This window comes from Rosa chinensis, chromosome 5 (genome assembly GCF_002994745.2).
Source record: "Rosa chinensis cultivar Old Blush chromosome 5, RchiOBHm-V2, whole genome shotgun sequence".
Taxonomy (NCBI): Eukaryota; Viridiplantae; Streptophyta; class Magnoliopsida; order Rosales; family Rosaceae; genus Rosa; species Rosa chinensis.
In genome coordinates, this window is record NC_037092.1 from 48,797,657 (window position 1) to 49,086,014 (window position 288,358).

The 288,358-nt window shown below is 37.5% G+C and overlaps 1 pseudogene; it reads left to right on the top strand.

Annotated features, from left to right (window-relative positions):
* Positions 1 to 39,063: 39,063 nt before the first annotated feature.
* On the top strand, positions 39,064 to 214,415 carry LOC112167873 (annotated as a pseudogene).
* Positions 214,416 to 288,358: the final 73,943 nt, after the last annotated feature.

Here is a 288,358-nt window from a genome sequence, read left to right on the forward strand (position 1 = left end):
GTTCTACTCAAGCCTTGACAAACTCTACACAGGCTTTGATTCAAGGACAACAGACCCACACCAAGGACATTGCAGAGCTCAAGAAGCAGATGGGTCAAGTTGTGGATTTCATGAGCAAGATCTACGAAACTGGAAAGCTCCCTAGTAACACAATACCTAACCCTAATGTGGAGAATGCATCAGTTGTTACTACAAGGAGTGGAAGAGTGTTCATGGATCAACCAAAGGGGTCAAGGAAGGCCCACGTGAGCATAGAGATTGAGGAAGACCAAGAACCCACCAAGTTGGGTATTGAGAAGGACCCTGCAACGTCCAAGGAAGAGACCAAGGCGTCTTCACCATTAAAGGCAAAACCGGAAGTAAAAGGTAGTAATTCTAACTTATCAAATTCGGTTATTGCTAACCCTTCTTCTTCTTGCATGCCCTTCCCACGCAGGTTCGCTCAATCTAAGAAGGATGAAAGTGACCAAGCTATCTTGGAAACTTTCAAGAAGGTGCAAGTAAACTTACCCCTCCTAGAGGCCATCAAGCAAGTCCCTAAGTATGCCAAGTTCCTCAAAGAGCTTTGCACTACTAGGAGAGTAAACCGTGAAAAGGAGGTGGTAAAGGTAAGTGAGAATGTCTCTGCCTTGATTCAGAGGAAAATTCCTCCAAAATGTAAGGATCCTGGAAGCTTTACTATTCCTTGTACTATTGGTAACTCTAGATTTAAGAATGCCATGCTAGACCTAGGTGCATCTGTTAATGTTATGCCCTACTCTGTTTATGAAACCCTAGGTCTAGGGGAACTTAAATCTGACAATGTTATCATTCAGTTAGCTGACAGATCCAATGCATACCCTAGAGGTTTGTTGGAGGATGTGCTTGTACAAGTTAACCATCTTATCTTCCCAGCTGATTTTTATGTGTTAGAAATGGAGGATTCCCCTGTGAGTTCCACTCCATTGCTTTTGGGACGTCCTTTCTTAAGGACAGCTAGGACGAAGATTGATGTGTATGCAAGCTCCCTCACAATGGAGTTTGATGGTGATGTTATAGGCTTCAACATTTTTGAAGCCATGAGGTATCCTCTTGATGAAAGTGATTGCCATTCTATTGACATTTTGGATGATCTTGCACAGAAAATGTTTGATGTCATGAATGAGGATACCCTAGCCACGACACTTGCACAAGGAATAGGTTACACAAAAGGTGGCGTCACCATCTCAGAGGAGGAATTGAAGGACACTTGTGAAGGAAAGATCTTGAAAACGTCTCCTTCCTTGAGGCATCACCCTATATAGGTAAGTCTATCTCTCCCTTGTCCATTCAGTTATCTGCTAACAAGACTTTACCTTCAGTGGTCCAAGCCCCAGAACTTGAGCTAAAACCTCTTCCAGACCATTTGAAGTATGTCTACTTAGGGGACAAGGAGACCTTACCAGTGATTGTGTCCTCTGCACTGACGATTCCACAAGAAGAGAAGTTGGTGGAAATGCTAAAGCAACACAAGACCGCCATAGGATGGACATTGGCGGATATCAAGGGAATCAGCCCTACAACTTGCGTCCACATGATACTTCTAGAGGAGGGGTCTAAACCCACTAGAGAGGCTCAACGTCGTCTCAACCCTCCAATGATGGAAGTTGTGAAGAAGGAGGTTATCAAGCTCCTTGACTGTGGGGTGATCTACCCCATTTCAGACTCCAAGTGGGTCTCCCCAGTTCAGGTCGTGCCCAAGAAATCTGGGATCACTATGGTGAAGAATGCTGAGAACGAACTGGTGCCCCAAAGGACAGTCACAGGCCATAGAGTATGCATTGACTATAGGAGGCTCAACGCAACTACAAGGAAAGACCACTTTCCTCTGCCATTCATTGATCAGATGCTTGAGCGCCTAGCTGGACATGACTACTACTGCTTCCTGGATGGATACTCTGGTTATAACCAGATTGCCATTGCAAATGAAGATCAAGAGAAGACAACCTTCACTTGCCCCTTTGGAACGTTTGCCTATAGACGTATGCCCTTCGGACTTTGCAACGCTCCAGGTACCTTTCAGAGGTGTATGGTAAGTATCTTTTCAGATTATATTGAGAAAATCATAGAGGTATTCATGGATGACTTTTCAGTTTTTGGAAAGAATTTTGATGATTGTCTTAATAATCTGGAGATAATTTTGAAACGTTGCATGGAAACTAACCTTGTTTTAAACTGGGAAAAATGCCATTTTATGGTTAAGCAAGGAATAGTTCTACGACATTGATACGCCTAAAAAGCAAGCGCATAATTTAACCCTGAAATGTCATTAGTAGTATAAAGTAAATAGGGATCGTTCTATTCCGGGGATTGAGGGTACACCTGTCATTATCAAACAATTAAACAATTAAAATTAAAACAAAGTATAATATTTACAAAAATATAACAAAATATATACATATTTACGAAAAAGGGGGAAATTTTTGTTTTTGGTTTTCTTTTTCGAAAATAAAAGCTAAGCTAACAAAATAATTAAAATGCAAAAACATAAAAATACAAATGAAATGCAAGAACAAAGATCAAACCGAAATATATAATTAAAATCAATTCAAGTTCATCATTGTTCATCATAGTCATGCAAGAGGAGTTGATCATGTGAAACGTTCATAAGCAAACAATTTCCCATATTTTACTTTCAATGCTAATTAACCTAAGTGAAAGCACCTAGATTACTCCTATCAAACATGCAATCAAACCCTAGAAAGCTAGTCAATCATGTCATGTTTAATGCATTAAGCACCTAGAAAGGCTATCAACTCAAATGTGCAACTTAGTATGGAAAAGTCCACCTAATTGCAATCTTCTTTGATTAAATTCGGTTTTTGTACAAAACCTTTACTACTTATTGATTCAAGAACACAAAACCAAAAAGTTGATCCATGTTCTCAAATTCGTAGCAACATTCACATAAAAACCCTAAATGTTTCGAACCATTCAAGATTATCATACAAAAGATTTCTATCATGCAAATTTAATCAAACACTCACACAAAAGCAACCATAAATCGCAATATATGAATCTGAAAATTAACAATTAATCATAAAATTTCAGAAATCAATATTTGTTCAAACAATTGTGTCAACTAAGGCATAACCAACGAAAATTACAAAGCAAAGGTTACAAGGAGAATCGGATTACACCGTGATGAGGATGAGATGAATGAAGTGATGAATGGTCTCTTGAATTTCGAAAGCAATCTTCAAGGATGGTGACGGATGATGTGCACGGCTTGGCTTCTTCTTCCTTGGCCTTGCTTGAATTTCGTGGTTGCCCTAGAGGATGGAGAAGAACACGGCTAGGCTAGAGAGAGTTTTCTGATTTTTTCTTCAAAGTGTAAAACGACAAAGTGGGAACTCTCAAACGTTGAGAAGAGGGGAGATTATATAGGGGACGTCCTCCTTGCTCTCCAAGCCGTGTATTTCTTCTTTATTTTCCATGGAATTAATCTGAAAATGCCACATAGTTTCCTCCAATGATAGCTTGCCACATAGGCCCTATGAGGTGGTCCAACCAATCACAAAATTCTCTTTTAATTCCCTAGAAATATTGCCGAAATACCTTGAGATAATTTCTGATTTTTCTAGTTTAAATTCGGCCAAACTTCCTTTAGGAATTCTAGGGATGAATCTAGACTCCTTTTTAGCCGTTTCTTGGTCTCCACACTTTGGCTTTCCTTAAAATTCTCCCTAGAATATCTCTTTGCCGAAATCTCTAGGGTTTCTTCATGATTATCACGGAAATTCCTTCTTTTCCTCTTGGTTTGGACGGCAAAAGATATTCTAGGGTTTATCTCTTGATGTATTTCCATAAAAATAGCCCTAGAAAATCTCCCTAGAAAATCTCCTTTGATAATTCTGATTTTCCACGTCATTTTCCTTGTTTCTCTCTTCATTTTGGACGGCAAACATCTCTAGGGTTTCTTTATTGCGTCACAAACCCTAGTTGCATGGGCTTTTGTGGGCCTTTAATCCAATTGCCGAAAATCCACTTCATTCTTGAGAGTTCTTGGGCCTCCATGTGCCACCTTTATGCCATGTCATCATCTAGAGTCTTCAAGAAGCTTCTCTCATGCCATGTCACTTCATTAATTCGATCTCCATTCATGGTTGGCTCAAGAGTCTTGTTTTGGCAAGCTTTCCTTTTCTGGACAGGGTTTCCTGGTTAGACCAGGAAAACTTCTTTTCTTCATTTCTGCTCATTTGTGCTTCCCTTTGTACTTCATCTTGTCTCCCTCCAACGTTGGCTAGCTTCTCTCTCCATTTGTGAGCTCGTTTCAGCTCATTTGTGACAAGGACCTGAAAATAGAAACTAGTAAGAAAAATAGAAACTTTCCTAAAATGAAAAATGGCAACTTTCCTAAACTGAAAATGGGAAACTTTCTAAAAATGATAAATAGAAACTACAAAAATAGAAACTTTCTACAAATAGGAACTTTCCCAATCAAAGAATGGAAACTTTCCTAAACAGGGTTTTATTAAGGAAATAACGCAGAAAATGCAGGGAAAAGCAAGTAAAACGTCGCATTAAAATGCTCCTATCAAATTCCCCCACACTTAGCTTTTGCTAGTCCCTTAGCAAAATCACACTAAGACTCAACGAAATTTAAAGACTCTATTGCCCTTCAACTTTTTGTCTCAGCAATCTCTTACTTTCACAACACCAAGATTAACACTCAACCAAGATTCAATGTTTAAGCATTCGAGAGTTAATTGAAACACATAATCTACACATACACAAGTAGGACTTGGTTGTAACAATGGTGATGGGTTCTGTTAAGCAAGTTTCAGACAAGTATGATTCAAATCTCACAAAGTATATCCACTCTTTCTTCTCTCAGAATTCAAGGCAATGCTTAAAAGCTTATACACTCAAGTATATGTGAAAGATAACAAGTATATCACATAATTCAAGAAACGAAAGCACATGTATAAATTTCTTTTAAAGATCTCATGAAGGATACCAACTACTTGCACAGATGGACCCAAGCCATAGGTTCAACTCTTGTAACTCATCTCCACATCAAGGGCTGTCCCATCTTAAGGATCAAGAAGGTCTTTTCAAGGGTTGTAGTGGGTTAAGGCTCAAGGTTTAAAGAAATGAAAGGTAAGGATTTATCAAAGTGTCCTAAAAACCTAGCAGAGCATATGTAGATGTAGAGACCTCAAGAAATCCACCAAGGCATTGCAAAAACGTCACTTTCCCTAGAGGTAACATAAAAGGGGCTTAATGTCTTCATGTTGGGCCCAATCTTCATTGTAAACTTCCCTTGAACTCTAGTGAAATGGACAAAGGCCAAATTTTTCTATAGCAGGCCTTCATTTCAAAGCAGACTCCAAAATCACTAAGTATAGGGGACTAAAATCCATAAATATTTCCTTCTTTTCTTTTCTAGCCGTACATTTTTTCTTTTTCACTTTCTTTTCCTCGGCTTTTTCACACATTTTTTTTTATGGATAAGTCTACCCCACACTTGAACTTTCGCCTCTTCTCAATTTTCATCCTTAGCACCAAACCCACGTAGTATGTCTCAAAAGATAGCTCCACTAAGTTCTTAGAACAAAGGGTAGGGTTGTAACTATACTAAGCTTCATGGTTAAGGATTTTAGGGTGATGAACGAAAAGGCTTAATGTAGGCTCAAAGGGGCTTATCTAGGGGAGTCCCACGACGGGCACAAATGGGGACACAAGTTTATATGGCAATGGTGGTAATTCCTAGGATGCCTCTATCCCTTCCAGAATCAGGGCCATGTATTGACAAACGTCTCAACAAGCACAAGAGTGAATTCTAGCATTCTCTAGTCCATCAAACTTAATCTATGGCAAGCAGTCAATCAAATGAAAGAATAATGAGATCATCAAAACATCGCCAAGAAAATAAGAATATATGTTTCATTTATCACTCCAAGAAAAAGGGACATGGCTCAATTATCTCACATGGGTTTGTATGAATCAAAACTCATCTTAACATGCTCATATTCTATACCAAAGTTTCGAAATCCATATCCACTACAAGGCACATATTTTTCATATATCTCAATTAACCAAAGAATACCATGTTTAAGTCATCTCAATTTTGTGATCCTCTTTTAGTCATGATTTCAGAGATATAGAATCATCCTAGACAGTTGAAAGGGCATCCTAAGACTCAAAACAAAAACAAAAGCAACGAAAATTTTTAAATTTTTGACATTTTTCAATTTTTTTTGTATTTTTCAATATATGACTCAAGATAAAAGTGTAAATCCCTTCCCCCACACTTAAATATTGCATTGTCCTCAATGTAATCAAGAATAAGCATGCAATGAAACACTTAAGCATATAAGGATGGAATTTACGAAAATAATGGCTATTAAAATAAAACAATTCGAGAAGTGAAAGGGAGAGATAAAACAAATCTGCGTTGACGACTCCTCCACAGCTATTTCTGAATTGGGTTGCCTCCCAAGCAGCGCTTAATGTTTATAGTCTTTCAGCCTAGACTTGTACCTCCATTTAATCCTCAGGGTTTGGAACGTTTTGGAGGGGTACAGCCTCCACTTCATGTTCCACAAATGCCTCATAGTAAGGCTTCAAGCGATGCCCATTCACCTTGAACTCATTACCTGTTTGTTCACTCTTTATCTGCACAGCTCCATGAGGAAACACATGAGTGATAACAAACGGCCCAATCCAACGAGAACGAAGCTTACCTGGGAAGAGTTTGAGACGAGAATGGAATAGAAGAACTTTTTGACCCACAACAAAAGTCCTCATTCGAATCATTTTGTCATGGAATGCCTTAGTCTTATCCTTGTAAATTTTTGCACTTTCAAAGGCATCATTCCTAATCTCCTCTAACTCTTGCAATTGCAACTTCCTATGAAGCCCAGCTGCATCTATATCCATGTTGAACTGCTTCACAGCCCACCAAGCTCTATGCTCTAACTCCACAGGTAAATGGCAAGGTTTGCCATAAATAATTCGATATGGTGACATACCTATGGGAGTTTTGTATGCAGTTCTGTAGGCCCACAGAGCATCCTCTAGATGCAAGGACCAGTCCTTCCTGTTGGGGTTCACAGTCTTCTCCAATATCCCCTTGATCTGACGATTAGAGACCTCAGCCTGCCCACTAGTTTGGGGGTGATAAGGTGTAGAAACCTTATGTGTCACATCATATCTCTTCAAAAGAGCCTCAATCGTCCGATTGCAAAAGTGGGATCCACCATCACTAATGAGAACTCTAGGCATTCCAAACCTGCTCAAGATGTTAGACTTGATAAAATCTGCAACAACCTTAGAGTCATTAGTTCTAGTGGCCTTTGCTTCCACCCATTTGGAAACATAGTCCACTGCAAGTAAGATATAGAGAAACCCACAAGATGATGGGAAAGGTCCCATGAAATCTATACCCCAGACATCAAAGATTTCAACAGTTATGATATTAGTCAAGGGCATTTGATCTCTAGGACCTAGGTTTCCTGTTCTTTGGCACTTATCACAAGTTAAACAATAGGCATGTGCATCCCTAAACAATGTTGGCCAATAGAACCCAGACTCTAACACTTTTAATGCCGTTTTCTTTGACCCAAAGTGACCCCCACATGCTTTAGAGTGGCAAAACGAAAGTATAGCATTATGTTCATGTTCAGGCACACATCTTCTAATCAATTGATCAGAACAATATTTCCATAGATAAGGTTCATCCCAAACATATTGCTTAACAGTTTTCTTAAGCCTATCTCTATGAGCACGTGACATGGTATCAGGAATCTTCCTAGACACAATATAGTTCACAATATCTGCATACCATGGTTCACTTACCTGAAGTCCAAAGAGTTGCTCATCTGGAAATGTCTCCACCAGAGGGAGATGATCTTCTGCATGCACCAAGCGACTCAAGTGGTCAGCTACCACGTTTTCACTACCCTTCTTGTCCTTGATTTCTATGTCAAATTCTTGCAAGAGTAGGATCCATCTGATGAGCCTTGGTTTCGCCTCCTTCTTGGTCATCAAGTATTTCAAGGCTGCATGGTCAGTAAAGATAGTAACTTTGGTACCAAGTAAGTAAGAGCGAAACTTCTCAAGGGCAAAGACAACTGCAAGGAGCTCTTTCTCTGTGGTTGAATAGTTCATTTGTGCATCATTGAGAGTCCTTGAGGCGTAGTAGATGGCATAGGGTAGCTTGTCCTTCCTTTGCCCCAAAACAGCTCCAACTGCATAGTCAGAGGCATCACACATCAACTCAAAGGGCAAGGACCAGTCTAGAGGTAACATGATGGGGGCAGATGTCAACAACTCCTTAAGCTTGTCAAAAGCTTCTTGACACTCCTTGTCAAAGTGAAATGGCACATCCTTCTGGAGTAGTTGACATAAGGGTCTCGAAATTTTGGAGAAGTCCTTGATGAACCTCCTATAAAAACCTGCATGGCCAAGGAAAGAACGAATCTCTCTCACAGAAGTGGGAGAGGGTAAGTGACGCACAATATCAACCTTGGCTTTATCAACCTCTATACCCCTAGCAGAGAAATATGTCCTAGAACTATTCCTTGTTTAACCATAAAATGGCATTTTTCCCAGTTTAAGACAAGGTTAGTTTCCATGCAACGTTTCAAAATTATCTCCAGATTATTAAGACAATCATCAAAATTCTTTCCAAAGACTGAAAAGTCATCCATGAATACCTCTATGATTTTCTCAATATAATCTGAAAAGATACTTACCATACATCTCTGAAAAGTACCTGGAGCGTTACAAAGTCCGAAGGGCATACATCTATAAGCAAACGTTCCGAAGGGGCAAGTGAAGGTTGTCTTCTCTTGATCTTCATTTGCAATTGCAATCTGGTTGTAACCAGAGTATCCATCCAGGAAGCAGTAGTAGTCATGTCCAGCTAGGCGCTCAAGCATCTGATCAATGAATGGCAGAGGAAAGTGGTCTTTCCTTGTAGTTGCGTTGAGCCTCCTATAGTCAATGCAAACTCTATGGCCTGTGACTGTCCTTTGAGGCACCAGTTCGTTATCAGCATTCTTCACTACAGTGATCCCAGATTTCTTGGGCACGACCTGAACTGGAGAGACCCACTTGGAGTCTGAAATGGGGTAGATTACCCCACAATCAAGGAGTTTGATAACCTCCTTCTTCACTACTTCCATCATTGGAGGGTTGAGACGACGTTGAGCCTCTCTAGTGGGTTTAGACCCCTCCTCTAGAAGTATCCTATGGACGCAAGTTGTAGGGCTGATTCCCTTGATGTCCGCCAATGTCCATCCTATGGCGGTCTTGTGTTGTTTCAGCATTTCCACCAACTTCTCTTCTTGTGGAGTCGTCAGTGCAGAGGACACAATCACTGGTAAGGTCTCCTTGTCCCCTAAGTAGACATACTTCAAATGGTCTGGAAGAGGTTTTAGCTCAAGTTCTGGGGCCTGGACCACTGAAGGTAAAGTCTTGTTAGCAGATAACTGAATGGACAAGGGAGAGAGAGACTTACCTATATAGGGTGATGCCTCAAGGAAGGAGACGTTTTCAATGATTTTCTCCTCACAAGTGTCTTTCAACTTGTCCTCTGAGATGGTGACGCCACTTGTTGTGTAACCTATTCCTTGTGCAAGTGTCGTGGCTAGGGCATCCTCATTCATGACATCAAACATTTTCTGTGCAAGATCATCCAAAATGTCAATAGAAAAACAATCACTTTCATCAAGAGGATACCTCATGGCTTCAAAAATGTTGAAGCCTATAACATCACCATCAAACTCCATTGTGAGGGAGCCTGCATACACATCAATCTTCGTCCTAGCTGTCCTTAAGAAAGGACGTCCCAAAAGTAATGGGGTGGAACTTACAGGGGAGTCCTCCATTTCCAACACATAGAAATCAGCTGGGAAGATAAGATGGTTAACCTGTACAAGCACATCCTCCAACAAACCTCTAGGGTATGCATTGGATCTGTCAGCTAACTGAATGATAACATTGTCAGACTTAAGTTCCCCTAGACCTAGGGTTTCATAAATAGAGTAGGGCATAACATTAACAGATGCACCTAGGTCTAGCATGGCATTCTTAAATCTAGAGTTACCAATAGTACAAGGAATAGTAAAGCTTCCAGGATCCTTACACTTTGGAGGAATCTTCCTCTGAATCAAGGCAGAGACGTTCTCACTTACCTTTACCACCTCCTTTTCACGGTTTACCCTCCTAGTAGTGCAAAGCTCTTTGAGGAACTTGGCATACTTAGGGACTTGCTTGATGGCCTCTAGGAGGGGTAAGTTTACTTGCACCTTCTTGAAAGTTTCCAAGATAGCTTGGTCACTTTCATCCTTCTTAGATTGGGCGAACCTGCGTGGGAAGGGCATGCAAGAAGAAGAAGGGTTAGCAATAACCGAATTTGATAAGTTAGAATTACTACCTTTTACTTCCGGTTTTGCCTTTAATGGTGAGGACGCCTTGGTCTCTTCCTTGGACGTTGCAGGGTCCTTCTCAATACCCAACTTGGTGGGTTCTTGGTCTTCCTCAATTTCTATGCTCACTTGGTGATAGGAGCATTTTAATGCGACGTTTTACTTGCTTTTCCCTGCATTTTCTGCGTTATTTCCTTAATAAAACCCTGTTTAGGAACGTTTTCCATTCTTTGATTGGGAAAGTTCCTATTTGTAGAAAGTTTCTATTTTTGTAGTTTCTATTTATCATTTTTAGAAAGTTTCCCATTTTCAGTTTAGGAAAGTTGCCATTTTTCATTTTAGGAAAGTTTCTATTTTTCTTACTAGTTTCTATTTTCAGGTCCTTGTCACAAATGAGCTGAAACGAGCTCACAAATGGAGAGAGAAGCTAGCCAACGTTGGAGGGAGACAAGATGAAGTACAAAGGGAAGCACAAATGAGCAGAAATGAAGAAAAGAAGTTTTCCTGGTCCAACCAGGAAACCCTGTCCAGAAAAGGAAAGCTTGCCAAAACAAGACTCTTGAGCCAACCATGAATGGAGATCGAATTAATGAAGTGACATGGCATGAGAGAAGCTTCTTGAAGACTCTAGATGATGACATGGCATAAAGGTGGCACATGGAGGCCCAAGAACTCTCAAGAATGAAGTGGATTTTCGGCAATTGGATTAAAGGCCCACAAAAGCCCATGCAACTAGGGTTTGTGACGCAATGAAGAAACCCTAGAGATGTTTGCCGTCCAAAATGAAGAGAGAAACAAGGAAAATGACGTGGAAAATCAGAATTATCAAAGGAGATTTTCTAGGTCTATTTTTATGGAAATACATCAAGAGATAAACCCTAGAATATCTTTTGCCGTCCAAACCAAGAGGAAAAGAAGGAATTTCCGTGATAATCATGAAGAAACCCTAGAGATTTCAGCAAAGAGATATTCTAGGGAGAATTTTAAGGAAAGCCAAAGTGTGGAGACCAAGAAACGGCTAAAAAGGAGTCTAGATTCATCCCTAGAATTCCTAAAGGAAGTTTGGCCGAATTTAAACTAGAAAAATCAGAAATTATCTCAAGGTATTTCGGCAATATTTCTAGGGAATTAAAAGAGAATTTTGTGATTGGTTGGACCACCTCATAGGGCCTATGTGGCAAGCTATCATTGGAGGAAACTATGTGGCATTTTCAGATTAATTCCATGGAAAATAAAGAAGAAATACACGGCTTGGAGAGCAAGGAGGACATCCCCTATATAATCTCCCCTCTTCTCAACGTTTGAGAGTTCCCACTTTGTCGTTTTACACTTTGAAGAAAAAATCAGAAAACTCTCTCTAGCCTAGCCGTGTTCTTCTCCATCCTCTAGGGCAACCACGAAATTCAAGCAAGGCCAAGGAAGAAGAAGCCAAGCCGTGCACATCATCCGTCACCATCCTTGAAGATTGCTTTCGAAATTCAAGAGACCATTCATCACTTCATTCATCTCATCCTCATCACGGTGTAATCCGATTCTCCTTGTAACCTTTGCTTTGTAATTTTCGTTGGTTATGCCTTAGTTGACACAATTGTTTGAACAAATATTGATTTCTGAAATTTTATGATTAATTGTTAATTTTCAGATTCATATATTGCGATTTATGGTTGCTTTTGTGTGAGTGTTTGATTAAATTTGCATGATAGAAATCTTTTGTATGATAATCTTGAATGGTTCGAAACATTTAGGGTTTTTATGTGAATGTTGCTACGAATTTGAGAACATGGATCAACTTTTTGGTTTTGTGTTCTTGAATCAATAAGTAGTAAAGGTTTTGTACAAAAACCGAATTTAATCAAAGAAGATTGCAATTAGGTGGACTTTTCCATACTAAGTTGCACATTTGAGTTGATAGCCTTTCTAGGTGCTTAATGCATTAAACATGACATGATTGACTAGCTTTCTAGGGTTTGATTGCATGTTTGATAGGAGTAATCTAGGTGCTTTCACTTAGGTTAATTAGCATTGAAAGTAAAATATGGGAAATTGTTTGCTTATGAACGTTTCACATGATCAACTCCTCTTGCATGACTATGATGAACAATGATGAACTTGAATTGATTTTAATTATATATTTCGGTTTGATCTTTGTTCTTGCATTTCATTTGTATTTTTATGTTTTTGCATTTTAATTATTTTGTTAGCTTAGCTTTTATTTTCGAAAAAGAAAACCAAAAACAGAAATTTCCCCCTTTTTCGTAAATATGTATATATTTTGTTATATTTTTGTAAATATTATACTTTGTTTTAATTTTAATTGTTTAATTGTTTGATAATGACAGGTGTACCCTCAATCCCCGGAATAGAACGATCCCTATTTACTTTATACTACTAATGACATTTCAGGGTTAAATTATGCGCTTGCTTTCGAGGGCATCAATTTTTGGCGCCGTTGCCGGGGATTGAAAAATCATTTGTCACTTTGTGAATAATATGTGTTTTGTTTATATTGTGACCGAAAAAAAAAAAAATTTACTTGTTAATTATTTTGTAATTGTCGAAATTTAGTTACTTAATTAATTAGGATGTTATTTATATTAGTGAATACGAATTTTTATTGTGAGTTGTAAATTAAAGAAGGAATAGGTGAAGTCGTGTTTATGAATATTGGCCTAAACCCCTTATTGGTACCTAGTCCAGGTCCCTTAAGGTTGAGGGCGGCCTTTATTAACATTCATTGAACTGTCTTCACACTTAGGACCTTTTTCATCCAAGTAAGTATAGCCTATGTGGGATGGTGTCTAGGAAGGGGACAACGCTCATGACTGGTTCTTGAATTCAGAAGTGCTTACAAATGGGCCTAAACCACATTGTGGGAGTAGCTCATGTCAAAATGGATTCTACCTCTCGTGGTCGCCCTCCCCTACCTGGCCATTTCAGTAAGGTTGCCCAAAAGATGTAGGAGGGACTTTGTGTCTAGACGAATATACTTGGGCCGCACGTCCTCTTGATTTACCGCTTAGAATTGAATTTGAAATCAATGATATATATAACAAATGAAAATATTGTGATTCACTAAGGTATATTGGATTAAACATAGTCTTGAAAAGGGTAGCTGTTTCAGTCCTATTGCACATCGAGACTCCCTGTTCCCGTACCTAAGTGTTGAAAATAATTGTAAAGAAAAGGAAGAAACACAATTATTTGTAAGTATTTTCGTGCAAAGAAAAGAAAAGAAAAAAAACAAAAAAAAAAAAGGGAAAGAAAAAAAAAAATTTTGTGACGTTTTGTTTTGTTCTTTTGTGAAAGTTTTGTACAAATTGTGTCTAATCTTGTAAACAAAAGAAAAGAATTAATTGCAAATATTGTTAAGTCCTTAATTGTTATAAGTGTGTAAAATCATATGAGTAGATAAGGGCCCTTTTGTTAATATTGGTCTTAACCCTTCATTAGTGCCTTTCTGAGGTCTTATGAGGTTGACGGCGGCTTTTATTAACATTTGGAGAACTGTCTAACACATGAGTTCTTTCCAAGCTGAGTAAGGGGCATATAGGTGGTGTCTTAGGTTGAGACCCTGGTGATAGGAGCATTTTAATGCGACGTTTTAACTGTTATTTCCCTTTATTTTCTGCGTTATTTCCTTAATAAAACTCTGTTTAGGAAAGTTTCCATTCTTCGAATGGGAAAGTTCCTAATTGTAGAACGTTTCCATTTTGTAGTTTCTATTTTCCATTTTTAGAAAGTTTCCATTTTAGTTTAAGAAAGTTTCCATTTCTTATTTTAGAAAGCTTCTATTTTCAGGTTTTTGGAATAAATAAGCTGAATTGAGTTCATAAATGGAACGAGAAGCTTCATGAAGATGACATGGCAAGGAGAGATTCAAGGAAGAGTTTTTAAAAAAGGAAAATACATTTTCCTTGGGAATTAAATTTGCCGTGAAATACCTAGAGGAAAACAAGGTGACAACTGATGCGGCTAAAAGCAAGCGCATAATTTAACCCTAAAAATATCATAGTAGTATAAGCAAGTAGGGATCGTTCTATTCCGGGGATTGAGGGTACACCTGTCATTATCAAACAATTAAACAATTAAAATTAAAACAAAGTATAATATTTACAAAAATAAAACAAAATATATACATATTTACGAAAAAGGGGGGATTTTTGATTTTGGTTTTCTATTTTCGAAAATAAAAGCTAACTAAATAATTAAAAACGCAAAAACATAAAAATATAAATGGAATGTAAGAACAAAGATCAAAGTCGAAACTCATGATTAAAATTGATTCAAGTTCATCATTGTTCATCATAGTCATGCAAGAGGAGTTGATCATGTGAAACGTTCAAAAGCAAACAATTTCCCATATTTTACTTTCAATGCTAATTAACCTAAGCGAAAGCACCTAGATTAATCCTATCAAACATGCAATCAAACCCTAGAAAGCTAGTCAATCATGTCATGTTTAACGCATTAAGCACCTAGAAAGGCTATCAACTCAAATGTGCAACTTAGTATGAAAAAGTCCACCTAATTGCAATCTTCTTTGATTAAATTCGGTTTTTGTACAAAACCTTTACTACTTATCGATCCAAGAACACAAAACCAAAAAGTTGATTCATGTTCTTAAATTCGTAGCACCAATTATATCAAAACCCTAAGTGTTTGCAACCACATAAGATTAAAATACAAAAGTTATCTATCATGCAAATTTAATCAAACACTCACACAAAAGCAACCATAAATCGCAATATATGAATCTGAAAATTAACAATTCATCATAAAATTTCAGAAAACAATACTTGTTCATACATATGTGTCAACTAAGGCAAAACCAACGAAAATACAAAGCAAAGGTACAAGGAGAATCGGATTACACCGTGATGAAGATGAGATGAATGAAGTGATGATGTGGTCTCTTGAATTTCGAAAGCAATCTTCAAGGTGGAGGGTGGATGGTGTGCACGGCTTGTCTTCTTCTTCCTTGGCCTTGCTTGCACTTCGTGGTTGCCCTAGAGGATGGAGAGGAGCACGGCTAGTCTAAAGAGTTTTCTGAATTATTTTCTCAAGGTGTAAACGTAAAGAATGGAACTTGGAACTCCAAAACGTTGAGAAGAGGGGAGGTTATATAGGGGACGGCCAACTTGCTCTCCAAGCCGTGTAAACCTTATGGAATTAATCTGAAAATTCCACATAATTTCCTCCAATAATATCTTGCCAAATAAGCCCTATGAGGTGGTTCAACCAATCACAAAATTCCATTTAATTCCCTAAATAATCTTGCCGAAATTCCCTTGATATAATTCTGATTTTTGTTGTTCAATTCGGCCAAACTTCCTTTAGGGAATTAAGGAATGTATCTAGACTTCTTTTGAGCTTTTCTTGGTCTCCACCTTTTTCTCTTTCCTTTTATTTCTCCCTTGAATATCTCCTTGCCGAATTCTCTAGGGTTTTCTTTTAATTCACACGGCAACTTCCTTCTTTTCCTCTTGGCTTGGACGGCAAAAGATATTCTAGGGTTTATCTCTTGATGAATTTCCATAAAAATAGCCCTAGAAAATCTCCCTAGAAAATCTCCTTTTAATTTCTGATTTTCCACGTCATTTTCCTTGTTTCTCTCTTCATTTTGGACGGCAAACATCTCTAGGGTTTCTTCATTGCGTCACAAACCCTAATTGCATGGGCTTTGTGGGCTTTTGATCCATTTGCCGAAAATCCAACAAGTCTTGAGAGTTCTTGGGCCTCCATGCGCCACCTTTGTGCCATGTCATCATCTAGAGTCTTCAAGAAGCTTCTCTCCTGCCATGTCACTTCATTAATTCGATCTCCATTCATGGTTGGCTCAAGAGTCTTGTTTTGGCAAGCTTTCCTTTTCTGGACAGGGTTTCCTGGTTGGACCAGGAAAGCTTCATTTCTTCATTTCTGCTCATTTGTGCTTCCCTTTGTACTTCATCTTGTCTCCCTCCAACGTTGGCTAGCTTCTCTCTCCATTTGTGAGCTCGTTTCAGCTCATTTGTGACAAGGACCTGAAAATAGAAACTAGTAAGAAAAATAGAAACTTTCCTAAAATGAAAAGTGGGAAACTTTCTAAAAATGAAAAATAGAAACTACTAAAAATGGAAACTTACTAAAAATGATAAATAAAAACTACAAAAATAGAAACTTTCTACAAATAGGAACTTTCCCAATCAAAGAATGGAAACTTTCCTAAACAGGGTTTTATTAAGGAAATAACGCAGAAAATGCAGGGAAAAGCAAGTAAAACGTCGCATTAAAATGCTCCTATCAAATTCCCCCACACTTAGCTTTTGCTAGTCCCTTAGCAAAATCACACTAAGACACACACTAAGACTCAACGAAAATTAAAGACTTGACACGAAACAGACTCTATAGCCCTTCAACTTTTTGTCTCAGCAATCTCTTACTTTCACAACACCAAGATTAGCACTTCACCAAGAATAAATGTTTAGGCATTCGAGAGTTAATTAAAACACATAATCTTCACATACACAAGTAGGACTTGGTTGTAACAATGGTGATGGGTTCTGTTAAGCATGTTTCAGACAAGTATGATTCAATCCTCACAAGGCATATCCACTCTTTCTTCTCTCAGAATTCAAGGCAATGCTTAAAAGCTTATACACTCAAGTATATGTGAAAGATAGCAAGTATATCACATAATGTAAGAAACGAAAGCACATGTATAATTTTCTTTAAAGATCTCATGAAGGATACCAACTACTTGCACAGATGGACCCAAGCCATAGGTTCAACTCTTGTAACTCATCTCCACATCAAGGGCTGTCCCATCTTAAGGATCAAGAAGGTCTTTTCAAGGGTTGTAATGGGTTAAGGCTCAAGGTTTTAAGAAATGAAGGGTAAGGATTTATCAAAGTGTCCTAAAAACCTAGCAGAGCACATGTAAATGTAGAGACCACAAGAAATCCACCAATGCATTGCAAAAACGTCACTTCCCCTAGAGGTAACATAAAAGGGGCCTAGTGTCTTCATGTTGGGCCCAATCTTCATTGTAAACTTCCCCTGAACTACAGTGAATGGACAAAGGTCAAATTTTTCTTTAATAGGCCTTCATTTCAAAGTAAACTCCAAAATCACTAAGTATGGGGGACTAAAATCCATAAATATTTCTTTCTTTTCTTTTCTAGCCGTACATTTTTTCTCTTCTTTTCATTTTTCACGGCTTTCACATATTTTTTTTTTTTCTTTATGGACAAGTCTACCCCCACACTTGAACTTTAACCTCTTCTCAATTTTCCTCCTTAGCATCAAACCCATGTAGTATGTCTCAAAAGATAGCTCCGCTAAGTTCTTAGAACAAAGGGTAGGGTTGTTACTATACTAAGCTTCATGGTTAAGGATTTTAGGGTGATGAACGAAAAGGCTTAATGTAGGCTCAAAGGGGCTAATCTAGGGGAGTCCCTCGACGGGCACAAATGGGGACACAAGTTTATATGGCAATGGTGGTAATTCCTAGGATGCCTCTATCCCTTCCAGAATCAGGGCCATGTATTGATATAACGTCTCAACAAGCACAAGAGTGAATTCTAGCATTCTCTAGTCCATCAAACTTAATCTATGGCAAGCAGTCAATCAAATGAAAGAATAATGAGATCATCAAAACATCGCCAAGAAAATAAGAATATATTTTTCATTTTACTCCAAGAAAAAGGGACATGGGCTCAATTATCTCACATGGGTTTTTATGAATCAAAACTCATCTTAACATGCTCATATTTTCTGTACCAAAGTTTCGAAATCCATATCCACTACACATGCATATATATCTCATATATCTCAATTAACCAAAGAATACCATTTTAAAATCATCTCAATTTTGTGATCCTCTTTTAATCATGATTTCAGAGATATAGAATCATCCTAGACAGTTGAAAGGGCATCCTAAGACTCAAAACAAAAACAAAAGCAACGAAAATTTTTTTTAAATTTTTGACATTTTTCACTTTTTTTTTGTATTTTTCAATATATGTGACTCAAGATAAAAGTGTAAATCCCTTCCCCCACACTTAAATATTGCATTGTCCTCAATGTAATCAATTAAAAGCATGCAATGAAACACTTAAGCATATAGGGATGAAATTTACGAAAATAATACTAAATTCAAAAAGCAAAAACGAAAAATAAAAGATAAGGATAAAGAAAGCAAATCTGATTTGCATGGGTTGCCTCCCAAGTAGCGCTTGGTTTTAACGTCTTCTCAGCCTAGACGTGGTTTCCTCTTCTCCTCAGTTGGTGGAACCTTCAAAGCCTCCCTTTGGGTTTGGAATTGTGTTGCTCGGAAGCTTACCACTCTCATGAAACTTGGTCATGAAGTCCACCACTTGTCCCATTTGCTTCTTGAGCTCTGCAATGTCCTTGGCATTGGTCTGTTGTCCTTGAAGCAAAGTCTGTGTGGCACTAGTCAATGCCTGAGTAGAATTAGTCAATGCCTCTATCGTCTTATCATAGTGAGAATTGGGATTCCCTACATTGTGTTGAGGAGGCATGTAAGGTCTTTGATAGGGAGGTCCTTGAGGACGTTGGAAACTGCCACCAAGAGGGTTCTGAACATTTTCATTGTTGGTCCACTTGAAGTTGGGGTGGTCCCTCCATCCAGGGTTATAGGTATTCGAATATGGATCATACCTTGGACGTGGGGGACCCCCTTGGTTCCCTTGATAGCCTCCTATAGCATTCACAGACTCCCAACCACCATTCTCACTCAGTTGAGGACATTGATCCGTAGGATGTCCTTGAGTAAAGCATACCCCACAAGCAGAGGGTCCTCCATGGCCTTGAGTAGTCGCCACCTTGTTCACAAGAAGGGTGAGTTTGCTCAATTGATCCGCAATGGCAGGACTAGTGCTCACCTCATTTACCCTACGAGTGGGTTGTCTCACACCCTCATACTGTTGGGAGTTTAGGGCACGATTAGCTATAAGTTCCCTCCCAACCGCAGGTGACTTATCCACAAAAGCTCCACCAGCTGCAGCATCCAACATTTGCCTTTCCAAGGGTAAGAGTCCTTCATAGAAACATGTGAGTAGGGTCTCATCCTTCATCTGATGTTGAGGACATTGTGCAAGTAAGGAATTGAACCTCTCATAGTAAGCAGCATAGGACTCATCATGGGCTTGCTCTATTCCACTGAGCTTCTTTCTAAGTGTGATGACCTTAGAAGCTGGGAAGTATTTTTCCAAGAAGGCCTTTCTCATTGTTTCCCATGATGTGATACGACCTGCAGGAAGCTCATATAGCCAATCCTTGGCTCTATCAGCTAGAGAGAATGGAAATGCTCTCATCTTAAGAAGGTTTTCATCCGCCCCTTGTGGTTGCATGTTTGCACAAACAGATTGGAATTCTCGAACATGCTTGTTAGCGTCCTCCATATTAAGTCCATGGAAGATAGGGAGCTTGTGCAACAAACCACTCTTTAGCTCAAACTCTGCTTGTCTTCCAGCTGCAGGGGGAGGGTATACTATGCCTGTAGGGGGTCCTCCTTCAACAGTTGCGGTGGAGAGTTCCCTAATAGATGCCATTCTCTCTTCTTCGACTTCTTCAGGTGGTGGTGAAGGTGGTGGTGTAGAGTTGGACGAAATCACAGGTGAAGGTGAACGTGAAGGAGGAGATGGACTTGGTGTAGGTGATGTAGACTCCTCAGAAAAGTAAGTCCGCTTCCCTTGCTCGTTAAATGTGTACTCTTTGTATGTTGAAGGGGAAGGGCTTGTGTACTCAAGAAGTGAAGGATTCTTCAAACGAGCGAGCCTTGCTTCAATTTCCTTTAGTGTAGAGGGTCTAAAAGGCTCGGTCATTCATAGGAATCCTGAACATCATCAAAAGTCAAAGAAGTTAGCAAAGTATAACGTGAGTTAGTTACAAATTAGTGATTTATACATCAACTTTACTATTCACGAGTTACTATTCACAAGTTCCTATTCACGAATTTACTATTTATGATTTACACAAGTATAAATAGAGTATAAATTACAAACTATCCACAATCTTTTCACAAATAAACCACGTAAGAAGTTTTATACAAATATAAAATGTGCAAAACAACACAATTTACAAGTGGAGGTTATGTTCAAGTATCTTATTATCTTTACAAAATAAAGTTAATATCTCAATTGATTACAAGTTGTAAGTCGAGCCCAATAGAAACCACTACTATTGGTGAGATACGATCTAGGGATAGTCGCCTAGACATAAGTCGCTTTCCTTTGTTTCAGAAGGCTAGATGGCCAGATTAAGAGGTAAGTGAGAGGGAGGACTCATTTTGGTGACACTACGGAGGCTACTCCCTCATTGAGGTTTAGGCCCCTATTGGCTACTCCCACATTGTGGTTTACGCACGGTCTATAGTATCTCTGAGATCCAATTGAACCCATCACCCAGGGTCTCAACCTAAGACACCACCTATATGCCCCTTACTCAGCTTGAAAAGAACTCATGTGTTAGACAGTTCTCCAAATGTTAATAAAAGCCGCCCTCAACCTCATAAGACCTCAGAAAGGCACTAATGAAGGGTTAAGGCCAATATTAACAAAAGGGCCCTTATCTACTCATACGAATTTACACACTTATAATAAATCAAGAATTTAACAATATTTATAATTAATTCTTTACATTTCCTTTGTTTAACAAGATTAGACACCATTTACACAAAACTTTCACACAAACCAACAAAACGTCACTATTCACATCTAATTATCTTCTTTTTTTTTTTTTTTTTTTTTTTCTTTTTTTTCTTTTTTTTTTTTTTTACGAAATTAAGTAAAATTACTTCTATTCTTTCCTTTTCTTTACAATTATTTTCAACACTTAGGTACGGGAACAGGGAGTCTCGATGTGCAATGGGGCTGAAACAGCTACCCTTTTCAAGACTATGTTTAATCCAATATACCTTAGGTGCATCACAACATTTTCTTTTGTTATAAATACCATTGATTTCGAATTAAATTCCAAGCGGTAAATCAAGTGGACGTGCGGCCCAAGTATAATCGTCAAGACACTAAGTCTCTCCTACATCCTTTGGGCAACCTTACTGAAATGGCCAGGTAGGGGAGGGCGACCACGAGAGGTAGAATCCATTTTGGCATGAGCTACTCCCACATTGTGGTTTAGGCTCATTTGCACGCACTTCTGGATTCAAGAACCAGTCATGAGCGTTGTCCCCTTCCTAGACACCATCCCACATAGGCTATACTTACTTGGATATAAAAGGTCCTAAGTGTGAAGACAGTTCAATGAATGTTAATAAAGGCCGCCCTCAACCTTAAGGGACCTGGACTAGGTACCAATAAGGGGTTTAGGCCAATATTAATAAACACGACTTCACCTATTCCTTCTTTAATTTACAACTCACAATTAAAATTCGTATTCAACAATATAAATAATCAACCTAAGTAATTAATCTACTAATTTTCGACAATTATCAACAAAATAATTAACAAGTAATTTTTTTTTTTTTTTTTTTTTTTTTTTTTTTTTTTCGGTCACAATATAAACAAAACACATATTATTCACAATATGACAAATGATTTTTCAATCCCCGGCAACGGCGCCAAAAATTGATGCCGCTAAAAGCAAGCGCATAATTTAACCCTAAAAATATCATAGTAGTATAAGCAAGTAGGGATCGTTCTATTCCGGGGATTGAGGGTACACCTGTCATTATCAAACAATTAAACAATTAAAATTAAAACAAAGTATAATATTTACAAAAATAAAACAAAATATATACATATTTACGAAAAAGGGGGGATTTTTGATTTTGGTTTTCTATTTTCGAAAATAAAAGCTAACTAAATAATTAAAAACGCAAAAACATAAAAATATAAATGGAATGTAAGAACAAAGATCAAAGTCGAAACTCATGATTAAAATTGATTCAAGTTCATCATTGTTCATCATAGTCATGCAAGAGGAGTTGATCATGTGAAACGTTCAAAAGCAAACAATTTCCCATATTTTACTTTCAATGCTAATTAACCTAAGCGAAAGCACCTAGATTAATCCTATCAAACATGCAATCAAACCCTAGAAAGCTAGTCAATCATGTCATGTTTAACGCATTAAGCACCTAGAAAGGCTATCAACTCAAATGTGCAACTTAGTATGAAAAAGTCCACCTAATTGCAATCTTCTTTGATTAAATTCGGTTTTTGTACAAAACCTTTACTACTTATCGATCCAAGAACACAAAACCAAAAAGTTGATTCATGTTCTTAAATTCGTAGCACCAATTATATCAAAACCCTAAGTGTTTGCAACCACATAAGATTAAAATACAAAAGTTATCTATCATGCAAATTTAATCAAACACACACACAAAAGCAACCATAAATCGCAATATATGAATCTGAAAATTAACAATTCATCATAAAATTTCAGAAAACAATACTTGTTCATACATATGTGTCAACTAAGGCAAAACCAACGAAAATACAAAGCAAAGGTACAAGGAGAATCGGATTACACCGTGATGAAGATGAGATGAATGAAGTGATGATGTGGTCTCTTGAATTTCGAAAGCAATCTTCAAGGTGGAGGGTGGAGGGTGGATGGTGTGCACGGCTTGTCTTCTTCTTCCTTGGCCTTGCTTGCACTTCGTGGTTGCCCTAGAGGATGGAGAGGAGCACGGCTAGTCTAAAGAGTTTTCTGAATTATTTTCTCAAGGTGTAAACGTAAAGAATGGAACTTGGAACTCCAAAACGTTGAGAAGAGGGGAGGTTATATAGGGGACGGCCAACTTGCTCTCCAAGCCGTGTAAACCTTATGGAATTAATCTGAAAATTCCACATAATTTCCTCCAATAATATCTTGCCAAATAAGCCCTATGAGGTGGTTCAACCAATCACAAAATTCCATTTAATTCCCTAAATAATCTTGCCGAAATTCCCTTGATATAATTCTGATTTTTGTAGTTCAATTCGGCCAAACTTCCTTTAGGGAATTAAGGAATGTATCTAGACTTCTTTTGAGCTTTTCTTGGTCTCCACCTTTTTCTCTTTCCTTTTATTTCTCCCTTGAATATCTCCTTGCCGAATTCTCTAGGGTTTTCTTTTAATTCACACGGCAACTTCCTTCTTTTCCTCTTGGCTTGGACGGCAAAAGATATTCTAGGGTTTATCTCTTGATGAATTTCCATAAAAATAGCCCTAGAAAATCTCCCTAGAAAATCTCCTTTTAATTTCTGATTTTCCACGTCATTTTCCTTGTTTCTCTCTTCATTTTGGACGGCAAACATCTCTAGGGTTTCTTCATTGCGTCACAAACCCTAATTGCATGGGCTTTGTGGGCTTTTGATCCATTTGCCGAAAATCCAACAAGTCTTGAGAGTTCTTGGGCCTCCATGCGCCACCTTTGTGCCATGTCATCATCTAGAGTCTTCAAGAAGCTTCTCTCCTGCCATGTCACTTCATTAATTCGATCTCCATTCATGGTTGGCTCAAGAGTCTTGTTTTGGCAAGCTTTCCTTTTCTGGACAGGGTTTCCTGGTTGGACCAGGAAAGCTTCATTTCTTCATTTCTGCTCATTTGTGCTTCCCTTTGTACTTCATCTTGTCTCCCTCCAACGTTGGCTAGCTTCTCTCTCCATTTGTGAGCTCGTTTCAGCTCATTTGTGACAAGGACCTGAAAATAGAAACTAGTAAGAAAAATAGAAACTTTCCTAAAATGAAAAGTGGGAAACTTTCTAAAAATGAAAAATAGAAACTACTAAAAATGGAAACTTACTAAAAATGATAAATAAAAACTACAAAAATAGAAACTTTCTACAAATAGGAACTTTCCCAATCAAAGAATGGAAACTTTCCTAAACAGGGTTTTATTAAGGAAATAACGCAGAAAATGCAGGGAAAAGCAAGTAAAACGTCGCATTAAAATGCTCCTATCAACAACGTGGGAATTAAGGGGATTGATTGAGAATTTCACATGGAATAAATCAAAGGAGATTTTCTTGGGAGATTTTTATGGAAAGAAATATTGTTGGAGGAGTAAATTGGTGTGATTGCCAACGTGAAAATCAGAAATAATCAAGGAGATGACGCAAAGAGAGATTCAAGGGAGACATTTATGGAAGGAAAATATGTGTGCACCAAGGAAAAGCTCAAAAGGCGTCCAGATTCATCCCTAAATTCCCTAAAGGAATGTTGGCCGAAATTCATGAAGAAAATCAGAATAATTTCAAGGAAATTCGGCAATTAAATATTAGGGAGGTATTTTAGAGAATTATGATTGGTTGGACCACATCACAAGCTTACTTGGCGAATTATCATTGGTTGAAGCTATGTGGAAAATTCTGATTGCTTTGTGAACCCTTTGTGAACCCTAGCCGTGCTCCTATATATACCCACCTCTTTGACGTTGAGAAGGGTTCCTCTCCCCATACAATTTACACTTTAGAAAAAAAATCAGAAAATCTTCTTAGCATAGCCGTGAGTTTCTCCATCCTCTAGTCATCTCCACGAGTTCAAGCAAGGCCAAGGGAGAAGAAGCATAGCCGTGAGCATCCATCATCCATCTCCAACCTTGAAGCTTGCTTTCGAGATTCAAGAGACCACCACATCAATCGTTCATCACCATCCCCATCTCACGGTGTAATCCGATTCTCCTTTGTAACCTTTGCTTTGAATTTCGTTGGTTATGAACTAGTTGACATATGTGTTTGAACAAATATTAATTTCTGGAATTTTTATGATTAATTGAGAATTTTCAGATTCATATTATTGTGATTCGAGAGTTGCTTATGTGGGTTTGTTTAATTAAATTTGCGTTATAGATAACTTTTGTATTTTAATCTTATGTGGTTGCAAACACTTAGGGTTTCGATATAATTGGTGCTAGGTTTAAGAACATGAAATCGACTTTTCGTTTTGTGTAAACTTGAATCAAAGTAGTAAAGGTTTTGTACAAAGATCGAATTTAATTAACGAGGATTGCAATTAGGTGGACTTTTCCATACTAAGTTGTACACTTGAGTTGATAGCCTTTCTCTATGTGTAATGCGTTAAACATGACATGATTGACTAGCTTTCTAGGGTTTGATTGCATGTTTGATAGGATTAATCTAGGTGCTTTCGCTTAGGTTAATTAGCATTGAAAAGTAAAAAATGGGAATTCATTTGCTTTCGAATGTTTCACATGATCAACTCCTTTCTCATGACTTAGATGAACAATATTAGGGTTTGAATCAATTTTAATCATATGTTTCGATTTTGATCTTTGTTCTCTCATTCCATTCGTATTTTTATGTTTTTGCATTTTAATTGTTTTGTTAACTTAGTTTTATTTTCGAAAAACCAAAAACAAAATCCCCCTTTTATATTTTGTTATATCTTTGTTAATATTATACTTTGTTTTAATTTTAATTGTTTAATTGTTTGACAATGACAGGTGTACCCTCAATCCCCGGAATAGAACGATCCCTATTTATTACGTACTACTAATGACATTTCAGGGTTAAATTATGCGCTTGCTTTCAGGCGCATCACCTGGGTGATGGGTTCAAATTGGATCTCAGAGACACTATAGACCGTGCGTAAACCACATTGTGGGAGTAGCCAATAGGGGCCTAAACCTCAATGAGGGAGTAGCCTCCGTAGTGTCACCAAAATGAGTCCTCCCTCTCACTTACCTCTTAATCTGGCCATCTAGCCTTCTGAAACAAAGGAAAGCAACTTATGTCTAGGCGACTATCCCTAGATCGTATCTCACCAATAGTAGTGGTTTCTATTGGGCTCGACTTACAACTTGTAATCAACTGAGATATTAACTTTATTTGTAAAGATAATAATACACTTGAACATAACCTCCACTTGTAAATTGTGTTGTTTTGTACATTTTATACTTGCATAAACGTCTCATGTAATATATATTTGTGAAGTTTGTGGATAGTTTGTAATTTATACTTGTATAAATCATAAATAGTAAATTCGTGAATAGGAATTGTGAATAGTAACTCGTGAATAGTGACGTCTATGTATAAATCATTAATTTCTTTTAATGTATAGTCTACTAACTTCTCTAATAGTTAATGATTGTTCAGGTTTCCATGAATGTCTGAGTCTTCTAAAATCCCTAATTTACGAGAGATTGAAGAAAGACTTGCTCGTTTGAAGAACCCTCAACAACCTGAATACAGAAGACCTCCTCCTTTGCAATTCAAGCCATATACATTCAACGAGCAAGGGAAGAGAATCTTAGATCCTTCAGAGGAATCCACATCACCTACACCAACTCCATCTCCACCACTTTCACCACCACCTGAAGAAGAGAGAATGGCATCTATTAGGGAACTCTCTACAGCAGCTGTCCAAGGAGGACCCCCGACAGGCATAGTATACCCTGCCCCTGCAGCAGGAAGACAGGCAGAGTTCGAGCTTAAGAGTGGATTGTTGCACAAGCTCCCTATTTTCCATGGACTTAATATGGAGGATGCTAACAAGCATATACGAGAATTCCAGTCTGTGTGTGCAAACATGCAACCACAAGGAGCTGATGAAAACATTCTGAAGATGAAGGCATTTCCATTCTCCTTAGCTGACAGAGCCAAAGATTGGCTATTTGAGATTCCTGCTGGACGTATTACTTCATGGGAAACAATGAGGAAGGCCTTCTTGGAAAAATACTTCCCAGCTTCAAAGGTCATCACACTCAGGAAGAAGATCAGTGGAATTGAGCAAGCCTATGATGAGTCCTATGGTGCCTACTATGAGAGGTTCAATTCCTTACTTGCACAATGCCCTCAACATCAGATGAAGGATGAGACCCTACTTACATGCTTTTACGAAGGACTCTTACCCTTAGAAAGGCAAATGCTTGATGCTGCAGCTGGAGGAGCTTTTGTGGACAAGTCACCTGCAGCTGGGAGGGAACTTATTGAAAATCGTGCCCTAAACACTCAACAGTATGAGGGTGTGAGACAAACCACTCGTAGGGTTAATGAGGTGAGCACTAGTCCTGCCATTGCGGATCAATTGAGCAAACTCACCCTTCTTGTGAACAAGGTGGCGACTACTCAAGGACAAGGAGGACCCTCTGCTTGTGGGGTATGCTCTACCCAAGGACATCCTACGGATCAATGTCCTCAACTAATTGAGAATGGTGGTTGGGAGTCTGTGAATGCCATAGGAGGCTATCAAGGAAACCAAGGGGGTCCCCAACGTCCAAGGTATGATCCATATTCAAATACCTATAACCCTGGATGGAGGGACCACCCCAACTTCAAGTGGACCAACAATGAAAATGTTCAGAACCCTCTTGGTGGCAGTTTCCAACGTCCTCAAGGACCTCCCTATCAAAGACCTTACATGCCTCCTCAACACAATGTTGGGAATTCCAATTCTCACTATGATAAGACAATAGAGGCATTGACTAATTCCACTCAGGCATTGACTAGTGCCACACAGACTTTGCTTCAAGGACAACAGAACCATACCAAGGACATTGCAGAGCTCAAGAAGCAGATGGGACAAGTGGTGGACTTCATGACCAAGTTTCATGAAACTGGTAAGCTTCCGAGCAACACAATTCCAAACCCACATGGAGGCTTTGAAGGTCAAACCAACTGAGGACAAGAGGAAACCACGTCTAGGCTGAGAAGACGTTAAAACCAAGCGCTACTTGGGAGGCAACCCAAGCAAATCAGATTTGCTTTCTTTATCCTTATCTTTTATTTTTTCGTTTTTGCTTATTTGTTTTAGTATTTATTTTCGTAAATTTCTACCTACATGCTTATTTGTTTCATTGCATGCTTATTCTTGATTACATTGAGGACAATGCAATATTTAAGTGTGGGGGAAGGGATTTACACTTTTATCTTGAGTCATATATTGAAAAATACAAAAAAAATTGAAAAATGTCAAAAATTTAAAAATTTTTGTTGCTTTTGTTTTTGTTTTGAGTCTTAGGATGCCCTTTCAACTGTCTAGGATGATTCTATATCTCTGAAATCATGACTAAAAGAGGATCACAAAATTGAGATGACTTAAACATGGTATTCTTTGGTTAATTGAGATATATGAAAAATATGTGCCTTGTAGTGGATATGGATTTCGAAACTTTGGTACAGAATATGAGCATGTTAAGATAAGTTTTGATTCATAAAGCCCATGTGAGATATTTGAGCCATGTCCCTTTTTCTTGGAGTGATAAATGAAACATATATTCTTATTTTCTTGGCGATGTTTTGATGATCTCATTATTCTTTCATTTGATTGACTGCTTGCCATAGATTAAGTTTGATGGACTAGAGAATGCTAGAATTCGCTCTTGTGCTTGTTGAGACGTATATTAATACATGGCCCTGATTCTGGAAGGGATAGAGGCATCCTAGGAATTACCACCATTGCCATATAAACTTGTGTCCCCATTTGTGCCCGTCGTGGGACTCCCCTAGATAAGCCCCTTTGAGCCTACATTAAGCCTTTTCGTTCATCACCCTAAAATCCTTAACCATGAAGCTTAGTATAGTTACAACCCTACCCTTTGTTCTAAGAACTTAGTGGAGCTATCTTTTGAGACATACTACGTGGGTTTGGTGCTAAGGATGAAAATTGAGAAGAGGTGAAAGTTCAAGTGTGAGGGTAGACTTATCCATAAAAAAAAAATGTGTGTGAAAAAGCCGAGGAAAAGAAAGTGAAAAAGAAAAAAATGTACGGCTAGAAAAGAAAAGAAGGAAATATTTATGGATTTTAGTCCCCTATACTTAGTGATTTTGGAGTCTGCTTTGAAATTAAGGCCTGCTATAGAAAAATTTGGCCTTTGTCCATTTCACTAGAGTTCAAGGGAAGTTTACAATGAAGATTGGGCCCAACATGAAGACATTAGGCCCCTTTTATGTTACCTCTAGGGAAAGTGACATTTTTGCAATGCCTTGGTGGATTTCTTGAGGTCTCTACATCTACATATGCTCTGCTAGGTTTTTAGGACACTTTGATAAATCCTTACCTTTCATTTCTTTAAACCTTGAGCCTTAACCCACTACAACCCTTGAAAAGACCTTCTTGATCCTTAAGATGGGACAGCCCTTGATGTGGAGATGAGTTACAAGAGTTGAACCTATGGCTTGGGTCCATCTGTGCAAGTAGTTGGTATCCTTCATGAGATCTTTAAAAGAAATTTATACATGTGCTTTCGTTTCTTGAATTATGTGATATACTTGTTATCTTTCACATATACTTGAGTGTATAAGCTTTTAAGCATTGCCTTGAATTCTGAGAGAAGAAAGAGTGGATATACTTTGTGAGATTTGAATCCTACTTGTCTGAAACATGCTTAACAGAACCCATCACCATTGTTACAACCAAGTCCTTCTTGTGTATGTGTAGATTATGTGTTTCAATTAACTCTCGAATGCTTAAACATTGAATCTTGGTTGAGTGTTAATCTTGGTGTTGTGAAAGTAAGAGATTGCTGAGACAAAAAGTTGAAGGGCAATAGAGTCATAGTATTTTTAGAGTCTTTAAATTTCGTTGAGTCTTAGTGTGATTTTGCTAAGGGACTAGCAAAAGCTAAGTGTGGGGGAATTTGATAGGAGCATTTTAATGCGACGTTTTACTTGCTTTTCCCTGCATTTTCTGCGTTATTTCCTTAATAAAACCCTGTTTAGGAAAGTTTTCCATTCTTTGATTGGGAAAGTTCCTATTTGTAGAAAGTTTCTATTTTTGTAGTTTCTATTTATCATTTTTAGAAAGTTTCCCATTTTCAGTTTAGGAAAGTTGCCATTTTTCATTTTAGGAAAGTTTCTATTTTTCTTACTAGTTTCTATTTTCAGGTCCTTGTCACAAATGAGCTGAAACGAGCTCACAAATGGAGAGAGAAGCTAGCCAACGTTGGAGGGAGACAAGATGAAGTACAAAGGGAAGCACAAATGAGCAGAAATGAAGAAAAGAAGTTTTCCTGGTCCAACCAGGAAACCCTGTCCAGAAAAGGAAAGCTTGCCAAAACAAGACTCTTGAGCCAACCATGAATGGAGATCGAATTAATGAAGTGACATGGCATGAGAGAAGCTTCTTGAAGACTCTAGATGATGACATGGCATAAAGGTGGCACATGGAGGCCCAAGAACTCTCAAGAATGAAGTGGATTTTCGGCAATTGGATTAAAGGCCCACAAAAGCCCATGCAACTAGGGTTTGTGACGCAATGAAGAAACCCTAGAGATGTTTGCCGTCCAAAATGAAGAGAGAAACAAGGAAAATGACGTGGAAAATCAGAATTATCAAAGGAGATTTTCTAGGTCTATTTTTATGGAAATACATCAAGAGATAAACCCTAGAATATCTTTTGCCGTCCAAACCAAGAGGAAAAGAAGGAATTTCTGTGATAATCATGAAGAAACCCTAGAGATTTCGGCAAAGAGATATTCTAGGGAGAATTTTAAGGAAAGCCAAAGTGTGGAGACCAAGAAACGGCTAAAAAGGAGTCTAGATTCATCCCTAGAATTCCTAAAGGAAGTTTGGCCGAATTTAAACTAGAAAAATCAGAAATTATCTCAAGGTATTTCGGCAATATTTCTAGGGAATTAAAAGAGAATTTTGTGATTGGTTGGACCACCTCATAGGGCCTATGTGGCAAGCTATCATTGGAGGAAACTATGTGGCATTTTCAGATTAATTCCATGGAAAATAAAGAAGAAATACACGGCTTGGAGAGCAAGGAGGACGTCCCCTATATAATCTCCCCTCTTCTCAACGTTTTGGAGTTCCCACTTTGACGTTTTACACTTTGAAGAAAAAATCAGAAAACTCTCTCTAGCCTAGCCGTGTTCTTCTCCATCCTCTAGGGCAACCACGAAATTCAAGCAAGGCCAAGGAAGAAGAAGCCAAGCCGTGCACATCATCCATGACCATCCTTGAAGATTGCTTTCGAAATTCAAGAGACCATTCATCACTTCATTCATCTCATCCTCATCACGGTGTAATCCGATTCTCCTTGTAACCTTTGCTTTGTAATTTTCGTTGGTTATGCCTTAGTTGACACAATTGTTTGAACAAATATTGATTTCTGAAAGTTTATGATTAATTGTTAATTTTCAGATTCATATATTGCGATTTATGGTTGCTTTTGTGTGAGTGTTTGATTAAATTTGCATGATAGAAATCTTTTGTATGATAATCTTGAATGGTTCGAAACATTTAGGGTTTTTATGTGAATGTTGCTACGAATTTGAGAACATGGATCAACTTTTTGGTTTTGTGTTCTTGAATCAATAAGTAGTAAAGGTTTTGTACAAAAACCGAATTTAATCAAAGAAGATTGCAATTAGGTGGACTTTTCCATACTAAGTTGCACATTTGAGTTGATAGCCTTTCTAGGTGCTTAATGCATTAAACATGACATGATTGACTAGCTTTCTAGGGTTTGATTGCATGTTTGATAGGAGTAATCTAGGTGCTTTCACTTAGGTTAATTAGCATTGAAAGTAAAATATGGGAAATTGTTTGCTTATGAACGTTTCACATGATCAACTCCTCTTGCATGACTATGATGAACAATGATGAACTTGAATTGATTTTAATTATATATTTCGGTTTGATCTTTGTTCTTGCATTTCATTTGTATTTTTATGTTTTTGCATTTTAATTATTTTGTTAGCTTAGCTTTTATTTTCGAAAAAGAAAACCAAAAACAAAAATTTCCCCCTTTTTTGTAAATATGTATATATTTTGTTATATTTTTGTAAATATTATACTTTGTTTTAATTTTAATTGTTTAATTGTTTGATAATGACAGGTGTACCCTCAATCCCCGGAATAGAACGATCCCTATTTACTTTATACTACTAATGACATTTCAGGGTTAAATTATGCGCTTGCTTTCGAGGGCATCACTTGGGCCTTCCTTGACCCCTTTGGTTGATCCATGAACATTCTTACACTCCTTGTAGTAACAACTGATGCATTCTCCACATTAGGGTTAGGTATTGTGTTACTAGGGAGCTTTCCAGTTTCGTGGATCTTGCTCATGAAATCCACCACTTGACCCATCTGCTTCTTGAGCTCTGCAATGTCCTTGGTGTGGGTCTGTTGTCCTTGAATCAAAGCCTGTGTAGAGTTTGTCAAGGCTTGAGTAGAACTAATCAAGGCTTCCAACGTTTTGTCATAGTGAGACATTGAAGGTCCTGAGTTCTGTTGAGGAGGAGGCATGTAAGGCCTTTGAAAAGATGACCCTTGGAATGAAGGCCCTTGTGGACGTTGGAAGTTCCCACCAAGAGGATTCTGAACGTTCTCATTGTTGGTCCACTTGAAGTTGGGATGGTCCCTCCATCCTGGGTTGTAAGTATTTGAATAAGGGTCATGCCTAGGACGTTGAGGTCCTCCTTGATATCCTCCTTGGTATCCTCCAATAGCATTAGCAGATTCCCATCCTCCATTTTCATTGAGTTGGGGGCACTGATCTGTAACATGCCCTTGCATAGAGCATACCCCACAAGCTATTGTTGCACTTGGTCCTTTGGAACTTACCACTTGGTTCATTAGGAGAGTAAGCTTATTCAGTTGGTCTTCAATGGCAGTGTTCTTGCTCATCTCATGCACCCTACGAGTAGAGTGTCCTACCCCCTCATATTGTTGGGAGTTTAGGGCACGATTAGCTATAAGCTCCTTCCCAACCGCAGGTGACTTATCCATAAAAGCTCCTCCTGCTGCAGCATCGAGCATTTGCCTCTCCAAGGGTAGGAGTCCTTCGTAGAAACATGTAAGTAGGGTCTCATCCTTCATCTGATGTTGAGGACATTGTGCAAGTAGGGAGTTGAACCTCTCATAGTAGGCAGCATAGGACTCATCATGGGCTTGCTCTATTCCACTAAGCTTCTTCCTAAGTGTGATGACCTTTGAAGCTGGGAAGTATTTCTCCAAGAAGGCCTTCCTCATTGTTTCCCATGATGTGATACGTCCTGCAGGAAGTTCATATAGCCAATCCTTGGCTCTATCAGCTAGAGAGAATGGAAATGCTCTCATCTTAAGAAGGTTTTCATCTGCCCCTTGTGGTTGCATGTTTGCACAAACAGATTGGAATTCTTGTACGTGCTTATTAGCATCCTCCATATTAAGTCCATGGAAGATAGGGAGCTTGTGCAACAATCCACTCTTAAGCTCAAACTCTGCTTGTCTTCCAGCTGCAGGGGCAGGGTATACTATGCCTGTAGGAGGTCCTCCTTCAACAGTTGCGGTGGAGAGTTCCCTAATAGATGCCATTCTCTCTTCCTCGACTTCTTCAGGTGGTGGTGAAGGTGGTGTAGAGTTGGACGAAACCACAGGTGAAGGTGAACGTGAAGGAGGAGATGGACTTGGTGTAGGTGATGTAGACTCCTCAGAAAGTAAATCCGCTTCCCTTGCTCGTTAAATGTGTACTCTTTGTATGTTGAAGGGGAAGGGCTTGTGTACTCAAGAAGTGAAGGATTCTTCAAACGAGCGAGCCTTGCTTCAATTTCCTTTATTGTAGAGGGTCTAAAAGGCTCGGTCATTCATAGGAATCCTGAACATCATCAAAATTCAAAGAGGTTAGCAAAGTATAAAGTGAGTTAATTACAAATTAGTGAGTTATACATCAACCTTACTATTCACGAGTCACTATTCACAAGTTCCTATTCACGAATTTACTATTTATGATTTATACAAGTATAAATAGAGTATAAATTACAAACTAACCACAATCTTTTCACAAATAAGCCACGTAAGACGTTTATACAAGTATAAAATGTACAAAACAACACAATTTACAAGTGGAGGTTATGTTCAAGTATCTTATTATCTTTACAAAATAAAGTTAATATCTCAGTTGATTACAAGTTGTAAGTCGAGCCCAATAGAAACCACTACTATTGTTGAGATACGATCTAGGGATAGTCGCCTAGACATAAGTCGCTTTCCTTTGTTTCAGAAGGCTAGATGGCCAGATTAAGAGGTAAGTGAGAGGGAGGACTCATTTTGGTGACACTACGGAGGCTACTCCCTCATTGAGGTTTAGGCCCCTATTGGCTACTCCCACATTGTGGTTTAGGCACAGTCTGTAGTATCTCTGAGATCCAATTTAAACCCATCACCCAGGGTCTCAACCTAGACACCACCTATATGCCCCTTACTCAGCTTGAAAAGGACTCATGTGTTAGACAGTTCTCCAAATGTTAATAAAAGCCGCCCTCAACTTCAAAAGACCTTAGAAAGGCACTAATGAAGGGTTAAGGCCAATATTAACAAAAGGGCCCTTATCTACTCATACGATTTTACACACTTATAACAATTAAGGACTTAACAATATTTACAATTAATTCTTTTCTTTTGTATACAAGATTAGACACAATTTACACAAAACTTTCAAACAAGAACAAACAAACGGCACATATATTTTACTTTTTTTTTCTTCTTTTTTTTTTTTTTTTTTTCTTTGTACGAAAATACTTACAAATAATTGTTTTTCTTCCTTTTCTTTACAATTATTTTCAACACTTAGGTACGGGAACAGGGAGTCTCGATGTGCAATGGGACTGAAACAGCTACCCTTTTCAAGACTATGTTTAATCCAATATACCTTAGTGAATCACAATATTTTCATTTGTTATATATATCATTGATTTCAAATTCAATTCCAAGCGGTAAATCAAGAGGACGTGCGGCCCAAGTATATTCGTCTAGACACAAAGTCCCTCCTACATCCTTTGGGCAACCTTACTGAAATGGCCAGGTAGGGGAGGGCGACCACGAGAGGTAGAATCCATTTTGGCATGAGCTACTCCCACATTGTTGTTTAGACTCATTTGCACGCACTTCTGAATTCAAGAACCAGTCATGAGCGTTGTCCCCTTCCTAAACACCATCCCACATAGGCTATACTTACTTGGATGAAAAAGATCCTAAGTGTGAAGACAGTTCAATGAATGTTAATAAAGGCCGCCCTCAACCTTAAGGGACCTGGACTAGGTACCAATAAGGGGTTTAGGCCAATATTAATAAACACGACTTCACCTATTCCTCTTTTAATTTACAACTTACAATAAAAATTCGTATTCAACAATATAAATAACAACCTAAGTAATTAATTAACTAATTAACTAACAAATTATGAACAATTAACAAGTAAGTTTTTTTTTTTTTTTTTTCGGTCACAATATAAACAAAACACATATTATTCACAAAGTGACAAATGATTTTTCAATCCCCGGCAACGGCGCCAAAAATTGATACGCATAAAAAGCAAGCGCATAATTTAACCCTGAAATGTCATTAGTAGTATAAAGTAAATAGGGATCGTTCTATTCCGGGGATTGAGGGTACACCTGTCATTATCAAACAATTAAACAATTAAAATTAAAACAAAGTATAATATTTACAAAAATATAACAAAATATATACATATTTACGAAAAAGGGGGAAATTTTTGTTTTTGGTTTTCTTTTTCGAAAATAAAAGCTAAGCTAACAAAATAATTAAAATGCAAAAACATAAAAATACAAATGAAATGCAAGAACAAAGATCAAACCGAAATATATAATTAAAATCAATTCAAGTTCATCATTGTTCATCATAGTCATGCAAGAGGAGTTGATCATGTGAAACGTTCATAAGCAAACAATTTCCCATATTTTACTTTCAATGCTAATTAACCTAAGTGAAAGCACCTAGATTACTCCTATCAAACATGCAATCAAACCCTAGAAAGCTAGTCAATCATGTCATGTTTAATGCATTAAGCACCTAGAAAGGCTATCAACTCAAATGTGCAACTTAGTATGGAAAAGTCCACCTAATTGCAATCTTCTTTGATTAAATTCGGTTTTTGTACAAAACCTTTACTACTTATTGATTCAAGAACACAAAACCAAAAAGTTGATCCATGTTCTCAAATTCGTAGCAACATTCACATAAAAACCCTAAATGTTTCGAACCATTCAAGATTATCATACAAAAGATTTCTATCATGCAAATTTAATCAAACACTCACACAAAAGCAACCATAAATCGCAATATATGAATCTGAAAATTAACAATTAATCATAAACTTTCAGAAATCAATATTTGTTCAAACAATTGTGTCAACTAAGGCATAACCAACGAAAATTACAAAGCAAAGGTTACAAGGAGAATCGGATTACACCGTGATGAGGATGAGATGAATGAAGTGATGAATGGTCTCTTGAATTTCGAAAGCAATCTTCAAGGATGGTCATGGATGATGTGCACGGCTTGGCTTCTTCTTCCTTGGCCTTGCTTGAATTTCGTGGTTGCCCTAGAGGATGGAGAAGAACACGGCTAGGCTAGAGAGAGTTTTCTGATTTTTTCTTCAAAGTGTAAAACGTCAAAGTGGGAACTCCAAAACGTTGAGAAGAGGGGAGATTATATAGGGGACGTCCTCCTTGCTCTCCAAGCCGTGTATTTCTTCTTTATTTTCCATGGAATTAATCTGAAAATGCCACATAGTTTCCTCCAATGATAGCTTGCCACATAGGCCCTATGAGGTGGTCCAACCAATCACAAAATTCTCTTTTAATTCCCTAGAAATATTGCCTAAATACCTTGAGATAATTTCTGATTTTTCTAGTTTAAATTCGGCCAAACTTCCTTTAGGAATTCTAGGGATGAATCTAGACTCCTTTTTAGCCGTTTCTTGGTCTCCACACTTTGGCTTTCCTTAAAATTCTCCCTAGAATATCTCTTTGCCGAAATCTCTAGGGTTTCTTCATGATTATCACAGAAATTCCTTTTTTTCCTCTTGGTTTGGACGGCAAAAGATATTCTAGGGTTTATCTCTTGATGTATTTCCATAAAAATAGACCTAGAAAATCTCCTTTGATAATTCTGATTTTCCACGTCATTTTCCTTGTTTCTCTCTTCATTTTGGACGGCAAACATCTCTAGGGTTTCTTCATTGCGTCACAAACCCTAGTTGCATGGGCTTTTGTGGGCCTTTAATCCAATTGCCGAAAATCCACTTCATTCTTGAGAGTTCTTGGGCCTCCATGTGCCACCTTTATGCCATGTCATCATCTAGAGTCTTCAAGAAGCTTCTCTCATGCCATGTCACTTCATTAATTCGATCTCCATTCATGGTTGGCTCAAGAGTCTTGTTTTGGCAAGCTTTCCTTTTCTGGACAGGGTTTCCTGGTTGGACCAGGAAAACTTCTTTTCTTCATTTCTGCTCATTTGTGCTTCCCTTTGTACTTCATCTTGTCTCCCTCCAACGTTGGCTAGCTTCTCTCTCCATTTGTGAGCTCGTTTCAGCTCATTTGTGACAAGGACCTGAAAATAGAAACTTTCCTAAAATGAAAAATGGCAACTTTCCTAAACTGAAAATGGGAAACTTTCTAAAAATGATAAATAGAAACTACAAAAATAGAAACTTTCTACAAATAGGAACTTTCCCAATCAAAGAATGGAAACTTTCCTAAACAGGGTTTTATTAAGGAAATAACGCAGAAAATGCAGGGAAAAGCAAGTAAAACGTCGCATTAAAATGCTCCTATCAGACATATTGTCTCTGCTAGGGGTATAGAGGTTGATAAAGCCAAGGTGGATATTGTGCGTCACTTACCCTCTCCCACTTCGGTGAGAGAGATTCGTTCTTTCCTTGGCCATGCAGGTTTTTATAGGAGGTTTATCAAAGATTTCTCCAAGATTTCGAGACCTTTATGCCAACTACTCCAGAAAGATGTGACGTTTCACTTTGACAAGGAGTGTCAAGAAGCTTTTGACAAGCTTAAGGAGTTGTTGACATCTGCCCCCATCATGTTACCTTCGGATTGGTCCTTGCCCTTTGAATTGATGTGTGATGCCTCTGACTATGCAGTTGGAGCTGTTTTGGGGCAAAGGAAGGACAAACGACCCTATGCCATCTACTACGCCTCAAGGACTCTGAATGATGCACAGATGAATTATTCAACCACAGAGAAAGAGCTCCTTGCAGTTGTCTTCGCCCTTGAGAAGTTTCGGTCTTATTTACTTGGTACCAAGGTTATTATCTATACTGACCATGCAGCTTTGAAATACATGATGACCAAGAAGGAGGCGAAGCCAAGGCTCATCAGATGGATCCTACTCTTGCAAGAATTTGATGTGGAAATCAAGGACAAGAAGGGTAGTGAAAACGTGGTAGCTGACCACTTGAGTCGTTTGGTGCATGCAGAAGATCATCTCCCTCTGGTGGAGACATTTCCAGATGAGCAGCTCTTTGGACTTCAGGTAAGTGAACCATGGTATGCAGATATTGTGAACTATATTGTGTCTAGAGAGATTCCTGATACCATGTCCCGTGCTCATAAGGATAGGGTTAAGAAAACTATTAAGCAATATGTTTGGGATGAACCTTATCTATGGAAATATTGCTCTGATCAACTGATTAGGAGATGTGTGCCTGAACATGAACATAATGCCATACTTTCTTTTTGCCATTCTAAAGCATGTGGGGGTCACTTTGGGTCTAAGAAGACTGCGTTTAAGGTACTAGAGTCGGGGTTCTATTGGCCAACATTGTTTAGGGATGCACATGCCTATTGTTTAACTTGTGATAAGTGCCAAAGAACAGGAAATCTAGGTCATAGAGATCAAATGCCTTTGTCTAATATCATAACTGTTGAAATATTTGATGTCTGGGGTATAGATTTCATGGGACCTTTCCCATCATCTTTTAGGTTTATATATCTTACTTGCAGTGGACTATGTTTCCAAATGGGTGGAAGCAAAGGCCACTAGAACTAATGACTCTAAGGTTGTTGCAGATTTTATCAAGTCTAACATCTTTAGCAGGTTTGGAATGCCTAGAGTTCTCATTAGTGATGGTGGATCCCATTTTTGCAATAGGACGATTGAGGCTCTCTTGAAGAGATATGATGTGACACATAAGGTTTCTACACCTTATCATCCCCAAACTAGTGGGCAAGCTGAGGTCTCTAACCGTCAGATTAAGGGCATATTGGAGAAAACTGTGAACCCTAGCAGGAAAGACTGGTCCTTGCGTTTAGAGGATGTTTTGTGGGCCTACAGAACTGCATACAAAACTCCCATAGGTATGTCACCATATCGAATTGTCTATGGCAAACCTTGCCATTTACCTGTGGAGTTGGTGGGCTGTGAAGCAGTTCAACATGGATATTGATGCAGCTGGGCTTCATAGGAAGTTGCAATTGCAAGAGTTAGAGGAGATTAGGAATGATGCCTTCGAAAGTGCTAAGATTTACAAGGACAAGACTAAGGCATTCCATGATAAAATGATTCGAAGGAAGACTTTTGTTGTGGGACAAAAAGTTCTTCTCTTCCATTCTCGTCTCAAACTCTTCCCAGGTAAACTTCGTTCTCGTTGGATTGGGCCTTTTGTTATCACTAATGTGTTTTCTCATGGAGCTGTGCAGATAAAGAGTGAACAAACAGGTAACGAGTTCAAAGTGAATGGCCATCGCTTGAAGCCTTACTATGAGGCATTTGTGGAACATGAAGTGGAGGCTGTACCCCTCCAAAACATTCCACACCCTGAGGATTAAATGGATGTACAAGTCTAGGCTGAAAAACTATAAACATTAAGCGCTGCTTGGGAGGCAACCCAATTTAGAAGTAGCTATGGAGGAGTCATCAACGTAGATTTGTTTTATCTCTCTCTTTTACTTCTCCAATTTTTCCTTATTTTAGTAGTCATTTTCGTAAATTTCATCCCTATATGCTTAAGTGTTTCATTACATGCTTATTCTTGATTACATTGAGGACAATGCAATATTTAAGTGTGGGGGAAGGGATTTACACTTTTGTCTTGAGTCATATATTGAAAAATAAAAAAAAATTGAAAAATGTCAAAAATTTAAAAATTTTCGTTGCTTTTGTTTTTGTTTGAGTCTTAGGATGCCCTTTCAACTGTCTAGGATGATTCTATATCTCTGAAATCATGATTAAAAGAGGATCACAAAATTGAGATGATTTAAACATGGTATTCTTTGGTTAATTGAGATATATGAAAAATATGTGCCTTGTAGTGGATATGGATTTCGAAACTTTGGTACAGAATATGAGCATGTTAGGATGAGTTTTGATTCATATAAACCCATGTGAGATATTTGAACTCATGTCCCTTTTTCTTGGAGTGAAATGAAAAATATATTCTTGGCGATGTTTGATGATCTCATTATTCTTTCATTTGATTGACTACTTGCCATAGATTAAGTTTGATGGACTAGAGAATGCTAGAATTCGCTCTTGTGCTTGTTGAGACGTTATATCAATACATGGCCCTGATTCTGGAAGGGATAGAGGCACCCTAGGAATTACCACCATTGCCATATAAACTTGTGTCCCTATTTGTGCCCGTCGTGGGACCCCCCTAGATAAGCCCTTTGAGCCTACATCAAGCCTTTTCATTCATCACCCTTAAAATCCTTAACCATGAAGCTTAGTATAGTTACAACCCTACCCTTTGTTCTAAGAACTTAGTGGAGCTATCTTTTGAGACATACTACATGGGTTTGGTGCTAAGGATGAAAATTGAGAAGAGGTGAAAGTTCAAGTGTGGGGGTAGACTTGTCCATAAAGAAAAAAATATGTGAAAGCCGTGAAAAATGAAAAGAAAAGACAAAAAAATTGTGTACGGCTAGAAAAGAAAAGAAAGAAATATTTTTGGATTTTAGTCCCCCATACTTAGTGATTTTGGAGTCTGCTTTGAAATGAAAGCCTACTATAGAAAAATTTGTCCTTTGTCCATTCCACTATAGTTAAAGGGAAGTTTACAATGAAGATTGGGCCCAACATGAAAACATTAGGCCCCTTTTATGTTACCTCTAGGGAAAGTGACGTTTTTGCAATGCCTTGGTGGATTTCTTGAGGTCTCTACATCTACATGTGCTCTGCTAGGTTTTTAGGACATTTTGATAAATCCTTACCTTTCATTTCTTTAAACCTTGAGCCTTAGCCCCATTACAACCCTTGAGAAGACCTTGATCCTTAAGATGGGACAGCCCTTGATGTGGAGATGAGTTACAAGAGTTGAACCTATGGCTTGGGTCCATCTGTGCAAGTAGTTGGTATCCTTCATGAGATCTTTAAAGAAAATTATACATGTGCTTTCGTTTCTTGAATTATGTGATATACTTGCTATCTTTCACATATACTTGAGTGTACAAGCTTTTAAGCATTGCCTTGAATTATGAGAGAAGAAAGAGTGGATATACCTTGTGAGGATTTGAATCAAACTTGTTTGAAACATGCTTAACAGAACCCATCACCATTGTTACAACCAAGTCCTACTTGTGTATGTGAAGATTATGTGTTTAAATTAACTCTCGAATGCCTAAACATTTATTCTTGGTGAAGTGCTAATCTTGGTGTTGTGAAAGTAAGAGATTGCTGAGACAAAAAGTTGAAGGGCTATAGAGTCTGTTTTGTGTCAAGTTTTTAATTTTCGTTGTGTCTTAGTGTGATTTTGCTAAGGGACTAGCAAAAGCTAAGTGTGGGGGAATCTGATAGGAGCATTTTAATGCGACGTTTTACTTGCTTTTTCCTACATTTCTTGCGTCATTTCCTTAGTAAAACTCTGTTTAGGAAAGTTTCCATTCATCGATTGGGAAAGTTCCTATTTGTAGAAAGTTTCTATTTTTGTAGTCTCTATTTATCATTTTTAGTAAGTTTCCATTTTCGGTAGTTTCTATTTCTCATTTTTAGAAAGTTTCCCATTTTCAGTTTAGGAAAGTTGCCATTTTTCATTTTAGGAAAGTTTCTATTTTTCTTACTAGTTTCTATTTTCAGGACCTCGGAGCTAAAAAGTGGAAATGAGCTCACAAATGGAAAGAGGAACTTGCGAACATTAAGGGGAGCAAAGATGAAGAACAATGAGCCGCAGAAATGAGCAGAAATGAAGAAAAGAAGTTTTCCTGGTCCAACCAGGAAACCCTGCGAAAAGAAGGAAAGCTCACCAATGAAGTTTCCAACGTTACTATGAAAAAAAGAAAGGGAAAAATAAAGTGTTAGGACGTTGGAAGATGACATGGCGTAAAGGTGACGCATGGAGGCCCATGAACTCTCAAGAATGAAGTGGATTTTCGGCAAATGGATAAAAGACCCATAAAGCCCATACAACTAGGGTTGTGACGCAAAAGTAAACCCTAGACATCATTGTTGCCGTGAAATCCTAAAGATAAACAAGGAAGTTGGCGTCAAAAATCAGAAATACAAGGGAGATTTTCTAGGGAGATTTTCTAGGGCTATTTTTATGGAAATACATCAAGAGATAAACCCTAGAAGACTCCTAGCCGTCCAAGCCAAGAGAGAAACAAGGAAAATGCTGTGGAAAATCAGAAATATAAAAGAGGATTTCGGTAGAGAATTTCATGGGAGATTTTTATGGAAGGATAATATTATTGGAGAATTATTTTGTGACTATGCCGTGAGAAATAAGGAGAGAAAGGAGGAATCAAAGTGCCAACCAAGCAAAGATAACGCAAGGAGAGATTCAAGGGAGAAATAAAAGGAAAGAGAAAAAGGTGGAGATCAAGAAAAGCTCAAAAGAAGTCTAGATACATTCCTTAATTCCCTAAAGGAAGTTTGGCCAAATTGAACTACAAAAATCAGAAATTATATCAAGGGAATTTCGGCCAAGATTTTGTGGAATTAAAAGAGAATTTTGTGATTGGTTGAACCACCTCGTAGGGCTTATTTGGCAAGATTTTATTGGAGGAAATTATTTGGAATTTTCAGATTAATTCCATGAAGTTTACACGGCTTGGAGAGCAAGGAGGACGTCCCCTATATATTCTCACACTTTCTCAACGTCAAGGGTTCCAATTCTTTACATTCTACACTTTAGAAAAAAATCAGAAGACTCTCTCTAGCATAGCCGTGAGTTCTACCATCCTCTAGGGCAACCACGAAGTTCAAGCAAGGCCAAGGAAGAAGAAGAGAAGCCGTGAGCAACATCCATCCTCCATCTTGAAGATTGCTTTCGAAATTCAAGAGACCACAACATCAATTCATTCATCTCATCTTCATCCACGGTGTAATCCGATTCTCCTTGTAACCTTTGCTTTGTAATTCGTTGGTTTTGCCTTAGTTGACATATATGTTTGAACAATTGTTGAATTCTGGAATTTTTATGATTAATTGATATTTTCAGATTCATATATTACGATTTATGGTTGCTTTTATGTGAGTGTTTGATTAAATTTGCATGATAGAAATCTTTTGTACATTAATCTTGAAGGGTTCAAAACTTTTAGGGTTTTTATATGAATGGTGCTACGAATTTGAGAACATGAATCAACTTTTTGGTTTTGTGTTCTTAAATCAATAAGTAGTAAAGGTTTTGTGCAAAAACCGAATTTAATCAAAGAGAATTGCAATAGGTGGACTTTTTCATACTAAGTTGCACACTTGAGTTGATAGCCTTTCTAGGTGCTTATTGCATTGAATATGTTGTGTTTGACTAGCTTTCTAGGGCTTGCATGCATGTTTGATAGGATTAGTCTTTGTGCTTTCACTTAGATTAATTAGCATTGAAAGTAAAATATGGGAAATTGTTTGCTTTTAACGTTTCACATGATCAACTCCTCTTGCATGACTATGATGAACAATGTTAGAACTTGAATCGATTTAATCACATAAGTCAGTTTTGATCTTTGTTCTCACATTCCATTTGTATTTTTATGTTTTCGCATTTTAATTATTGTGTTAACTTAGTTTTTATTTTCGAAAAAGAAAACCAAAAACAAAATCCCCCCTATTTTCGTAAATAATGTTTATAATTGTAAATACCTTTGTGAATATTATACTTTGTTTTAATTTTAATTGTTTGTTTGTCCTACATTGACAGGTGTACCCTCAATCCCCGGAATAGAACGATCCCTATTTATTATATACTACTAATGACATTTCAGGGTTAAATTATGCGCTTGCTTTCAAGCGCATCACAAAGTCATGTTCAATCCAATATACCTTAAGCAGGTCACACAACAAAATTTTTTATTTTTTAAAGTTTGTTATAAACTTAGCTAATATCTCAATTGATTCCAAGTTGTAAGTCGAGCCCAATAGAAACCGCTACTATTGGTGAGATACGATATAGGGATAGTCGCCTAGACATAAGTCTCTTTCCTTTGTTTCAGAAGGCAGAATGGCCAGATTAAGAAGTAAGTGAGAGGGAGGACTCATTTTAGTGATACTACGGAGGCTACTCCCTCATTGAGGTTTAGGCCCCTATCGGCTACTCCCACATAGTGGTTTAGGCTCATTCTATAATATCTCTGAGATCCAATTGAACCCATCACCCAGGGTCTCAACCTATGACACCATCCGTATGCCCCTTACTCAGCTGGGAAATTAACTTATGTGTTAGACCGTTCTCCAAGTGCTAATAAAGGCCGCCCTCAACCTCAAGAGACCTTAGTAAGGTACTAATGAAGGGTTTAGGCCAATATTAACAAAAGGACCCTTGTCTACTCATACGATTTTACACACTTACAACAATTAAGTATTTAGCTAAATTCATAACCTAAGTATAAAAATCTAAGTGAAACACATACAATTTACAACATGCTAAAAAAAAAATATTCTAAGTGAAACACATTCAATTTACAATATGGTTAAAAAAAAAAACTTCTACAAATTGTACAACAATGATAAAAGACATGCTTAATTTTGTAACACTCATAAAACTTAAACTAAATCACAATTAAAGCTTGGCCTAACAGAAATCGCAATTTGTCACCATTCCACATGTGTAGTACAAAAATTAGCATGCATTCAATATACAACAAATCGATGACACTATAAGTGCAAGGGATTTTAACAATCCCCGGCAGCGGCGCCAAAAATTGATGCGGCTGAAATAGCGTCACAATTTAACCCTGCAAAATGTAGTTGTCAGTATAGGATAAGCAGGGATCGTTCAGTCCGGGGATTGTAGGGTCACCTACACAAAAAGGTCAATTAACAAATAAAAGAATAAAATGGGGGGTTTTGAATTTGGTTTCTAATCTACTTAAAATAAAAACAAAACAAATAAAACTATATACAATGATCGACTTCCCTAACCTAGACCAATACCACTTGAAAATTACTAAGTGTAAAAACAGAAAATTCATTTCAACATGCTACAAAAATGTGCCCACCTTAAATGTCTAGATAAGAGCCAAAATGAAAAGCCTCAGCGGATCAATCCATTTATCTGATTCGTTCTAATGTGGCATGGATCGGAAAAGTCCTTACCAAGCCTAATACTACTAAATTTCGAAAACACTCAGCGTAATTCTCTTAACTAGTAGTATTATCTAACCCTCGAATCAACTCACACGTGCAAATTAACCATTACACATAGAATTTAACACGTAATTTCCAGAATCATTTAATCATTAAAGCATGATTTTTACCACTTTTTAGAACTAATTGCTACTTGTTTAACTCAACGTCTTAACAAATAACAATTACTCTTGGCAAATTAAGCAAACACACAAAAACTCTCACCTTTATTCTAGCATGCAAACTTATGAACCTAACTCTGAAAATTACCAAAACACATAAAAAGGCACAAGATTGTAACATGCATCATAAAAGAATTCTCAAAATTAACTCAATAATAAACTGAAAATCTCAAAAATATTAATAAAAATATTCTGAAAATTTCATGTCTTCAATTACACAACTCACAAATTGAAACACACAAAACCGAAACAAAAATTATAAGTAGAGTCATAGTTACACTTTGAAGCTTTCCTCAGCGGCTTAGCAACACGGTGATTAACTCGTCTCTGCTATGGTGGTGGAGCGTCCTTGACTCAGCGCCTAAGAGCTTTGTAGATTGATGGATGGATGGTGTCACGGTCTTGTAGAATATGGAGGTTTGAGGAGTGAATTGGGTAGTCTTGGAATGATCTTGGCTGGGAAGTGATCTTGGCTGGGAAGTGATGCCAATTCTATTCTGGACATTGCCTATTTATAGGGGAGCATTGGTTGGCTTTCCCAACTAAAACGTCTCCTTTATGGCCTTAACTCCTCTCATAATGGGGCAATTCCTTTAATTTCCGAGCTGAAACGTCTTTCTCTTATTTATTCCTCAACTGAAAAACGTCTTCCTCCTTTATTCTTCAGCTGAAAACGTCTTTCTCCTTTATTTCCCTTCTTCATTGCTTGGTCAAATGTCTTAAATACTTTATTTTATGACTCCATCATTGCTGTTTCCAAGAGTTCCACCAGGCAAGGTTTCCTACAACAAGTAGGAGAATATCAGAATTTTCTACAGAAAATAAAGGGAATTAAAATGTAAAGACCGCAAAAACAGTTGACTGTTAGGAATCCTGATCCAGATAGGATTTTTCATGAATTTTACTTTTTCCGCCTATTTCACTCCAAACACTCAACAAGACTCTCAAAATGACTTACAGACTCAAAACACTAAACTTAAGGGAGAAACAAGGCTAAAATGGGGCACATATTCAATAATATCGTCACACTTTTTGGTCCTATCAATGGAGAAACTCACGGCTTTGCTAAGGAACTTTTCTGATTTTTTTCTAAAGTGTAGAATGTCAAAACTTGGGAACCCTTGATGTTGAGAAGAGGGTAGAATATATAGGGGACGGCCTCCTTTGTTCTCCATGCCGTCCAAACCCTAAGAATCCTCACGGCAATTGCTTGGTAACTCCTCATAATTTCCTCCAATGGTAGCATGCCACTTAAGCCCTATGAGGTGGTTCAACCAATCACAAAATTCCATTTAATTTCCTAATAATCTTGGCCGAAATTCCCTTGATAATATTCTGATTTCATACTTTAAATTCGGCCAAAACTCCTTTAGGGAATATAGGAATGTATCTAGACTTCTTTTGAGCTTTTCTTGGTCTCCACCTTTTTCTCTTTCCTTTTATTTCTCCCTTGAATATCTCTTTGCTGAATTCTCTAGGGTTTTCTTTTGATTCCCTTGTTTTTCTCTTGGCATTGGACGGCAAACACTCTAGGGTAAGTCTCCAAGTATATTTTCTTTCCATAAAAATTATCCTAGAAAATCTCAACCGAAATTCTCTTTGATAATTCTGATTTTCCACGTCATTTTTCTTTGTTTCTCCCTTGGCTTTGGACGGCAAACTCTCCCTAGGGTTTAATCATGCGTCACAAACCCTAATTGTATGGGCTTTTGTGGGCCTTTGATCCAATTGCCGAAAATCCACTTCATTCTTGAGAGTTCTTGGGCCTTGTTGTTTCAACTTCAAGCCTTGTCACCTTCCAACGTCATGACACTTCATTTTTCCATTTCTTTTTCATAATAACGTTGGAAACTTCATTGGTAAGCTTTCCTCCTTTTCGCAGGGTTTCCTGGTTGAAGCAGGAAAACTTCTTTTCTTCATTTCTGCTCATTTCTGTGGTCCATTGTTTCTCATCTTTGCTCCCCTTGACTTTCGCAAGCTCCTCTTTCCATCTATGAGTTCATTTCCACTTTTTAGCTCCGAGGTCCTGAAAATAGAAACTAGTAAGAAAAATAGAAACTTTCCTAAAATGAAAAATGGCAACTTTCCTAAACTGAAAATGGGAAACTTTCTAAAAATGAAAAATAGAAACTACAAAAAAACTTTCTACAAATAGGAACTTTCCCAATCAAAGAATGGAAACTTTCCTAAACAGAGTTTTAATAAGGAAATAACGCAGAAAATGTAGGGAAAAACAAGTAAAACGTCGCATTAAAATGCTCCTATCAGATTCCCCCACACTTAGCTTTTGCTAGTCCCTTAGCAAAATCACATTAAGACTCACTTTAAGACTCAATGAAAATTTAAAGACTCTACACATAAAAAGACTCTAATGCCCTTCAACTTTTTTGTCTCAGCAATCTCTTACTTTCACAACACCAAGATTAGCACTTCACCAAGAATAAATGTTTAGGCATTCGAGAGTTAATTGAAACACATAATCTTCACATACACAAGTAGGACTTGGTTGTAACAATGGTGATGGGTTCTGTTAAGCATGTTTCAGACAAGTATGATTCAAATCCGTACAAGGTATATCCACTCTTTCTTCTCTCATATCATGGCAATGCTTAAAAGCTTATACACTCAAGTATATGTGAAAGATAGCAAGTATATCACATAATGCAAGAAACGAAAGCACAAGTATAATTTTCTTTTTAAAAATCTCATGAAGGATACCAACTACTTGCACAGATGGACCCAAGTCATAGGTTCAACTCTTGTAACTCATCTCCACATCAAGGGCTGTCCCATCTTAAGGTTCAAGAAGGTCATCTAAAGGGTTGTACTAGGGCTAAGGCTCAAGGTTTAAAGAAACGAAAGGTAAGGATTTATCAAAGTGTCCTAAAAACCTAGCAGAGCACATGTAGATGTAGAGACCTCAAGAAATCCACCAAGGCATTGCAAAAACGTCACTTTCCCTAGAGGTAACATAAAAGGGCCAAATGTTTTCATGTTGGGCCCAATCTTCATTGTAAACTTCCCTTTAACTATAGTGGAATGGACAAAGGCCAAATTTTACTATAGTGGACCTTCATTTCAAAGCAGACTCCAAAATCACTAAGTATGGGGGACTAAAATCCAAAAATATTTCTTTTTTTTTTCTTTTCTAGCCGTACACAATTTTTTCTTTTCATTTTTCACGGCTTTCACATATTTTTTATGGACAAGTCTACCCCCACACTTGAACTTTCACCTCTTCTCAATTTTCATCCTTAGCACCAAACCCACGTAGTATGTCTCAAAAGATAGCTCCACTAAGTTCTTAGAACAAAGGGTAGGGTTGTAACTATACTAAGCTTCATGGTTAAGGGTTTTAAGGGTGATGAATGAAGAGGCTTAATGTAGGCTCAAAAGGGGTTTATCTAGGGGAGTCCCACGACGGGCACAATTGGGGACACAAGTTCATTTGGCAATGGTGGTAATTCCTAGGTTGCCTCTATCCCTTCCAGAATCAGGGCCATGTATTGATATAACGTTTCAACAAGCACAAGAGTGAATTCTAGCATTCTCTAGTCCATCAAACTTAATCTATGGCAAGTAGTCAATCAAGATGAAAGGATAATGAGATCATCAAAACATCGCCAAGAAATTAAGAATATATTTTTCATTCATCACTCCAAGAAAAAGGGACATGGCTCAATATCTCACATGGGTTTATATGAATCAAAACTCATCCTAACATGCTCATATTCTGTACCAAAGTTTCGAAATCCATATCCACTACATATGCATGCATTTTTCATATATCTCAATTAACCAAAGAATACCGTGTTTAAATCATCTCAATTTTGTGATCCTCTTTTAGTCATGATTTCAGAGATATAGAATCATCCTAGACAGTTTAAAGGGCATCCTAAGACTCAAAACAAAAACAAAAGCAACGAAAATTTTTAAAATTTTTGACATTTTTCAATTTTTTTGTATTTTTCAATATATGACTCAAGATAAAAGTGTAAATCCCTTCCCCCACACTTAAATATTGCATTGTCCTCAATGTAATCAAGAATAAACATGCAATGAAACACTTAAGCATATAGGGTAGAGAATTACGAAAATGACTACTAAAATCAAAAGGAAAATTGGAGAAGTAAAAGGGAAAGAGAAAGCAAATCTGCGTTGACGACTCCTCCACAGCTACTTCGGAATTGGGTTGCCTCCCAAGCAGCGCTTAATGTTTATAGTCTTTCAGCCTAGACTTGTACCTCCATTTAATCCTCAGGATTTGGAACGTTTTGGAGGGGTACAGCCTCCACTTCATGTTCCACAAATGCCTCATAGTAAGGCTTCAAGCGATGGCCATTCACTTTGAACTCGTTGCCTGTACGTTCACTCTTTATTTGCACAGCTCCATGGGAGAACACATTAGTGATAACAAAAGGCCCAATCCAACGAGAACGAAGTTTACCTAGGAAGAGTTTGAGACGAGAATGGAAAAGAAGAACTTTTTGGCCCACAACAAAAGTCTTCCTTCGAATCATTTTATCATGGAATGCCTTAGTCTTGTCCTTGTAAATCTTAGCACTTTCGAAGGCATCATTCCTAATCTCCTCTAACTCTTGCAATTGCAACTTCCTATGAAGCCCAGCTGCATCAATATCCATGTTGAACTGCTTCACGGCCCACCAGGCTTTATGCTCTAACTCCACAGGTAAATGGCAAGGTTTGCCATAGACAATTCGATATGGGGACATACCTATGGGAGTTTTGTATGCAGTTCTGTACGCCCACAAAGCATCCTCTAAATGCAAGGACCAGTCTTTCCTGTTAGGGTTCACAGTCTTCTCCAATATTCCCTTAATCTGACGGTTGGAGACCTCGGCCTGCCCACTAGTTTGGGGGTAATAAGGTGTAGAAACCTTATGTGTCACATCATATCTCTTCAAGAGAGCCTCAATCGTCCTATTGCAAAAGTGGGATCCACCATCACTAATGAGAACTCTAGGCATTCCAAACCTGCTAAAGATGTTAGATTTGATAAAATCTGCAACAACCTTAGAGTCATTGGTTCTAGTGGCCTTTGCTTCCACCCATTTGGAAACATAGTCCACTGCAAGTAAGATATAGAGAAACCCAAAAGATGAAGGAAAAGGTCCCATAAAATCTATACCCCAGACATCAAATATTTCGACAGTTATGATATTAGACAATGGTATTTGATCTCTAGGACCTAGATTTCCTGTTCTTTGGCATTTATCACAAGTTAAACAATGGGCATGTGCATCCCTAAACAATGTTAGCCAATAGAACCCAGATTCTAGCACCTTAAATGCAGTCTTCTTAGACCCAAAGTGACCCCCACATGCTTTAGAATGACAAAAAGAAAGTATGGCATTATGTTCATGTTCAGGTACACATCTCCTAATCAGTTGATCAGAGCAATATTTCCATAGATAAGGTTCATCCCAAACATATTGCTTAACAGTTTTCTTAAGCCTATCCTTATGAGCACGTGACATGGTATCCGGAATCTTTCTAGAAACAATGTAATTCACAATATCTGCATACCATGGTTCACTTACCTGAAGTCCAAAGAGCTGCTCATCTGGAAACGTCTCCACTAGAGGGAGATGGTCTTCTGCATGGACCAAACGACTCAAGTGGTCAGCTACCACATTTTCACTACCCTTCTTGTCCTTGATTTCCACATCAAATTCTTGCAAGAGTAGTATCCATCTAATCAGTCTTGGTGATAGGAGCACAATGTGCGACGATATTAATGAGTATGTGTTCCATTTTAGCCTTGTTTCTCCCTTAAGTTTCGTGTTTTGAGTCATCGAGTCATTTTAAGAGTCTTGTGGAGTGTTTGGCGTGAAATAGGCAGAAAACGCAAAATTCATGAAGAATCCTAGCGGGATCAGGATTCCTCACCGTCATGCTAATCTGTGGGCCTTAAGAGAGAATTTATGGGTGTATTTTTCTGAAATTAAATTGTTTTAGTTTCTTTTATTTTCTCTAAAAGAATTTAATTTTGTGCCCTTTATTAAATCAGGTTGACCAAGCAATGAAGAAGAGAAATAAAGGAGAAAGACGTTTTCAGTTGGGGAATAAAGGAGAAAGACGTTTTCAGTTGAGGAATAAAAGAAAATGATGTTTCAACTGAAAAATAAATAAAGGAGAAAAGACGTTTCAGCTGGAAGATAAATAAGAGAAAGACGTTTCAGCTTGGAAATTAAAAGAATTGCCCCATTATGAGAGGAGCTAAGGCCATAAAGGAGACGTTTCAATTGGGAAAGCCAACCAATGCTCCCCTATAAATAGACAACGTCCAGAACATAATTGGCATCACTTCCCAGCCAAGATCACTTCCCAGCCAAGATAATTCATTGCCTATCACTTCCTGGCCAAAAACCATTCCAAGACTCTGCCCAATTCACTCCTTAAACTTCCATCACCTACAAGACCGTGACACCATCCATCCATCAATCTACAAAGCTCTAAGGCGCTGAGTCAAGGATGCTCCACCACCATCGCAGAGACGAGTTCATCACCGTGTTGCTAAGCCGCTGAGGAAAGCTTCAAAGTGTAACTATGACTCTACTTATAACTTTTGTTTCGGTTTTGTGTGTTTCAATTTGTGAGTTGTGTAATTGGAGACATGAAATTTTCAGAATATTTTTATTAATATTTTTGAGATTTTCAGTTTATTATTGAGTTAATTTTGAGAATTCTTTTATGATGCATGTTACAATCTTGTGCCCTTTTACGTGTTTAGGTAATTTTCAGAGTTAGGTTCATAAGTTTACATGCTAGAATAACGGTGAGAGTTCTTGTGTGTTTTCTTAATTTGCCAAGAGTAATTGTTATTTGTTAAGACGCTGAGTTAAACAAGTAGCAATTAGTTCTAAAAAGTGGTAAAAACTATGTTCAATGGTTAAACGATTCTGGAAATTACGTGTTAAATTCTATGTCTAATGGTTAATTTGCACGTGTGAGTTGATTCGAGGGTTAGATAATACTACTAGTTAAGAGAATTACGCTGAGTGTTTTCGAAAATTAGTAGTATTAGGCTTGGTAAGGACTTTTCCGATCCAAGCCTACATTAGAATGAATCAGATAAGTGGATTGATCCGCTGAGGCTTTTCATTTAGGCTCTTATCTAGGCATTTAAGATGGGCACATTTTTGTAGCATGTTGAAATGGATTTTCTGTTTTTACACTTAGTAATTTCTTAGTGGTATTGGTCAAGGTTAGGGAAGTCGATCATTGTAGATAATTTTATTTGTTTTGTTTTTATTTTAAGTAGATTAGAAACCAAATTCAAAAACCCCCCATTTTATTCGTTTATTTGTTAATTGACCTTTTTGTGTAGGTGTACCCTACAATCCCCGGACTGAACGATCCCTGCTTATCCTATACTGACAACTACATTTTGCAGGGTTAAATTGTGAGGCTATTTCAGCCGCATCACTTGGTTTCGCCTCCTTCGTGCGCTCAAAAGCAAGCGCATAATTTAACCCTGAAATGTCATTAGTAGTACGTAATAAATAGGGATCGATCTAATCCGGGGATTAAGGGTACACCTGTCAATGTAGGACAATTAAGCAATTAATAAAGACACAAAGTATATTATTTACAAAAATAAAATAAAGTATATACATAATTACGAAATTAAAGGGGGATTTAGGTGTTGGTTTTCGGAAATAAACTAAGTAAAGAAAACAAAGAAAACTAAAAAAAACATAATTACACGAATGGAATGAGAGAACAAAGATCAAAACCGAAACTATGATCAAATTCGATTAAACCCTAATATTGTTCATCTAAGTCATGAGAAAGGAGTTGATCATGTGAAATATTCGAAAGCAAATAATTTCCCATTTTTTACTTTTCAATGCTAATTAACCTAAGTGAAAGCACCTAGATTAATCCTATCAAACATGCAATCAAACCCTAGAAAGCTAGTCAATCATGTCATGTTTAACGCATTACACATAGAGAAAGGCTATCAACTCAAGTGTACAACTTAGTATGGAAAAGTCCACCTAATTGCAATCCTCGTTAATTAAATTCGATCTTTGTACAAAACCTTTACTACTTTGATTCAAGTTTACACAAAACGAAAAGTCGATTTCATGCTCTTAAACCTAGCATCATTCATATCAAAACCCTAAGTGTTTGCAACCACATAAGATTAAAATAAAAAAGTTATCTATAACGCAAATTTAATTAAACAAACCCACATAAGCAACTCTCGAAGAACAATAATATGAATCTGAAAATTCTCAATTAATCATAAAAATTCCAGAAATTAATATTTGTTCAAACACATATGTCAACTAGTTCATAACCAACGAAATTCAAAGCAAAGGTTACAAAGGAGAATCGGATTACACCGTGAGATGGGGATGGTGATGAACGATTGATGTGGTGGTCTCTTGAATCTCGAAAGCAAGCTTCAAGGTTGGAGATGGATGATGGATGCTCACGGCTATGATTCTTCTCCCTTGGCCTTGCTTGAACTCGTGGAGATGACTAGAGGATGGAGAAACTCACGGCTATGCTAAGAAGATTTTCTGATTTTTTTTCTAAAGTGTAAATTGTATGGAGAAGAGGAACCCTTGACGTTGAGAAAGGGGGAGTTTTATATAGGAGCATGGCTAGGGTTCACAAAGCAATCAGAATTTTCCACATAGCTTCAACCAATGATAATTCGCCAAGTAAGCTTGTGATGTGGTCCAACCAATCATAGAATGCCAAGTAAGCCTTGTGATGTGTTCCAACCAATCATAATTCTCTAAAATACCTCCCTAATATTTAATTGCCGAATTTCCTTGAAATTATTCTGATTTTCTTCATGAATTTCTGCCAACATTCCTTTAGGGAATTTAGGGATGAATCTAGACGCCTTTTTAGCTTTTCCTTGGTGCACACATATTTTCCTTCCATAAATATCTCCCTTGAATCTCTCTTGGCGTCATCTCCTTTATTATTTCTGATTTTCACGTTGGCAATCACACCAAATTATTCCTCCAACAATATTTCTTTCCATAAAAGTCTCCCAAGAAAATCTCTCCTTGAAATCCTCAATCAATCATCTTCAATTCCCACGTTGTCACCTTGTTTTTCCTTAAGTATTACACGGCAAATTTAATTCCCAAGGGAAATGTATTTTCTTTTTTTAAAAACTCTTCCTTGAATCCCTCCTTGCCATGTCATCTTCATGAAACTTCTCGTTCCATTTATGAACTCAATTCTGCTTATTTATTCCAAAAACCTGAAAATAGAAGCTTTCTAAAATAAGAAATGGAAACTTTCTTAAACTAAAATGGAAACTTTCTAAAAATGGAAAATAGAAACTATAAAACGGAAACTTTCTACAATTAGGAACTTTCCCAATCAAAGAATGGAAACTTCCCTAAACAGAGTTTTAATAAGGAAATAACGCAAGAAATGTAGGGAAATAACAGTTAAAACGTCGCATTAAAATGCTCCTATCAAATTCCCCCACACTTAACTTTTGCTAGTCCCTTAGCAAAATCACACAAAGACTCAACGAAAATTTAAAGACTCTACACAAACAATGACTCTATTGCCCTTCAACTTTTTGTCTCAACAATCTCTTACTTTCACAACACCAAGATTAGCACTCCACCAAGAATCAATGTTTAAGCATTCGAGAGTTAATTGAAACACATAATTTACACATACACAAGTAGGACTTGGTTGTAACAATGGTGATGGGTTCTGTAAAGCATGTTTCAGACAAGTATGATACAAATCCTCACAAGGTATATCACTCTTTCTTCTCTCAGAATTCATGGCAATGCTTAAAATCTTATAACCACTCAATTATATGTGAGAGAAAATATTTTGAGGCAATCAAATAGCTCACATATATACGAAACGAAAAGCACTTTGTGAATATAATTTTTTTTTCAAAAGATCTCATGAAAGATACCAACTACTTGCACGGATGGACCCAAGCCATAGGAACTCTTGTAACTCATCTCCACATCAAAGGTTGTCCCATCTTAAGGATCAAAAAGGTCTTATTAAGGGTTGTAATGGGGCCAAGGCTCAAGGTTTAAAGAAATGAAAGGGTAAAGAACTTAACAAAGTGTCCTAAAAACCTAGTAGAGCACATGTATATGTAGAGACTTCTAGAAATCCACCAAGATATATCAAAACGTCCCATCCCATAGAGGTAATGTAAAGAGGCCAAATGTCTTCATTTTGGGCCCTAACTTCACTCTAAACTTCCTTTGAACTCTAGTGAATTGGACAAAGGCCAAATTTTTCTGTAATGGGCCTTCAATTCAAAACAAACTCCAAACTCACCAAGTATGGGGGACTAAGATCCATAAACATTTATCTTTCTTTCTTTCTAACCGTGTACAAATTTTTTTTTTTTTTTCATTTCTTTTTCGCGGCTTTCACATACATTTTTTTTTATGGACAAGTCTACCCCCACACTTGAACTTTCACCTCTTCTCAATTTTCATTCTCAATGCTAAATCCTTAAGTAAAGTCCCCAAAAGATAGCTCCACTAAGTTCTTAGAACAAAGGGTAGGGTTGTAACTATACTAAGCTTCATGGTTAAGGATTTTAAGGGTGATGAATGAAAAGGCTTAATGTAGGCTCAAAGGGGCTTATCTAGGGGGGTCCCACGACGGGCACAATTAAGGACACAGGTTTATTTGGCAATGGTGGTAATTCCTAGGGTGCCTCTATCCTTTCCAGAATCAGGGCCATGTATTGATATAACGTTTCAACAAGCACAAGAGTGAATTCTAGCATTCTCTAGTCCATCAAACTTAATCTATGGCAAGTAGTCAATCAAATGAAAGAATAATGAGATCATCAAAACATCGCCAAGAAATTAAGAATATATTCTTTTTAATTATCACTCCAAGAAAAAGGGAAATGGCTCAAATATCTCACATGGGTTTTTATGAATCAAAACTCATCTTAACATGCTCACATTCTGTACCAAGGTCACGAAATCCATATCCACTACACATGCACATGCTTTTCATATATCTCAATTAACCAAAGAATACCATTTAAGATCATCTCAATATTGTGATCCTCTTTTAGGTATAATTTCAGAGATATAAGCTCATCCTAGACAGTTGAAAGGGCATCCTAAGACTCAAAACAAAAACAAAAGCAACGAAATTTTTAAATTTTTGACATTTTTCACTTTTTTTTGTATTTTTCAATATATGACTCAAGATAAAAGTGTAAATCCCTTCCCCCACACTTAAATATTGCATTGTCCTCAATGTAATCAATCATAAGCATGCAATGAAACAATTAAGCATATAGGAATGGAATTTACGAAAAGACTACAAAAATAAAGGAGAAAATTATAAAGTAAAAGAAATAGCGAAAGAGAAAGCAAATCTGTGTTATTGAAGACTCCTTCACAGCTGCTTCTGAATTGGGTTGCCTCCCAAGCAGCGTTTGAATTTAACGTCTTTCAGCCAGACGGTACCTCCATTAAATAAAGTTAGTGACTATAATTAACAAAGAAATACAAAAAAAAAATATATATATATATATATATATATATATATATATATATATATAAACAAGTATAACAAGTTAGTGAATTACAAACTACATGTAATATTAACAAGTTAAGTACACAAGTTAACAAGTCAGTACATAAGACACAAGTTAAGTACACAACTGAGTAAAAAAAAAAAACACGAAAAATATTTACACAAGTGTTTTTTTTTTTTCTTTTTCTTTTCTTTCTTTGTACGAAAATACTTACAAATATTTACATTCTTTCCTTTCCTTTACAATTATTTCCAACACTTAGGTACAGGAACAGGGAGTCTCGATGTGCAATGGGACTGAAACAGCTACCCTTTTCAAGACTATGTTTAATCCAATATACCTTAGTGAATCATAATATTTTCATTTGTTATATATACCATTGATTTCAAATTCAATTCCAAGCGGTAAATCAAGAGGACGTGCGGCCCAAGTATAGTCGTCAAGACACTAAGTCCCTCCTACATCCTTTGGGCAACCTTACTGAAATGGCCAGGTAGGGGAGGACGAACACAAGAGGTAGGATCCATTTTGGCATAGGCTACTCCCTCATTGAGGTTTACGCCCATTTGTAAGCACTTCTGAATCCAAGAACCAGTCATGAGCGTTGTCCCCTTCCTAGACACCATCCCACATAGGCTATACTTACTTGGATATAAAAGGTCCTAAGTGTGAAGACAGTTCAATGAATGTTAATAAAGGCCGCCCTCAACCTTAAGGGACCTGAACTAGGTACCAATAAGGGGTTTAGGCCAATATTAACAAAAGAGACTTCATCTATTGCATTCAATTTACAACTTACAATTAAAATTCATATTCAACAATATAAAAAACATCCTAGTTAATTTTAAACTAAGTTTCACACAATTTATATACAACAATTATAAACAAAAACAAGTGATTTTTCAATCCCCGGCAACGGCGCCAAAAATTGATGCGCTCAAAAGCAAGCGCATAATTTAACCCTGAAATGTCATTAGTAGTACGTAATAAATAGGGATCGATCTAATCCGGGGATTGAGGGTACACCTGTCAATGTAGGACAATTAAGCAATTAATAAAGACACAAAGTATATTATTTACAAAAATAAAATAAAGTATATACATAATTACGAAATTAAAGGGGGATTTAGGTGTTGGTTTTCGGAAATAAACTAAGTAAAGAAAACAAAGAAAACTAAAAAAAAACATAATTACACGAATGGAATGAGAGAACAAAGATCAAAACCGAAACTATGATCAAATTCGATTAAACCCTAATATTGTTCATCTAAGTCATGAGAAAGGAGTTGATCATGTGAAATATTCGAAAGCAAATAATTTCCCATTTTTTACTTTTCAATGCTAATTAACCTAAGTGAAAGCACCTAGATTAATCCTATCAAACATGCAATCAAACCCTAGAAAGCTAGTCAATCATGTCATGTTTAACGCATTACACATAGAGAAAGGCTATCAACTCAAGTGTACAACTTAGTATGGAAAAGTCCACCTAATTGCAATCCTCGTTAATTAAATTCGATCTTTGTACAAAACCTTTACTACTTTGATTCAAGTTTACACAAAACGAAAAGTCGATTTCATGCTCTTAAACCTAGCATCATTCATATCAAAACCCTAAGTGTTTGCAACCACATAAGATTAAAATAAAAAAGTTATCTATAACGCAAATTTAATTAAACAAACCCACATAAGCAACTCTCGAAGAACAATAATATGAATCTGAAAATTCTCAATTAATCATAAAAATTCCAGAAATTAATATTTGTTCAAACACATATGTCAACTAGTTCATAACCAACGAAATTCAAAGCAAAGGTTACAAAGGAGAATCGGATTACACCGTGAGATGGGGATGGTGATGAACGATTGATGTGGTGGTCTCTTGAATCTCGAAAGCAAGCTTCAAGGTTGGAGATGGATGATGGATGCTCACGGCTATGATTCTTCTCCCTTGGCCTTGCTTGAACTCGTGGAGATGACTAGAGGATGGAGAAACTCACGGCTATGCTAAGAAGATTTTCTGATTTTTTTTCTAAAGTGTAAATTGTATGGAGAAGAGGAACCCTTGACGTTGAGAAAGGGGGAGTTTTATATAGGAGCATGGCTAGGGTTCACAAAGCAATCAGAATTTTCCACATAGCTTCAACCAATGATAATTCGCCAAGTAAGCTTGTGATGTGGTCCAACCAATCATAGAATGCCAAGTAAGCCTTGTGATGTGTTCCAACCAATCATAATTCTCTAAAATACCTCCCTAATATTTAATTGCCGAATTTCCTTGAAATTATTCTGATTTTCTTCATGAATTTCTGCCAACATTCCTTTAGGGAATTTAGGGATGAATCTAGACGCCTTTTTAGCTTTTCCTTGGTGCACACATATTTTCCTTCCATAAATATCTCCCTTGAATCTCTCTTGGCGTCATCTCCTTTATTATTTCTGATTTTCACGTTGGCAATCACACCAAATTATTCCTCCAACAATATTTCTTTCCATAAAAGTCTCCCAAGAAAATCTCTCCTTGAAATCCTCAATCAATCATCTTCAATTCCCACGTTGTCACCTTGTTTTTCCTTAAGTATTACATGGCAAATTTAATTCCCAAGGGAAATGTATTTTCTTTTTTTAAAAACTCTTCCTTGAATCCCTCCTTGCCATGTCATCTTCATGAAACTTCTCGTTCCATTTATGAACTCAATTCTGCTTATTTATTCCAAAAACCTGAAAATAGAAGCTTTCTAAAATAAGAAATGGAAACTTTCTTAAACTAAAATGGAAACTTTCTAAAAATGGAAAATAGAAACTATAAAACGGAAACTTTCTACAATTAGGAACTTTCCCAATCAAAGAATGGAAACTTCCCTAAACAGAGTTTTAATAAGGAAATAACGCAAGAAATGTAGGGAAATAACAGTTAAAACATCGCATTAAAATGCTCCTATCACTCCTTCTTGGTCATCAAGTACTTCAAAGCTGCATGGTCAGTATATATAATAACCTTGGTACCAAGTAAGTAAGAGCGAAACTTTTCAAGGGCAAAGACAACTGCAAGGAGCTCTTTTTCTGTGGTGGAATAGTTCATCTGTGCTTCATTCAGAGTCCTTGAGGCGTAGTAGATGGCATAAGGTCGTTTGTCCTTCCTTTGCCCCAAAACAGCTCCAACTGCATAGTCAGAGGCATCACACATCAACTCAAAGGGCAAGGACCAATCCGGAGGTAACATGATGGGGGCGGATGTCAACAACTCCTTAAGCTTGTCAAAAGCTTCTTGACATTCCCTATCAAAGTGAAACGTCACATCCTTCAGGAGTAGTTGGCATAAAGGTCTCGAAATCTTGGAGAAGTCCTTGATAAACCTTCTATAAAAACCTGCATGGCCAAGGAAAGAACGAATCTCTCTCACAGAAGTGGGAGACGGTAAGTGACGCACAATATCCACCTTGGCTTTATCAACCTCTATACCCCTAGCAGAGACAATATGTCCTAGAACTATTCCTTGCTTAGCCATAAAATGGCATTTTTCCCAGTTTAAGACAAGGTTAGTGTCCATGCAACGTTTCAAAATGATCTCCAGATTACTAAGACAATCATCAAAATTCTTTCCAAAAACTGAAAAGTCATCCATGAATACCTCTATGATTTTCTCAATATAATCTGAAAAGATACTTACCATACACCTCTGAAAGGTACCTGGAGCGTTGCAAAGTCCAAAGGCCATACGTCGATAGGCAAACGTCCCAAAGGGGCAAGTGAAGGTTGTCTTCTCTTGATCTTCATTGGCTATGGCAATTTGATTGTAGCCTGAGTAGCCATCCAAGAAGCAATAATAGTCATGTCCAGCTAGGCGCTCAAGCATCTGATCGATGAATGGCAGAGGAAAGTGATCTTTCCTTGTGGTTGCGTTGAGCCTCCTATAGTCAATGCATACTCTGTGGCCTGTGACTGTCCTTTGGGGCACCAGTTCGTTCTCAGCATTCTTTACCACAGTGATCCCAGATTTCTTGGGCACGACCTGAACTGGGGAGACCCACTTGGAGTCTGAAATGGGGTAGATTACCCCACAATCAAGGAGTTTGATAACCTCCTTCTTCACAACTTCCATCATTGGAGGGTTGAGACGACGTTGAGCCTCTCTAGTAGGTTTAGACCCCTCCTCTAGAAGTATCCTATGGACGCAAGTTGTAGGGCTGATTCCCTTGATGTCCGCCAATGTCCATCCTATGGCAGTCTTGTGTTGCTTCAGCATTTCCACCAACTTCTCTTCTTGTGGAGTTGTCAGTGCAGAGGACACAATTACTGGTAAGGTCTCCTTGTCCCCTAAGTAGACATACTTCAAATGGTCCGGAAGAGGTTTTAGCTCAAGTTCTAGGGCCTGGACCACTGAAGGTAAAGTCTTGTTAGCAGATAACGGAATAGACAAGGGAGAGATAGACTTACCTATATAGGGGGATGCCTCAAGGAAGGAGACGTTTTCAATGATCTTTCCTTCACAAGTGTCCTTCAATTCCTCCTCTGAGATAGTGACGCCACCTTTTGTGTAACCTACTCCATGTGCAAGTGTCGTGGCTAGGGTATCCTCATTCATGACATCAAACATTTTCTGTGCAAGATCATCCAAAATGTCAATAGAATAGCAATCACTTTCATCAAGAGGATACCTCATGGCTTCAAAAATGTTGAAGCCTATAACGTCACCATCAAACTCCATTGTGAGGGAGCCTGCATACACATCAATCTTCGTCCTAGCTGTCCTTAAGAAAGGACGTCCCAAAAGCAATGGAGTGGAACTCACAGGGGAGTCCTCCATTTCCAACACATAAAAATCAGCTGGGAAGATAAGATGGTTAACCTGTACAATCACATCCTCCAACAAAGCTCTAGGGTATGCATTGGATCTGTCAGCTAACTGAATTATAACATTATCAGATTTAAGTTCCCCTAGACCTAGGGTTTCATAAACAGAATAGGGCATAACATTAACAGATGCACCTAGGTCTAGCATGGCATTCTTAAATCTAGAATTATGATAGGAGCATTTTAATGCGACGTTTTAACTGCATTTCCTTACATTTTTCTGCGCCATTTCCTTGAAAAATCCCTGTTTTGGAAAGTTTCCATTCTTTGATTGGGAAAGTTCCTTATTGTAGAAAGTTTCCATTTCTGTAGTTTTCATTTCTCATTTCTAGAAAGTTTCTATTTTTCACTTTTAGTAAGTTTCTATTTTTCATTTTTAGAAAGTTTCTAGTTTCAATATAGTTTCTATTTTCAGGACCTCCGAGCTAAAAAGTGGAAATGAACTCACGAATGGAAAGAGGAGCTTGCGAACATCAAGACGAACAAATATGAGAGAAATCGGGCCACACAATTGAGCAGAAATGAAGAAATAAGCTTTCCTAGTCCTACCAGGAAATCCTACGAAATGGAGGAAGGCTTCCTTAGCAAGTTTCCAACGCAACCATGAAAAAGAAATGGAAAAATAATGTGTTTTGCGTTGGAAGATGAGAAGGCTTAAAGAAGAAGCAACGAGGCCCAAGAACTCTTTGGATTTTCGGCAAAATGGATCAAGGCCCATCAAAGCCCATGACATTAGGGTTTGTGACGCAAAACCCTAACCCTAGGGATGTGTTGCCGTAAAAATCAAAGGGGAGAGAGAGAAGGTGGCGTAAAATATCAAGGAGAATAAAAGATTACGCAAGAGATTTTCTAGGGTGGAATTTATGGAAAGAAATCAAGAAAAAGCACCAAATGGCGTCTAGATTCATTCCTAGAAACCCTAAGTATATTTTGGACGAAAATACAAGAAGAAAATCAGAAAATATTCAAGGTATTTCGGCAAGAATATATTAGGGAATCTTCTTGGAGTTTTGTGAATTGGTTGGATGATACGCTAAAAAGCAAGCGCACAATTTAACCCTAAAAATATCATAGTAGTATAAGCAAGTAGGGATCGTTCTATTCCGGGGATTGAGGGTACACCTGTCATCGTCAAACTATTAAACAATTAAAATTAAAACAAAGTATAATATTTACAAAGATATTCACAAGTATAAACATTATTTACGAAAAAGGGGGGAGATTTTGTTTTTGGGTTTTGAAAATAAATTAAGTAAACAAAAGAATTAAAATGCAAAAACATAAATACAAAGATGGAATGAGAGAACAAAGATCAAAATCGAAACATATGATTAAAATTGACTCAAACCCTAATATTGTTCATCTAAGTCATGAGAAAGGAGTTGATCATGTGAAACATTCGAAAGCAAATGATTTCCCATATTTTACTTTTCAATGCTAATTAACCTAAGCGAAAGCACCTAGATCAATCCTATCAAACATGCAATCAAACCCTAGAAAGCTAGTCAATCATGTCATGTTTAACGCATTACACATAGAGAAAGGCTATCAACTCAAGTGTACAACTTAGTATGGAAAAGTCCACCTAATTGCAATCCTCGTTAATTAAATTCGATCTTTGTACAAAACCTTTACTACTTTGATTCAAGTTTACACAAAACGAAAAGTCGATTTCATGTTCTTAAACCTAGCACCAATTATATCGAAACCCTAAGTGTTTGCAACCACATAAGATTAAAATACAAAAGTTATCTATAACGCAAATTTAATTAAACAAACCCACATAAGCAACTCTCGAATCACAATAATATGAATCTGAAAATTCTCAATTAATCATAAAAATTCCAGAAATTAATATTTGTTCAAACACATATGTCAACTAGTTCATAACCAACGAAATTCAAAGCAAAGGTTACAAAGGAGAATCGGATTACACCGTGAGATGGAGATGGTGATGAACGATTGATGTGGTGGTCTCTTGAATCTCGAAAGCAAGCTTCAAGGTTGGAGATGGATGATGGATGCTCACGGCTATGCTTCTTCTCCCTTGGCCTTGCTTGAACTCGTGGAGATGACTAGAGGATGGAGAAACTCACGGCTATGCTAAGAAGATTTTCTGATTTTTTTCTAAAGTGTAAATTGTATGGGGGAGAGGAACCCTCACGTTGAGAAAAGGGGAGAATATATAGGGGCACGGCTAGGGTTCTCCAAGCAATCAGAAATTTCCACATCACTTCAACCAATGGTATGATGCCAAGTAAGCCTTGTGATGTGGTCCAACCAATCGTAGAATGCCAAGTAAGCCTTGGTGTGTCATCTAACCAATCAAAACTCTCCAAATTAATTCCCTAAATTCCTTTAATATATATCCTTGCTGAAATTATATAAGGATTTTCTGATTTTCTTCATTAATTTCGGCCAAGAATATCTTAGGAGAGAGTAATTGCCGAAATTCCATCAATAAATTCTGATTTGCTTCACCAATTTCGGCCACAAATATCCTTGGGAAAGTAATTGCCGAAATTCCATAAATAAATGCTGATTTGCTTCACCATTTTCGGCCAAAAATCACATTTAAATCTTCCAAGAATATCTCTTTGCCCTTAAAAATCTCCCTTGAATTACTCCAATCAAAATCTTCAATTATATTTTCAGATTTTCATGTTGCCTCCTCCTTTTCCTCTTTGTATTTTACGGCAAACACATATATATTCTCCAAAAATATCTCTCATGTGTCACAAACCCTAATTTCCATGGGCCTTTATCCATTTGCCGAAATCCATAACCTCTTGAGAGTTCTTGGGCCTTTGTGTGTCACCTTCAAGCCATGTCATCTTCTAATGTCTTCAAGAAGCTTCTTTCAATGCCATGACACTTCATTTTTCTGCTTTCCTTTCTTGGTTGACTCAAGAGTCTTGTTTTGGCAGGGTTTCCTCTTCTGGACAAGGTTTCCTGGTTGAAACAGGATTTCCTGGTTGAACCAGGAAAACTTCATTTCTTCTTTTCAGCTTATTTATGCAGCCCTTTGTATCTCATTTTGTCTCCTTCCAACATTGGCGAGCTCCTCTTTCCATTTGTGAGTTCATTTCCACTTTTTAGCTCCGAGGTCCTGAAAATAGAAACTATTAAGAAAAATAGAAACTTTCCTAAAATGAAAAATGGCAACTTTCCTAAACTGAAAATGGAAACTTTCCAAAAATGAAAAATAGAAACTTTCTACAAATATGAACTTTCCCAATCGAAGAATGGAAACTTTCCTAAACAGAGTTTTATTAAGGAAATAACACAGAAAATGTAGGGAAATGCAGTTAAAACGTCGCATTAAAATGCTCCTATCATTGGATGACACACTAGGGCTTATTTGGCAATTTCTCATTGGTGGAAGCTATGTGGAATTATTAATTTAATTTCTTGGAAGAAAATCAGAAAACTCACGGCTTGGAGACCAAGCATAGCCATCCCCTATATATATTACACCCTAGACGTCTCAAAGGCACCACTTGACAATTCAGAAAATTCTCTCTACGCGCGAAAGCTCTCTCCATTCTCTAGTTCAACCTTTGGCGTTTTCAAGCAAGGGAGGAAGAAGCAAGCTTAGGCCGTGAGCATCATCATCCATTCCACCTTGAAGCCGTGCACTTTGAAGCTTGCTTTCAAGCTTCATTCGTTCATTGTTCAAGTTATTCATCCATCTCTCCATTCGCGGTGTAATTCAACCTTCTTTCTTGTAATCACTTTTGATTCTCCTTGTTTGATTTCGTTGGATGTTCTTCTAGTTAACATTGATGTTTGAACAAGGTTTATATTCTGAAATTTTATGATTGAATAAAGGATTTTCGATTTCTATGTTGTGATTCCATAGTTGCTTATGTGTGATTGTTCGATTGAATTTGCTTTATAGATAACTTTTGTATTTTAATCTTATGTGGTTCAAAACACTTAGGGTTTTGATATGAATGGTGCTAGATTTAAGAACATGGAATCAACTTTTTGTTTTGTGTAACTTGAATCCAAAGTAGTAAAGGTTTTGGACAAAAATCGAATTCAATTGAAGAGGATTGCAATTAGGTGAACTTATTCATACTAAGTTGTGCACTTGAGTTGATAGCCTTTCTTGATGCTTCTTGCGTTGAATGTGTATGATTGACTAGCTTTCTAGGGCTTGATTACATGTTTGATAGGATTAGTCTTTGTGCTTTCACTTAGATTAATTAGCGTTGAAAGTAAAATATGGGAAATCGTTTGCTTTCAAATGTTTCACATGATCAACTCCTTTCACATGACTTGGAAGAACAATATAAAGTTAATTCGAATTTAATCATGAACTTGGTTTTAATCTTTGTTTCTTACATTTCATTCTTGTATTTGTGTTTTTGTTTATACTTAGTTTTAATTCTTGTTTTTAATTTTCGAAAAACCAAAACCTAAAATCCCCCTAATTTCGTGAATAGTGTTTATATGTGTGAATAGTATATTTTGTTTTTATTTTAATTGTTTATATTGTCTTACATTGACAGGTGTACCCTCAATCCCCGGAATAGAACGATCCCTACTTGCTTATACTACTAATGATATTTCTAGGGTTAAATTATATGCCTGCTTTGAGCGTATCAAATTACCAATAGTACACAGAATAGTAAAGCTTCCAGGATCCTTACACTTTGGAGGAATTTTCCTCTGAATCAAGGCGGAGACATTCTCACTTACCTTTACCACCTCCTTTTCACGGTTTACTCTCCTAGTAGTGCAAAGCTCTTTGAGAAACTTGGCATACTTAGGGACTTGCTTGATGGCTTCTAGGAGGGGTAAGTTCACTTGCACCTTCTTGAAAGTTTCCAAGATAGCTTGGTCACTTTCATCCTTCTTAGATTCGGCAAACCTGCATGGGAAGGGCATGCAAGAAGAAGAAGGGTTAGCAATAACCGAATTTGATAAGTTAGAGTTACTACCTTGAATTTCCGGTTTTGCCTTTATTGGTGAGGACACCTTGGTCTCTTTCTTGGACGTTGCAGGGTCCTTCTCAATACCCAACTTGGTGGGTTCTTGATCTTCCTCAATCTCTATGCTCACTTGGGCCTTCTTGGGTTGCTTGGGTTGATCCACAAATGGTCTTCCACTCCTTGTAGTCACAACTGATGCATTCTCCACATTACCCTTAGGGTTAGGTATTGTGACACTAGGAAGCTTCCCAGTCTCATGAATCTTGCTCATGAAGTCCACAACTTGGCCCATTTGCTTCTTAAGGTCTGCAATGTCCTTAGTATGGGTCTGTTGTCCTTGAATCAATGCTTGAGTAGAGTTTGTCAAGGCTTGTGTAGAGCTAGTCAAGGCTTCCAATGTTTTGTCATAGTGAGACATTGAAGGTCCTGAGTTCTGTGGGGGAGGCATGTAAGGCCTTTGAAAAGATGATCCTTGGAATGAAGGCCCTTGAGGACGTTGGAAGTTCCCACCAAGAGGATTCTGAACATTTTCATTGTTGGTCCACTTGAAGTTGGGATGGTCCCTCCATCGTGGGTTGTAAGTATTAGAATAAGGGTCATGCCTAGGACGTTGAGATCCTCCCTGATAGCCTCCGTGATATCCTCCAATAGCATTTGCAGATTCCCATCCTCCATTGTCATTAAGTTGAGGGCACTGATCTGTAACATGCCCTTGCATAGAGCATACCCCACAAGCTATTGTTGCACTTGGTCCCTTGGAACTTACCACTTGGTTCATGAGGAGAGTAAGCTTATTCAGTTGGTCTTCAATGGCCGTATTCTTGCTCATCTCATGCACCCTACGAGTAGAGTGTCCTACCCCCTCATATTGTTGGGAGTTTAGGGCACGATTAGCTATAAGTTCCTTCCTAACCGCAGGTGACTTGTCCACAAAAGCTCCTCTAGCTGCAGCATCAAGCATTTGCCTCTCCAAGGGTAGGAGTCCTTCGTAGAAACATGTAAGTAGGGTCTCATCCTTCATCTGATGTTGAGGACATTGTGCAAGTAGGGAGTTGAACCTCTCGTAGTAGGCGGCATAGGACTCATCATGGGCCTGCTCTATGCCACTGAGCTTCTTCCTGAGTGTGATGACCTTGGAAGCTGGGAAGTATTTTTCCAAGAAGGCCTTCCTCATTGTTTCCCATGATGTGATACGTCCAGCAGGGAGCTCATATAGCCAATCTTTGGCTCTGTCAGCTAAGGAGAACGGAAATGCCTTCATCTTCAGAATGTTTTCATCTGCTCCTTGTGGTTGCATGTTAGCACACACAGACTGAAACTCTCTGATATGCTTGTTGGCGTCCTCCATATTGAGGCCATGGAACATAGGGAGCTTGTGCAACAATCCACTCTTAAGCTCAAACTCTGCTTGTCTTCCTGCAGCAGGGGCAGGGTAAACGATGCCTGAAGGAGGTCCTCCTTCAACAGTTGCTGTGGAGAGTTCCCTAATAGATGCCATTCTCTCTTCCTTGACTTCTTCAGGTGGTGGTGAAGGTGGTGGTGTAGAGTTGGACGAAACCACAGGTGAAGGTGAACGTGAAGGAGGAGATGGACTTGGTGTATGATAGGAGCATTTTAATGCGACGTTTTAACTGCAATTCCCTACATTTTCTGCGTTATTTCCTTAATAAAACTCTGTTTAGGTAAGTTTCCATTCTTCGACTGGAAAAGTTCCTATATGTAGAAAGTTTCTATTTTTCAGTAGTTTCTATTTTTCATTTTTAGAAAGTTTCCCATTTTCAGTTTAGGAAAGTTGCCATTTTTCATTTTAGGAAAGTTTCTATTTTTCTTACTAGTTTCTATTTTCAGGACCTCCGAGCTAAAATGTGGAAATGAGCTCACAAATGGAAAGAGGAGCTTGCGAAAGTCAAGGGGAGCAAAGATGAGAAACAATGAGCCACAGAAATGAGCAGAAATGAAGAAAAGAAGTTTTCCTGGTCCAACCAGGAAACCCTGCGAAAAGGAGGAAAGCCCACCTATGAAGTTTCCAACGTTATCATGAAAAAGAAATGGAAAAATGAAGTGTTATGACGTTGGAAGGTGACAAGGCTTGAAGTTGAAGCAACAAGGCCCAAGAACTCTCAAGAATGAAGTGGATTTTCGGCAAATGGATAAAAGGCCCACAAAAGCCCATGCAACTAGGGTTTTTGACGCATGAATAAAACCTAGGGGAGTTTTGCCATCCAAGATGAAGAGAGAAACAAGGAAGTGGCGCCCAAAAATCAGAATTATATGTGGAGATTTTCTAGGGAGATTTTCTAGGGCTATTTTTATGGAAAGAAAATACTTGGAAATAAACCCTAGAAGGATTGCCGTGAAGAATGAAGAGGAAAACAAGGGAGGCAACGTGAAACCCTAGCAAGATGACGCCAAAAGATATTCCCTAGAGATTTTTAAGGAAAGAGAAAAAGGTGGAGACCAAGAAAAGCTCAAAAGAAGTCTAGATACATTCCTACATTCCCAAAAGAGTTTTGGCCGAATTTGGAAGCATAAAATCAGAAATTATCTCTTTAATTCGGCAAGAATTATTTAGGGAATTAATATTGGAATTTTGTGATTGGTTGAACCACCTCATAGGGCTTTTGTGGCAAGAAATCATTGGAGGAAATTATGTGGAGGAAGCAAGCTATTGCCGTGAGTTTCTGATGCGCCTAAAAGCAAGCGCATAATTTAACCCTAAAAATATCATAGTAGTATAAGCAAGTAGGGATCGTTCTATTCCGGGGATTGAGGGTACACCTGTCATTGTCAAACAGTTAAACAATTAAAATTAAAACAAAGTATAATATTCACAAATATATTCACAACTATAAACATTTTACACGAAAAAAGGGGGGGATTTTGTTTTTGGTTTTTCTAAAATAAAACTAAGTTAACAAAACAATTAAAATGCAAAAACATAAAAATACAAATGGAATGAGAGAACAAAGATCAAAAACCGAAACATATGATTAAAATTGACTCAAACCCTAATATTGTTCATCTAAGTCATGAGAAAGGAGTTGATCATGTGAAACATTCGAAAGCAAATGAATTCCCATTTTTTACTTTTCAATGCTAATTAACCTAAGCGAAAGCACCTAGATTAATCCTATCAAACATGCAATCAAACCCTAGAAAGCTAGTCAATCATGTCATGTTTAATGCATTACACATAGAGAAAGGCTATCAACTCAAGTGTACAACTTAGTATGGAAAAGTCCACCTAATTGCAATCCTCGTTAATTAAATTCGGTCTTTGCACAAAACCTTTACTACTTTGATTCAAGTTTACACAAAACGAAAAGTCGATTTCATGTTCTTAAACCTAGCACCAATTATATCGAAACCCTAAGTGTTTGCAACCACATAAGATTAAAATACAAAAGTTATCTATAACGCAAATTTAATTAAACAAACCCACATAAGCAACTCTCGAAGAACAATAATATGAATCTGAAAATTCTCAATTAATCATAAAAATTCTAGAAATTAATATTTGTTCAAACACATATGTCAACTAGTTCATAACCAACGAAAATTCAAAGCAAAGGTTACAAAGGAGAACCCGATTACACCGTGAGATGGAGATGGTGATGAACGATTGATGTGGTGGTCTCTTGAATCTCGAAAGCAAGCTTCAAGGTTGGAGATGGATGATGGATGCTCACGGCTATGCTTCTTCTCCCTTGGCCTTGCTTGAACTCGTGGAGATGACTAGAGGATGGAGAAACTCACGGCTATGCTAAGAAGATTTTCTGATTTTTTTTCTAAAGTGTAAATTGTATGGGGGAGAGGACCCCTTGACGTTGAGAAAGGGGGAGTTTTATATAGGAGCATGGCTAGGGTTCACAAAGCAATCAGAATTTTCCACATAGCTTCAACCAATGATAATTCACCAAGTAAGCTTGTGATGTGGTCCAACCAATCATAGAATGCCAAGTAAGCCTTGTGATGTGTTCCAACCAATCATAATTCTCTAAAATACCTCCCTAATATTTAATTGCCGAATTTCCTTGAAATTATTCTGATTTTCTTCATGAATTTCGGCCAACATTCCTTTAGGGAATTTAGGGATGAATCTAGACGCCTTTTTAGCTTTTCCTTGGTGCACACATATTTTCCTTCCATAAATATCTCCCTTGAATCTCTCTTGGCGTCATCTCCTTGATTATTTCTGATTTTCACGTTGGCAATCGCACCAAATTATTCCTCCAACAATATTTCTTTCCATAAAAGTCTCCCAAGAAAATCTCTCCTTGAAATCCTCAATTAATCATCTTCAATTCCCATGTTGTCACCTTGTTTTTCCTTAAGTATTACACGGAAAATTTAATCCCCAAGGAAAATATATTTTCCTTTTTTTTAAAAAACTCTTCCTTGATTCTCTCCTTGCCATGTCATCTTCATGAAACTTCTCGTTCCATTTATGAACTCAATTCTGCTTATTTATTCCAAAAACCTGTAAAATAGAAGCTTTCTAAAATAAGAAATGGAAACTTTCTGAAACTAAAATGGAAACTTTCTAAAAATGGAAAATAGAAACTATAAAACGGAAACTTTCTACAATTAGGAACTTTCCCAATCAAAGAATGGAAACTTCCCTAAACAGAGTTTTAATAAGGAAATAACGCAAGAAATGTAGGGAAATAACAGTTAAAACGTCGCATTAAAATGCTCTTATCAAATTCCCCCACACTTAACTTTTGCTAGTCCCTTAGCAAAATCACACAAAGACTCAACGAAAATTTAAAGACTCTACACAAACAATGACTCTATTGCCCTTCAACTTTTTATCTCAACAATCTCTTACTTTCACAACACCAAGATTAGCACTCCACCGAGAATCAATGTTTAAGCATTCGAGAGTTAATTGAAACACATAATTCACACATACACAAGTAGGACTTGGTTGGAACAATGGTGATGGTTTCTGTTAAGCATGCTTCAAACAAGTATGATTCAAATCCTCACAAGGTGTATCCACTCTTTCTTCTCTCAGAATTCAAGGCAATGCTTAAAAGCTTATAATCACTCAATTATATGTGAGAGAAAATATTTTGAGGCAATCAAATAGCTCACATATATAGAAACGAAAAGCACTTTGTGAATATAATTTTTTTTTTTTCAAAAGATCTCATGAAAGATACTAACTACTTGCACGGATGGACCCAAGCCATAGGTTCAACTCTTGTAACTCATCTCCACATCAAAGGCTTCTCCCATCTTAAGGATCAAAAAGGTCTTATTAAGGGTTGTAATGGGGCCAAGGCTCAAGATTTTAAGAAATGAAAGGGTAAGGAATTTAACAAAGTGTCTTAAAAACCTAGCAGAGCTCATGTAACTGTAGAGACTTCTAGAAATCCACAAAAATATATCAAAACGTCCCATCCCATAGAGGTAATGTAAAGAGGGCCTAATGTCTTCATGTTGGGCCCTAACTTCACTCTAAACTTCCTTTGAACTCTAGTGAATTGGACAAAGGCCAAATTTTTCTGTAGTGGGCCTTCAATTCAAAACAAACTCCAAACACACCAAGTATGGGGGACTAAAATCCATAGATATATTTTTCTTTTTCTTTTCTAGCCGTACACATTTTTTTTCTTTTTCTTTTTTTCATTTCTTTTTTTCACGGCTTTCACATATTTTTCTCTGTATGGACAAGTCTACCCCCACACTTGAACTTTCACCTCTTCTCAATCTTCATTCTCAATGCCAAATCCTTAAGTAATGTCCCAAAAGATAGCTCCACTAAGTTTTTAGAACAAAGGGTAGGAGTGTAGCTATACTAAGGTTCAGGGTTAAGGATTTTAAGGGTGATGAAAGAAAAGGCTTAACGTAGGCTCAAAGGGGTTAAACTAGGGGAGTCCCACGACGGGCACAAATGGGGACACAAGCTTATATGGTAATGGTGGTAATTCCTAGGGTGCCTCTATCCTTTCCAGAATCAGGGACATGTATTGATAAAAGTCTCAACAAGCACAAGAGCGAATTCTAGCATTCTCTAGTCCATCAAACTTAATCTATGGCAAGCAGTCAATCAAATGAAAGAATAATGAGATCATCAAAACATCGCCAAGAAATTAAGAATATATTCTTTTTAATTATCACTCCAAGAAAAAGGGACATGGGCTCAATATCTCACATGGGCTTTTTATGAATCAAAACTCATCTTAACATGCTCATATTCTGTACCAAAGTCACGAAATCCATATCCACTACACATGCATACATTTTTCATATATCTCAATTAACCAAAGAATACCATTTTAGAAATCATCTCAATTTTGTGATCCTCTTTTAATCATGATTTCAGAGATATAGAATCATCCTAGACAGTTGAAAGGGCATCCTAAGACTCAAAGCAAAAACAAAAGCAACAAAAAATTTTAAATTTTTGACATTTTTCACTTTTTTTGTATTTTTCAATATATGACTCAAGATAAAAGTGTAAATCCCTTCCCCCACACTTAAATATTGCATTGTCCTCAATGTAATCAATCATAAGCATGCAATGAAACAATGAAGCATATAGGAATGGAATTTACGAAAAGACTACAAAAATAAAGGAGAAAATTATAAAGTAAAAGAAATAGCGAAAGAGAAAGCAAATCTGTGTTATTGAAGACTCCTTCACAGCTGCTTCTGAATTGGGTTGCCTCCCAAGCAGCGCTTGAATTGAACGTCTTTCAGCCAGACGGTACCTCCATTAAATAAAGTTAGTGACTATAATTAACAAAGAAATACAAAAAAAAATATATATATATAAACAAGTATAACAAGTTAGTGAATTACAAACTACATGTAATATTAACAAGTTAAGTACACAAGTTAACAAGTCAGTACATAAGACACAAGTTAAGTACACAAGTGAGTAAAAAAAAAAAAAAAAAAACACGAAAAATATTTACACAAGTGTTTTTTTTTTTTTTTTTTTTTTTTAACCTTAGTGTATCACAACATTTTCTTTTGTTATAAATATTGTTGATATCGAATCTAATTCCAAGCGGTAAATCAAGTGGACATGCGGCCCAAGTATAATCGTCTAGACACAAAGTCCCTCCTACATCCTTTGGGCAACCTTACTGAAATGGCCAGGTAGGAGAGGGCGACCACGAGAGGTAGAATCCATTTTGGCATGAACTACTCCCACATTGTGGTTTAGGCCCATTTGTAAGCACTTCTGGATTCAAAAACCCGTCATGAACGTTGTCCCCTTCCTAGACACCATCCCACATAGGCTATACTTACTTGGATGAAAAAGATCCTAAGTGTGAAGACAGTTCAATGAATGTTAATAAAGGTCGCCCTCAACCTTAAGAGACCTGAACTAGGTACCAATAAGGGGTTTAGGCCAATATTAACAAAAGAGACTTCACCTATTCCTCTCAATTTACAACTTACAATTAAAATTCGTGTTCAACAATATAAAAAACATTTTAATTAATTTATCTTAATTTAAACGTTGTCCCCGGCAACGGCGCCAAAAATTGATGCGCCTAAAAGCAAGCGCATAATTTAACCCTAAAAATATGATAGTAGTATAAGCAACTAGGGATCGTTCTATTCCGGGGATTGAGGGTACACCTGTCATTGTCAAACAGTTAAACAATTAAAATTAAAACAAAGTATAATATTCACAAATATATTCACAACTATAAACATTTTACACGAAAAAAGGGGGGGATTTTGTTTTTGGTTTTTCTAAAATAAAACTAAGTTAACAAAACAATTAAAATGCAAAAACATAAAAATACAAATGGAATGAGAGAACAAAGATCAAAAACCGAAACATATGATTAAAATTGACTCAAACCCTAATATTGTTCATCTAAGTCATGAGAAAGGAGTTGATCATGTGAAACATTCGAAAGCAAATGAATTCCCATTTTTTACTTTTCAATGCTAATTAACCTAAGCGAAAGCACCTAGATTAATCCTATCAAACATGCAATCAAACCCTAGAAAGCTAGTCAATCATGTCATGTTTAATGCATTACACATAGAGAAAGGCTATCAACTCAAGTGTACAACTTAGTATGGAAAAGTCCACCTAATTGCAATCCTCGTTAATTAAATTCGGTCTTTGCACAAAACCTTTACTACCTTGATTCAAGTTTACACAAAACGAAAAGTCGATTTCATGTTCTTAAACCTAGCACCAATTATATCGAAACCCTAAGTGTTTGCAACCACATAAGATTAAAATACAAAAGTTATCTATAACGCAAATTTAATTAAACAAACCCACATAAGCAACTCTCGAAGAACAATAATATGAATCTGAAAATTCTCAATTAATCATAAAAATTCTAGAAATTAATATTTGTTCAAACACATATGTCAACTAGTTCATAACCAACGAAAATTCAAAGCAAAGGTTACAAAGGAGAACCCGATTACACCGTGAGATGGAGATGGTGATGAACGATTGATGTGGTGGTCTCTTGAATCTCGAAAGCAAGCTTCAAGGTTGGAGATGGATGATGGATGCTCACGGCTATGCTTCTTCTCCCTTGGCCTTGCTTGAACTCGTGGAGATGACTAGAGGATGGAGAAACTCACGGCTATGCTAAGAAGATTTTCTGATTTTTTTTCTAAAGTGTAAATTGTATGGGGGAGAGGACCCCTTGACGTTGAGAAAGGGGGAGTTTTATATAGGAGCATGGCTAGGGTTCACAAAGCAATCAGAATTTTCCACATAGCTTCAACCAATGATAATTCACCAAGTAAGCTTGTGATGTCGCTTTAGGAAGCGACCAATTTAACCCTGAAATGTCATTAGTAGTATAAAGTAAATAGGGATCGTTCTATTCCGGGGATTGAGGGTACACCTGTCATTATCAAACAATTAAACAATTAAAATTAAAACAAAGTATAATATTTACAAAAATATAACAAAATATATACATATTTACGAAATTAGGGGGATTTTTGGTTTTGATTTTCGGAAATTAAACTAAGTAAAGAAAACAATTAAAATGCAAAAACATAAAAATGCAAATGAAATGCACGAACAAAGATCAAATCGGAATTTATAATCAAAGTTAATTCAAGTTCATCATTGTTCATCATAGTCATGCAAGAGGAATTGATCATGTGAAACGTTCTAAGCAAACAATTTCCCATATTTTACTTTCAATGCTAATTAACCTAAGTGAAAGCACCTAGATTAATTCTATCAAACATGCAATCAAACCCTAGAAAGCTAGTCAATCATGTCATGTTCAACGCACTAAGCATCTAGAAAGGCTATCAATTCAAATGTGCAACTTAGTATGAAAAAGTTCACCTAATTGCAATCTCCTTTGATTAAATTTCGGTTTTTGTACAAAACCTTTACTACTTGTTGATTCAAGAACACAAAACCAAAAAGTTGATTCATGTTCTCAAATTCGTAGCAACATTCACATAAAAACCCTAAATGTTTCGAACCATTCAAGATTATCATACAAACGATTTCTATCATGCAAATTCAATCAAACACTTACACAAAAGCAACCATAAATCACAATATATGAATCTGAAAATTAAATTAATCATAAAATTTCAGAAATCAATACTTGTTCATACATAAGTGTCAACTAAGGCAAACCAACGAAAATTACAAAGCAAAGGTACAAGGAGAATCGGATTACACCGTGATGAAGATGAGATGGATGAAATGATGATGTGGTCTCTTGAATTTCGAAAGCAATCTTCAAGGTGGAGGGTGGATGGTATGCACGGCTTGTCTTCTTCTTCCTTGGCCTTGCTTGCACTTCGTGGTTGCCCTAGAGGATGGAGAGGAGCACGGCTAAGCTAGAGAGTTTTCTGAATTATTTCTCAAGTGTAGAACGTAAAAAGAATGGAACTAGCCACCCTTGACGTTGAGAGAAGAGAGGAATATATAGGGGACGGCTTCTAGGTCTTCAAGCCGTGTAAAACCCTAGAGAAACTCACGGCAATAGCTTGCTTCCTCCACATAATTTCCTCCAATGATTTCGTGCCACATAAGCCCTATGAGGTGGTGCAACCAATCACAAAATTCCAGAATTAATTCCCTAAATAATCTTGCCGAAATATATAGAGATATTTTCTGATTTCCTTCACCAATTTCGGCAACAATATATTTAGAGAATAAAGGGGGACGAACCTAGACTCCTTTGAGAGCTTTTTGTGTTCAACACATATTCTCTTTCCTTTAAAAGCTCCCTAAGAAATCTCCACGAAATCTCTCTTGAATTTCTGATTTTCCACACGGCAAAACCCTAGTTTCTCTCTTCATTATCCCTTGGCCGAATTCTCTAGGGTTTCTCTTTTATTTTGCACGGCAATTCCTTGTTTCTCTCTTGCTTGGACGGCTAGGAGTCTCTAGGGTTTATCTCTTGATTTATTTCCATAAAAATAACCCTAGAAAATCTCCTTTTAATTTCTGATTTTCTTGGACGCCACCTCCTTGTTTCTCTCTTGCAAATTCACGGCAACAACAACTTTAGTGCTAGGGTTTGCGTCACAAACCCTAGTTCCATGGGCTTTGGTGGGCTTTCATCCAATTAGCCGAAAATCCAACAAGTCTTGAGAGTTTTTGGGCCTCCATGCGTCACTTCTATGCCATGTCATCTTCCAACGTCACAACACTTTATTTTTCCATTTCTTTTTCATAGTAACGTTGGAAACTTCATTGGTGGGCTTTCCTCATTTTCGCAGGGTTTCCTGGTTGGACCAGGAAAACTTCTTTTCTTCATTTCTGCTCATTTCTGTGGCTCATTGTTCTTCATCTTTGCTCCCCTTGGTGATCGCAAGCTCCTCTTTCCATTTGTGAGTTCATTTCCACTTTCTAGCTCGGAGGTCCTGAAAATAGAAACTAGTAAGAAAAATAGAAACTTTCCTAAAATGAAAAATGGCAACTTTCCTAAACTGAAAATGGAAACTTTCTAAAAAATGAAAAATAGAAACTACAAAAATAGAAACTTTCTACAAATAGGAACTTTCCCAATCAAAGAATGGAAACTTTCCTAAACAGGGTTTTAATAAGGAAATGGCGCAGAAAATGTAGGGAAAAACAAGTAAAACGTCGCATTAAAATGCTCCTATCAGCTTGTGATGTGGTCCAACCAATCATAGAATGCCAAGTAAGCCTTGTGATGTGTTCCAACCAATCATAATTCTCTAAAATACCTCCCTAATATTTAATTGCCGAATTTCCTTGAAATTATTCTGATTTTCTTCATGAATTTCGGCCAACATTCCTTTAGGGAATTTAGGGATGAATCTAGACGCCTTTTTAGCTTTTCCTTGGTGCACACATATTTTCCTTCCATAAATATCTCCCTTGAATCTCTCTTGGCGTCATCTCCTTGATTATTTCTGATTTTCACGTTGGCAATCGCACCAAATTATTCCTCCAACAATATTTCTTTCCATAAAAGTCTCCCAAGAAAATCTCTCCTTGAAATCCTCAATTAATCATCTTCAATTCCCATGTTGTCACCTTGTTTTTCCTTAAGTATTACACGGAAAATTTAATCCCCAAGGAAAATATATTTTCCTTTTTTTTTAAAAACTCTTCCTTGATTCTCTCCTTGCCATGTCATCTTCATGAAACTTCTCGTTCCATTTATGAACTCAATTCTGCTTATTTATTCCAAAAACCTGAAAATAGAAGCTTTCTAAAATAAGAAATGGAAACTTTCTTAAACTAAAATGGAAACTTTCTAAAAATGGAAAATAGAAACTATAAAACGGAAACTTTCTACAATTAGGAACTTTCCCAATCAAAGAATGGAAACTTCCCTAAACAGAGTTTTAATAAGGAAATAACGCAAGAAATGTAGGGAAATAACAGTTAAAACGTCGCATTAAAATGCTCTTATCAGTTTCTCTAGGGTTTTGGACGGCTTGGAGACCTAGGGGCCGTCCCCTATATATTCTCACACATTCTCAACGTCAAGGAGTTCCCACTTTTACGTTTTACACTTTGAAGAAAAAATCAGAAAACTCTCTCTAGCCTAGCCGTGTTCATCTTGATAGGAGCATTTTAATGCGACGTTTTAACTGCATTTCCCTACATTTTTCTGCGCCATTTCCTTGAAAAATCCCTGTTTAGGAAAGTTTCCATTCTTTGATTGGGAAAGTTCCTTATTGTAGAAAGTTTCCATTTTTGTCTTCATTTCTCATTTCTCATTTTTCATTTCTCATTTCTCATTTCTCATTTCTGGAAAGTTTCTATTTTTCATTTTTAGTAAGTTTCTATTTTTCATTTTTAGAAACTTTCCATTTTTTTTACTTTTAGTAAGTTTCCATTTTTCATTTTTTTAGAAAGTTTCTATTTTTCATACTAGTTTCTATTTTCAGGACCTCCAAGCTAAAAAGTGAAAATGAACGCACGAATGGAAAGAGGAGCTTGCGAACATCAAGACGAACGAATATGAGAGAAATCGGGCCACACAATTAAGCAGAAATGAAGAAATAAGCTTTCCTAGTCCAACTAGGAAACCCTGCGAAATGGAGGAAGGCTTCCCGAGCAAGTTTCCAACGCAACCATGAAAAAGAAATGGAAAAATAATGTGTTTTGGCGTTGGAGATGAGAATGCTTGAAGTTGAAGCAACGAGGCCCAAGAACTCTATGGATTTTCGGCAAAATGGATCAAGGCCCATCAAGGCCCATGATATTAGGGTTTGTGACGCAAAACCCTAACCCTAAAGATGTGTTGCCGTGAAAACCAAAGGGAGGAGACAAAAGTGGCGTGAAAAATCAAGGGAAGAATCAAAGATTACGCAAGAGATTTTCTAGGGTGAAGTTTATGGAAAGAAATCAAGAAAAAGCACCAAATGGCGTCTAGATTCATTCCTAGAAACCCTAAGTATATTTTGGCCGAAAATACAAGAAGAAAATCAGAAAATATTCAAGGGATTTCGGCAAGAATATATTAGGGAATCTTCTTGGAGTTTTGTGATTGGTTGGATGACACACTAGGGCTTACTTGGCAAATTCTCATTGGTGGAAGGCATGTGGAATTAATAATTTAATTCCTTGAGAAAATAAACAGAAAATCACGGCTTGGAGGCCAAGCATTGCTGTTCCCTATATATACAAGCACCCTAGACGTTTCAAGGACACCACTTCACAATTCAGAAAATTCTCTCTACGCGCGGAAGCTCTCTCCATTCTCTAGTTCAACCTTTGGCGTTTTCAAGCAAGGAAGGAAGAAGCAAGCTTAGGCCGTGAGCATCATCATCCATTCCACCTTGAAGCCGTGCACTTTGAAGCTTGCTTTCAAGCTTCATTCGTTCATTGTTCAAGTTATTCATCCATCTCTCCATTCACGGTGTAATTCAACCTTCTTTCTTGTAATCACTTTTGATTCTCCTTGTTTGATTTCGTTGGATGTTGTTCTAGTTAACATTGATGTTTGAACAAGGTTTATATTCTGAAAATTTATGATTGATTAAGGATTTTCGATTTCTATGTTGTGATTCCAAAGTTGCTTATGTGTGATTGTTCGATTGAATTTGCTTTATAGATATCTCTTGTATGTTAATCTTAATTGGTTCGAAACTCTTAGGGTTTATGTATGAGTGGTGCTAGATTTAAGAACATGAAATCAACTTTTTGTTTTGTGTAACTTGAATCGAAAGTAGTAAAGGTTTTGGACAAAAATCGAATTCAATTGAAGAGGATTGCAATTAGGTGAACTTATTCATACTAAGTTGTGCACTTGAGTTGATAGCCTTTCTTGATGCTTCTTGCGTTGAATATGTATGATTGACTAGCTTTCTAGGGCTTGATTACATGTTTGATAGGATTAGTCTTTGTGCTTTCACTTAGATTAATTAGCGTTGAAAGTAAAATATGGGAATTCGTTTGCTTTCTAATGTTTCACATGATCAACTCCTTTCACATGACTTGGAAGAACAATATAAAGTTAATTCGAATTTAATCATGAACTTGGTTTTAATCTTTGTTTCTTACATTTCATTCTTGTATTTGTGTTTTTGTTTATACTTAGTTTTAATTCTTGTTTTTAATTTTCGAAAAACCAAAAACCAAAACCCCCCCTAAATTCGTGAATAGTGTTTATATGTGAATAGTATACTTTGTTTTTATTTTAATTGTTTAAATGGTCTTACATTGACAGGTGTACCCTCAATCCCCGGAATAGAACGATCCCTACTTGCTTATACTACTAATGATATTTCTAGGGTTAAATTATATGCTTGCTTTGAGAGTATCACATCTCCATCCTCTAGGGCAACCACGAAGTTCAAGCAAGGCCAAGGAAGAAGAAGACAAGCCGTGCACATCATCCATCACCATCCTTGAAGATTGCTTTTGAAATTCAAGAGACCATTCATCACTTCATTCATCTCACCTTCATCACGGTGTAATCCGATTCTCCTTGTAACCTTTGCTTTGTAATTTTCGTTGGTTATGCCTTAGTTCACACATATGTTTGAACAATTGTTGATTTCTGAAATTTTATGATTAATTGTTAATTTTCAGATTCATATATTGCGATTTATGGTTGCTTTTGTGTGAGTGTTTGATTAAATTTGCATGATAGAAATCTTTTGTATGATAAGCTTGAATGGTTCGAAACATTTAGGGTTTTTATATGATTGTTGCTATGAATTTGAGAACATGGATCAACTTTTTGGTTTTGTGTTCTTGAATCAATTAGTAAAGGTTTTGTGCAAAAACCGAATTTAATCAAAGAAGATTGCAATTAGGTGAACTTTTTCATACTAAGTTGCACATTTGAGTTGATAGCCTTTCTAGGTGCTTATTGCGTTAAACTTGTGTGATTGACTAGCTTTCTAGGGCTTGAATGCATGTTTGATAGGATTAGTCTATGTGCTTTCACTTAGATTAATTAGCATTGAAAGTAAAATATGGGGAATTGTTTGCTTTTAACGTTTCACATGATCAACTCCTCTTGCATGACTATGATGAACAATGATGAACTTGAATCAATTTTAATCATGAGTTTCGACTTTGATCCTTGTACTCACATCCCATTTGTGTTTTTATGTTTTTACATTTTAATTATTTAGTTAACTTAGTATTTATTTTCGGCAAAAGAAAACCAAAAACAAAATCCCCCCTTATTTTCGTAAATAATGTTTATAATTGTGAATACCTTTGTGAATATTATACTTTGTTTTAATTTTAATTGTTTAATTGTTTGAAAATGACAGGTGTACCCTCAATCCCCGGAATAGAACGATCCCTATTTACTTTATACTACTAATGACATTTCAGGGTTAAATTATGCGCTTGCTTTCGAGTGCATCAATTTTTGGCGCCGTTGCCGGGGATTGAAAAATCATTTGTCACTTTGTGAATAATATGTGTTTTGTTTATATTGTGACCGAAAAAAAAAAAAAAAATTTTACTTGTTAATTGTTCATAATTTGTTAGTTAATTAATTACTTAGGTTGTTATTTATATTATTGAATACGAATTTTAATTGTGAGTTGTAAATTAAAGAAGGAATAGGTGAAGTCGTGTTTATTAATATTGGCCTAAACCCGTTATTGGTACGTAGTCCAGGTCCCTTAAGGTTGAGGGCGGCCTTTATTAACATTCATTGAACTGTCTTCACACTTAGGACCTTTTTCATCCAAGTAAGTATAGCCTATGTGGGATGGTGTCTAGGAAGGGGACAACGCTCATGACTGGTTCTTGAATTCAGAAGTGCGTGCAAATGAGCCTAAACCACAATGTGGGAGTAGCTCATGCCAAAATGGATTCTACCTCTCGTGGTCGCCCTCCCCTACCTGGCCATTTCAGTAAGGTTGCCCAAAGGATGTAGGAGGGACTTGGTGTCTAGACGACTATACTTGGGCCGCACGTCCTCTTGATTTACCGCTTGGAATTTAATTTGAAATCAATGATATATATAACAAACGAAAATGTTGTGATTCACTAAGGTATATTGGATTAAACATAGTCTTGAAAAGGGTAGCTGTTTCAGTCCCATTGCACATCGAGACTCCCTGTTCCCGTACCTAAGTGTTGAAAATAATTGTAAAGAAAAGGAAAGAATGTGAATTTTTGTACTTAAGTTCGTAAAAAGAAAAAAAGAAAAAAAGAAAAAAAGAAGTTGTACAAAGTGTGACGTTTTGTTCTGTTCTTGTGTGAAAGTATTGTACAAATTGTGTCTAATCTTGTAAACAAAAGAAAAGAATTAATTGTAAATATTGTTAAGTCCTTAATTGTTATAAGTGTGTAAAATCGTATGAGTAGATAAGGGCCCTTTTGTTAATATTGGCCTTAACCCTTCATTAGTGCCTTTCTAAGGTCTTTTGAAGTTGAGGGCGGCTTTTATTAACATTTGGAGAACTGTCTAACACATGAGTTCTTTTCAAGCTGAGTAAGGGGCATATAGGTGGTGTCTTAGGTTGAGACCCTGGGTGATGGGTTCAAATTGGATCTCAGAGATACTATAGACTGTGCGTAAACCACAATGTGGGAGTAGCCAATAGGGGCCTAAACCTCAATGAGGGAGTAGCCTCCGTAGTGTCACCAAAATGAGTCCTCCCTCTCACTTACCTCTTAATCTGGCCATCTAGCCTTCTGAAACAAAGGAAAGCGACTTATGTCTAGGCGACTATCCCTAGATCGTATCTCACCAATAGTAGTGGTTTCTATTGGGCTCGACTTACAACTTGTAATCAATTGAGATATTAACTTTATTTTGTAAAGATAATAAGATACTTGAACATAACCTCCACTTGTAAATTGTGTTGTTTTGTACATTTTATACTTGTATAAACTTCTTACGTGGTTTATTTGTGAAAAGATTGTGGATAGTTTGTAATTTATACTCTCTTTATACTTGTATAAATCATAAATAGTAAATTCGTGAACAGGAACTTGTGAATAGTGACTCGTGAATAGTAAAGTTGATGTATAAATCACTAATTTGTAATTAACTCACTTTATACTTTGCTAACTTCTTTGAATTTTGATGATGTTCAGGATTCCTATGAATGTCCGAGCCTTTTAGACCCTCCACAATAAAGGAAATTGAAGCAAGGCTCGCTCGTTTGAAGAATCCTTCACTTCTTGAGTACACAAGCCCTTCCCCTTCAACATACAAAGAGTACACATTCAACGAGCAAGGGAAGCGGACTTACTTTTCTGAGGAGTCTACATCACCTACACCGAGTCCATCTCCTCCTTCACGTTCACCTTCACCTGTGGTTTCGTCCAACTCTACACCACCTTCACCACCACCTGAAGAAGTCGAAGAAGAGAGAATGGCATCTATTAGGGAACTCTCCACCGCAACTGTTGAAGGAGGACCCCCTACAGGCATAGTATACCCTGCCCCTGCAGCTGGAAGACAGGCAGAGTTCGAGCTTAAGAGTGGATTGTTGCACAAGCTCCCTATCTTCCATGGACTTAATATGGAGGATGCTAACAAGCACGTACGAGAATTCCAATCTGTTTGTGCAAACATGCAACCACAAGGGGCGGATGAAAACCTTCTTAAGATGAGAGCATTTCCATTCTCTCTAGCTGATAGAGCCAAGGATTGGCTATATGAACTTCCTGCAGGACGTATCACATCATGGGAAACAATGAGAAAGGCCTTCTTGGAGAAATACTTCCCAGCTTCAAAGGTCATCACACTTAGGAAGAAGCTTAGTGGAATAGAGCAAGCCCATGATGAGTCCTATGCTGCCTACTATGAGAGGTTCAACTCCCTACTTGCACAGTGTCCTCAACATCAGATGAAGGATGAGACCCTACTTACATGTTTCTATGAAGGACTCTTACCCTTGGAAAGGCAAATGCTTGATGCTGCAGCTGGAGGAGCTTTTGTGGATAAGTCACCTGCGGTTGGGAAGGAACTTATAGCAAATCGTGCCCTAAACTCCCAACAATATGAGGGGGTAGGACACTCTACTCGTAGGGTGCATGAGATGAGCAAGAACACTGCCATTGAAGACCAACTGAATAAGCTTACTCTCCTAATGAACCAAGTGGTAAGTTCCAAAGGACCAAGTGCAACAATAGCTTGTGGGGTATGCTCTATGCAAGGGCATGTTACAGATCAGTGCCCCCAACTTAATGAAAATGGAGGATGGGAATCTGCTAATGCTATTGGAGGATACCAAGGAGGATATCAAGGAGGACCTCAACGTCCTAGGCATGACCCTTATTCAAATACTTACAACCCAGGATGGAGGGACCATCCCAACTTCAAGTGGACCAACAATGAGAACGTCCAGAATCCTCTTGGTGGGAACTTCCAACGTCCACAAGGGCCTTCATTCCAAGGGTCATCTTTTCAAAGGCCTTACATGCCTCCTCCTCAACAGAACTCAGGACCTTCAATGTCTCACTATGACAAAACGTTGGAAGCCTTGACTAGTTCTACTCAAGCCTTGACAAACTCTACACAGGCTTTGATTCAAGGACAACAGACCCACACCAAGGACATTGCAGAACTCAAGAAGCAGATGGGTCAAGTGGTGGATTTCATGAGCAAGATCCACGAAACAGGAAAGCTCCCTAGTAACACAATACCTAACCCTAATGTGGAGAATGCATCAGTTGTTATTACAAGGAGTGGAAGAATGTTCATGGATCAACCAAAGGGGTCAAGGAAGGCCCAAGTGAGTATAGAAATTGAGGAAGACTAAGAACCCCCCAAGTTGGGTATTGAGAAGGACCCTGCAACGTCCAAGGAAGAGACCAAGGCGTCCTCACCATTAAAGGCAAAACCGGAAGTAAAAGGTAGTAATTCTAACTTATCAAATTCGGTTATTGCTAACCCTTCTTCTTCTTGCATGCCCTTCCCACGCAGGTTCGCCCAATCTAAGAAGGATGAAAGTGACCAAGATATCTTGGAAACTTTCAAGAAGGTGCAAGTAAACTTACCCCTCCTAGAGGCCATTAAGCAAGTCCCTAAGTATGCCAAGTTCCTCAAAGAGCTTTGCACTACTAGGAGGGTAAACCGTGAAAAGGAGGTGGTAAAGGTAAGTGAGAACGTGTCTGCCTTGATTCAGAGGAAGATTCCTCCAAAGTGTAAGGATCCTGGAAGCTTTACTATTCCTTGTACTATTGGTAACTCTAGATTTAAGAATGCCATGCTAGACCTAGGTGCATCTGTTAATGTTATGCCCTACTCTGTTTATGAAACCCTAGGTCTAGGGGAACTTAAATCTGACAATGTTATCATTCAGTTAGCTGACAGATCCAATGCATACCCTAGAGGTTTGTTGGAGGATGTGCTCGTACAGGTTAACCATCTTATCTTCCCAGCTGATTTTTATGTGTTGGAAATGGAGGACTCCCCTGTGAGTTCCACTCCATTGCTTTTGGGACGTCCTTTCTTAAGGACAGCTAGGACGAAGATTGATGTGTATGCAGGCTCTCTCACAATGGAGTTCGATGGTGACATTATTGGCTTTAACATCTTTGAAGCCATGAGGTATCCCCTAGAGGTTCATGATTGTTTTTCTACTGATATTTTGGATGAACTTGCGCAGAAAATGTTTGATATTATGCATGAGGATACCTTAGTCACTACACTTGAGAGTGGAGTAGGCTACACCAAGGATGGAATCATCATCTCAGAGGACAAGTTGAAAGACACTTGTGAAGAGAAAATCATTGAAAACGTCTCCTTCCTTGAGGCATCACCCTATATAGGTAAGTGATACGTGCAAAAGCAATCGCCAATTTAAACCCTGAAAATGTCGAGCGTTAGTATAGAGTAAGCAGGGATCGTTCAAGCCGGGGATTGAGGGTGCTAACATGTGAGAAACAAATTAAAGAGAAAGAATATACAAAAGTTACGAAATTAAAAGAACACTTTACAAATTTTACAAAAATTAGAATTTTACAAGTTACAAGCATGCATAAAATTAGAACAAACAAAAGTTAGAGAAAGAGCACATACATGTTACGAATTAGAGGACAAAGGAATGAGAGAAAGAAATGAAATTCACAAGTATATATATAGGCAAGGACGTAATTAGAGAGAAAACAAGTTAGAAAAGGTTTAGAAATCCTACTCCTATTTATACACAATTTTACAAGTCCATATCACATTGGGAATCCATATACAACAAGGATTTAGATTACTTAATTATTAAGAAAACAAATTATTGACTAAGTCAAACAAGAAATACTAAGTCAAAACTAACTCTAACTACTTTCCCTAAAATTTAGGAGCTAATCCCTAAAAAATAGGAGCACATAACAAACACATAACAAACTCCTAAAAAACACTAAAACTAAAAACAAACACATATTTACTATTCACGGAGACACTATTCACGAAATTAAAAACATTTATTTTTTTTATTTTTTTTATTTTATTATTTATATGAACATGCTACCTAAAAATTCTAAGTTAATTTTAATTATTTACACAAACAAGAAAACATAAAGATGGGGGGTTTTTGAAGATTGAAATATAAATTTTCAGAAAACAATTAGAGGACAAAGACATTTTATTTACAAAGGTGGGAAAAGAAGAATTTTTCGAAGAACACTTGTCAAGAACTCATCAAGATCAATATTTTCATGCATCCCTTAATCTTTTTAATCACCATGGAAAGCTATCAACCAAGAACACAAAGATCCAAGCAACCATTGTCCCCTTTTAACTTTCTTTCTTAAGTCAAATTGAGAATCAAGTCAATTTATTTTGAAAAGTTCGATATCAATAATGAAAAATCCCGTTTTCAAATCATTAAGTTCAAGAAAGGATCAATAGACATGCAAATCCAAGGGCGTCAATACTCATCATCACATGCATAATCTGATTTTCGACTCAAAGCAAGCCTTTACTACTTATTCGAATTAGGTTTCACCAAGCATCAAACCTAATTACTAGCAAGTTACATGCAAGTCTTCCTTTTATGTTTGTCAGACCAAGTGAATCGTTAACATGTACTGAAGCACAAAAATCAGATTATCATTCCATATTCGGCAATTTATCAAGACAAAGGACACACAATCACATCAAACATTGACAAGAACATCAAAGATACATTCAAATATCAGTTTATCAACTCATGTTTTCGGTTTCACATAGAAAAGATTAAAAACAGAAAACATATCAAACAAGTTACAAAACCGAGAAACAAACATGATGAAGATGGTATGAACAACCCTTATTCACGTCCCAAGGTCCAAAGCAGCTCCTTAACACGGCAACAAGTGAAAATCACGGCAAAGGATGGAGGATGGCACGGCTAGAACTTGCAAAATGCGAAAACCTGAAACTTGAGAGCAAACCGGTGAGAAACGAAATTGTGGAGAAAAATTGTTAACCTTGAAACGTCTAATACACAAGGTATATATAGGAGAACGTCTCAAGGCACTCCCAATTCGTTTCTACTTGGTTTCTCTTAGTTTATGTTGATTTAGGACTTCTTTCTCACGAAACAGATTTCCGGCAGGATTGACCTCAGTCCACTAAAACGGCCATAACTTTCTCTAGAAAATAGATATTGATGAGCTGTAAAAAGCTCTGGAAACTAGACATCTGTAGCTTTCCAACCATATAAAGATCATAATTTTCTGAGCTCTGAGCGATTTTTGACACTCCGTTGAAGTTAACTGATCTGCACAGGCAGATTTCCGAATCTGTAATGGATTTGACTTTTAGTGCACAAGTTGAGTCCAATTCGGTTTTCCTTCACATCACATGCCTCCCACATGTCTTCCACGCCTATTCTGAAGTAGAAACGTCAAGAACTCCCTAGAACCTTCAAGAATCTCACGGCAACTCCAATCCTTACTCAACAAGAAGTCCAAATTCCACATTGCTTTGTAATTCGAATTCCTTGTTGCTTCCTTTTCCATGTGCACGGCATATGACCTTCTTGAGACTTCTAGATACTTCATGAACGTTCCAAAGCTCTCCTAGTGCGAGTAGAACTCCATATGCAAGTAGGTTTCCTAGTTGAATACTGCTTCCTTTTCCGAGATGCTTCCACACTCTTCCGGAACCTTCTTGAGTAATCCTTATCCAACAGGGACTCCTTGTCACACTAGGATTCCATATCTGAGTAGAATTGGGTTTCCCTGTCCAAGTAGAACTTCTAATTTCCGCGACTTAAGAGTTTGAATCCAAGTCAGCTTCTGATTCCTACTCCAACTAGGATTCCTTTTCCTAGTCAAACTGGGAGAACTTCCATCTCTTCATTTCTTTCCATTTCTGCGTCACTTGTGCCTTCCTTAGTCATTTTTGGACCTTGAGACTCCATTTTCACCTGAAAAACACTAACTAAGTTAAATTGATCAAGATAAAGGAAATAACTTAGCAAAATATAGGGTTTAAACATTATTAACGTCGCATTTTATGCTCCTATCAAATTCCCCCACACTTAGCTTTTGCTAGTCCCTTAGCAAAATCAACATAACAAACCAAAAGGACTAAGACACAAACAAAGAAACTAACCAAAATACTAAGTATAGAAAACGAAAACACAAAGACACAAAGACTCAAAAACGTAAAACACTTAGAAGACTCAAAACGAAAATCAAAACCAGAAACAAAGACCAAGACGTTAACAACACAAATGACTTCTACGCCCTTTAACATATTGTCTCAGAAATCTCATACTTTCAAGTCACCAAGATTAGCACTTAACCAAGCATCACATTATCAAGATATTCAAGAGTTAATTACAAGATATAATTCACATATAAGCATGTAAGACTTGGGGGTAAACAATGGTGGTGGTTTCTTTAACATATTTCAAACAAGTCATGATTCAAACCTCACATGGATATATCACTCTTTCTTCTCTCAGATTCAAGGCTCATGCTTAAAAGCTCATCACTCAAGTATATGTGAAAGATATACAAGTGTATCACATATGTATAAGAAACGAAAGCACATATATATCATTTTTTTTTTCAAAAGATCTCATGAAAGATATCAACTACTTGCACAGATGAACCCAAGCCATAAGTTCAACAGTCATAACTCATCTCCACAGATCAAAGGCTGTCCCATCTTAAGGATCAAAGAGGTCTTACAATTCAAGGTTGTAATGGGGCCAAGGCTTAAGGTTTAAAGAAACGAAGGGATAAGAAAATCACAAAGTATCCTAAAAACCTAGTATAGCACTCGATGTAGAGAGACCAAATTTCGAATCCACCAAGCATAGCAAACGTCAAGTATCCTCCAGCCTTATAAACGGGCCAAGTGCCATCATGTTGGGCCCAAGCTTCATTCTAACCTTCTTTTGAACAAGTGTGAATAGGACAAAGACCAAATTTCTTCATCAATGGGCCTTCACTTCAAAGCATCTCCAAATCCACTAAGTATAGGGGACTAAAATCCATAAACATAAAACAATACTTCACTTTTTTTTTTCTTTAAATTGCCGAAATATTCTTTTCTTTTTTTTTTTACGATTTCATTCTTTTTTTTTTCTTTCTTTTTCGGCAATAACATACAAAGTTACATATGGACAAGTCTACCCCCACACTTGAACTTCTTCATGTCTTCAAAATTCTTCCTTGACGCCAAAACTCCAAGCAAAGTCTCAAAAATATGCTCCACTAAGTCTTTAGAACAAAGGGTAAAGATATAACTATACTAGGGTTAAGGTTAAGGAATTTTGAGGGTGATGAAATAAAAGGCTCAATGTAGGCTCAAAATGGTTAAACTAGGGGGGTCCCACGACGGGCACAAATAGGGACACAGGCTATATTTGGCTATGGTGGTAAAATCCTAAGTAAGTACCTTTATCCTTTCCAGAATCAGGGACATGTATTGATCATAAACGTCTTGATGCACCTAAAAAGCGAGCGCATAATTTAACCCTGAAAATATCGTTAGTAGTATAAGCAAATAGGGATCGTTCTATTCCGGGGATTGAGGGTACACCTGTCATTGGCAAACAATTAAACAATTAAAATTAAAACAAAGTATAACATTTACAAAGATATTCACAAGTATAAACATTATTTACGAAAAAGGGGGAGATTTTGTTTTTGGGTTTTGAAAATAAATTAAGTAAACAAAAGAATTAAAATGCAAAAACATAAATACAAAGATGGAATGAGAGAACAAAGATCAAAATCGAAACATATGATTAAAATTGACTCAAACCCTAATATTGTTCATCTAAGTCATGAGAAAGGAGTTGATCATGTGAAATATTCGAAAGCAAATGAATTCCCATTTTTTACTTTTCAATGCTAATTAACCTAAGCGAAAGCACCTAGATTAATCCTATCAAACATGCAATCAAACCCTAGAAAGCTAGTCAATCATGTCATGTTTAACGCATTACACATAGAGAAAGGCTATCAACTCAAGTGTGCAACTTAGTATGAAAAAGTCCACCTAATTGCAATCCTCTTTAATTAAATTCGGTTTTTGTCCAAAACCTTTACTACTTCGATTCAAGTTACACAAAACAAAAAGTTGATTTCATGTTCTTAAACCTAGCACCATTCATATCAAAACCCTAAGTGTTTCGAACCACCTAAGATTAAAATACAAAAGATATCTATAAAGAAAATTTAATTAAACAAACTCACATAAGCAACTCTCGAATTACAATAATAGAATCTGAAAATTTCATTCAATCATATAAAATTCCAGAAATAATAACTTTGTTCAATCATGAATGTCAACTAAAGCAAAACCAACGAAATTCAAAACAAGGTTTACAAAGTAGAGGTCGAATTACACCGTGGATGGAAGATGAGAATGGATGATTTTCGTTGGAATCCTTGAAGCTTGAAAGCAAGTCTTCAATGGTGGATGGTGGAGGAATATGTCACGGCTCCTTCTTCTCCCTTCGGCCTTGCTTGAACTCCGTGGCTTGCTTTAGAGGATGGAGAGAATTTTCTGAATTTTTCTAAGGTGTGTGGTGTTGTTCTTCTGTTTGATGGTGTGTTGGTGTGTAGAATTGTGTAGAGAATGCTCCTATTTATAGGAGGATGACAACTTAGTCTCCAAGTCTTCAAGATTGATCCACACAGCATTAGCCAATCAATCAACGCCACGTCAGCTCTGCTATGTCATCCAACCAATAAGAAACCTCCAATTTAACACCTTGATTTAGGGAGATTATTTTTGAATTAATTGCATGATTATTTTCTGATTTATCTCCTCAAATAACTATCCAATCATGCCACACAGCTTCGACCAATCACAGAATGCCATGTCAGCTCTGTTGAGTCATCCAGCCAATCAGAAGCCTCCAAAATAAATCCCATAATCTTTCCAAATATATTATTGCTGATTTTCCCAAGATTTAATCTGATTTTTCTCTTAATTTTCGGCCAAAATACTCTTGAGTGAAAATAGGAATGAATCTGGACTTGTTTTGGACTTTTTCTCCCTTAAATCTCTCCATGGCATCATTATCCTTGATCATCTCTTGATTTTTGACATTAACTCCATAATTTCCCATGGCAAAATCAGCTTTAATTCCACGTCATCATGTGGTCTCCTAATGCCTTCAGGTTTCCTAGCCTCATCAGGATTCCTGCGTTGACTGGGATTCCTAGTCGGACCAGGAAAACTCCATTTCTTCATTTCAACTCATTTCTTCTCCATTTATTTCAATGTACCTATAAAATAAAAACTAAATTAAAAATGATTAAATAAAGGAAATAACTAAGAAAAATATGAGGAAATAATTATTAAAACATCGCATAAAAATGCTCCTATCACGTCTCAACAAGCATAACAGTGAATTCTAGCATTCTCTAGTCCATCAAACTTAATCTATGGCAAGTAGTCAATCAAGATGAAAGAATAATGAGATCACAAAATTATCGCCAAGAAAATAAGAGTATAATTATTTTTCCATTTAATCACTCAACAAAGAAAGGGCACATGGCTCAAATTCTCACAAGGGTTATTATGAATCACAACTTATCTTCCACATGTTCATATTCTGTACCAAAGTTACGCATACACCATATCTACTACACATTCATATGCTTTTCATAAATCATGATTAACCAAAGAATATCATCAAACATTATCTCAATCTTGTGATCCTCTTTTAGCCTTAATTTCAGAGATATAAACTCATCCTAGACAGTTAAAAGGGGCATCCTAAGACTCAATCACAAAACAAAACAAAACAAACACATAAGTGACGCACAAACATGACAAAAACGTTTGGACTTAGGGTTATTTCCCTTCTTCTTTCGGTAACTCCTTTGGAACATGACCAGGTGAAGAGAGGAACGATTTTGGCGGAGCTCAGCTCACTTGATTGACAGGGGACGAGACCCTTTGTCAGCACTTCTCATATCCAAACTAGACCTTAGACATCACATTCCATTGGATGCGCCTACGATGAAGAAGATATTTACCCAAAAATCATTTTGACTCTAATAATAAACAAACAAGCAAAACACATAAGTATAAAACCGAAATAGTAAACACAAAACCTAAAACAAAAGTTAACGCAAATTTTTTTATTTTTCTGATTTTTCCGATTTTTTATTTTGTTTTCTTTTTATAACCACAAAACTAGCTCCTAAAACAAAGTGAAACGTTAAACCCTTCCCCCACACTTAAATCATGCATTGTCCTCAATGTATAAACAAGTATAAAGCATACAAAGCATCAATCAAGCATGGCATAAGAGTGAACGCAAAGAAACCTAAAACAAAGACAAAGTTTTCGAAAATAAAAGAGAAGGGAAGAGTTCAAGAAAGCAAATCTGCGTTGATGACTCCTCCACAGCTACGGATGAAATGGGTTGCCTCCCATGCAGCGCTTAATGTTTAAAGTCTTTCAGCCTAGACTTGACTCATTCACTCCTTAGTTGGTGACGCCTTTTGGAGGGATAAATCCTCCACATTGTGCTCCACAAATGCCTCATAGTAAGGCTTAAGACGATGTCCATTCACTTTGAATTCCACTCCAGTTGTTCGACTCTTTATCTGTATAGCACCATGAGGAAAAACATTAGTAACAATAAAAGGACCAACCCATCTAGAACGTAACTTACCAGGAAAAAGTCTTAATCTAGAATGAAATAAAAGAACTTTTTGACCAACTACAAAGGTGTTTCCACGAATCATCTTATCATGAAAAGCCTTTGTCTTTTCCTTGTAAATCCGTGCACTATCATAGGCATCATTTCGAATTTCCTCAAGCTCATTGAGTTGCAACTTCCTATGAAGTCCAGCTTCATCCAAGTCCATGTTGAACGTCTTAACTGCCCACCAAGCTCGATGCTCTAATTCCACAGGTAAGTGGCACGCCTTCCCATACACCAAACGGAATGGAGACATCCCAATCGGTGTCTTGAAAGCCGTCCTATATGCCCAAAGAGCATCCTCCAAACGTTGACTCCAATCTTTCCTTAATGGCCCCACGGTTTTTTCAAGTATCCTCTTGATTTCCCTGTTTGAAACCTCAGCTTGTCCACTTGTTTGAGGGTGATAGGGCGTTGAGACCCTATGATTCACATCGTACTTCCTAAGCAAAGCTTCAATGGTCTTATTGCAGAAGTGAGATCCTCCATCACTAATGATTGCTCTAGGCATGCCAAACCTACTAAAGATGTTAGACTTTATAAACTCTGCAACAACCTTAGAATCATTAGTCCTAGTGGCTTTCGCTTCCACCCACTTAGAAACATAATCAACAGCCAAGAGAATATAAAGAAATCCATTAGATGAAGGAAAAGGACCCATAAAATCGATACCCCAAACATCAAAAATTTCGACAATTAGTACAAAATTCAAAGGCATTTGATCTTTAGGTCCTAAATTTCCAGTTCTTTGGCATCTATCACATGTCACACAAAACTCATATGCATCTTTGAATAAAGTAGGCCAATAAAAACCAGATTCCAACACCTTCTTAGCAGTTCTATCAGAGCCAAAGTGACCACCACATTGTTTAGCATGACAAAACTCAAGTATAGCTTTTTGCTCATTATTAGGCACACATCTCCTTATTAATTGATCAGAACAGTATTTCCACAAATAAGGATCATCCCAAACATATTGCTTAGCTTTATTCTTAAGTAATTCACGTTGACCATGCAACAAATCACTAGGGAACGTTTTAGACACCAAATAATTAACAATATCCGCATACCAAGGCTCACTTACCTGGATTCCGAAGAGTTGTTCATCCGGAAACATCTCCACTATAGGTATGGCGTCCTCCTCACTCACAAGTCTACTCAAGTGGTCTGCCACAACGTTGTCAGAGCCCTTCTTATCCTTGATCTCCACGTCAAACTCTTGAAGCAAGAGTATCCAACGAATTAGCCTAGGTTTTGCCTCCTTCTTTGACATTAGGTACCTTAAAGCTGCATGATCAGAATAAATAATAACTTTAGTACCCAATAAATAAGATCGAAATTTTTCTAAGGCAAAAACAACAGCTAAAAGTTCTTTTTCAGTTGTAGAGTAATTGAGTTGAGCATCGTTAAGGGTCTTGGACGCATAGTAGATGGCATAAGGCTTCTTGTCCTTCCTTTGGCCTAGCACGGCCCCAATGGCATAGTCTGAGGCGTCACACATTATCTCAAATGGAAGAGACCAATCTGGAGGAAGCATGATGGGAGCAGACGTCAGAAGCTCCTTTAATGTGTTGAACGCAACCTTACAATCCTCTTTGAATTCAAACGTCACTTCCTTTTGTAGAAGACGACATAGAGGCCTAGAAATCTTGGAGAAGTCCTTGATGAATCGCCTGTAGAAACCTGCATGTCCAAGAAAAGAGCGGACCTCCCTCACACTTGTGGGGTATGGTAAGTGCTTAACAAGATCTACTTTAGCTTTATCAACTTCTATTCCACGTTTAGAAACAATATGCCCTAAGACTATCCCTTGTTTCACCATAAAGTGACATTTTTCCCAATTAAGCACAAGATTAGTCTCTTCACAACGCCTAAGTATTAATTCTAAGTTATTTAAGCAATCATCAAAGTCTTTACCAAAAACCGAAAAGTCATCCATAAAAACTTCAATTATTCTCTCAATAAAATCAGAAAAAATACTTACCATGCATCTTTGAAATGTACCTGGAGCATTGCAAAGTCCAAAGGGCATCCTTCTGTAGGCAAACGTCCCAAAGGGGCAAGTGAATGTCGTTTTCTCTTGATCCTCATTAGCAATGGCGATTTGGTTGTACCCAGAATACCCATCCAAAAAGCAATAAAACTCATGGCCAGCTAACCTCTCAAGCATCTGATCAATGAATGGCAAAGGGAAATGATCCTTCCTAGTAGTGGCGTTGAGCTTCCTATAGTCTATACAAACCCGATGTCCAGTCACAGTTCTCTGAGGTACTAACTCATTCTCTGCATTCTTCACAACTGTGATCCCAGATTTCTTTGGCACAACTTGAACTGGTGAAACCCACTTAGAGTCTGAGATAGGGTAGATGACGCCACAGTCAAGAAGCTTAATGACTTCTTTCTTTACGACCTCCATCATAGGTGGGTTCAAACGTCTTTGAGCCTCCCTAGTTGGCTTGGCTCCCTCCTCAAGCAGAATTCGATGCACACAAGTAGTAGGGCTAATTCCCTTAATATCCGCTAAAGTCCAACCAATTGCAGTCTTGTGCTTCTTAAGCATCTCCACCAATCTATTCTCTTGAGTTAACGTTAAAGATGATGAAATGATGACAGGTAAAGTTTCATTTTCTCCCAAGTAAGCATACTTCAAGTGATCGGGTAATTGCTTAAGTTCCAGAGTAGGTGCCTGAATCACTGAAGGTAAAGGTTTATTAGTAGAGGGAGAAATAAACACAGAAGAAACATTACCTAGCTCAAATGGTGTTGCCTCAAGAAAAGCAACATGTTCCATGATAGCATCACTATGAATAGCCGTGAGCTCCTCCTTAAGGATGGTAGAGTCATCCTTCATCACTCCAACGCCATGGGCGATGGTTGAACCCAAAGTATCCTCATTCATCATCTCCATGAATTTCTGCGCAAGTTCATCAAGTATATCAATAGAAAAACATGATGAAAAGTCAACCAAAGGATACCTCATTGCTTCAAAGATGTTGAAACCAACAATTTCACCATCGAACTCCATTGTCAATGAGCCAGAATATACATCAATTTTAGTCCTAGCCGTCCTCATGAAGGGGCGGCCTAGCAACAATGGCGTTCCACTTTTAGGGGATTCCTCCATCTCTAGAACATAGAAGTCAGCTGGAAAGATTAGCTCACCAACCTGCACAAGTACATCTTCAACTAACCCCTTGGGGTATGCATTAGATCGATCTGCCAACTGAATAATAACATTATCATGCTTAAGTTCACCTAGACCTAGAGTTTCATAAACAGAATAAGGCATAACATTTATAGAAGCCCCTAAGTCTAGCATGGCATTTTCGAATCTACTTGTTCCAATAACACAAGGGATAGAGAAACTCCCTGGATCCTTACACTTTTCTGGCATTCTGCGTTGAAGCACAGCTGAGACATTCTCACTTACCTTCACCACTTCTTTCTCACGGTTTTGTCTCCTTGTGGTGCAAAGCTCCTTCAAGAATTTGGCATACTTAGGGATTTGCTTTATGGCCTCAAGGAGAGGAATATTGATTTGCACTTTCTTGAAGGTCTCCAAGATGGCCTTTTCGGCCTCATCCTTCTTGGATCTAGAATATCTGCTTGGGAAAGGCAAGGGAAAAGAAAATGGATTAGCAATAACCGAATTGAAAGAGTTAGAAACTTGTCCTTTAGGTTTCGGTTCTGCAGTAGGAGGTGTCACATGGGCCTTAGACGTTGCAGGGTCATCCTCCTCCTCTAAAATGGACGTTGAAATCTTTTTGGGAGGCGTTGGAGGATCTACAAGGGTCTTACCACTCCTTGTAGTCACGGCTTTGGCTTGCTCAAAGTGAGGATTTGGGATAGTGCCACTTGGAAGCTTTCCTTGCTCATGAAACTTACCCATAAACTCCACAACTTGACTCATTTGCTTCTTCATCTCACTAACATCCGTGGATATGGCATTGATCTGATTCCCATGATGAGTTTGACCTGCAATTAAAGCTTGAGTAGATTTGGTTAGAGTTCGGATCAATTCATCATTAGAAGAAGAAGAAGAAGCATTTGAATTATAATTCGAATTGAAAGGAGTAGGGTTAGGAGGTTGAGGCTTTTGATAAAAGACTTGAGGACGTGGTTGGAAGCCTTGAGGTGCACTTTGAACGTTCTCATTGTCCTTCCAACGAAAATTAGGGTGATCCCTCCATCCAGGATTGTAAGTATTCGAGTAAGGATCATTCCTAGGACGTTGGTACCCTTGTTGGAAACCTATGGCGTTAACACCTTCCTGTCCTCCACTTTCCATGAGTTGAGGGCATTGGTCAGACACATGCCCTTGCATTGAGCAAACTCCACACACCATAACTTGTCCATGCGCTCCCTGAGACACAAGAGAAGTAAGTTTGTTAATTTTATCCTCCAATTGAGCTAAAGTACTTACCTCATGGACCCTTTCACGTGTGGTGGTGGATTTGGGCCTAGAGCTCCCATATTGTTGTTGATTCAAGGCCCTATTCTCAATTAGAACCATTCCAGCCGCAGGTTCCTTGTCAACAAACGATCCACCAGAAGCTGCATCTAGCATGTCTCTTTCCAAGTTGGTGAGCCCATCGTAAAAACAAGTGAGCAAGGTCTCATCCTTCATGCCATGTTGAGGGCATTGAGTGGTGAGAGACTTGAACCTCTCATAGTAATCTGCGTAGGACTCATCTTGCCCTTGTTGAATTCCTCTTATCTTCTTCCTTAACATGATGATGCGAGATGTAGGAAAATACTTCTCAAGAAACGCCTTCATCATGTCTGCCCAAGATGCAATTCGTCCACTAGGCAACTCATAGAGCCACTGCTTTGCCTTGTCAGCCAACGAAAATGGGAAGGCCTTCAGCTTCAAGATTTGCTCATCCGCTCCTTGAGGCTTCATGCTAGTGCATATGAATTGAAACTCCATCAAGTGGTTATTGGGATCTTCCATAGAGAGTCCATGGAACGTAGGAAGACGATGAAGCAACCCAGACTTCAACTCAAAATCAGCTGTTAATCCCTCAGCTGCAGTAGGGTAGGTTATGCAAGTTGGGACGCCACCAGGTGGGATGACGGATGTAGAAAGTTGCCTGATGGTGAGAGCCATTGGTGGTGGTGGTGATGATGTCGCTTTTGTCGAGCGACCAATTTAACCCTGAAATGTCATTAGTAGTATAAAGTAAGTAGGGATCGTTCTATTCCGGGGATTGAGGGTACACCTGTCATTGTCAAACAATTAAACAATTAAAATTACAACAAAGTATAATATTCACAAATATATAACAAAATATATACATATTTACGAAAATGGGGGGATTTTTGGTTTTTGGTTTTCTATTTTCGAAAATAAATGCTAAGCTAATAAAAATTAAAATGCAAAACAATTAAAATACAAATGGAATGCAAGAACAAAGATCAAATCGAAACATATAATTAAAATCAATTCAAGTTCATCATTGTTCATCATAGTCATGCAAGAGGAGTTAATCATGTGAAACGTTCAAAAGCAAACAATTTCCCATATTTTACTTTCAATGCTAATTAACCTAAGCGAAAGCACCTAGATTAATCCTATCAAACATGCAATCAAACCCTAGAAAGCTAGTCAATCATGTCATGTTTAACGCATTAAGCACCTAGAAAGGCTATCAACTCAAATGTGCAACTTAGTATGAAAAAGTCCACCTAATTGCAATCTTCTTTGATTAAATTCGGTTTTTGCACAAAACCTTTACTACATTGATTCAAGTTTACACAAAACGAAAAGTCGATTTCATGTTCTTAAACCTAGCACCAATTATATTAAAACCCTAAGTGTTTGCAACCACATAAGATTAAAATACAAAAGTTATCTAGCATGCAAATTTAATCAAACACTCACACAAAAGCAACCATAACTCGCAATATATGAATCTGAAAATTAACAATTAATCATAAAATTCCAGAAATTAATAATTGTTCAAACATGTGTGTCAACTAAGGCAAAACCAACGAAAATACAAAGCAAAGGTTACAAGGAGAATCGGATTACACCGTGATGAAGATGAGATGAATGAAGTGATGATGTGATCTCTTGAATTTCGAAAGCAATCTTCAAGGTGGAGGATGGATGGTGTTCACGGCTTGTCTTCTTCTTCCTTGGCCTTGCTTGCACTTCGTGGTTGCCCTAGAGGATGGAGAAGAACACGGCTAAGCTAGAGAGTTTTCTGATTTTTTTCTCAAAGTATAAACGCAAAAGTATGGAACTTGGAACTCTCAAACGTTGAGAAGATGGGAGGTTATATAGGGGACGGCCAACTTGCTCTCCAAGCCGTGTAAACCTTATGGAATTAATCTGAAAATTCCACATAATTTCCTCCAATAATATCTTGCCAAATAAGCCCTATGAGGTGGTTCAACCAATCACAAAATTCCATTTAATTCCCTAAATAATCTTGCCGAAATTCCCTTGATATAATTCTGATTTTTGTAGTTCAATTCGGCCAAACTTCCTTTAGGGAATTAAGGAATGTATCTAGACTTCTTTTGAGCTTTTCTTGGTCTCCACCTTTTTCTCTTTCCTTTTATTTCTCCCTTGAATATCTCCTTGCCGAATTCTCTAGGGTTTTCTTTTAATTCACACGGCAACTTCCTTCTTTTCCTCTTGGCTTGGACGGCAAAAGATATTCTAGGGTTTATCTCTTGATGAATTTCCATAAAAATAGCCCTAGAAAATCTCCCTAGAAAATCTCCTTTTAATTTCTGATTTTCCACGTCATTTTCCTTGTTTCTCTCTTCATTTTGGACGGCAAACATCTCTAGGGTTTCTTCATTGCGTCACAAACCCTAATTGCATGGGCTTTGTGGGCTTTTGATCCATTTGCCGAAAATCCAACAAGTCTTGAGAGTTCTTGGGCCTCCATGCGCCACCTTTGTGCCATGTCATCATCTAGAGTCTTCAAGAAGCTTCTCTCATGCCATGTCACTTCATTAATTCGATCTCCATTCATGGTTGGCTCAAGAGTCTTGTTTTGGCAAGCTTTCCTTTTCTGGACAGGGTTTCCTGGTTGGACCAGGAAAGCTTCATTTCTTCATTTCTGCTCATTTGTGCTTCCCTTTGTACTTCATCTTGTCTCCCTCCAACGTTGGCTAGCTTCTCTCTCCATTTGTGAGCTCGTTTCAGCTCATTTGTGACAAGGACCTGAAAATAGAAACTAGTAAGAAAAATAGAAACTTTCCTAAAATGAAAAGTGGGAAACTTTCTAAAATGAAAAATAGAAACTACTAAAAATGGAAACTTACTAAAAATGATAAATAAAAACTACAAAAAAAATAGAAACTTTCTACAAATAGGAACTTTCCCAATCAAAGAATGGAAACTTTCCTAAACAGGGTTTTATTAAGGAAATAACGCAGAAAATGCAGGGAAAAGCAAGTAAAACGTCGCATTAAAATGCTCCTATCAAATTCCCCCACACTTAGCTTTTGCTAGTCCCTTAGCAAAATCACACCAAGACTCAACAGAAATTAAAGACTCTAAACATACAAAGACTCTATAGCCCTTCAACTTTTTGTCTCAGCAATCTCTTACTTTCACAACACCAAGATTAGCACTTCACCAAGAATAAATGTTTAGGCATTCGAGAGTTAATTAAAACACATAAGTTACATATACACAAGTAGGACTTGGTTGGAACAATGGTGATGGTTTCTGTTAAGCATGCTTCAAACAAGTATGATTCAAATCCTCACAAGTTATATCCACTCTTTCTTCTCTCAGATCATGGCAATGCTTAAAAGCTTATACACTCAAGTATATGTGAAAGATAGCAAGTATATCACATAATTCAAGAAACAAAAGCACATGTATAATTTTCTTTAGAGATCTCATGAAGGATACCAACTACTTGCACAGATGGACCCAAGCCATAGGTTCAACTCTTGTAACTCATCTCCACATCAAGGGCTGTCCCATCTTAAGGATCAAGAAGGTCTTCTTAAAGGTTGTAATGGGGCCAAGGCTCAAGGTTTTAAGAAATGAAGGATAAGGATTTATCAAAGTGTCCTAAAAACCTAGCAGAGCACATGTAAATGTAGAGACCTCAAGAAATCCACCAAGGCATTGCAAAAACGTCACTTTCCCTAGAGGTAACATAAAAGGGGCCTAATGTCTTCATGTTGGGCCCAATCTTCATTGTAAACTTCCCCTGAACTATAGTGAATGGACAAAGGCCAAATTTTTCTTTAGTAGGCCTTCATTTCAACGTAAACTCCAAAATCACTAAGTATGGGGGACTAAAATCCATAAATATTTCTTTCTTTTCTTTCTAGCCGTACACAATTTTTTTTCTTTTCATTTTCTCACGGCTTTCACATATTTTTTTCTTTATGGACAAGTCTACCCCCACACTTGAACTTTCACCTCTTCTCAATTTTCATCCTTAGCACCAAACCCATGTAGTATGTCTCAAAAGGTAGCTCCACTAAGTTCTTAGAACAAAGGGTAGGGTTGTAACTATACTAAGCTTCCTGGTTAAGGATTTTAAGGGTGATGAATGAAAAGGCTTGATGTAGGCTCAAAGGGGCTTATCTAGGGGAGTCCCACGACGGGCACAATTGGGGACACAAGTTCATTTGGCAATGGTGGTAATTCCTAGGATGCCTCTATCCCTTCCAGAATCAGGGCCATGTATTGATATAACGTCTCAACAAGCACAAGAGTGAATTCTAGCATTCTCTAGTCCATCAAACTTAATCTATGGCAAGCAGTCAATCAAGATGAAAGAATAATGAGATCATCAAAATATCGCCAAGAAATTAAGAGTATATTTTTCGATTCACTCCAAGAAAATGGGACATAGGCTCAATTATCTCACATGGGTCTATATGAATCAAAACTCATCTTAACATGCTCATATTCTGTACCAAAGTTACGAAATCCATATCCACTACAAGGCACATATTTTTCATATATCTCAATTAACCAAAGAATACCATGTTTAAGTCATCTCAATTTTGTGATCCTCTTTTAGTCATAATTTCAGAGATATAGAATCATCCTAGACAGTTGAAAAGGCATCCTAAGACTCAAAACAAAAACAAAAGCAACGAAAATTTTTAAATTTTTGACATTTTTCAATTTTTTTGTATTTTTCAATATATGACTCAAAATTATATGACTCAAAATAAAAGTGTAAATCCCTTCCCCCACACTTAAATATTGCATTGTCCTCAATGTAATCAATTAAAAGCATGCAATGAAACACTTAAGCATATAGGGATGAAATTTACGAAAATAATACTAAATTCAAAAAGCAAAAACGAAAAATAAAAGATAAGGATAAAGAAAGCAAATCTGATTTGCATGGGTTGCCTCCCAAGTAGCGCTTGGTTTTAACGTCTTCTCAGCCTAGACGTGGTTTCCTCTTCTCCTCAGTTGGTGGAACCTTCAAAGCCTCCCTTTGGGTTTGGAATTGTGTTGCTCGGAAGCTTACCACTCTCATGAAACTTGGTCATGAAGTCCACCACTTGTCCCATTTGCTTCTTGAGCTCTGCAATGTCCTTGCCATTGGTCTGTTGTCCTTGAAGCAAAGTCTGTGTGGCACTAGTCAATGCCTGAGTAGAATTAGTCAATGCCTCTATCGTCTTATCATAGTGAGAATTGGGATTCCCTACATTGTGTTGAGGAGGCATGTAAGGTCTTTGATAGGGAGGTCCTTGAGGACGTTGGAAATTTCCACCAAGAGGGTTTTGAACATTTTCATTGTTGGTCCACTTGAAGTTGGGGTGGTCCCTCCATCCAGGGTTATAGGTATTCGAATATGGATCATACCTTGGACGTGGGGGACCCCCTTGGTTCCCTTGATAGCCTCCTATAGCATTCACAGATTCCCAACCACCATTCTCACTCAGTTGAGGACATTGATCCGTAGGATGTCCTTGAGTAAAGCATACCCCACAAGCAGAGGGTCCTCCATGGCCTTGAGTAGTCGCCACCTTGTTCACAAGAAGGGTGAGTTTGCTCAATTGATCCGCAATGGCAGGACTAGTGCTCACCTCATTTACCCTACGAGTGGGTTGTCTCACACCCTCATACTGTTGGGAGTTTAGGGCACGATTAGCTATAAGTTCCTTCCCAACCGCAGGTGACTTATCCACAAAAGCTCCACCAGCTGCAGCATCCAACATTTGCCTTTCCAAGGGTAAGAGTCCTTCGTAGAAACATGTGAGTAGGGTCTCATCCTTCATCTGGTGTTGAGGACATTGTGCAAGTAAGGAATTGAACCTCTCATAGTAGGCAGCATAGGACTCATCATGAGCTTGCTCTATTCCACTAAGCTTCTTCCTGAGTGTGATGACCTTTGAAGCTGGGAAGTATTTTTCCAAGAAGGCCTTTCTCATTGTTTCCCATGATGTGATACGACCTGCAGGAAGCTCATATAGCCAATCCTTGGCTCTATCAGCTAGAGAGAATGGAAATGCTCTCATCTTCAGAAGATTCTCATCTGCCCCTTGTGGTTGCATGTTTGCACAAACAGATTGAAATTCTCTGACATGCTTGTTAGCATCCTCCATATTAAGTCCATGGAAGATAGGGAGCTTGTGCAACAATCCACTCTTAAGCTCGAACTCTGCCTGTCTTCCAGCTGCAGGGGCAGGGTATACTATGCCTGTAGGGGGTCCTCCTTCAACAGTTGCGGTGGAGAGTTCCCTAATAGATGCCATTCTCTCTTCTTCGACTTCTTCAGGTGGTGGTGAAGGTGGTGGTGTAGAGTTGGACGAAATCACAGGTGAAGGTGAACGTGAAGGAGGAGATGGACTTGGTGTAGGTGATGTAGACTCCTCAGAAAAGTAAGTCCGCTTCCCTTGCTCGTTAAATGTGTACTCTTTGTATGTTGAAGGGGAAGGGCTTGTGTGCTCAAGGAGTGAAGGACCCTTCAAGCGAGCGAGCCTTGCTTCAATTTCCTTTAGTGTAGAGGATCTAAAAGGCTCGGTCATTCATAGGAATCCTGAATATCATCAAAATTCAAAGAAGTTAGCAAAGTATAAAGTGAGTTAATTACAAATTAGTGATTTATACATCAACCTTACTATTCACGAGTCACTATTCACAAGTTACTATTCATGACTTTACTATTTATGATTTATACAAGTATAAAAAGAAGTATAAATTACAAACTATCCACAATCTTTTCACAAATAAACCACGTAAGAAGTTTATACAAGTATAAAATGTACAAAACACATAATTTACAAGTGGAGGTTATGTTCAAGTGTATTATTATCCTTACAAATAAAGTTAATATCTTAATTAATTACAAGTTGTAAGTCGAGCCCAATAGAAACCACTACTATTGGTGAGATACGATCTAGGGATAGTCGCCTAGACATAAGTTGCTTTCCTTTGTTTCAGAAGGCTAGATGGCCAGATTAAGAGGTAAGTGAGAGGGAGGACTCATTTTGGTGACACTACGGAGGCTACTCCCTCATTGAGGTTTAGGCCCCTATTGGCTACTCCCACATTGTGGTTTACGCACGGTCTATAGTATCTCTGAGATCCAATTGAACCCATCACCCAGGGTCTCAACCTAAGACACCACCTATATGCCCCTTACTCAGCTTGAAAAGAACTCATGTGTTAGACAGTTCTCCAAATGCTAATAAAAGCCGCCCTCAACCTCATAAGACCTCAGAAAGGCACTAATGAAGGGTTAAGGCCAATATTAACAAAAGGGCCCTTATCTACTCATACGATTTTACACACTTATAATAAATCAAGAATTTAACAATATTTATAATTAATTCTTTTCTTTTGTACAACAAGATTAGACACAATTTACACAAAACTTTCAAACAAGAACAAACAAACGTCACAATCTTTTTTTTTTTTTTTTTTTTTTTTTTTTTTTTTTTTTTTTTTGTACGAAAATACTTACAAATATTTGTTTTTCTTCCTTTTCTTTACAATTATTTTCAACACTTAGGTACGGGAACAGGGAGTCTCGATGTGCAATGGGACTGAAACAGCTACCCTTTTCAAGACTATGTTTAATCCAATATACCTTAGTGAATCACAATATTTTCATTTGTTATATATATCATCGATTTCAAATTCAATTCCAAGCGGTAAATCAAGAGGACGTGCGGCCCAAGTATAGTCGTCTAGACACAAAGTCCCTCCTACATCCTTTGGGCAACCTTACTGAGATGGCCAGGTAGGGGAGGGCGAACACAAGAGGTAGGATCCATTTTGGCATAGGCTACTCCCTCATTGAGGTTTACGCCCATTTGTAAGCACTTCTGAATCCAAGAACCAGTCATGAGCGTTGTCCCCTTCCTAGACACCATCCCACATAGGCTATACTTACTTGGATGAAAAAGGTCCTAAGTGTGAAGACAGTTCAATGAATGTTAATAAAGGCCGCCCTCAACCTTAAGGGACCTGAACTAGGTACCAATAAGGGGTTTAGGCCAATATTAATAAACACGACTTCACCTATTCCTTCTTTAATTTACAACTTACAATAAAAATTCGTATTCAATAATATAAATAACAACCTAAGTAATTAATTAACTAAATTTCGACAATTACAAAATAATTAACAAGTAAATTTTTTTTTTTTTTTTTTCGAACACACATATAAACAAAACAAATATTCACAATATGACAAATGATTTTTTCAATCCCCGGCAACGGCGCCAAAAATTGATGTCGCTTTTGTCGAGCGACCAATTTAACCCTGAAATGTCATTAGTAGTATAAAGTAAGTAGGGATCGTTCTATTCCGGGGATTGAGGGTACACCTGTCATTGTCAAACAATTAAACAATTAAAATTACAACAAAGTATAATATTCACAAATATATAACAAAATATATACATATTTACGAAAATGGGGGGATTTTTGGTTTTTGGTTTTCTATTTTCGAAAATAAATGCTAAGCTAATAAAAATTAAAATGCAAAACAATTAAAATACAAATGGAATGCAAGAACAAAGATCAAATCGAAACATATAATTAAAATCAATTCAAGTTCATCATTGTTCATCATAGTCATGCAAGAGGAGTTAATCATGTGAAACGTTCAAAAGCAAACAATTTCCCATATTTTACTTTCAATGCTAATTAACCTAAGCGAAAGCACCTAGATTAATCCTATCAAACATGCAATCAAACCCTAGAAAGCTAGTCAATCATGTCATGTTTAACGCATTAAGCACCTAGAAAGGCTATCAACTCAAATGTGCAACTTAGTATGAAAAAGTCCACCTAATTGCAATCTTCTTTGATTAAATTCGGTTTTTGCACAAAACCTTTACTACATTGATTCAAGTTTACACAAAACGAAAAGTCGATTTCATGTTCTTAAACCTAGCACCAATTATATTAAAACCCTAAGTGTTTGCAACCACATAAGATTAAAATACAAAAGTTATCTAGCATGCAAATTTAATCAAACACTCACACAAAAGCAACCATAACTCGCAATATATGAATCTGAAAATTAACAATTAATCATAAAATTCCAGAAATTAATAATTGTTCAAACATGTGTGTCAACTAAGGCAAAACCAACGAAAATACAAAGCAAAGGTTACAAGGAGAATCGGATTACACCGTGATGAAGATGAGATGAATGAAGTGATGATGTGATCTCTTGAATTTCGAAAGCAATCTTCAAGGTGGAGGATGGATGGTGTTCACGGCTTGTCTTCTTCTTCCTTGGCCTTGCTTGCACTTCGTGGTTGCCCTAGAGGATGGAGAAGAACACGGCTAAGCTAGAGAGTTTTCTGATTTTTTTCTCAAAGTATAAACGCAAAAGTATGGAACTTGGAACTCTCAAACGTTGAGAAGATGGGAGGTTATATAGGGGACGGCCAACTTGCTCTCCAAGCCGTGTAAACCTTATGGAATTAATCTGAAAATTCCACATAATTTCCTCCAATAATATCTTGCCAAATAAGCCCTATGAGGTGGTTCAACCAATCACAAAATTCCATTTAATTCCCTAAATAATCTTGCCGAAATTCCCTTGATATAATTCTGATTTTTGTAGTTCAATTCGGCCAAACTTCCTTTAGGGAATTAAGGAATGTATCTAGACTTCTTTTGAGCTTTTCTTGGTCTCCACCTTTTTCTCTTTCCTTTTATTTCTCCCTTGAATATCTCCTTGCCGAATTCTCTAGGGTTTTCTTTTAATTCACACGGCAACTTCCTTCTTTTCCTCTTGGCTTGGACGGCAAAAGATATTCTAGGGTTTATCTCTTGATGAATTTCCATAAAAATAGCCCTAGAAAATCTCCCTAGAAAATCTCCTTTTAATTTCTGATTTTCCACGTCATTTTCCTTGTTTCTCTCTTCATTTTGGACGGCAAACATCTCTAGGGTTTCTTCATTGCGTCACAAACCCTAATTGCATGGGCTTTGTGGGCTTTTGATCCATTTGCCGAAAATCCAACAAGTCTTGAGAGTTCTTGGGCCTCCATGCGCCACCTTTGTGCCATGTCATCATCTAGAGTCTTCAAGAAGCTTCTCTCATGCCATGTCACTTCATTAATTCGATCTCCATTCATGGTTGGCTCAAGAGTCTTGTTTTGGCAAGCTTTCCTTTTCTGGACAGGGTTTCCTGGTTGGACCAGGAAAGCTTCATTTCTTCATTTCTGCTCATTTGTGCTTCCCTTTGTACTTCATCTTGTCTCCCTCCAACGTTGGCTAGCTTCTCTCTCCATTTGTGAGCTCGTTTCAGCTCATTTGTGACAAGGACCTGAAAATAGAAACTAGTAAGAAAAATAGAAACTTTCCTAAAATGAAAAGTGGGAAACTTTCTAAAAATGAAAAATAGAAACTACTAAAAATGGAAACTTACTAAAAATGATAAATAAAAACTACAAAAAAAATAGAAACTTTCTACAAATAGGAACTTTCCCAATCAAAGAATGGAAACTTTCCTAAACAGGGTTTTATTAAGGAAATAACGCAGAAAATGCAGGGAAAAGCAAGTAAAACGTCGCATTAAAATGCTCCTATCAGGTGATGGAATGACTAAGAGTGCACGAGGTGATGGAGGTGGCGTTTGGTGTGGTGATGGAACAACTGAAGTGTCAGAAGCTTCTGATCCTCCCTCTACTCTATTCCCTTCACTATCTAAGTGAAGCTCACGAAATTGAAGTGGAGTGGCAACTTGGACGTCAAAGAGATCCGAGTTTTTCTTAAGCTTTTCAATTCGTGCTTGAATGACGTGGAGGGGCGTTTTGGTGTACTTGGGTGGTTCAGACGATCCAGACATTCATTGATCTGTAGTAGAACAAAAGAATAATGTTAGTAAGGTATAAACATGACGTGGACCAAGGTACACACACTAAAACGTCACATATATACAAGTATACACATGGTCAACGAAAATTTATAGTGGTTAGTTACAATCTTCTACAACTTTCGAAGTAATCAACTTAAATAAGTAGTTGTTAAGTCCAGGTTTAGACGTGCGGCCCAAAGATTCTAATGTTAATACAAGTCTCCCCCCCTTTATCTTTTGGTAACTCTTTTGGCACAGAGCCAGGTAGTAGAGGAACGATTTTGGCGGAGCTACTCCCACATAGTGGTTTTGGCCCTCTTGTAAGCACTTCTCGTATCCAATCAACCTAGACACCCTGTGTTACTAAGGTGCGCCGCAGAGATAAAAGGAGTTGCTTGACAAGTATTAATCAAAGAACTCTCACCTATTCCGTTATGACTCACATCCTTCTTACCAAAGCCAATTCTTTCGAAAATTGTCTAAGTGTATGACTTCAATAAGACATAATGAACCATTGTTTTGGACGTGCGGCCCAAGTCCTTGCCTCCACACATACTTCTTCTCAAATCCTTTGGGCAACCTTACTGAAATGGCCAGTGCGGGGAGGACGAACACGAGAGGTAGAAACCATTTTGGCACAAGCTACTCCCACATAGTGGTTTAGGCTCGTTTGATTGCACTTCTGGATTCAAAACCCATCATGGACGTTGTCCCCTTCCTAGTCACCATTTCACATAGGCTATACTTACTTAGATAAGAAAAGGCCTAAGTGTAAGACATTTTTCAAGTGTTAATAAAAGCCGCCCTCAACCTTAAAAGACCTGAATCAGGTGCTAATAAGGGGTTAAGGCTAATATCAACAAACGAGACTTCACCTATTCCATAATAGTTCAAAATCCCTTACCAAATCATACCTTAGTGGCGTTTTCATCACATGAAGACTTTTCAATCCCCGGCAACGGCGCCAAAAATTGATACGTGCAAAAGCAATCGCCAATTTAAACCCTGAAAATGTCGAGCGTTAGTATAGAGTAAGCAGGGATCGTTCAAGCCGGGGATTGAGGGTGCTAACATGTGAGAAACAAATTAAAGAGAAAGAATATACAAAAGTTACGAAATTAAAAGAACACTTTACAAATTTTACAAAAATTAGAATTTTACAAGTTACAAGCATGCATAAAATTAGAACAAACAAAAGTTAGAGAAAGAGCACATACATGTTACGAATTAGAGGACAAAGGAATGAGAGAAAGAAATGAAATTCACAAGTATATATATAGGCAAGGACGTAATTAGAGAGAAAACAAGTTAGAAAAGGTTTAGAAATCCTACTCCTATTTATACACAATTTTACAAGTCCATATCACATTGGGAATCCATATACAACAAGGATTTAGATTACTTAATTATTAAGAAAACAAATTATTGACTAAGTCAAACAAGAAATACTAAGTCAAAACTAACTCTAACTACTTTCCCTAAAATTTAGGAGCTAATCCCTAAAAAATAGGAGCACATAACAAACACATAACAAACTCCTAAAAAACACTAAAACTAAAAACAAACACATATTTACTATTCACGGAGACACTATTCACGAAATTAAAAACATTTATTTTTTTATTTTTTTTATTTTATTATTTATATGAACATGCTACCTAAAAATTCTAAGTTAATTTTAATTATTTACACAAACAAGAAAACATAAAGATGGGGGGTTTTGAAGATTGAAATATAAATTTTCAGAAAACAATTAGAGGACAAAGACATTTTATTTACAAAGGTGGGAAAAGAAGAATTTTTCGAAGAACACTTGTCAAGAACTCATCAAGATCAATATTTTCATGCATCCCTTAATCTTTTTAATCACCATGGAAAGCTATCAACCAAGAACACAAAGATCCAAGCAACCATTGTCCCCTTTTAACTTTCTTTCTTAAGTCAAATTGAGAATCAAGTCAATTTATTTTGAAAAGTTCGATATCAATAATGAAAAATCCCGTTTTCAAATCATTAAGTTCAAGAAAGGATCAATAGACATGCAAATCCAAGGGCGTCAATACTCATCATCACATGCATAATCTGATTTTCGACTCAAAGCAAGCCTTTACTACTTATTCGAATTAGGTTTCACCAAGCATCAAACCTAATTACTAGCAAGTTACATGCAAGTCTTCCTTTTATGTTTGTCAGACCAAGTGAATCGTTAACATGTACTGAAGCACAAAAATCAGATTATCATTCCATATTCGGCAATTTATCAAGACAAAGGACACACAATCACATCAAACATTGACAAGAACATCAAAGATACATTCAAATATCAGTTTATCAACTCATGTTTTCGGTTTCACATAGAAAAGATTAAAAACAGAAAACATATCAAACAAGTTACAAAACCGAGAAACAAACATGATGAAGATGGTATGAACAACCCTTATTCACGTCCCAAGGTCCAAAGCAGCTCCTTAACACGGCAACAAGTGAAAATCACGGCAAAGGATGGAGGATGGCACGGCTAGAACTTGCAAAATGCGAAAACCTGAAACTTGAGAGCAAACCGGTGAGAAACGAAATTGTGGAGAAAAATTGTTAACCTTGAAACGTCTAATACACAAGGTATATATAGGAGAACGTCTCAAGGCACTCCCAATTCGTTTCTACTTGGTTTCTCTTAGTTTATGTTGATTTAGGACTTCTTTCTCACGAAACAGATTTCCGGCAGGATTGACCTCAGTCCACTAAAACGGCCATAACTTTCTCTAGAAAATAGATATTGATGAGCTGTAAAAAGCTCTGGAAACTAGACATCTGTAGCTTTCCAACCATATAAAGATCATAATTTTCTGAGCTCTGAGCGATTTTTGACACTCCGTTGAAGTTAACTGATCTGCACAGGCAGATTTCCGAATCTGTAATGGATTTGACTTTTAGTGCACAAGTTGAGTCCAATTCGGTTTTCCTTCACATCACATGCCTCCCACATGTCTTCCACGCCTATTCTGAAGTAGAAACGTCAAGAACTCCCTAGAACCTTCAAGAATCTCACGGCAACTCCAATCCTTACTCAACAAGAAGTCCAAATTCCACATTGCTTTGTAATTCGAATTCCTTGTTGCTTCCTTTTCCATGTGCACGGCATATGACCTTCTTGAGACTTCTAGATACTTCATGAACGTTCCAAAGCTCTCCTAGTGCGAGTAGAACTCCATATGCAAGTAGGTTTCCTAGTTGAATACTGCTTCCTTTTCCGAGATGCTTCCACACTCTTCCGGAACCTTCTTGAGTAATCCTTATCCAACAGGGACTCCTTGTCACACTAGGATTCCATATCTGAGTAGAATTGGGTTTCCCTGTCCAAGTAGAACTTCTAATTTCCGCGACTTAAGAGTTTGAATCCAAGTCAGCTTCTGATTCCTACTCCAACTAGGATTCCTTTTCCTAGTCAAACTGGGAGAACTTCCATCTCTTCATTTCTTTCCATTTCTGCGTCACTTGTGCCTTCCTTAGTCATTTTTGGACCTTGAGACTCCATTTTCACCTGAAAAACACTAACTAAGTTAAATTGATCAAGATAAAGGAAATAACTTAGCAAAATATAGGGTTTAAACATTATTAACGTCGCATTTTATGCTCCTATCAGTAAGTCTGTTTCTCCTTTGTCCATTCAGTTATCTGCTAACAAGACTTTACCTTCAGTGGTCCAGGCCCCAGAACTTGAGCTAAAACCTCTTCCAGACCATTTGAAGTATGTCTACTTAGGGGACAAGGAGACCTTACCAGTGATTGTGTCCTCTGCACTGACGACTCCACAAGAAGAGAAGTTGGTGGAAATGCTGAAACAACACAAGACCGCCATAGGATGGACATTGGCGGATATCAAGGGAATCAGCCCTACAACTTGCGTCCACAGGATACTTCTAGAGGAGGGGTCTAAACCCACTAGAGAGGCTCAACGTCGTCTCAACCCTCCAATGATGGAAGTAGTGAAGAAGGAGGTTATCAAACTCCTTGATTGTGGGGTAATCTACCCCATTTCAGACTCCAAGTGGGTCTCTCCAGTTCAGGTCGTGCCCAAGAAATCTGGGATCACTGTGGTGAAGAATGCTGAGAACGAACTGGTGCCTCAAAGGACAGTCACAGGCCACAGAGTTTGCATTGACTATAGGAGGCTCAACGCAACCACAAGGAAAGATCACTTTCCTTTGCCATTCATTGATCAGATGCTTGAGCGCCTAGCTGGACATGACTATTACTGCTTCTTGGATGGCTACTCAGGCTACAACCAGATTGCCATTGCAAATGAAGACCAAGAGAACACAACCTTCACTTGCCCCTTTGGGACGTTTGCCTATAGACGTATGCCCTTCGGACTTTGCAACGCTCCAGGTACCTTTCAGAGGTGTATGGTAAGTATCTTTTCAGATTATATTGAGAAAATCATAGAGGTATTCATGGATGACTTTTCAGTTTTTGGAAAGAATTTTGATGATTGTCTTAATAATCTGGAGATAATTTTGAAACATTGCATGGAAACTAACCTTGTCTTAAACTGGGAAAAATGCCATTTTATGGTTAAACAAGGAATAGTTCTAGGACATATTGTCTCTGCTAGGGGTATAGAGGTTGATAAAGCCAAGGTTGATATTGTGCGTCACTTACCCTCTCCCACTTCTGTGAGAGAGATTCGTTCTTTCCTTGGCCATGCAGGTTTTTACAGGAGGTTCATCAAGGACTTCTCCAAAATTTCGAGACCCTTATGTCAACTACTCCAGAAGGATGTGCCATTTCACTTTGACAAGGAATGTCAAAAAGCTTTTGACAAGCTTAAGGAGTTGTTGACATCTGCCCCCATCATGTTACCTCCAGACTGGTCCTTGCCCTTTGAGTTGATGTGTGATGCCTCTGACTATGCAGTTGGAGCTGTTTTGGGGCAAAGGAAGGACAAGCTACCCTATGCCATCTACTACGCCTCAAGGACTCTCAATGATGCACAGATGAATTATTCAACCACAGAGAAAGAGCTCCTTGCAGTTGTCTTTGCCCTTGAGAAGTTTCGCTCTTACTTACTTGGCACCAAAGTTACTATCTTTACTGACCATGCAGCCTTGAAATACTTGATGACCAAGAAGGAGGCGAAACCAAGGCTCATTAGATGGATCCTACTCTTGCAAGAATGTGACGTGGAAATCAAGGACAAGAAGGGTAGTGAAAACGTGGTAGCTGACCACTTGAGTCGCTTGGTGCATGCAGAAGATCATCTACCTCTGGTAGAGACATTTCCAGATGAGCAACTCTTTGGACTTCAGGTAAGTGAACCATGGTATGCAGATATTGTGAACTATATTGTGTCTAGGAAGATTCCTGATACCATGTCACGTGCTCATAGAGATAGGCTTAAGAAAACTGTTAAGCAATATGTTTGGGATGAACCTTATCTATGGAAATATTGTTCTGATCAATTGATTAGAAGATGTGTGCCTGAACATGAACATAATGCTATACTTTCGTTTTGCCACTCTAAAGCATGTGGGGGTCACTTTGGGTCAAAGAAAACTGCATTAAAAGTGTTAGAGTCTGGGTTCTATTGGCCAACATTGTTTAGGGATGCACATGCCTATTGTTTAACTTGTGATAAGTGCCAAAGAACAGGAAACCTAGGTCCTAGAGATCAAATGCCCTTGACTAATATCATAACTGTTGAAATCTTTGATGTCTGGGGTATAGATTTCATGGGACCTTTCCCATCATCTTGTGGGTTTCTCTATATCTTACTTGCAGTGGACTATGTTTCCAAATGGGTGGAGGCAAAGGCCACTAGAACTAATGACTCTAAGGTTGTTGCAGATTTTATCAAGTCTAACATCTTTAGCAGGTTTGGAATGCCTAGAGTTCTCATTAGTGATGGTGGATCCCATTTTTGCAATCGGACAATTGAGGCTCTTTTGAAGAGATATGATGTGACACATAAGGTTTCTACACCTTATCACCCCCAAACTAGTGGGCAGGCTGAGGTCTCTAATCGTCAGATCAAGGGGATATTGGAGAAGACTGTGAACCCCAACAGGAAGGACTGGTCCTTGCGTCTAGAGGATGCTCTGTGGGCCTACAGAACTGCATACAAAACTTCCATAGGTATGTCACCATATCGAATTATTTATGGCAAACCTTGCCATTTACCTGTGGAGTTAGAGCATAGAGCTTGGTGGGCTGTGAAGCAGTTCAACATGGATATAGATGCAGCTGGGCTCCATAGGAAGTTGCAATTGCAAGAGTTAGAGGAGATTAGGAATGATGCCTTTGAAAGTGCTAAAATTTACAAGGATAAGACTAAGGCATTCCATGACAAAATGATTCGAAGGAAGACTTTTGTTGTGGGTCAAAAAGTTCTTCTATTCCATTCTCGTCTCAAACTCTTCCCAGGAAAGCTTCGTTCTCGTTGGATTGGACCTTTTGTTATCACTCATGTGTTTCCTCATGGAGCTGTGCAGATAAAGAGTGAACAAACAGGTAATGAGTTCAAGGTGAATGGGCATCGCTTGAAGCCTTACTATGAGGCATTTGTGGAACATGAAGTGGAGGCTGTACCCCTCCAAAACGTTCCAAACCCTGAGAATTAAATGGAGGTACAAGTCTGATAGGAGCATTTTAATGCGACGTTTTACTCGCTTTTCCCTGCATTTTCTGCGTTATTTCCTTAATAAAACCCTGTTTAGGAAAGTTTCCATTCTTTGATTGGGAAAGTTCCTATTTGTAGAAAGTTTCTATTTTTGTAGTTTCTATTTATCATTTTTAGTAAGTTTCCATTTTCAGTAATTTCTTTTTTTCATTTTTTAGAAAGTTTCCATTTTTCATTTTAGGAAAGTTTCTATTTTTCTTACTAGTTTCTATTTTCAGGACCTCCGAGCTAGAAAGTGGAAATGAACTCACAAATGGAAAGAGGAGCTTGCGATCACCAAGGGGAGCAAAGATGAAGAACAATGAGCCACAGAAATGAGCAGAAATGAAGAAAAGAAGTTTTCCTGGTCCAACCAGGAAACCCTGCGAAAATGAGGAAAGCCCACCAATGAAGTTTCCAACGTTACTATGAAAAAGAAATGGAAAAATAAAGTGTTGTGACGTTGGAAGATGACATGGCATAGAAGTGACGCAAACCCTAGCACTAAAGTTGTTGTTGCCGTGAATTTGCAAGAGAGAAACAAGGAGGTGGCGTCCAAGAAAATCAGAAATTAAAAGGAGATTTTCTAGGGTTATTTTTATGGAAATAAATCAAGAGATAAACCCTAGAGACTCCTAGCCGTCCAAGCAAGAGAGAAACAAGGAATTGCCGTGCAAAATAAAAGAGAAACCCTAGAGAATTCGGCCAAGGGATAATGAAGAGAGAAACTAGGGTTTTGCCGTGTGGAAAATCAGAAATTCAAGAGAGATTTCGTGGAGATTTCTTAGGGAGCTTTTAAAGGAAAGAGAATATGTGTTGAACACAAAAAGCTCTCAAAGGAGTCTAGGTTCGTCCCCCTTTATTCTCTAAATATATTGTTGCCGAAATTGGTGAAGGAAATCAGAAAATATCTCTATATATTTCGGCAAGATTATTTAGGGAATTAATTCTGGAATTTTGTGATTGGTTGCACCACCTCATAGGGCTTATGTGGCACGAAATCATTGGAGGAAATTATGTGGAGGAAGCAAGCTATTGCCGTGAGTTTCTCTAGGGTTTTACACGGCTTGAAGACCTAGAAGCCGTCCCCTATATATTCCTCTCTTCTCTCAACGTCAAGAAGTTGCTAGTTCCCACTTTTGCGTTTACACTTTGAAAAAAATCAGAAAAACTCTCTCTAGCTAGCCGTGCTCTTCTCCATCCTCTAGGGCAACCACGAAGTGCAAGCAAGGCCAAGGAAGAAGAAGACAAGCCGTGCATACCATCCACCCTCCACCTTGAAGATTGCTTTCGAAATTCAAGAGACCACATCATCATTTCATCCATCTCATCTTCATCACGGTGTAATCCGATTCTCCTTGTACCTTTGCTTTGTAATTTTCGTTGGTTTGCCTTAGTTGACACTTATGTATGAACAAGTATTGATTTCTGAAATTTTATGATTAATTGTTAATTTTCAGATTCATATATTGTGATTTATGGTTGCTTTTGTGTAAGTGTTTGATTGAATTTGCATGATAGAAATCGTTTGTATGATAATCTTGAATGGTTCGAAACATTTAAGGTTTTTATGTGAATGTTGCTACGAATTTGAGAACATGAATCAACTTTTTGGTTTTGTGTTCTTGAATCAACAAGTAGTAAAGGTTTTGTACAAAAACCGAAATTTAATCAAAGGAGATTGCAATTAGGTGAACTTTTTCATACTAAGTTGCACATTTGAATTGATAGCCTTTCTAGATGCTTAATGCGTTGAACATGACATGATTGACTAGCTTTCTAGGGTTTGATTGCATGTTTGATAGAATTAATCTAGGTGCTTTCACTTAGGTTAATTAGCATTGAAAGTAAAATATGGGAAATTGTTTGCTTTTGAACGTTTCACATGATCAATTCCTCTTGCATGACTATGATGAACAATGATGAACTTGAATTAACTTTGATTATAAATTCCGATTTGATCTTTGTTCGTGCATTTCATTTGTATTTTTTTTATGTTTTTGCATTTTAATTATTTTCTTAACTTAGTTTAATTTTCGAAAACCAAAATCAAAAACAAAATCCCCCTAATTTCGTAAATATGTATATATTTTGTTATATTTTTGTAAATATTATACTTTGTTTTAATTTTAATTGTTTAATTGTTTGATAATGACAGGTGTACCCTCAATCCCCGGAATAGAACGATCCCTATTTATTCTATACTACTAATGACATTTCAGGGTTAAATTGGTCGCTTCCCAAAAGCGACATCAATTTTTGGCGCCGTTGCCGGGGATTGAAAAATCACTTGTTAAATATGTGAATGAGTGTTTTGTTTATATGTTGTCTTCGAAAAAAAAAAAAAAATCTTTTGTTAATTGTTCATAATTTGTTAGTCAATTAGTTAATTAGTTAATTAATTACTTAGGTTGTTATTTATATTATTGAATACGAATTTTAATTGTGAGTTGTAAATTAAAGAAGGAATAGGTGAAGTCGTGTTTATTAATATTGACCTAAACCCCTTATTGGTACCTAGTCCAGGTCCCTTAAGGTTGAGGGCGGTCTTTATTAACATTCATTGAACTGTCTTCACACTTAGAATCTTTTTCATCCAAGTAAGTATAGCCTATGTGGGATGGTGTCTAGGAAAGGGGACAACGTTCATAACGGGTTCTTGGATTCAGAAGTGCATGCAAATGGGCGTAAACCACAATGTGGGAGTAGCCTATGCCAAAATGGATCCTACCTCTTGTGTTCGCCCTCCCCTACCTGGCCATTTCAGTAAGGTTGCCCAAAGGATGTAGGAGGGACTTTGTGTCTAGACGACTATACATGGGCCGCACGTCCTCTTGATTTACCGCTTGGAATTGAATTTGAAATAAATGGTATATGTAACAAATGAAAATATTGTGATTCACTAAGGTATATTGGATTAAACATAGTCTTGAGAAGGGTAGCTGTTTCAGTCCCATTGCACATCGAGACTCCCTGTTCCCGTACCTAAGTGTTGAAAATAATTGTAAAAGAAAAGGAAAGAAAAACAATTACTTGTAAGTATTTTCGTAAAAAAAAAAATTAAAAAAAAAAAAAAAAAAGAAAAAAAAAAAATAAATAAAAAAAAAATAAAAAAAAATTATATATAGTGACGTTTTGTTTGTTCTTGTTTGAAAGTTTTGTGTAAAATGTGTCTAATCTTGTTATACAAAAGAAAAGAATTAATTGTAAATATTGTTAAGTCCTTAATTGTTATAAGTGTGTAAAATCGTATGAGTAGATAAGGGCCCTTTTGTTAATATTGGCCTTAACCCTTCATTAGTGCCTTTCTAAGGTCTTTTGAAGTTGAGGGCGGCTTTTATTAACATTTGGAGAACTGTCTAACACATGAGTTCTTTTCAAGCTGAGTAAGGGGTATATAGGTGGTGTCTTAGGTTGAGACCCTAGGTGATGGGTTCAAATTGGATCTCAGAGATACTATAGACTGTGCGTAAACCACAATGTGGGAGTAGCCAATAGGGGCCTAAACCTCAATGAGGGAGTAGCCTCCGTAGTGTCACCAAAATGAGTCCTCCCTCTCACTTACCTCTTAATCTGGCCATCTAGCCTTCTGAAACAAAGGAAAGCGACTTATGTCTAGGCGACTATCCCTAGATCGTATCTCACCAATAGTAGTGGTTTCTATTGGGCTCGACTTACAACTTGTAATCAATTGAGATATTAACTTTATTTTGTAAAGATAATAAGATACTTGAACATAACCTCCACTTGTAAATTGTGTTGTTTTGTACAATTTTATACTTGTATAAACTTCTTACGTGGTTTATTTGTGAAAAGATTGTGGATAGTTTGTAATTTATACTTCTCTTTATACTTGTATAAATCATAAATAGTAAAGTCGTGAATAGTAACTTGTGAATAGTGACTCGTGAATAGTAAGGTTGATGTATAAACCACTAATTTGTAATTAGTTTACTTTATACTTTGCTAACTTCTGTGAATTTTGATGATGTTCAGGAATCCTATGAATGACCGAGCCTTTTAGACCATCTACAATAAAGGAAATTGAAGCAAGGCTCGCTCGTTTGAAGGGTCCTTCACTCCTTGAGTTCACAAGCCCTTCTCCTTCAACATACAAAGAGTACACATTTAACGAGCAAGGGAAGAGGACCTACTGTTCTGAGGAGTCTACATCACCTACACCGAGTCCATCTCCTCCTTCACGTTCACCTTCACCTGTGATTTCGTCCAACTCTACACCACCACCTTCACCACCACTTGAAGAAGTCGAAGAAGAGAGAATGGCATCTATTAGGGAACTCTCCACCGCAACTGTTGAAGGAGGGCCCCCTACAGGCATAGTATACCCTGCCCCTGCAGCTGGAAGACAGGCAGAGTTTGAGCTTAAGAGTGGATTGTTGCACAAGCTCCCTATCTTCCATGGACTTAATATGGAGGATGCTAATAAGCACGTACGAGAATTCCAATCTGTTTGTGCAAACATGCAACCACAAGGGGCAGATGAGAATCTTCTGAAGATGAGAGCATTTCCATTCTCTCTAGCTGATAGAGCCAAGGATTGGCTATATGAACTTCCTGCAGGACGTATCACATCATGGGAAACAATGAGAAAGGCCTTCTTGGAGAAATACTTCCCAGCTTCTAAGGTCATCACACTTAGAAAGAAGCTCAGTGGAATAGAGCAAGCCCATGATGAGTCCTATGCTGCTTACTATGAGAGGTTCAATTCCTTACTTGCACAATGTCCTCAACATCAGATGAAGGATGAGACCCTACTCACATGTTTCTATGAAGGACTCTTACCCTTGGAAAGGCAAATGTTGGATGCTGCAGCTGGAGGAGCTTTCGTGGATAAGTCACCTGCAGTTGGGAAGGAGCTTATAGCTAATCGTGCCTTGAACTCCCAACAATATGAGGGGGTAGGACACTCTATTCGTAGGGTGCATGAGATGAGCAAGAATACTGCCATTGAAGACCAACTGAGTAAGCTTACTCTACTCATGAATCAAGTGGTAAGTTCCAAGGGACCAAGTGCAACAATAGCTTGTGGAGTATGCTCTATGCAAGGGCATGTTACAGATCAGTGCCCTCAACTCAATGAGAATGGAGGATGGGAATCTGCAAATGCTATTGGAGGGTATCAAGGAGGATATCAAGGAGGACCTCAACGTCCTAGACATGACCCTTACTCCAATACTTATAACCCAGGATGGAGGGACCATCCCAACTTCAAGTGGACCAACAATGATAACGTTCAGAATCCTCTTGGTGGGAACTTCCAACGTCCTCAAGGGCCTTCATTCCAAGGATCATCTTTTCAAAGGCCCTACATGCCTCCTCCTCAACAGAACTCAGGACCTTCAATGTCTCACTATGACAAAACGTTGGAAGCTTTGACTAGTTCCACCCAAGCCTTGACAAACTCTACTCAAGCTTTGATTCAAGGACAACAGACCCACACTAAGGATATTGCAGATCTTAAGAAACAGATGGGCCAAGTTGTGGACTTCATGAGCAAGATTCATGAGACTGGGAAGCTTCCTAGTGGCACAATACCTAACCCTAAGGGTAATGTGGAGAATGCATCAGTTGTGACTACGAGGAGTGGAAGACCATTGGTGGATCCACCCAAGCAACCCAAGAAGGTCCAAATGAGCATAGAGATTGAGGAAGACCAAGAGCCCACCAAGTTGGGTGTTGAGAAGGACCCTGCAACGTCAAAGGAAGAGACCAAGGCATCCTCATCTTTAAAGGCAAAACCGGAAATCAAAGGTAATAATTCTAACCTATCGAATTCGGTTATTGCTAACCCTTCTTCTTCTTCTTGCATGCCCTTCCCACGCAGGTTTGCCCAATCTAAGAAGGATGAAAGTGACCAAGCCATCTTGGAAACTTTCAAGAAGGTGCAAGTAAACCTACCCCTCCTAGAGGCCATCAAGCAAGTCCCTAAGTATGCCAAGTTCCTCAAAGAGCTTTGCACTACTAGGAGAGTAAACCGTGAAAAGGAGGTGGTAAAGGTAAGTGAGAATGTCTCTGCCCTGATTCAGAGGAAGATTCCTCCAAAGTGTAAGGATCCTGGAAGCTTTACTATTCCGTGCACTATTGGTAACTCTAGATTTAAGAATGCCATGCTAGACCTAGGTGCATCTGTTAATGTTATGCCCTATTCTGTGTATGAAACCCTAGGTCTAGGTGAACTTAAATCTGACAATGTTATCATTCAATTAGCTGATAGATCCAATGCATACCCTAAAGGTTTATTAGAGGATGTGCTTGTACAAGTTAACCATCTTATCTTCCCAGCAGATTTTTATGTTTTAGAAATGGAGGACTCCCCTGTGAGTTCCACTCCATTACTTTTGGGACGTCCTTTCTTAAGGACAGCTAGGACGAAGATTGATGTGTATGAAGGGTCTCTTACAATGGAGTTCGATGGTGACATTATAGGCTTTAACATTTTTGAAGCCATGAGGTATCCCCTAGAGGTTCATGATTGTTTTTCTACTGATATTTTGGATGAACTTGCACAGAAAATGTTTGACATTATGCATGAGGATACTTTAGTCACTACCCTTGAGAGTGGGGTAGGCTATACAAAGGAAGGCGTCACCATCTCAGAGGACAAGTTGAAAGACACTTGTGAGGAAAAAATCATTGAAAACGTCTCCTTCCTTGAGGCATCACCCTTTATAGGTAAGTCTGTTTCTCCCTTGTCCATTCAGTTATCTACTAACAAGACGTTACCTTCAGTGGTCCAGGCCCCAGAACTTGAGCTAAAACCTCTTCCAGACCATTTGAAGTATGTCTACTTAGGGGACAAGGAGACCTTACCAGTGATTGTGTCCTCTGCACTAACGACTCCACAAGAAGAGAAGTTGGTGGACATGTTGAAGCAACACAAGACCGCCATAGGATGGACATTGGCGGACATCAAGGGAATCAGCCCTACAACTTGCGTCCATAGGATACTTCTGGAGGAGGGGTCTAAACCTACTAGAGAGGCTCAACGTCGTCTCAACCCTCCAATGATGGAAGTAGTGAAGAAGGAGGTTATCAAACTCCTTGATTGTGGGGTGATCTACCCTATTTCAGACTCCAAGTGGGTCTCCCCAGTTCAGGTCGTGCCCAAGAAGTCTGGGATCACTGTGGTAAAGAATGCTGATAACGAACTGGTGCCCCAAAGGACAGTCACAGGCCACAGAGTGTGCATTGACTATAGGAGGCTCAACGCAACTACAAGGAAAGACCACTTTCCTCTGCCATTCATTGATCAGATGCTTGAGCGCCTAGCTGGACATGACTACTATTATTTTCTGGATGGATATTCTGGTTACAACCAGATTGCAATTGCAAATGAAGATCAAGAGAAGACAACCTTCACTTGCCCCTTTGGAACATTTGCCTATAGACGTATGCCCTTCGGACTTTGCAACGCTCCAGGTACGTTTCAGAGATGTATGGTAAGTATCTTTTCAGATTATATTGAGAAAATCATAGAGGTATTCATGGATGACTTTTCAGTTTTTGGAAAGAATTTTGATGATTGTCTTAATAATCTGGAAATAATTCTGAAACGTTGCATGGAAACTAACCTTGTACTTAATTGGGAAAAATGCCATTTTATGGTTCAACAAGGAATAGTTCTAGGACATATTGTCTCTGCTAGGGGTATAGAGGTTGATAAGGCCAAGGTGGATATTGTGCGTCACTTACCCTCTCCCACTTCTGTGAGAGAGATTCGTTCTTTCCTTGGCCATGCAGGTTTTTACAGGAGGTTCATCAAGGACTTCTCTAAGATTTCGAGACCCTTATGTCAACTACTCCAGAAGGATGTGCCCTTTCACTTTGACAAGGAGTGTCAAGAAGCTTTTGACAAGCTTAAGGAGTTGTTGACGTCTGCCCCCATCATGTTACCTCCAGATTGGTCCTTGCCCTTTGAGTTGATGTGTGATGCCTCTGACTATGCAGTTGGAGCTGTTTTGGGGCAAAGGAAGGACAAGCTACCCTATGCCATCTACTACGCCTCAAGGACTCTCAATGATGCACAAATGAACTACTCCACCACAGAGAAAGAGCTCCTTGCAGTTGTCTTTGCCCTTGAGAAGTTTCGCTCTTATTTACTTGGTACCAAAGTTACTATCTTTACTGACCATGCAGCTTTAAAATACTTGATGACCAAGAAGGAGGCGAAACCAAGGCTCATCAGATGGATCCTACTCTTGCAAGAATTCGACGTGGAAATCAAGGACAAGAAGGGTAGTGAGAACGTGGTAGCTGACCACTTGAGTCGCTTGGTGCATGCAGAAGATCATCTCCCTCTGGTGGAGACATTTCCAGATGAGCAACTCTTTGGACTTCAGGTAAGTGAACCATGGTATGCAGATATTGTGAACTATATTGTGTCTAGGAAGATTCCTGATACCATGTCACGTGCTCATAGAGATAGGCTTAAGAAAACTGTTAAGCACTATGTTTGGGATGAACCTTACCTATGGAAATATTGTTCTGATCAATTGATTAGAAGATGTGTGCCTGAACATGAACATAATGCTATACTTTCGTTTTGCCATTCTAAAGCATGTGGGGGACACTTTGGGTCTAAGAAGACTGCGTTTAAGGTACTAGAGTCTGGGTTCTATTGGCCAACATTGTTTAGGGATGCACATGCCTATTGTTTAACTTGTGATAAATGCCAAAGAACAGGAAACCTAGGCCCTAGAGATCAAATGCCCTTGACTAATATCATAACTGTTGAAATCTTTGATGTTTGGGGTATAGATTTCATGGGACCTTTTCCATCATCTTTTGGGTTCATATATATCTTACTTGCAGTGGACTATGTTTTCAAATGGGTGGAAGCAAAGGCCACTAGAACTAATGACTCTAAGGTTGTTGCAGATTTTATCAAGTCTAACATTTTTAGCAGGTTTGGAATGCCTAGAGTTCTCATTAGTGATGGAGGATCCCATTTTTGCAATCGGACGATTGAGGCTCTCTTGAGGAGATATGATGTCACACATAAGGTTTCTACACCTTATCACCCACAAACTAGTGGGCAGGCTGAGGTCTCTAATCGTCAGATTAAGGGGATATTGGAGAAGACTGTGAACCCCAACAGGAAGGACTGGTCCTTGCGTCTAGAGGATGCTTTGTGGGCCTACAGAACTGCATACAAAACTCCCATAGGTATGTCACCATATCGAATTATCTATGGCAAACCTTGCCATTTACCTGTGGAGTTGGAGCACAAAGCTTGGTGGGCTGTGAAGCAGTTCAACATGGATATTGATGCAGCTGGGCTTCATAGGAAGTTGCAATTGCAAGAGTTAGAGGAGATTAGGAATGATGCCTTCGAAAGTGCTAAAATTTACAAGGATAAGACGAAGGCATTCCATGACAAAATGATTCGAAGGAAGACTTTTGTTGTGGGTCAAAAAGTTCTTCTCTTCCATTCTCGTCTCAAACTCTTCCCAGGTAAGCTTCGTTCTCATTGGATTGGGCCTTTTGTTATCACTCATGTGTTTCCTCATGGAGCTGTGTAGATAAAGAGTGAACATACAAATAACGAGTTCAAGGTGAATGGCCACCGCTTGAAGCCTTACTATGAGGCATTTGTGGAACATGAAGTGGAGGCCGTACCCCTCCAAAACGTTCCAAACCCTGAGGATTAAATGGAGGTACAAGTCTAGGCTGAAAGACTATAAACATTAAGCGCTGCTTGGGAGGCAACCCAATTCAGAAGTTGCTGTGGAGGAGTCATCAACGCAGATTTGTTTTATTTTTCCCTTTTACTCCTCCAATTTTCTTTGTACTTAGTCATTATTTTCGTAAATCTTTTTCCTATATACTTAAGTGTTTCATTGCATGCTTATACTTGATTACATTGAGGACAATGCAATATTTAAGTGTGGGGGAAGGGATTTATATTTGAGTCTTTTATTTTGAGTCATATATGGAAAAATACAAAAAAATTGAAAAATGTCAAAAAAGTCAAAAATTTTCGTTGCTTTTGTTTTTGTTTTGAGTCTTAGGATGCCCTTTCAACTGTCTAGGATGATTCTATATCTCTGAAATCATGACTAAAAGAGGATCACAAAATTGAGATGATTTAAACACGGTATTCTTTGGTTAATTGAGATATATGAGATATATATGCATGTGTAGTGGATATGGATTTCGAAACTTTGGTACAGAAAATATGAGCATGTTAAGATGAGTTTTGATTCATAAAAGCCATGTGAGATAATTGAGCCATGTCCCTTTTTCCTTGGAGTGAATCGAAAATATATATTCTTAATTTCTTGGCGATATTTTGATGATCTCATTATTCTTTCATTTGATTGATTGCTTGCCATAGATTAAGTTTGATGGACTAGAGAATGCTAGAATTCACTCTTGTGCTTGTTGAGACGTTATATCAATACATGGCCCTGATTCTGGAAGGGATAGAGGCACCCTAGGAATTACCACCATTGCCAAATAAACCTGTGTCCCCATTTGTGCCCGTCGTGGGACCCCCCTAGATAAGCCCCTTTGAGCCTACATTAAGCCTTTTCATTCATCACCCTTAAAACTCTTAACCATGAAGCTTAGTATAGTTACAACCCTACCCTTTGTTCTAAGAACTTAGTGGAGCTATCTTTTGAGACATACTACGTGGGTTTGGTGCTAAAGATGAAAATTGAGAGGAGGTGAAAGTTCAAGTGTGGGGGTAGACTTGTCCATAAAGAAAAAAAAAAAATATGTGAAAGCCGTGAAAAATGAAAAGAAAAGAAAATTGTATACGGCTAAAAAGAAAAGAAAGAAATAATTATGGATATTAGTCCCCCATACTTAGTGATTTTGGAGTCTGCGTTGAAATGAAGGCCCACTAAAGAAAAATCTGGCCTTTGTCCATTCACTATAGTTTAAGGGAAGTTTACAATGAAGATTGGGCCCAACATGAAGACATTAGGCCCCTTTTATGTTACCTCTAGGGAAAGTGACGTTTTTGCAATGCCTTGGTGGATTTCTTTAGGTCTCTACATCTACATATGCTCTGCTAGGTTTTTAGGACACTTTGATAAATCCTTACCCTTCGTTTCTTTAAACCTTGAGCCTTGGCCCCATTACAACCTTTAAGAAGACCTTCTTGATCCTTAAGATGGGACAGCCCTTGATGTGGAGATGAGTTACAAGAGTTGAACCTATGGCTTGGGTCCATCTGTGCAAGTAGTTGATATCCTTCATGAGATCTTTAAAGAAAATTATACATGTGCTTTCGTTTCTTGAATTATGTGATATACTTGCTATCTTTCACATATACTTGAGTGTACAAGCTTTTAAGCATTGCCATGATCTGAGAGAAGAAAGAGTGGATATACCTTTGTGAGGATATGAATCATACTTGTCTGAAACATGCTTAACAGAACCATCACCATTGTTACAACCACGTCCTACTTGTGTATGTGTAAATTATGTGTTTAAATTAACTCTCGAATGCCTAACATTGAATTTTGGTTGAGTGCTAATCTTGGTGTTATGAAAGTAAGAGATTGCTGAGACAAATAGTTGAAGGGCAATAGAGTCATTGTTTTTGTAGAGTCTTTAATTTCTGTTGAGTCTTAGTGTGATTTTGCTAAGGGACTAGCAAAAGCTAAGTGTGGGGGAATTTGATAGGAGCATTTTAATGCGACGTTTTACTCGCTTTTCCCTGCATTTTCTGCGTTATTTCCTTAATAAAACCCTGTTTAGGAAAGTTTCCATTCTTTGATTGGGAAAGTTCCTATTTGTAGAAAGTTTCTATTTTTGTAGTTTCTATTTATCATTTTTAGTAAGTTTCCATTTTCAGTAATTTCTTTTTTTCATTTTTTAGAAAGTTTCCATTTTTCATTTTAGGAAAGTTTCTATTTTTCTTACTAGTTTCTATTTTCAGGACCTCCGAGCTAGAAAGTGGAAATGAACTCACAAATGGAAAGAGGAGCTTGCGATCACCAAGGGGAGCAAAGATGAAGAACAATGAGCCACAGAAATGAGCAGAAATGAAGAAAAGAAGTTTTCCTGGTCCAACCAGGAAACCCTGCGAAAATGAGGAAAGCCCACCAATGAAGTTTCCAACGTTACTATGAAAAAGAAATGGAAAAATAAAGTGTTGTGACGTTGGAAGATGACATGGCATAGAAGTGACGCAAACCCTAGCACTAAAGTTGTTGTTGCCGTGAATTTGCAAGAGAGAAACAAGGAGGTGGCGTCCAAGAAAATCAGAAATTAAAAGGAGATTTTCTAGGGTTATTTTTATGGAAATAAATCAAGAGATAAACCCTAGAGACTCCTAGCCGTCCAAGCAAGAGAGAAACAAGGAATTGCCGTGCAAAATAAAAGAGAAACCCTAGAGAATTCGGCCAAGGGATAATGAAGAGAGAAACTAGGGTTTTGCCGTGTGGAAAATCAGAAATTCAAGAGAGATTTCGTGGAGATTTCTTAGGGAGCTTTTAAAGGAAAGAGAATATGTGTTGAACACAAAAAGCTCTCAAAGGAGTCTAGGTTCGTCCCCCTTTATTCTCTAAATATATTGTTGCCGAAATTGGTGAAGGAAATCAGAAAATATCTCTATATATTTCGGCAAGATTATTTAGGGAATTAATTCTGGAATTTTGTGATTGGTTGCACCACCTCATAGGGCTTATGTGGCACGAAATCATTGGAGGAAATTATGTGGAGGAAGCAAGCTATTGCCGTGAGTTTCTCTAGGGTTTTACACGGCTTGAAGACCTAGAAGCCGTCCCCTATATATTCCTCTCTTCTCTCAACGTCAAGAAGTTGCTAGTTCCCACTTTTGCGTTTACACTTTGAAAAAAATCAGAAAAACTCTCTCTAGCTAGCCGTGCTCTTCTCCATCCTCTAGGGCAACCACGAAGTGCAAGCAAGGCCAAGGAAGAAGAAGACAAGCCGTGCATACCATCCACCCTCCACCTTGAAGATTGCTTTCGAAATTCAAGAGACCACATCATCATTTCATCCATCTCATCTTCATCACGGTGTAATCCGATTCTCCTTGTACCTTTGCTTTGTAATTTTCGTTGGTTTGCCTTAGTTGACACTTATGTATGAACAAGTATTGATTTCTGAAATTTTATGATTAATTGTTAATTTTCAGATTCATATATTGTGATTTATGGTTGCTTTTGTGTAAGTGTTTGATTGAATTTGCATGATAGAAATCGTTTGTATGATAATCTTGAATGGTTCGAAACATTTAGGGTTTTTATGTGAATGTTGCTACGAATTTGAGAACATGAATCAACTTTTTGGTTTTGTGTTCTTGAATCAACAAGTAGTAAAGGTTTTGTACAAAAACCGAAATTTAATCAAAGGAGATTGCAATTAGGTGAACTTTTTCATACTAAGTTGCACATTTGAATTGATAGCCTTTCTAGATGCTTAATGCGTTGAACATGACATGATTGACTAGCTTTCTAGGGTTTGATTGCATGTTTGATAGAATTAATCTAGGTGCTTTCACTTAGGTTAATTAGCATTGAAAGTAAAATATGGGAAATTGTTTGCTTTTGAACGTTTCACATGATCAATTCCTCTTGCATGACTATGATGAACAATGATGAACTTGAATTAACTTTGATTATAAATTCCGATTTGATCTTTGTTCGTGCATTTCATTTGTATTTTTTTTATGTTTTTGCATTTTAATTATTTTCTTAACTTAGTTTAATTTTCGAAAACCAAAATCAAAAACAAAATCCCCCTAATTTCGTAAATATGTATATATTTTGTTATATTTTTGTAAATATTATACTTTGTTTTAATTTTAATTGTTTAATTGTTTGATAATGACAGGTGTACCCTCAATCCCCGGAATAGAACGATCCCTATTTATTCTATACTACTAATGACATTTCAGGGTTAAATTGGTCGCTTCCCAAAAGCGACATCAAAGTCTAGGCTGAAAGACTATAAACATTAAGCGCTGCTTGGGAGGCAACCCAATTCAGAAGTAGCTGTGGAGGAGTCATCAACGCAGATTTGTTTTATCTCTCCCTTTTACTTCTCCAATTTTCCTTTTGATTTTAGTAGTTATTTTCGTAAATTCTCTACCTTATATGCTTAAGTGTTTCATTGTATGCTTTTTCTTGATTACATTGAGGACAATGCAATATTTAAGTGTGGGGGAAGGGATTACACTTTTATCTTGAGTCCTATATTGAAAAATACAAAAATTTACACTTTTATCTTGAGTCATATATTGAAAAATACAAAAAAATTGAAAAATGTCAAAAATTTAAAAATTTTCGTTGCATTTGTTTTTGTTTTGAGTCTTAGGATGCCCTTTCAACTGTCTAGGATGATTCTATATCTCTGAAATCATGGCTAAAAGAGGATCACAAAATTGAGATGACTTTAAAATGGTATTCTTTGGTTAATTGAGATACATGAAAAATATGTGCCTTGTAGTGGATATGGATTTCGAAACTTTGGTACAGAATATGAGCATGTTAAGATAAGTTTTGATTCATAAAGCCCATGTGAGATATTTGAGCCATGTCCCTTTTTCTTGGAGTGATAAATGAAACATATATTCTTATTTTCTTGGCGATGTTTTGATGATCGCATTATTCTTTCATTTGATTGACTGCTTGCCATAGATTAAGTTTGATGGACTAGAGAATGCCAGAATTCTCTCTTGTGCTTGTTGAGATGTATATCAATACATGGCCCTGATTCTGGAAGGGATAGAGGCATCCTAGGAATTACCACCATTGCCATATAAACTTGTGTCCCCATTTGTGCCCGTCGTGGGACTCCCCTAGATAAGCCCCTTTGAGCCTACATTAAGCCTTTTCGTTCATCACCCTAAAATCCTTAACCATGAAGCTTAGTATAGTTACAACCTGATAAGAGCACAAAGTGTGACATTTTTAATATGTATTTTTCCTCATTTGGCTAAGTTATTCTCTTAAAATTAATAATTATAATATAGTTTGTGTTTTTAGCTACTTCATGGTCGAAAATGGAGAAAACAAGTGAAAAAGAGCAGAAATGAGCATAAATTAAGGAAAAGTCATTTTAGAAACTTTCCTCTTTCATTTTAGGAAATATTTCCTATTTTGTTTTAGGAAACTTTCTTCATTTGAACTTTTCTATTTCTGATTTTCCTATTTTAATGAGAGTCCATCCCATTAGAAACTCTTGAGTGATGAATTCAAGAAAAATTGAAGGATTAATGAGGAAGAATTCGAGGAGATAAAATGGATTGTTTTTAATCAATATTTATTCCTAATTATCTGATTTCTTATGGATTATAAACTCTAATTAAATTCTGATTTTTCTTGATTGTAGGAGTTTATTGTGTGCACAATTCTTGGAAGAAATTAGTGCAAATCAAGGGAGAAGAATAAGGGATGTATCTGGTCGCTATTCAAGGCATATACAATGAGCCAATAAGAGGAAAAGAAATCAGAAAATTCATGACTTTGTCAAGAGAAAATCAAGCAAATTTGGAGGAGAAATCACCTCAAGATGATTGGCCATGATTGCATCACAAGAGATGAGAATTCCACTATAAATAGCAGCCATTCTCTACTCCAAAATCATCACTTCCTGACCAAGATCACTTCCTGACCAAGATTACTTCCTAGCTTATCAGTTCTTAGCTAAAAACAATTATTCCATAGCTCTGCCCAATTCACTTCTCAAACCTCCATCACCTACAAGATCGTGACCACCATCCTTCCATCAATCCAAGAAGTTCTTAGGCGCTAAGTCAAGGACGATCCACCACCATAGCAGAGACGAGTTCTTCACCTTGTTGCCAAGCCGCTAAGGAAAGCTTCAAAGTGTAACTATGACTCTACTTACAATCTTTGTTTCGGTTTTGTTTGTTTGGATTTGTGAGTTGTGTAATTGGAGACATGAGATTTTCAGAATATTTTTATTAATATTTTTGAGATTTTCAGTTTATTATTAAGTTAATTGATGCGGCTGAAATAGCCTCACAATTTAACCCTGCAAAATGTAGTTGTCAGTATAGGATAAGCAGGGATTTCGAAATGAAGATTAAGGATACAAAAATCCTAAGGACCTAGCAGAGCATATATGGACCACCTTATGTCATCATTTTTGTACGCCAAATATCATTGTTTTGGGCTAAACCTTCACTCTAACCAACATGGGAATGGACAAAGGCATAATTTTCAACTTTGAGCCTTCTGCAAATTTGAAAGTCCAAAACCACACTTCAACAATTTCCCAAGAGTTTTCTTTTGCCGTTTTTCTTTCTTTCTTTTTCATTTTCATTTTCTTTCAATTTTTTTTTTTTACGGCAAATTTTTTTTTTTTCCCTTCTTTTTTCTTGGATTTTCCCCACCCCACACTTGTCTTTCATCGTCACCCCTACATACTATGTCATGCTCTACTAAGTCCCTAAGACAAGGGTAGAGATATCCTGTACTAAGCTCATGGTAGGGTAGTGAGGGTGATGAAACAAAGGTTTTCAACGTAGGCTCAAAGGGGTTCATTCTAAGGAGTCCCACGACGGGCACAGTTGGGGACACATGCTTGTTTGGCTATGGTGGTTACCCTAATGCCTTCTATCCTATCCAGGATCAGGGCATATTATGGCATACAAGTTTTGACAGTCACAACAGCCGAGTTCTAGTACTTTCTAGTCCATTAAAATCTATGGCACATGATCATTGGATTTTCAAAGAATGATGAGGTTTTGCAAATACAGCCATGAAATTTTGAATTTATCAATAAGCACTCGAAAAGAAAGTATTTTAGCTCAACAGCTCACTTAGGGTAAAATGAATCAGACTTAATCCTAGCATGCTTAATGAACCAAGTTACAATCCTATCTCAAATCTTCATACAAGCATTACAATGTCGATTAACCACAGAATTCAATTAAGTCCTATTTCGATTGTGAAAACCTTCAGCCATGAATTTAGAGACATGTTCATCCTAGACGTTAGGGGCATCCTAAGACTCAAACACACAAAAAGACTATAAAACCAATTTTTTTTTTTTTTTTTCTGAACTAAAATAAGGTGTAAACTAAAATAAACTACACTAAAATAAAGGTGTAAACCCACCCCACACTTAGAATCTACATTGTCCTCAATGTAGACAAGAAATATGGTATACAGACCCTAAATAAGGGGGGCTACGAAAATCAGGGAAGGGTAAAATAAACAAACAAACAACAACACAAGTACAGTTCAACCTAAGCAAGTGAAGGGATAGAAATGTCAAACTCTCGTTGATGGCTCCTTCACAGCTTTGTTTGAAATGGGTTGCCTCCCATGCAGCGCTTAATATTTATAGTCCTTCAGCCTGGACTTTTCTCCTTGTTCACACGTGCTCATTCCTTGGGTGCCTCCTGGAGGGGTATCTCTTCCAATGTGTGCTCCACAAAGGACTCACCAGATCAAGTGTTAGTAACATATACAAGGTTAGGAATACAAACATTATGTCTTTCCTACTTTCTAAGTTACTTTACATACTTAGGTACTGGAACAGAGGATCCAATATACCTTTAGCATGTCACACAACACGTTTTTTTTTTTTTTTTTAGTTTATTGTAAACATAGTTAATATCTCAATTGATTCCAAGTTGTAAGTCGAGCCCAATAGAAACCACTACTATTGGTGAGATACGATATAGGGATAGTCGCCTAGACATAAGTCTCTTTCCTTTGTTTCAGAAGGCCGAATGGCCAGATTAAGAGGTAAGTGAGAGGGAGGACTCATTTTAGTGATACTACGGAGGCTACTCCCTCATTGAGGTTTAGGCCCCTATCGGCTACTCCCACATAGTGGTTTACGCTCATTCTATAGTATCTCTGAGATCCAATTGAACCCATCACCCAGGGTCTCAACCTAAGACACCATCCGTATGCGCCCCTTACTCAGCTGGGAAATTAACTAATGTGTTAGACCGTTCTCCAAGTGCTAATAAAGGCCGCCCTCAACCTCAAGAGACCTGAGTAAGGTACTAATGAAGGGTTTAGGCCAATATTAACAAAAGGGCCCTTGTCTACTCATACGATTTTACACACTTATAACAATTAAGTATTTAACTAAATTCACGACAACATACAATTTACAACAATTAAGTATATTAATCTAAGTGAAACACATACAATTTACAACATGCTTAAAAAGAAAAACTCATTCTACAATTTTACAACATACAATTTACAACATGCTGAAAAAAAAAAAATCTAAGTGAAACACATACAATTTACAATATGCTTTAAAAAAAAAAAACTTCTACAAATTGTACAACAATTATAAAAGACATGCTTAATTTCATAACACTCATAAAACTTAAACTAAATCACAATTATAGCTTGGCCTAACAAAAATTGCAATTTGTCACCATTCCACAAGTGTAGTACAAAAATTTAGCATGCATTCTATATACAACAAAATCGATGACACTTTGAGCGTTAGGGATTTTAACAATCCCCGGCAACGGCGCCAAAAATTGATGCGGCTGAAATAGCCTCACAATTTAACCCTGCAAAATGTAGTTGTCAGTATAGGATAAGCAGGGATTTCGAAATGAAGATTAAGGATACAAAAATCCGGGGATTGTAGTTGTCAGTATTGTCACACTTTTTGCTCCTATCATTAATTTTGAGAATTCTTTGATGATGCATATTACAATCTTGTGCCCTTTTTATGTGTTTAGGTAATTTTCAGAGTTAGATTGATAAGTTTGCATGCTAGAATAAAGGTGAGAGTTCTTGTGTGTTTGCTTCATTTTCCAAGAGTAATTGTTATTTGTTAAGGCGCTAAGTTAAACAAAGTAGCAATTAGTTCTAAAAAGTGGTAAAAATCATGTTTCAATGGTTAAACGATTCTGGAAATTACGTGTTAAATTCTATGTGTAATGGTTAATTTGCACGTGTGAGTTGATTCGAGGGTTGGATAATACTACTAGTTAAGAGAATTACGCTAAGTGTTTTCGAAAATTAGTAGTATTGGGCTTGGTAAGGACTTTTCTGATCCAAGCCCACATTAGAACGAATTAGATAAATGGATTGATCCGCTAAGGCTTTTCATTTGGACTCTTATCTAGGCATTTAAGATGGGCACGTTTTTGTAGCATGTTGAAAAGGATTTTCTATTTTTACAATTAGTAATTTTAGAGTGGTAGTGGTCTAGGTTACGGAAGTCGATCATTGTAGATAATTTTATTTGTTTTGTTTTTATTTTAAGTAGATTAGAACCAAATCTCAAAAGCCCCCATTTTATTCTTTTATTTGTTTATTGACCTTTTAGTGTAGGTGTACCCTACAATCCCCGGACTGAACGATCCCTGCTTATCCTATACTGACAACTACATTTTGCAGGGTTAAATTGTGAGGCTATTTCAGCCGCATCACAACCCTACCCTTTGTTCTAAGAACTTAGTGGAGCTATCTTTTGAGACATACTACGTGGGTTTGGTGCTAAGGATGAAAATTGAGAAAAGGTGAAAGTTCAAGTGTGGGGGTAGACTTATCCATAAAAAAAAAAAAAAAAAAGGTGTGTGAAAAAGCCGAGGAAAAGAAAGTGAAAAAGAAAAAAATGTACGGCTAGAAAAGAAAAGAAGGAAATATTTATGGATTTTAGTCCCCTATACTTAGTGATTTTGGAGTCTGCTTTGAAATGAAGGCCTGCTATAGAAAAATTTGGCCTTTGTCCATTTCACTAGAGTTCAAGGGAAGTTTACAATGAAGATTGGGCCCAACATGAAGACATTAGGCCCCTTTTATGTTACCTCTAGGGAAAGTGACGTTTTTGCAATGCCTTGGTGGATTTCTTGAGGTCTCTACATCTATATATGCTCTGCTAGGTTTTTAGGACACTTTGATAAATCCTTACCTTTCATTTCTTTAAACCTTGAGCCCTAGCCCCATTACAACCTTTGAAAAGACCTTCTTGATCCTTAAGATGGGACAGCCCTTGATGTGGAGATGAGTTACAAGAGTTGAACCTATGGCTTGGGTCCATCTGTGCAAGTAGTTGGTATCCTTCATGAGATCTTTAAAGAAAATTATACATGTGCTTTCGTTTCTTACATTATGTGATATACTTGCTATCTTTCACATATACTTGAGTGTATAAGCTTTTAAGCATTGCCCTGAATTCTGAGAGAAGAAAGAGGGATATACTTTGTGAGATTTGAATCATACTTGTCTGAAACATGCTTAACAGAACTCATCACCATTGTTACAACCAAGTCCTACTTGTGTATGTGAAGATTATGTGTTTCAATTAACTCTCGAATGCCTAAACATTTATTCTTGGTGAAGTGCTAATCTTGGTGTCGTGAAAGTAAGAGATTGCTGAGACAAAAAGTTGAAGGGCTATAGAGTCTGTTTCGTGTCAAGTCTTTAATTTTCGTTGAGTCTTAGTGTGTGTCTTAGTGTGATTTTGCTAAGGGACTAGCAAAAGCTAAGTGTGGGGGAATTTGATAGGAGCATTTTAATGCGACGTTTTAACTGCAATTCCCTACATTTTCTGCGTTATTTCCTTAATAAAACTCTGTTTAGGAAAGTTTCCATTCTTCGACTGGAAAAGTTCCTATATGTAGAAAGTTTCTATTTTTCAGTAGTTTCTATTTTTCATTTTTAGAAAGTTTCCCATTTTCAGTTTAGGAAAGTTGCCATTTTTCATTTTAGGAAAGTTTCTATTTTTCTTACTAGTTTCTATTTTCAGGACCTCCGAGCTAAAAAGTGGAAATGAGCTCACAAATGGAAAGAGGAGCTTGCGAAAGTCAAGGGGAGCAAAGATGAGAAACAATGAGCCACAGAAATGAGCAGAAATGAAGAAAAGAAGTTTTCCTGGTCCAACCAGGAAACCCTGCGAAAAGGAGGAAAGCCCACCTATGAAGTTTCCAACGTTATCATGAAAAAGAAATGGAAAAATGAAGTGTTATGACGTTGGAAGGTGACAAGGCTTGAAGTTGAAGCAACAAGGCCCAAGAACTCTCAAGAATGAAGTGGATTTTCGGCAAATGGATAAAAGGCCCACAAAAGCCCATGCAACTAGGGTTTTTGACGCATGAATAAAACCTAGGGGAGTTTTGCCGTCCAAGATGAAGAGAGAAACAAGGAAGTGGCGCCCAAAAATCAGAATTATATGTGGAGATTTTCTAGGGCTATTTTTATGGAAAGAAAATACTTGGAAATAAACCCTAGAAGGATTGCCGTGAAGAATGAAGAGGAAAACGAGGGAGGCAACGTGAAACCCTAGCAAGATGACGCCAAAAGATATTCCCTAGAGATTTTTAAGGAAAGAGAAAAAGGTGGAGACCAAGAAAAGCTCAAAAGAAGTCTAGATACATTCCTACATTCCCTAAAGAGTTTTGGCCGAATTTGGAAGCATAAAATCAGAAATTATCTCTTTAATTCGGCAAGAATTATTTAGGGAATTAATATTGGAATTTTGTGATTGGTTGAACCACCTCATAGGGCTTATGTGGCAAGAAATCATTGGAGGAAATTATGTGGAGGAAGCAAGCTATTGCCGTGAGTTTCTCTAGGGTTTTGGACGGCTTGGAGACCTAGGGGTCGTCCCCTATATATTCTCACACATTCTCAACGTCAAGGAGTTCCCACTTTTACGTTTTACACTTTGAAGAAAAAATCAGAAAACTCTCTCTAGCCTAGCCGTGTTCATCTCCATCCTCTAGGGCAACCACGAAGTTCAAGCAAGGCCAAGGAAGAAGAAGACAAGCCGTGCACATCATCCATCACCATCCTTGAAGATTGCTTTTGAAATTCAAGAGACCATTCATCACTTCATTCATCTCACCTTCATCACGGTGTAATCCGATTCTCCTTGTAACCTTTGCTTTGTAATTTTCGTTGGTTATGCCTTAGTTGACACATATGTTTGAACAATTGTTGATTTCTGAAATTTTATGATTAATTGTTAATTTTCAGATTCATATATTGCGATTTATGGTTGCTTTTGTGTGAGTGTTTGATTAAATTTGCATGATAGAAATCTTTTGTATGATAAGCTTGAATGGTTCGAAACATTTAGGGTTTTTATATGATTGTTGCTATGAATTTGAGAACATGGATCAACTTTTTGGTTTTGTGTTCTTGAATCAAGTAGTAAAGGTTTTGTGCAAAAACCGAATTTAATCAAAGAAGATTGCAATTAGGTGAACTTTTTCATACTAAGTTGCACATTTGAGTTGATAGCCTTTCTAGGTGCTTAATGCGTTAAACATGACATGATTGACTAGCTTTCTAGGGTTTGATTGCATGTTTGATAGGATTAGTCTATGTGCTTTCACTTAGATTAATTAGCATTGAAAGTAAAATATGGGGAATTGTTTGCTTTTAACGTTTCACATGATCAACTCCTCTTGCATGACTATGATGAACAATGATGAACTTGAATCAATTTTAATCATGAGTTTAGACTTTGATCCTTGTACTCACATCCCATTTGTGTTTTTATGTTTTTACATTTTAATTATTTAGTTAACTTAGTATTTATTTTCGGCAAAAGAAAACCAAAAACAAAATCCCCCCTTATTTTCGTAAATAATGTTTATAATTGTGAATACCTTTGTGAATATTATACTTTTTTTTAATTTTAATTGTTTAATTGTTTGAAAATGACAGGTGTACCCTCAATCCCCGGAATAGAACGATCCCTATTTACTTTATACTACTAATGACATTTCAGGGTTAAATTATGCGCTTGCTTTCGAGTGCATCAGTGTAGGTGATGTAGACTCCTCAGATGAGTAGATCCTCTTCCCTTGCTCGTTAAATGTGTATTCTTTGTATGTAGAAGGGGAAGGGCTTGTGTACTCAAGAAGTGAAGGATTCTTCAAACGAGCGAGCCTTGCTTCAATTTCCTTTATTGTAGAGGGTCTAAAAGGCTCGGTCATTCATAGAATTCCTGAACAACAATAACAGTTAGAGAAATTAGTAGACTACAAAGTGAAGTAAATACAAGTTAATGATTTATACATAAATGTTACTATTCATGAGTCACTATTCACGACTTTATACAAGTATAAAGAGGAGTATAAATTACAAACTATCCACAAACTTCACAAATATATATTACATGAGACGTTTATACAAGTATAACATGTACAAAACAACACAATTTACAAGTGGAGGTTATGTTCAAGTGTATTATTATCTTTACAAATAAAGTTAATATCTCAGTTGATTACAAGTTGTAAGTCGAGCCCAATAGAAACCACTACTATTGGTGAGATACGATCTAGGGATAATCGCTTAGACATAAGTTGCTTTCCTTTGTTTCAGAAGGCTAGATGGCCAGATTAAGAGGTAAGTGAGAGGGAGGACTCATTTTGGTGACACTACGGAGGCTACTCCCTCATTGAGGTTTAGGCCCCTATCGGCTACTCCCACATTGTGGTTTAGGCACAGTCTGTAGTATCTCTGAGATCCAATTTGAATCCATCACCCAGGGTCTCAACCTAAGACACCACCTATATGCCCCTTACTCAGCTTGGAAAGAACTCATGTGTTAGACAGTTCTCTAAATGCTAATAAAAGCCGCCCTCAACCTCATAAGACCTCAGAAAGGCACTAATGAAGGGGTTAAGGCCAATATTAACAAAAGGGCCCTTATCTACTCATACGATTTTACACACTTATAACAATCAAGAATTTAACGATATTCACAAGTAATTCTTTTCTTTTCTTTTCTTTTGTATAACAAGATTAGACACATTTTACAAAAACTTTCAAACAAGATTACAAACAACCGTCACATTCTATACACTTTTTTTTTTCTTTTTATGAAAAACTTACAAATATTCCTATTCTTTTCTTTTCTTTACAATTATTTTCAACACTTAGGTACGGGAACAGGGAGTCTCGATGTGCAATGGGACTGAAACAGCTACCCTTTTCAAGACTATGTTTAATCCAATATACCTTAGTGAATCACAATATTTTCGTTTGTTATATATATCATTGATTTCAAATTAAATCCCAAGCGGTAAATCAAGTGGACGTGCGGCCCAAGTATAGTCGTCTAGACACAAAGTCCCTCCTACATCCTTTGGGCAACCTTACTGAAATGGCCAGGTAGGGGAGGGCGACCACGAGAGGTAGAATCCATTTTGGCATGAGCTACTCCCACATTGTGGTTTAGGCCCATTTGTAAGCACTTCTGGATTCAAGAACCTGTCATGAGCGTTGTCCCATTCCTAGACACCATCCCACATAGGCTATACTTACTTGGATGAAAAAGGTCCTAAGTGTGAAGACAGTTCAATGAATGTTAATAAAGGCCGCCCTCAACCTTAAGGGACCTGGACTAGGTACCAATAAGGGGTTTAGGCCAATATTAATAAACACGACTTCACCTATTCCTTCTTTAATTTACAACTCACAATAAAAATTCGTATTCAATAATATAAATAACAACCTAAGTAATCAATTAACTAATTTTCGAACAAATTATGAACAATTAACAAGTATTTTTTTTTTTTTTTGAACACAACATATAAACAAAACAAATATTCACATATTTAGCAAGTCATTTTTCAATCCCCGGCAACGGCGCCAAAAATTGATGCGCTCAAAGCAAGCGCATAATTTAACCCTGAAATGTCATTAGTAGTACGTAATAAATAGGGATCGTTCTATTCCGGGGATTGAGGGTACACCTGTCAATGTAGGACAAACAAACAATTAAAATTAAAACAAAGTATAATATTCACAAAGATATTCACAACTATAAACACTTTACACGAAAAAGGGGGATTTTGTTTTTGATTTTTCGAAAATAAAACTAAGTTAACAAAACAACTAAAATGCAAAAACATAAAAATACAAATGGAATGAGAGAACAAAGATCAAAACTGAAATATATATTAAAATCGATTCAAGTTCAAACATTGTTCATCAAAGTCATGCAAGAGGAGTTGATCATGTGAAACGTTAAAAGCAAACAATTTCCCATATTTTACTTTTCAATGCTAATTAATCTAAGTGAAAGCACAAAGACTAATTCTATCAAACATGCATTCAAGCCCTAGAAAGCTAGTCAATCACAACATGTTCAACGCAATGAACACCTAGAAAGGCTATCAACTCAAGTGTGCAACTTAGTATGAAAAAGTCCACCTAATTGCAATTCTCTTTGATTAAATCCGATTTTTGCACAAAACCTTTACTACTTGTCGATTTAAGAACACAAAACCAAAAAGCTGATTCATGTTCTTAATTTCGTAGCACCAATCATATAAAAACCCTAAAAGTTTCGAACCTTCTAAGATTAAAATATAAAAGAAATCTATCATGCAAATTTAATCAAACACTCACACAAAAGCAACCATAAATCGCAATATAAGAATCTGAAATTATCAATTAATCATAAAAATTCTGATGCGCCTGAAAGCAAGCGCATAATTTAACCCTGAAAATATCGTTAGTAGTATAAGTAAGTAGGGATCGTTCTATTCCGGGGATTGAGGGTACACCTGTCATTGGCAAACAATTAAACAATTAAAATTAAAACAAAGTATAATATTCACAAAGATATTCACAACTATAAACATTTTACACGAAAAGGGGGGATTTTGTTTTTGGTTTTTCGAAAATAAAACTAAGTTAACAAAACAATTAAAATGCAAAAACATAAAAATACGAATGGAATGAGAGAACAAAGATCAAAATCGAAACATATGATTAAAATTGACTCAAACCCTAATATTGTTCATCTAAGTCATGAGAAAGGAGTTGATCATGTGAAACATTCGAAAGCAAATGAATTCCCATTTTTTACTTTTCAATGCTAATTAATCTAAGCGAAAGCACCTAGATTAATTCTATCAAACATGCAATCAAACCCTAGAAAGCTAGTCAATCATGTCATGTTTAACGCATTACACATAGAGAAAGGCTATCAACTCAAGTGTACAACTTAGTTATGGAAAAGTCCACCTAATTGCAATCCTCTTTAATTAAATTCGATCTTTGCACAAAACCTTTACTACTTTGATTCAAGTTTACACAAAACGAAAAGTCGATTTCATGTTCTTAAACCTAGCACCAATTATATCAAAACCCTAAGTGTTTGCAACCACATAAGATTAAAATACAAAAGTTATCTATAACGCAAATTTAATTAAACAAACCCACATAAGCAACTCTCGAAGAACAATAATTTGAATCTGAAAATTCTCAATTAATCATAAAAATTCCAGAAATTAATATTTGTTCAAACACATATGTCAACTAGTTCATAACCAACGAAATTCAAAGCAAAGGTTACAAAGGAGAATCGGATTACACCGTGAGCTGGAGATGGTGATGAACGATTGATGTGGTGGTCTCTTGAATCTCGAAAGCAAGCTTCAAGGTTGGAGATGGATGATGGATGCTCACGGCTATGCTTCTTCTCCCTTGGCCTTGCTTGAACTCGTGGAGATGACTAGAGGATGGAGAAACTCACGGCTATGGTAAGAAGATTTTCTGATTTTTTTCTAAAGTGTAAATTGTATGGGGGAGAGGAACCCTTGACGTTGAGAAAGGGGGAGTTTTATATAGGAGCATGGCTAGGGTTCACAAAGCAATCAGAATTTTCCACATAGCTTCAACCAATGATAATTCGCCGAGTAAGCTTGTGATGTGGTCCAACCAATCATAGAATGCCAAGTAAGCCTTGTGATGTGTTCCAACCAATCATAATTCTCTAAAATACCTCCCTAATATTTAATTGCCGAATTTCCTTGAAATTATTCTGATTTTCTTCATGAATTTCGGCCAACATTCCTTTAGGGAATTTAGGGATGAATCTAGACGCCTTTTTAGCTTTTCCTTGGTGCACACATATTTTCCTTCCATAAATATCTCCCTTGAATCTCTCTTGGCGTCATCTCCTTGATTATTTCTGATTTTCACGTTGGCAATCACACCAAATTATTCCTCCAACAATATTTCTTTCCATAAAAGTCTCCCAAGAAAATCTCTCCTTGAAATCCTCAATCAATCATCTTCAATTCCCATGTTGTCACCTTGTTTTTCCTTAAGTATTACACGGAAAATTTAATCCCCAAGGAAAATATATTTTCCTTTTTTTAAAAAAACTCTTCCTTGATTCTCTCCTTGCCATGTCATCTTCATGAAACTTCTCGTTCCATTTATGAACTCAATTCTGCTTATTTATTCCAAAAACCTGAAAATAGTAGCTTTCTAAAATAAGAAATGGAAACTTTCTTAAACTAAAATGGAAACTTTCTAAAAATGGAAAATAGAAACTACAAAACGGAAACTTTCTACAATTAGGAACTTTCCCATTCGAAGAATGGAAACTTTCCTAAACAGAGTTTTATTAAGGAAATAACGCAGAAAATATAGGGAAATAACAGTTAAAATGTCGCATTAAAATGCTCCTATCAAATTCCAGAAATAATACTTTGTTCATACATATATGTCAACTAAGGCAAAACCAACGAAATACAAAGCAAAGGTTACAAAGGAGAATCGGATTACACCATGGATGAAGATGAGATGAACGAATTGGTGATGTGGTCTCTTGAATTTCGAAAGCAATCTTCAAGGTGGAGGATGGATGATGCTCACGGCTTCTCTTCTTCTTCCTTGGCCTTGCTTGAACTTCGTGGTTTGCCCTAGAGGATGGAGAAACTCACGGCTTTGCTAAGGAACTTTTCTGATTTTTTTCTAAAGTGTAGAATGTCAAAACTTGGGAACCCTTGATGTTGAGAAGAGGGTAGAATATATAGGGGACGGCCTCCTTTGTTCTCCATGCCGTCCAAACCCTAAGAATCCTCACGGCAATTGCTTGGTAACTCCACATAATTTCCTCCAATGGTAGCATGCCACTTAAGCCCTATGAGGTGGTTCAACCAATCACAAAATTCCATTTAATTTCCTAATAATCTTGGCCGAAATTCCCTTGATAATATTCTGATTTCATACTTTAAATTCGGCCAAAACTCCTTTAGGGAATATAGGAATGTATCTAGACTTCTTTTGAGCTTTTCTTGGTCTCCACCTTTTTCTCTTTCCTTTTATTTCTCCCTTGAATATCTCTTTGCCGAATTCTCTAGGGTTTTCTTTTGATTCCCTTGTTTTTCTCTTGGCATTGGACGGCAAACTCTCTAGGGTAAGTCTCCAAGTATATTTTCTTTCCATAAAAATTATCCTAGAAAAATCTCAACCGAAATTCTCTTTGATAATTCTGATTTTCCACGTCATTTTTCTTTGTTTCTCCCTTGCCTTTGGACGGCAAACTCTCCCTAGGGTTTAATCATGCGTCACAAACCCTAATTGTATGGGCTTTTGTGGGCCTTTGATCCAATTGCCGAAAATCCACTTCATTCTTGAGAGTTCTTGGGCCTTGTTGCTTCAACTTCAAGCCTTGTCACCTTCCAACGTCATGACACTTCATTTTTCCATTTCTTTTTCATAATAACGTTGGAAACTTCATTGGTAAGCTTTCCACCTTTTCGCAGGGTTTCCGGGTTGAAGCAGGAAAACTTCTTTTCTTCATTTCTGCTCATTTCTGTGGTCCATTGTTTCTCATCTTTCCTCCCCTTGACTTTCGTGATAGGAGCATTTTAATGCGACGTTTTAACTGTTATTTCCCTATATTTTCTGCGTTATTTCCTTAATAAAACTCTGTTTAGGAAAGTTTCCATTCTTCGAATGGGAAAGTTCCAAATTGTAGAAAGTTTCCGTTTTGTAGTTTCTATTTTCCATTTTTAGAAAGTTTCCATTTTAGTTTAAGAAAGTTTCCATTTCTTATTTTAGAAAGCTTCTATTTTCAGGTCTTTGGAATAAATAAGCTGAATTGAGTTCATAAATGGAAAGAGAAGCTTCATGAAGATGACATGGCAAGGAGAGATTCAAGGAAGAGTTTTTAAAAAAGGAAAATACATTTTCCTTGGGAATTAAATTTGCCGTGAAATACCTAGAGGAAAACAAGGTGACAACGTGGGAATTAAGGTGATTGATTGAGAATTTCACGTGGAATAAATCAAAGGAGATTTTCTTGGGAGATTTTTATGGAAAGAAATATTGTTGGAGGAATAATTTGGTGTGATTGCCAACGTGAAAATCAGAAATAATCAAGGAGATGACGCAAAGAGAGATTCAAGGGAGATATTTATGGAAGGAAAATATGTGTGCACCAAGGAAAAGCTCAAAAGGCGTCCAGATTCATCCCTAAATTCCCTAAAGGAATGTTGGCCGAAATTCATGAAGAAAATCAGAATAATTTCAAGGAAATTCCGCAATTAAATATTAGGGAGGTATTTTAGAGAATTATGATTGGTTGGAACACATCACAAGGCTTACTTGGCATTCTATGATTGGGTGGACCATATCACAAGCTTACTTGGCGAATTATCATTGGTTGAAGCTATGTGGAAAATTCTGATTGCTTTGTGAACCCTAGCCGTGCTCCTATATATACCCACCTCTTTGACGTTGAGAGGGTTCCTCTCCCCCATACAATTTACACTTTAGAAAAAAATCAGAAAATCTTCTTACCATAGCCGTGAGTTTCTCCATCCTCTAGTCATCTCCACGAGTTCAAGCAAGGCCAAGGGAGAAGAAGCATAGCCGTGAGCATCCATCATCCATCTCCAACCTTGAAGCTTGCTTTCGAGATTCAAGAGACCACCACATCAATCGTTCATCACCATCCCCATCTCACGGTGTAATCCGATTCTCCTTTGTAACCTTTGCTTTGAATTTCGTTGGTTATGAACTAGTTGACATATGTGTTTGAACAAATATTAATTTCTGGAATTTTTATGATTAATTGAGAATTTTCAGATTCATATTATTGTGATTCGAGAGTTGCTTATGTGGGTTTGTTTAATTAAATTTGCGTTATAGATAACTTTTGTATTTTAATCTTATGTGGTTGCAAACACTTAGGATTTCGATATAATTGGTGCTAGGTTTAAGAACATGAAATCGACTTTTCGTTTTGTGTAAACTTGAATCAAAGTTGTAAAGGTTTTGTACAAAGATCGAATTTAATTAACGAGGATTGCAATTAGGTGGACTTTTCCATACTAAGTTGTACACTTGGGTTGATAGCCTTTCCCTATGTGTAATGCGTTAAACATGACATGATGGACTAGCCTTCTAGGGTTTGATTGCATGTTTGATAGGATTAATCTAGGTGCTTTCGCTTAGGTTAATTAGCATTGAAAAGTAAAAAATGGGAATTCATTTGCTTTCGAATGTTTCACATGATCAACTCCTTTCTCATGACTTAGATGAACAATATTAGGGTTTGAGTCAATTTTAATCATATGTTTCGATTTTGATCATTGTTCTCTCATTCCATTCGTATTTTTATGTTTTTGCATTTTAATTGTTTTGTTAACTTAGTTTTATTTTCGAAAAACCAAAAACAAAATCCCCCCTTTTCGTGTACAATGTTTATAGTTGTGAATATGTTTGTGAATATTATACTTTGTTTTAATTTTAATTGTTTAATTGTTTGCCAATGACAGGTGTACCCTCAATCCCCGGAATAGAACGATCCCTATTTGCTTATACTACTAACGATATTTTCAGGGTTAAATTATGCGCTTGCTTTTAGCGCATCATTTCGCAAGCTCCTCTCTATGAGTTCATTTCCACTTTTTAGCTCGGAGGTCCTGAAAATAGAAACTAGTAAGAAAAATAGAAACTTTCCTAAAATGAAAAATGGCAACTTTCCTAAACTGAAAATGGGAAACTTTCTGAAAATGAAAAATAGAAACTACAAAAATAGAAACTTTCTACCAATAGGAACTTTCCCAATCAAAGAATGGAAACTTTCCTAAACAGAGTTTTAATAAGGAAATAACGCAGAAAATGTAGGGAAAAGCAAGTAAAACGTCGCATTAAAATGCTCCTATCAAGGATTTGCTTTCGCTTTTAGTGAAATGGCTTCTAAATCTTTCAATGCCTTTTTCTAGTGAGATTCAAAGCCCTAGTTACTTTTTCAAACAATTTGATCACTTTGTTTCAATTTGAGTCTATGAACAGTGATTTTACAAACTTCTTGCTTCTAGGGTTTAGGATTTGCTTTCGCTTTTAGTGAAATGGCTTCTAAATCTTTCATTGCGTTGTTCTAGTGATATTCAAAGCCCTAGTTACTTTTTCAAACAATTTGATCACTTTGTTTGAATTTGAGTCTATGAACAGTGATTTTCCAAACTTCTTGCTTCTAGGATTTAGGATTTGCTTTCGCTTTTAGTGAAATGGCTTCTAAATCTTTCAATGCGTTGTTCTAGTGAGATTCAAAGCCCTAGTTACTTTTTCAAACAATTTGATCACTTTGTTTCAATTTGAGTCTATGAACAGTGATGTTCCAAACTTCTTGCTTCTAGGGTTTAGGATTTACTTTCGCTTTTAGTGAAATGGCTTCTAAATCTTTCAATGCCTTGTTGTAGTGAGACTCAAAGCCCTAGTGACTTTTTCAAATAATTTGATCACTTTGTTTCAATTTGTGTCTATGAACAGTGATTTTACAAACTTCTTGCTTCTAGGGTTTAGGATTTGCTTTCGCTTTTAGTGAAATGGCTTCTAAATCTTTCAATGCGTTGTTCTAGTGATATTCAAAGCCCTAGTTACTTTTTCAAACAATTTGATCACTTTGTTTTAATTTGAGTCTATGAACAGTGATTTCCAAACTTCTTACTTCTAGGGTTTAGGATTTGCTTTCGCTTTTAGTGAAATGGCTTCTAAATCTTTCATTGCGTTGTTCTAGTGATATTCAAAGCCCTAGTTACTTTTTCAAACAATTTGATCACTTTGTTTGAATTTGAGTCTATGAACAGTGATTTTCCAAACTTCTTGCTTCTAGGATTTAGGATTTGCTTTCGCTTTTAGTGAAATGGCTTCTAAATCTTTCAATGCGTTGTTCTAGTGAGATTCAAAGCCCTAGTTACTTTTTCAAACAATTTGATCACTTTGTTTCAATTTGAGTCTATGAACAGTGATGTTCCAAACTTCTTGCTTCTAGGGTTTAGGATTTACTTTCGCTTTTAGTGAAATGGCTTCTAAATCTTTCAATGCCTTGTTGTAGTGAGACTCAAAGCCCTAGTGACTTTTTCAAATAATTTGATCACTTTGTTTCAATTTGTGTCTATGAACAGTGATTTTACAAACTTCTTGCTTCTAGGGTTTAGGATTTGCTTTCGCTTTTAGTGAAATGGCTTCTAAATCTTTCAATGCGTTGTTCTAGTGATATTCAAAGCCCTAGTTACTTTTTCAAACAATTTGATCACTTTGTTTTAATTTGAGTCTATGAACAGTGATTTCCAAACTTCTTACTTCTAGGGTTTAGGATTTGCTTTCGCTTTTAGTGAAATGGCTTCTAAATCTTTCATTGCGTTGTTCTAGTGATATTCAAAGCCCTAGTTACTTTTTCAAACAATTTGATCACTTTGTTTGAATTTGAGTCTATGAACAGTGATTTTCCAAACTTCTTGCTTCTAGGATTTAGGATTTGCTTTCGCTTTTAGTGAAATGGCTTCTAAATCTTTCAATGCGTTGTTCTAGTGAGATTCAAAGCCCTAGTTACTTTTTCAAACAATTTGATCACTTTGTTTCAATTTGAGTCTATGAACAGTGATGTTCCAAACTTCTTGCTTCTAGGGTTTAGGATTTACTTTCGCTTTTAGTGAAATGGCTTCTAAATCTTTCAATGCCTTGTTGTAGTGAGACTCAAAGCCCTAGTGACTTTTTCAAATAATTTGATCACTTTGTTTCAATTTGTGTCTATGAACAGTGATTTTACAAACTTCTTGCTTCTAGGGTTTAGGATTTGCTTTCGCTTTTAGTGAAATGGCTTCTAAATCTTTCAATGCGTTGTTCTAGTGATATTCAAAGCCCTAGTTACTTTTTCAAACAATTTGATCACTTTGTTTTAATTTGAGTCTATGAACAGTGATTTCCAAACTTCTTACTTCTAGGGTTTAGGATTTGCTTTCGCTTTTAGTGAAATGGCTTCTAAATCTTTCATTGCGTTGTTCTAGTGATATTCAAAGCCCTAGTTACTTTTTCAAACAATTTGATCACTTTGTTTGAATTTGAGTCTATGAACAGTGATTTTCCAAACTTCTTGCTTCTAGGATTTAGGATTTGCTTTCGCTTTTAGTGAAATGGCTTCTAAATCTTTCAATGCGTTGTTCTAGTGAGATTCAAAGCCCTAGTTACTTTTTCAAACAATTTGATCACTTTGTTTCAATTTGAGTCTATGAACAGTGATGTTCCAAACTTCTTGCTTCTAGGGTTTAGGATTTACTTTCGCTTTTAGTGAAATGGCTTCTAAATCTTTCAATGCCTTGTTGTAGTGAGACTCAAAGCCCTAGTGACTTTTTCAAATAATTTGATCACTTTGTTTCAATTTGTGTCTATGAACAGTGATTTTACAAACTTCTTGCTTCTAGGGTTTAGGATTTGCTTTCGCTTTTAGTGAAATGGCTTCTAAATCTTTCAATGCGTTGTTCTAGTGATATTCAAAGCCCTAGTTACTTTTTCAAACAATTTGATCACTTTGTTTTAATTTGAGTCTATGAACAGTGATTTCCAAACTTCTTGCTTCCAGGGTTTAGGATTTGATTTCGCTTTTAGTGAAATGACTTCTAAGCGTTTAGGGTTTGCTTTCGCTTTTAGTGAAATTGCTGCTAAATCTTTCAATGCGTTGTTCTAGTGAGATTCAAAGCCCTAGTTACTTTTTCAAACAATTTCATCACTTTGTTTCAATTTGAGTCTATGAACAGCGATTTTACAAACTTCTTGCTTCTAGGGTTTAGGATTTGCTTTCACTTTTAGTGAAATGGCTTCTAAATCTTTCAATGCGTTGTTCTAGTGAGATTCAAAGCCCTAGTTACTTTTTCAAACAATTTGATCACTTTGTTTCAATTTGAGTCTATGAACAGTGATGTTCCAAACTTCTTGCTTCTAAGGTTTAGGATTTACTTTCGCTTTTAGTGAAATGGCTTTGATAGGAGCATTTTAATGCGATGTTTTAATAGTTATTTCCCCATATTTTGCTTAGTTATTTCCTTTACTTAATCAATTTTAATTTAGTTTCTATTTTCTAGGTACATTGAATAAATGGAGAAGAAATGAGCTTAAAGGCAGAAGGGATGCAGAAATGAGCTGAAATGAAGAAATGGAGTTTTCCTGGTCCGACTAGGAATCCTGATGAGGCTAGGAAACCGGAAGGCATTAGGAGACTACATGGCTTGAAGATGACGTGGGAGATATTATGGGAGATTAAATCTGATTTTTGCCATGGGAAATCATGAAGATAACGTGAAAAATCAAGGAGAATATCAAGGGAGAGTTTCAAGGGATTGTGCAACAAGAAAAGGCTCAAAACAAGTCCAGATTCGTTCCTTAATTCCCTCAAGATATGTTGGCTGAAATTAGAGAATAAAATCTGCAATTTTAATGTGGAAATCAAGAGAAAATCAAGGGGAGGATGTTAAGGATAAAGCCATGGAGAGATTTAAGGGAGAAAAGGTCCAAAACAAGTCCCGATTCATTCCTATTTTCACTCAAGATTATTTTGGCCGAAAATTAAGAGAAAAATCAGATAAAATCTTGGGAAAATCAGCAATAATATATTTGGAAAGATTAGGGATTGATTTTGGAGCTTCCTGATTGGTTGAATGACATGGCAGAGCTGACGTGGCATTAATTCATTGGTTGGAGCTGTGTGGTGCAACCAGAAAATTCCTTGGAAATTAAATTCATGAAGCCTTGCCTTCCCCTATATAAACCCCCCTATGCTAGATGTTCGAACACCATCAAACAGAAGAACAACACCACAACACCTCTTCATTCAGAAAAATTCTCTCCATTCTCTAGTTGCAAAGCTCTGCGTTTTCAAGCAAGGAGAGGAAGAAGAAGAATGAGCCGTGAAGATCATATCCTCCATCATCCACCTTGAAGGCTTGCTTCCAAGATTCAAGATCCAACCATCTAGCTCTCCATCTCCATCTCCACTCATGGTGTAATTCGTTCATTTTCCTTGTAACCTTTTTGGTTTCCTTGTTTGATTTCGTATGAACTTGTTTCTAGTTAACAATAACGTTTAGGGCAAAGTTTAAGCCCAATTTCTATGTTTAAATAAAGTTTTCGAATTCTATAATTGAGATTCTAAGTTGCTTATGTGAGTTTGTTCGATTAAATTTGCTTTACAGAAAACTTTTATATGTTTATCTTATTTGGGTCGACACTTATAGGATTTGCATGTAATTGGTGCTAGGTTTAAGAACATGAATCAACTTTTTGCTTTGTGTAACTTGAATCAAAAGTAGTAAAGGTTCTGGACAAGAATCGAATTTAATTGAAGAGGATTGCAATTAGGTGGACTTTTCCATAACTAAGTTGTACACTTGAGTTGATAGCCTTTCTCTGTGTGTAATGCGTTAAACATGTTATGATTAACTAGCTTTCTAGTGCTTGAATGCATGTTTGATAGGATTGATCTAGGTGCTTTCGCTTAGGTTAATTAGCATTGAAAAGTAAAATATGGGAAATCATTTGCTTTCGAATGTTTCACATGATCAACTCCTTTCTCATGACTTAGATGAACAATTATAGGGTTTGAATTGAATTTGATTACATGGAATTAGTTTTGATCTTTGTTCCTTGCGTTCCACCCTTGTATATATGTTTTTACGTTTTCTTTATTTGATTTACTTTAACTTTTGATTTTATAATTCTTAAACCCCCTTTTATTTCGTTATTTGTATATATTCTTTTTGTAAATAATACTTTTTACTTTTACTAATTAATTAATTGTTTTTGCAATTACAGGTGTACCCTCAATCCCCGGAATAGATAGATCCCTATTTGCTTATACTACTAACGATAATTTCAGGGTTAAATTATGCGCTTGCTTTTAGCGTATCAGGCTTCTATAGGGTTTAGTGATCTTTCCTTGTGGTTGCGTTGAGCCTCCTATAGTCAATGCAAACTCTGTGGCCTGTGACTGTCCTTTGAGGCACCAGTTCGTTCTCAGTATTCTTCACCACAGTGATCCCAGATTTCTTGGGCACGACCTGAACTGGAGAGTGATGTCGCTTTTGTCGAGCGACCAATTTAACCCTGAAATGTCATTAGTAGTATAAAGTAAGTAGGGATCGTTCTATTCCGGGGATTGAGGGTACACCTGTCATTGTCAAACAATTAAACAATTAAAATTACAACAAAGTATAATATTCACAAATATATAACAAAATATATACATATTTACGAAAATGGGGGATTTTTGGTTTTTGGTTTTCTATTTTCGAAAATAAATGCTAAGCTAATAAAAATTAAAATGCAAAACAATTAAAATACAAATGGAATGCAAGAACAAAGATCAAATCGAAACATATAATTAAAATCAATTCAAGTTCATCATTGTTCATCATAGTCATGCAAGAGGAGTTAATCATGTGAAACGTTCAAAAGCAAACAATTTCCCATATTTTACTTTCAATGCTAATTAACCTAAGCGAAAGCACCTAGATTAATCCTATCAAACATGCAATCAAACCCTAGAAAGCTAGTCAATCATGTCATGTTTAACGCATTAAGCACCTAGAAAGGCTATCAACTCAAATGTGCAACTTAGTATGAAAAAGTCCACCTAATTGCAATCTTCTTTGATTAAATTCGGTTTTTGCACAAAACCTTTACTACATTGATTCAAGTTTACACAAAACGAAAAGTCGATTTCATGTTCTTAAACCTAGCACCAATTATATTAAAACCCTAAGTGTTTGCAACCACATAAGATTAAAATACAAAAGTTATCTAGCATGCAAATTTAATCAAACACTCACACAAAAGCAACCATAACTCGCAATATATGAATCTGAAAATTAACAATTAATCATAAAATTCCAGAAATTAATAATTGTTCAAACATGTGTGTCAACTAAGGCAAAACCAACGAAAATACAAAGCAAAGGTTACAAGGAGAATCGGATTACACCGTGATGAAGATGAGATGAATGAAGTGATGATGTGATCTCTTGAATTTCGAAAGCAATCTTCAAGGTGGAGGATGGATGGTGTTCACGGCTTGTCTTCTTCTTCCTTGGCCTTGCTTGCACTTCGTGGTTGCCCTAGAGGATGGAGAAGAACACGGCTAAGCTAGAGAGTTTTCTGATTTTTTTCTCAAAGTATAAACGCAAAAGTATGGAACTTGGAACTCCCAAACGTTGAGAAGATGGGAGGTTATATAGGGGACGGCCAACTTGCTCTCCAAGCCGTGTAAACCTTATGGAATTAATCTGAAAATTCCACATAATTTCCTCCAATAATATCTTGCCAAATAAGCCCTATGAGGTGGTTCAACCAATCACAAAATTCCATTTAATTCCCTAAATAATCTTGCCGAAATTCCCTTGATATAATTCTGATTTTTGTAGTTCAATTCGGCCAAACTTCCTTTAGGGAATTAAGGAATGTATCTAGACTTCTTTTGAGCTTTTCTTGGTCTCCACCTTTTTCTCTTTCCTTTTATTTCTCCCTTGAATATCTCCTTGCCGAATTCTCTAGGGTTTTCTTTTAATTCACACGGCAACTTCCTTCTTTTCCTCTTGGCTTGGACGGCAAAAGATATTCTAGGGTTTATCTCTTGATGAATTTCCATAAAAATAGCCCTAGAAAATCTCCCTAGAAAATCTCCTTTTAATTTCTGATTTTCCACGTCATTTTCCTTGTTTCTCTCTTCATTTTGGACGGCAAACATCTCTAGGGTTTCTTCATTGCGTCACAAACCCTAATTGCATGGGCTTTGTGGGCTTTTGATCCATTTGCCGAAAATCCAACAAGTCTTGAGAGTTCTTGGGCCTCCATGCGCCACCTTTGTGCCATGTCATCATCTAGAGTCTTCAAGAAGCTTCTCTCATGCCATGTCACTTCATTAATTCGATCTCCATTCATGGTTGGCTCAAGAGTCTTGTTTTGGCAAGCTTTCCTTTTCTGGACAGGGTTTCCTGGTTGGACCAGGAAAGCTTCATTTCTTCATTTCTGCTCATTTGTGCTTCCCTTTGTACTTCATCTTATCTCCCTCCAACGTTGGCTAGCTTCTCTCTCCATTTGTGAGCTCGTTTCAGCTCATTTGTGACAAGGACCTGAAAATAGAAACTAGTAAGAAAAATAGAAACTTTCCTAAAATGAAAAGTGGGAAACTTTCTAAAAATGAAAAATAGAAACTACTAAAAATGGAAACTTACTAAAAATGATAAATAAAAACTACAAAAAAAAAATAGAAACTTTCTACAAATAGGAACTTTCCCAATCAAAGAATGGAAACTTTCCTAAACAGGGTTTTATTAAGGAAATAACGCAGAAAATGCAGGGAAAAGCAAGTAAAACGTCGCATTAAAATGCTCCTATCAAATTCCCCCACACTTAGCTTTTGCTAGTCCCTTAGCAAAATCACACCAAGACTCAACAGAAATTAAAGACTCTAAACATACAAAGACTCTATAGCCCTTCAACTTTTTGTCTCAGCAATCTCTTACTTTCACAACACCAAGATTAGCACTTCACCAAGAATAAATGTTTAGGCATTCGAGAGTTAATTAAAACACATAAGTTACATATACACAAGTAGGACTTGGTTGGAACAATGGTGATGGTTTCTGTTAAGCATGCTTCAAACAAGTATGATTCAAATCCTCACAAGTTATATCCACTCTTTCTTCTCTCAGATCATGGCAATGCTTAAAAGCTTATACACTCAAGTATATGTGAAAGATAGCAAGTATATCACATAATTCAAGAAACAAAAGCACATGTATAATTTTCTTTAGAGATCTCATGAAGGATACCAACTACTTGCACAGATGGACCCAAGCCATAGGTTCAACTCTTGTAACTCATCTCCACATCAAGGGCTGTCCCATCTTAAGGATCAAGAAGGTCTTCTTAAAGGTTGTAATGGGGCCAAGGCTCAAGGTTTTAAGAAATGAAGGATAAGGATTTATCAAAGTGTCCTAAAAACCTAGCAGAGCACATGTAAATGTAGAGACCTCAAGAAATCCACCAAGGCATTGCAAAAACGTCACTTTCCCTAGAGGTAACATAAAAGGGGCCTAATGTCTTCATGTTGGGCCCAATCTTCATTGTAAACTTCCCCTGAACTATAGTGAATGGACAAAGGCCAAATTTTTCTTTAGTAGGCCTTCATTTCAACGTAAACTCCAAAATCACTAAGTATGGGGGACTAAAATCCATAAATATTTCTTTCTTTTCTTTCTAGCCGTACACAATTTTTTTTCTTTTCATTTTCTCACGGCTTTCACATATTTTTTTCTTTATGGACAAGTCTACCCCCACACTTGAACTTTCACCTCTTCTCAATTTTCATCCTTAGCACCAAACCCATGTAGTATGTCTCAAAAGGTAGCTCCACTAAGTTCTTAGAACAAAGGGTAGGGTTGTAACTATACTAAGCTTCCTGGTTAAGGATTTTAAGGGTGATGAATGAAAAGGCTTGATGTAGGCTCAAAGGGGCTTATCTAGGGGAGTCCCACGACGGGCACAATTGGGGACACAAGTTCATTTGGCAATGGTGGTAATTCCTAGGATGCCTCTATCCCTTCCAGAATCAGGGCCATGTATTGATATAACGTCTCAACAAGCACAAGAGTGAATTCTAGCATTCTCTAGTCCATCAAACTTAATCTATGGCAAGCAGTCAATCAAGATGAAAGAATAATGAGATCATCAAAATATCGCCAAGAAATTAAGAGTATATTTTTCGATTCACTCCAAGAAAATGGGACATAGGCTCAATTATCTCACATGGGTCTATATGAATCAAAACTCATCTTAACATGCTCATATTCTGTACCAAAGTTACGAAATCCATATCCACTACAAGGCACATATTTTTCATATATCTCAATTAACCAAAGAATACCATGTTTAAGTCATCTCAATTTTGTGATCCTCTTTTAGTCATAATTTCAGAGATATAGAATCATCCTAGACAGTTGAAAAGGCATCCTAAGACTCAAAACAAAAACAAAAGCAACGAAAATTTTTAAATTTTTGACATTTTTCAATTTTTTTGTATTTTTCAATATATGACTCAAAATTATATGACTCAAAATAAAAGTGTAAATCCCTTCCCCCACACTTAAATATTGCATTGTCCTCAATGTAATCAATTAAAAGCATGCAATGAAACACTTAAGCATATAGGGATGAAATTTACGAAAATAATACTAAATTCAAAAAGCAAAAACGAAAAATAAAAGATAAGGATAAAGAAAGCAAATCTGATTTGCATGGGTTGCCTCCCAAGTAGCGCTTGGTTTTAACGTCTTCTCAGCCTAGACGTGGTTTCCTCTTCTCCTCAGTTGGTGGAACCTTCAAAGCCTCCCTTTGGGTTTGGAATTGTGTTGCTCGGAAGCTTACCACTCTCATGAAACTTGGTCATGAAGTCCACCACTTGTCCCATTTGCTTCTTGAGCTCTGCAATGTCCTTGCCATTGGTCTGTTGTCCTTGAAGCAAAGTCTGTGTGGCACTAGTCAATGCCTGAGTAGAATTAGTCAATGCCTCTATCGTCTTATCATAGTGAGAATTGGGATTCCCTACATTGTGTTGAGGAGGCATGTAAGGTCTTTGATAGGGAGGTCCTTGAGGACGTTGGAAATTTCCACCAAGAGGGTTTTGAACATTTTCATTGTTGGTCCACTTGAAGTTGGGGTGGTCCCTCCATCCAGGGTTATAGGTATTCGAATATGGATCATACCTTGGACGTGGGGGACCCCTTGGTTCCCTTGATAGCCTCCTATAGCATTCACAGATTCCCAACCACCATTCTCACTCAGTTGAGGACATTGATCCGTAGGATGTCCTTGAGTAAAGCATACCCCACAAGCAGAGGGTCCTCCATGGCCTTGAGTAGTCGCCACCTTGTTCACAAGAAGGGTGAGTTTGCTCAATTGATCCGCAATGGCAGGACTAGTGCTCACCTCATTTACCCTACGAGTGGGTTGTCTCACACCCTCATACTGTTGGGAGTTTAGGGCACGATTAGCTATAAGTTCCTTCCCAACCGCAGGTGACTTATCCACAAAAGCTCCACCAGCTGCAGCATCCAACATTTGCCTTTCCAAGGGTAAGAGTCCTTCGTAGAAACATGTGAGTAGGGTCTCATCCTTCATCTGGTGTTGAGGACATTGTGCAAGTAAGGAATTGAACCTCTCATAGTAGGCAGCATAGGACTCATCATGAGCTTGCTCTATTCCACTAAGCTTCTTCCTGAGTGTGATGACCTTTGAAGCTGGGAAGTATTTTTCCAAGAAGGCCTTTCTCATTGTTTCCCATGATGTGATACGACCTGCAGGAAGCTCATATAGCCAATCCTTGGCTCTATCAGCTAGAGAGAATGGAAATGCTCTCATCTTCAGAAGATTCTCATCTGCCCCTTGTGGTTGCATGTTTGCACAAACAGATTGAAATTCTCTGACATGCTTGTTAGCATCCTCCATATTAAGTCCATGGAAGATAGGGAGCTTGTGCAACAATCCACTCTTAAGCTCGAACTCTGCCTGTCTTCCAGCTGCAGGGGCAGGGTATACTATGCCTGTAGGGGGTCCTCCTTCAACAGTTGCGGTGGAGAGTTCCCTAATAGATGCCATTCTCTCTTCTTCGACTTCTTCAGGTGGTGGTGAAGGTGGTGGTGTAGAGTTGGACGAAATCACAGGTGAAGGTGAACGTGAAGGAGGAGATGGACTTGGTGTAGGTGATGTAGACTCCTCAGAAAAGTAAGTCCGCTTCCCTTGCTCGTTAAATGTGTACTCTTTGTATGTTGAAGGGGAAGGGCTTGTGTGCTCAAGGAGTGAAGGACCCTTCAAGCGAGCGAGCCTTGCTTCAATTTCCTTTAGTGTAGAGGATCTAAAAGGCTCGGTCATTCATAGGAATCCTGAATATCATCAAAATTCAAAGAAGTTAGCAAAGTATAAAGTGAGTTAATTACAAATTAGTGATTTATACATCAACCTTACTATTCACGAGTCACTATTCACAAGTTACTATTCATGACTTTACTATTTATGATTTATACAAGTATAAAAAGAAGTATAAATTACAAACTATCCACAATCTTTTCACAAATAAACCACGTAAGAAGTTTATACAAGTATAAAATGTACAAAACACATAATTTACAAGTGGAGGTTATGTTCAAGTGTATTATTATCCTTACAAATAAAGTTAATATCTTAATTAATTACAAGTTGTAAGTCGAGCCCAATAGAAACCACTACTATTGGTGAGATACGATCTAGGGATAGTCGCCTAGACATAAGTTGCTTTCCTTTGTTTCAGAAGGCTAGATGGCCAGATTAAGAGGTAAGTGAGAGGGAGGACTCATTTTGGTGACACTACGGAGGCTACTCCCTCATTGAGGTTTAGGCCCCTATTGGCTACTCCCACATTGTGGTTTACGCACGGTCTATAGTATCTCTGAGATCCAATTGAACCCATCACCCAGGGTCTCAACCTAAGACACCACCTATATGCCCCTTACTCAGCTTGAAAAGAACTCATGTGTTAGACAGTTCTCCAAATGCTAATAAAAGCCGCCCTCAACCTCATAAGACCTCAGAAAGGCACTAATGAAGGGTTAAGGCCAATATTAACAAAAGGGCCCTTATCTACTCATACGATTTTACACACTTATAATAAATCAAGAATTTAACAATATTTATAATTAATTCTTTTCTTTTGTACAACAAGATTAGACACAATTTACACAAAACTTTCAAACAAGAACAAACAAACGTCACAATCTTTTTTTTTTTTTTTTTTTTTTTTTTTTTTTTTTTTTTTTTTTGTACGAAAATACTTACAAATATTTGTTTTTCTTCCTTTTCTTTACAATTATTTTCAACACTTAGGTACGGGAACAGGGAGTCTCGATGTGCAATGGGACTGAAACAGCTACCCTTTTCAAGACTATGTTTAATCCAATATACCTTAGTGAATCACAATATTTTCATTTGTTATATATATCATCGATTTCAAATTCAATTCCAAGCGGTAAATCAAGAGGACGTGCGGCCCAAGTATAGTCGTCTAGACACAAAGTCCCTCCTACATCCTTTGGGCAACCTTACTGAGATGGCCAGGTAGGGGAGGGCGAACACAAGAGGTAGGATCCATTTTGGCATAGGCTACTCCCTCATTGAGGTTTACGCCCATTTGTAAGCACTTCTGAATCCAAGAACCAGTCATGAGCGTTGTCCCCTTCCTAGACACCATCCCACATAGGCTATACTTACTTGGATGAAAAAGGTCCTAAGTGTGAAGACAGTTCAATGAATGTTAATAAAGGCCGCCCTCAACCTTAAGGGACCTGAACTAGGTACCAATAAGGGGTTTAGGCCAATATTAATAAACACGACTTCACCTATTCCTTCTTTAATTTACAACTTACAATAAAAATTCGTATTCAATAATATAAATAACAACCTAAGTAATTAATTAACTAAATTTCGACAATTACAAAATAATTAACAAGTAAATTTTTTTTTTTTTTTTTTCGAACACACATATAAACAAAACAAATATTCACAATATGACAAATGATTTTTTCAATCCCCGGCAACGGCGCCAAAAATTGATGTCGCTTTTGTCGAGCGACCAATTTAACCCTGAAATGTCATTAGTAGTATAAAGTAAGTAGGGATCGTTCTATTCCGGGGATTGAGGGTACACCTGTCATTGTCAAACAATTAAACAATTAAAATTACAACAAAGTATAATATTCACAAATATATAACAAAATATATACATATTTACGAAAATGGGGGGATTTTTGGTTTTTGGTTTTCTATTTTCGAAAATAAATGCTAAGCTAATAAAAATTAAAATGCAAAACAATTAAAATACAAATGGAATGCAAGAACAAAGATCAAATCGAAACATATAATTAAAATCAATTCAAGTTCATCATTGTTCATCATAGTCATGCAAGAGGAGTTAATCATGTGAAACGTTCAAAAGCAAACAATTTCCCATATTTTACTTTCAATGCTAATTAACCTAAGCGAAAGCACCTAGATTAATCCTATCAAACATGCAATCAAACCCTAGAAAGCTAGTCAATCATGTCATGTTTAACGCATTAAGCACCTAGAAAGGCTATCAACTCAAATGTGCAACTTAGTATGAAAAAGTCCACCTAATTGCAATCTTCTTTGATTAAATTCGGTTTTTGCACAAAACCTTTACTACATTGATTCAAGTTTACACAAAACGAAAAGTCGATTTCATGTTCTTAAACCTAGCACCAATTATATTAAAACCCTAAGTGTTTGCAACCACATAAGATTAAAATACAAAAGTTATCTAGCATGCAAATTTAATCAAACACTCACACAAAAGCAACCATAACTCGCAATATATGAATCTGAAAATTAACAATTAATCATAAAATTCCAGAAATTAATAATTGTTCAAACATGTGTGTCAACTAAGGCAAAACCAACGAAAATACAAAGCAAAGGTTACAAGGAGAATCGGATTACACCGTGATGAAGATGAGATGAATGAAGTGATGATGTGATCTCTTGAATTTCGAAAGCAATCTTCAAGGTGGAGGATGGATGGTGTTCACGGCTTGTCTTCTTCTTCCTTGGCCTTGCTTGCACTTCGTGGTTGCCCTAGAGGATGGAGAAGAACACGGCTAAGCTAGAGAGTTTTCTGATTTTTTTCTCAAAGTATAAACGCAAAAGTATGGAACTTGGAACTCCCAAACGTTGAGAAGATGGGAGGTTATATAGGGGACGGCCAACTTGCTCTCCAAGCCGTGTAAACCTTATGGAATTAATCTGAAAATTCCACATAATTTCCTCCAATAATATCTTGCCAAATAAGCCCTATGAGGTGGTTCAACCAATCACAAAATTCCATTTAATTCCCTAAATAATCTTGCCGAAATTCCCTTGATATAATTCTGATTTTTGTAGTTCAATTCGGCCAAACTTCCTTTAGGGAATTAAGGAATGTATCTAGACTTCTTTTGAGCTTTTCTTGGTCTCCACCTTTTTCTCTTTCCTTTTATTTCTCCCTTGAATATCTCCTTGCCGAATTCTCTAGGGTTTTCTTTTAATTCACACGGCAACTTCCTTCTTTTCCTCTTGGCTTGGACGGCAAAAGATATTCTAGGGTTTATCTCTTGATGAATTTCCATAAAAATAGCCCTAGAAAATCTCCCTAGAAAATCTCCTTTTAATTTCTGATTTTCCACGTCATTTTCCTTGTTTCTCTCTTCATTTTGGACGGCAAACATCTCTAGGGTTTCTTCATTGCGTCACAAACCCTAATTGCATGGGCTTTGTGGGCTTTTGATCCATTTGCCGAAAATCCAACAAGTCTTGAGAGTTCTTGGGCCTCCATGCGCCACCTTTGTGCCATGTCATCATCTAGAGTCTTCAAGAAGCTTCTCTCATGCCATGTCACTTCATTAATTCGATCTCCATTCATGGTTGGCTCAAGAGTCTTGTTTTGGCAAGCTTTCCTTTTCTGGACAGGGTTTCCTGGTTGGACCAGGAAAGCTTCATTTCTTCATTTCTGCTCATTTGTGCTTCCCTTTGTACTTCATCTTATCTCCCTCCAACGTTGGCTAGCTTCTCTCTCCATTTGTGAGCTCGTTTCAGCTCATTTGTGACAAGGACCTGAAAATAGAAACTAGTAAGAAAAATAGAAACTTTCCTAAAATGAAAAGTGGGAAACTTTCTAAAAATGAAAAATAGAAACTACTAAAAATGGAAACTTACTAAAAATGATAAATAAAAACTACAAAAAAAAATAGAAACTTTCTACAAATAGGAACTTTCCCAATCAAAGAATGGAAACTTTCCTAAACAGGGTTTTATTAAGGAAATAACGCAGAAAATGCAGGGAAAAGCAAGTAAAACGTCGCATTAAAATGCTCCTATCAGAGAGACCCACTTGGAGTCTGAAATGGGTTAGATTACCCCACAATCAAGGAGTTTGATAACCTCCTTCTTCACTACTTCCATCATTGGAGGGTTGAGACGACGTTGAGCCTCTCTAGTGGGTTTAGACCCCTCCTCTAGAAGTATCCTGTGGACGCAAGTTGTAGGGCTGATTCCCTTGATATCCGCCAATGTCCATCCTATGGCGGTCCTGTGTTGTTTCAGCATTTCCACCAACTTCTCTTCTTGTGGAGTCGTCAGTGCAGAGGACACAATCACTGGTAAGGTCTCCTTGTCCCCTAAGTAGACATACTTCAAATGGTCTGGAAGAGGTTTTAGCTCAAGTTCTGGGGCCTGGACCACTGAAGGTAAAGTCTTGTTAGCAGATAACTGAATGGACAAAGGAGAAACAGACTTACCTATATAGGGTGATGCCTCAAGGAAGGAGACGTCTTCCCCTAGACGTCTTTCAACTTGTCCTCTGAGATGATGATTCCATCCTTGGTGTAGCCTACTCCACTCTCAAGTGTAGTGACTAAGGTATCCTCATGCATAATATCAAACATTTTCTGCCCAAGTTCATCCAAAATATCAGTAGAAAAACAATCATGAACCTCTAGGGGATACCTCATGGCTTCAAAGATGTTAAAGCCAATAATGTCACCATCGAACTCCATTGTGAGAGAGCCTGCATACACATCAATCTTCGTCCTAGCTGTCCTTAAGAAAGGACGTCCCAAAAGCAATGGAGTGGAACTCACAGGGGAGTCCTCCATTTCCAACACATAAAAATCAGCTGGGAAGATAAGATGGTTAACCTGTACGAGCACATCCTCCAACAAACCTCTAGGGTATGCATTGGATCTGTCAGCTAACTGAATGATAACATTGTCAGATTTAAGTTCCCCTAGACCTAGGGTTTCATAAACTGTTAATGCTTGGATCCGTGGGGATCTAATTAACGATAAGTAAGAGAGAGAGAGAGATTGACACAAGATGTATAGTGGTTCGCCTCCGCATGAGCGGGAGACTACGTCCACTTGAAAGCTATACTAGTGTGTCGAGCCTTGCGGCCTAACAAGATTACAAGAGATGTAATGAAAAAATGAATTGAGTTGTGGGAGGAGGCATTCCTTTTATAGATGAAGGAATGCTTCTCATTTACTTGTCCTTCGATGTGGGACAAGCAAGGTTACTATTCTAGTCTATTAAGCCTAGAAGCATGTAGAAAGCTATGTTGTGGTGGCATCTTGGCAAGGGCGGAAAGGTGGCTTCCAGACGTCGGATTTGCGACTTCCGGATACCGTGGCGTAGCTTGAACATAGGGCTACACGATGCATGTCTCGGTTGGGCCTCACCATGGCTTGTGTATGTCCCAAAGAGGGTGTTACTTATGCTTGGTGATGGAGAGAACTAGCTTGCTAGTGTAGGTATGAACAAGTCCCCGAAGTCCCCGAGTAAGAGTAGCTTCTTGGTTGGGGAGTTCAAATCATGAAGTCATCAAGCATAAGTAACATCCGAGAGGCGCACGGCCTCTACAAGTCCCCGAGCTCCGCAAGCAAGAAGGGACTCGCTATCCTGTATCACAAAAGACAAAAATTCGTAAGTGCATGAGAGAATGGGGCGTCGCCCTGCCGCATGGCGGTAGGTCGTAGACCATAGACTCGTGGAGCCCGGAGGCTAGACCATATGTAAGGAAACGTGAAAAAATGTAGTGCCCGGAGGCTAGACCACATGTAAGAAGCATTGTGAACCAAGAGCGTAATTAAAGCATGTTGGATAAGTGTAGTGAGTTAGGTGTTCGAGCAAGTTAGGTGTAGGCGTTATATGAGCGTGCGGGGCGTAGCCCAAGCGAGTCGCGGCCATGCTTTGATACCTAAACGAGTCGTAACCGTTTCGCAAGCGTTTATCCAAGCATGTTTAATTGAGCTATAAGTGTCACAAGGTTCTAGATGAATGTCACATGAAAGTGAATTTAAGCATGTATGTGTGTAGCATGTACTTGTAGGAAAGTTGCTAATAACATGTTGTAGGCATGCTTAAGGGTTATAGAGACATGTATAGTCATGGTATTGGCGGTAGCTAAAATTTGCAAGAGCGTAAAGATAAGATGGTGTGACTTATCTTGTGCCGATTTGGAGCGAGTTGAAGTTGGAGTTGTCCAAGCATGACGCTCGAAAAATGATGATTTTGTCTCCTCGAAAAATAAGAAATAGGTGATTAGTACACGGGTATGTAAAATCAACACTAATAGCCTTTATATGTACCTTGATGAGATTTTGGAAGCAAATTATGTAAGTGATATAGTAGTTGAGGACATGCATGTACACCTGGGCAGTGGGAGCTCATATATGTATCATGGACAGCTATATAACTTGCGTGTGAATGAGTCAATTACATCATGGACCAAGTAGTTGCCGACATTCAATTAGATGGACCAAGAATATAATATAACTTCATGGTTCAATAAAGCAGCATATACTATTACCATGAATATCAATATACCATGCATCACCGTAGACTCACTGGCCCATCATATGAATATATATAGAAAGAGCCTGTTGTAGTGTAGTGAATAACCATACTTGTGTTGTATGTGTGCATGGCAGACAAGGATATACATGACACCCATATGTGCAAGTATGAGGCACGTGTGTACCCAAATAAAGAGAGACAGAGAGCTTATCTTGGCTTTGCTGCAAAAGTGCAAGTGAATATGCAGTGCAGGGACCAAATGTTCGAATCGAAGAGGAGAACAAGAGAAGAACACAGGGATGAGCAGTAAGGGTATGGCGGTGGCCTGAAAGCTCAGGGAGCTGCCGAATGCAGGAGAGCTGCAGCTTGGGTCGCTGGGTCAGAGATGGTGCCAGCAGGGGATGTGGCCGGCGGGGGAGAGTCGCTTGCTGTGGTCCGGCGGAGCGTGCAGCGAAGCGGTACCTCGACGCAGCGGAGCGTTCTGGCGATCTCGGCGGAGCGGAGCTCCAAGCTCAGCGGGGCGGAGCTAGCTAGCGGAGCGGTGCTGGGAGTCGTTGAGTCCGGAGCGAGCTGGTTGAAAGCTGCAGCGGTGCAGCAAATTGCAGCGGAGGCGTTGAGTCCGGAGCGCTGGGCGGATCGGTTGGGGGACCGGGCGGTGCAGCACTGGGCGGAGGGATGCACCGCTGATGGATATGGGCGGAAAAATGGAGATTGGCGGGGGAGCTCCGGAGCTGCAGTGAGCGGAGGAGTTGGGCGGAGAAGAAGCGTTGTAGATCGTGGTCGTGGGTGTTGGGCGGTGGTGTGCCGCCGGTGACTCCTAGCGGGGGAGTTCGGCGGAGCCTGGTGTGCACTTGGAGGTGCAACTTGCAGCAGGGATTGCTCAACGGAGTCCGGCGGAGCGGAGGCGGTGTTGAGAAGAAGAGTCAGGCGGAGCTGGTTCGGCGGAACAGAGAGGACCAGAGCTGCAGAACTGGGGTCCGGCGGAACATGGAGTTCGGCGGAAGCTGGAGCTTGGTGGCGAACATTTCCGGCGGACTGGGTCAGCGGTTGCTGCGGTGAGCAGAGGAGTTGGGCGGTGGAATTGCCGCTGATGGATCCTTGGCTGCTGGTGGTGCAACATCAGCAGAGGTGCTGGCCTTGCTGCTGGTTGGGTCTGGCGGAGGAAGGTTAGGCCAGCGGTGAAGCTATCCGGCAAACGTTGCTAACGCAGTGTACCGGCCTGCCGGCGGAGGTTTTGCCGCTAGCGTCTCCTGGCGGACCGGGTTGTCGCTGACGGAGCTGTGATGGTGCCAGCGGAGTGCGCTGGGCTTTGCTCGCCGGCGGTTTGGCGGAGATGCCGGTTGGCTGATGAAGATGGTAGTTCTTGGCGGAGCTTTTGCCGTTGAAGAAGTGTGGCGGAGCTTGTGTTGGCCGCTAATGCTGGCGGCTTGATGCAGCGAAAGAGGGTGGCCACAGTAATTCTCTGGGTGTCCAGAGAAGTTTGGAGGCAATTTTTCAAAATTTTTTTTTTTTTTTTTTTTTGCAGTCAGCGTTGACTTTTGTGAGTTGGGCGTTGACCGACCCCCGCCGAGCGTTGACCAGCCCCGCTGGGCGTTGACCGACCCCGCCGGGCGTTGACCGACCCCGCCGGGCGTTGACCGACTCCAATTTGATGTTGAATGAGCGTCGACTCGACATTTTCGGGTCAAAGTTCGTGGTAGGTGACGAAGCCTTTGTGTTGGCTTCCCACAGACGGCGCCAATGTTAATGCTTGAATCCGTGGGGATCTAATTAACGATAAGTAAGAGAGAGAGAGAGATTGACACAAGATGTATAGTGGTTCGCCTCCGCATGAGCGGGAGACTACGTCCACTTGAAAGCTATACTAGTGTGTCGAGCCTTGCGGCCTAACAAGATTACAAGAGATGTAATGAAAAAATGAATTGAGTTGTGGGAGGAGGCATTCCTTTTATAGATGAAGGAATGCTTCTCATTTACTTGTCCTTCGATGTGGGACAAGCAAGGTTACTATTCTAGTCTATTAAGCCTAGAAGCATGTAGAAAGCTATGTTGTGGTGGCATCTTGGCAAGGGCGGAAAGGTGGCTTCCCGACGTCGGATTTGCGACTTCCGGATACCGTGGCGTAGCTTGAACATAGGGCTACACGATGCATGTCTCGGTTGGGCCTCACCATGGCTTGTGTATGTCCCAAAGAGGGTGTTACTTATGCTTGGTGATGGAGAGAACTAGCTTGCTAGTGTAGGTATGAACATAAACAGAGTAGGGCATAACATTAACAGATGCACCTAGGTCTAGCATGGCATTCTTAAATCTAGAGTTACCAATAGTACAAGGAATAGTAAAGCTTCCAGGATCCTTACACTTTGGAGGAATCTTCCTCTGAATCAAGGCAGACACGTTCTCACTTACCTTTACCACCTCCTTCTCATGGTTTACCCTCCTAGTAGTGCAAAGCTCTTTGAGGAACTTGGCATACTTAGGGACTTGCTTAATGGCCTCTAGGAGGGGTAAGTTTACTTGCACCTTCTTGAAAGTTTCCAAGATAGCTTGGTCACTTTCATCCTTCTTAGATTGGGCGAACCTGCGTGGGAAGGGCATGCAAGAAGAAGAAGGGTTAGCAATAACCGAATTTGATAAGTTAGAATTACTACCTTTTACTTCCGGTTTTGCCTTTAATGGTGAGGACGCCTTGGTCTCTTCCTTGGACGTTGCAGGGTCCTTCTCAATACCCAACTTGGGGGGTTCTTAGTCTTCCTCAATTTCTATACTCACTTGGGCCTTCCTTGACCCCTTTGGTTGATCCACGAACATTCTTCCACTCCTTGTAATAACAACTGATGCATTCTCCACATTAGGGTTAGGTATTGTGTTACTAGGGAGCTTTCCTGTTTCGTGGATCTTGCTCATGAAATCCACCACTTGACCCATCTGCTTCTTGAGTTCTGCAATGTCCTTGGTGTGGGTCTGTTGTCCTTGAATCAAAGCCTGTGTAGAGTTTGTCAAGGCTTGAGTAGAACTAGTCAAGGCTTCCAACGTTTTGTCATAGTTAGACATTGAAGGTCCTGAGTTCTGTTGAGGAGGAGGCATGTAAGGCCTTTGAAAAGATGACCCTTGGAATGAAGGCCCTTGTGGACGTTGGAAGTTCCCACCAAGAGGATTCTGGACGTTCTCATTGTTGGTCCACTTGAAGTTGGGATGGTCCCTCCATCTTGGGTTGTAAGTATTTGAATAAGGGTCATGCCTAGGACGTTGAGGTCCTCCTTGATATCCTCCTTGGTATCCTCCAATAGCATTAGCAGATTCCCATCCTCCATTTTCATTAAGTTGGGGGCACTGATCTGTAACATGCCCTTGCATAGAGCATACCCCACAAGCTATTGTTGCACTTGGTCCTTTGGAACTTACCACTTGGTTCATTAGGAGAGTAAGCTTATTCAGTTGGTCTTCAATGGCAGTGTTCTTGCTCATCTCATGCACCCTACGAGTAGAGTGTCCTACCCCCTCATATTGTTGGGAGTTTAGGGCACGATTTGCTATAAGTTCCTTCCCAACCGCAGGTGACTTATCCACAAAAGCTCCTCCAGCTGCAGCATCAAGCATTTGCCTTTCCAAGGGTAAGAGTCCTTCATAGAAACATGTAAGTAGGGTCTCATCCTTCATCTGATGTTGAGGACATTGTGCAAGTATGGAGTTGAACCTCTCATAGTAGGCAGCATAGGACTCATCATGGGCTTGCTCTATTCCAATAAGCTTCTTCCTAAGTGTGATGACCTTTGAAGCTGGGAAGTATTTCTCCAAGAAGGCCTTTCTCATTGTTTCCCATGATGTGATACGTCCTGCAGGAAGTTCATATAGCCAATCCTTGGCTCTATCAGCTAGAGAGAATGGAAATGCTCTCATCTTAAGAAGGTTTTCATCTGCCCCTTGTGGTTGCATGTTTGCACAAACAGATTGGAATTCTCGTACGTGCTTGTTAGCATCCTCCATATTAAGTCCATGGAAGATAGGGAGCTTGTGCAACAATCCACTCTTAAGCTCGAACTCTGCCTGTCTTCCAGCTGCAGGGGCAGGGCTATGCCTGTAGGGGGTCCTCCTTCAACAGTTGCGGTGGAGAGTTCCCTAATAGATGCCATTCTCTCTTCTTCGACTTCTTCAGGTGATGGTGAAGGTGGTGTAGAGTTGGACGAAACCACAGGTGAAGGTGAACGTGAAGGAGGAGATGGACTCGGTGTAGGTGATGTAGACTCCTCAGAAAAGTAAGTCCGCTTCCCTTGCTCGTTGAATGTGTACTCTTTGTATGTTGAAGGGGAAGGGCTTGTGTACTCAAGAAGTGAAGGATTCTTCAAACGAGCGAGCCTTGCTTCAATTTCCTTTATTGTGGAGGGTCTAAAAGGCTCGGTCATTCATAGGAATCCTGAACATCATCAAAATTCAAAGAAGTTAGCAAAGTATAAAGTGAGTTAATTACAAATTAGTGATTTATACATCAACTTTACTATTCATGAGTCACTATTCACAAGTTCCTGTTCACGAATTTACTATTTATGATTTATACAAGTATAAAGAGAGTATAAATTACAAACTATCCACAATCTTTTCACAAATAAACCACGTAAGAAGTTTATACAAGTATAAAATGTACAAAACAACACAATTTACAAGTGGAGGTTATGTTCAAGTATCTTATTATCTTTACAAAATAAAGTTAATATCTCAATTGATTACAAGTTGTAAGTCGAGCCCAATAGAAACCACTACTATTGGTGAGATACGATCTAGGGATAGTCGCCTAGACATAAGTCGCTTTCCTTTGTTTCAGAAGGCTAGATGGCCAGATTAAGAGGTAAGTGAGAGGGAGGACTCATTTTGGTGACACTACGGAGGCTACTCCCTCATTGAGGTTTAGGCCCCTATTGGCTACTCCCACATTGTGGTTTACGCACAGTCTATAGTATCTCTGAGATCCAATTTGAACCCATCACCCAGGGTCTCAACCTAAGACACCACCTATATGCCCCTTACTCAGCTTGAAAAGAACTCATGTGTTAGACAGTTCTCCAAATGTTAATAAAAGCCGCCCTCAACTTCAAAAGACCTTAGAAAGGCACTAATGAAGGGTTAAGGCCAATATTAACAAAAGGGCCCTTATCTACTCATACAATTTTACACACTTATAACAATTAAGGACTTAACAATATTTACAATTAATTCTTTTCTTTTGTTTACAAGATTAGACACAATTTGTACAATACTTTCACACAAGAACAAAACAAAACGTCACACTTTGTACAACTTCTTCTTTTTTTTTTTTTTCTTTTTACGAACTTAAGTACAAAAATTCACATTCTTTCCTTTTCTTTACAATTATTTTCAACACTTAGGTACGGGAACAGGGAGTCTCAATGTGCAATGGGACTGAAACAGCTACCCTTTTCAAGACTATGTTTAATCCAATATACCTTAGTGAATCACAACATTTTCGTTTGTTATATATATCATTGATTTCAAATTAAATTCCAAGCGGTAAATCAAGAGGACGTGCGGCCCAAGTATAGTCGTCTAGACACCAAGTCCCTCCTACATCCTTTGGGCAACCTTACTGAAATGGCCAGGTAGGGGAGGGTGACCACGAGAGGTAGAATCCATTTTGGCATGAGCTACTCCCACATTGTGGTTTAGGCTCATTTGCACGCACTTCTGAATTCAAGAACCAGTCATGAGCGTTGTCCCCTTCCTAGACACCATCCCACATAGGCTATACTTACTTGGATGAAAAAGGTCCTAAGTGTGAAGACAGTTCAATGAATGTTAATAAAGGCCGCCCTCAACCTTAAGGGACCTGGACTACGTACCAATAAGGGGTTTAGGCCAATATTAATAAACACGACTTCACCTATTCCTTCTTTAATTTACAACTCACAATTAAAATTCGTATTCAATAATATAAATAACAACCTAAGTAATTAATTAACTAACAAATTATGAACAATTAACAAGTAAAATTTTTTTTTTTTTTTTCAGTCACAATATAAACAAAACACATATTATTCACAAAGTGACAAATGATTTTTCAATCCCCGGCAACGGTGCCAAAAATTGATGCACTCGAAAGCAAGCGCATAATTTAACCCTGAAATGTCATTAGTAGTATAAAGTAAATAGGGATCGTTCTATTCCGGGGATTGAGGGTACACCTGTCATTTTCAAACAATTAAACAATTAAAATTAAAACAAAGTATAATATTCACTAAGGTATTCACAATTATAAACGTTATTTACGAAAATAAGGGGGGATTTTGTTTTTGGTTTTCTTTTGCCGAAAATAAATACTAAGTTAACTAAATAATTAAAATGTAAAAACATAAAAACACAAATGGGATGTGAGTACAAGGATCAAAGTCGAAACTCATGATTAAAATTGATTCAAGTTCATCATTGTTCATCATAGTCATGCAAGAGGAGTTGATCATGTGAAACGTTAAAAGCAAACAATTCCCCATATTTTACTTTCAATGCTAATTAATCTAAGTGAAAGCACATAGACTAATCCTATCAAACATGCATTCAAGCCCTAGAAAGCTAGTCAATCACACAAGTTTAACGCAATAAGCACCTAGAAAGGCTATCAACTCAAATGTGCAACTTAGTATGAAAAAGTTCACCTAATTGCAATCTTCTTTGATTAAATTCGGTTTTTGCACAAAACCTTTACTACTTATTGATTCAAGAACACAAAACCAAAAAGTTGATCCATGTTCTCAAATTCATAGCAACAATCATATAAAAACCCTAAATGTTTCGAACCATTCAAGCTTATCATACAAAAGATTTCTATCATGCAAATTTAATCAAACACTCACACAAAAGCAACCATAAATCGCAATATATGAATCTGAAAATTAACAATTAATCATAAAATTTCAGAAATCAACAATTGTTCAAACATATGTGTCAACTAAGGCATAACCAACGAAAATTACAAAGCAAAGGTTACAAGGAGAATCGGATTACACCGTGATGAAGGTGAGATGAATGAAGTGATGAATGGTCTCTTGAATTTCGAAAGCAATCTTCAAGGATGGTGATGGATGATGTGCACGGCTTGTCTTCTTCTTCCTTGGCCTTGCTTGAACTTCGTGGTTGCCCTAGAGGATGGAGATGAACACGGCTAGGCTAGAGAGAGTTTTCTGATTTTTTCTTCAAAGTGTAAAACGTAAAAGTGGGAACTCCTTGACGTTGAGAATGTGTGAGAATATATAGGGGACGGCCCCTAGGTCTCCAAGCCGTCCAAAACCCTAGAGAAACTCACGGCAATAGCTTGCTTCCTCCACATAATTTCCTCCAATGATTTCTTGCCACATAAGCCCTATGAGGTGGTTCAACCAATCACAAAATTCCAATATTAATTCCCTAAATAATTCTTGCCGAATTAAAGAGATAATTTCTGATTTTATGCTTCCAAATTCGGCCAAAACTCTTTAGGGAATGTAGGGATGTATCTAGACTTCTTTTGAGCTTTTCTTGGTCTCCACCTTTTTCTCTTTCCTTAAAAATCTCTAGGGAATATCTTTTGGTGTCATCTTGCTAGGGTTTCACGTTGCCTCCCTTGTTTTCCTCTTCATTCTTCACGGCAATCCTTCTAGGGTTTATTTCCAAGTATTTTCTTTCCATAAAAATAGCCCTAGAAAATCTCCCTAGAAAATCTCCACATATAATTCTGATTTTTGGGCCCCACTTCCTTGTTTCTCTCTTCATCTTGGACGGCAAAACTCCCCTAGGTTTTATTCATGCGTCAAAAACCCTAGTTGCATGGGCTTTTGTGGGCCTTTTATCCATTTGCCGAAAATCCACTTCATTCTTGAGAGTTCTTGGGCCTTGTTGCTTCAACTTCAAGCCTTGTCACCTTCCAACGTCATAACACTTCATTTTTCCATTTCTTTTTCATGATAACGTTGGAAACTTCATAGGTGGGCTTTCCTCCTTTTCGCAGGGTTTCCTGGTTGGACCAGGAAAACTTCTTTTCTTCATTTCTGCTCATTTCTGTGGCTCATTGTTTCTCATCTTTGCTCCCCTTGACTTTCGCAAGCTCCTCTTTCCATTTGTGAGCTCATTTCCACTTTTTAGCTCGGAGGTCCTGAAAATAGAAACTAGTAAGAAAAATAGAAACTTTCCTAAAATGAAAAATGGCAACTTTCCTAAACTGAAAATGGGAAACTTTCTAAAAATGAAAAATAGAAACTACTGAAAAATAGAAACTTTCTACATATAGGAACTTTTCCAGTCGAAGAATGGAAACTTTCCTAAACAAAGTTTTATTAAGGAAATAACGCAGAAAATGTAGGGAATTGCAGTTAAAACGTCGCATTAAAATGCTCCTATCATCTATGATTGGTTGGACCACATCACAAAGCTTACTTGGCGAATTCCTATTGGTGGAAGCTATGTGGAAATTTCTGATTGCTTTGTGAACCCTAGCTGTGCTCCTATATATACCCACCTCTTTGACGTTGAGAAGGGGCCTCTCCATACAATTTACACTTTAGAAAAAAAATCAGAAAATCTTCTTAGCATAGTCGTGAGTTTCTCCATCCTCTAGTCATCTCCACGAGTTCAAGCAAGGCCAAGGGAGAAGAAGCACAGCCGTGAGCATCCATCATCCATCTCCAACCTTGAAGCTTGCTTTCGAGATTCAAGAGACCACCACATCAATCGTTCATCACCATCTCCATCTCACGGTGTAATCCGATTCTCCTTTGTAACCTTTGCTTTGAATTTCGTTGGTTTTGTTCTAGTTGACATATGTGTTTGAACAATTGTTAAATTCTGGAATTTTTATGATTAATTGAGAATTTTCAGATTCATATTATTGTTCTTCGAAGGTTGCTTATGTGGGTTTGTTTAATTAAATTTGCGTTATAGATGACTTTTGTATTTTAATCTTATGTGGTTGCAAACACTTAGGGTTTCGATATAATTGGTGCTAGGTTTAAGAACATGAAATCGACTTTTCGTTTTGTGAAAACTTGAATCAAAGTAGTAAAGGTTTTGTGCAAAGACCAAATTTAATTAACGAGGATTGCAATTAGGTGGACTTTTCCATACTAAGTTGTACACTTGAGTTGATAGCCTTTCTCTATGTGTAATGCGTTAAACATGACATGATTGACTAGCTTTCTAGGGTTTGATTGCATGTTTGATAGGATTAATCTAGGTGCTTTCGCTTAGGTTAATTAGCATTGAAAAGTAAAAAATGGGAATTCATTTGCTTTCGAATGTTTCACATGATCAACTCCTTTCTCATGACTTAGATGAACAATATTAGGGTTTGAGTCAATTTTAATCATATGTTTCGATTTTGATCTTTGTTCTCTCATTCCATTTGTATTTTTATGTTTTTGCATTTTAATTGTTTTGTTAACTTAGTTTTATTTTCGAAAAACCAAAAACAAAATCCCCCCTTTTCGTAAATATGTATATATTTTGTTATATCTTTGTAAATATTATACTTTGTTTTAATTTTAATTGTTTAATTGTTTGACAATGACAGGTGTACCCTCAATCCCCGGAATAGAACGATCCCTATTTATTACGTACTACTAATGACATTTCAGGGTTAAATTATGCGCTTGCTTTTGGGCATCAATTTTTAGCGCCGTTGCCGGGGATTGAAAAATCTCTTGTTAAATTGTGAATATTTGTTGTATATATTTTGTTCGAAACATAGATTAATTAATTTACTTAGGTTGTTTTTTATATTGTTGAATACGAGTTTTAAATGTAAGTTGTAAATTGAATGGAATAGGTGAAGTCGCGATTGTTAATATTGGCCTAAACCCCTTATTGGTACCTAGTTCAGGTCCCTTAAGGTTGAGGGCGGCCTTTATTAACACTTGTTGAACTGTCTTCACACTTAGGATCTTTTTCATCTTAGTAAGTATAGCCTATGTGGAATGGTGTCTAGGAAGGGGACAACGTTCATGACCGGTTTTTGAATCCAGAAGTGCTTCAAAATGGGCCTAAACCACTATGTGGGAGTAGCTCATGCCAAAATGGATTTTTCCTCTCGTGTTCGTCCTCCCCTACCTGGCCATTTCAGTAAGGTTGCCCAAAGGATGTAAGAGGGACTTTGTGTCTAGACGACTATACTTGGGCCGCATGTCCACTTGATTTACCGCTTGGAATTAGATTCGATATCAATAATATTTATAACAAAATAAAATGTTGTGATACACTAAGGTACAAAAAAAAACACTTGTGTAAATATTTTTCGTGCTTTTTTTTTTTTTACTCACTTGTGTACTTACTTGTGTCTTTTGTACAATGTACTTGTTAATTATTCTTGTATTTTGTAATTCATAGTTACTTGTTTATATATTTTGTAAATCTTTGTTAATTATAGTTACTAACTTTTTAATTTCTATTCCGTCTGGCTAAAAAACGTTAAATTCAAGCGCTGCTTGGGAGGCAACCCAAATCAGAAGCAGCTGTGAAGGAGTCAACAAAACAGATTTGCTTTCTCTTTCCCTATTTCTTTTTATTTTTTTTTTCTATTTTATTTTAGGATTTGTTTTCATAAATGCCTTCTATCTATGCTTATTTGTGTTCATTGCATGCTTATGATTGATTACATTGAGGACAATGCAATATTTAAGTGTGGGGGAAGGGATTTATATTTTTGTCGTTTTTATTGTGAGTCATATATATTGGAAAATACAAAAAAAAATTGAAAATGTCAAAAATATATATATATATATATATATATATATATTGTTTTTGTTTTTATTTTCGAGTCATGGGATGCCTTTCAACTGTCTAGGATGATTCTATATCTCTGAAATTATGGCTAAAAGAGGATCACAAGATTGAGATGATTTTAAAATGGTATTCTTTGGTTAATTGAGATATATGAAAAATGTATGCATGTGTAGTGGATATGGATTTCGTGACCTTGGTACAGAATATGAACATGTTAGGATGAGTTTTGATTCATAAAAACCCATGTGAGATATTTGAGCCATGTCCCTTTTTCTTGGAGTGATAATTAAAAAGAATATATTCTTAATTTCTTGGCGATGTTTTGATGATCTCATTATTCTTTTATTTGATTGACTGCTTGCCATAGATTAAGTTTGATGGACTAGAGAATGCTAGAATTCGCTCTTGTGCTTGTTGAGACATTTTATCAATACATGGCCCTGATTCTGGAAATGATAGAGGCACCCTAGGAATTACCACCATTGCCAAATAATCATGTGTCCCCTTTTGTGCCCGTCGTGGGACTCCCCTAGTTTAACCCTTTTGAGCCTACATTAAGCCTTTTCTTTCATTACCCTTAAAATCCTTAACCCTAAACCTTAGTATAATTACACTCCTACCCTTTGTTCTAGAAACTTAGTGGAGCTAATTTTGGGACTTTACTTGAGGAAAAAATTGATACGCTCAAAGCAAGCAAATAATTTAACCCTAGAAATATCATTAGTAGTATAAGCAAGTAGGGATCGTTCTATTCCGGGGATTGAGGGTACACCTGTCAATGTAAGACAATATAAACAATTAAAATAAAAACAAAGTATACTATTCACACATAAACACTATTCACGAATTTAGGGGGGTTTTAGGTTTTTGGTTTTTCGAAAATTAAAAACAAGAATTAAAACTAAGTATAAACAAAACACAAATACAAGAATGAAATGTAAGAAACAAAGATTAAAACCAAGTTCATGATTAAATTCGAATTAACTTTATATTGTTCTTCCAAGTCATGTGAAAGGAGTTGATCATGTGAAACATTAGAAAGCAAACGAATTCCCATATTTTACTTTCAACGCTAATTAATCTAAGTGAAAGCACAAAGACTAATCCTATCAAACATGTAATCAAGCCCTAGAAAGCTAGTCAATCATACATATTCAACTCAAGTGCACAACTTAGTATGAATAAGTTCACCTAATTGCAATCCTCTTCAATTGAATTCGATTTTTGTCCAAAACCTTTACTACTTTCGATTCAAGTTACACAAAACAAAAAGTTGATTTCATGTTCTTAAATCTAGCACCACTCATACATAAACCCTAAGAGTTTCGAACCAATTAAGATTAACATACAAGAGATATCTATAAAGCAAATTCAATCGAACAATCACACATAAGCAACTTTGGAATCACAACATAGAAATCGAAAATCCTTAATCAATCATAAATTTTCAGAATATAAACCTTGTTCAAACATCAATGTTAACTAGAACAACATCCAACGAAATCAAACAAGGAGAATCAAAAGTGATTACAAGAAAGAAGGTTGAATTACACCGTGAATGGAGAGATGGATGAATAACTTGAACAATGAACGAATGAAGCTTGAAAGCAAGCTTCAAAGTGCACGGCTTCAAGGTGGAATGGATGATGATGCTCACGGCCTAAGCTTGCTTCTTCCTTCCTTGCTTGAAAACGCCAAAGGTTGAACTAGAGAATGGAGAGAGCTTCCGCGCGTAGAGAGAATTTTCTGATTTGTAAAGTGGTCTAGACGTCTAGGGTTGTGGAGTTTATATAGGGGACGGCTATGCTTGGTCTTCAAGCCGTGAATTTCTGATTTTCTTCCAAGGAATTAAATTAATAATTCCACATAGCTTCCACCAATGAGAAATTGCCAAGTAAGCCCTAGTGTGTCATCCAACCAATCCTAAAACTCCAAGAAGATTCCCTAATATATTCTTGCCGAAATACCTTGAATATTTTCTGATTTTCTTCTTGTATTTTCGTTCAAAATATACTTAGGGTTTCTAGGAATGAATCTAGACGCCATTTGGTGCTTTTCTTGATTTCTTTCCATAAATTCCACCCTAGAAAATCTCTTGGCGTAATCTTTTATTTTCTTCTTGATTTTCACGCCACTTTTCTCTCCTCCCTTTGGTTTTCACGGCAACACATCCCTAGGGTTTACTTCTTGCGTCACAAACCCTAATTTCATGGGCTTTGATGGGCCTTGATCCATTTTGCCGAAAATCCAAAGAGTTCTTGGGCCTCGTTGCTTCTTCTTTAAGCCTTCTCATCTTCCAACGCAAAACACATTATTTTTCCATTTCTTTTTCATGGTTGCGTTGGAAACTTGCTAAGGAAGCCTTCCTCCATTTCGTAGGATTTCCTGGTAGGACTAGGAAAGCTTGTTTCTTCATTTCTGCTCATTTCTGTGACCCGATTTCTCTCATATTCGTTCGTCTTGATGTTCGCAAGCTCCTCTTTCCATTCGTGTGTTCATTTCCACTTTTTAGCTTGGAGGTCCTGAAAATAGAAACTAGTATGAAAAATAGAAACTTTCTAAAAATGAAAAATGGAAACTTACTAAAAGTGAAAAATGGAAAGTTTCTAAAAGTGAAAAATAGAAACTTTCCAGAAATGAGAAATGAAAACTACAGAAATGGAAACTTTCTACAATAAGGAACTTTCCCAATCAAAGAATGGAAACTTTCCAAAACAAGGATTTTTCAAGGAAATGGCGCAGAAAAATGTAGGGAAATGCAGTTAAAACGTCGCATTAAAATGCTCCTATCAAATTCCCCCACACTTAGCTTTTGCTAGTCCCTTAGCAAAATCACAACACAGACGCGACTACGACTCAACAAAAATTAAAGACTCGACACATAACAGACTCTATTGCCCTTTAACTATTTGTCTCAGCAATCTCTTACTTTCACAACACCAAGATAAGCACTTCACCAAGAGTCAATGTTTAGGCATTCGAGAGTTAATTAAAACACATAACTTACATATACACAAGTAGGACTTGGTTGGAGCAATGGTGATGGTTTCTGTTAAGCATGTTTCAAACAAGTATGATTCAAATCCTCACAAGGTATGTCCACTCTTTCTTCTCTCAGATCATGGCAATGCTTAAAAGCTTATACACTCAAGTATATGTGAAAGATAGCAAGTATATCACATATTATAAGAAACGAAAGCACATGTATAATATTCTTTTAAAGATCTCATGAAAGATATCAACTACTTGCACAGATGGACCCAAGCCATAGGTTCAACTCTTGTAACTCATCTCCACATCAAGGACTGTCCCATCTTAAGGATCAAGAAGGTCTTATCAAAGGTTGTAATGGGGCCATGGCTCAAGGTTTAAAGAAACGAAGGGTAAGGAATTTAACAAAGTGTCCTAAAAACCTAGCGGAGCTCATGTTGGTGTAGAGAGACTTCTAGAAATCCACCAAGTATGCAAAAACGTCACTATCCCATGGGGGCGTTGTAAAGGGGCCTAATGTCTTCATGTTGGGCCCAAACTTCACTCTAAACTTCCTTTGGTTACTAATGAGTTGGACAAAGGCCAAATTTTTCTGTAATGGGCCTTCAAATCAAAGTAAACTCCAAACTCACCAAGTATGGGGGACTAAAATCCATCGACATTTCTTTCTTTTTCTTTCTTTTTATTTTCTAGCCGTGCACTTTTTCTTTTTCACTTTCTTTTTCTCGGCTTTTTCATACATTTTTCTCTTATGGACAAGTCTACCCCCACACTTGAGCTTTTACCTCTTCTTATTCTTCATTATGGACGCCAAAAATCTTCAAGTAAAGTCTCAGTTTAGCTCCACTAAGTTCTTAGAACAAAGGGTAGGGTTATAGCTATACTAAGGTTTAGGTTAAAGATTTTTAAGGGTGATGAAAGAAAAGGCTTAACGTAGGCTCAAAGGGGTTTATCTAGGGGAGTCCCACGACGGGCACAAATAGGGACACAAGTTCATTTGGCAATGGTGGGGATCCTAGGGTGCCTCTATCCTTTCCAGAATCAGGGTCATGTATTGATAAAACGTCTCAATAAGCACAAGAGTGAATTCTAGCATTCTCTAGTCCATCAAACTTAATCTATGGCAAGTAGTCAATCAAGATGAAAGAATAATGAGATCATCAAAACATCGCCAAGAAAATAAGAGTATATTTTTCATTTCACTCCAAGAAAAAGGGACATGGGCTCAATTATCTCACATGGGTTTTTATGAATCAAAACTCATCTTAACATGCTCATATTTCTGTATCAAAGTCACGAAATCCATATCCACTACAAGGCACATATTTTTCATATATCTTAATTAACCAAAGAATACCATTTTAAAGTCATCTCAATTTTGTGATCCTCTTTTAATCATGATTTCAGAGATATAGAATCATCCTAGACAGTTGAAAGGGCATCCTAAGACTCAAAACAAAAACAAAAGACAAAGCAACGAAATGTTTATGATTTTTGACATTTTTTCAATTTTTTTTTTTGTATTTTTCAATATATATGACTCAAAACAAAAATATAAATCCCTACCCCCACACTTAAATATTGCATTGTCCTCAATGTAATCAATCATAAGCATGCAATGAAACACTTAAGCATATAGGATAGTGATTTACGAAAAGAGAGACTAAGTACAAAAGAAAACGTGAAAAGTAAGAGAAATAGGGAAGGATAGATCAAATCTGCGTGTGTAGACTCCTTCACAGCTACTTCTGAATTGGGTTGCCTCCCAAGCAGCGCTTAATGTTTATAGTCTTTCAGCCTAGACTTGCACCTCCTTGTGTCCTCAGTTGGTGGAGCCTTCAAAGCCTCCCTTTGGGTTTGGAATTGTATTGCTCGGAAGCTTACCACTCTCATGAAACTTGGTCATGAAGTCCACCACTTGTCCCATCTGCTTCTTGAGGTCTGCAATGTCCTTGGTATGGTTCTATTGTCCTTGAACCAAGGCTTGAGTGGAATTGGTTAGTGCCTCAATAATCTGATCATAGTTCGAATTCCCTGAGGCATGATGATTCTGCATATAAGGCCTTTGGAAGGGTGGTCCTTGAAAGTGTGGCCCTTGAGATGGTGGTGCTTGAGAACGTTGGAAGTTACCTCCAAGGGGATTCTGAGTGTTCTCATTGTTCGTCCATTTGAAGTTGGGGTGGTCCCTCCATCCAGGGTTGTAGGTATTCGAATAAGGATCATATCTTGGACGTGGGGGACCCCCTTGGTATCCTCCTATGGCATTCACAGATTCCCATCCTCCATCTTCCTTGAGTTGGGGGCATTGGTCTGTCACGTGCCCTTGCATAGAGCATACTCCACAAGCTTGCTCTGGTCCCTTGGCGTTTACAACTTGGTCCATGAGAAAGGTGAGTTTGTTCAATCTCTCCTCAATAACCGAATTGGTACCTGTCTCATTCACCCTTCGAGTTGTGAGACCTACACCTTCATACTGTTGGGCATTCTTGGCTCTATTTTCAATCATAGCTCGCCCTTCAGTAGGTGACTTATCCACAAAGGCTCCCCCAGCTGCAGCATCTAACATGTCACGTTCCAAGGGTAGGAGACCTTCATAGAAACAAGTGAGCAAAGTTTCTTCCTTCATCTGATGTTGAGGACATTGGGCAATCAAGGACGAGAATCTCTCATAATAGGCAGCATAAGATTCATCTTGGGCTTGCTTTATCCCACTTATCTTCTTTCTGAGTGTGATGATCTTGGAAGCTGGGAAGTTGATAGGAGCATTTTAATGCGACATTTTAACTGTTATTTCCCTATATTTTCTGCGTTATTTCCTTAATAAAACTCTGTTTAGGAAAGTTTCCATTCTTCGAATGGGAAAGTTCCTAATTGTAGAAAGTTTCCGTTTTATAGTTTCTATTTTCCATTTTTAGAAAGTTTCCATTTTAGTTTAAGAAAGTTTCCATTTCTTATTTTAGAAAGCTTCTATTTTCAGGTTTTTGGAATAAATAAGCAGAATTGAGTTCATAAATGGAACGAGAAGTTTCATGAAGATGACATGGCAAGGAGAGAATCAAGGAAGAGTTTTTTTTTTAAAAAAAAGGAAAATATATTTTCCTTGGGGATTAAATTTGCCGTGTAATACTTAAGGAAAAACAAGGTGACAATGTGGGAATTGAAGATGATTGATTGAGGATTTCAAGGAGAGATTTTCTTGGGAGACTTTTATGGAAAGAAATATTGTTGGAGGAATAATTTGGTGTGATTGCCAACGTGAAAATCAGAAATAATCAAGGAGATGACGCCAAGAGAGATTCAAGGCAGATATTTATGGAAGGAAAATATGTGTGCACCAAGGAAAAGCTAAAAAGGCGTCTAGATTCATCCCTAAATTCCCTAAAGGAATGTTGGCCGAAATTCATGAAGAAAATCAGAATAATTTCAAGGAAATTCGGCAATTAAATATTAGGGAGGTATTTTAGAGAATTATGATTGGTTGGAACACATCACAAGGCTTACTTGGCATTCTATGATTGGTTGGACCACATCACAAGCTTACTTGGCGAATTATCATTGGTTGAAGCTATGTGGAAAATTCTGATTGCTTTGTGAACCCTAGCCATGCTCCTATATATACCCACCTCTTTGACGTTGAGAAGGGTTCCTCTTCCCATACAATTGACACTTTAGAAAAAAAATCAGAAAATCTTCTTAGCATAGCCGTGAGTTTCTCCATCCTCTAGTCATCTCCACGAGTGATAGGAGCAAAAAGTGTGACAATATTATTGAATATGTGCCCCATTTTAGCCTTGTTTCTCCCTTAAGTTTAGTGTTTTGAGTCATTGAGTCGTTTTTAGAGTCTTGTTGAGTATTTGGAGTGAAATAAGCGGAAAAAGTAAAATTCATGAAAACTCCTAGCTGGATCAAGATTCCTCACTGTCGACTATTTTTGCGGTCTTTACATTTTATTTTCTCTAGAAAATTCTGATATTCTCCTGCTTGTTGTAGGAAATCTTGCCTGGTGGAACTCTTGGAAACAGCAATGATTGAGTCATAAAATAAAGCATTAAGATATTTGACCAAGCAATGAAGAAGGGGAATAAAGGAGAAAGTCGTTTTCAGTTGGGGAATAAAGGAGAAAGACGTTTTCAGTTGAAGAATAAAAGAGAAAGATGTTTCAACTGGAAAATAAATAAGAAAAAGATGTTTCAGCTTGGAAATTAAAGGAATTGCCCCATTATGAGAGGAGTTAAGGCCTTAAAGGAGATGTTTCAGTTGGAAAATTAAAGGAATTACGATGTAATCCCATCCGTCCAATGATGAAGGGTATGATCGACAAAAGCCAACCAATGCTCCCCTATAAATAGGCAACGTCCAGAATAGAATTTGCATCACTTCCCAGCCAAGATCATTCCCAGACTACCCAATTCACTCCTCAAACCTCCATATCTTACAAGACCGTGACCACCATCCATCCATCAATCTACAAAGCTCTAAGGCGCTGAGTCAAGGACGCTCCACCACCATAGTAGAGACAAGTTCATCACCTTGTTGCTAAGCCGCTGAGGAAAGCTTCAAAGTGTAACTATGACTCTACTTATAATTTTTGTTTCGGTTTTGTGTGTTTCAATTTGCGAGTTGTGTAATTGGAGACATGGAATTTTCAGAATATTTTTATTAATATTTTTGAGATTTTCATTTTATTATTGAGTTAATTTCGAGAATTCTTTTATGATGCATGTTACAATCTTGTGCCCTTTTACGTGTTTAGGTAATTTTCAGAGTTAGGTTAATAAGTTTGCATGCTAGAATAATGGTGAGAGTTCTTGTGTGTTTGCTTAATTTGCCAAGAGTAATTGTTATTTATTAAGGTGCTGAGTTAAACAAGTAGCAATTAGTTCTAAAAAGTGGTAAAAACTATGTTCAATGGTTAAACGATTCTGGAAATTACGTGTTAAATTCTATGTCTAATGGTTAATTTGCACGTGTGAGTTGATTCGAGGGTTAGATAATACTACTAGTTAAGAGAATTACGCTGAGTGTTTTCGAAAATTAGTAGTATGAGGCTTGGTAAGGACTTTTCCGATTCAAGCCTACATTAGAATGAATCAGATAAGTGGATTGATCCGCTGAGGCTTTTCATTTGAGCTCTTATCTAGGCATTTAAGGTGGGCACATTTTTGTAGCATGTTGAAATGAATTTTCTGTTTTTACACTTAGTAATTTCCGAGTGGTATTGGTCTAGGTTAGGGAAGTCGATCATTGTATATAGTTTTATTTGCTTTGTTTTTACTTTTAGTAGATTAGAAACCAAATTCCAAAACCCCCATTTTATTCTTTTATTTGTTAATTGACCTTTTTGTGTAGGTGTACCCTACAATCCCCGGACTGAACGATCCCTGCTTATCCTATACTGACAACTACATTTTGCAGGGTTAAATAGTGAGGCTATTTCAGCCGCATCAATTTTTGGCGCCGTTGCCGGGGATTGTTAAAATCCCTTGCACTTAAAGTGTCATCGATTTTGTTGTTTATATAGAATGCATGCTAAATTTTTGTTGTACACATGTGGAATGGTGACAAATTGCAATTTTTGTTAGGCCAAGCTTTAATTGTGATTTAGTTAAAGTTTTATGAGTGTTACGAAATTAAGCATGTCTTTTATAATTGTTGTACAAACTGTAGAATGATTTTTTATTATTATTATTATTTTCTTTTACGCATGTTGTAAATTGTATGTTTTTCACTTAGAGTAAGCTTGTTGTAAATTGTATGTGTTTCACTTAGATTAATATACTTAGGTTTTGAATTTAGCTAAATACTTAATTGTTGTAAGTGTGTAAAATCGTATGAGTAGACAAGGGCCCTTTTGTTAATATTGGCCTAAACCCTTCATTAGTACCTTGCTCAGGTCTCTTGAGGTTGAGGGCGGCCTTTATTAGCAATTGGAGAACGGTCTAACACATTAGTTAATTTCCCAGCTGAGTAAGGGGCGCATACGGATGGTGTCTTAGGTTGAGACCCTGGGTGATGGGTTCAATTGGATCTCAGAGATACTATAGAATGAGCCTAAACCACTATGTGGGAGTAGCCGATAGGGGCCTAAACCTCAATGAGGGAGTAGCCTCCGTAGTATCACTAAAATGAGTCCTCCCTCTCACTTACCTCTTAATCTGGCCATCCAGCCTTCTGAAACAAAGGAAAGATACTTGTGTCTGGGCGACTATCCCTATATCGTATCTCACCAATAGTAGTGGTTTCTATTGGGCTCGACTTACAACTTGGAACCAATTGAGATATTAACTATGTTTATAAAAAAAAAAAAAAAAAAAATTGATGTGTGACCTGCTTAAGGTATATTGGATTAAACATGACTTTGTCGAGGGTAGCTGTTCTATAGTCCCATTGCACAAACGAGGTCCTCTGTTCCAGTACCTAAGTATGTAAATGTAAAAGTAACTTAGAAAGTAGGAAAGACATAATGTTTGTATTCCTAACCTTGTATATGTTACTAACACTTGACCGAGCACGTGTGAACAAGGAGAAGAGTCCAGGCTGAAGGACTATAAATATTAAGCGCTACATGGGAGGCAACCCATTTCAATCGAAGCTGTGGAGGAGCTATCAACGAGAGTTTGAAATTTCTATCCCTTCACTTGCTTCGGTTGAATTGTACTTGTGTCTTTATTTGTTTGTTTATTTTACCCTTCCCTAAAAAAAAAAAAAAAAAAAAAAAAAAAAAAATTCTATGGTTTAGTGTTTTTTTTTTTTTTTTTGTTTGCTTGAGTCTTAGGATGCCCCTAATGTCTAGGATGAATATATCCTGAATTCATGGCTGAAGGTTTTCACAATCGAAATAGTGATAGGAGCAATTTAATGCGATGTTTTAACTGTTATTTCCCTATATTTTCTGCGTTATTTCCTTAATAAAACTCCGTTTAGGAAAGTTTCCATTCTTCGAATGGGAAAGTTCCTAATTGTAGAAAGTTTCCGTTTTGTAGTTTCTATTTCCATTTTTAGAAAGTTTCCATTTTAGTTTAAGAAAGTTTCCATTTCTTATTTTAGAAAGCTTCTATTTTCAAGTTTTTGGAATAAATAAGCTGAATTGAGTTCATAAATGGAACGAGAAGCTTCATGAAGATGACATGGCAAGGAGAGAATCAAGGAAGAGTTTTTTTAAAAAAAGGAAAATATATTTTCCTTGGGGATTAAATTTGCCGTGTAATACTTAAGGAAAAACAAGGTGACAACGTGGGAATTAAGGTGATTGATTAAGAATTTCACGTGGAATAAATCAAAGGAGATTTTCTTGGGAGATTTTTATGGAAAGAAATATTGTTGGAGGAGTAAATTGGTGTGATTGCCAACATGAAAATCAGAAATAATCAAGGAGATGACGCAATGAGAGATTCAAGGGAGATATTTATGGAAGGAAAATATGTGTGCACCAAGGAAAAGCTCAAAAAGCGTCTAGATTCATCCCTAAATTCCCTAAAGGAATGTAGGCCGAAATTCATGAAGAAAATCAGAATAATTTCAAGGAAATTCGGCAATTAAATATTAGGGAGGTATTGATAGGAGCATTTTAATGCGACGTTTTAACTGCATTTCCCTACATTTTTCTGCGCCATTTCCTTGAAAAATCCCTGTTTAGGAAAGTTTCCATTCTTTGATTGGGAAAGTTCCTTATTGTAGAAAGTTTCCATTTTTGTCTTCATTTCTCATTTCTCATTTTTCATTTCTCATTTCTCATTTCTCATTTCTGGAAAGTTTCTATTTTTCATTTTTAGTAAGTTTCTATTTTTCATTTTTAGAAACTTTCCATTTTTTTTACTTTTAGTAAGTTTCCATTTTTCATTTTTTTAGAAAGTTTCTATTTTTCATACTAGTTTCTATTTTCAGGACCTCCGAGCTAAAAAGTGGAAATGAACGCACGAATGGAAAGAGGAGCTTGCGAACATCAAGACGAACGAATATGAGAGAAATCGGGCCACACAATTAAGCAGAAATGAAGAAATAAGCTTTCCTAGTCCAACTAGGAAACCCTGCGAAATGGAGGAAGGCTTCCCGAGCAAGTTTCCAACGCAACCATGAAAAAGAAATGGAAAAATAATGTGTTTTGGCGTTGGAGATGAGAATGCTTGAAGTTGAAGCAACGAGGCCCAAGAACTCTATGGATTTTCGGCAAAATGGATCAAGGCCCGTCAAGGCCCATGATATTAGGGTTTGTGACGCAAAACCCTAACCCTAAAGATGTGTTGCCGTGAAAACCAAAGGGAGGAGACAAAAGTGGCGTGAAAAATCAAGGGAAGAATCAAAGATTACGCAAGAGATTTTCTAGGGTGAAGTTTATGGAAAGAAATCAAGAAAAAGCACCAAATGGCGTCTAGATTCATTCCTAGAAACCCTAAGTATATTTTGGCCGAAAATACAAGAAGAAAATCAGAAAATATTCAAGGGATTTCGGCAAGAATATATTAGGGAATCTTCTTGGAGTGTTGTGATTGGTTGGATGACACACTAGGGCTTACTTGGCAAATTCTCATTGGTGGAAGGCATGTGGAATTAATAATTTAATTCCTTGAGAAAATAAACAGAAAATCACGGCTTGGAGGCCAAGCATTGCCGTTCCCTATATATACAAGCACCCTAGACGTTTCAAGGACACCACTTCACAATTCAGAAAATTCTCTCTACGCGCGGAAGCTCTCTCCATTCTCTAGTTCAACCTTTGGCGTTTTCAAGCAAGGAAGGAAGAAGCAAGCTTAGGCCGTGAGCATCATCATCCATTCCACCTTGAAGCCGTGCACTTTGAAGCTTGCTTTCAAGCTTCATTCGTTCATTGTTCAAGTTATTCATCCATCTCTCCATTCACGGTGTAATTCAACCTTCTTTCTTGTAATCACTTTTGATTCTCCTTGTTTGATTTCGTTGGATGTTGTTCTAGTTAACATTGATGTTTGAACAAGGTTTATATTCTGAAAATTTATGATTGATTAAGGATTTTCGATTTCTATGTTGTGATTCCAAAGTTGCTTATGTGTGATTGTTCGATTGAATTTGCTTTATAGATATCTCTTGTATGTTAATCTTAATTGGTTCGAAACTCTTAGGGTTTATGTATGAGTGGTGCTAGATTTAAGAACATGAAATCAACTTTTTGTTTTGTGTAACTTGAATCGAAAGTAGTAAAGGTTTTGGACAAAAATCGAATTCAATTGAAGAGGATTGCAATTAGGTGAACTTATTCATACTAAGTTGTGCACTTGAGTTGATAGCCTTTCTTGATGCTTCTTGCGTTGAATATGTATGATTGACTAGCTTTCTAGGGCTTGATTACATGTTTGATAGGATTAGTCTTTGTGCTTTCACTTAGATTAATTAGCGTTGAAAGTAAAATATGGGAATTCGTTTGCTTTCTAATGTTTCACATGATCAACTCCTTTCACATGACTTGGAAGAACAATATAAAGTTAATTCGAATTTAATCATGAACTTGGTTTTAATCTTTGTTTCTTACATTTCATTCTTGTATTTGTGTTTTTGTTTATACTTAGTTTTAATTCTTGTTTTTAATTTTCGAAAAACCAAAAACCAAAACCCCCCTAAATTCATGAATAGTGTTTATATGTGAATAGTATACTTTGTTTTTATTTTAATTGTTTAAATGGTCTTACATTGACAGGTGTACCCTCAATCCCCGGAATAGAACGATCCCTACTTGCTTATACTACTAATGATATTTCTAGGGTTAAATTATATGCTTGCTTTGAGCGTATCAGGTATTTTAGAGAATTATGATTGGTTGGAACACATCACAAGGCTTACTTGGCATTCTATGATTGGTTGGACCACATCACAAGCTTACTTGGCGAATTATCATTGATTGAAGCTATGTGGAAAATTCTGATTGCTTTGTGAACCCTAGCGATGCTCCTATATATACCCACCTCTTTGACGTTGAGAAGGGTCCTCTCCCCCATACAATTTACACTTTAGAAAAAAATCAGAAAATCTTCTTAGCATAGCCGTGAGTTTCTCCATCCTCTAGTCATCTCCACGAGTTCAAGCAAGGCCAAGGGAGAAGAAGCACAGCCGTGAGCATCCATCATCCATCTCCAACCTTGAAGCTTGCTTTCGAGATTCAAGAGACCACCACATCAATCGTTCATCACCATCTCTATCTCACGGTGTAATCCGATTCTCCTTTGTAACCTTTGCCTTGAATTTCGTTGGTTATGAACTAGTCGACATATGTGTTTGAACAAATATTAATTTCTGGAATTTTATGATTAATTGAGAATTTTCAGATTCATATATTGTGATTCGAGAGTTGCTTATGTGAGTTTGTTTAATTAAATTTGCGTTATAGATATCCTTTGTGTATTAATCTTGTTTGGGTCGACACTTATAGGGTTTATGCATAATTGTTGCTAGGTTTAAGAACATGAAATCGACTTTTCGTTTTGTGTAAACTTGAATCAAAGTAGTAAAGGTTTTGGACAAAGATCGAATTTAATTAAAGAGGATTGCAATTAGGTGGACTTTTCCATAACTAAGTTGTACACTTGAGTTGATAGCCTTTCTTTATGCGTAATGCGTTAAACATGACATGATTGACTAGCTTTCTAGGGTTTGATTGCATGTTTGATAGGATTAATCTAGGTGCTTTCGCTTAGGTTAATTAGCATTGAAAAGTAAAATATGGGAAATTATTTGCTTTTGAATATTTCACATGATCAACTCCTTTCTCATGACTTAGATGAACAATATTAGGGTTTGAGTCAATTTTAATCATATGTTTTGATTTTGATCTTTGTTCTCTCATTCCATTCGTATTTTTATGTTTTTGCATTTTAATTATTTTGTTAACTTAGTTTTATTTTCGAAAAACCAAAAACAAAATCCCCCCTTTTCGTGTACAATGTTTATAGTTGTGAATATCTTTGTGAATATTATACTTTGTTTTAATTTTAATTGTTTAATTGTTTGAGAATGACAGGTGTACCCTCAATCCCCGGAATAGAACGATCCCTACTTGCTTATACTACTATGATATTTTTAGGGTTAAATTATGCGCTTGCTTTCAGGCGCATCAATTTTGGCGCCGTTGCCGGGGATTGAAAAATCACTTGTTAAATATGTGAATATTTGTTTTGTTTATATGTTGTCTTCGAAAAAAAAAAAAAAAAAAAAAAAAAAATCTCTTGTTAATTGTTTGTAATTCTCTAATTTGTTAGTTAATTAGTGAATTAATTACTTAGGTTGTTATTTATATTATTGAATACGAATTTTAATTGTGAGTTGTAAATTAAAGAAGGAATAGGTGAAGTCTTGTTTATTAATATTGGCGTAAACCCCTTATTTGTACCTAGTCCAGGTCCCATAAGGTTGAGGGCGGCCTTTATTAACATTCATTGAACTGTCTTCACACTTAGAATCTTTTTCATCCAAGTAAGTATAGCCTATGTGGGATGGTGTTTAGGAAGGGGACAACGCTCATGACAGGTTCTTGAATCTAGAAGTGCTTACAAATGGGCCTAAACCACAATGTGGGAGTAGCTCATGCCAAAATGGATTCTACCTCTCGTGGTCGCCCTCCCCTACCTGGCCATTTCAGTAAGGTTGCCCAAAGGATGTAGGAGAGACTTGGTGTCTAGACGACTATACTTGGGCCGCACGTCCTCTTGATTTACCGCTTGGAATTTAATTTGATATCAATGATATATATAACAAACAAAAATATTGTGATTCACTAAGGTATATTGGATTAAACATAGTCTTGAAAAGGGTAGCTGTTTCAGTCCCATTGCACATCGAGACTCCCTGTTCCCGTACCTAAGTGTTGAAAATAATTGTAAAGGAAAGGAAAGAATGTAAATATTTGTAAGTATTTTCGTACAAAGAAAGAAAAGAAAAGAAAAAAAAACACTTGTGTAAATATTTTTCGTGTTTTTTTTTTTTTTTTTTTTTTTACTCACTTGTGTTAACTTGTGTCTTTTGTACAATTTACTTGCTAATTACTTGTATTTTGCATAGTTACTTGTTTATATTATTTTGTATTTCTTTGTTAATTATAGTCACTAACTTTATTTAATGGAGGTACCGTCAGGCTGAAAGACGTTAAATACAAGCGCTGCTTGGGAGGCAACCCAATTCAGAAGCAGCTGTGAAGGAGTCAACAACACAGATTTGCTTTCTCTTTCCCAATTTCTTTTTCTTTTTCTTTTTATTTTTCTTCTTTGTTTTTATTTTAGAATTTTTCTTCGTAAATATCTTCTATCTATGCTTATTTGTTTCATTGCATGTTTATAATTGATTACATTGAGGACAATGCAATATTTAAGTGTGGGGGAAGGGATACTTTTGTTTTTTATTTTGAGTCATATATATTGGAAAATACAAAAAAATCAAAAAATGTCAAAAAAAAAAAATTTCGTTGCTTTTATTTATTGAGTCTTAGTTATACTTTTGTCTTGAGTCATATATATTGAAAAATACAAAAAAATCGAAAAATGTCAAAAAAAAAAAATATATTTTGCATTTATTGAGTCTTTTGTTTTTGTTTTTGTTTTTGAGTCATAGGATGTCTTTCAACTGTCTAGGATGATTCTATATCTCTGAAATTATGGCTAAAAGAGGATCACAATGTTGAGATGATTTTAACATGGTATTCTTTGGTTAATTGAGATATATGAAAAATGTGTGCATTAGTAGTGGATATGGATTTCGTAACCTTGGTACAGAATATGAGCATGTTAAGATGAGTTTTGATTCATAAAAGCCCATGTGAGATATTGAGCCCATGTCCCTTTTTCTTGGAGTGATAAATGAAAAATATATTCTTATTTTCTTGGCGATGTTTTGATGATCTCATTATTCTTTCATTTGATTGATTACTTGCCATAGATTAAGTTTGATGGACTAGAGAATGCTAGAATTCGCTCTTGTGCTTGTTGAGACATTTTATCAATACATGGCCCTGATTCTGGAAGGGATAGAGGCACTCTAGGAATTACCACCATTGCCAAATTAGCCTGTTTCCCTATTTGTGCCCGTCGTGGGACTCCCCTAGATAAACCCCTTTGAGCCTACATTAAGCCTTTTCTTTCATCACCTTGAAAATCCTTAACCTGAACCTTAGTATAGCTACACTCCTACCCTTTGTTCTAAAAACTTAGTGGAGCTATCTTTTGGGGACTTTACTTGAGGATTTGGCGTTAAGGATGAAGGATGAGAAGAGGTGAAAGTTCAAGTGTGGGGGTAGACTTGTCCATAAAAAAAATGTATGTGAAAGCCGTGAAAAAGAAATGAAAAAAAAAAAATTGTACACGGCTAGAAAGAAAAAGAAAGAAAGAAAAATGTCTATGGATTTTAGTTCCCCATACTTGGTGAGTTTGGAGTTTGTTTTAAATTGAAGGCCCATTACAGAAAAATTTGGCCTTTGTCCAATTCACTAGAGTTCAAAGGAAGTTTAGAGTGAAGTTAAGGCCCAACATGAAGACATATGGCCCTTTACTTCTATGGGATTATGACGTTTTATATGCCTTGGTGGATTTTTAGAAGTCTCTACATTTACATGAGCTCTGCTAGGTTTTAGGACACTTTGTTAAAATCCTTATCTTTCATTTCTTAAAACCTTGAGCCTTAGCCCCATTACAACCTTTGAGAAGACCTTCTTGATCCTTAAGATGGGACAGCCTTTGATGTGGAGATGAGTTACAAGAGTTGAACCTATGGCTTAGGTCTATCTGTGCAAGTAGTTGATATCTTTCATGAGATCTTTTGAAAAAAAAAAATTATTATATTCACAAAGTGCTTTTCGTTTCTTATATATGTGAGCTATTTGATTGCCTCAAAATATTTTCTCTCACATATAATTGAGTGATTATAAGCTTTTAAGCATTGCCTTGAATTCTGAGAGAAGAAAGAGTGGATACACCTTGTGAGGATTTGAATCATACTTGTTTGAAGCATGCTTAACAGAAACCATCACCATTGTTCCAACCAAGTCCTACTTGTGTATATGTAAATTATGTGTTTTAATTAACTCTCGAATGCCTAAACATTGATCCTTGGTGGAGTGCTAATCTTGATGTTGTGAAAGTAAGAGATTTCTGAGACAAAAAGTTGAAGGGCAGTAGAGTCATTGTTTGTGTAGAGTCTTTAAATTTTCGTTGAGTCTTAGTTGAGTCTTTGTGTGATTTTGCTAAGGGACTAGCAAAAGCTAAGTGTGGGGGAATTTGATAGGAGCATTTTAATGCGATGTTTTAACTGTTATTTCCCTATATTTTCTGCGTTATTTCCTTAATAAAACTCTGTTTAGGAAAGTTTCCATTCTTCGAATGGGAAAGTTCCTAATTGTAGAAAGTTTCCGTTTTGTAGTTTCTATTTTCCATTTTTAGAAAGTTTCCATTTTAGTTTAAGAAAGTTTCCATTTCTTATTTTAGAAAGCTTCTATTTTCAGGTTTTTGGAATAAATAAGCTGAATTGAGTTCATAAATGGAACGAGAAGCTTCATGAAGATGACATGGCAAGGAGAGAATCAAGGAAGAGTTTTTTTAAAAAAAGGAAAATATATTTTCCTTGGGGATTAAATTTGCCGTGTAATACTTAAGGAAAAACAAGGTGACAACGTGGGAATTAAGGTGATTGATTAAGAATTTCACGTGGAATAAATCAAAGGAGATTTTCTTGGGAGATTTTTATGGAAAGAAATATTGTTGGAGGAGTAAATTGGTGTGATTGCCAACATGAAAATCAGAAATAATCAAGGAGATGACGCAATGAGAGATTCAAGGGAGATATTTATGGAAGGAAAATATGTGTGCACCAAGGAAAAGCTCAAAAAGCGTCTAGATTCATCCCTAAATTCCCTAAAGGAATGTAGGCCGAAATTCATGAAGAAAATCAGAATAATTTCAAGGAAATTCGGCAATTAAATATTAGGGAGGTATTTTAGAGAATTATGATTGGTTGGAACACATCACAAGGCTTACTTGGCATTCTATGATTGGTTGGACCACATCACAAGCTTACTTGGCGAATTATCATTGGTTGAAGCTATGTGGAAAATTCTGATTGCTTTGTGAACCCTAGCGATGCTCCTATATATACCCACCTCTTTGACGTTGAGAAGGGTCCTCTCCCCCATACAATTTACACTTTAGAAAAAAATCAGAAAATCTTCTTAGCATAGCCGTGAGTTTCTCCATCCTCTAGTCATCTCCACGAGTTCAAGCAAGGCCAAGGGAGAAGAAGCACAGCCGTGAGCATCCATCATCCATCTCCAACCTTGAAGCTTGCTTTCGAGATTCAAGAGACCACCACATCAATCGTTCATCACCATCTCCATCTCACGGTGTAATCCGATTCTCCTTTGTAACCTTTGCCTTGAATTTTGTTGGTTATGAACTAGTTGACATATGTGTTTGAACAAATATTAATGGTGTCGCTTTTGTTGAGCGACCAATTTAACCCTGAAATGTCATTAGTAGTATAAAGTAAATAGGGATCGTTCTATTCCGGGGATTGAGGGTACACCTGTCATTGTCAAACAATTAAACAATTAAAATTAAAACAAAGTATAATATTTACAAAAATATAACAAAATATATACATATTTACGAAAAAGGGGGATTTTTGTTTTTTTGGTTTTCTAGTTTTAAACTAAGTTAACAAAACAATTAAAATGCAAAAATATAAAAATATAAATGGGATGCAAGAACAAAGATCAAATTCGAAACTCATGATTAAAATTGATTCAAGTTCATCATTGTTCATCATAGTCATGCAAGAGGAGTTGATCATGTGAAACGTTCAAAAGCAAACAATTTCCCATATTTTACTTTCAATGCTAATTAACCTAAGCGAAAGCACCTAGATTAATTCTATCAAACATGCAATCAAGCCCTAGAAAGCTAGTCAATCATGTCATGATTAATGCATTAAGCACCTAGAAAGGCTATCAACTCAAATGTGCAACTTAGTATGAAAAAGTCCACCTAATTGCAATCTTCTTTGATTAAACTCGGTTTTTGTACAAAACCTTTACTACTTATTGATTCAAGAACACAAAACCAAAAAGTTGATCCATGTTCTCGAATTCATAGCAACATTCACATAAAAACCCTAAATGTTTCGAACCATTCAAGATTATCATACAAAAGATTTCTATCATGCAAATTTAATCAAACAATCACACAAAAGCAACCATAAATCGCAATATATGAATCTGAAAATTAACAATTAATCATAAAATTCCAGAAATAAATACTTGTTCATACATACGTGTTAACTAAGGCAAAACCAACGAAAATACAAAGCAAAGGTACAAGGAGAATCGGATTACACCGTGATGAAGATGAGATGGATGAAATGATGATGTGGTCTCTTGAATTTCGAAAGCAATCTTCAAGGTGGAGGGTGGATGGTATGCACGGCTTGTCTTCTTCTTCCTTGGCCTTGCTTGCACTTCGTGGTTGCCCTAGAGGATGGAGAGGAGCACGGCTAAGCTAGAGAGTTTTCTGAATTATTTCTCAAGTGTAGAACGTAAAAGTGTGGAACTAGGGACCCTTTGACGTTGAGAGAAGAGGAGGATATATAGGGGACGGCCAACTTGGTCTCCAAGCCGTGTATTTCTTCTTTATTTTCTATGGGATTAATCTCAAAATGCCACATAGTTTCCTCCAATGATAGCTTGCCACATAAGCCCTATGAGGTGGTGCAACCAATCACAAAATTCCAATATTAATTCCCTAAATAATCTTGCCGAAATTCCCTTGATATAATTCTGATTTTTGTAGTTCAATTCGGCCAAACTTCCTTTAGGGAATTAAGGAATGTATCTAGACTTCTTTTGAGCTTTTCTTGGTCTCCACCTTTTTCTCTTTCCTTTTATTTCTCCCTTGAATATCTCCTTGCCGAATTCTCTAGGGTTTTCTTTTAATTCACACGGCAACTTCCTTCTTTTCCTCTTGGCTTGGACGACAAAAGATATTCTAGGGTTTATCTCTTGATGAATTTCCATAAAAATAGCCCTAGAAAATCTCCCTAGAAAATCTCCTTTTAATTTCTGATTTTCCACGTCATTTTCCTTGTTTCTCTCTTCATTTTGGACGGCAAGCATATCTAGGGTTAGGGTTTGCGTCACAAACCCTAGTTCCATGGGCTCTTGTGGGCTTTTATCCAATTAGCCGAAAATCCAACAAGTCTTGAGAGTTTTTGGGCCTCCATGCGTCACCTCTATGCCATGTCATCATCTAGAGTCTTCAAGAAGCTTCTCTCATGCCATGTCACTTCATTAATTCGATCTCCATTCATGGTTGGCTCAAGAGTCTTGTTTTGGCAAGCTTTCCTTTTCTGGACAGGGTTTCCTGGTTGGACCAGGAAAACTTCTTTTCTTCATTTCTGCTCATTTGTGCTTCCCTTTGTACTTCATCTTGTCTACCTCCAACGTTGGCTAGCTTCTCTCTCCATTTGTGAGCTCGTTTCAGCTCATTTGTGACAAGGACCTGAAAATAGAAACTAGTAAGAAAAATAGAAACTTTCCTAAAATGAAAAATGGCAACTTTCCTAAACTGAAAATGGAAACTTTCTAAAATGAAAAATAGAAACTACTGAAAATGGAAACTTACTACAAATAGGAACTTTCCCAATCAAAGAATGGAAACTTTCCTAAACAGGGTTTTATTAAGGAAATAACGCAGAAAATGCAGGGAAAAGCAAGTAAAACGTCGCATTAAAATGCTCCTATCAATTAATTTCTGGAATTTTATGATTAATTGAGAATTTTCAGATTCATATATTGTGATTCGAGAGTTGCTTATGTGAGTTTGTTTAATTAAATTTGCGTTATAGATATCCTTTGTGTATTAATCTTGTTTGGGTCGACACTTATAGGGTTTATGCATAATTGTTGCTAGGTTTAAGAACATGAAATCGACTTTTCGTTTTGTGTAAACTTGAATCAAAGTAGTAAAGGTTTTGGACAAAGATCGAATTTAATTAAAGAGGATTGCAATTAGGTGGACTTTTCCATAACTAAGTTGTACACTTGAGTTGATAGCCTTTCTTTATGCGTAATGCGTTAAACATGACATGATTGACTAGCTTTCTAGGGTTTGATTGCATGTTTGATAGGATTAATCTAGGTGCTTTCGCTTAGGTTAATTAGCATTGAAAAGTAAAATATGGGAAATTATTTGCTTTTGAATATTTCACATGATCAACTCCTTTCTCATGACTTAGATGAACAATATTAGGGTTTGAGTCAATTTTAATCATATGTTTTGATTTTGATCTTTGTTCTCTCATTCCATTCGTATTTTTATGTTTTTGCATTTTAATTGTTTTGTTAACTTAGTTTTATTTTCGAAAAACCAAAAACAAAATCCCCCCTTTTCGTGTACAATGTTTATAGTTGTGAATATCTTTGTGAATATTATACTTTGTTTTAATTTTAATTGTTTAATTGTTTGAGAATGACAGGTGTACCCTCAATCCCCGGAATAGAACGATCCCTACTTGCTTATACTACTATGATATTTTTAGGGTTAAATTATGCGCTTGCTTTCAGGCGCATCAAATAGGACTTAGTTGAATTCTGTGGTTAATCGACGTTGTGATGCTTGTATGAAGATTTGAGATAGGATTGTAACTTGGTTCATTAAGCATGCTAGGATTAAGTCTGATTCATTTGAACCTAAGTGAGCTGTTGAGCTAAAATACTTTCTTTTCGAGTGCTTAATTGATAATTCTAGAATTTCGTGGCTGTATTTGCAAAACCTCATCATTCTTTTGAAAATCCAATGATCATGTGCCATAGATTTTAATGGACTAGAGAGTACTAGAACTCGACTGTTGTGACTGTCAAAACTTGTATGCCATAATATGCACTGATCCTGGATAGGATAGAAGGCATTAGGGTAACCACCATAGCCAAACAAGCATGTGTCCCCAACTGTGCCCGTCGTGGGACTCCTTAGAATGAACCCCTTTGAGCCTACGTTGAAAACCTTTGTTTCATCACCCTCACTACCCTACCATGAGCTTAGTACAGGATATCTCTACCCTTGTCTTAGGGACTTAGTAGAGCATGACATAGTGTAGGGGTGACGATGAAAGACAAGTGTGGGGTGGGGAAAAACCAAGAAAAAGAAAGAAGATTGCTGTGAAAAATGAATGAAAGAAAATGAAAAAAAAAAAAAAAGAAAGAAAGAAAGAAAGAAAGAAAAGCGGCAAAATAGAAGAAAAATTGAAAAGAAAACTCTTGGGAAATTATTGAAGTGTGGTTTTGGACTTTCAAATTTGTAGAAGGCTCAAAGTTGAAAATTATGCCTTTGTCCATTCCCATGTTGGTTAGAGTGAAGGTTTGGCCCAAAACAATGATAATTGGCCCACAAAAATGGTGATATAAGATGGTCCTCATATGCTCTGCTAGGTCCTTAGGATTTTTGTATCCTTAATCTTTATTTCGAAAACCCTAGCTTAGCCCCATTACAACCTGTTTTAAGTGCTGACTTGATCCTTGAGATGGGCAGTCTTTGGTTAGTGGAGTCAGGTACGCAGTCGAGCTTATGGTTTAGGTCCATTTGTGCACTTAGTCATTTCATGAGGTCTTTAATAATTCTTCACAAAATGCGTTTATTGATGAAATATGCAAGCTGTTTGTTGCCTTACAATTTATTCTCTTGCATATACTTGAGTGTGAAGCTTTTAAGCATAGCCATTTCTGAGAGAAAAATCGAGAGTATGCCCTGTGAGTTTGGATTGGACTTGTTCGAAACATGCTATCATTCACTGTATAACTTAAGTTCTCCATATCTTGCTTAGTCATATGAATGTCACATGTTTATTAACCATGGAATTATCTATGAAATTTTGATTAAGTGTTTAACGTGAAAGCCATGAGTTTGGAGTCTCTGAGACAACAGTTAGGGGAAGTAGAGTCATTCACTTGTTTTTTTTGTTGAGTCTCTGTTTTGTTTTGTATTTTTGTTTTGCTAAGGGACTAGCAAAATCTAAGTGTGGGGTAGTTGATAGGAGCAAAAAGTGTGACAATATTATTGAATATGTGCCCCATTTTAGCCTTGTTTCTCCCTTAAGTTTAGTGTTTTGAGTCATTGAGTCGTTTTTAGAGTCTTGTTGAGTATTTGGAGTGAAATAAGCGGAAAAAGTAAAATTCATGAAAACTCCTAGCTGGATCAGGATTCCTCACTGTCGACTATTTTTGCGGTCTTTACATTTTATTTTCTCTAGAAAATTCTGATATTCTCCTACTTGTTGTAGGAAATCTTGCCTGGTGGAACTCTTGGAAACAGCAATGATTGAGTCATAAAATAAAGCATTAAGATATTTGACCAAGCAATGAAGAAGGGGAATAAAGGAGAAAGACGTTTTCAGTTGGGGAATAAAGGAGAAAGACGTTTTCAGTTGAAGAATAAAAGAGAAAGATGTTTCAACTGGAAAATAAATAAGAAAAAGATGTTTCAGCTTGGAAATTAAAGGAATTGCCCTATTATGAGAGGAGTTAAGGCCTTAAAGGAGATGTTTCAGTTGGAAAATTAAAGGAATTACGATGCAATCCCATCCGTCCAATGATGAAGGGTATGATCGACAAAAGCCAACCAATGCTCCCCTATAAATAGGCAACGTCCAGAATAGAATTTGCATCACTTCCCAGCCAAGATCATTCCCAGACTACCCAATTCACTCCTCAAACCTCCATATCTTACAAGACCGTGACCACCATCCATCCATCAATCTACAAAGCTCTAAGGCGCTGAGTCAAGGACGCTCCACCACCATAGTAGAGACAAGTTCATCACCTTGTTGCTAAGCCGCTGAGGAAAGCTTCAAAGTGTAACTATGACTCTACTTATAATTTTTGTTTCGGTTTTGTGTGTTTCAATTTGCGAGTTGTGTAATTGGAGACATGGAATTTTCAGAATATTTTTATTAATATTTTTGAGATTTTCATTTTATTATTGAGTTAATTTCGAGAATTCTTTTATGATGCATGTTACAATCTTGTGCCCTTTTACGTGTTTAGGTAATTTTTAGAGTTAGGTTAATAAGTTTGCATGCTAGAATAATGGTGAGAGTTCTTTTGTGTTTGCTTAATTTGCCAAGAGTAATTGTTATTTGTTAAGGCGCTGAGTTAAACAAGTAGCAATTAGTTCTAAAAAGTGGTAAAAACTATGTTCAATGGTTAAACGATTCTGGAAATTACGTGTTAAATTCTATGTCTAATGGTTAATTTGCACGTGTGAGTTGATTCGAGGGTTAGATAATACTACTAGTTAAGAGAATTACGCTGAGTGTTTTCGAAAATTAGTAGTATTAGGCTTGGTAAGGACTTTTCCGATTCAAGCCTACATTAGAATGAATCAGATAAGTGGATTGATCCGCTGAGGCTTTTCATTTGAGCTCTTATCTAGGCATTTAAGGTGGGCACATTTTTGTAGCATGTTGAAATGAATTTTCTGTTTTTACACTTAGTAATTTCCGAGTGGTATTGGTCTAGGTTAGGGAAGTCGATCATTGTATATAGTTTTATTTGCTTTGTTTTTACTTTTAGTAGATTAGAAACCAAATTCCAAAACCCCCGTTTTATTCTTTTATTTGTTAATTGACCTTTTTGTGTAGGTGTACCCTACAATCCCCGGACTGAACGATCCCTGCTTATCCTATACTGACAACTACATTTTGCAGGGATAAATTGTGACCCTTTGCTAGCACTTCTCGTATCCAATTAACCTAGACACCCTATGCTACTAAGGTGCGCCACATGAAAGAGAAGGGTGCAAGACTAATGTTAAAGACAAAGTCCTTCACCTATTCCATTATGGTCAAAAACTTATAATAAAATTCATACTCTCAAAAACCTGATTTTTACTATTCACGAAAATTTATATAATTATTTCCTTTTTCTTTTCTTTTCTTTTATTTACAATTATTTCAACACTTAGGTACGGGATAGGGGGGAGTCTCGATGTGCAATGGGACTGAAACAGCTACCCTTTTCAAGACTATGTTTAATCCAATATACCTTAGTGTATCACAACATTTTCTTTTGTTATGTATATCATTGATTTCGAATTGAATTCCAAGTTGTAAATCAAGAGGACGTGCGGCCCAAGTATAGTTGTCTCGACACAAAGTCCCTCCTACATCCTTTGGGCAACCTTACTGAAATGGCCAGGTAGGGGAGGGCGACCACGAGAGGTAGAATCCATTTTGGCATGAGCTACTCCCACATTGTGGTTTAGGCCCATTTGTAAGCACTTCTAGATTCAAGAACCTGTCATGAGCGTTGTCCCCTTCCTAAACACCATCCCACATAGGCTATACTTACTTAGATGAAAAAGGTCCTAGGTGTGAAGACAGTTCAATGAATATTAATAAAAACCGCCCTCAACCTTAAGGGACCTGAACTAGGTACCAATAAGGGGTTTAGGTCAATATTAATAAACACGACTTCACCTATTCCTCTTTAATTTACAACTCACAATAAAACTCGTATTCAATAAAATAAATAACAACCTAAGTATTTACTTTACTAAATTTCGATCACAATATGAACATATATATAATATTTACGAAAACAACAATATTCACAATGCAACAAGTGATTTTTCAATCCCCGGCAACGGCGCCAAAAATTGATACGCTCAAAGCAAGCATATAATTTAACCCTAGAAATATCATTAGTAGTATAAGCAAGTAGGGATCGTTCTATTCCGGGGATTGAGGGTACACCTGTCAATGTAAGACAATTTAAACAATTAAAATAAAAACAAAGTATACTATTCACACATAAACACTATTCACGAATTTAGGGGGGTTTTAGGTTTTTGGTTTTTCGAAAATTAAAAACAAGAATTAAAACTAAGTATAAACAAAAACACAAATACAAGAATGAAATGTAAGAAACAAAGATTAAAACCAAGTTCATGATTAAATTCGAATTAACTTTATATTGTTCTTCCAAGTCATGTGAAAGGAGTTGATCATGTGAAACATTAGAAAGCAAACGAATTCCCATATTTTACTTTCAACGCTAATTAATCTAAGTGAAAGCACAAAGACTAATCCTATCAAACATGTAATCAAGCCCTAGAAAGCTAGTCAATCATACATATTCAACGCAAGAAGCATCAAGAAAGGCTATCAACTCAAGTGCACAACTTAGTATGAATAAGTTCACCTAATTGCAATCCTCTTCAATTGAATTCGATTTTTGTCCAAAACCTTTACTACTTTTGATTTAAATTCATAACACAAAAAGTCGAATCATGTTCTTAAATCTAGCACCACTCATACATAAACCCTAAAAGTTTCGAACCAATTGAGATTAACATACAAGAGATATCTACAAAGCAAATTCAATCGAACAATCACACATAAGCAACTTTGGAATCACAACATAGAAATCGAAAATCCTTAATCAATCATAAATTTTCAGAATATAAACCTTGTTCAAACATCAATGTTAACTAGAACAACATCCAACGAAATCAAACAAGGAGAATCAAAAGTGATTACAAGAAAGAAGGTTGAATTACACCGTGAATGGAGAGATGGATGAATAACTTGAACAATGAATGAATGAAGCTTGAAAGCAAGCTTCAAAGTGCACGGCTTCAAGGTGGAATGGATGATGATGCTCACGGCCTAAACTTGCTTCTTCCTTCCTTGCTTGAAAACGCCAAAGGTTGAACTAGAGAATGGAGAGAGCTTCCGCGCGTAGAGAGAATTTTCTGAATTGTAAAGTGGTCTCTTCTTAGACGTCTAGGGTGCTTCTTATATAGGGAACGGCAATGCTTGGCCTCCAAGCCGTGATTTTCTGATTTATTTTCCAAGGAATTAAATTATTAATTCCACATGCCTTCCACCAATGAGAATTTGCCAAGTAAGCCCTAGTGTGTCATCCAACCAATCATAAAACTCCAAGAAGATACCCTAATATATTCTTGCCGAAATTCCTTGAATATTTTCTGATTTTCTTCTTGTATTTTCGGCCAAAATATACTTAGGGTTTCTAGGAATGAATCTAGACGCCATTTGGTGCTTTTTCTTGATTTCTTTCCATAAACTTCACCCTAGAAAATCTCTTGCGTAATCTTTTATTTTCACTTTGATTTTCACGCCACTTTTGCCTCCTCCCTTTGGTTTTCACGGCAACACATCCCTAGGGTTAGGGTTTTGCATCACAAACCCTAATGTCATGGGCTTTGATGGGCCTTGATCCATTTTGCCGAAAATCCATAGAGTTCTTGGGCCTCGTTGCTTCTTCTTCAAGCCTTCTCATCTTCTAACGCAAAACACATTATTTTTCCATTTCTTTTTCATGGTTGCGTTGGAAACTTGCTAAGGAAGCCTTCCTCCATTTCGCAGGGTTTCCTAGTTGGATTAGGAAAGCTTGTTTCTTCATTTCTGCTCATTTCTGTGGCCCTTTTTCTCTCATATTTGTTCGCCTTAACTTTCGCAAGCTCCTCTTTCCATTCGTGCGTTCATTTCCACTTTTTAGCTCGGAGGTCCTGAAAATAGAAACTAGTATGAAAAATAGAAACTTTCTAAAAAATGAAAAATGGAAACTTACTAAAAGTGAAAAATGGAAAGTTTCTACAAATGAAAAATAGAAACTTACTTAAGGTGAAAAATAGAAACTTTCCAAAAATGAGAAATGAGAAATGAGAACTACAAAAATGGAAACTTTCTACAATAAGAAACTTTCCCAATCAAAGAATGGAAACTTTCCCAAACAGGGATTTTTCAAGGAAATGGCGCAGAAAAATGTAGGGAAATGCAGTTAAAACGTCGCATTAAAATGCTCCTATCAAATTCCCCCACACTTAGCTTTTGCTAGTCCCTTAGCAAAATCACAACACAGACACGACTACGACTCAACAAAAATTAACGACTCGACACATAACAGACTCTATTGCCCTTTAACTTTTTGTCTCAGCAATCTCTTACTTTCACAACACCAAGATTAGCACTTCACCAAGAATCAATGTTTAGGCATTCGAGAGTTAATTAAAACACATAAGTTACATATACACAAGTAGGACTTGGTTGGAACAATGGTGATGGTTTTTGTTAAGCATGTTTCAAACAAGTATGATTCAAATCCTCACAAGGTATATCCACTCTTTCTTCTCTCAGATCATGGCAATGCTTAAAAGCTTATACACTCAAGTATATGTGAAAGATAGCAAGTATATTACATAATGTAAGAAACGAAAGCACATGTATAAATTTTTCTTTTAAAGATCTCATGAAAGATATCAACTACTTGCACAGATGGACCCAAGCCATAAGTTCAACTCTTGTAACTCATCTCCACATCAAGGGCTGTCCCATCTTAAGGATCAAGAAGGTCTTATCAAGGGTTGTAATGGGGCCATGGCTCAAGGTTTAAAGAAACGAAGGGTAAGGAATTTAACAAAATGTCCTAAAAACCTAGCGGAGCTCATGCAAATGTAGAGAGACTTCTAGAAATCCACCAAGTATGCAAAAACGTCACTTTCCCATGGGGGTGTTATGAAGGGGCCTAATGTCTTCATGTTGGGCCCAAACTTCACTCTAAACTTCCTTTGGTTACTAATGAGTTGGACAAAGACCAAATTTTTCTGTAATGGGCCTTCAAATCAAAGTAAACTCCAAACTCACCAAGTATGGGGGACTAAAATCCATCGACATTTCTTTCTTTTCTTTCTTTTTATTTTCTAGCCGTGCACTTTTTCTTTTTCACTTTCTTTTTCTCGGCTTTTTTTCATACATTTTTCTCTTATGGACAAGTCTACCCCCACACTTGAGCTTTTACCTCTTCTTATTCTTCATTATGGACGCCAAAAATCTTCAAGTAAAGTCTCAGTTTAGCTCCACTAAGTTCTTAGAACAAAGGGTAGGGTTATAGCTATACTAAGGTTTAGGTTAAAGATTTTTAAGGGTGATGAAAGAAAAGGCTTAACGTAGGCTCAAAGGGGTTTATCTAGGGGAGTCCCACGACGGGCACAAATAGGGACACAAGTTCATTTGGCAATGGTGGGGATCCTAGGGTGCCTCTATCCTTTCCAGAATCAGGGTCATGTATTGATAAAACGTCTCAATAAGCACAAGAGTGAATTCTAGCATTCTCTAGTCCATCAAACTTAATCTATGGCAAGTAGTCAATCAAGATGAAAGAATAATGAGATCATCAAAACATCGCCAAGAAAATAAGAGTATATTTTCATTTCACTCCAAGAAAAAGGGACATGGGCTCAATTATCTCACATGGGTTTTTATGAATCAAAACTCATCTTAACATGCTCATATTCTGTACCAAAGTCACGAAATCCATATCCACTACAAGGCACACATTTTTCATATATCTCAATTAACCAAAGAATACCATTTTAAAGTCATCTCAATATTGTGATCATCTTTTAGCCATAATTTCAGAGATGTAGAATCATCCTAGAAAGTTGAAAGGGCATCCTAAGACTCAAAACAAAATGACACAAGACTCAAACGTTAACTAGGGACTAGGGTTATTTCCTTTCTCCTTTCGGTAACTCCTTTGGGATGTGACCAGGTAAGGAGGGGAACGATTTTGGCGGAGCTCAACTCACTTGTTTAGCAGGGGACGAGACCCTTTGCTAGCACTTCTCGTATCCAAACCAGACCTAGACATCACACCTTAATAGATGCGCCTACGATGAAGAAATTATTTCACCCAAAACATGACTCAATGACTCAATAAAAGCAACGAAATTTTTGTTATTTTTTTGATATTTTTCGATTTTTTTGTATTTTTCAATATATGACTCAAGATAAAAGTATAAATCCCTTCCCCCATACTTAAATATTGCATTGTCCTCAATGTAATCAATCATAAGCATGCAATGAAACAATTAAGCATATAGGGTAGAAATTTATGAAAATAACTACTAAGTACAAAAAGAAAACGTGAAAAGAAGGGGAAATAGGGAAGGAGAAATCAAATCTGCGTGTGTAGACTCCTTCACAGCTACTTCTGAATTGGGTTGCCTCCCAAGCAGCGCTTAATGTTTATAGTCTTTCAGCCTAGACTTGTACCTCCATTTAATCCTCATGTTGTGGAGCGTTTTGGAGGGGTACATCCTCCACTTCATGCTCCACAAACGTCTCATAGTATGGCTTGAGGCAATGGCCATTCACTTTGAACTCGTTACCTGTTTGTTCACTCTTTATCTGCACAGCTCCATGAGGAAACACATGAGTAATAACAAAAGGTCCAATCCAACGAGAACGAAGTTTACCTGGAAAGAGTTTAAGACGAGAATAGAATAAAAGAACTTTCTGTCCCACAACAAAAGTCTTCCTACGAATCATCTTATCATGGAAGGCCTTAGTCTTTTCCTTGTAGATCTTGGCACTTTCGAAAGCATCATTCCTAATCTCCTCTAACTCTTGCAATTGTAGCTTCCTATGAAGCCCAGCCTCATCTAGATCCATGTTAAACTGCTTCACAGCCCACCAAGCTTTGTGCTCTAACTCCACAGGTAAATGGCAAGGTTTGCCATAGACAATTCGATATGGGACATACCTATGGGAGTTTTGTATGCAGTTCTGTAGGCCCACAAAGCATCCTCCAAACGCAAGGACCAATCCTTTCTGTTAGGATTCACAGTCTTCTCCAATATCCCCTTGATTTGACGATTAGAGACCTCAGCTTGCCCACTTGTTTGGGGATGATAAGGTGTAGAAACCTTATGTGTCACATCATACTTCTTCAAGAGAGCCTCAATCGTCCAATTGCAAAAGTGGGAACCACCATCACTAATGAGAACTCTAGGCATTCCAAACCTGCTAAAGATGTTAGACTTGATAAAATCTGCAACAACCTTAGAGTCATTAGTTCGAGTGGCTTTTGCCTCCACCCATTTCTGATAGGAGCATTTTAATGCGACGTTTTAACTGCATTTCCCTACACTTTTCTGCGCCATTTCCTTGAAAAATCCCTGTTTGGGAAAGTTTCCATTCTTTGATTGGGAAAGTTCCTTATTGTAGAAAGTTTCCATTTTTGTCTTCATTTTTCATTTTTCATTTCTCATTTCTCATTTCTCATTTTTCATTTCTCATTTCTGGAAAGTTTCTATTTTTCATTTTTAGTAAGTTTCTATTTTCATTTTTTTAGAAAGTTTCTATTTTAAGTATAGTTTCTATTTTCAGGACCTCCGAGCTAGAAAGTGGAAATGAACGCACGAATGGAAAGAGGAGCTTGCGAACATCAAGACGAACGAACATGAGAGAAAATGGCCCACGCATTTGAGCAGAAATGAAGAAACAAGCTTTCCTAGTCCAACCAGGAAATCCTACAAAATGGAGGAAGGCTTCCCTAGCAAGTTTCCAACGCAACCATGAAAAAGAAATGGAAAAATATTGTGTTTTGCGTTGGAAAATGAGAAGGCTTGAAGATAAAGCAACGAGGCCCAAGAACTCTTTGGATTTTCGGCAAATTGGATAAAGGCCCATCAAAGCCCATGACATTAGGGTTTGTGACGCAAACCCTAACCCTTAAGGTTGTTGTTGCCGTGAATTTGCAAGAGAGAAACAAGGAGGTGGCGTCCAAGAAAATCAGAAATTAAAAGGAGATTTTCTAGGGTTATTTTTATGGAAATAAATCAAGAGATAAAACCCTAGAAGACCTAGCCGTCCAAGCCAAGAGGAAAACAAGGGGATGCCGTGCAAACCCTAGGGAATTCGGCAAAAGATAATGAAGAGAAAAACTAGGGTTTTGCCGTGAGGAAAAATCAGAAAAAAATAAAGAGATTTCGTGGAGATTTCTTAGGGAGCGTTTAAAGGAAAGAGAATATGTGTTGAACACAAAAAGCTCTCAAAGGAGTCTAGGTTCGTCCCCCTTTATTCTCTAAGTATATTGTTGCCGAAATTGGTGAAGGAAATCAGAAAATATCTATATATATTTCGGCAAGATTATTTAGGGAATTTATATTGGAATTTTGTGATTGGTTGCACCACCTCATAGGGCTTATGTGGCACGAAATCATTGGAGAAAATTATGTGGAGGAAGCAAGAGATTGCCGTGAGCTTTGCTAGGGTTGTGGACGGATTGAAGACCTAGAAGCCGTCCCCTATATATTCCTCTCTTCTCTCAACGTCAAGAGTTCCCTAGTTCCACACTTTTACGTTCTACACTTGAGAAATAATTCAGAAAACTCTCTAGCTTAGCCGTGCTCCTCTCCATCCTCTAGGGCAACCACGAAGTGCAAGCAAGGCCAAGGAAGAAGAAGACAAGCCGTGCATACCATCCACCCTCCACCTTGAAGATTGCTTTCGAAATTCAAGAGACCACATCATCATTTCATCCATCTCATCTCCATCATGGTGTAATCCGATTCTCCTTGTACCTTTGCTTTGTAATTTTCGTTGGTTTGCCTTAGTTGACGCTTATGTATGAACAAGTATTGATTTCTGAAATTTTATGGTTAATTGTTAATTTTCAGATTCATATATTGTGATTTATGGTTGCTTTTGTGTAAGTGTTTGATTGAATTTGCATGATAGAAATCGTTTGTATGATAATCTTGAATGGTTCGAAACATTTAGGGTTTTTATGTGAATGTTGCTACGAATTTGAGAACATGAATCAACTTTTTGGTTTTGTGTTCTTGAATCAACAAGTAGTAAAGGTTTTGTACAAAAACCGAAATTTAATCAAAGGAGATTGCAATTAGGTGAACTTTTTCATACTAAGTTGCATATTTGAATTGATAGCCTTTCTAGATGCTTAATGCGTTGAACATGACATGATTGACTAGCTTTCTAGGGTTTGATTGCATGTTTGATAGAATTAATCTAGGTGCTTTCACTTAGGTTAATTAGCATTGAAAGTAAAATATGGGAAATTGTTTGCTTTTGAACGTTTCACATGATCGATTCCTCTTGCATGACTATGATGAACAATGATGAACTTGAATTAACCTTGATTATAAATTCCGATTTGATCTTTGTTCGTGCATTTCATTTGCATTTTTATGTTTTTGCATTTTAATTGTTTTCTTTACTTAGTTTAATTTCCGAAAATCAAAATCAAAAATCCCCCTAATTTCGTAAATATGTATATATTTTGTTATATTTTTGTAAATATTATACTTTGTTTTAATTTTAATTGTTTAATTGTTTGACAATGACAGGTGTACCCTCAATCCCCGGAATAGAACGATCCCTATTTATTACGTACTACTAATGACATTTCAGGGTTAAATTGGTCGCTCGATAAAAGTGACACCAATTTTTGGCGCCGTTGCCGGGGATTGAAAAATCATTTGTCATATTGTGAATAATATGTGTTTTGTTTATATTGTGACCGAAAAGAAAAAAAAAAAAAAAATTACTTGTTAATTATTTTGTAATTGTCGAAAATTAGTAGATTAATTACTTAGGTTGTTATTTATATTATTGAATACGAATTTTAATTGTAGGTTGTAAATTAAAGAAGGAATAGGTGAAGTCGTGTTTATTAATATTGGCCTAAACCCCTTATTGGTACCTAGTTCAGGTCCCTTAAGGTTGAGGGCGGCCTTTATTAACATTCATTGAACTGTCTTCACACTTAGGACCTTTTATATCCAAGTAAGTATAGCCTATGTGGGATGGTGTCTAGGAAGGGGACAACGCTCATGACTGGTTCTTGAATCCAGAAGTGCGTGCAAATGAGCCTAAACCACAATGTGGGAGTAGCTCATGCCAAAATGGATTCTACCTCTCGTGGTCGCCCTCCCCTACCTGGCCATTTCAGTAAGGTTGCCCAAAGGATGTAGGAGAGACTTAGTGTCTTGACGATTATACTTGGGCCGCACGTCCACTTGATTTACCGCTTGGAATTTAATTCGAAATCAATGGTATTTATAACAAAAGAAAATGTTGTGATGCACCTAAGGTATATTGGATTAAACATAGTCTTGAAAAGGGTAGCTGTTTAAGTCCCATTGCACATCGAGACTCCCTGTTCCCGTACCTAAGTGTTGAAAATAATTGTGAAGAAAAGAAAGAATGTAAATCATTGTACTTCATAATAATAATAAAAAAAAAAAAAAAAAAAAAAAAAAAAAGGAAGATAATTAGATGTGAATAGTGACGTTTTGTTTGTTTGTGTGAAAGTTTTGTGTAAGTGGTGTCTAATCTTGTTAAACAAAGGAAATGTAAAGAATTAATTATAAATATTGTTACATTCTTGATTTATTATAAGTGTGTAAAATCGTATGAGTAGATAAGGGCCCTTTTGTTAATATTGGCCTTAACCCTTCATTAGTGCCTTTCTAAGGTCTTATGAGGTTGAGGGCGGCTTTTATTAGCATTTGGAGAACTGTCTAACACATGAGTCCTTTCCAAGCTGAGTAAGGGGCATATAGGTGGTGTCTTAGGTTGAGACCCTGGGTGATGGGTTCAAATTGGATCTCAGAGATACTATAGACCGTGCGTAAACCACAATGTGGGAGTAGCCAATAGGGGCCTAAACCTCAATGAGGGAGTAGCCTCCGTAGTGTCACCAAAATGAGTCCTCCCTCTCACTTACCTCTTAATCTGGCCATCTAGCCTTCTGAAACAAAGGGAAGTGACTTATGTCTAGGCGACTATCCCTAGATCGTATCTCACCAATAGTAGTGGTTTCTATTGGGCTCGACTTACAACTTGTAATCAATTGAGATATTAACTTTATTTTGTAAAGATAATAAGATACTTGAACATAACCTCCACTTGTAAATTGTGTTGTTTTGTACATTTTATACTTGTATAAATTTCTTTTGTGGTTTATTTGTGAAAAGATTGTGGATAGTTTGTAATTTATACTTCTCTTTATACTTGTATAAATCATAAATAGTAAAGTCGTGAATAGTAACTTGTGAATAGTGACTCGTGAATAGTAAGGTTGATGTATAAATCACTAATTTGTAATTAACTCACTTTATACTTTGCTAACTTCTTTGAATTTTGATGATGTTCAGGATTCCTATGAATGACCGAGCCTTTTAGATCCTCTACACTAAAGGAAATTGAAGCAAGGCTCGCTCGCTTGAAGGGTCCTTCACTTCTTGAGCAGACAAGCCCTTCCCCTTCGACACACAGAGGGTACATCTTTAACGAACAAGGGAAGAGGACCTACTGTTCTGAGGAGTCTACATCACCTACACCAAGTCCATCTCCTCCTTCACGTTCACCTTCACCTGTGATTTCGTCCAACTCTACACCACCACCTTCACCACCACCTGAAGAAGTCGAAGAAGAGAGAATGGCATCTATTAGGGAACTTTCCACTGCAACTGTTGAAGGAGGACCCCCTACAGGCATAGTATACCCTCCCCCTGCAGCTGGAAGACAAGCAGAGTTTGAGCTAAAGAGTGGTTTGTTGCACAAGCTCCCTATCTTCCATGGACTTAATATGGAGGACGCTAACAAGCATGTTCGAGAATTTCAATCTGTTTGTGCAAACATGCAACCACAAGGGGCAGATGAGAACCTTCTTAAGATGAGAGCATTTCCATTCTCTCTAGCTGATAGAGCCAAGGATTGGCTATATGAACTTCCTGCAGGACGTATCACTTCATGGGAGACAATGAGAAAGGCCTTCTTGGAGAAATACTTCCCAGCTTCTAAGGTCATCACACTTAGAAAGAAGCTCAGTGGAATAGAGCAAGCCCATGATGAGTCCTATGCTGCTTACTATGAGAGGTTCAATTCCTTACTTGCACAATGTCCTCAACATCAGATGAAGGATGAGACCCTACTCACATGTTTCTATGAAGGACTCTTACCCTTGGAAAGGCAAATGTTGGATGCTGCAGCTGGAGGAGCTTTTGTGGATAAGTCCCCTACAGTTGGGAAGGAGCTGATAGCTAATCGTGCCTTGAACTCTCAACAATATGAGGGGGTAGGACACTCTACTCGTAGGGTGCATGAGATGAGCAAGAATACTGCAATTGAGGACCAACTGAATAAGCTTACTCTACTCATGAACCAAGTGGTAAGTTCCAAGGGACCAAGTGCAACAATAGCTTGTGGGGTATGCTCTATGCAAGGGCATGTTACAGATCAGTGCCCTCAACTTAATGAGAATGGAGGATGGGAATCTGCAAATGCTATTGGAGGATATCAAGGAGGATACCAAGGAGGACCTCAACGTCCTAGACATGACCCTTACTCCAATACGTACAACCCAGGATGGAGGGACCATCCCAACTTCAAGTGGACTAACAATGATAACGTTCAGAATCCTCTTGGTGGGAACTTCCAACGTCCTCAAGGGCCTTCATTCCAAGGATCATCTTTTCAAAGGCCCTACATGCCCCCTCCTCAACAGAACTCAGGACCTTCAATGTCTCACTATGACAAAACGTTGGAAGCCTTGACTAGTTCCACCCAGGCCTTGACAAACTCTACTCAAGCTTTGATTCAAGGACAACAGACCCACACTAAGGATATTGCAGATCTTAAGAAACAGATGGGCCAAGTTGTGGACTTCATGAGCAAGATTCATGAGACTGGGAAGCTTCCTAGTGGCACAATACCTAACCCTAAGGGTAATGTGGAGAATGCATCAGTTGTGACTACGAGGAGTGGGAGACCATTTGTGGATCCACCCAAGCAACCCAAGAAGGTCCAAATGAGCATAGAAATTGAGGAAGACCAAGAACCCACCAAGTTGGGTATTGAGAAGGACCCTGCAACGTCAAAGGAAGAGACCAAGGCATCCTCATCTTTAAAGGCAAAACCGGAAATCAAAGGTAATAATTCTAACTTATCAAATTCGGTTATTGCTAACCCTTCTTCTTCTTGCATGCCCTTCCCACGCAGGTTTGCCCAATCTAAGAAGGATGAAAGTGACCAAGCTATCTTGGAAACTTTCAAGAAGGTGCAAGTAAACCTACCCCTCCTAGAGGCCATCAAGCAAGTCCCTAAGTATGCCAAGTTCCTCAAAGAGCTTTGCACTACTAGGAGAGTAAACCGTGAAAAGGAGGTGGTAAAGGTAAGTGAGAATGTCTCTGCCCTAATTCAGAGGAAGATCCCTCCAAAGTGTAAGGATCCTGGAAGCTTTACCATTCCTTGTACTATTGGTAACTCTAGATTTAAGAATGCCATGCTAGACCTAGGTGCATCTGTTAATGTTATGCCCTACTCTGTTTATGAAACCCTAGGTCTAGGGGAACTTAAATCTGACAATGTTATCATTCAGTTAGCTGACAGATCCAATGCATACCCTAGAGGTTTGTTGGAGGATGTGCTTGTACAGGTTAACCATCTTATCTTCCCAGCTGATTTTTATGTATTGGAAATGGAGGACTCCCCTGTAAGTTCCACTCCATTGCTTTTGGGACGTCCTTTCTTAAGGACAGCTAGGACGAAGATTGATGTGTATGAAGGCTCTCTTACAATGGAGTTCGATGGTGACATTATTGGCTTTAACATCTTTGAAGCCATGAGGTATCCCCTAGAGGTTAATGATTGTTTTTCTGCTGACATTTTGGATGAACTTGCGCAGAAAATGTTTGATGTTATGCATGAGGATACCCTAGTCACTACCCTTGAGAGTGGGGTAGGCTATACAAAGGAAGGCGTCACCATCTCAGAGGACAAGTTGAAAGACACTTGTGAGGAGAAAATCATTGAAAACGTCTCCTTCCTTGAGGCATCACCCTTTATAGGTAAGTCTGTTTCTCCTTTGTCCATTCAGTTATCCACTAACAAGACATTACCTTCAGTGGTCCAGGCCCCAGAACTTGAGCTAAAACCTCTTCCAGACCATTTGAAGTATGTCTACTTAGGGGACAAGGAAACCTTGCCAGTGATTGTGTCCTCTGCACTAACAACTCCACAAGAACAGAAGTTGGTGGAAATGTTGAAGCAACACAAGACCGCCATAGGATGGACATTGGCGGATATCAAGGGAATCAGCCCTACAACTTGCGTCCACAGGATACTTCTAGAGGAGGGGTCTAAACCCACTAGAGACTCTCAACGTCGTCTCAACCCTCCAATGATGGAAGTAGTGAAGAAGGAGGTTATCAAACTCCTTGATTGTGGGGTGATCTACCCTATTTCAGACTCCAAGTGGGTCTCCCCAGTTCAGGTCGTGCCCAAGAAGTCTGGGATCACTGTGGTAAAGAATGCTGATAACGAACTGGTGCCCCAAAGGACAGTCACAGGCCACAGAGTGTGCATTGACTATAGGAGGCTCAACGCAACTACAAGGAAAGACCACTTTCCTCTGCCATTCATTGATCAGATGCTTGAGCGCCTAGCTGGACATGACTACTATTGTTTCTGGATGGATATTCTGGTTACAACCAGATTGCAATTGCAAATGAAGATCAAGAGAAGACAACCTTCACTTGCCCCTTTGGAACGTTTGCCTATAGACGTATGCCTTCGGACTTTGCAACGCTCCAGGTACCTTTCAGAGGTGTATGGTAAGTATCTTTTCAGATTATATTGAGAAAATCATAGAGGTATTCATGGATGACTTTTCAGTTTTTGGAAAGAATTTTGATGATTGTCTTAATAATCTGGAGATAATTCTGAAACGTTGCATGGAAACTAACCTTGTCTTAAACTGGGAAAAATGCCATTTTATGGTTAAACAAGGAATAGTTCTAGGACATATTGTCTCTGCTAGGGGTATAGAGGTTGATAAAGCCAAGGTTGATATTGTGCGTCACTTACCCTCTCCCACTTCTGTGAGAGAGATTCGTTCTTTCCTTGGTCATGCAGGTTTTTACAGGAGGTTCATCAAGGACTTCTCCAAAATTTCGAGACCCTTATGTCAACTACTCCAGAAGGATGTGCCCTTTCACTTTGACAAGGAGTGTCAAGAAGCTTTTGACAAGCTTAAGGAGTTGTTGACATCTGCCCCCATCATGTTACCTCCAGACTGGTCCTTGCCCTTTGAGTTAATGTGTGATGCCTCTGACTACGCAGTTGGAGCCGTTTTGGGACAAAGGAAGGAAAAGCTACCCTATGCCATCTACTATGCCTCAAGGACTCTCAATGATGCACAAATGAACTACTCCACCACAGAGAAAGAGCTCCTTGCAGTTGTCTTTGCCCTTGAGAAGTTTCGCTCTTATTTACTTGGTACCAAAGTTACTATCTTTACTGACCATGCAGCTTTGAAATACTTGATGACCAAGAAGGAGGCGAAACCAAGGCTCATCAGATGGATCCTACTCTTGCAAGAATTCGACGTGGAAATCAAGGACAAGAAGGGTAGTGAGAACGTGGTAGCTGACCACTTGAGTCGCTTAGTGCACGCAGAAGACCGTCTCCCTCTGGTGGAGACGTTTCCAGATGAACAACTCTTTGGAATCCAGGTAAGTGAACCATGGTATGCAGACATTGTGAATTATATTGTGTCTAGAAAGATTCCTGATACCATGTCACGTGCTCATAGGGATAGGCTTAGGAAAACTGTTAAGCAATATGTTTGGGATGAACCTTATTTGTGGAAGTATTTGATGTCGCTTTTATCGAGCGACCAATTTAACCCTGAAATGTCATTAGTAGTATAAAGTAAATAGGGATCGTTCTATTCCGGGGATTGAGGGTACACCTGTCATTATCAAACAATTAAACAATTAAAATTAAAACAAAGTATAATATTTACAAAATAAAACAAAATATATACATATTTACGAAAAGGGGGGATTTTTGATTTTGGTTTTCTATTTTCGAAAATAAAAGCTAACTAAATAATTAAAACGCAAAAACATAAAAATATAAATGGAATGTAAGAACAAAGATCAAAGTCGAAACTCATGATTAAAATTGATTCAAGTTCATCATTGTTCATCATAGTCATGCAAGAGGAGTTGATCATGTGAAACGTTCAAAAGCAAACAATTTCCCATATTTTACTTTCAATGCTAATTAACCTAAGCGAAAGCACCTAGATTAATCCTATCAAACATGCAATCAAACCCTAGAAAGCTAGTCAATCATGTCATGTTTAACGCATTAAGCACCTAGAAAGGCTATCAACTCAAATGTGCAACTTAGTATGAAAAAGTCCACCTAATTGCAATCTTCTTTGATTAAATTCGGTTTTTGTACAAAACCTTTACTACTTATCGATCCAAGAACACAAAACCAAAAAGTTGATTCATGTTCTTAAATTCGTAGCACCAATTATATCAAAACCCTAAGTGTTTGCAACCACATAAGATTAAAATACAAAAGTTATCTATCATGCAAATTTAATCAAACACTCACACAAAAGCAACCATAAATCGCAATATATGAATCTGAAAATTAACAATTCATCATAAAATTTCAGAAAACAATACTTGTTCATACATATGTGTCAACTAAGGCAAAACCAACGAAAATACAAAGCAAAGGTACAAGGAGAATCGGATTACACCGTGATGAAGATGAGATGAATGAAGTGATGATGTGGTCTCTTGAATTTCGAAAGCAATCTTCAAGGTGGAGGGTGGATGGTGTGCACGGCTTGTCTTCTTCTTCCTTGGCCTTGCTTGCACTTCGTGGTTGCCCTAGAGGATGGAGAGGAGCACGGCTAGTCTAAAGAGTTTTCTGAATTATTTTCTCAAGGTGTAAACGTAAAGAATGGAACTTGGAACTCTTGACGTTGAGAAAGTGTAGGAATATATAGGGGACGGCCCCTAGGTGTCCAAACCGTCCAAAACCCTAGAGATGTTCACGGCATGTGCTTGCTTCCTCCACATAATTTCCTCCAATGAATTCTTGCCACATAAGCCCTATGAGGTGGTGCAACCAATCACAAAATTCCAATATTAATTCCCTAAATAATTCTTGCCGAAATAAAGAGATAATTTCTGATTTTATGCTTCCAAATTCGGCCAAACTCTTTAGGGAATGTAGGAATGTATCTAGACTTCTTTTGATCTTTCCTTGGTCTCCACCTTTTTCTCTTTCCTTAAAAATCTCTAGGGAATATCTTTGCCGTCCAAAACCCTAGGGTTTTGGCGTCCTCCCTTGTTTATCTCTTCCTTTTTCACGGCAAAACTTCTAGGGATTATCTCCAAGTATTTCTTTCCATAAAAATAGCCCTAGAGAATCTCCCTAGAAAATCTCCACACATAATTCTGATTTTCACGCCACTTTCCTTGTTTTCTCTTGCTTTGAACGGCAACACTCCCTAGGGTTTATTCATGCGTCATAAACCCTAAATATATGGGCTTTGATGGGCCTTTATCCAATTTGCCGAAAATCCAAAGAGTTCTTGGGCCTCGTTGCTTCATCTTCAAGCCTTCTCATTTTCCAACGCAAAACACAATATTTTTCCATTTCTTTTTCATGGTTGCGTTGGAAACTTGCTAGGGAAGCCTTCCTCCATTTTGTAGGATTTCCTGGTTGGACTAGGAAAGCTTGTTTCTTCATTTCTGCTCAAATGTGTGGGCCATTTTCTCTCATGTTCGTTCGTCTTGATGTTCGCAAGCTCCTCTTTCCATTCATGCGTTCATTTCCACTTTCTAGCTCGGAGGTCCTGAAAATAGAAACTATACTTAAAATAGAAACTTTCTAAAAAATGAAAATAGAAACTTACTAAAAATGAAAAATAGAAACTTTCCAGAAATGAGAAATGAAAAATGAGAAATGAAAATGAAGACAAAAATGGAAACTTTCTACAATAAGGAACTTTCCCAATCAAAGAATGGAAACTTTCCCAAACAGGGATTTTTCAAGGAAATGGCGCAGAAAAGTGTAGGGAAATGCAGTTAAAACGTCGCATTAAAATGCTCCTATCAAATTCCCCCACACTTAGCTTTTGCTAGTCCCTTAGCAAAATCAAACTAAGACACACACTAAGACTCAACGAAAATTTAAAGACTTGACAAAAACAATGACTCTATTGCCCTTCAACTATTTGTCTCAGCAATCTCTTACTTTCATAACACCAAGATTAGCACTTAACCAAAATTCAATGTTAGGCATTCGAGAGTTAATTAAAACACATAACTTACATATACACAAGTAGGACTTGGTTGAAACAATGGTGATGGTTTCTGTTAAGCATGTTTCAAACAAGTCTGATTCAACTCCTCACAAGTTATATCCACTCTTTCTTCTCTCAGATCATGGCAATGCTTAAAAGCTTATACACTCAAGTATATGTGAAAGATAGCAAGTATATCACATAATTCAAGAAACGAAAGCACATGTATAATTTTCTTTAAAGATCTCATGAAGGATACCAACTACTTGCACAGATGGACCCAAGCCATAGGTTCAACTCTTGTAACTCATCTCCACATCAAAGGCTGTCCCATCTTAAGGATCAAGAAGGTCTTATCAAGGGTTGTAATGGGGCTAGGGCTTAAGGTTTAAGGAAATGAAAGGTAAGGATTTATCAAAGTGTCCTAAAAACCTAGCAGAGCATATGTAGATGTAGAGACCTCAAGAAATCCACCAAGGTATTGCAAAAACGTCACTTTCCCTAGAGGTAACATAAAAGGGGCCTAATGTCTTCATGTTGGGCCCAATCTTCATTGTAAACTTCCCTTGAACTATAGTGAATGGACAAAGGCCAAATTTTTCTGTAGTGGGCCTTCAGTTCAACGTAAACTCCAAAATCACCAAGTATGGGGGACTAAAATCCATAAACATTTTTCTTTCTTTTCTTTTAGCCGTATACATTTTTTTTTTTTTTTTTTTTTTTTTTTTTTTCTCGGCTTTTCATATATTTTTCTTTTATGGACAAGTCTACCCCCACACTTTAACTTTCACCTCTTCTCAATTTTCATCCTTAGCACCAAACCCACGAAGTATGTCTCAAAAGATAGCTCCACTAAGTTCTTAGAACAAAGGGTAGGGTTTTAACTATACTAAGCTTCATGGTTAAGGGTTTTAAGGGTGATGAATGAAAAGGCTCAATGTAGGCTCAAAGGGGCTTATCTAGGGGAGTCCCACGACGGGCACAATTAGGGACACAGGTTTATTTGGCAATGGTGGAAATTCCTAGGGTACCTCTATCCCTTCCAGAATCAGGGCCATGTATTGACAAACGTCTCAACAAGCACAAGAGTGAATTCTAGCATTCTCTAGTCCATCAAACTTAATCTATGGCAAGCAATCAATCAAATGAAGAATAATGAGATCATCAAAATATCGCCAAGAAAATAAGAATATATTTTTCATTTCACTCCAAGAAAAAGGGACATGGCTCAATTATCTCACATGGCTTATATGAATCAAAACTCATCCTAACATGCTCATATTCTGTACCAAAGTTTTCGAATCCATATCCACTACAAGGCACACATTTTTCATATATCTCAATTAACCAAAGAATACCATGTTTAAAAATCATCTCAATCTTGTGATCCTCTTTTAGTCATGATTTTAGAGATATAGAATCATCCTAGACAGTTGAAAGGGCATCCTAAGACTCAAAACAAAAACAAAAGCAACGAAAATTTTTAAATTTTTGACATTTTTCAATTTTTTTTTTTTGTATTTTTCAATATATGACTCAAGATAAAAGTGTAAATCCCTTCCCCCACACTTAAATATTGCATTGTCCTCAATGTAATCAATAAAAAGCATGCAATGGAACACTTAAGCATATAGGGATGAAATTTACGAAAATGACTACCAACATAAAGAAAAATTGGAGAAGTAAAAGGGAGAGATAAAACAAATCTGCGTTGATGACTCCTCCACAGCTACTTCAGAATTGGGTTGCCTCCCAAGCAGCGCTTAATGTTTATAGTCTTTCAGCCTAGACTTGTACCTCCATTTAATCCTCAGGGTTTGGAACGTTTTGGAGGGGTACATCCTCCACTTCATGTTCCACAAATGCCTCATAGTAAGGCTTCAAGCGATGGCCATTCACTTTGAACTCGTTGCTTGTATGTTCACTCTTTATCTGCACAGCTCCATGAGGAAACACATGAGTGATAACAAAAGGTCCAATCCAACGAGAACGAAGCTTACCTGGGAAGAGTTTGAGACGAGAATGGAAGAGAAGAACTTTTTGACCCACAACAAAAGTCTTTCTTCGAATCATTTTGTCATGGAATGCCTTAGTCTTATCCTTGTAAATTTTAGCACTTTCAAAGGCATCATTCCTTATCTCCTCTAACTCTTGCAATTGCAACTTCCTATGAAGCCCAGCTGCATCCATATCCATGTTGAACTGCTTCACAGCCCACCAAGCTTTGTGCTCCAACTCCACAGGTAAATGGCATGGTTTGCCATAGACAATTCGATATGGTGACATACCTATGGGAGTTTTGTATGCAGTTCTGTAGGCCCACAAAGCATCCTCTAGACGCAAGGACCAGTCCTTCCTGTTGGGGTTCACAGTCTTCTCCAATATCCCCTTAATCTGACGATTAGAGACCTCAGCCTGCCCACTAGTTTGTGGGTGATAAGGTGTAGAAACCTTATGTGTGACATCATATCTCTTCAAGAGAGCCTCAATCGTCCGATTGCAAAAATGGGATCCTCCATCACTAATGAGAACTCTAGGCATTCCAAACCTGCTAAAGATGTTAGACTTGATAAAATCTGCAACAACCTTAGAGTCATTAGTTCTAGTGGCCTTTGCTTCCACCCATTTGGAAACATAGTCCACTGCCAGTAAGATATAGAGAAACCCAAAAGATGAAGGGAAAGGTCCCATGAAATCTATACCCCAGACATCAAATATTTCAACAGTTATTATATTGGACAATGGCATTTGATCTCTAGGACCTAGATTTCCTGTTCTTTGGCACTTATCACAAGTTAAACAATAGGCATGTGCATCCCTAAATAATGTTGGCCAATAGAACCCAGACTCTAGCACCTTAAACGCAGTCTTCTTAGACCCAAAGTGTCCCCCACATGCTTTGGAGTGGCAAAAAGAAAGTATAGCATTATGTTCATGTTCAGGCACACATCTCCTAATCAATTGATCAGAGCAATACTTCCACAAATAAGGTTCATCCCAAACATATTGCTTAACAGTTTTCTTAAGCCTATCCCTATGAGCACGTGACATGGTATCAGGAATCTTTCTAGACACAATATAATTCACAATGTCTGCATACCATGGTTCACTTACCTGGATTCCAAAGAGTTGCTCGTCTGGAAATGTCTCCACCAGAGGGAGACGGTCTTCTGCGTGCACCAAACGACTCAAGTGGTCAGCTACCACGTTTTCACTACCCTTCTTGTCCTTGATTTCCACGTCGAATTCTTGCAAGAGTAGGATCCATCTGATGAGCCTTGGTTTCGCCTCTTTCTTGGTCATCAAGTATTTCAAAGCTGCATGGTCAGTAAAGATAGTAACTTTTGTACCAAGCAAATAAGAGCGAAACTTCTCAAGGGCAAAGACAACTGCAAGGAGCTCTTTCTCTGTGGTGGAGTAGTTCATTTGTGCATCATTGAGAGTCCTTGAGGCGTAGTAGATGGCATAGGGTAGCTTGTCCTTCCTTTGCCCCAAAACAGCTCCAACTGCATAGTCAGAGGCATCACACATCAACTCAAAGGGCAGGGACCAATCTGGAGGTAACATGATGGGGGCAGACGTCAACAACTCCTTAAGCTTGTCAAAAGCTTCTTGACACTCCTTGTCAAAGTGGAAGGGCACATCCTTCTGGAGTAGTTGACATAAGGGTCTCGAAATCTGAGAGAAGTCCTTGATGAACCTCCTATAAAAACCTGCATGGCCAAGGAAAGAACGAATCTCTCTCACAGAAGTGGGAGAGGGTAAGTGACGCACAATATCAACCTTGGCTTTATCAACCTCTATACCCCTAGCAGAGACAATATGTCCTAGAACTATTCCTTGCTTAACCATAAAATGACATTTTTCCCAGTTTAAGACAAGGTTAGTTTCCATGCATCGTTTCAGAATTATTTCCAGATTATTAAGACAATCATCAAAATTCTTTCCAAAAACTGAAAAGTCATCCATGAATACCTCTATGATTTTCTCAATATAATCTGAAAAGATACTTACCATACATCTCTGAAACGTACCTGGAGCGTTGCAAAGTCCGAAGGGCATACGTCTATAAGCAAACGTTCCAAAGGGGCAAGTGAAGGTTGTCTTCTCTTGATCTTCATTTGCAATTGCAATCTGGTTGTAACCAGAATATCCATCCAGGAAGCAGTAGTAGTCATGTCCAGCTAGGCGCTCAAGCATCTGATCAATGAATGGCAGAGGAAAGTGGTCTTTCCTTGTAGTTGCGTTGAGCCTCCTATAGTCAATGCAAACTCTGTGGCCTGTGACTGTCCTTTGAGGCACCAGTTCGTTATCAGCATTCTTCACCACAGTGATCCCAGATTTCTTGGGCACGACCTGAACTGGAGAGACCCACTTGGAGTCAGAAATAGGGTAGATTACCCCACAATCAAGGAGTTTGATAACCTCCTTCTTCACTACTTCCATCATTGGAGGGTTGAGACGACGTTGAGCCTCTCTAGTGGGTTTAGACCCCTCCTCTAGAAGTATCCTGTGGACGCAAGTTGTAGGGCTGATTCCCTTGATATCCGCCAATGTCCATCCTATGGCGGTCTTGTGTTGCTTCAACATTTCCACCAACTTCTGTTCTTGTGGAGTTGTTAGTGCAGAGGACACAATCACTGGCAAGGTTTCCTTGTCCCCTAAGTAGACATACTTCAAATGGTCTGGAAGAGGTTTTAGCTCAAGTTCTGGGGCCTGGACCACTAAAGGTAATGTCTTGTTAGTGGATAACTGAATGGACAAAGGAGAAACAGACTTACCTATAAAGGGTGATGCCTCAAGGAAGGAGACGTTTTCAATGATTTTATCCTCACAAGTGTCTTTCAACTTGTCCTCTGAGATGGTGACGCCTTCCTTTGTATAGCCTACCCCACTCTCAAGGGTAGTGACTAGGGTATCCTCATGCATAACATCAAACATTTTCTGCGCAAGTTCATCCAAAATGTCAGCGGAAAAACAATCATTAACCTCTAGGGGATACCTCATGGCTTCAAAGATGTTAAAGCCAATAATGTCACCATCGAACTCCATTGTAAGAGAGCCTTCATACACATCAATCTTCGTCCTAGCTGTCCTTAAGAAAGGACGTCCCAAAAGCAATGGAGTGGAACTTACAGGGGAGTCCTCCATTTCCAATACATAAAAATCAGCTGGGAAGATAAGATGGTTAACCTGTACAAGCACATCCTCCAACAAACCTCTAGGGTATGCATTGGATCTGTCAGCTAACTGAATGATAACATTGTCAGATTTAAGTTCCCCTAGACCTAGGGTTTCATAAACAGAGTAGGGCATAACATTAACAGATGCACCTAGGTCTAGCATGGCATTCTTAAATCTAGAGTTACCAATAGTACAAGGAATGGTAAAGCTTCCAGGATCCTTACACTTTGGAGGGATCTTCCTCTGAATTAGGGCAGAGACATTCTCACTTACCTTTACCACCTCCTTTTCACGGTTTACTCTCCTAGTAGTGCAAAGCTCTTTGAGGAACTTGGCATACTTAGGGACTTGCTTGATGGCCTCTAGGAGGGGTAGGTTTACTTGCACCTTCTTGAAAGTTTCCAAGATAGCTTGGTCACTTTCATCCTTCTTAGATTGGGCAAACCTGCGTGGGAAGGGCATGCAAGAAGAAGAAGGGTTAGCAATAACCGAATTTGATAAGTTAGAATTATTACCTTTGATTTCCGGTTTTGCCTTTAAAGATGAGGATGCCTTGGTCTCTTCCTTTGACGTTGCAGGGTCCTTCTCAATACCCAACTTGGTGGGTTCTTGGTCTTCCTCAATTTCTATGCTCATTTGGACCTTCTTGGGTTGCTTGGGTGGATCCACAAATGGTCTCCCACTCCTCGTAGTCACAACTGATGCATTCTCCACATTACCCTTAGGGTTAGGTATTGTGCCACTAGGGAGCTTCCCAGTCTCATGAATCTTGCTCATGAAGTCCACAACTTGGCCCATCTGTTTCTTAAGGTCTGCAATATCCTTAGTGTGGGTCTGTTGTCCTTGAATCAAAGCTTGAGTAGAGTTTGTCAAGGCTTGGGTGGAACTAGTCAAGGCTTCCAACGTTTTGTCGTAGTGAGACATTGAAGGTCCTGAGTTCTGTTGAGGAGGAGGCATGTAGGGCCTTTGAAAAGATGATCCTTGGAATGAAGGCCCTTGAGGACGTTGGAAGTTCCCACCAAGAGGATTCTGAACGTTATCATTGTTGGTCCACTTGAAGTTGGGATGGTCCCTCCATCCTGGGTTGTACGTATTGGAGTAAGGATCATGTCTAGGACGTTGAGGTCCTCCTTGGTATCCTCCTTGATATCCTCCAATAGCATTTGCAGATTCCCATCCTCCATTCTCATTAAGTTGAGGGCACTGATCTGTAACATGCCCTTGCATAGAGCATACCCCACAAGCTATTGTTGCACTTGGTCCCTTGGAACTTACCACTTGGTTCATGAGTAGAGTAAGCTTATTCAGTTGGTCCTCAATTGCAGTATTCTTGCTCATCTCATGCACCCTACGAGTAGAGTGTCCTACCCCCTCATATTGTTGAGAGTTCAAGGCACGATTAGCTATCAGCTCCTTCCCAACTGTAGGGGACTTATCCACAAAAGCTCCTCCAGCTGCAGCATCCAACATTTGCCTTTCCAAGGGTAAGAGTCCTTCATAGAAACATGTGAGTAGGGTCTCATCCTTCATCTGATGTTGAGGACATTGTGCAAGTAAGGAATTGAACCTCTCATAGTAGGCAGCATAGGACTCATCATGGGCTTGCTCTATTCCACTGAGCTTCTTTCTAAGTGTGATGACCTTAGAAGCTGGGAAGTATTTCTCCAAGAAGGCCTTTCTCATTGTCTCCCATGAAGTGATACGTCCTGCAGGAAGTTCATATAGCCAATCCTTGGCTCTATCAGCTAGAGAGAATGGAAATGCTCTCATCTTAAGAAGGTTCTCATCTGCCCCTTGTGGTTGCATGTTTGCACAAACAGATTGAAATTCTCGAACATGCTTGTTAGCGTCCTCCATATTAAGTCCATGGAAGATAGGGAGCTTGTGCAACAAACCACTCTTTAGCTCAAACTCTGCTTGCCTTCCAGCTGCAGGGGGAGGGTATACTATGCCTGTAGGGGGTCCTCCTTCAACAGTTGCAGTGGAAAGTTCCCTAATAGATGCCATTCTCTCTTCTTCGACTTCTTCAGGTGGTGGTGAAGGTGGTGGTGTAGAGTTGGACGAAGTCACAGGTGAAGGTGAACGTGAAGGAGGAGATGGACTTGGTGTAGGTGATGTAGACTCCTCAGAACAGTAGGTCCTCTTCCCTTGTTCGTTAAAGATGTACCCTCTGTGTGTCGAAGGGGAAGGGCTTGTCTGCTCAAGAAGTGAAGGACCCTTCAAGCGAGCGAGCCTTGCTTCAATTTCCTTTAGTGTAGAGGATCTAAAAGGCTCGGTCATTCATAGGAATCCTGAACATCATCAAAATTCAAAGAAGTTAGCAAAGTATAAAGTGAGTTAATTACAAATTAGTGATTTATACATCAACCTTACTATTCACGAGTCACTATTCACAAGTTACTATTCACGACTTTACTATTTATGATTTATACAAGTATAAAGAGAAGTATAAATTACAAACTATCCACAATCTTTTCACAAATAAACCACAAAAGAAATTTATACAAGTATAAAATGTGCAAAACAACACAATTTACAAGTGGAGGTTATGTTCAAGTATCTTATTATCTTTACAAAATAAAGTTAATATCTCAATTGATTACAAGTTGTAAGTCGAGCCCAATAGAAACCACTACTATTGGTGAGATACGATCTAGGGATAGTCGCCTAGACATAAGTCGCTTTCCTTTGTTTCAGAAGGCTAGATGGCCAGATTAAGAGGTAAGTGAGAGGGAGGACTCATTTTGGTGACACTACGGAGGCTACTCCCTCATTGAGGTTTAGGCCCCTATTGGCTACTCCCACATTGTGGTTTACGCACGGTCTATAGTATCTCTGAGATCCAATTGAACCCATCACCCAGGGTCTCAACCTAAGACACCACCTATATGCCCCTTACTCAGCTTGAAAAGAACTCATGTGTTAGACAGTTCTCCAAATGTTAATAAAAGCCGCCCTCAACCTCATAAGACCTCAGAAAGGCACTAATGAAGGGTTAAGGCCAATATTAACAAAAGGGCCCTTATCTACTCATACGAATTTACACACTTATAATAAATCAAGAATTTAACAATATTTATAATTAATTCTTTACATTTCCTTTGTTTAACAAGATTAGACACCATTTACACAAAACTTTCACACAAACCAACAAAACGTCACTATTCACATCTAATTATCTTTTTTTTTTTTTTTTTTTTTTTTTTCTTTTTTTTCTTTTTTTTTTTTTTTACGAAATTAAGTAAAATTACTTCTATTCTTTCCTTTTCTTTACAATTATTTTCAACACTTAGGTACGGGAACAGGGAGTCTCGATGTGCAATGGGGCTGAAACAGCTACCCTTTTCAAGACTATGTTTAATCCAATATACCTTAGGTGCATCACAACATTTTCTTTTGTTATAAATACCATTGATTTCGAATTAAATTCCAAGCGGTAAATCAAGTGGACGTGCGGCCCAAGTATAATCGTCAAGACACTAAGTCTCTCCTACATCCTTTGGGCAACCTTACTGAAATGGCCAGGTAGGGGAGGGCGACCACGAGAGGTAGAATCCATTTTGGCATGAGCTACTCCCACATTGTGGTTTAGGCTCATTTGCACGCACTTCTGGATTCAAGAACCAGTCATGAGCGTTGTCCCCTTCCTAGACACCATCCCACATAGGCTATACTTACTTGGATATAAAAGGTCCTAAGTGTGAAGACAGTTCAATGAATGTTAATAAAGGCCGCCCTCAACCTTAAGGGACCTGAACTAGGTACCAATAAGGGGTTTAGGCCAATATTAATAAACACGACTTCACCTATTCCATCTTTAATTTACAACCTACAATTAAAATTCGTATTCAACAATATAAATAACAACCTAAGTAATTAATCTACTAATTTTCGACAATTATCAACAAAATAATTAACAAGTAATTTTTTTTTTTTTTTTTTTTTTTTCGGTCACAATATAAACAAAACACATATTATTCACAATATGACAAATGATTTTTCAATCCCCGGCAACGGCGCCAAAAATTGATGTCGCTTTTATCGAGCGACCAATTTAACCCTGAAATGTCATTAGTAGTATAAAGTAAATAGGGATCGTTCTATTCCGGGGATTGAGGGTACACCTGTCATTATCAAACAATTAAACAATTAAAATTAAAACAAAGTATAATATTTACAAAAATAAAACAAAATATATACATATTTACGAAAAAGGGGGGATTTTTGATTTTGGTTTTCTATTTTCGAAAATAAAAGCTAACTAAATAATTAAAAACGCAAAAACATAAAAATATAAATGGAATGTAAGAACAAAGATCAAAGTCGAAACTCATGATTAAAATTGATTCAAGTTCATCATTGTTCATCATAGTCATGCAAGAGGAGTTGATCATGTGAAACGTTCAAAAGCAAACAATTTCCCATATTTTACTTTCAATGCTAATTAACCTAAGCGAAAGCACCTAGATTAATCCTATCAAACATGCAATCAAACCCTAGAAAGCTAGTCAATCATGTCATGTTTAACGCATTAAGCACCTAGAAAGGCTATCAACTCAAATGTGCAACTTAGTATGAAAAAGTCCACCTAATTGCAATCTTCTTTGATTAAATTCGGTTTTTGTACAAAACCTTTACTACTTATCGATCCAAGAACACAAAACCAAAAAGTTGATTCATGTTCTTAAATTCGTAGCACCAATTATATCAAAACCCTAAGTGTTTGCAACCACATAAGATTAAAATACAAAAGTTATCTATCATGCAAATTTAATCAAACACTCACACAAAAGCAACCATAAATCGCAATATATGAATCTGAAAATTAACAATTCATCATAAAATTTCAGAAAACAATACTTGTTCATACATATGTGTCAACTAAGGCAAAACCAACGAAAATACAAAGCAAAGGTACAAGGAGAATCGGATTACACCGTGATGAAGATGAGATGAATGAAGTGATGATGTGGTCTCTTGAATTTCGAAAGCAATCTTCAAGGTGGAGGGTGGATGGTGTGCACGGCTTGTCTTCTTCTTCCTTGGCCTTGCTTGCACTTCGTGGTTGCCCTAGAGGATGGAGAGGAGCACGGCTAGTCTAAAGAGTTTTCTGAATTATTTTCTCAAGGTGTAAACGTAAAGAATGGAACTTGGAACTCTTGACGTTGAGAAAGTGTAGGAATATATAGGGGACGGCCCCTAGGTGTCCAAACCGTCCAAAACCCTAGAGATGTTCACGGCATGTGCTTGCTTCCTCCACATAATTTCCTCCAATGAATTCTTGCCACATAAGCCCTATGAGGTGGTGCAACCAATCACAAAATTCCAATATTAATTCCCTAAATAATTCTTGCCGAAATAAAGAGATAATTTCTGATTTTATGCTTCCAAATTCGGCCAAAACTCTTTAGGGAATGTAGGAATGTATCTAGACTTCTTTTGATCTTTCCTTGGTCTCCACCTTTTTCTCTTTCCTTAAAAATCTCTAGGGAATATCTTTGCCGTCCAAAACCCTAGGGTTTTGGCGTCCTCCCTTGTTTATCTCTTCCTTTTTCACGGCAAAACTTCTAGGGATTATCTCCAAGTATTTTCTTTCCATAAAAATAGCCCTAGAGAATCTCCCTAGAAAATCTCCACACATAATTCTGATTTTCACGCCACTTTCCTTGTTTTCTCTTGCTTTGAACGGCAACACTCCCCTAGGGTTTATTCATGCGTCATAAACCCTAAATATATGGGCTTTGATGGGCCTTTATCCAATTTGCCGAAAATCCAAAGAGTTCTTGGGCCTCGTTGCTTCATCTTCAAGCCTTCTCATTTTCCAACGCAAAACACAATATTTTTCCATTTCTTTTTCATGGTTGCGTTGGAAACTTGCTAGGGAAGCCTTCCTCCATTTTGTAGGATTTCCTGGTTGGACTAGGAAAGCTTGTTTCTTCATTTCTGCTCAAATGTGTGGGCCATTTTCTCTCATGTTCGTTCGTCTTGATGTTCGCAAGCTCCTCTTTCCATTCATGCGTTCATTTCCACTTTCTAGCTCGGAGGTCCTGAAAATAGAAACTTTCTAAAAAATGAAAAAATGAAAATAGAAACTTTCTAGAAACTTTCTAAAAAATAGAAACTTTCTAGAAACTATACTTAAAATAGAAACTTTCTAAAAAATGAAAATAGAAACTTACTAAAAATGAAAAATAGAAACTTTCCAGAAATGAGAAATGAAAAATGAGAAATGAAAAATGAAGACAAAAATGGAAACTTTCTACAATAAGGAACTTTCCCAATCAAAGAATGGAAACTTTCCCAAACAGGGATTTTTCAAGGAAATGGCGCAGAAAAGTGTAGGGAAATGCAGTTAAAACGTCGCATTAAAATGCTCCTATCAGTATTGCTCTGATCAATTGATTAGGAGATGTGTGCCTGAACATGAACATAATGCTATACTTTCTTTTTGCCACTCTAAAGCATGTGGGGGACACTTTGGGTCTAAGAAGACTGCGTTTAAGGTGCTAGAGTCTGGGTTCTATTGGCCAACATTATTTAGGGATGCACATGCCTATTGTTTAATTTGTGATAAGTGCCAAAGAACGGGAAATCTAGGTCCTAGAGATCAAATGCCATTGTCCAATATAATAACTGTTGAAATATTTGATGTCTGGGGTATAGATTTCATGGGACCTTTCCCTTCATCTTTTGGGTTTCTCTATATCTTACTTGCAGTGGACTATGTTTCCAAATGGGTGGAAGCAAAGGCCACTAGAACTAATGACTCTAAGGTTGTTGCAGATTTTATCAAGTCTAACATCTTTAGCAGGTTTGGAATGCCTAGAGTTCTCATTAGTGATGGAGGATCCCATTTTTGCAATCGGACGATTGAGGCTCTCTTGAAGAGATATGATGTCACACATAAGGTTTCTACACCTTATCACCCACAAACTAGTGGGCAGGCTGAGGTCTCTAACCGTCAGATCAAGGGGATATTGGAGAAGACTGTGAACCCTAACAGGAAGGACTGGTCCTTGCGTCTAGAGGATGCTTTGTGGGCCTACAGAACTGCATACAAAACTCCCATAGGTATGTCACCATATCGAATTGTCTATGGCAAACCATGCCATTTACCTGTGGAGTTGGAGCACAAAGCTTGGTGGGCTGTGAAGCAGTTCAACATGGATATGGATGCAGCTGGGCTTCATAGGAAGTTGCAATTGCAAGAGTTAGAGGAGATAAGGAATGATGCCTTTGAAAGTGCTAAAATTTACAAGGATAAGACTAAGGCATTCCATGACAAAATGATTCGAAGAAAGACTTTTGTTGTGGGTCAAAAAGTTCTTCTCTTCCATTCTCGTCTCAAACTCTTCCCAGGTAAGCTTCGTTCTCGTTGGATTGGACCTTTTGTTATCACTCACCTCATGGAGCTGTGCAGATAAAGAGTGAACATACAAGCAACGAGTTCAAAGTGAATGGCCATCGCTTGAAGCCTTACTATGAGGCATTTGTGGAACATGAAGTGGAGGATGTACCCCTCCAAAACGTTCCAAACCCTGAGGATTAAATGGAGGTACAAGTCTAGGCTGAAAGACTATAAACATTAAGCGCTGCTTGGGAGGCAACCCAATTCTGAAGTAGCTGTGGAGGAGTCATCAACGCAGATTTGTTTTATCTCTCCCTTTTACTTCTCCAATTTTTCTTTATGTTGGTAGTCATTTTCGTAAATTTCATCCCTATATGCTTAAGTGTTCCATTGCATGCTTTTTATTGATTACATTGAGGACAATGCAATATTTAAGTGTGGGGGAAGGGATTTACACTTTTATCTTGAGTCATATATTGAAAAATACAAAAAAATTGAAAAATGTCAAAAATTTAAAAATTTTCGTTGCTTTTGTTTTTGTTTTGAGTCTTAGGATGCCCTTTCAACTGTCTAGGATGATTCTATATCTCTAAAATCATGACTAAAAGAGGATCACAAGATTGAGATGATTTTTAAACATGGTATTCTTTGGTTAATTGAGATATATGAAAAATGTGTGCCTTGTAGTGGATATGGATTCGAAAACTTTGGTACAGAATATGAGCATGTTAGGATGAGTTTTGATTCATATAAGCCCATGTGAGATAATTGAGCCATGTCCCTTTTTCTTGGAGTGAAATGAAAAATATATTCTTATTTTCTTGGCGATATTTTGATGATCTCATTATTCTTCATTTGATTGATTGCTTGCCATAGATTAAGTTTGATGGACTAGAGAATGCTAGAATTCACTCTTGTGCTTGTTGAGACGTTTGTCAATACATGGCCCTGATTCTGGAAGGGATAGAGGCACCCTAGGAATTTCCACCATTGCCAAATAAACCTGTGTCCCTAATTGTGCCCGTCGTGGGACTCCCCTAGATAAGCCCCTTTGAGCCTACATTGAGCCTTTTCATTCATCACCCTTAAAACCCTTAACCATGAAGCTTAGTATAGTTGAAACCCTACCCTTTGTTCTAAGAACTTAGTGGAGCTATCTTTTGAGACATACTTCGTGGGTTTGGTGCTAAGGATGAAAATTGAGAAGAGGTGAAAGTTAAAGTGTGGGGGTAGACTTGTCCATAAAAGAAAAATATATGAAAAAGCCGAGAAAAAGAAAAAAAAAAAAAAAAAAAAATGTATACGGCTAAAAAGAAAAGAAAGAAAAATGTTTATGGATTTTAGTCCCCCATACTTGGTGATTTTGGAGTTTACGTTGAACTGAAGGCCCACTACAGAAAAATTTGGCCTTTGTCCATTCACTATAGTTCAAGGGAAGTTTACAATGAAGATTGGGCCCAACATGAAGACATTAGGCCCCTTTTATGTTACCTCTAGGGAAAGTGACGTTTTTGCAATACCTTGGTGGATTTCTTGAGGTCTCTACATCTACATATGCTCTGCTAGGTTTTTAGGACACTTTGATAAATCCTTACCTTTCATTTCCTTAAACCTTAAGCCCTAGCCCCATTACAACCCTTGATAAGACCTTCTTGATCCTTAAGATGGGACAGCCTTTGATGTGGAGATGAGTTACAAGAGTTGAACCTATGGCTTGGGTCCATCTGTGCAAGTAGTTGATATCTTTCATGAGATCTTTAAAAGAAAAATTTATACATGTGCTTTCGTTTCTTACATTATGTGATATACTTGCTATCTTTCACATATACTTGAGTGTATAAGCTTTTAAGCATTGCCATGATCTGAGTGAAGAAAGAGTGGATATAACTTGTGAGATTTGAATCAAACTTGTTTGAAACATGCTTAACAGAAACCATCACCATTGTTTCAACCAAGTCCCACTTGTGTATATGTGAGTTATGTGTTTTAATTAACTCTCGAATGCCTAACATTGAATTTTGGTTAAGTGCTAATCTTGGTGTTATGAAAGTAAGAGATTGCTGAGACAAATAGTTGAAGGGCAATAGAGTCATTGTTTTTGTCAAGTCTTTAAATTTTCGTTGAGTCTTAGTGTGTGTCTTAGTTTGATTTTGCTAAGGGACTAGCAAAAGCTAAGTGTGGGGGAATTTGATAGGAGCATTTTAATGCGACGTTTTAACTGCATTTCCCTACACTTTTCTGCGCCATTTCCTTGAAAAATCCCTGTTTGGGAAAGTTTCCATTCTTTGATTGGGAAAGTTCCTTATTGTAGAAAGTTTCCATTTTTGTCTTCATTTTTCATTTTTCATTTCTCATTTCTCATTTCTCATTTTTCATTTCTCATTTCTGGAAAGTTTCTATTTTTCATTTTTAGTAAGTTTCTATTTTCATTTTTTTAGAAAGTTTCTATTTTAAGTATAGTTTCTATTTTCAGGACCTCCGAGCTAGAAAGTGGAAATGAACGCACGAATGGAAAGAGGAGCTTGCGAACATCAAGACGAACGAACATGAGAGAAAATGGCCCACGCATTTGAGCAGAAATGAAGAAACAAGCTTTCCTAGTCCAACCAGGAAATCCTACAAAATGGAGGAAGGCTTCCCTAGCAAGTTTCCAACGCAACCATGAAAAAGAAATGGAAAAATATTGTGTTTTGCGTTGGAAAATGAGAAGGCTTGAAGATAAAGCAACGAGGCCCAAGAACTCTTTGGATTTTCGGCAAATTGGATAAAGGCCCATCAAAGCCCATGACATTAGGGTTTGTGACGCAAACCCTAACCCTTAAGGTTGTTGTTGCCGTGAATTTGCAAGAGAGAAACAAGGAGGTGGCGTCCAAGAAAATCAGAAATTAAAAGGAGATTTTCTAGGGTTATTTTTATGGAAATAAATCAAGAGATAAAACCCTAGAAGACCTAGCCGTCCAAGCCAAGAGGAAAACAAGGGGATGCCGTGCAAACCCTAGGGAATTCGGCAAAAGATAATGAAGAGAAAAACTAGGGTTTTGCCGTGAGGAAAAATCAGAAAAAAATAAAGAGATTTCGTGGAGATTTCTTAGGGAGCGTTTAAAGGAAAGAGAATATGTGTTGAACACAAAAAGCTCTCAAAGGAGTCTAGGTTCGTCCCCCTTTATTCTCTAAGTATATTGTTGCCGAAATTGGTGAAGGAAATCAGAAAATATCTATATATATTTCGGCAAGATTATTTAGGGAATTTATATTGGAATTTTGTGATTGGTTGCACCACCTCATAGGGCTTATGTGGCACGAAATCATTGGAGAAAATTATGTGGAGGAAGCAAGAGATTGCCGTGAGCTTTGCTAGGGTTGTGGACGGATTGAAGACCTAGAAGCCGTCCCCTATATATTCCTCTCTTCTCTCAACGTCAAGAGTTCCCTAGTTCCACACTTTTACGTTCTACACTTGAGAAATAATTCAGAAAACTCTCTAGCTTAGCCGTGCTCCTCTCCATCCTCTAGGGCAACCACGAAGTGCAAGCAAGGCCAAGGAAGAAGAAGACAAGCCGTGCATACCATCCACCCTCCACCTTGAAGATTGCTTTCGAAATTCAAGAGACCACATCATCATTTCATCCATCTCATCTCCATCACGGTGTAATCCGATTCTCCTTGTACCTTTGCTTTGTAATTTTCGTTGGTTTGCCTTAGTTGACGCTTATGTATGAACAAGTATTGATTTCTGAAATTTTATGGTTAATTGTTAATTTTCAGATTCATATATTGTGATTTATGGTTGCTTTTGTGTAAGTGTTTGATTGAATTTGCTTGATAGAAATCGTTTGTATGATAATCTTGAATGGTTCGAAACATTTAGGGTTTTTATGTGAATGTTGCTACGAATTTGAGAACATGAATCAACTTTTTGGTTTTGTGTTCTTGAATCAACAAGTAGTAAAGGTTTTGTACAAAAACCGAAATTTAATCAAAGGAGATTGCAATTAGGTGAACTTTTTCATACTAAGTTGCATATTTGAATTGATAGCCTTTCTAGATGCTTAATGCGTTGAACATGACATGATTGACTAGCTTTCTAGGGTTTGATTGCATGTTTGATAGAATTAATCTAGGTGCTTTCACTTAGGTTAATTAGCATTGAAAGTAAAATATGGGAAATTGTTTGCTTTTGAACGTTTCACATGATCGATTCCTCTTGCATGACTATGATGAACAATGATGAACTTGAATTAACCTTGATTATAAATTCCGATTTGATCTTTGTTCGTGCATTTCATTTGCATTTTTATGTTTTTGCATTTTAATTGTTTTCTTTACTTAGTTTAATTTCCGAAAATCAAAATCAAAAATCCCCCTAATTTCGTAAATATGTATATATTTTGTTATATTTTTGTAAATATTATACTTTGTTTTAATTTTAATTGTTTAATTGTTTGACAATGACAGGTGTACCCTCAATCCCCGGAATAGAACGATCCCTATTTATTACGTACTACTAATGACATTTCAGGGTTAAATTGGTCGCTCGATAAAAGTGACACCAATTTCGACACATAATCCACAGCAAGCAAGATATAGAGAAAACCGAAAGATGAAGGAAAAGGTCCCATGAAATCTATCCCCCAGACATCAAATATTTCAACAGTTATGATATTAGATAAAGGCATTTGATCTCTAGAGCTAAGATTTCCAGTTCTTTGGCATCTATCACAAGTTAAACAATATGCATGAGCATCTTTAAACAACGTTGGCCAAAAGAACCCAGATTCTAATACTTTAAACGCAGTTTTCTTAGACCCAAAGTGACCTCCACATGCTTTAGAATGGCAGAAAGAAAGTATAGCATTATGTTCATGTTCAGGCACACATCTCCTAATCAATTGATCAGAGCAATATTTCCACAGATAAGGTTCATCCCAAACATATTGCTTGACAGTTTTCTTAAGCCTATCTCTATGAGCACGTGACATGGTATCAGGAATCTTCCTAGAAACAATGTAATTCACAATATCCGCATACCATGGTTCACTTACCTGAACTCCAAAGAGTTGTTCATCTGGAAATGTCTCCACCAAAGGGAGAGGGTCTTCTGCGTGCACCAAACGACTCAAGTGGTCAGCTACCACGTTTTCACTACCCTTCTTGTCCTTGATTTCAACGTCAAACTCTTGTAAGAGTAGGATCCATCTAATGAGCCTCGGTTTCGCCTCCTTCTTGGTCATCAAGTACTTCAAAGCTGCATGGTCAGTATAAATAATCACCTTGGTACCAAGTAAGTAGGAACGAAACTTCTCAAGGGAAAAAACAACTGCAAGGAGCTCTTTCTCTGTAGTGGAGTAGTTCAGTTGTGCATCATTTAGAGTCCTTGAGGCGTAGTAGATGGCATAAGGTCGTTTGTCCTTTCTTTGCCCCAAAACAGCTCCAACTGCATAGTCAAAGGCGTCACACATCAATTCAAAGGGCAAGGACCAATCTGGAGGTAGCATGATAGGGGCAGACGTCAATAGTTCCTTGAGCTTGTCAAAAGCCTCTTGACACTCCTTGTCAAACACAAACGCCACATCCTTTTGGAGTAGTTGGCATAGAGGTCTCGAAATCTTGGAGAAATCCTTGATAAATCTCCTGTAAAACCCTGCATGGCCAAGAAAAGAACGAATCTCTCTCACAGAAGTGGGAGAGGGTAAGTAACGCACAAGGTCTACCTTAGCTTTATCAACCTCTATTCCTCTAGAAGAGACAATATGCCCTAAAACTATACCTTGTCTAACCATAAAATGACACTTTTCCCAATTTAGCACAAGGTTAGTTTCCACACAACGTTTTAAGATAATTTCAAGATTATTAAGACAATCATCAAAGCTTTTTCCGAAAACAGAAAAGTCATCCATGAATACCTCTATGATTTTCTCAATATAATCTGAAAATATACTTACCATACACCTCTGAAAGGTACCTGGGGTGTTGCATAGTCCAAAAGGCATGCGACGATAGGCAAATGTTCCAAAAGGACAAGTGAATGTCGTCTTCTCTTGATCTTCATTGGCTATGGCAATCTGATTGTAGCCTGAGTATCCATCCAAGAAGCAGTAGTAATCATGTCCAGCCAAACGCTCAAGCATCTGATCAATGAATGGAAGAGGAAAGTGATCTTTCCTTGTTGTTGCGTTGAGCTTCCTGTAGTCAATGCAAACTCTGTGGCCAGTAACTGTCCTTTGGGGCACCAGTTCGTTCTCTGCATTCTTCACAACAGTCACTCCTGACTTCTTAGGTACAACTTGAACTGGGGACACCCATTTGGAGTCTGAAATTGGGTATATGACGCCACAATCTAGGAGTTTGATGACCTCCTTCTTCACAACTTCCATCATAGGAGGGTTGAGACGACGTTGAGCCTCTCTAGTGGGTTTTGTCCCCTCCTCAAGAAGTATCCTATGGACGCAAGTAGTAGGGCTTATTCCCTTGATATCCGCCAATGTCCATCCTATGGCGGTCTTGTGTTGTTTCAACATCTCCACCAATCTCTCCTCTTGAGAAGAAGTAAGAGAGGAGGACACTATCACTGGTAAAGTCTCCTTGTCTCCTAAGTAGACATACTTCAAGTGGTCTGGTAGAGGTTTAAGTTCAAGTTCTGGTGCCTGAACCACTGAAGGTAAAGTCTTATTAGCAGATAACTGAATGGACAAGGGTGGAGGAGACTTACCTACAAAGGATGATGCCTCAAGGAAGGACACATTAGCAATGATGTCGTCCTCACATGTTTCCTTGAGAACATCTTCATGGAGTGTGACGCCATCCTTGGTGTATCCCACTCCTTGCTCGAGTGTGGTGACCAAAGTATCCTCATTCATGATATCAAACATTTCCTGTGCAAGATTGTCCAGAATATCAAAAGAAAAACAAGCATGAACATCAAGAGGATACCTCATAGCATCAAATATGTTGAAGCCAATAACGTCACCATCAAATTCCATGGTGAGAGAGCCATCATACACATCTATCTTGGTCCTGGCCGTCCTTAAGAAAGGGCGACCCAATAGCAATGGCGTTGAACTCACTGGGGAGTCCTCCATCTCCAATACATAGAAGTCAGCTGGAAAGAAAAGATGATTAACCTGCACAAGAACATCTTCCAACAAACCTCTAGGGTATGCATTAGACCTGTCAGCTAACTGAATGATAACATTATTAGATTTAAGCTCACCTAGACCTAGGGTTTCATAAACAGAATAGGGCGTGACGTTCACAGATGCCCCTAAGTCTAACATAGCATTCTCAAACCTAGAGTTACCAATAGTGCATGGAATAGTAAAACTTTCAGGATCCTTGCATTTGTGGGGTAGTTTCCTCTGAATTAAGGCAGATACGTTCTCACTTACCTTGACTACCTCCTTCTCACCTTTATTTCTCCTTGAGGTACAAAGCTCTTTCAAGAACTTAGCATACCTAGGCACTTGCTTGATAGCCTCAAGGAGGGGTAGATTAACTTGCACCTTCTTGAAAGTTTCCAAGATAGCTTGGTCACTTTCATCCTTCTTCGACTTAGCAAATCTGTGTGGAAAGGGCATACAAGACGAAGAAGGATTAGCAATAACCGAATTAGACAAGTTAGAATCATTACCTTTAGGTTTCGGTTTTGCTTTAGAAGGGGAGGACGTCCTAGTCTCTTCTTTGGACGTTGCAGGGTCCTTTTCAAGGCTCTTCTTGGTAGCTTCTTGTTCCTCCTCAACTTCAATGGCCACTTGAGCCTCCTTGGCTTTCTTAGGGTGATCCACAAACACCTTTCCACTCCTAGTAGTCACCAAAGATGCATTCTCCACATTTCCCTTAGGATTTCGTATGGTGTTACTAGGGAGTTTCCCAGTTTCATGAATCTTGCTCATAAAGTCCACAACTTGACCCATTTGGTTCTTAAGATCTGCAATGTCTTTGGTGTGGGTCTGTTGTCCTTGAACCGAGGCTTGAGTAGAACTGGTGAGAGCCTCAAACATCTTGTCATAGTTGACGCTTTGATTTGAGCTTCCTGAAGCATGTTGGCTCTGCATGTAAGGCCTTTGGAATGGTGGTCCTTGAGGTCCTTGAAAAGATGATCCTTGAAAAGATGGTGGTGCTTGAGGACGTTGGAAACTTCCTCCAAGGGGATTTTGAGTGTTTTCATTGTTTGTCCACTTGAAGTTGGGGTGGTCCCTCCATCCAGGGTTGTAAGTGTTTGAGTAAGGATCATATTTTGGACGTGGAGGGCCCCCATGATTTCCTTGGTAGCCTCCAATGGCGTTCAATGATTCCCATCCTCCACTCTCTGATAACTGAGGGCATTGATCAGTCACATGCCCTTGCATAGAACACACTCCACAAGCTTGCAATATTCCCTTTGCACTTACAACTTGATCCATGAGAAGGGTGAGTTTATTTAATCTATCCTCAATGACCGAAGTACCTATCTCACTCACCTTCCTAGTTGTGAGACCCACACCCTCATACTGTTGGGCATTCTTTGCTCTATTCTCAATCATAGCTCGCCCTTCAGCAGGTGACTTGTCTACAAAGGCTCCCCTAGCTGCAGCATCTAACATGTCACGTTCCAAGGGTAGGAGACCTTCATAAAAACAAGTAAGCAAGGTTTCTTCCTTCATCTGATGTTGAGGACATTGTGCAATCAAGGATGAGAACCTCTCATAATAAGCGGAATAAGATTCATCTTGAGCTTGCTTGATTCCACTTATCTTCTTTCTGAGTGTGATGATCTTGGAAGCTGGGAAGTACTTCTCTAAGAATGCCTTCATCATAGTGTTCCAAGATGTAATTCGTCCAGAGGGAAGTTCATAGAGCCAATCTTTGGCATGGTCAGCTAGAGAAAAGGGAAAGGCCTTCATCTTAAGGATATTCTCATCCGCTCCTTGTGGTAGCATGTTGATACACACAGACTGAAATTCCCTAATATGCTTGTTGGCATCTTCCATATTGAGGCCATGGAACGTTGGAAGTCTATGAAGCAATCCACTCTTCAGCTCAAAATCCGCAATCTTTCCTGGGGTAGGTGCAGGGTACACAATACTTGTAGGAAGTCCTTCTTGAACCACAGATGAAGAGAGTTCTCTAATAGAGGCCATTCTAACGTTTTCTTCAGGGGGTGGTGAACCAGGTGGTGAATTCTGAGGTGTAAGTGAGTTGGACGAAACACTAGGTGATACTGACCCTTCAGAAGGAAACAGCCTCCTCCCTTGATCGTTAACTGTGTATTCCTTGTATGTTGGAGAAGAGGGCTTTTTGTACTCAAGGAGTGAAGAATTCTTCAAACGAGCGAGCCTTGCTTCAATTTCTTTAACTGTAGAAGGTCTAGAAGGCTCGGTCATTCATAGAAATCCTGAATATTATTAAAATTTAGAGAAGTTAGTAAAGTGTATAGTGAAGTAAATACAAGTTAATGATTTATACATAAATGTTACTATTCACGAGTCACTATTTACTATTCACGAATTTACAAGTATAAAGAGAAGTACAAATTACAAAAATTCCACAAAGTATAATGTTACATATATACAAATTTTAGTTAGGGTATGGCGTAGTTAATAAAAGTTTGAATCCCATTATAAGTGATGCGCTAAAAGGCAAGCGCATAATTTAACCCTGAAATGTCATTAGTAGTACGTAATAAATAGGGATCGTTCTATTCCGGGGATTGAGGGTACACCTGTCATTGTCAAACAATTAGACAATTAAAATTAAAACAAAGTATAATATTCACAAAGATATTCACAAGTATAAACATTTTACACGAAAAAAGGGGGGATTTTGTTTTTGGTTTTCGAAAATAAAACTAAGTTAACAAAACAATTAAAATGCAAAAACATAAAAATACAAATGGAATGAGAGAACAAAGATCAAAAACCGAAACATATGATTAAAATTGATTCAAACCCTAATATTGTTCATCTAAGTCATGAGAAAGGAGTTGATCATGTGAAACATTCGAAAGCAAATGAATTCCCATTTTTTACTTTTCAATGCTAATTAACCTAAGCGAAAGCACCTAGATTAATCCTATCAAACATGCAATCAAACCCTAGAAAGCTAGTCAATCATGTCATGTTTAACGCATTACACATAGAGAAAGGCTATCAACTCAAGTGTACAACTTAGTATGGAAAAGTCCACCTAATTGCAATCCTCGTTAATTAAATTCGATCTTTGTACAAAACCTTTACTACTTTGATTCAAGTTTACACAAAACGAAAAGTCGATTTCATGTTCTTAAACCTAGCACCAATTATATCGAAACCCTAAGTGTTTGCAACCACATAAGATTAAAATACAAAAGTTATCTATAACGCAAATTTAATTAAACAAACCCACATAAGCAACTCTCGAATCACAATAATATGAATCTGAAAATTCACAATTAATCATAAAAATTCCAGAAATTAATATTTGTTCAAACACATATGTCAACTAGTTCATAACCAACGAAATTCAAAGCAAAGGTTACAAAGGAGAATCGGATTACACCGTGAGATGGGGATGGTGATGAACGATTGATGTGGTGGTCTCTTGAATCTCGAAAGCAAGCTTCAAGGTTGGAGATGGATGATGGATGCTCACGGCTATGCTTCTTCTCCCTTGGCCTTGCTTGAACTCGTGGAGATGACTAGAGGATGGAGAAACTCACGGCTATGCTAAGAAGATTTTCTGATTTTTTTTCTAAAGTGTAAATTGTATGGGGGAGAGGAACCCTTGACGTTGAGAAAAGGGGAGAATATATAGGGGCACGGCTAGGGTTCTCCAAGCAATCAGAAATTTCCACATCACTTCAACCAATGGTATGATGCCAAGTAAGCCTTGTGATGTGGTCCAACCAATTGTAGAATGCCAAGTAAGCCTTGGTGTGTCATCTAACCAATCAAAACTCTCCAAATTAATTCCCTAAATTCCTTTAATATATATCCTTGCCGAAATTATATAAGGATTTTCTGATTTTCTTCATTAATTTCGGCCAAGAATATCTTAGGAGAGAGTAATTGCCGAAATTCCATAAATAAATTCTGATTTGCTTCACCAATTTTGGCCACAAATATCCTTGGGAAAGTAATTGCCGAAATTCCATAAATAAATGCTGATTTGCTTCACCATTTTCGGCCAAAAATTACATTTAAATCTTCCAAGAATATCTCTTTGCCCTTAAAAATCTCCCAAGAAAATCTCTCCTTGAAATCCTCAATCAATCATCTTCAATTATATTTTCAGATTTTCATGTTGCCTCCTCCTTTTCCTCTTTGTATTTTACGGCAAACACATATATATTCTCCAAAAATATCTCTCATGTGTCACAAACCCTAATTTCCATGGGCCTTTATCCATTTGCCGAAATCCATAACCTCTTGAGAGTTCTTGGGCCTTTGTGCGTCACCTTCAAGCCATGTCATCTTCTAATGTCTTCTAGAAGCTTCTTTCAATGCCATGACACTTCATTTTTCTGCTTTCCTTTCTTGGTTGACTCAAGACTCTTGTTTTGGCAGGGTTTCCTCTTCTGGACAAGGTTTCCTGGTTGAAACAGGATTTCCTGGTTGAACCAGGAAAACTTCATTTCTTCTTTTCAGCTTATTTATGCAGCCCTTTGTATCTCATTTTGTCTCCTTCCAACATTGGCGAGCTCCTCTTTCCATTTGTGAGTTCATTTCCACTTTTTAGCTCCAAGATCCTGAAAATAGAAACTAGTAAGAAAAATAGAAACTTTCCTAAAATGAAAAATGGCAACTTTCCTAAACTGAAAATGGAAACTTTCCATAAATGAAAAATAGAAACTACAAAAATAGAAACTTTTTACAAATAGGAACTTTCCCAATCGAAGAATGGAAACTTTCCTAAACAGAGTTTTATTAAGGAAATAACGCAGAAAATGTAGGGAAATGCAGTTAAAATGTCGCATTAAAATGCTCCTATCAATAAGCCCTTAACCAAAGTTTAGACGTGCGGCCCAAGGGCTTGATCCTTAATACTAGTCGCCCTCCTCAATCTTTTGGTAACTCTTTTCACATAGAGCCAGGTAGTAGAGGAACGATTTTGGCGGAGCTCAGCTCACTTGTTTAGCAGGGGACGAGACCCTTTGCTAGCACTTCTCGTATCCAATCAACCTAGACACCCTATGCTACTAAGGTGCGCCACATGAAAGAGAAGGGTGCAAGACTAATGTTAAAGACAAAGTCCTTCACCTATTCCATTATGGTCAAAAACTTATAATAAACTTCATACTCTCAAAAACCTGATTTTTACTATTCACGAAAATTTATATAATTATTTCCTTTTTCTTTTCTTTTCTTTTATTTACAATTATTTCAACACTTAGGTACGGGAACAGGGAGTCTCGATGTGCAATGGGACTGAAACAGCTACCCTTTTCAAGACTATGTTTAATCCAATATACCTTAGTGTATCACAACATTTTCTTTTGTTATGTATATCATTGATTTCGAATTGAATTCCAAGTTGTAAATCAAGAGGACGTGCGGCCCAAGTATAGTTGTCTCGACACAAAGTCCCTCCTACATCCTTTGGGCAACCTTACTGAAATGGCCAGGTAGGGGAGGGTGAACACAAGAGGTAGAATCCATTTTGGCATGAGCTACTCCCACAATGTGGTTTAGGCCCATTTGTAAGCACTTCTAGGTCCAAACCCGTTATGAACGTTGTCCCCTTCCCAGACACCATCCCACATAGGCTATACTTACTTAGATGAAAAAGGTCCTAGGTGTGAAGACAGTTCAATGAATATTAATAAAAACCGCCCTCAACCTTAAGGGACCTGAACTAGGTACCAATAAGGGGTTTAGGTCAATATTAATAAACACGACTTCACCTATTCCTCTTTAATTTACAACTCACAATAAAACTCGTATTCAATAATATAAATAACAACCTAAGTATTTACTTTACTAAATTTCGATCACAATATGAACATATATATAATATTTACGAAAACAACAATATTCATGATAGGAGCATTTTAATGCGACGTTTTACTTGCTTTTCCCTGCATTTTCTGCGTTATTTCCTTAATAAAACCCTGTTTAGGAAAGTTTCCATTCTTTGATTGGGAAAGTTCCTATTTGTAGAAAGTTTCTATTTTTGTAGTTTCTATTTATCATTTTTAGTAAGTTTCCATTTTCAGTAGTTTCTATTTTTCATTTTTAGTAAGTTTCTATTTTCATTTTTAGAAAGTTTCTATTTTAAGTTTAGTTTCTATTTTCAGGACCTCCGAGCTAGAAAGTGGAAATGAACGTACGAATGGAAAGAGGAGCTTGCGAACATCAAGACGAACGAACATGAGAGAAAATGGCCCACACATTTGAGCAGAAATGAAGAAACAAGCTTTCCTAGTCCAACCAGGAAATCCTACAAAATGGAGGAAGGCTTCCCTAGCAAGTTTCCAACGCAACCATGAAAAAAAGAAATGGAAAAATAATGTGTTTTGCGTTGGAAAATGAGAAGGCTTGAAGATGAAGCAACGAGGCCCAAGAACTCTTTGGATTTTCGGCAAATTGGATAAAGGCCCATCAAAGCCCATGACATTAGGGTTTGTGACGCAAACCCTAGCACTAAAGTTGTTGTTGCCGTGAAATCCTAGAGAGAAACAAGGAAGATGACGTGGAAAATCAGAAAATAATAAGAAGATTTTGGTGGAGATTTTCTAGGGAGATTTTCTTGGAATGAGATATTCTTGGAAGAGTTATCTTGAGCCTTTGCCGTTTAAAGAGAGAGAGAAGCTAGGGATTGCCGTGAGAAATACAAGGAAGGAGAGAGAATTGCCGTGTGAATCAAGAAGTAAACAAAGAGATTTCGGCAAAAAGATTTCCTAGAGAGTTTTAAGGAAAGAGAAAAAGGTGGAAACCAAGAAACGGCTAAAAAGGAGTCTAGATTCATTCCTAGAATTCCTAAAGGAAGTTGGCCGAAATTAAACAAGAAAAATCAGAAATTATCTCAAGGAATTTCGGCAATATTTCTAGGGAATTAAAAGAGAATTTTGTGATTGGTTGCACCACCTCATAGGGCTTATGTGGCAAGCAAGCATTGGAGGAAATTATGTGGAGTTATGTCATTGTGCCGTGAGATTACTAGGGTTACACGGCTTGGAGAACAAAGGAAGCCGTGCTCCTATATATTCATCTCTTCTCTCAACGTCAAGGGTTCCCAAGTTCCACTTTTACGTTTATACTTTGAGAAAAAATCAGAAAACTCTCTCTAGCTTAGCCGTGTTCTTCTCCATCCTCTAGGGCAACCACGAAGTTCAAGCAAGGCCAAGGAAGAAGAAGACAAGCCGTGCATACCATCCACCCTCCACCTTGAAGATTGCTTTCGAAATTCAAGAGACCACATCATCACTTCATCCATCTCATCTTAATCACGGTGTAATCCGATTCTCCTTGTACCTTTGCTTTGTAATTTTCGTTGGTTTGCCTTAGTTGACACTTATGTATGAACAAGTATTGATTTCTGAAATTTTATGGTTAATTGTTAATTTTCAGATTCATATATTGTGATTTATGGTTGCTTTTGTGTAAGTGTTTGATTGAATTTGCATGATAGAAATCGTTTGTATGATAATCTTGAATGGTTCGAAACATTTAGGGTTTTTATGTGAATGTTGCTACGAATTTGAGAACATGAATCAACTTTTTGGTTTTGTGTTCTTGAATCAACAAGTAGTAAAGGTTTTGTACAAAAACCGAAATTTAATCAAAGGAGATTGCAATTAGGTGAACTTTTTCATACTAAGTTGCACATTTGAATTGATAGCCTTTCTAGATGCTTAATGCGTTGAACATGACATGATTGACTAGCTTTCTAGGGTTTGATTGCATGTTTATTAGAATTAATCTAGGTGCTTTCACTTAGGTTAATTAGCATTGAAAGTAAAATATGGGAAATTGTTTGCTTAGAACGTTTCACATGATCAATTCCTCTTGCATGACTATGATGAACAATGATGAACTTGAATTAACCTTGATTATAAATTCCGATTTGATCTTTGTTCGTGCATTTCATTTGCATTTTTATGTTTTTGCATTTTAATTGTTTTCTTTACTTAGTTTAATTTCCGAAAATCAAAACCAAAAATCCCCCTAATTTCGTAAATATGTATATATTTTGTTATATTTTTGTAAATATTATACTTTATTTTAATTTTAATTGTTTAATTGTTTGATAATGACAGGTGTACCCTCAATCCCCGGAATAGAACGATCCCTATTTACTTTATACTACTAATGACATTTCAGGGTTAAATTGGTCGCTCCCAAAAGCGACATCAATTCACAATGCAACAAGTGATTTTTCAATCCCCGGCAACGGCGCCAAAAATTGATACGCTCAAAGCAAGCATATAATTTAACCCTAGAAATATCATTAGTAGTATAAGCAAGTAGGGATCGTTCTATTCCGGGGATTGAGGGTACACCTGTCAATGTAAGACAATTTAAACAATTAAAATAAAAACAAAGTATACTATTCACACATAAACACTATTCACGAATTTAGGGGGTTTTAGGTTTTTGGTTTTTCGAAAATTAAAAACAAGAATTAAAACTAAGTATAAACAAAAACACAAATACAAGAATGAAATGTAAGAAAAAAAGATTAAAACCAAGTTCATGATTAAATTCGAATTAACTTTATATTGTTCTTCCAAGTCATGTGAAAGGAGTTGATCATGTGAAACATTAGAAAGCAAACGAATTCCCATATTTTACTTTCAACGCTAATTAATCTAAGTGAAAGCACAAAGACTAATCCTATCAAACATGTAATCAAGCCCTAGAAAGCTAGTCAATCATACATATTCAACGCAAGAAGCATCAAGAAAGGCTATCAACTCAAGTGCACAACTTAGTATGAATAAGTTCACCTAATTGCAATCCTCTTCAATTGAATTCGATTTTTGTCCAAAACCTTTACTACTTTTGATTTAAATTCATAACACAAAAAGTCGAATCATGTTCTTAAATCTAGCACCACTCATACATAAACCCTAAAAGTTTCGAACCAATTGAGATTAACATACAAGAGATATCTACAAAGCAAATTCAATCGAACAATCACACATAAGCAACTTTGGAATCACAACATAGAAATCGAAAATCCTTAATCAATCATAAATTTTCAGAATATAAACCTTGTTCAAACATCAATGTTAACTAGAACAACATCCAACGAAATCAAACAAGGAGAATCAAAAGTGATTACAAGAAAGAAGGTTGAATTACACCGTGAATGGAGAGATGGATGAATAACTTGAACAATGAACGAATGAAGCTTGAAAGCAAGCTTCAAAGTGCACGGCTTCAAGGTGGAATGGATGATGATGCTCACGGCCTAAACTTGCTTCTTCCTTCCTTGCTTGAAAACGCCAAAGGTTGAACTAGAGAATGGAGAGAGCTTCCGCGCGTAGAGAGAATTTTCTGAATTGTAAAGTGGTCTCTTCTTAGACGTCTAGGGTGCTTCTTATATAGGGAACGGCAATGCTTGGCCTCCAAGCCGTGATTTTCTGATTTATTTTCCAAGGAATTAAATTATTAATTCCACATGCCTTCCACCAATGAGAATTTGCCAAGTAAGCCCTAGTGTGTCATCCAACCAATCATAAAACTCCAAGAAGATACCCTAATATATTCTTGCCGAAATTCCTTGAATATTTTCTGATTTTCTTCTTGTATTTTCGGCCAAAATATACTTAGGGTTTCTAGGAATGAATCTAGACGCCATTTGGTGCTTTTTCTTGATTTCTTTCCATAAACTTCACCCTAGAAAATCTCTTGCGTAATCTTTTATTTTCCCTTTGATTTTCAAGCCACTTTTGCCTCCTCCCTTTGGTTTTCACGGCAACACATCCCTAGGGTTAGGGTTTTGCGTCACAAACCCTAATGTCATGGGCTTTGATGGGCCTTGATCCATTTTGCCGAAAATCCATAGAGTTCTTGGGCCTCGTTGCTTCTTCTTCAAGCCTTCTCATCTTCTAACGCAAAACACATTATTTTTCCATTTCTTTTTCATGGTTGCGTTGGAAACTTGCTAAGGAAGCCTTCCTCCATTTCGTAGGGTTTCCTAGTTGGATTAGGAAAGCTTGTTTCTTCATTTCTGCTCATTTCTGTGGCCCTTTTTCTCTCATATTTGTTCGCCTTAACTTTCGCAAGCTCCTCTTTCCATTCGTGCGTTCATTTCCACTTTTTAGCTCGGAGGTCCTGAAAATAGAAACTAGTATGAAAAATAGAAACTTTCTAAAAAATGAAAAATGGAAACTTACTAAAAGTGAAAAATGGAAAGTTTCTACAAATGAAAAATAGAAACTTACTTAAGGTGAAAAATAGAAACTTTCCAAAAATGAGAAATGAGAAATGAGAAATGAGAAATGAGAAATGAAAACTACAAAAATGGAAACTTTCTACAATAAGAAACTTTCCCAATCAAAGAATGGAAACTTTCCCAAACAGGGATTCTTCTTCAAGCCTTCTCATCTTCTAACGCAAAACACATTATTTTTCCATTTCTTTTTCATGGTTGCGTTGGAAACTTGCTAAGGAAGCCTTCCTCCATTTCGCAGGGTTTCCTAGTTGGATTAGGAAAGCTTGTTTCTTCATTTCTGCTCATTTCTGTGGCCCTTTTTCTCTCATATTTGTTCGCCTTAACGTTCGCAAGCTCCTCTTTCCATTCGTGCGTTCATTTCCACTTTTTAGCTCGGAGGTCCTGAAAATAGAAACTAGTATGAAAAATAGAAACTTTCTAAAAAATGAAAAATGGAAACTTACTAAAAGTGAAAAATGGAAAGTTTCTAAAAATGAAAAATAGAAATTTACTTAAAGTGAAAAATAGAAACTTTCCAAAAATGAGAAATGAGAAATGAGAAATGAGAAATGAAAACTACAAAAATGGAAACTTTCTACAATAAGGAACTTTCCCAATCAAAGAATGGAAACTTTCCCAAACAGGGATTTTTCCAGGAAATGGCGCAGAAAAATGTAGGGAAATGCAGTTAAAACGTCGCATTAAAATGCTCCTATCAACCACCACATCAATCGTTCATCACCATCTCCATCTCACGGTGTAATCCGATTCTCCTTTGTAACCTTTGCTTTGAATTTCGTTGGTTTTGTTCTAGTTGACATATGTGTTTGAACAATTGTTAAATTCTGGAATTTTTATGATTAATTGAGAATTTTCAGATTCATATTATTGTTCTTCGAAGGTTGCTTTTGTGGGTTTGTTTAATTAAATTTGCGTTATAGATAACTTTTGTATTTTAATCTTATGTGGTTGCAAACACTTAGGGTTTCGATATAATTGGTGCTAGGTTTAAGAACATGAAATCGACTTTTCGTTTTGTGTAAACTTGAATCAAAGTAGTAAAGGTTTTGTGCAAAGACCGAATTTAATTAACGAGGATTGCAATTAGGTGGACTTTTCCATACTAAGTTGTACACTTGAGTTGATAGCCTTTCTCTATGTGTAATGCGTTAAACATGACATGATTGACTAGCTTTCTAGGGTTTGATTGCATGTTTGATAGGATTAATCTAGGTGCTTTCGCTTAGGTTAATTAGCATTGAAAAGTAAAAAATGGGAATTCATTTGCTTTCGAATGTTTCACATGATCAACTCCTTTCTCATGACTTAGATGAACAATATTAGGGTTTGAGTCAATTTTAATCATATGTTTCGATTTTGATCTTTGTTCTCTCATTCCATTTGTATTTTTATGTTTTTGCATTTTAATTGTTTTGTTAACTTAGTTTTATTTTCGAAAAACCAAAAACAAAATCCCCCCTTTTCGTAAATATGTATATATTTTGTTATATCTTTGTAAATATTATACTTTGTTTTAATTTTAATTGTTTAATTGTTTGACAATGACAGGTGTACCCTCAATCCCCGGAATAGAACGATCCCTATTTATTACGTACTACTAATGACATTTCAGGGTTAAATTATGCGCTTGCTTTTGGGCGCATCAGTGAGGACGTCTTGGTTTCTTCCTTGGACGTTGCAGGGTCCTTCTCAATACCCAATTTGGTGGGTTCTTGGTCTTCCTCAATCTCTATGCTCACGTGGGCCTTCCTTGACCCCTTTGGTTGATCCATGAACGTTCTTCCACTCCTTGTAGTAACAACTGATGCATTCTCCACATTAGGGTTAGGTATTGTGTTACTAGGGAGCTTTCCAGTTTCGTGGATCTTGCTCATGAAATCCACAACTTGACCCATCTGCTTCTTGAGCTCTGCAATGTCCTTGGTGTGGGTCTGTTGTCCTTAAATCAAAGCCTGTGTAGAGTTTGTCAAGGCTTGAGTAGAACTAGTCAAGGCTTCCAACGTTTTGTCATAGTGAGACATTGAAGGTCCTGAGTTCTGTGGAGGAGGAGGCATGTAAGGCCTTTGAAAAGATGACCCTTGGAATGAAGGCCCTTGTGGACGTTGGAAGTTCCCACCAAGAGGATTCTGAACGTTCTCATTGTTGGTCCACTTGAAGTTGGGATGGTCCCTCCATCCTGGGTTGTAAGTATTTGAATAAGGGTCATGCCTAGGACGTTGAGGTCCTCCCTGATATCCTCCTTGATATCCTCCAATAGCATTCGCAGATTCCCATCCTCCATTTTCATTAAGTTGAGGGCACTGATCTGTAACATGCCCTCGCATAGAGCATACCCCACAAGCCATTGTTGCACTTGGTCCCTTGGAACATACCACTTGGTTCATGAGGAGGGTAAGCTTATTCAGTTGGTCTTCAATGGCAGTATTCTTGCTCATCTCATGCACCCTACGAGTAGAGTGTCCTACCCCTCATATTGTTGGGAGTTTAGGGCACGATTTGCTATGAGTTCCTTCCCAACCGTAGGTGACTTATCCACAAAAGCTCCTCCAGCTGCAGCATCCAGCATTTGCCTCTCCAAGGGTAAGAGTCCTTCGTAGAAACATGTAAGTAGGGTTTCATCCTTCATCTGATGTTGAGGACATTGTGCAAGTAAGGAGTTGAACCTCTCATAGTAGGCAGCATAGGACTCATCATGAGCTTGCTCTATTCCACTGAGCTTCTTTCTGAGTGTGATTACCTTAGAAGCTGGGAAATATTTTTCCAAGAAGGCCTTTCTCATTGTTTCCCATGATGTGATACGTCCTGCAGGAAGTTCATATAGCCAATCCTTGGCTCTATCAGCTAGAGAGAATGGAAATGCTCTCATCTTAAGAAGGTTTTCATCTGCCCCTTGTGGTTGCATGTTTGCACAAACAGATTGGAATTCTCGTATGTGCTTGTTAGTGATACGTGCAAAAGCATTCGCCAATTTAAACCCTGAAAATGTCGAGCGTTAGTATAGAGTAAGCAGGGATCGTTCTAAACCGGGGATTGAGGGTGCTAACATGTGAGACAAAATTAAAGAAAAGAATATACAAATATTTATGAAAATTATAAGAACATTTACAAGTTATACGAAAATTAGAATTTACAAGTTACAAGCATGCATAAAATTAGAATCAAGAGTTAGAGAGCAAGCATACATACATAGCACACGAAATTAGAAGACAAGAATGAAAAATCAATGAAAACAAACATATATATACTCACACAATTCGAAAGGAAGAAAGAATTTGAGTTAGAAAAGGTTTTGGAAATCCTACTCCTATTTATATACATTTTACAAATCCATATCACATTAGAAATCCATATACAACAAAGATTAAGATTACTTAATTATTAAGAAAACAAATTATTTACCAAGTCAAACACAAAATACTAAGTCAAAACTAACTCTAACTACTTTTCCTATAAAACACCAAAGAATCCCTAAAATTTAGGAACTCCTAAAAAACACAAAACAAATCCCTAAAAACCACCAAATTAATTCCTAGAAAACACTAACACATATTTACTATTCACGGAGACACTATTCACGAATTTTTAAAAACATTTATTTTTTTTATTTTATTTTTATTTAACTAGGTTAACATGCTACCTAAAAATCTAAGTTAATTTCATTTATTTACACAAACAAGAAAACATAAAGATGGGGGGGTTTTTAAAGATTGAAAACAGAAAATTTCCAGAAAATAATAAAGATTAAAATTGTTTCTATACAAAGGTGGGAAAAGAAGAATTTTCAAAGAACAACTTATCAAGAATCAATGTTACATGCATCCCTTAATCTTTTAATTACCATGGAAAGCTATCAACCAAGAACACAAAGATCCAAGCAACCATTGTCCCCTTTTAACTTTCTTTCTTAAGTCAAATCGAAATAGCAAAGCACCAAATCAATTTTATTTTGAAAAGTTCGATATCACACACTCAAAGCAACTGTGTTGAAAAATCCCGTTTTCAAATCATTAAGTTCAAGAAAGAATCAATAGACATGCAAATTTAAGCATGTCAAAACTTATCATCACATGCATAATCTGATTTTCGACTCAAAGCAAGCCTTTACTACTTATTCGAATTAGGTTTCACCAAGCATCAAACCTAATTACTAGCAAGTTACATGCAAGTCTTCCCATGTTTCGAACCACAAGAACGTTCCATGTAATGAAGCACAAAAATCAGATTATCAATCCATGCATTCGGCAATCAATCAAGACAAAGGACACATAAACACATCAATCATTCAATAGTACATCAAAATTGCATTCGAAAACAGATTTGCATACTCAAAAGATTCGGTTTACACATAGAAAATCCAAAGCAGAAATTTCCATCTAACAATTATACAAAACCGTGAGTTATATGTATGGTAGAGCATATGAACAACCCTTAATCACGTCCCAAGGTCCACAGCAGCTCCTTAGCACGGCAACAAGTGAAGATCACGGTGGTGGAGGGTGATGGCACGGCTTTGCTCCTTGAAGATTGTGAAAACCTGAAACTAGAGAGCAAACAAGTGAGAACCGAATTTGTGGAGAAAGTTGTGTACCTTGAAACGTCTAATACACAAGGTATATATAGTAGAACGTCTCAAGGCACTCCCAATTCGTTTCTACTTGGTTTCTCTTAGTTCGTGTTGATTTAGGACTTCTTTCTCACGAAACAGATTTCCGGCAGGATTGACCTCAGTGCACTAAAACGGCCATAACTTCTTCTAGAAAATAGATATCGACGAGCTGTAAAATTCTCTGGAAACTAGACATCTGTAGCTTTCCAACCATATAAAGATCATAATTTTCTGAGCTCTGAGCGATTTATGACACTCCGTTGAAGTTGACTGATCTGCACAGGCAGATTTCCGAATCTGTAATGGATTCGACTTTTAAAGCACAAGTTGAGTCCAATTCGATTTCCCTTTGCATCACATGCCTCTCACATGCCTTCCACGACTATTCTGAAGTAGAAACGTCAAGAACCTTCAAGAACCCTCAAGAATCTCACGAAATTCCAATCCTTACTCAACAAGAAGTCCAAACTCCACATTGCTTTGAGATCCGAATTCCTTGTTGCTTTCTCTTCCATGTGCACGGCATATGATCTTCTTGAGACTTCTAGATGCTTCATGATCGTTCCATAGCTCTCCTAGTATGAGTAGAACTCCATATGCAAGTAGGTTTCCTAGTTGAATACTGCTTCCTTTTCCAAGATGCTTCCACACTCTTCCGGAACCTTCTTGAGTAATCCTTATCCAACAGGGACTCCTTGTCACACTAGGATTCCTTATTTGAGTAGAATTGGGTTTCCTTGTTCAAGTAGAACTTCTAATTTCCGCGACTTAAGAGTTTGAATCCAAGTCAGCTTCTGATTCCTACTCCAACTAGGATTCCTTTTCCTAGTCAAACTGGGAGAACTTCCATTTCTTCATTTCTTTCCATTTCTGCGCCACTTGTGCCTTCCTTAGTCATTTTTGGACTTTGAGACTCCATTTTCACCTGTAAAACACTAACTAAGTTAAATTGATTAAGATAAAGGAAATAACTTAGCAAAATATAGGGTTTAATCATTATAAACGTTGCATTTTATGCTCCTATCAAATTCCCCCACACTTAGCTTTTGCTAGTCCCTTAGCAAAATCAACATAACAAACCAAAAAGACTACAAAACAAAACAAAGACACTACGAAAAATAAAATAAACTAAGTATAGAAAATGAAAAACACAAGGACACAAAGACTCAAAAACGTCAAACACTGATGTCGCTTTAGGGAGCGCACAATTTAACCCTGAAATGTCATTAGTAGTATAAAGTAAATAGGGATCGTTCTATTCCGGGGATTGAGGGTACACCTGTCATTATCAAACAATTAAACAATTAAAATTAAAACAAAGTATAATATTTACAAAAATATAACAAAATATATACATATTTACGAAAAAGGGGGGGGAATTCTTGTTTTTGGTTTTCTTTTTCGAAAATAAAAGCTAAGCTAACAAAATAATTAAAATGCAAAAACATAAAAATACAAATGAAATGCAAGAACAAAGATCAAACCGAAATATATAATTAAAATCAATTCAAGTTCATCAATGTTCATCATAGTCATGCAAGAGGAGTTGATCATGTGAAACGTTCATAAGCAAACCATTTCCCATATTTTACTTTCAATGCTAATTAACCTAAGTGAAAGCACCTAGATTACTCCTATCAAACATGCAATCAAACCCTAGAAAGCTAGTCAATCATGTCATGTTTAATGCATTAAGCACCTAGAAAGGCTATCAACTCAAATGTGCAACTTAGTATGGAAAAGTCCACCTAATTGCAATCTTCTTTGATTAAATTCGGTTTTTGTACAAAACCTTTACTACTTATTGATTCAAGAACACAAAACCAAAAAGTTGATCCATGTTCTCAAATTCGTAGCAACATTCACATAAAAACCCTAAATGTTTCGAACCATTCAAGATTATCATACAAAAGATTTCTATCATGCAAATCTAATCAAACACTCACACAAAAGCAACCATAAATCGCAATACATGAATCTGAAAATTAACAATTAATCATAAAATTTCAGAAATCAATATTTGTTCAAACAATTGTGTCAACTAAGGCATAACCAACGAAAATTACAAAGCAAAGGTTACAAGGAGAATCGGATTACACCGTGATGAGGATGAGATGAATGAAGTGATGAATGGTCTCTTGAATTTCGAAAGCAATCTTCAAGGATGGTGATGGATGATGTGCACGGCTTGTCTTCTTCTTCCTTGGCCTTGCTTGAACTTCATGGTTGCCCTAGAGGATGGAGATGAACACGGCTAGGCTAGAGAGAGTTTTCTGATTTTTCTTCAAAGTGTAAAACGTAAAAGTGGGAACCCAAAACGTTGAGAAGAGGGGAGATTATATAGGGGACGGCCCCTAGGTCTCCAAGCCGTCCAAAACCCTAGAGAAACTCACGGCAATAGCTTGCTTCCTCCACATAATTTCCTCCAATGATTTCTTGCCACATAAGCCCTATGAGGTGGTCCAACCAATCACAAAATTCCAATATTAATTCCCTAAATAATCTTGCCGAAATATAGAGATATTTTCTGATTTTTAACATTTAATTTCGGCAAAAACTCTTTAGGGAATGTAGGAATGTATCTAGACTTCTTTTGAGCTTTTCTTGGTCTCCACCTTTTTCTCTTTCCTTAAAACTCTCTAGGATATCTCTTTTGGCGTCATCTTGCTAGGGTTTGACGTTGCTCCCCTTGTTTTTCTCTTGGAATTCCACGGCAAGAATATCTCTAGGGTTTATCTCCAAGTATTTTCTTTCCATAAAAATAGCCCTAGAAAATCTCCACAATAATTCTGATTTTTGACGCCACCTTCTTGTTTTTCTCTTGGCTTTGAACGGCAACAATGATATCTAGGGTTTATTCTTGCGTCATAAACCCTAAATGTATGGGCTTCATGGGCCTTTTATCCATTTGCCGAAAATCCACTTCATTCTTGAGAGTTCTTGGGCCTTGTTGCTTCTCATTCAAGCCTTGTCATCTTCCAACGTCACAATACTTTATTTTTCCATTTCTTTTTCATAGTAACGTTGGAAACTTCATAGGTGGGCTTTCCTCCTTTCCGCAGGGTTTCCTGGTTGGACCAGGAAAACTTCTTTTCTTCATTTCTGCTCATTTCTGTGGCTCATTGTTTCTCATTTTTGCTCCCCTTGACTTTCGCAAGCTCCTCTTTCCATTTGTGAGTTCATTTCCACTTTTTAGCTCGGAGGTCCTGAAAATAGAAACTAGTAAGAAAAATAGAAACTTTCCTAAAATGAAAAATGGCAACTTTCCTAAGCTGAAAATGGGAAACTTACTAAAAATGATAAATAGAAACTACCGAAAATGGAAACTTACTAAAAATGATAAATAGAAACTTCAAAAATAGAAACTTTCTACAAATAGGAACTTTCCAAATCAAAGAATGGAAACTTTCCTAAACAGAGTTTTATTAAGGAAATAACGCAGAAAATGCAGGAAAAAGCAAGTAAAACGTCGCATTAAAATGCTCCTATCAAACACTTAAACAAAAACCAAGGAAAACGTCACAAGCTAAGACACAAACGTTGACACACAAATAAACCTCTATTGCCCTTTAACATATTGTCTCAGAAATCTCATACTTTCAAGTCGCCAAGATTAGCACTTAACCAAGCATCACATCATCAAGATATTCAAGAGCTAATTACAAAATATAATCCACATATAAGCATGTAAGACTTGGGGTAAACAATGGTGGTGGGTTCTTTAACATATTTCAAACAAGTCATGATTCAAACCTCACATGGATAAATCACTCTTTCTTCTCTCAGATTCAAGGCTCATGCTTAAAAGCTTATCACTCAAGTATATGTGAAAGAATAGCAAGTGTATCACATATGTATAAGAAACGAAAGCACATATATTATTTTTCAAAAGATCTCATGAAAGATATCAACTACTTGCACAGATGAACCCAAGCCATAAGTTCAACAGTCATAACTCATCTCCACAGATCAAAGGCTGTCCCATCTTAAGGATCAAAGAGGTCTTACCATTAAGGTTGTAATGGGGCCAAGGCTTAAGGTTAAAAGAAACGAAGGGATAGGAAAATCACAAAGTATCCTAAAAACCTAGTAGAGCACTTGTTGATGTAGAGAGACCAAATTTCGAATCCACCAAAGCATGTAGACGCCAAGTATCCTTCAAAGGCTTATAAAAGGGCCAAGTACCATCATGTTGGGCCCAAACTTCATTCTCACCTTTTTTTTTTCGAACAAGTGAATTGGACAAAGACCAAATTTTTCAACAATGGGCCTTCAATTTAAAGCAAACTCCAAATTCACCAAGTATAGGGGACTAAAATCCATAAATGATAGGAGCATTTTAATGCGACGTTTTACTTGCTTTTCCCTGCATTTTCTGCGTTATTTCCTTAATAAAACCCTGTTTAGGAAAGTTTCCATTCTTTGATTGGGAAATTTCCTATTTGTAGAAAGTTTCTATTTTTGTAGTTTCTATTTATCTTTTTTTAGTAAGTTTCCATTTTCGGTAGTTTCTATTTTTTATTTTTTAGGAAGTTTCCCATTTTCAGTTTAGGAAAGTTTCTATTTTTCTTATTAGTTTCTATTTTCAGGACCTCCGAGCTAAAAAGTGGAAATGAACTCACAAATGGAAAGAGGAGCTTGCGAAAGTCAAGGGGAGCAAAGATGAAGAACAATGAGCCACAGAAATGAGCAGAAATGAAGAAAAGAAGTTTTCCTGGTCCAACCAGGAAACCCTGCGAAAAGGAGGAAAGCTTACCTATGAAGTTTCCAACGTTATCATGAAAAAGAAATGGAAAAATGAAGTGTTATGACGTTGGATGGTGACAAGGCTTGAAGTTGAAGCAACAAGGCCCAAGAACTCTCAAGACTCATTGGATTTTCGGCAAATTGGATCAAAGGCCCATGAAGCCCATACATTTAGGGTTTATGACGCATGAATAAACCCTAGGGGAGTGTTGCCGTTCAAAGCAAGAGAAAAACAAGGAAAGTGGCGTAAAAATCAGAAATTAAAAGGAGATTTTCTAGGGAGATTTTCTAGGGCTATTTTTATGGAAATTCATCAAGAGATAAACCCTAGAATATCTTTTGCCGTCCAAGCCAAGAGGAAAAGAAGGAATTGCCGTGCACCATGAAGAAGAAACCCTAGAGAATTCGGCAAGAGAGATTCAAGGGAGAAATAAAAGGAAAGAGAAAAAGGTGGAGACCAAGAAAAGCTCAAAAGAAGTCTAGATACATTCCTATATTCCCTAAAGGAATTTTGGCCGAATTTAAAGTATAAAATCAGAATATTATCAAGGGAATTTCGGCCAAGATTGTTAGGGAATTAAATGGAATTTTGTGATTGGTTGGACCACCTCATAGGGCTTATGTGGCAAGCTATCATTGGAGGAAACTATGTGGCATTTTCAGAATAATTCCACGGAAAATAAAGAAGAAATACACGGCTTGGAGACCAAGTTGGCCGTCCCCTATATAATCTCTCCTCTTCTCAACGTTTGAGGTTCCTACTTTTGCGTTTACACTTGAAGAAAAAATTCAGAAAACTCTCTCTAGCCTAGCCGTGTTCATCTCCATCCTCTAGGGCAACCACGAAGTTCAAGCAAGGCCAAGGAAGAAGAAGACAAGCCGTGCACACCATCCATCACCATCCTTGAAGATTGCTTTCGAAATTCAAGAGACCATTCATCATTTCATTCATCTCATCTTCATCACGGTGTAATCCGATTCTCCTTGTAACCTTTGCTTTGTAATTTTCGTTGGTTATGCCTTAGTTGACACAAATGTTTGAACAATTATTGATTTCTGAGATTTTATGATTAATTGTTAATTTTCAGATTCATATATTGTGATTTATGGTTGCTTTCGTGTGAGTGTTTGATTAAATTTGCATGATAGAAATCTTTTGTATGATAATCTTGAATGGTTCGAAACATTTAGGGTTTTTATGTGAATGTTGCTACGAATTTGAGAACATGGATCAACTTTTTGGTTTTGTGTTCTTGAATCAATAAGTAGTAAAGGTTTTGTACAAAAACCGAATTTAATCAAAGAAGATTGCAATTAGGTGGACTTTTCCATACTAAGTTGCACATTTGAGTTGATAGCCTTTCTAGGTGCTTAATGCATTAAACATGACATGATTGACTAGCTTTCTAGGGTTTGATTGCATGTTTGATAGGAGTAATCTAGGTGCTTTCACTTAGGTTAATTAGCATTGAAAGTAAAATATGGGAAATTGTTTGCTTATGAACGTTTCACATGATCAACTCCTCTTGCATGACTATGCTTATATATTTCGGTTTGATCTTTGGTCTTGCATTTCATTTGTATTTTTATGTTTTTGCATTTTAATTATTTTGTTAGCTTAGCTTTTATTTTCGGAAAAGAAAACCAAAATAAAAAATATTCCCCCTTTTCGTAAATATGTATATATTTTGTCATATATTTGTAAATATTATACTTTGTTTTAATTTTAATTGTTTAATTGTTTGATAATGACAGGTGTACCCTCAATCCCCGGAATAGAACGATCCCTATTTACTTTATACTACTAATGACATTTCAGGGTTAAATTGGTCGCTCAACAAAAGCGACACCAATTTTTGGCGCCGTTGCCGGGGATTGAAAAATCACTTGTTAAATATGTGAATATTTGTTGTGTTTATATGTTGTCTTCGAAAAAAAAAAAAAAAACTTGTTAATTGTTCATAATTTGTTAGTTAATTAGTTAATTAGTTACTTAGGTTGTTATTTATATTGTTGAATACGAATTTTAATTGTGAGTTGTAAATTAAAGAAGGAATAGGTGAAGTCGTGTTTATTAATATTGGCCTAAACACCTTATTGGTACCTAGTCCAGGTCCCTTAAGGTTGAGGGCGGCCTTTATTAATATTCATTGAACTGTCTTCACACTTAGGACCTTTTTCATCCAAGTAAGTATAGCCTATGTGGGATGGTGTCTAGGAAGGGGACAACGCTCATGACAGGTTCTTGAATCCAGAAGTGCATGCAAATGAGCCTAAACCACATTGTGGGAGTAGCTCATGCCAAAATGGATTCTACCTCTCGTGGTCGCCCTCCCCTACCTGGCCATTTCAGTAAGGTTGCCCAAAGGATGTAGGAGGGACTTTGTGTCTAGACGACTATACTTGGGCCGCACGTCCTCTTGATTTACCGCTTGGAATTGAATTTGAAATCAATGATATATATAACAAATGAAAATATTGTGATTCACTAAGGTATATTGGATCAAACATAGTCTTGAAAAGGGTAGCTGTTTCAGTCCCATTGCACATCGAGACTCCCTGTTCCCGTACCTAAGTATTGAAAATAATTGTAAAAGAAAAGGAAAGAATGTAAATAATTGTACTTAATTTCATAAAAAAAAAAAAAAAAAAAAAAGAAAAAAAAAATGTGTGACGTTTGTTTGTTGTCTTGTTTGAAAGTTTGTACAAATTGTGTCTAATCTTGTTATACAAAAGAAAAGAATTAATTGTAAATATTGTTAAGTCCTTAATTGTTATAAGTGTGTAAAATCATATGAGTAGATAAGGGCCCTTTTTGTTAATATTGGCCTTAACCCTTCATTAGTACCTTTCTAAGGTCTTATGAGGTTGTGGGCGGCTTTTATTAACATTTGGAGAACTGTCTAACACATGAGTTCTTTTCAAGCTGAGTAAGGGGCATATAGGTGGTGTCTTAGGTTGAGACCCTGGGTGATGGTTTCAAATTGGATCTCAGAGTCACTATAGACTGTGCGTAAACCACAATGTGGGAGTAGCCAATAGGGGCCTAAACCTCAATGAGGGAGTAGCCTCCGTAGTGTCACCAAAATGAGTCCTCCCTCTCACTTACCTCTTAATCTGGCCATCTAGCCTTCTGAAACAAAGGAAAGTGACTTATGTCTAGGCGACTATCCCTAGATCGTATCTCACCAATAGTAGTGGTTTCTATTGGGCTCGACTTACAACTTGTAATCAATTGAAATATTAACTTTATTTTGTAAAGATTATAAGATATTTGAACATAACCTCCACTTGTAAATTGTGTTGTTTTGTACATTTTTTACTTGTATAAACTTCTTACGTGGTTTATTTGTGAAAAGATTGTGGTTAGTTTGTAATTTATACTCAATTTATGCTTGTATAAATCATAAATAGTAGATTCGTGAACAGGAACTTGTGAATAGTGACTCGTGAATAGTAAAGTTGATGTATAAATCACTAATTTGTAATTAACTCACTTTATACTTTGCTAACTTCTTTGAATTTTGATGATGTTCAGGATTCCTATGAATGACCGAGCCTTTTAGACCCTCCACAATAAAGGAAATTGAAGCAAGGCTCGCTCGTTTGAAGAATCCTTCACTCCTTGAGTTCACAAGCCCTTCTCCTTCAACATACAAAGAGTACACATTTAACGAGCAAGGGAAGAGGACCTACTGTTCTGAGGAGTCTACATCACCTACACCAAGTCCATCTCCGCCTTCACGTTCACCTTCACCTGTGATTTCGTCCAACTCTACACCACCACCTTCACCACCACCTGAAGAAGTCAGGGAAGAGAGAATGGCATCTATTAGGGAACTTTCCACCGCAACTGTTGAAGGAGGACCTCCTTCAGGCATAGTATACCCTGCCCCTGCAGCAGGAAGACAAGCAGAGTTTGAGCTTAAGAGTGGATTGTTGCACAAGCTCCCTATGTTCCATGGCCTCAATATGGAGGACGCCAACAAGCATATCAGAGAGTTTCAGTCTGTTTGTGCTAACATGCAACCACAAGGAGCAGATGAAAACATTCTGAAGATGAAGGCATTTCCATTCTCCTTAGCTGATAGAGCCAAAGATTGGCTATATGAGCTTCCTGCTGGACGTATCACATCATGGGAAACAATGAGGAAGGCCTTCTTGGAGAAATACTTCCCAGCCTCAAAGGTCATCACACTTAGGAAGAAGCTCAGTGGGATAGAGCAAGCCCATGATGAGTCCTATGCTGCCTACTACGAGAGGTTCAACTCCCTACTTGCACAATGTCCTCAACATCAAATGAAGGATGAGACCCTACTTACATGTTTCTATGAAGGACTCCTACCCTTGGAGAGGCAAATGTTGGATGCTGCAGCTGGAGGAGCTTTTGTGGATAAGTCACCTGCGGTTGGGAAGGAACTTATAGCTAATCGTGCCCTAAACTCTCAACAATATGAGGGGGTAGGACACTCTACTCATAGGGTGCATGAGATGAGCAAGAATACTGCCATTGAAGACCAACTGAATAAGCTTACCCTCTGATAGGAGCATTTTAATGCGACGTTTTACTTGTTTTTCCCTACATTTTCTGCGCCATTTCCTTATTAAAACCCTGTTTAGGAAAGTTTCCATTCTTTGATTGGGAAAGTTCCTATTTGTAGAAAGTTTCTATTTTTGTAGTTTCTATTTTTCATTTTTTAGAAAGTTTCCATTTTCAGTTTAGGAAAGTTGCCATTTTTCATTTTAGGAAAGTTTCTATTTTTCTTACTAGTTTCTATTTTCAGGACCTCCGAGCTAGAAAGTGGAAATGAACTCACAAATGGAAAGAGGAGCTTGCGATCACCAAGGGGAGCAAAGATGAAGAACAATGAGCCACAGAAATGAGCAGAAATGAAGAAAAGAAGTTTTCCTGGTCCAACCAGGAAACCCTGCGAAAATGAGGAAAGCCCACCAATGAAGTTTCCAACGTTACTATGAAAAAGAAATGGAAAAATAAAGTGTTGTGACGTTGGAAGATGACATGGCATAGAAGTGACGCATGGAGGCCCAAAAACTCTCAAGACTTGTTGGATTTTCGGCTAATTGGATAAAAGCCCACCAAAGCCCATGGAACTAGGGTTTGTGACGCAAACCCTAGCACTAAAGTTGTTGTTGCCGTGAATTTGCAAGAGAGAAACAAGGAGGTGGCGTCCAAGAAAATCAGAAATTAAAAGGAGATTTTCTAGGGTTATTTTTATGGAAATAAATCAAGAGATAAACCCTAGAGACTCCTAGCCGTCCAAGCAAGAGAGAAACAAGGAATTGCCGTGCAAAATAAAAGAGAAACCCTAGAGAATTTGGCCAAGGGATAATGAAGAGAGAAACTAGGGTTTTGCCGTGTGGAAAATCAGAAATTCAAGAGAGATTTCGTGGAGATTTCTTAGGGAGCTTTTAAAGGAAAGAGAATATGTGTTGAACACAAAAAGCTCTCAAAGGAGTCTAGGTTCGTCCCCCTTTATTCTCTAAATATATTGTTGCCGAAATTGGTGAAGGAAATCAGAAAATATCTCTATATATTTCGGCAAGATTATTTAGGGAATTAATTCTGGAATTTTGTGATTGGTTGCACCACCTCATAGGGCTTATGTGGCACGAAATCATTGGAGGAAATTATGTGGAGGAAGCAAGCTATTGCCGTGAGTTTCTCTAGGGTTTTACACGGCTTGAAGACCTAGAAGCCGTCCCCTATATATTCCTCTCTTCTCTCAACGTCAAGGGTGGCTAGTTCCATTCTTTTTACGTTTTACACTTGAGAAATAATTCAGAAAACTCTCTAGCTTACCCGTGCTCCTCTCCATCCTCTAGGGCAACCACGAAGTGCAAGCAAGGCCAAGGAAGAAGAAGACAAGCCGTGCATACCATCCACCCTCCACCTTGAAGATTGCTTTCGAAATTCAAGAGACCACATCATCATTTCATCCATCTCATCTTCATCACGGTGTAATCCGATTCTCCTTGTACCTTTGCTTTGTAATTTTCGTTGGTTTGCCTTAGTTGACACTTATGTATGAACAAGTATTGATTTCTGAAATTTTATGATTAATTGTTAATTTTCAGATTCATATATTGTGATTTATGGTTGCTTTTGTGTAAGTGTTTGATTGAATTTGCATGATAGAAATCGTTTGTATGATAATCTTGAATGGTTCGAAACATTTAGGGTTTTTATGTGAATGTTGCTACGAATTTGAGAACATGAATCAACTTTTTGGTTTTGTGTTCTTGAATCAACAAGTAGTAAAGGTTTTGTACAAAAACCGAAATTTAATCAAAGGAGATTGCAATTAGGTGAACTTTTTCATACTAAGTTGCACATTTGAATTGATAGCCTTTCTAGATGCTTAGTGCGTTGAACATGACATGATTGACTAGCTTTCTAGGGTTTGATTGCATGTTTGATAGAATTAATCTAGGTGCTTTCACTTAGGTTAATTAGCATTGAAAGTAAAATATGGGAAATTGTTTGCTTAGAACGTTTCACATGATCAATTCCTCTTCCATGACTATGATGAACAATGATGAACTTGAATTAACTTTGATTATAAATTCCGATTTGATCTTTGTTCGTGCATTTCATTTGCATTTTTATGTTTTTGCATTTTAATTGTTTTCTTTACTTAGTTTAATTTCCGAAAATCAAAACCAAAAATCCCCCTAATTTCGTAAATATGTATATATTTTGTTATATTTTTGTAAATATTATACTTTGTTTTAATTTTAATTGTTTAATTGTTTGATAATGACAGGTGTACCCTCAATCCCCGGAATAGAACGATCCCTATTTACTTTATACTACTAATGACATTTCAGGGTTAAATTGGTCGCTTCCTAAAGCGACATCAATTTTTGGCGCCGTTGCCGGGGATTGAAAAATCATTTGCCATATTGTGAATATTTGTTTTGTATATTGTGACCGAAAAAAAAAAAAAAAAAAAAATTACTTTTTAATTATTTTGTAATTGTCGAAAATTAGTAGATTAATTACTTAGGTTGTTATTTATATTATTGAATACGAATTTTAATTGTAGGTTGTAAATTAAAGAAGGAATAGGTGAAGTCGTGTTTATTAATATTGGCCTAAACCCCTTATTGGTACCTAGTCCAGGTCCCTTAAGGTTGAGGGCGGCCTTTATTAACATTCATTGAACTGTCTTCACACTTAGGACCTTTTATATCCAAGTAAGTATAGCCTATGTGGGATGGTGTCTAGGAAGGGGACAACGCTCATGACTGGTTCTTGGATTCAGAAGTGCTTACAAATGGGCGTAAACCTCAATGAGGGAGTAGCCTATGCCAAAATGGATCCTACCTCTTGTGTTCGTCCTCCCCTACCTGGCCATTTCAGTAAGGTTGCCCAAAGGATGTAGGAGGGACTTAGTGTCTTGACGACTATACTTGGGCCGCACGTCCTCTTGATTTACCCCTTGGAATTGAATTTGAAATCAATGATATATATAACAAATGAAAATATTGTGATTCACTAAGGTATATTGGAATAAACATAGTCTTGAAAAGGGTAGCTGTTTCAGTCCCATTGCACATCGAGACTCCCTGTTCCCGTACCTAAGTGTTGAAAATAATTGTAAATAAAAGGAAGAAAGACAATTATTTGTAAGTATTTTCGTACAAAAAAAAAACAAAAGAAAAAAAGAAAAAAAGAAAAAAAATGTGTGACGTTTGTTTGTTGTCTTGTTTGAAAGTTTTTGTAAAATGTGTCTAATCTTGTAAACAAAAGAAAAGAATTAATTGTAAATATTGTTAAGTCCTTAATTGTTATAAGTGTGTAAAATCGTATGAGTAGATAAGGGCCCTTTTGTTAATATTGGCCTTAACCCTTCTTTAGTGCCTTTCTAAGGTCTTTTGAAGTTGAGGGCGGCTTTTATTAACATTTGGAGAACTGTCTAACACATGAGTTCTTTTCAAGCTGAGTAAGGGGCATATAGGTGGTGTCTAGGTTGAGACCCTGGGTGATGGGTTCAAATTGGATCTCAGAGATACTATAGACTGTGCGTAAACCACAATGTGGGAGTAGCCAATAGGGGCCTAAACCTCAATGAGGGAGTAGCCTCCGTAGTGTCACCAAAATGAGTCCTCCCTCTCACTTACCTCTTAATCTGGCCATCTAGCCTTCTGAAACAAAGGAAAGTGACTTATGTCTAGGCGACTATCCCTAGATCGTATCTCACCAATAGTAGTGGTTTCTATTGGGCTCGACTTACAACTTGTAATCAATTGAAATATTAACTTTATTTTGTAAAGATTATAAGATACTTGAACATAACCTCCACTTGTAAATTGTGTTGTTTTGTACATTTTATACTTGTATAAACTTCTTACGTGGTTTATTTGTGAAAAGATTGTGGATAGTTTTTAATTTATACTCTATTTTATACTTGTATAAATCATAAATAGTAAAGTCGTGAATAGTAACTTGTGAATAGTGACTCGTGAATAGTAAAGTTGATGTATAAATCACTAATTTGTAATTAACTCACTTTATACTTTGCTAACTTTTTTGAATTTTGATGATGTTCAGGATTCCTATGAATGACCGAGCCTTTTAGACCCTCTACACTAAAGGAAATTGAAGCAAGGCTCGCTCGTTTGAAGGGTCCTTCACTCCTTGAGCACACAAGCCCTTCCCCTTCAACATACAAGGAGTACACATTTAACGAGCAAGGGAAGCGGATTTACTTTTCTGAGGAGTCTACATCACCTACACCAAGTCCATCTCCTCCTTCACAATCACCTTCACCTGTGATTTCGTCCAACTCTACACCACCACCTTCACCACCACCTGAAGAAGTCGAAGAAGAGAGAATGGCATCTATTAGGGAACTCTCCACCGCAACTGTTGAAGGAGGACCCCCTACAGGCATAGTATACCCTGCCCCTGCAGCTGGAAGACAGGCAGAGTTCGAGCTTAAGAGTGGATTGTTGCACAAGCTCCCTATCTTCCATGGCCTCAATATGGAGGATGCTAACAAGCACGTACGAGAATTCCAATCTGTTTGTGCAAACATGCAACCACAAGGGGCGGATGAAAACCTTCTTAAGATGAGAGCATTTCCATTCTCTCTAGCTGATAGAGCCAAGGATTGGCTATATGAGCTTCCTGCAGGTCGTATCACATCATGGGAAACAATGAGAAAGGCCTTCTTGGAGAAATACTTCCCAGCTTCAAAGGTCATCACACTTAGGAAGAAGCTTAGTGGAATAGAGCAAGCCCATGATGAGTCATATGCTGCGTACTATGAGAGGTTCAACTCCCTACTTGCACAGTGTCCTCAACATCAGATGAAGGATGAGACCCTACTTACATGTTTCTACGAAGGACTCTTACCCTTGGAAAGGCAAATGTTGGATGCTGCAGCTGGTGGAGCTTTTGTGGATAAGTCACCTGCGTTTGGGAGGGAACTTATAGCTAATCGTGCCCTAAACTCCCAACAGTATGAGGGTGTGAGACAACCCACTCGTAGGGTAAATGAGGTGAGCACTAGTCCTGCCATTGCGGATCAATTGAGCAAACTCACCCTTCTTGTGAACAAGGTGGCGACTACTCAAGGCCATGGAGGACCCTCTGCTTGTGGGTATGCTTTACTCAAGGACATCCTACGGATCAATGTCCTCAACTGAGTGAGAATGGTGGTTGGGAGTCTGTGAATGCTATAGGAGGCTATCAAGGGAACCAAGGGGGCCCCCCACGTCCAAGGTATGATCCATATTCGAATACCTATAACCCTGGATGGAGGGACCACCCCAACTTCAAGTGGACCAACAATGAAAATGTTCAGAACCCTCTTGGTGGCAGTTTCCAACGTCCTCAAGGACCTCCCTATCAAAGACCTTACATGCCTCCTCAACACAACGTAGGGAATTCCAATTCTCACTATGATAAGACGATAGAGGCATTGACTAATTCTACTCAGGCATTGACTAGTGCCACACAGACTTTGCTTCAAGGACAACAGACCAATGCCGACATTGCAGAGCTCAAGAAGCAAATGGGACAAGTGGTGGACTTCATGACCAAGTTTCATGAGAGTGGTAAGCTTCCGAGCAACACAATTCCAAACCCAAAGGGAGGCTTTGAAGGTTCCACCAACTGAGGAGAAGAGGAAACCATGTCTAGGCTGAGAAGACGTTAAAACCAAGCGCTACTTGGGAGGCAACCCATGCAAATCAGATTTGCTTTCTTTATCCTTATCTTTTATTTTTCGTTTTTGCTTTTTGAATTTAGTATTATTTTCGTAAATTTCATCCCTATATGCTTAAGTGTTTCATTGCATGTTTATACTCGATTACATTGAGGACAATGCAATATTTAAGTGTGGGGGAAGGGATTTATATTTGAGTCTTTTATTTTGAGTCATATATGGAAAAATACAAAAGAATTGAAAAATGTCAAAAATTTAAAAATTTTCGTTGCTTTTGTTTTTTTGAGTCTTAGGATGCCCTTTCAACTGTCTAGGATGATTCTATATCTCTGAAATCATGATTAAAAGAGGAGCACAAAATTGAGATGATTTAAACATGGTATTCTTTGGTTAATTGAAATATATGAAAAATGTGTGCCTTGTAGTGGATATGGATTTCGTGACCTTGGTACAGAATATGAGCATGTTAAGATGAGTTTTGATTCATAAAAGCCCATGTGAGATATTTGAGCCATGTCCCTTTTCTTGGAGTGATAAATGAAAAATATATTCTTAATTTCTTGGCGATATTTTGATGATCTCATTATTCTTCATTTGATTGACTGCTTGCCATAGATTAAGTTTGATGGACTAGAGAATGCTAGAATTCACTCTTGTGCTTGTTGAGACGTTTGTCAATACATGGCCCTGATTCTGGAAGGGATAGAGGCATCCTAGGAATTACCACCATTGCCATATAAACTTGTGTCCCCATTTGTGCCCGTCGTGGGACTCCCCTAGATAAGCCCCTTTGAGCCTACATTAAGCCTTTTCGTTCATCACCCTAAAATCCTTAACCATGAAGCTTAGTATAGTTACAACCCTACCCTTTGTTCTGAGAACTTAGTGGAGCTATCTTTTGAGACATACTACGTGGGTTTGGTGCTAAGGATGAAAATTGAGAAGAGGTGAAGGTTCAAGTGTGGGGGTAGACTTATCCATAAAAAAAAAAAATGTGTGAAAAAGCCGAGGAAAAGAAAGTGAAAAAGAAAAAATGTACGGCTAGAAAAGAAAAGAAAGAAATATTTATGGATTTTAGTCCCCCATACTTAGTGATTTTGGAGTTTACTTTGAAATGAAGGCCTACTAAAGAAAAATTTGGCCTTTGTCCATTCACTATAGTTCAGGGGAAGTTTACAATGAAGATTGGGCCCAACATGAAGACATTAGGCCCCTTTTATGTTACCTCTAGGGGAAGTGACGTTTTTGCAATGCATTGGTGGATTTCTTGTGGTCTCTACATTTACATGTGCTCTGCTAGGTTTTTAGGACACTTTGATAAATCCTTACCCTTCATTTCTTAAATCCTTGAGCCTTGGCCCCATTACAACCTTTAAGAAGACCTTCTTGATCCTTAAGATGGGACAGCCCTTGATGTGGAGATGAGTTACAAGAGTTGAACCTATGGCTTGGGTCCATCTGTGCAAGTAGTTGGTATCCTTCATGAGATCTTTAAAGAAAATTATACATGTGCTTTCGTTTCTTACATTATGTGATATACTTGTTATCTTTCACATATACTTGAGTGTATAAGCTTTTAAGCATTGCCATGATCTGAGAGAAGAAAGAGTGGATATACCTTTGTGAGGATATGAATCATACTTGTCTGAAACATGTTTAACAAAACCATCACCATTGTTACAACCACGTCCTACTTGTGTATGTGTAAATTATGTGTTTAAATTAACTCTCGAATGCCTAAACATTTATTCTTGGTTGAGTGCTAATCTTGGTGTTATGAAAGTAAGAGATTGCTGAGACAAATAGTTGAAGGGCAATAGAGTCATTGTTTTTGAAGAGTCTTTAATTTCTGTTGAGTCTTAGTGTGATTTTGCTAAGGGACTAGCAAAAGCTAAGTGTGGGGGAATTTGATAGGAGCATTTTAATGCGACGTTTTACTTGTTTTTCCCTACATTTTCTGCGCCATTTCCTTATTAAAACCCTGTTTAGGAAAGTTTCCATTCTTTGATTGGGAAAGTTCCTATTTGTAGAAAGTTTCTATTTTTGTAGTTTCTATTTTTCATTTTTTAGAAAGTTTCCATTTTCAGTTTAGGAAAGTTGCCATTTTTCATTTTAGGAAAGTTTCTATTTTTCTTACTAGTTTCTATTTTCAGGACCTCCGAGCTAGAAAGTGGAAATGAACTCACAAATGGAAAGAGGAGCTTGCGATCACCAAGGGGAGCAAAGATGAAGAACAATGAGCCACAGAAATGAGCAGAAATGAAGAAAAGAAGTTTTCCTGGTCCAACCAGGAAACCCTGCGAAAATGAGGAAAGCCCACCAATGAAGTTTCCAACGTTACTATGAAAAAGAAATGGAAAAATAAAGTGTTGTGACGTTGGAAGATGACATGGCATAGAAGTGACGCATGGAGGCCCAAAAACTCTCAAGACTTGTTGGATTTTCGGCTAATTGGATAAAAGCCCACCAAAGCCCATGGAACTAGGGTTTGTGACGCAAACCCTAGCACTAAAGTTGTTGTTGCCGTGAATTTGCAAGAGAGAAACAAGGAGGTGGCGTCCAAGAAAATCAGAAATTAAAAGGAGATTTTCTAGGGTTATTTTTATGGAAATAAATCAAGAGATAAACCCTAGAGACTCCTAGCCGTCCAAGCAAGAGAGAAACAAGGAATTGCCGTGCAAAATAAAAGAGAAACCCTAGAGAATTCGGCCAAGGGATAATGAAGAGAGAAACTAGGGTTTTGCCGTGTGGAAAATCAGAAATTCAAGAGAGATTTCGTGGAGATTTCTTAGGGAGCTTTTAAAGGAAAGAGAATATGTGTTGAACACAAAAAGCTCTCAAAGGAGTCTAGGTTCGTCCCCCTTTATTCTCTAAATATATTGTTGCCGAAATTGGTGAAGGAAATCAGAAAATATCTCTATATATTTCGGCAAGATTATTTAGGGAATTAATTCTGGAATTTTGTGATTGGTTGCACCACCTCATAGGGCTTATGTGGCACGAAATCATTGGAGGAAATTATGTGGAGGAAGCAAGCTATTGCCGTGAGTTTCTCTAGGGTTTTACACGGCTTGAAGACCTAGAAGCCGTCCCCTATATATTCCTCTCTTCTCTCAACGTCAAGGGTGGCTAGTTCCATTCTTTTTACGTTCTACACTTGAGAAATAATTCAGAAAACTCTCTAGCTTAGCCGTGCTCCTCTCCATCCTCTAGGGCTAATGCGGCTAAAAGCAAGCGCATAATTTAACCCTGAAATGTCATTAGTAGTACGTAATAAATAGGGATCGTTCTATTCCGGGGATTGAGGGTACACCTGTCATTGTCAAACAATTAAACAATTAAAATTAAAATAAAGTATAATATTAACAAAGATACTCACAACTATAAACTTTGTACACGAAAAGGGGGGATTTTGTTTTTGGTTTTTCGAAAATAAAACTAAGTTAACAAAACAATTAAAATGCAAAAACATAAAATACAAATGGAATGAGAGAACAAAGATCAAAACCGAAACATATGATTAAAATTGACTCAAACCCTAATATTGTTCATCTAAGTCATGAGAAAGGAGTTGATCATGTGAAACATTCGAAAGCAAATGAATTCCCATTTTTTACTTTTCAATGCTAATTAACCTAAGCGAAAGCACCTAGATTAATCCTATCAAACATGCAATCAAACCCTAGAAAGCTAGTCAATCATGTCATGTTTAACGCATTACACATAGAGAAAGGCTATCAACTCAAGTGTACAACTTAGTATGGAAAAGTCCACCTAATTGCAATCCTCGTTAATTAAATTCGATCTTTGTACAAAACCTTTACTACTTTGATTCAAGTTTACACAAAACGAAAAGTTGATTTCATGTTCTTAAACCTAGCACCAATTATATCGAAACCCTAAGTGTTTGCAACCACATAAGATTAAAATACAAAAGTTATCTATAACGCAAATTTAATTAAACAAACTCACATAAGCAACTCTCGAATCACAATAATATGAATCTGAAAATTCTCAATTAATCATAAAAATTCCAGAAATTAATATTTGTTCAAACACATATGTCAACTAGTTCATAACCAACGAAATTCAAAGCAAAGGTTACAAAGGAGAATCGGATTACACCGTGAGATGGGGATGGTGATGAACGATTGATGTGGTGGTCTCTTGAATCTCGAAAGCAAGCTTCAAGGTTGGAGATGGATGATGGATGCTCACGGCTATGCTTCTTCTCCCTTGGCCTTGCTTGAACTCGTGGAGATGACTAGAGGATGGAGAAACTCACGGCTATGCTAAGAAGATTTTCTGATTTTTTTCTAAAGTGTAAATTGTATGGGGGAGAGGAACCTTCATTAACGTCAAAGAGGTGGGTATATATATAAGCACGGCTAGGGTTCACAAAGCAATCAGAATTTTCCACATAGCTTCAACCAATGATAATTCGCCAAGTAAGCTTGTGATGTGGTCCAACCAATCATAGAATGCCAAGTAAGCCTTGTGATGTGTTCCAACCAATCATAATTCTCTAAAATACCTCCCTAATATTTAATTGCCGAATTTCCTTGAAATTATTCTGATTTTCTTCATGAATTTCGGCCAACATTCCTTTAGGGAATTTAGGGATGAATCTGGACGCCTTTTGAGCTTTTCCTTGGTGCACACATATTTTCCTTCCATAAATATCTCCCTTGAATCTCTCTTTGCATCATCTCCTTGATTATTTCTGATTTTCATGTTGGCAATCACACCAATTTACTCCTCCAACAATATTTCTTTCCATAAAAATCTCCCAAGAAAATCTCCTTTGATTTATTCCATGTGAAATTCTCAATCAATCACCTTAATTCCCACGTTGTCACCTTGTTTTTCCTTAAGTATTACACGGCAAATTTAATCCCCAAGGAAAATATATTTTCCTTTTTTAAAAAAAACTCTTCCTTGATTCTCTCCTTGCCATGTCATCTTCATGAAGCTTCTCGTTCCATTTATGAACTCAATTCAGCTTATTTATTCCAAAAACCTGAAAATAGAAGCTTTCTAAAATAAGAAATGGAAACTTTCTTAAACTAAAATGGAAACTTTCTAAAAATGGAAAATAGAAACTACAAAACGGAAACTTTCTACAATTAGGAACTTTCCCATTCGAAGAATGAAAACTTTCCTAAACAGAGTTTTATTAAGGAAATAACGCAGAAAATATAGGGAAATAACAGTTAAAACGTCGCATTAAAATGCTCCTATCAAATTTCCCCACACTTAGCTTTTGCTAGTCCCTTAGCAAAATCACACAAAGACTCAACTAAGACTCAACGAAAATTTAAAGACTCTACACAAACAATGACTCTATTGCCCTTCAACTTTTTGTCTCAGCAATCTCTTACTTTCATAACACCAAGATTAGCACTCAACCAAGAATCAATGTTTAAGCATTCGAGAGTTAATTAAAACATGTAATCCACACATACACAAGTAGGACTTGGTTTGTAACAATGATGATGGGGTTAAGCTCAGCATGTTTCAGACAAGTATGATTCATATCCTCACCAGGTATATCCACTCTTTCTTCTCTCAGATCATGGCAATGCTTAAAAGCTTATACACTCAAGTATATGTGAAAGATAGCAAGTACATCACATATCATATGAAACGAAAGCACATGTATATATTTTTCTAAGATCTCATGAAAGATACCAACTACTTGCACAGATGGACCCAAGCCATAGGTTCAACTCTTGTAACTCATCTCCACAGATCAAAGGCTGTCCCATCTTAAGGATCAAGAAGGTCTTCTCAAAGGTTGTAATTGGGCTATGGCTCAAGGTTTTAAGAAACAAAGGATAAGGAATTTAACAAAGTGTCCTAAAAACCTAGCAGAGCTCATGTAAATGTAGAGACTTCTAAAAATCCACCAAGGCATATAAAACGTCATAATCCCATAGAAGTAAAGGGCTATATGTCTTCATGTTGGGCCCTAACTTCACTCTAAACTTCCCTTGAACTCTAGTGAATTGGACAAAGGCCAAATTTTTCTGTAATGGGCCTTCAATTTAAAACAAACTCCAAACTCACCAAGTATGGGGAACTAAAATCCATAGACATTTTTCTTTCTTTCTTTTTCTTTCTAGCCGTGTACAATTTTTTTTTTCATTTCTTTTTCACGGCTTTCACATACATTTTTTTTATGGACAAGTCTACCCCCACATTTGAACTTTCACCTCTTCTCAATTTTCATTCTCAATGCCAAATCCTTAAGTAAAGTCCCCAAAAGATAGCTCCACTAAGTTTTTAGAACAAAGGGTAGGAGTGTAGCTATACTAAGGTTCAGGGTTAAGGATTTTAAGGGTGATGAAAGAAAAGACTTAATGTAGGCTCAAAGGGGTTTATCTAGGGGAGTCCCACGACGGGCACAAATGGGGATACAGGCTTATTTGGCAATGGTGATAATTCCTAGGGTGCCTCTATCCTTTCCAGAATCAGGGCCATATATTGACAAACGTCTCAACAGGTACAAGAGTGAATTCTAGCATTCTCTAGTCCATCAAACTTAATCTATGGCAAGTAATCAATCAAATGAAAGAATAATGAGATCATCAAAACATCGCCAAGAAAATAAGAATATATTTTTCATTTATCACTCCAAGAAAAAGGAACATGGGCTCAAATATCTCACATGGGCTTTTATGAATCAAAACTCATCCTAACATGCTCATATTCTGTACCAAGGTCACGAAATCCATATCCACTACACATGCATATACTTTTCATATATCTCAATTAACCAAAGAATACCATTTAAAATCATCTCAATCTTGTGATCCTCTCATAGCCATACTTTCGGAGATATAAGCTCATCCTAGACAGTTGAAAAAGCATCCTACGACTCAAAAATAAAAACAAAAGACTAAGACTCAATAAATAAAAGCAACAATTTTTTTTTTTTTTTGACATTTTTCGATTTTTTTTATTTTTTATTTTCCAATACATATGATTCAAAATAAAAGATAAAAATATAAATCCCTTCCCCCACACTTAAATATTGCATTGTCCTCAATGTAATCAATCATAAGCATGCAATGAAACAATTAAGCATATAGGAAAGAAATTTACGAAAACAAAAACAAAAGAGAAAAATTGAAAAATAAAAGAAATAGGGAAGGAGAAAGCAAATCTGTGTTATGAAGACTCCTTCACAGCTGCTTCTGAATTGGGTTGCCTCCCAAGCAGCGCTTGAATTTAACGTCTTTCAGCCAGACGGTACCTCCATTAAATAAAGTTAGTGACTATAATTAACAAAGAAATACAAAAAAAAAAAAAATATATATATATATATATATATATATATAAACAAGTATAACAAGTTAGTGAATTACAAACTACATGTAATATTAACAAGTTAAGTACACAAGTTAACAAGTCAGTACATAAGACACAAGTTAAGTACACAAGTGAGTAAAAAAAAAAACACGAAAAATATTTACACAAGTGTTTTTTTTTTTTTCTTTTCTTTCTTTGTACGAAAATACTTTCAAATATTTACATTCTTTCCTTTCCTTTACAATTATTTTCAACACTTAGGTACGGGAACAGGGAGTCTCGATGTGCAATGGGACTGAAACAACTACCCTTTTCAAGACTATGTTTAATCCAATATACTTTAGTGAATCACAATATTTTCGTTTGTTATATATATCATTGATATCAAATTAAATTCCAAGCGGTAAATCAAGAGGACGTGCGGCCCAAGTATAGTCGTCTAGACACCAAGTCTCTCCTACATCCTTTGGGCAACCTTACTGAAATGGCCAGGTAGGGGAGGGCGACCACGAGAGGTAGAATCCATTTTGGCATGAGCTACTCCCACATTGTGGTTTAGGCCCATTTATAAGCACTTCTGGATTCAAGAACCTGTCATGAGCGTTGTCCCCTTCCTAGACACCATCCCACATAGGCTATACTTACTTGGATGAAAAAGATCCTAAGTGTGAAGACAGTTCAATGAATGTTAATAAAGGCCGCCCTCAACCTTAAGGGACCTGGACTAGGTACCAATAAGGGCAAGCACATAATTTAACCCTGAAATGTCATTAGTAGTAAAAGTAAGTAGGGATCGTTCTATTCCGGGGATTGAGGGTACACCTGTAATTGCAAAACCAACTAAAGAATTAAAATAAAAACAAAGTATAATATTCACAAAGATATTCACAACTATAAACATTGTACACGAAAAGGGGGGATTTTGTTTTTGGTTTTTCGAAAATAAAACTAAGTTAACAAAACAATTAAAATGCAAAAACATAAAAATACAAATGGAATGAGAGAACAAAGATCAAAATCGAAACATATGATTAAAATTGACTCAAACCCTCATATTGTTCATCTAAGTCATGAGAAAGGAGTTGATCATGTGAAACATTCGAAAGCAAATGAATTCCCATTTTTTACTTTTCAATGCTAATTAACCTAAGCGAAAGCACCTAGATTAATCCTATCAAACATGCAATCAAACCCTAGAAAGCTAGTCAATCATGTCATGTTTAACGCATTACACATAGAGAAAGGCTATCAACTCAAGTGTACAACTTAGTATGGAAAAGTCCACCTAATTGCAATCCTCGTTAATTAAATTCGATCTTTGTACAAAACCTTTACTACTTTGATTCAAGTTTACACAAAACGAAAAGTCGATTTCATGTTCTTAAACCTAGCACCAATTATATCAAAACCCTAAGTGTTTGCAACCACATAAGATTAAAATACAAAAGTTATCTATAACGCAAATTTAATTAAACAAACCCACATAAGCAACTCTTGAAGAACAATAATATGAATCTGAAAATTCTCAATTAATCATAAAAATTCCAGAAATTAATATTTGTTCAAACACATATGTCAACTAGTTCATAACCAACGAAATTCAAAGCAAAGGTTACAAAGGAGAATCGGGTTACACCGTGAGATGGAGATGGTGATGAACGATTGATGTAGTGGTCTCTTGAATCTCGAAAGCAAGCTTCAAGGTTGGAGATGGATGATGGATGCTCGCGGCTATGCTTCTTCTCCCTTGGCCTTGCTTGAACTCGTGGAGATGACTAGAGGATGGAGAAACTCACGGCTATGCTAAGAAGATTTTCTGATTTTTTTTCTAAAGTGTAAATTGTATGGGGGAGAGGAACCCTTGACGTTGAGAAAGGGGGAGTTTTATATAGGAGCATGGCTAGGGTTCACAAAGCAATCAGAATTTTCCACATAGCTTCAACCAATGATAATTCGCCAAGTAAGCTTGTGATGTGGTCCAACCAATCATAGAATGCCAAGTAAGCCTTGTGATGTGTTCCAACCAATCATAATTCTCTAAAATACCTCCCTAATATTTAATTGCCGAATTTCCTTGAAATTATTCTGATTTTCTTCATGAATTTCTGCTAACATTCCTTTAGGGAATTTAGGGATGAATCTAGACGCCTTTTTAGCTTTTCCTTGGTGCACACATATTTTCCTTCCATAAATATCTCCCTTGAATCTCTCTTGGCGTCATCTCCTTGATTATTTCTTATTTTCATGTTGGCAATCACACCAAATTATTCCTCCAACAATATTTCTTTCCATAAAAGTCTCGCAAGAAAATCTCTCCTTGAAATCCTCAATCAATCATCTTTAATTCCCACATTGTCACCTTGTTTTTCCATGTCATCTTCATGAAGCTTCTCGTTCCATTTATGAACTCAATTCAGCTTATTTATTCCAAAAACCTGAAAATAGAAGCTTTCTAAAATAAGAAATGGAAACTTTCTTAAACTAAAATGGAAACTTTCTAAAAATGGAAAATAGAAACTACAAAACGGAAACTTTCTACAATTAGGAACTTTCCCATTCGAAGAATGAAAACTTTCCTAAACAGAGTTTTATTAAGGAAATAACGCAGAAAATATAGGGAAATAACAGTTAAAACGTCGCATTAAAATGCTCCTATCAAATTCCCCCACACTTAGCTTTTGCTAGTCCCTTAGCAAAATCACACAAAGACTCAACTAAGACTCAACGAAAATTTAAAGACTACACAAAAAATGACTCTATTGCCCTTCAACTTTTTGTCTCAGAAATCTCTTACTTTCACAACATCAAGATTAGCACTCCACCAAGAATCAATGTTTAGGCATTCAAGAGTTAATTAAAACACATAATTTACATATACACAAGTAGGACTTGGTTGGAACAATGGTGATGGTTTCTTTTAAGCATGCTTCAAACAAGTATGATTCAAATCCTCACAAGGTGTATCCACTCTTTCTTCTCTCAGAATTCAAGGCAATGCTTAAAAGCTTATAATCACTCAATTATATGTGAGAGAAAATATTTTGAGGCAATCAAATAGCTCACATATATAAGAAACGAAAAGCACTTTGTGAATATAATTTTTTTTTTAAAGATCTCATGAAAAGTACCAACTACTTGCACAGATGGACCCAAACCATATGTTCAACTCTTGTAACTCATCTCCACATCAAGGGCTGTCCCATCTTAAGGATCAAGAAGGTCTTCTCAAGGGTTGTAATGGGGCCATGGCTCAAGGTTTAAAGAAACGAAGGGTAAGGAATTTTAACAAGGTGTCCTCAAAACCTAGTAGAGCTCATGCAGATGTAAAGAGACTTCTAGAAATCCACCAATTATGCAAAAACGTCACTTCCCATAGAGGTTTTATAAAAGGGCCTAATGTCTTCATGTTGGGCCCTAACTTCACTCTAAACTTCCTTTGAACTCTAGTGAATTGGACAAGGGCCAAATTTTTTGTAATGGGCCTTCAATTCAAAACAAACTTCAAACTCACTAAGTATGGGGGACTAAAGTCTACCCCCACACTTGAACTTTCACCTCTTCTCAATCTTCATTCTCAGTGCCAAATCCTTAAGTAAAGTCCCAAAAGATAGCTCCACTAAGTTTTTAGAACAAAGGGTAAGAGTGTAGCTATACTAAGGTTCAGGGTTAAGGATTTTAAGGGTGATGAAAGAAAAGGCTTAATGTAGGCTCAAAGGGGTTTGTCTAGGGGGTCCCACGACAGGCACAAATAGGGACACAAGCTCATTTCGCAATGGTGGTAATTCCTAGGGTGCCTCTATCCTTTCCAGAATCAGGGCCATGTATTGATAAAACGTCTCAACAAGCACAAGAGTGAATTCTAGCATTCTCTAGTCCATCAAACTTAATCTATGGCAAGCAATCAATCAAATGAAAGGATAATGAGATCATCAAAACATCGCCGAGAAAATACGAATATATTTTTCATTTCACTCCAAGAAAAAGGGACATGGGCTCAATATCTCACATGGGCTTTTATGAATCAAAACTCATCCTAACATGCTCATATTTTGTACCAAGGTCACGAAATCCATATCCACTACACATGCATATACTTTTCATATATCTCAATTAACCAAAGAATACCATTTAAAATCATCTCAATCTTGTGATCCTCTTTTAGCCATAATTTCAGAGATATAGAATCATCCTAGACAGTTGAAATGACATCCTATGACTCAAAAATAAAAACAAAAGACTAAGACTCAATAAATAAAAGCAACAATTTTTTTTTTGGACATTTTTTGATTTTTTTGTATTTTCCAATATATATGACTCAAAATAAAAAACAAAAGTATCCCTTCCCCCACACTTAAATATTGCATTGTCCTCAATGTAATCAATTATAAGCATGCAATGAAACAAATAAGCATAGATAGAAGGCATTTACGAAAACAAATCCTAAAACAAAAGAGAAAAAAATAAAAAGAAATACGGAGAGAGAAAGCAAATCTGTGTTGTTGACTCCTTCACAGCTGCTTCTGAATTGGGTTGCCTCCCAAGCAGCGCTTGAGTTTAACGTCTTTCAGCCAGACGGTACCTCCATTAAATAAAGTTAGTGACTATAATTAACAAAGAAATACAAAATATACAAATAAGTAACTAAGGAATACAAACTACAAGTATAATTAGCAAGTATATTATACATAACACACAGGTTAAGAACACAAGTGAGTAAAAAAAAAAAAAAAACACGAAAAATATTTACACAAGTGTTTTTTTTTTTTTGTACCTTAGTGTATCACAACATTTTCTTTTGTTATAAATATTGTTGATATCAAATCTAATTCCAAGCGGGTAAATCAAGTTGGACATGCGGCCCAAGTATAGTCGTCTAGACACATAATCCCTCTTACATCCTTTGGGCAACCTTACTGAAATGGCCAGGTGGGGGAGGACGAACACGAGAGGAAAAATCCATTTTGGCATGAGCTACTCCCACATAGTGGTTTAGGCTCATTTGTAAGCACTTCTGGATTCAAAAACCCGTCATGAACGTTGTCCCCTTCCTAGACACCATTCCACATAGGCTATACTTACTGAGATGAAAAAGGTCGTAAGTGTGAAGACAGTTCAACAAGTGTTAATAAAGGCCGCCCTCAACCTTAAGGGACTTGAACTAGGTACCAATAAGGGGTTTAGGCCAATATTAACAAACGCGACTTCACCTATTCCTCTTTAATTTACAACTCACAATTAAAATTCGTGTTCAATAATATAAATAACAACCTAAGTAATTAATTAACTAATTTACAGAATTACAAACAATTAACAAGTAATTTTTTTTTTTTCGAACACAATAAATAAACAAAACAAATATTCACATATTTAACAAGTGATTTTTCAATCCCCGGCAACGGCGCCAAAAATTGATGCGCCTCAGAACAAGCGCATAATTTAACCCTGAAATGTCATTAGTAGTAAAAGTAAGTAGGGATCGTTCTATTCCGGGGATTGAGGGTACACCTGTAATTGCAAAACCAACTAAAGAATTAAAATAAAAACAAAGTATAATATTCACAAAGATATTCACAACTATAAACATTGTACACGAAAAGGGGGGATTTTGTTTTTGGTTTTTCGAAAATAAAACTAAGTTAACAAAACAATTAAAATGCAAAAACATAAAAATACAAATGGAATGAGAGAACAAAGATCAAAATCGAAACATATGATTAAAATTGACTCAAACCCTCATATTGTTCATCTAAGTCATGAGAAAGGAGTTGATCATGTGAAACATTCGAAAGCAAATGAATTCCCATTTTTTACTTTTCAATGCTAATTAACCTAAGCGAAAGCACCTAGATTAATCCTATCAAACATGCAATCTGATAGGAGCAAAAAAGTGTGACGATATTATTAATTATGTGCCTCATTTTAGCCTTATTTCTCCCTTAGTTTAGTGTTTTGAGTCATTAAGTCATTTTGAAAGTCTTGTTGAGTGTTTGGAGTGAAATAGGCGGAAAAAGTAAAATTCATGAAAAATCCTAGCTGGATCAGGATTCCTAACTGTCAACTATTTTTGCGGTCTTTACATTTTAATTTCCCTTTATTTTCTATAGAAAAATCTGATATTCTCCTGCTTGTTGTAGGAAACGTTGCCTGGTTGAACTCTTGGAAACAGCAATGATGGAGTCATAAAATAAAGCATTAAGATATTTGACCAAGCAATGAAGAAGGGAAATAAAGGAGAAAAGATGTTTTCAGTTGAGGAATAAAAGAAAAAGATGTTTCCGCTGGAAAATAAATAAGAGAAAGACGTTTTCAGTTGGGGAATAAAGGAGAAAAGACGTTTTCAGTTGAGGAATAAAAGAAAAAGATGTTTCAGCTGGAAAAATAAATAAGAGAAAGATGTTTCAGCTTGGAAATTAAAGGAATTGCCCCATTATGAGAGGAGTTAAGGCCATAAAGAAGACGTTTCAGTTGGGAAAGCCAACCAATGCTCCCCTATAAATAGGCAACGTCCAGAACTGAATTTGCATCACTTCCCAGCCAAGATCATTCCAAGACTACCCAATTCACTCCTCAAACCTCCATATCTTACAAGACCGTGACCACCATCCATCCATCAATCTACAAAGCTCTAAGGCGCTGAGTCAAGGACGCTCCACCACCATAGTAGAGACAAGTTCATCACCTTGTTGCTAAGCCGCTGAGGAAAGCTTCAAAGTGTAACTATGACTCTACTTATAATTTTTGTTTCGGTTTTGTGTGTTTCAATTTGCGAGTTGTGTAATTGGAGACATGGAATTTTCAGAATATTTTTATTAATATTTTTGAGATTTTCAGTTTATTATTGAGTTAATTTCGAGAATTCTTTTATGATGCATGTTACAATCTTGTGCCCTTTTACGTGTTTAGGTAATTTTCAGAGTTAGGTTAATAAGTTTGCATGCTAGAATAATGGTGAGAGTTCTTGTGTGTTTTCTTAATTTGCCAAGAGTAATTGTTATTTGTTAAGGCGCTGAGTTAAACAAGTAGCAATTAGTTCTAAAAAGTGGTAAAAACTATGTTCAATGGTTAAACGATTCTAGAAATTACGTGTTAAATTCTATGTCTAATGGTTAATTTGAACGTGTGAGTTGATTCGAGGGTTAGATAATACTACTAGTTAAGAGAATTACGCTGAGTGTTTTCGAAAATTAGTAGTATTAGGCTTGGTAAGGACTTTTCCGATTCAAGCCTACATTAGAATGAATCAGATAAGTGGATTGATCCGCTGAGGCTTTTCATTTGAGCTCTTATCTAGGCATTTAAGGTGGGCACATTTTTGTAGCATGTTGAAATGAATTTTCTGTTTTTACACTTAGTAATTTCTGAGTGGTATTGGTCTAGGTTAGGGAAGTCGATCATTGTATATAGTTTTATTTGTTTTGTTTTTATTTTAAGTAGATTAGAAACCAACTTTCAAAACCCCCCATTTTATTCTTTTATTTGTTAATTGACCTTTTTGTGTAGGTGTACCCTACAATCCCCGGACTGAACGATCCCTGCTTATCCTATACTGACAACTACATTTTGCAGGGTTAAATTGTGAGGCTATTTCAGCCGCATCAATTTTTGGCGCCGTTGCCGGGGATTGTTAAAATCCCTTGCACTTAAAGTGTCATCGATTTTTTTTGCATATAGAATGCATGCTAATTTTTGTACTACACTTGTGGAATGGTGACAAATTGCAATTTCGGTTAGGCAAGCTTTAATTGTGATTTAGTTTAAGTTTTATGAGTGTTACGAAATTAAGCATGTCTTTTATCATTGTTGTACAATTTGTAGAAGTTGTTTTTTTAAGCATATTGTAAATTGTATGTGTTTCACTTAGATTTTTTTTTTTTCCAGCATTTTGTAAATTGTAGAATGAGTTTTTTTTTTTTTTTTAATATATTTTTTTTTAGCATGTTGTAAATTGTATGTGTTTCACTTAGATTAATATACTTAGGTTATGAATTTAGCTAAATACTTAATTATTGTAAGTGTGTAAAATCGTATGAGTAGACAAGGGCCCTTTTATTAATATTGGCCTAAACCCTTCATTAGTACCTTGCTAAGGTCTCTTGAGGTTGAGGGCGGCCTTTATTAGCACTTGGAGAACGGTCTAACACATTAGTTAATTTCCCAGCTGAGTAAGGGGCGCATACGGATGGTGTCTTAGGTTGAGACCCTGGGTGATGGGTTCAATTGGATCTCAGAGATACTATAGAATGAGCCTAAACCACTATGTGGGAGTAGCCGATAGGGGCCTAAACCTCAATGAGGGAGTAGCCTCCGTAGTATCACCAAAATGAGTCCTCCCTCTCACTTACCTCTTAATCTGGCCATCCGGCCTACTGAAACAAAGGAAAGAGACTTATGTCTGGGCGACTATCCCTATATCGTATCTCACCAATAGTAGTGGTTTCTATTGGGCTCGACTTACAACTTGGAATCAATTGAGATATTAACTATGTTTATAAAAAAAAAAAAATTGATGTGTGACCTGCTTAAGGTATATTGGATTAAACATGACTTTGTCGAGGGTAGCTGTTCTATAGTCCCATTGCACAAACGAGGTCCTCTGTTCCAGTACCTAAGTATGTAAATGTAAAAGTAACTTAGAAAGTTAAGGAAAGACATAATGTTTGTATTTCGAACCTTGTACATGTTATTAACACTTGATTTGGTCTTAAAGGTCCATGAATGTCCACTGTCTCTGATAAGACTAAGGAGCTGTTTGAAAAATTGGAACGTGCTAAGCAAAGGGCAGAACTCACTTTTTCAGACCGCCCTCCTCTAGAAAGGAGGGATTCTCAGGACTCTAGCTATTCAGGTTATAACTCCTCAACTAGATCAACCGAGGAGGTCAACAAACCTGACCATTCTGAAGAAGGAGAAGAACAGGTCTTTGAAGAGGAAGAAGAAGAAGAGGTCACTGAAGAGGACGTTGCAGACACAGAAGAGGAAGAAGAGGAAGAGCACGCCCGTGTTGAGCAAGTACAGGCACCAATGGCTGAGACTATTAGGCAACTATCCAATCCTACAGGTGGGGGTGCTGCGCCCTTATGCATTGCCTATCCAGAACCAGGAGAGGGGCTTAATGATGATTTTGAGTTAAAGAGTGGGTTTTTGCATCACCTACCCAAGTTTCATGGGATGAGTAGTGAAGACACCAACAAGCATCTCAAGGAGTTCGAGTTTGTCTGTGGGAGTATGTGCCCTAAAGGAGCTGATATCAATATCTTGAAGATGAAGGCATTTCCCTTTACTTTGGAGGACAAGGCCAAGACTTGGCTATTTGAGCTGCCTGCTGGCACTATCAACACTTGGGATAGGATGAAGGGCGAGTTCCTTACGAAGTACTTTCCTGCCTCAAAGGTCACTGTTTTGAGGAAGCAGATTAGTGGAATTACGCAAGGACATGAGGAGAATTTCTGCAATTATTGGGACAGGTTTAAGAGCCTTGTAGCATCATGCCCTAACCATGGGATGAGTGAGGGGTCCCTCCTTACCTATTTTTATGAAGGACTCACCGCTAATGAGCGTGGTCTGTTAGATGCTGCTGCTGGAGGATCCTTTATGGATAAGACACCTGCTGATGCCAAGGTGCTACTTACTAATCGTGCACTAAACTATCAACAATATGAGGGGGTGCTTTCCTCTCAACGGAGGGTACATGAGGTGTCCACTAACTCTGCTCTTGAAGACAAGGTCAACAAGATGTCTACTTTTCTGTCTCAAGTCTTAAACGTTAATGGAGGAGGAGCAATGGCTCAAGTGTGTGGGATGTGCTCGACTCAAGGGCACCCCACTGATAAATGTCCCCAGCTTGCCTCTCCAGAAGGATGGGAATCTGTTAACGCCCTAGGGTATCAAGGAGGTCAAGGAGGCCCGAGGTACAACCCTTACTCTAATACATACAATCCTGGGCTCAGAGACCACCCCAACTTTCGTTGGGCCAACAATGATAACACCTTGAGACCACCTCAAGGCCCAGGTCAGAATTCTCAGCGCCCACCAGGTTTGTTTTTGAGGCCTCAGGTACCTCAAACTTTTGGTATTCCCAATTCTGTCCCTCCACCTCCTGTCTCTAATACTTTGAGTGCCCCTAATTATGATGAACTGTTGAAGTCCCTTGCTGTGGAGCAACAACAGCTTAACACGGCTACTCAAGCTTTGATTGAAGGACAGGCGACCCATTCAAAGGATATTGCAAAGCTCAAGAATCAAATGGGCCAAGTGGTGGATTTCATGGGTCGGATTGCTGAAACAGGGAAGCTACCAAGTAACACGGTGCCTAACCCAAGGAATGAGCATGTGTGAACAAGGAGAAAAGTCCAGGCTGAAGGACTATAAATATTAAGCGCTGCATGGGAGGCAACCCATTTCAACCGAAGCTGTGAAGGAGCCATCAACGAGAGTTTGAAATTTCTATCCCTTCACTTGCTTAGGTTGAATTGTACTTGTGTCTTTGTTTATTGTTTGTTTATTTTACCCTTCCCTTTAAAAAAAAAAAAAAAAAATTCTATGGTTTTTTTTTTTTAGTGTCTTTTTTTTTTGTTTTGTTTGCTTGAGTCTTAGGATGCCCTTAACGTCTAGGATGAACATGTCTCTGAATTCATGGCTGAAGGTTTTCACAATCGAAATAGGACTTAATTGAATTCTGTGGTTAATCGACATTGTAATGCTTGTATGAAGATTTGAGATAGGATTGTAACTTGGTTCATTAAGCATGCTAGGATTAAGTCTGATTCATTTTACCCTAAGTGAGCTGTTGAGCTAAAATACTTTCTTTTCGAGTGCTTATTGATAAATTCAAAATTTCATGGCTGTATTTGCAAAACCTCATCATTCTTTGAAAATCCAATGATCATGTGCCATAGATTTTAATGGACTAGAGAGTACTAGAACTCGGCTGTTGTGACTGTCAAAACTTGTATGCCATAATATGCACTGATCCTGGATAGGATAGAAGGCATTAGGGTAACCACCATAGCCAAACAAGCATGTGTCCCCAACTGTGCCCGTCGTGGGACTCCTTAGAATGAACCCCTTTGAGCCTACGTTGAAAACCTTTGTTTCATCACCCTCACTACCCTACCATGAGCTTAGTACAGGATATCTCTACCCTTGTCTTAGGGACTTAGTAGAGCATGACATAGTATGTAGGGGTGACGATGAAAGACAAGTGTGGGGTGGGGAAAATCCAAGAAAAAAAGAACAGAAAGAAAAAAATTTGCCGTAAAAAAAAAAATGAAAGAAAATGAAAATGAAAAAGAAAGAAAGAAAAGCGGCAAAATAGAAGAAAAATTGAAAAGAAAACTCTTGGGAAATTGTTGAAGTGTGGTTTTGGACTTTCAAATTTGTAGAAGGCTCAAAGTTGAAAATTCTGCCTTTGTCCATTCCCATGTTGGTTAGAGTGAAGGTTTGGCCCAAAACAATGATATTTGGTCTACAAAAATGATGACATAAGGTGGTCCTTATGTGCTCTGCTAGGTCCTCAGGATTTTTGTATCCTTAATCTTCATTTCGAGAACCCTAGCTTAGCCCCATTACAACCTGTTTTAAGTGCTAACTTGATCCTTGAGATGGGCAGTCTTTGGTTAGTGGAGTCAGGTACGCAGTCGAGCTTATGGTTTAGGTCCATTTGTGCACTTAGTCATTTCATGAGGTCTTTAATAATTCTACACAAAATGCGTTTCTTGATGAAATATACAAGCTGTTTGTTGCCTTACAATTTGTTCTCTTGCATATACTTGAGTGTGAAGCTTTTAAGCATAGCCATTTCTGAGAGAAAAATCGAGAGTATGCCCTGTGAGTTTGGATTGGACTTGTTCGAAACATGCTATCATTCACTGTATAACTTAAGTTCTACATATCTTGCTTAGTCATATGAATGTCACATGTTTATTAACCATGGAATTATCTATGCGATTTTGATTAAGTGTTTAACGTGAAAGCCATGAGTTTGGAGTCTCTGAGACAACAGTTAGGAGCAATAGAGTCATTTACTGCTTTTCGTTGAGTCTTTGTTTTGTTTTGTATTTTTGTTTTGCTAAGGGACTAGCAAAAGCTAAGTGTGGGGTAGTTGATAGGAGCAAAAAAGTGTGACGATATTATTAATTATGTGCCTCATTTTAGCCTTATTTCTCCCTTAGTTTAGTGTTTTGAGTCATTAAGTCATTTTGAAAGTCTTGTTGAGTGTTTGGAGTGAAATAGGCGGAAAAAGTAAAATTCATGAAAAATCCTAGCTGGATCAGGATTCCTAACTGTCAACTATTTTTGCGGTCTTTACATTTTAATTTCCCTTTATTTTCTATAGAAAAATCTGATATTCTCCTGCTTGTTGTAGGAAACGTTGCCTGGTTGAACTCTTGGAAACAGCAATGATGGAGTCATAAAATAAAGCATTAAGATATTTGACCAAGCAATGAAGAAGGGAAATAAAGGAGAAAAGATGTTTTCAGTTGAGGAATAAAAGAAAAAGATGTTTCCGCTGGAAAATAAATAAGAGAAAGACGTTTTCAGTTGGGGAATAAAGGAGAAAAGACGTTTTCAGTTGAGGAATAAAAGAAAAAGATGTTTCAGCTGGAAAAATAAATAAGAGAAAGATGTTTCAGCTTGGAAATTAAAGGAATTGCCCCATTATGAGAGGAGTTAAGGCCATAAAGAAGACGTTTCAGTTGGGAAAGCCAACCAATGCTCCCCTATAAATAGGCAACGTCCAGAACTGAATTTGCATCACTTCCCAGCCAAGATCATTCCAAGACTACCCAATTCACTCCTCTGATGCGGCTAAAAGCAAGCGCATAATTTAACCCTAAAAATATCATAGTAGCATAAGCAAGTAGGGATCGTTCTATTCCGGGGATTGAGGGTACACCTGTCATTATCAAACAATTAAACAATTAAAATTAAAACAAAGTATAATATTTACAAAAATAAAACAAAATATATACATATTTACGAAAAAGGGGGGATTTTTGATTTTGGTTTTCTATTTTCGAAAATAAAAGCTAACTAAATAATTAAAAACGCAAAAACATAAAAATATAAATGGAATGTAAGAACAAAGATCAAAGTCGAAACTCATGATTAAAATTGATTCAAGTTCATCATTGTTCATCATAGTCATGCAAGAGGAGTTGATCATGTGAAACGTTCAAAAGCAAACAATTTCCCATATTTTACTTTCAATGCTAATTAACCTAAGCGAAAGCACCTAGATTAATCCTATCAAACATGCAATCAAACCCTAGAAAGCTAGTCAATCATGTCATGTTTAACGCATTAAGCACCTAGAAAGGCTATCAACTCAAATGTGCAACTTAGTATGAAAAAGTCCACCTAATTGCAATCTTCTTTGATTAAATTCGGTTTTTGTACAAAACCTTTACTACTTATCGATCCAAGAACACAAAACCAAAAAGTTGATTCATGTTCTTAAATTCGTAGCACCAATTATATCAAAACCCTAAGTGTTTGCAACCACATAAGATTAAAATACAAAAGTTATCTATCATGCAAATTTAATCAAACACTCACACAAAAGCAACCATAAATCGCAATATATGAATCTGAAAATTAACAATTCATCATAAAATTTCAGAAAACAATACTTGTTCATACATATGTGTCAACTAAGGCAAAACCAACGAAAATACAAAGCAAAGGTACAAGGAGAATCGGATTACACCGTGATGAAGATGAGATGAATGAAGTGATGATGTGGTCTCTTGAATTTCGAAAGCAATCTTCAAGGTGGAGGGTGGATGGTGTGCACGGCTTGTCTTCTTCTTCCTTGGCCTTGCTTGCACTTCGTGGTTGCCCTAGAGGATGGAGAGGAGCACGGCTAGTCTAAAGAGTTTTCTGAATTATTTTCTCAAGGTGTAAACGTAAAGAATGGAACTTGGAACTCCAAAACGTTGAGAAGAGGGGAGGTTATATAGGGGACGGCCAACTTGCTCTCCAAGCCGTGTAAACCTTATGGAATTAATCTGAAAATTCCACATAATTTCCTCCAATAATATCTTGCCAAATAAGCCCTATGAGGTGGTTCAACCAATCACAAAATTCCATTTAATTCCCTAAATAATCTTGCCGAAATTCCCTTGATATAATTCTGATTTTTGTAGTTCAATTCGGCCAAACTTCCTTTAGGGAATTAAGGAATGTATCTAGACTTCTTTTGAGCTTTTCTTGGTCTCCACCTTTTTCTCTTTCCTTTTATTTCTCCCTTGAATATCTCCTTGCCGAATTCTCTAGGGTTTTCTTTTAATTCACACGGCAACTTCCTTCTTTTCCTCTTGGCTTGGACGGCAAAAGATATTCTAGGGTTTATCTCTTGATGAATTTCCATAAAAATAGCCCTAGAAAATCTCCCTAGAAAATCTCCTTTTAAT